General features: G+C 38.3%; 7 protein-coding genes across 14 annotated transcripts in view; 3 read left to right on the top strand and 4 right to left on the bottom strand.

Moving 5' to 3' along the window:
- The window catches only part of nfil3-3 (nuclear factor, interleukin 3 regulated, member 3), a 3186-nt gene extending 1190 nt beyond the window's left edge, over positions 1-1996 (bottom strand). Inside the window, 1 exon segment of the mRNA XM_052129572.1 lies at positions 1974-1996. Coding sequence (XP_051985532.1) covers positions 1974-1996 — 23 coding nt within the window.
- An 18657-nt stretch (positions 1997-20653) lies between these two features.
- klf1 (Kruppel-like factor 1 (erythroid)) lies at positions 20654-24411 on the bottom strand. Its single transcript, XM_052129925.1, is given in 4 exon segments — positions 20654-21886; positions 22855-23507; positions 23509-23699; positions 24156-24411. Coding segments are annotated over 4 exon segments (1095 nt in total). The 5' UTR covers positions 24231-24411; the 3' UTR covers positions 20654-21710.
- Positions 24412-32018: 7607 nt separating this feature from the next.
- LOC127646362 (uncharacterized) lies at positions 32019-38385 on the top strand. Its single transcript, XM_052129924.1, has 10 exons — positions 32019-32231; positions 32878-33153; positions 33675-34007; positions 34596-34877; positions 35351-35380; positions 35496-35600; positions 35809-35839; positions 37240-37289; positions 37399-37433; positions 38121-38385. Exons 1-10 carry the CDS (start codon positions 32174-32176, stop codon positions 38208-38210), a joined length of 1290 nt encoding a protein of 429 aa, XP_051985884.1. The 5' UTR covers positions 32019-32173; the 3' UTR covers positions 38211-38385.
- A 5647-nt stretch (positions 38386-44032) lies between these two features.
- Positions 44033-56278, bottom strand: misp3 (MISP family member 3). 3 transcript variants are annotated; one of them, XM_052129920.1, is made up of 4 exons: positions 55774-56278; positions 51770-54149; positions 49583-49659; positions 44033-44829 (listed from the first exon to the last, which is right to left on the bottom strand). In XM_052129920.1, the coding sequence occupies exons 2-4, from the start codon at positions 53358-53360 to the stop codon at positions 44740-44742; spliced, it is 1758 nt and encodes a 585-aa protein (XP_051985880.1). In that variant the 5' UTR covers positions 53361-54149; positions 55774-56278; the 3' UTR covers positions 44033-44739. The 3 variants fall into 3 exon arrangements, with proteins under 3 accessions (XP_051985880.1, XP_051985879.1, XP_051985878.1); XM_052129919.1 differs by having other exon boundaries at positions 51770-54145; positions 55767-56278; XM_052129918.1 differs by having other exon boundaries at positions 55767-56278.
- A 251-nt stretch (positions 56279-56529) lies between these two features.
- On the bottom strand, positions 56530-142321 carry palm3 (paralemmin 3). Of its 2 annotated transcripts, XM_052129923.1 has the most exons (9): positions 141951-142321; positions 107955-108113; positions 86987-87041; positions 85766-85846; positions 67304-67422; positions 63585-63690; positions 61287-61317; positions 60886-60942; positions 56530-60148 (listed from the first exon to the last, which is right to left on the bottom strand). In XM_052129923.1, the coding sequence occupies exons 3-9, from the start codon at positions 87032-87034 to the stop codon at positions 59211-59213; spliced, it is 1380 nt and encodes a 459-aa protein (XP_051985883.1). In that variant the 5' UTR covers positions 87035-87041; positions 107955-108113; positions 141951-142321; the 3' UTR covers positions 56530-59210. The 2 variants fall into 2 exon arrangements, with proteins under 2 accessions (XP_051985883.1, XP_051985882.1); XM_052129922.1 differs by lacking the exon at positions 107955-108113.
- On the top strand, positions 124720-135444 carry LOC127646123 (E3 SUMO-protein ligase ZBED1-like). The gene is made up of 4 exons (XM_052129573.1): positions 124720-126183; positions 126518-126892; positions 128610-128666; positions 135415-135444. The coding sequence occupies exons 1-4, from the start codon at positions 124720-124722 to the stop codon at positions 135442-135444; spliced, it is 1926 nt and encodes a 641-aa protein (XP_051985533.1).
- An 8782-nt stretch (positions 142322-151103) lies between the features above and the next one.
- On the top strand, positions 151104-222967 carry LOC127646364 (phospholipid phosphatase-related protein type 5-like). Of its 5 annotated transcripts, none has more exons than XM_052129928.1 (8): positions 151104-151226; positions 173889-173998; positions 188564-188752; positions 214251-214371; positions 214676-214926; positions 217104-217280; positions 220077-220232; positions 221411-222967. In XM_052129928.1, exons 2-8 carry the CDS (start codon positions 173921-173923, stop codon positions 221441-221443), a joined length of 1005 nt encoding a protein of 334 aa, XP_051985888.1. In that variant the 5' UTR covers positions 151104-151226; positions 173889-173920; the 3' UTR covers positions 221444-222967. The 5 variants fall into 5 exon arrangements, with proteins under 5 accessions (XP_051985888.1, XP_051985886.1, XP_051985890.1 ...); XM_052129926.1 differs by having other exon boundaries at positions 220077-220216; XM_052129930.1 differs by lacking the exon at positions 188564-188752 and having other exon boundaries at positions 220077-220216.
- The last annotated feature ends 7238 nt before the right edge of the window (positions 222968-230205 follow it).

The raw sequence follows: 230205 nt of genomic DNA on the forward strand, positions 1-230205 counted from the left end.
ATAGGGAGCAATTAAAATTATGCAGTTTTTGAAAGTTGTGGTTTAAATACTAAATAAAGAAGTATTCCTATATTAAATAAACAAAATCATGACCATCAGCTGAACATTAACAGTTGGGGATGACACTTGGTTTGGCTGAATAGACTAATCTGAAATATTAAAAAGATTTAGGCTAAAATAATTCCCTTGTTAAACTAATTCAGTATCGTGCCAGTCCTTAATAACAAAATCAAAATGCAGTCACAACTCGATTATACATTATGTTACTCTTTCATTCTGATTATTTGAAAGTCTGATACTATTCGCAAAGTCCTAAGAACCAATAGTCTAGAGATCTATTGTGGACATTCTGTCAATCACAGCCAGGTTTGGGGAGTAGCGGAATAAATGTAATGGGATTACGTATTTAAAATACAAAATATAAGTAACTGTATTCCACTACAGTTACAATTTAAATCATCAGTAATTAGAATACAGTTACATTCAAAAGGTATGTTGATTACTGAGACTTTAAATATTGTCATTTGTTTCATTTAATATTTAGTCCTTTCAGATGGAAAACATTTATACATATAAATGTTGCAATCCAAAGTGCATTTGAACAGCTGTGAAACACTTTCTTATGATGTGTTACATTCATACAAGCAGACAGAGAAGTAAGTTTGAAGCAGAAGAAATAGAAATAAACCTTGTGTAAATTGTCAGCTTTACGCAATTCTAAAATAAAATTTCTACCCATTTTACATGCACATGTTACCTGACACGATCACATTTTTTTATTAAGAAAATTCACATAGGATCATCATTTCTTTTTTTTCTAGAAAGACCTTTGATATTAAGGCAAAAATCATATTCTTGTATTGTTTTCCTGTTACAATATCTAAAAATCCTCAAAACAAGATCAGTTTGATTTATCTTGATTACGAAACAACATCACAAGATATTTTAGGTTGTTCAGAGAATGTATTTTTTAACATGTGTATTTTGTCTTACTGTACTGGCAGAGTTTTTATAGTCACAACATGTGAAAAAATATACCAGTGCTGAAGAAGTAATCCAAAGTATTTAGTTTACGTTACTGACCTTGAGTAATCTAATTGAATACATTATATATTATATTTTCTAGCATGTATTCTGTAATCTGTAGTGGAATACATTTCAAAAGTAACCCTCCCCTGATCACAGCTCTGTCAAAAATGACCTAAAGAGAGTTTTAAGAATGTATTATTTGCTTACCATCAGCAAAAAGCTTTAACTGTTCGTTTTAAGATCACCCATGGCAACGGTTGCAGGTCAGATGAAAATGTTATTGCGATAGGCTATAATAATCATTGCATTATAAAAAGCACTGCTGCCGTCCTTCTCCGTCTCATCAGCAAACAGGTCTATTCTCATCTAGAGACCGTCGCTCATATTTCTCTCTTCCTCTGTAAGGTTCAGTTTGGGTCAGTTCACCCGCGTTGAACTCTGCGTCACACCGCCCAAGCTGCGACTAATAACAGCCGTGCATCGGATGCAAATAACGCTGGATTAGACGCCATTGCACAACAGTTATTCATCATACTCAATTTTGTCTCCGTTTCAAAAGATTATAGCTCATTGTAAAAGGCAGTATTATGCAAATTCTTAGCAGCGTTCTCAGTACAGTAATCTTAGGACACACATTTATGCTCATGTTATAGTGTAAACAAATAAATTACATTTGTAAATAGCCTATGCCTACTGAGTATCGCAATGCAAATGAACATATATTTATATATATATGGGCTATCAAGTACATGCTGTTCATTTGCATTGCGATTTATATATATATATATATATCATAATATCATAATATCTTCATTGTTTTTTTGAAAAGTCAACAATAATAGAGCAAATAAGTATATAAGAATGAATGGCAAATAATAATTTAATTACAATGAAGTGGCTACAATAAATATAAATACTTTAGCAACACTCAAGCGAAATCCTACTTTGAAGATCCAGGCCCACCCATGAATTGCAGTTACAATCTCCCTTCCCTCTCGGGCCAAAAGTGGCCCCCCTTATAACTGTCAAGTGAGCCATAACAGCTGCCTGAGTCTTACTGGATGATTTTAGTATATTTAATAAGCGCCTGCTTATACCACTTATAGAAATGTCGCTGGCAACAATTATAAATGTATGAATATCTTTGCATTAGAGAACAAAATATTAAACAAAGTGATATGTAATAACAAATAATGCTCAAGGTTTTCTCAGAAATAATTTCCATTTTCTGAGCCATTTTTGCAATTACATTTAACCAACTTATTTCAAGGTCATTTTCAGTGGATGTATATGTAGGCCTATTAAGGGTAAAACCAAGGTTAAAAGGCAGGGGAAAAGGGTGCACTATTTTTTATACTAAGTATTTTTCTCAAAATAAAAGTGAGAAGTTCAGTGATTTTCATCATCAACAAAAATGTAAAACATTTTAAATATGATTAAAAATGAGATCAAATGACCTAAAAATCAACCAATAGACATTTCACACAATAATTTCATATGGATCAGGGATATTTTGTAGTGTAAAGTGACTAATATGCGTTTAGGAAAGTCTTTGATGCTAATTATTTTAGGAGAAAATCAAATATGGCTTTTACCCCGGGGGGGCATTTACACCCGTTGTATTAGTAGTGGTAACACACATAACAACACTACGCATCAGAATGCGATGACTGTTTTGTTCCGTTAGAACGCCAGCCAATCGTAATTGTGACGTCATAAAGACGAAGTTCCACCGCTCGCATAGAAACCAGCGCAAGTTGCAGAAAACTTATTTGCAGTCTACAGATCGCGGTTACTTATCGCAAAGGTCAGTACAATTATATCTTTTTACCGCAGCTAATTTTCACAATATATACTGTATTATAATCAGATTAAATTGAATAATGATAAACGGCTATATTTATATTTAATTTGACCCAATAGTAAAATAGCGCACTAAATTTACTATCGAGCTGCTTTGCCAATCCGTTCATTAAATTATAATTTCGGTAAAGCTTTGAGGAGCCTACTATTTGAAATGATTCTGTAAGCATTACTGAAGACTAAAAAGAAATATCCATTATTTTTCATGATCTTTTATAGGTCTGTCTTATTTTAAACGATTTATTAAGATTGACCGAGTCCAGTAGTAACACTTTTTGCTATACTGCACAAATACAATAAGCATGCCTTTTTTCACACAAGATGCCTTTATATGTCTAACAATAAAACAAATGCATCTGTAGAATTTAAGTCTATCTGGCTTTCTATCACTTCATGCCTTTGTCTGGCTTAGGCTACTTATCGAAGTTTTTTGACAAAATAAAATCTAACAAAACATTTACTTAACAAGGAGCATTTAAATCCATGTTTCTTATGGCGTGGGAACATTTGTAACATAGTGTTACTTGTGTCCCCCTCTGATCACCTTGCGTGTTTGCCAGATTTTCACATCTAAACATGTCCATGAAACATGAGTCTAATTCATTAAGTTTCCTTTAGTTCAAATTAAAATAACGGGGGAACATGACCAATATCTCTTTTCACTGGAATGCATTTTTTCTTAATTCTGCTTTTAACTATTAGAAATTCTTTTGGCAGCTACAATGTCTGAAATTGAAAAGGTGGTGATGAGGATTGTCACTGAGACACTCAGAGTGGCGAGAGAATGTCCAGGAGCTGAGATCCGGGGCAGTCCTGATATTCAAGACGATGAGAATGACTCCATCGTTGAGACTTGGTGCAATGACCAAGAGGTCTCGACATCATCAGATGAGGTCAGAAGAATTTACATCAGCACTCCAAGAGCAATCGCCGTTGCAGAAGTCCTCGTAGAAGATGCCTTGAACAAAGTTGTCTCAAATTTGTGCAGTGAGGGTATTCCCTCAGACTCTGCAAGTGTGAGCCAAAACTCAAGTGTGGATTCCCGGGACCTAATGACACACCAAGTCAAAAGATTCATTAGTGAATTACTACTGGGGATCCAGAGTAAACTTGCCAGTGGGAATCTTGAGATTGAGCGGGGAATCACTCCAGAGGACCAAGACCTCATGCAAGATATAATAACAGATATGCGGAGACAAGTTGTGTCTTCCAGCCCCATATCCTCACCTGAAGGTATTGCTATGATGCATAGAGATACAATCAAAGCTATCATCCGCAGTACCCTCGGCCATATCCTGCAGAAGGATTTCACCACTGACCTGGCAGATCACGATTTTATAGAGGATCTGCTAAAACAGCTCCCTGAAAACAGCCAGGTGAGAGTTACCGACAAGTGGGAAGAAGTTAATGCCCACCCTGAGCCGGAAGAGATGTCTGAGCTGGCACTGTCCATTTTTTCAAAGCTCCGGGTGCTCTACGGTGACCGCAAGACTATGGAGAGTGAGATAAGTGTACGGTCCAACAAGTTCCTACAGGATTTTTCAGATATTCTGTTCTTGGAAATCCTCAAGGCAGAGCCAAAAAAAGAAGGCTCTGAGAGTCTGACTCGTGAAGTTGAGGCTCAAGAAACAGCGGAAATCTCCAATATTCCTCCAATTAGCAAGAAGAAAGGAATAAAGACCTTTTTGAGAAGAACCTGGAGGGCCATAAAACAAACATTCACCTGCTGTTGTTGTTCCAGTGTTGCCCCTGAACTGTGAATACACTACTTGTGCATTCTCTGTGCTAAAAAGAAAAACATCCCCTGTCCACACACATAAAATAAATCCAGTCCAACATAAAAATCCCCCGTCCACACACATAAAAAAATCCCCTCTGCAAACACGAAGAAAAAACAAAACCTCTCTCCTCTCCCCTCTCCCTTCTCTCCTCTCCCCTCTGTTCTCTCCTCTCTCCTCTCCCCTCTCCCCCTCCCCTCTCTCCTCTCCCATCTCCCCTCTCCTCTCTCCTCTCTCCTCTCTCCTCTCCCCTTTCCCCTGAATATGGGTACAACATCTCTGCTCAGAGAATGATTATGTTGCCCACAATACATGTTAATGCATGACTAAACATCAATAAAGATTGATTAAAAATGATCTTTGATGCTTGTTGTCTCTTTTCAATCATGCTTGACCATTTTTTACTTGGCATCTTTGTATCAGAGGATGCAATAGCTGGTCATTCATTAAGGTTGGGGTTAGGGTTAGGGTTTGACTTCATACACTGACATGTGTATCTTACAGTACACATTTAACTTTTTTGCACTGCTTATTCATTGCACTACTGACATCTGCCGAGATAACCTTCATTCTATCATACTAGATGCTTTATGGTGCTTTAAAGCTGTGTATCTGTTCACAATAACATGTCATCCTCATTTGTACATTTTCTATTTTAAGCATTGCCTATAATAAAAGGTGTATAGTACCAAATTAATTTAGCCTATTTATATAGCATGAATGAGTGTAAAGTGAGACCTTTAAAGGATTATTCCATGTTCAATACAAGTTAAGCTGAATCGATAGCATAATGTTGATTACCACAAAACATTTTGTTTAAAAAAAATGGAGGTTACAGCTAGGCACTTACAATGGAAGTGAATGGGGGCCAAGTTTTAGAGGCTTTAAAAGCAGAAATGTAAAGCTTATAATTGTATAAAAGCACTAACATTAATTATTCTGTTAAAGATTAATGTATTATTTTCAGTTGTGAAGTTGTGTAAATTGTCATTTACCGGGATTATATGGTTTACAGCGTTACGTCGTTATGGAAAAGTAGTTGTAAAATTGTATATAACTTTACACAGAATGTTTGTAAGTGATTTTATCACACTAAAATCACATTAACGCATATGCGGTTTATGTCTTGTGGCTATACTTTTGAAACAGTGAGTATTTTAATGTTTACGTTACATTGTAAATCTGGTGGGAAAAACTGAGTTAAGTAAAATGACCAAAGTCTTCGAGGCTTATCAAGGTTATAACGCTGGAAAATGTAACAGATTGTTTGTGATTTTGATGTACTTTGATTCATAAAATAGTGAATTGGAATATAATTTTCATAGTGATCCTCTTTTAATTTTTAGTTGCAATCTTGATACAGTCCCAGTTGGCAAAGGATGGTTACCATTTGAAGTCATTTTAATGGGGTAGGGGGTAATAGAGTAAGTTCTATTGCAATTTAATATATTCTATTTGTATTTGCATATATCATAAAGGCAGTAAAACTTCATTTTAATCCTACAGTTCAAGATAAAGACTGACCTCTTTCTAGATTTTATTTTCTTCTTTCCTGCCATTGGAATGTGAAATACAAGAGCAAATTATTGAATGCGGAAACAAACAATAGGAAGGTAAACGTGTATAACGGTAATTGTGAGACCACAGCAAATTTACACACACACACACACACACACACATGTTGTGTTTCCATGTTTTATGGGGACTTTCCATAGACATAATGGTTTTTATACTGTACAAACTTTATATTCTATCCCCTAAACCTAACTCTACCCCTAAACCTAACCCTCACAGAAAACTTTCTGCATTTTTACCTTTTCAAAAAACATAATTTAGTATGATTTATAAGCTGTTTTCCTCATGGGGACTGACAAAATGTCCCCACAAGGTAAAAAATTTTGGGTTTTACTATCCTTATGGGGACATTTGGTCCCCACAAAGTGATAAATACACGCTCACACACACACACACACACACACACACACACACACACACACACACACACAAACACACACACATACACACATATATATATATATATTAGGGCTGTCAATCGATTACAATTTTTAATCAAATTAATGACCTGGTCTCCTGACTAAATAGTCGCGATTAATCGCATATACAAATATTTGCTGAGAAGCCGCTTATATAACAATAATTCAATATATAATGATTATACATATTTATATCAATATATAATTATACATAGTTATCTTTAAATATTAAAAAAAAATATATATAGAAAATATATTCAGATAATTAAAATGATTTACATTCCTGTAGCAGAAGAGTTAATCATTGATAAGACAATACAAAAAGTGGCTTTAGAATACAATGTATTGTTTACTACCATATTATTGATCATAAGTCAATCATTGGCATTGTCACGGCCTCGCTCACCTGCACCGTGTTTCGTGTCATCTGCACCATGTTTTGTGTCGTCTGCACCGTGTTTCGTGTCGTTTGCCCCATGTTTTCTGTTTCACCCGTCACTAGTCACATTCCATGTCACGCTCTCTTTCAGGGCTCCTCCTCCTGAGCCTCCCAGGGCTCCGCCTCCCAGGGCTCCTCTCGAGCCTCCCAGGGCTCCTCTCGAGCCTTCCATGGCTCCGCGCCTCGAGCCTCCCGAGCCTCCCAGGGCTCCGCCTCCCGAGCCTCCCAGGGCTCCACCTCCCGAGCCACCCAGGGCTCCGCCTCTCGAGCCTCCCGAGCCTCCCAGGGCTCCGCCTCCCGAGCCTCCCAGGGCTCCGCCTCCAGAGCCTCCCAGGGCTACGCCTCCCGAGCCTCCCGAGCCACCCAGGTCTCCGCCTCTAAAGCCTCCTACGGCGCCACCTTCCTCGGCCCCGCCTCCTGAGCCTTCCTCGACTCAGCCTCCGGAGTATCCCTCGGCTCCGCCTCCTGGGCCTCCCGAGCCATCCTCGGCTCTGCCTTCCTCAACTCCGTCTCCTAGGCCTTCCTCGGCTGAGCCTCCTGAACCCCCCTCGGCTGAGCCTCCTGAACCTCCCTCGGCTGAGCCTCCTGAGCCTCCCTCGGCTCCGCCTCCTGAACTTCCCTTGGCTCCGCCTTCAGAGCCTTCTTCGTCCTCGCCTCCCTCGGCTCCACCTCCTGAACCTCCCTCGGCTCCGGCTCCAGAGCCTCCTTCAGCTCCACCTCCAGGCTCCGCCTCCGAAGCCTCCTTCGGCTCCGTCTTCAGAGCCTTCTTCGCCCTCGCCTCCCTCGGCTCTGCCTCCCGAGCTTCCCTCGGCTCAGCCTCCCGAGCCTCCCTCGGTTCCACTTCCTGTGCCTTCTATGCCATCGCCTCCTTTGGCTCCGCCTCCCGAGCCTCCTTTGGCTCCGCCTCCCTCGGCTCCGCCTACCGAGCCTCCTTTGGCTCCGCCTCCTGAACCTCCCACGGCCATGCCTACGCCTCCTTCGGCTCCGCCTCTGAAGTCCTCCTAGACTCCGCCTCACACTGCTCTGCCAGCCTCTGTCCTGCGGCCACCTCCCAGGTCTCCTGTACCGGCCCCTGCCCAGAGGCCAGCTCCCAGGCCACCCAAATCTGCCCCTGCCCCATGGCCCACTCCCAGACCTCCTGACCCGGTGTTCGCCTTGTGGCCAGCTCCCGGGCCCCCCAGGCCAATCCCCACATTGTGGATGCCTTCCAGGCCTCCTGAACCTGTCCCTGCCCGGTTGACGCTTCACACACCCCCATAGACTGCTTGCCCTCCCTCTCGGCCTCCCTGGTCTGCCTGCCTGCCCTCTCGGCCTCCCTGGTCTGCCTGTCTGCCCTTTGTGCCCCCGTGGACTGTCTAATTACCCCCGTGGTCAGTTTCAATGCCCCTTGTGCCCCCGTGGTCTGTCTCTGTGCCCCTTGTTTCCCCCCTGGTCTGTCTGTTTTCCCCCTAGTCCACCCTGTCTCTCCTGGGTTCTTCATTAATTTTTATTGTTTTTTTTTGTTTGTTTTAAGACCGTCTGGAATCCGGTCCTTTTGGGATTATGTCACGGTCTCGCTCACCTGCACCGTGTTTCGTGTCTTTTGCCCCATGTTTTCTGTTTCACCCGTCACTAGTCACGTTCCATGTCACGCTCTCTTGTTATCCGCCCCGTGTTTTCTATTTTACCGATCACTCTCCCTGTCATGTCTTCCTTGTTGTCCGCCCGTGTTTCACTTTCTCTGTGAAAACTACACTTCCCGTCTTTTCCGGCCCTGTCACTGTGTTATTGTCCGCACCTGTCCGTCATTTTGTCATTACCGTGTCTCTTTATTTAAGCCCCGCTGTTTTTCCTTCCTGTTGTTGTGCGTTGGCGTTTCATGTCCCTTTCTGACGCTTCATGTTCGTTTATTCGTGTGTTCCTTGTTGATGCTCTCATTGCTCATCCGTCCGAGGTTACCCTGCTGTCCATGTTCCTTGCTGTCTGTCGTTTCAGGTTTACCCTGTCCTCCGTGGATGTTCGATGCCTGCACCCCTTCGGTGTTCAATCCAGCATTTTGGTTTCCTTTTCCCCTTGTGGATCTTTTCTTTTTTCCTGAGTTTGTTTATTTTTGTGTAATAATAAAGCCGCATTTGGATCCTACCTCCCGTCTACCTTGTCCTGCTTCCCACAAATCGTTACAGGTATACAATTCACATCAATCCATTTCACAAGTGAATTTGTCAATCAGTTGGAGATTTATTATGATTTCTTTAAATTAATGCTACAAAACTTTTACATCTAGAGCCAAGAGGTATATTAAAACAAACGACAACAAAAAGGAAAATAAATAAATAAACAGTTTAATAAAAATATCAAATTGTTTACATATTTCAATACACTTTACAGCTTTCTTGTTACTAAAATTGGAAATTGTTCTTAGGTATTGCTAAACCTCTGAATTAAAAATTAAAACTAGTGGTTTATAACCACCATACTTTTATGAATACTAAACTTTGCCAACAACACTTTCAAAACAAAGTTGAAAGCTGGGAATAATATGATCTCTAACAATCTGCAGATCACAAAATGCACAGAATATATCGACATCACAACTAAATTTATCTACAAGAAAATAATTTGTGAGGTAGTACTTAAGTTTGAAGAAAATTGTGGCAGCGGGGGCATGGTCAAGCGCCCGTCCGGGAGAGAAAAGCGGTATAAGGGCGCTTACACCTGAGCTAAATTATGTCTAACACCTGTGTCTAATGAGGAGAGCGGCATATATATATATATATACACACACACACACAAACACACTTTTTTTTTGTAAAGAGGGTAGCAAATATGTAGGTTATTTCAAAATGTCAAAGATATTAGCATAAACACACCTTTATATTTGTTCTCGCGAGAACGACTGCTCACTTAATGAGACAACTGTTCAGTCAGCACGAGGCATTCAAAAATATTTTAAAATGGCAAAAAGGCAGCTAAGTTTGGAGTTTTTCTACAACAAAAAATCTAAACCACCAACGCCAGAGACATCAACAGACACAGAACAGGACTCATCTGTAGTTTTGAATGTTAGAAGCAACGAGAGTGACGATACCATTTCAAACGCTCAGGTTAGTGCGGGTGCAACTGTCGAGTCTGTGGATAAAAGAGACCCTTGCCTTGGACCGGATGCAGCTTTGGAATATATTGAAGAAGGCCCGTATCAGCCAGTAACTAATTTTCCAGCCAGTGCCTGCGAGATCAAAAACAGAAAATTCAGGCAAATGTGGTACAATGAGTATAAATGGCTTGAATACAGCGTACGTGATGACAGAGCTTTCTGCTTTTGGCAGTGGCCAAACAGTGAACTGGCATTTCGAGTTACTGGTTTTAAAACATGGAAGAAAGTAAATGAAAGATTTCGGGAACATTCAAAGTGTGAAGCTCATCTAGAGACCGTTGCTAAATGGAAGGGTAGGCTGCAGTCCTGTAAAACAGGGAGCGTTGCGTCCCAGCTTGATAGTCAAAAGAAAAAATCAGTGGCGGACAACAGGGCATATTTAGAAACTGTAATAGAGAGTACTTTATTTTGCGGTCGCCAGGGTATACCTTTGAGGGGACACGAAGAGGGAATGGATTCCACAAATCAAGGCAATTTGTGGGAATTGATGAAACTGCGTAGTACAGACAACGAACTGATTCAACGATTTATGGTTAACCGAGAGAAATACTTCACCTACCTACACAGCTCGTGTCAGAATGAAATAATCGAAATCATGGCTTCACAAGTAATAGATTCTATCGTAAATGAAGTAAAAAAAGCTGAAGTGTTTTCCATCATTGCAGACGAAACAATGGATCTGTCAAGACACGAGCAAGTTGCTCTCATAGTGCGCTACGTAAACCAGTCATTTGAAATACAGGAGCGGTTTATTGGCTTCTACAGGACGCTGCAGACGGACAGGGCTTCACTTTCCACACTGATCAAGAGTACATTATCAGCCTTGGGACTTGATATTTCAGCTTTAAGAGGTCAATGTTATGATGGAGCCGCCAACATGAGAGGACCCTACAAAGGTGTGGCCACACGGATACTTAACGAAAATCCTCTAGCTCACTATGTTCACTGTTATGCTCATATATTAAATCTCTGCGTGGTGGACATGGCTTCCTGCATTCCAGTTGTCCGAAATGCTTTCAGAATTCTCCAGGCTCTACGAAATTTCATTGAAGTAAGCTCAAAGAGACATGCTGTGTTTGAAAAATTTACTTCACAAAAAACGTATTCTGCGGGGCCAACTACACTTAAGTCACTCAGCGACACTCGTTGGAACTGCCGAGTCGAGGCTATCAGAGCTGTGTTGGAAAATTTTGATGAAATGCTTCAAGCTCTGAATGAAATTTCACATGGGGGTTCAAAAGCTGGAACTGAAGCTTGTGCACTTCTCAGAAATGTGCAAGACTACAACTTTCTGTACTGCATGTTTTTTATGCGGAGAGTGCTAATGCAAACAAACCACCTGTCCAAATTTCTTCAATCAAAAGACTTTACATATCAAACAGCATTGGCGATGGTTAAATCAATAGTGTCAGTACTAAAGGAAATGAGAAGTGACGATTTTGCATCCCAAACCTTTAATCACGTCAATGAACTGTGCCAGAAAAACGTTTTTTCTGGCCCTTGTGTGCCATGCAAACGGGTTATTCCCACAAAACTGGGAGGAGGGGTAAAGTACTCTTTTGAAAAGCCCAAGGACTACTACAGAGTTGAAATACTGTACAGCACTCTGGATACCCTTATTGAGGAAGTAGAGGACCGCTTTTCCGAGAATGACCTGTCCATTTTCAAGTCCCTTGCAGACGTTCTCTCTTCTGAGAGCCCATCAGATGAAAGTGTTGGCGCTGTTTCCACCACGTATAGTATTGATCAAGAAGATCTGAACTCTGAAATCAACTTGTTTTCCTGAATGTTCAGAGATGGCATTGCTGAGAAGAGTAATGAGGAAGAGGAGTGCACCCAGCTGGAAAAAAGACTGCGATTCTTTCGCAAAATGGCACTGCGTGACACTCTTCCAAATCTGTCCAAACTCTACGTGCTTTACTTAACTATCCCAGTGACTACAGCTTCGGCTGAGAGAAGCTTTTCTTCTTTGAGGCAACTGAAAACTTACCTGAGGACAACAATGACAGATGCTCGTGTTTCTAACCTGGCAATATTACAGATTGAAAAAGGACACGCCGTTAACATACTGGACGTTGTAACAAGGTTTGCAAGCAGAAAGGACCGACGCCTACAATTCTTTTGACAAGGTAAGGTTTTTAAAGCATATGTACATTTGTTATTGTCATTTACATTTGTTATTTTTTAGCTAATGGTAAGTTGTCACAAAAATAGGATTAGGTCATAAGTTTGTTAAAGCATTTTGCAAGGTGGCGTGGCTATATTTATTATGAATGGAAAGTTAGCACGCCACAACCCAGGAAGTAGCTCTTGTTTTCTTTCTGATTAAGAACACCTGCTAGTTGTCTCATTACTGTGGTGCAGACGCTGTGTTTTTTATGAAAACTTGCTATGTGGTTAACAAATACCCGAGAGATTTGGGTTAATTAAAACACATTTTTCTACTGACCCTGAACAATGCATACCACCATGAACTTTAAATTGTGCCCCCCCCCCCCCCACTATCAACAGTTACGTGTCGCCACTGCCCGTTCCACCACATCCCAAAGATGCTCTATTGGGTTGAGATCTGGTGACTGTGGGGGCCATTTTAGTACAGTGAACTCATTGTCATGTTCAAGAAACCAATTTGAAATGATTCGAGCTTTGTGACATGGTGCATTATCCTGCTGGAAGTAGCCATCAGAGGATGGGTACATGGTGGCCATAAAGGGATGGACATGGTCAGAAACAATGCTCAGGTGGGCCATGGCATTTATACGATGCCCAATTGGCACCAAGGGGCCAAAAGTGTGCCAAGAAAACATCCCCCACACCATTACACCACCACCACCAGCCTGCACAGTGGTAACAAGGCATGATGGATCCATGTTCTCATTCTGTTTACGCCAAATTCTGACTCTACCATCTGAATGTCTCAACAGAACTCGAGACTCATCAGACCAGGCAACATTTTTCCAGTCTTCAACTGTCCAATTTTGGTGAGCTCTTGCAAATTGTAGCCTCTTTTTCCTATTTGTAGTGGAGATGAGTGGTACCCGGAGGGGTCTTCTGCTGTTGTAGCCCATCCGCCTCAAGGTTGTGCGTGTTGTGGCTTCACAAATGCTTTGCTGCATACCTCGGTTGTAACGAGTGGTTATTTCAGGCAAAGTTGCTCTTCTATCAGCTTGAATCAGTCGGCCCATTCTCCTCTGACCTCTAGCATCAACAAGGCATTTTCGCCCACAGGACTGCCGCATACTGGATGTTTTTGCCATTTCACACCATTCTTTGTAAACCCTAGAAATGGTTGTGCGTGAAAATCCCAGTAACTGAGCAGATTGTGAAATACTCAGACCGGCCCGTCTGGCACCAACAACCATGCCATCCTCAAAATTGCTTAAATCACCTTTCTTTCCCATTCTGACATTCAGTTTGGAGTTCAGGAGATTGTCTTGACCAGGACCACACCCCTAAATGCATTGAAGCAACTGCCATGTGGATTGGTTGATTAGATAATTGCATTACTGAGAAATTGAACAGGTGTTCCTAATAATCCTTTAGGTGAGTGTAGTTTAATACTCAATATTTAAACACATCTTGATATCCCTTCGTGTGTTTTGAACGCAAGAACGCCTACTGAAGTGTTTTCTTCACTGTAATAAACTGCGCGTTGTAAGTTCCACTTACTGCCCTCTGCAGTAAACAGGTGGTACTACAAGCTTGCATTTTTCAGGAATCTTCCTAATTATGGTCTGGGGGAAGGGGGATTAAATGTGTTAAAAGATTTTAGCGTTATTTTTGTAAAATTAATCGCACCGAATTAACGCGTTAAATCGACAGCCATAATAAATATATATATATATATATATATATATATATATATATATATATATATATATATATATAGGTGCTGGTCATATAATTAGAATATCATCAAAAAGTTTATTTATTTCAGTAATTCCATTCAAAAAGTAAAACTTGGATAATGTATACATTCATTCCACACAGACTGATATATTTCAAGTGTTCATTCCTTTTAATTGTGATGATTATAACTGACAACTAATGAAAAACCCCAAAATCAGTATCTCAGAAAATTTGAATATTGTGAAAAGGTTCAATATTGAAGACACCGGGTGCCACACTCTAATCAGCTAATTAACTCAAAACACCTGCAAAGGCCTTTAAATCTAGTTCTCTCAGTCTAGTTCTGTAGGCTATACAATCATGGGGAAGACTGCTGACTTGACAGCTGTCCAAAAGACGACCATTGACACCTTGCACAAGGAGGGCAAGACACAAAAGGTCATTGCTAAAGAGGCTGGCTGTTCACAGAGCTCTGTGTCCAAGCACATTAATAGAGAGGCAAAGGGAAGGAAAAGATGTGGTAGAAAAAAGTGTACAAGCAATAGGGATAACTGCACCCTGGAGAGGATTGTGAAACAAAACCCATTCAAAAATGTGGGGGAGATTCACAAAGAGTGGACTGCAGCTGGTCAGTGCTTCAAGAACCAGTTCCCCTCAAGTTCATACCCTTTTTCAAATTTAAAGGGCGCAAGACATGCCCTTTTTATTGTATTATTTGAATATGTTTATTTAGGTTCACTTATAATAAGGTACTACAGACTAGGCCCCCGGGGTAAACAGTAACAAAAACTACTACAGTACTTTCCTTAACACCTGTTTGTCACAATAGACATGATTCCTGTTCCATGTGATCATTGCACGCAATGCCTAAAGTTTGATTTTAAGGTAATTTAATCTAATAATATTTAATAATTTTTAAAATGTTGCAAATTTATGTAGCTGATGATAATCCCTGAAATTATCACATTTATTTTGATTAAATCAAACTTCCACACCAATAAGTGAAAGGAATTTCTATCAGGAAGACTTGCAGACATGAGTGAGATTTAAGATGACAATTATTTGATGAGTATAAAACAGAAAAGTAATGTCTCAGTTTGGTGTAGGCCCGTCTGGTGGTCTGAAGAAGTTGTACTCGGAACCGTCATATCCTGCCAGAGATAGGAGGCAGGGGCGAGGAGCCTACCCCCGTGCAGGACGGGACTCAACTGGTGGTGGTGGGGTGGTGGAGGTTGCCGTGTTAGCACACTGAAACAGCAATGTGATAGATTGTGAGCAGACTTATAAGGTAATGGCTTACATGTGACTGGCTGGGAATTACCCAGCTAATGGTGCGATGATGTACAGCTGCTAGTCTTCCCGTTAGAACTATGCTGCGCTTACATTTATTTGGGGTTAAAAAAACAACCCCATTGCAGGGGCTAAAGGCCCCCTTAAAACATTGTGTTTTCTTAAGTAGGGCGAATAGATTTGTTATGAAAAATTATCACATTGACATGATTCGATCATAATGGAGATTAATTTGTTTATAGATGTTATGAAATGATACATTTTATTAAAATTAACAAAATATATATATATATATACATATATATATATATATACATATATATATATATATATATATATATATATATATATATATATATATATATATATATATATATATATTACGTGGTTAGAAATGAATGTTTTTAAGTGAACTTACTGCATTCTGATTATTTTTTAAACAGGCCCTTATATATTCAATATACTTGAATGCATTTTTGCATAGAGAGTAAATAGGAAAAGACAACTACATGAAAGATGAAGCATTAGTGACCTTTTTTCTTCTTGACACTGTTGGTGCAATTTTTCAGGTCTGAAAAAAGGACATGCTCAGGTAAAAGAGGACATATTGTCACCTAGTACAGTTTATAAAAAATTTAATATCCTGGATTAAACAAGGCCTCCCTTTGTTAGAAGAAAAACGAATCTCCATGATTATGACTCTTATATTGTGTTACAGTCCAAACTGACCGATTAACCCTTTCTTCTTTTTTTTCTGAAAACTGTAGTTTATGTCATCCAGTTGGAATACAAATCCATGACTTTGTTTACACAGGGCATCTAAACACATTATGTTTTTAGATCATTTTCATACAATTTTATTGGTTTTATTTCACTTTGTTACACCTGTGATGCTCCCAGTCTAAAGTGACTGGACTTAAATGAATGAAAACAGAAATATTAAGTACACACACTCACTCACTCACTCACTCACTCACTCACTCACTCACTCACTCACTCACTCACTCACTCACACACACACACACACACACACACACACACACACACACACACACACACACACACACACACGTTGGTGCAGCTATCATTATGAGGACTCTCCATAGACATAATGATTTTTATACTGTAAAAACTATAGATTCTATCCCCTAACCCTACCCATAAACATAACCCACACAAATTATTTCTGCATATATTTCTGCATTTTTAAATTTTCAATAAAACATAATTTAGTATGCTTTTTTAAGCGATTTTAATAATGGGGACACTAGAAATGTCCTCATAAACCACATTTATATCATAATACCCTTATAATTACCAGTTTGTAACCTAAAACTATTTCAAGATCTACTTATAATGTTTTGTTGTGTTTGGGCTTGTTTGAATCTGGTTAGTCTGCTTTAAGTTATGATATGTCATTGTCTATGTTAAATGTATGTTTCAGGAAATATGTGAAAAGAAATATGTGACAAAAAGACACTCCTGTTTATTATATTTATGTTTATGTTTGCCAGTAATGCTCACTGCAGTTTGGCCTCTGAGTGAAACAAAATGACTCATTACATGTTACTAATTGAGACCATTCCAACGATATATTCTCATCTTTTTATGTTTGTACATAAATGTGCAAATTATTAGATCAAAACAGTTCGAATTTGCCAGCAAATTAATTTTAAAGCTTAGAGTCTAAGCTTTAAAATAACACCTATTTTGTTTAGATAGTGCCAGTTCCCAGTACCGCTGTAGGTCGTTCTGCATCCCCTTGCCCCGAGTAAGATTTTAAATCTAAGGCTCTAGACACGCAAGGCAGACACGCAGGAAAATTAAGCAAGATGCCAAGCTTCAGCTTATTGTTTATAGATTAATTAGGAAAATGAAATAAGTTCATGTCTACCATGATAGCTGAGTAACTGTAATTGGTTAACCACAATGGTTTCACAAGTAACAAAGGAAGTCAGATAAGCAAAGGTGACATGGATTGCTAGACACTCACTTTTCACTTTGAGATACACTGTTATCTTAAGTAAATAAATTGCAAATATTTCATTATATTGTAGTGGATGTTTTGACAATTACCTTAATAATGTTCCTGGAAGAGAGAGACTTAAAAAAAAGATAAAAGCCTGTAAGTAAAGTTCTAGATCTAACAGACAACTAAAAGTCACAAAACGTTGATTTGATGGTGTTTTGTGTTGCATTTGGTCAGCTTCTCACAAAGGATAATGACCTGCATTGGCCTCTCCATTCCCCCTTCCTCCTGTTTCCCTTCCTTTTCTTCAGTCTGGATCACTGATCTCTGTTTAACATCATAACTTTCTTTACAGTTATCTTAATATGTACAGCAATGTGCTACCACGATTTAATAGAAGTAGAATTTTTTTTTAAATTCTTCATTTTTATCATCCAGTTGTAAAAAATAAATAAAAAATGGATATGAGGTAACAGTCAGCTGCTGCAGTTTCCACCTGATTTGCCTCTCAAACAGGTGTAATATACATGCATTGTGTCCTCATATGCTCTCTTACTGAGCACATGCTTTTGTGATGCATGTCGGAAACTCAGGCCGTAACCCAGGCTAATCTCCGGCTGCTAATATCAGTTGTATCCAACCAAATATGGTTTTAACATTGTAAACCAACAGCCTTACTATGATCAACAGACCTTGTTTATGGTTATGGTCAGGGTTTTATTACTTTTCAGCAGGGTCAGATACTGACATTACCCAGGGCTCAGGACAAAAATGGCCCAGATATTTGAAATGTGTAGTGGCAAGAAAAAATATGTGAACCCTTTGGAATTAGCTGTTTTTTGCATTAATTGGTCATAAATTAGTGCTTAAGCTAACAACACACCATCAGTCAAAATCTTTCATGTTTTTATTGAACACATCCCTTTAAACATTAACAGTGATGTGGAAAAAGTAAGTGAACCCTTGGATTTAATAACTGATTCCTTCAAGTTTTTAGCTGTCACTCTAGGGTTCTTTTTTTACTTCATTGAGCATTTTACAGCGTGTCCTTTGAGTCACCTTGTCTGGATGGCCACTTTTATGGAGAGTAGCCACAGTACTAAATAATCTATATTTATATACAATTTGCCTAAATGTGGACAGATGAATATCTTTTCATCTTTCATCTCTCATAGCTCTTTGAGATAACTTTGTATTCCTTTCCAGCTTTATGCAAAGCAACAATTCTGCAAAAATGATCTCTTTTTTGCGAGGCTTGGTCCACATTAGCAGATGTGAATAGCAGTTGTGAATAGCAAACTCAAAATATTTAGTGCTTTTTGTACGTCAAAGTTGCTCTAACCCACACCTCCAATTTTGTTTCAATAACTGGATGCCATGTTTACCTACTCCTGACTCTAATTAGCTTTTGTTGAGACAGTTAGCCTAGGGGTTCACATACTTTTGCCAACCTACATAGTGAATATTTTTAAGACACATTTATACATAAATGCTGGTAATTCCATAGGTAAAGGCACTGTTAGTAAGGTTAGTAAGCGATTTTAATCACACTAGAATCATGTTAATAAGTTCTTTAAATCTTGTGGCTATACTGTTGATACAGTATATTTTAATGTATATGAGATGGCACCATTCACTAACAGATGTACTGTTAGTGAATGGGGCCATCTCATATACATTAAAATATACTGTATCAACAGTATAGCCACAAGATTTAAAGAACTTATTAACATGATTCTAGTGTGATTAAAATCGCTTACTAACCTCATCTGTATAAAGTAATATCCAATCTTTGATCCCACTTTATTTTAAGTGTCTTTAACTACTATGTACTAACAAATAGCCTACATACAATACAATGTACTTATTTTGTAACTTCAAAATTCTCACAAGATTTATGTTTGCTGCTACTGATGTTGAGGTAGGTTTAGGGGTAGGGTTAGCAGTATAACCACAGATATACTGTAATTAAATGCAGGTACTTTACATTTGAGTACAATTCAACAACATTTACTGTATGTACATAATGAGTACATTGAACCAAAAGTAGTAGTTAAAGACACTAGTAAAATGTGGGTCCCAATCTAACTTAATTATCATGACGACATAATGCTGGTAAACCTTGTAACCTGGTAAACACTAATTTTATCTCACCTGTAAAATTATTACATTAAAATCATGTTAACACATAATATCTTGGGGCTATAATTTTTTAACACAGTGCATTTAAATGTTTAGGACTGGCCCCATTCATTTCCATTGTAAGTGTCTTTTTGTTAACAAGGAACGAGTGGAAACTATATTTGTTGTCGTAATCAATATTATGCCAAAAATGCTGTCAGTTCAGTTTAACTTGTATTGAATCCAAAAAATTCCCTTTATTTATATTGAGTAATATAACTTTTTATGTTTATGATGCAACACACCCGAGACGCTACACAAGCATGTCTGACGCAGGGTGTGGTTGGACTTCCAAAATTTGGAAGTTACCCATAAATATTTAATCACGAATAAAATCAATGAAATTTCCTTCAAACTTATTAATAAGTACTACCCCACTAATTATTTTCTTGTTGAGAGATTTAATTGTGATGTCGATATATTTCTGTACATTTTGTGGTCTACAGGCCGAAAAATTCTTTCAGTTATTTTGGAGATAGGTGTTAAATTGACGGGTCCTTAAACAAGCCCTCATAATAAATCTCCAACTGATTGACAAATTCACTTGTGTAATGGATTGCTGTGAACTGTGTGCCAAAGATTGACTTATGATCAATAATATGGTAGTAAACAATACACTGTATTCTAAAGCCACTTTTTGTAATGTCTTATTAATGATTAACTCTTCTGCTACTAGAATGTAAAGCATTTTAATTATCTGAATATTTTATATATATATATATATATATAATTTTTAAATATTTAAAGATAAATGTATAATTATATATTTATATAAATATGTATAATCATTATATATTGAGTTATTGTTATATGAGGGGCTTTCTCAGCAAATATTTGTATATGCGATTAATCGCGATTAATTAATCGGGACACCATGTCATTGATTTGATTAAAAATGTAAATCGATTGACAGCCCTAATATATATATATATATATATATATATATGAATGACCATATTTCCAGGTTTTCAATGACTAGTGATCTTGTATGATGGGTATGGTGCTCTGTGCTTATGGTATGCTATTTGTGCATGGTGCTTGTGGTATCTTGGGTCTGTTTTATATTCCAGGGTATAAACCCCACCAAAATGACCATAACAGATGAAAAACTTGACTGTGTGATTCAAATTTAACTTTATTCAATGCGCTGGAGCAGTTGGTGACAGAGAGGATGGTTTGCATTAGTTTGCCATCTATTGGTTAGAAATGAGACTTTCAGAAAGGACAGAATTTCATAAGCTATAGATGATCAAAAATGTATAAAATACAAAATAGATCTTGAAATACACTCAAAATATTTTAATTAACTCAAGCATAATATACTTATTTTTCTCTTGATATAAATAGCAAAATGCCTATAACAATTACACCCTTAATGATGTTTGCTTATCTAAAAGGAAACATTGTGTCCACACATTTAGGAATATGGAAAGTAAATCAAACTTTAAAGACTGAAAATAGAACACTATCATAAAATAATAGAATGTTAATTAGAAATGTAAACTGTTAATTATACCATGTGGTTTATACAATATGCTCTCTGCTGTTTTATTTGTGTAGATTGTAAATATTGACCTAAAAAACAACAATTTTCTTTTCTAATCACACTTAAAGCTATGTAGGAATATATTTCTTGCATATTTATGTTCATGAGATAATCCTAATTGTGACATATAATTAAATGTATTACCGTTCAAATCATACAGTTTAGCGAAAGGGTCCAGATTGGAAATTAGTCAGATGTTTGAACTGTATGTAATTACAATTTTGTAGCTGTTTATCTTTGAGAATCTAGAGGGGTTAATTCCTTTGGCAATTCACACAAAATACTAATTCCATTTATTATATACAGTATGAACATGTCAGTTACTTTTCATGGATAAAGACTGTCCAGCACCTCACCTGAACACAGGTCCTCTCAAAGACTATTAAATGTATGCATTAAATGAATGCAATTCTCCAGAAGTGAGCTAAACCTAAAAAAAAAAAATTATAATAATTTGGGGGAATCCAGCCACATCTTCAATTGTTAAAACAATTAATAAATAGAGTAAATGATGTTTTTTGTTTTATTATAAGATGGGTCAGGGTTAGTGTATAGTAATTAGTTGTAGAAAAACAATAGTATGTCCTGATTTAAATAGCTGAGGAAACCTGTGTGTGTGTGTGTGTGTGCGCCCATCTCTCAGACATGTCTCTTCATGTGTAGTGCCAAATGATCGGACCGACTGAAGGCTCTATGGCAGAGTACACACTCATATGGCTTCAGTCCTGTGTGTTTTCGAAAGTGTCTCGTCAGCTCGTCTGAACGGGCAAACTTCCACCCGCATCCATCCCATGTGCAGTGATATGGCTTTTCTCCTGCAGATAACAGAAATAAAAATGTAAATTTTTTTATTGTGTTCTTTTAAGTAACATTAGCTTAGGGTTAGGGTTTGTGTACACTACCAATCAAACGTTTACAGACACCTACAAATCCTTTATTACTACTTTATTACACATTTTAATATAATAGTAACGCCATCAAAACTTTTAAATAACATTCAATGGAAGTATGGGAATGTAGTATGTAGAGACCAGAATCAGAAATTAAAGGGGGCTATGGGGGGACTGGTTTGAACTGACAAAGTCTATGGTAACTCAGATAACCGCTCTACAATTGTGGTGAGAAGAACATCCTCTCTGAATGCTATTCTGAGATGCAGGTTGGCACTGTTTTGGCAGCACGAGGGGGACCTACACAATATTAGGCAGGTGGTTTTAATGTTGTGGCTGATCGGTGTATATTAGGTATCTTTAATTACTATGTACTTTAACTGTTAAGTATGTATGTGTTGTTGCATTGTATTTACATTTAAAGTACCTGCATTTAATCACATCTGCAGTTACACTGTTCACCTTACCACAATCCTAAACCTAACTTTAACCCCTAAACCTACACTTACTCCTAAACCTACTCGTACCTCAACCTCAGTAGCAGAAAATATGAATCTTGTAGAAATCTTGCAGAACAACATGTAGTTACACAATAAGTACATTTATTTTATGTATTTTAATGTTAGTACAAAATAGTTAAAGACACCTAATATAAAGTGAGACCAGAAATTCTCATTCAAATTTAAATTTTATACAGAAATTCATACAAAGGCAAAATCTGTATTAATCTACAAAACTAATTTCAAACAGTTAAGCATAACTTAAATGTTTTTGTTGATAAATATAAATTGACATTAAATAAATATTTTGTAATTCAGTCAGGTGTGTCCAAACATGATGGTTCATTCTGATCATCTGCACACATGTTTGTTGAATTGTGTATTTCTGATTACCTGTGTGTGAACGGTGGTGCGCTTTGAGGTGGGAGCTCTTAGTGTAAGTCTTGTTGCAGCCAGGATATTCACAAATGTGTACTGGGACTTTCTTCCTCAACGCCCCCTTCCGGATGCGCTTCCTATCCAGATCTACAGGGGGCACTGTGGAGTCAGGCAGCATGCTCTGTGTGGAGGGATAGTGGCTGGCTGGCTGGGTGTGGGCGTAGTGCACTTGCTGTTGGTAGAGTCTTGGGCGGGAGTAGTTTTGGATAAAGTCATGGTGATGGCGTGGAGGAAAGACCGACATGTCCATGCTGATCCCAGACGTCTGGACAAACTTGGAGTCTGGGAAGGGTATTGGAGCTGCAGGCTGGGGGTAGTGTCCAAAATCCCATGACTGCATCTTCCCCATGTTGCCTATTTTGCTTGCTCTGTCCATATTATTTGCAAGAGGGAAACTAAACTGGTGGGGGTTTTCTGCTAAAGAGATTGATTTCCCAGTTTGTTGCTGCTCCAAATATCCTCCATTAAAAAGGTCTGGCATTGAGGAACTTAAAGATCCGTCATGAGGAAGTAGCTCAGCAAGTGAACTTGTAATGGAAACTTGGGGTCTGTTTAGCCTTGCCTGGTCCTTTTGACCACTCAAGTCCTGAATCTGGTAGAGATCCGGAGTGAATCTGGTCCTGCAATGGCGGTGGCCTTTGGGAAGTGTAGTTTTGAGTGGTGGACCGTTCAGGTGATGTGTTGCTCCAATCAGACAGCAGAAAATCCAAACATCCCTCATCTGTCAGACACTGTGAAGCTTCATAACTGCCGCAATCCTTGAAGTCCAAATCCAACAAGCCATTTTCAAACTTCCAAGCCTTTAGTGTCATTCATTAAATATTTTAAAATCATTACTGACCTCAATTCAGCATTTGAGATATACAATCAAACATCATAGATATTATTATAACATAGTAAACAAAGGTCTTCCTGCTGTTTTATTCTATTTTTATTGACAATAGGTGATGTTTTGGTGATGTGAGAAAGCTTATAATTTTATTATATTTTTTATTTTTTTGCAATAGTGTATAAAAGCATTATGTCTTATTCAGCAGCCCATACTGTTGTTGTTGTTTCACCTATTTTTATGTTAAAAACATGCAAACTTATCCTCACACTTGGTGTCAAACTAGCATGTATAGAAAAGGATAAATTACAATAATTAAATTAGTTAAAATAATTAGGGTACGTTTCATAATTACTTTAATAAATACAGCATTTTTTTTGTTAACAGGTCCACAAAATATGAGATAAAATATCTGAAATAAACATACCTTCATATTTTCAGAGGCAGTGCTGTAGTTTGAAAACGAACTAAACGAAGGTAGTACGGCTTGAGTCACAGCCATTCGATTTGCCGTTTTAGCATTTATTATAGACCTATTTTATAATGTCTTTAGAAGAGGCCAATATATGACCTTTTGTTTGTCCAAAATGATTTTGCATGTGCAAAAGCCAAACAACAGGAGCTCAGGAATTAGTGTTAAATTCAAAATATTTACAAACAGTGTTATTAATGCTGGTCTATCTTTCTTCCTCTCTTTCTCCCTCTCTTTTTCACTATATCAGTGATAAACTTAAGTTTAAGACCCCTGAGAGTTGTGAGTGTAGGTGGAGCTTAAAAGAGAGCCCAGAATTTTTAAAAAGTGCCATTCACTCTTTCCAGCTCATTAACTTTAAACCAAATTAACAGCAGAAAGTCACAATGAAACTGACATACTCAATGGGATTTAAATAGAAACATTATTCATTTTGTGGCATTTAATTCACATTCAGCCAACAGGTGTCCCACATATGACATCTTTGTTTCAGAGGGCCTAAACTAAAGAATAAAGACTACAGTACATGAATATGTCAGTTGCTGATATTTATTTTCACTAGTGTATATAGCAGAGTCAGAAAGTAAGGGGGCAAAAATGGTATTAAAAGTGACAAAAAGTCCCCAAAAATGCAAAAATGGAGGCAAAACTCTACCTGTTAAGAAAATTCATCTTTGTAATCTGATATAGTTCTTAATAATGTATTCTAGGTCTAGTTATTTTCTCTTTTAATATATCCTTTAATTTCATTGGTTAGTTAGAGGATATAAATTCTCACTTTATATATTCAGATGCAAATTTGTTAATGAATGGATTAAATCAAGGATGACAGTGTATTTATTGTGGTTAGAAAACAAAACGCCCTCTTAAAGGTAATGAATGCCCCTGTAAATCAAATCCATGGGGAAAATATTGTTCCTTAAATAAAAAGTTAATTTCTGACACTGTTGTATATAGTATATAATAACTTATAATGTCTTAGTTGCACAATAAGCTTACAATGTCTTATTCTGTTTCAAACAAGTAGTTTTATTTCAACAGAAAAGCCAGTGTTTGTATTTGTGGTTTCATCTGCTAACAGGCACATACTGACGTTGAAATAGTCTAGGGGGGGGGGTCAATATTATGTTAATTGACCATAATTGTTGCGGTTTTGCCAAGTAATGTAAGAATAATATGAATTAAATATATGGAATGATATTGAGATATAAAGAAAATGCTCAAGTTAATTGATAACCCTTTACAATATGGTTCCATTTGTTAACATTAATTAACTCATTAGGTATTTTGAACTAACAATACATTTAACAGCAAACAATTTACAGCATTTATTAGCCTTTGTTAATGTTAGTTAATAAATATACAATTGTTTGTTGCTAGATCATGTTAGTTCATAGTGCATTAACTAATGTAAACATTATACTTCTGATTTTAAAATCTGATTTAAAAATTAAGAAATGCTGTAAAAGTACTGTTCATTGCTAGTTCATGTTAACTTATGTTATTAACTAATGTTAAACAAAATAACCTTATTTTAAAGTGTTAACAGTTGATCAAGTTAACATATGATGATATTGAAAGCTAAGATCAGATTTTTTGCAAACAGTCTCAAGAGCACTAAGCCAGCTAATGTGAATTTTAATATCAAGCAGTACCTTTCCCTGGAAACAAACGGTATACTTAACTCACTTCACTGTCTCTGTATGTGTGCAATTCTCAGAAGCCTGGTGTTCAGTAGGTGATTATGTTCTGCAGAGCAGTTATCAGTGTGGTTAGGTTCATGAGAGGCCTCCTGTCACAAGTGAGATAATAGAGCCCTGGATCCTGTCTCCTTCTGATGCCTCTTTCAATACCGATAACAGCACATACACACACTTACACCGTCAAACCTAGCTACTGAGCTGCTTTTCTTGAAAGCCATCGCATTGACTCATTTGAATGTTAAAACGTAATTTTCCTATACATATGTGCTCTGAGAAATAAATGCACAATCTAATAAGGTAAGACCACACAGATGAGTGGGTAAATAAACATAGTAGGTCTGTAACATCATAATCACATTAAATTATTCAGTTATGAGCTCTGTTAAAGAGCATCTCGAATATAAGCATGCTACTCTCTTGAAATGGACATGAACTGTGTGATACACCGATTCATAACTTTACCTCTCTCTATTGCTAATGCAAGTTTGTCCAAAATGTTCCTTTATGTTAGCAGTAAGAGGGTTTCCTTTTCATGAGTAGGGTCTAAATTCCCCTGCAGTGCCCCCTGGAGTGAGTTATTTTTGCACGTGACACTGCACAGCCGCTAGAGGTGGGCAGTGTGTGGAGGAGCATTTATTTATACATTTTATTTAAATGTTTGATTTCTTGTAAAAAAAAAACATAAAAAATAAAATACTGTATAGAATATATTAAATGTGGACAAATGGTTTGTGTCTGCTGTACTGTATTTGCTTTATTTATTTGAGTTTTTATAGATGTAATGAACAAATAATATCAAGAGTCCGGTTTGGCTTCTCAGACATTTTGAGAGAGAGAGAGAGAGAGAGAGAGAGAGAGAGAGAGAGAGAGAGAGAGAGAGAGAGAGAGGTGCTAATGTAAACAGGCTTGGCTGCGTGCATCAGATAATCACATTCGATCAGCATGTTTTCACTGTGAGTATACAAGTTTTAAACTTATCGTGGTGCTATTGTGATAGATTGACTGTTTCAGAAAACAAATGTATTAAATGCCTGAAAAGACTGTTTGAGTTGCTGTTTGTGTGAATTAAAACCGCATCTGCACCTAGTAAGTAGACATGGCTGCGTGCATGGGAAGATCACGATTAGATTTGATGTCTGTTCATATACAAGCTGTGAACTGTTATCGTGGTACTTTGGTGACAATTAGGCTATTTGTTACATAAAATAAACATATGTTCTTGAACCACTAATAATGTAAACAAATGGCAGGAACCATCAGAGGAGTGAAAGAATAAAATAGCTGTAAACGTTTTATCATGGTACTTTGGTGAAGAGTTGGATGTACACTGATGGCCAAATGTTTGGAATAATGTAAATATTTTGCTCGTAAGGAAATTAATTGATACTTTTATTCACCAAAGTGGCATTCAACTGATCACAATGTATAGTCAGGACATTAATAATGTGTTTCTAACAATTACTATTACAATTTGAAAAAAATGTAATAAACTACTTCTCAACAAAAAGTACTTCCATTAAAAAAAAAAGCAATGGTAGCTTTGCAGATCCTTGGCATTCCAGCTTTCAGTTTGTCCAGATACTCACCCCATGCTTTCTGTAGCACTTGCCATAGATGTGGCTGTCTTGTTGGGAACTTCTCACAAACCTTACAGTCTAGCTGATCCCACAAACGCTCAATGGGGTTAAGATCCATAACACTCTTTTCCAATGATCTGTTGTCCAAATGTCTGTGTTTCTTTGCCCACTGTAACCTTTTATTTTTGTTTTTCTGTTTCAAAAGTGTCTTTTTCTTCGCAATTCTTCCAATCAGGCCTGCACGCCTGAGTCTTCTCTTTACTGTTGTACATGAAACTGGTGTTGAGCGGGTAGAATTCAATGAAGCTGTCAGCTGAGGACATGTGAGGTGTCTATTTCTCAAACTAGAGACTCTGATGTACTTATCCTCTTGTTTAGTTGTACATCTGGCCTTCCACATCTCTTTCTGTCCTTGTTAAAGCCAGTTGTCCTTTGTCTTTGAAGACTATTGTGTACACATTTGTATGAAATCTTTTATTTATTTATTTATTTTTTTTGGCAATTTCCAGCATTGTGTAGCCTTCATTCCTCAAATCAATGATAGACTGGTGAGTTTCTTTTTTTGTCATTTTTGAACTAATATTGACCTTAAGACTTGCCAATCTATTTCATACTGTGGGAATTCAAAACAAAGACAATGTTAAGCTTGATTTAACAAACCTAATAGCTTTCAACTGTATCTGATATAATGGCAAGTGATTTTCTAGTACCAAATTAGCAATTTAGCATGATTACTCAAGGATAAGGTGTTGGATTGATGACTGCTGGATATGGGACCTGTCTAGGTTTGATCAAAAATAACTTTTTTTAAATAGTGATGGGGCTGTTTTTTACATCAGTAATGTCCTGACTACACTTTGTGATCAGGCGAATGCCACTTTGGTGAATTAAAGTACCAATTTCCTTCTGAAACAGCAAAATCTGTACATTATTCCAAACGCTGGCCACCAGTGTATGTATACAATATAAACGTTGTGGTTTAAATGTGAGTAAGTGTTTGAGCGAATATAAATTACAGACGCTTGACCAGCCTGTGTCGGAACGAATGCCATTTTGAATCTAGCATTTTATAACGTAATTGGCTATTGCAGAAACATATTTGTGTGACACTACTCTGTGGGCTCAGTTATTAAACATCACATATGTGTGACAGTACGTATGAAAGTGTTCACCTTTTGAACATCTTAAGTAACAATTTACAATATACTCACATATTTACTATAATATACTGTATGTACATTGTGTGTGTGTGTGTATATATATATATATATATATATATATATATATATATATATATATATATATATATATATATATATATATATCTCACAGTATATTGTAAATATACTATTCAATACAACTCACTTTTTACAACTTTAAAACATTTTATCCATTCAATTGCTCTTTAGAATTCACATGTAGAAGATTAAAATCCTGAAACATGATTACACATGAAATTGGCAAGTTAGCTCCAAAAAATGTAGGTCTATACCCAATTCTGACCCAGTGTGCCGAATCCTGAACAAGCGCCACCATGCAGTGTGTTCATCCATTTTTTTTTATATTATTCTACAAAAGGAATCAAATCTACTCAAATACTCTTAAGTGTTCACTCACTCTTTTGTTTTATATGTGCTTCATGTGCCTTCCGCAGTGAACGCCATTCATACATCTGACCAAAGTAAGGTATCATCATTGACATAAGGTATGCCTATCATCTGTATTCTCCCATTAACACCAATACACAAATCTTTGCAGTTTTATCAGTCATCATTAATTACAATAACAGAGGTCACTTGGCACATATTATGGCCACGTATAACATGATAGCCAACACGTTCTCACTCCCAAGGTGTCAAGGAGTCTTCCTTGTGCAAGAGCCCAGCTCGTCGATCTTCAGATGCTAAAAGCACCCTCTGGCATCAGTTTGCAACAAATCCGGCAAGTGCATTCTTTTCATCGAGAAACCTTAGACGTCAACTGAGTGATGCGATGAGCATTCGAATTTTAGCATCATTTAATTATACGTTGGGGTAAAATTTTGTTTTAGTGACTTATGTCAGGGGAATGATTTTAATTTCATTTGAAATCAGCAAGATTTATTCACAGTGGTAAATTTTAATCTGTTGTTTATCTGTCTATTTAATCTGTCTGTACACCTCCTGCACTGCTGATGTGACCTGTTTCATTCTGGGTGTATTCCGAGTCTTTGAGAAGAACAAACCTAAATGTTGGTTTTTAGTCACCAATCACGGTCACCCAGCATCCACCACAACACATCCTGCACAAGTTTCATTATTACACGTTAAAAAATTGCCGCCTCAAGCATAATGAAAATGGTTTGACATCAGAGACTCAGTGATTATGCCATTGACTTTCGCGTGTCTTGTGACCGATTACAATGACCTCTACTTCGGATGTACAGTACATGTAATTTTTGAATGAGATGTGCTGGTAGAATGAGGATGCCTTTGCAGATGGGGAATATTTGTACTGATTAAAACCTTCAGTTTCACTCTGCTACTCACACAATGCCATTGTATATTTTGGAATATAATTTAATGATCATGACTGTACTTTAGATACAGTAAATGCGTGGTTGGGTGCTTAAAAATATCTATAAATAGTGTAATGTATATAAAATGATGTATATCGAAGTGTCTCTTTTATGATGTATAATGTTGATTATCAGTTAGATTTAGAAATGGGGTTAGGTTAGGGGATCTAAAATATTATATATGATTGCATAATGTTATATCACACCAATGTATTTATAAGTATAATAAAACACACAGGTTAAACATAAAATTATATTCAAAGATTAATACCTGATGACAAAGTTTTGGTTCCTCACCACGTCAATGAGAGGAAGCAAGGGGGCACCTTTGGTGTCATCATGCAGACGTTGATGGCTTCTGCACAAGCGTCAAAACTGGAAGCTTAGGAAATGAGAACGGGTTGTGTTAGCGTATTAGCTTCATGAATTCAGAAAGCACATTTTCTACTGCATATACTGTATATTATTTAAATCCTCATTGAGTGGTTTAAAAAACTCCTTTTACTGACCTCATGTGAATAGAATGAGGTATAAAGTCATTGATAACACATTTTAATGTCACATTATCTTGAGCATCCTCATATTTACATGTACTCATTGTTTCAAACTTATTTTTACCCCTGAATGAAAAAGCAGAAGAACTTCTCCGGAAGTATATCCAGTGGTGGAAAGAGTAGTGATTTTTTTACTTAAGTAAAAGTACTGCTAATTAAGAAATAATTCATTTGAGTACAAGTAAAATTACATTGCTGAGAGAGGTCAACAGAGAATGACAAAGTATATTGTAACTCAGATAACCACTCTGTACAATTGTGGTGAGAAGAATATCATCTCAGAATGCTATTCTGAAATGCAGATTGACGTTGTTTCGGTGGCACGAGGGGGACCTACACAATATTAGGTAGGCGGTTTTATTGTTATTTATTAGCAGTGTATTATATACATTTTCCAGGGGCATTCTCAAAATGTGTAATTTCCCTTAAAATATAGTTTCAGTATATCAATAATAAAAACCATGAATAATGAAGTGTGGTCAACACATTTATTATTACACTGCTGTATAATCACTCAATCCCCTACTTTCCATTTGATAATTTAACTACAATACTAGTTTAATTTAACTAAAAAATGACTTGAATCATCTCCGCATGTTATTGTGGCAATCCAATCCAATGGGTATTTAATATGAAAGATAGATAGTCCTTCTTTATGAAAGAAATGGCAGAATGCTAAAAGGAACAAAGGGAAATAATGCAAAAGACAACAAACACCAATAATATTTAATTGTTGTTTTGTTCTGTCCATGTGACTCTCACTGGCAAAACAATCAGATGACCACAGTTCCTCCCAGCTACAGCAAACATGATGTTTTGTAGCTTAGATTTACAATTCAGTTCTTATTCTTACTACCAAGAACATAAACACATATAAGAATTTTGGGGTATTGAAATTTAATTGATTTCAATCTATAGGGGAACATTAAGGGACTTAAATACATCCAGTAAAAATGACCTTGGGACCTGTTGGTTTAAAAGTAATTGAAAAAAAATGTATTGGAAAAGTGAAGTTAGTATTGAGAAAATATCTTGTCATCATTTGTTTGCAGATGTCACCTTGTTTTATTTTAAATGTAAAAAAATGTTGTCATCTAATCTAATGACAATTATACATTTTTAAGTGTGACTCCTTTTTTGTATTCACTGTATACATTAAAATGCGCCTCTGCTAACCTGCCCTGTATCAATGGACAATGTAAAACTGCTAGATGGAGAGGTATAAAGATAAAAATATAAGTGAATTCTATGTCTAAACATCCTGTCATTTGAATTTCCTGTCTTTGTCATATGCAGCAGCAGCACTCATGGGCCACTCATGAGGAAGGATTCTTTCTTTCTTTCATGAGGATGTGGTTTCTTAAACACAAAACGTGTTTTGTTACTTTTATGCGTGGATAAGGAAGTTTGCGCAAGTTAATGAGAAGGGAGGTTCATGCGGTGGTGATTTTATGCATCTGTTGAACCACTTGAAATCTTAAACATCTTTTATAATATACAAATACACACTCATCCAGGACTTTTAAAGCTTTTAATAACTGAGAGCACAGGAAAATCTGGAACATTTTGGGTCACAAAAAGAATGTCATTTTGTGGATATCTTCTCACAGCTTTGATCATCATTAGGCAGCATTTTACTGGTAAGTTATCACACTCCACAATTATGTATCACTATCCTCAGAACATATCTGACACATTGTAATCCAAGCCACATAGCAAATCATGTGGTTGCTGCTCTCTTCACATACACTATACAATCTACAGAAATTACTATGTGTGTCTTTAAACGTTAAAATGGCTTGTTGTTTAATTATTGAAATAAAGTGAATTTTGGGGAATTATGGTTGAACATAACTTATCATTACATAATTGTTCTTTATAACTTTATTACAATCTCTGGTAAAAAAAAAAATAAATAAAAAAAACCATAGACCACATTGTTCCTGTGCTGGTTTTGTGCTGGTCTAGCAAATACATGATGTTCACCAACAAAACTTGCTGATGAATCTGGTCATTCTGGTCTGGTTCCCATATTCTATGAAGTTGACCACAATAGTATTGCTATTACATCCAATACTCCAGCTGGGTGTTTCAGTAGATATGAGTACCTCTTGGGTTATAGAAATAAGAAAAATTTGTACTCACCACATTTTTATATCTACCAAATTGAACAATTGCTTGATCATATCTTTCTGGGCTTTAAATATGTTTAAGACTGTAAAGAGGATGTATTAGACTTAGAGTTATATTTACAATAATATATAGGCTCTTTCTTTGTTCTTCCAGCTGCAGGACAGCCCTCTGTCTTAGAAGCTCCTACCCTGACCCAGGTAGCTGTGAGGGTTTCATCTGTTGAGCTGGTGTGCCAGGCCCCTCAGGGTTATGGTGGTTTTATATTTAAACTCTTCAAAGTACAACAGCTAATAGACACTGTACAGCATTCAACCAAACAGCAAGAGGCTCGCTTTGTGCTTAGGGAAAACAATACAGACAACACAAATCTGTACTGTTGTCAGTACGAGAACAGCATGTACAGTTCTTACATGAAGCCAGATCCTAAATGTGAGTATGAACTCATAGAAATCCATCCATCCATCCATCCATCCATCCATCCAAACCATCAGTTTATCTATTTGTCCATCCATCTATATATCTTTCTATCTATCCAGCCAACCGACCATCAATTTATCTATTTGTCCATCCATCCATCATCCATACAAATAAAAATATTATTTATTATAATATATGTGATGCATCTACAATAATACCATAAGATATATTTATAAATGATAGGATCTAATATATAATGTCATTTTTCATGTATATTAAGTTTTGTGTCAATGTGTGGATCTAAGTGAATCTCTGTTGTCACATTGACTTATAGTTTAGCAAGTAGGCTGCTGTGTTGAGGTGGGAAAAGCTTTGTGGTTTCAGAGGTGTGCCGGTTAAAGAAATAGCTCTGTCAGTCTCTGCAAGTAACCACCAAATCAAGATACTCCACCCAATAGTACATGTCTTTTCATCTTTAGTGTTGTATTTCAAACTGTATCTCAATATGTATTTATCTTTTTCTCACCATACAGTTTCCATCTCGACACCTCCACCCCCTCATCTGGTGGTGGAGCCCTCTAGTAGTCATGCTATGCTTGGTAAGACACTGTCATTCCACTGTCAGGCTTCACCTACCCCTCAGGAGCTCCCAGAGGCTTTCCTTTTGCTCCAGAGGGCTAGAGGAACCCCAGGCTCCATGGTGGCCCCTTTCAAGCTGGTATCCCAATCCCAGCAGTCTCGCTTCAGTGTGAGGATAACAGGACATGAGGATGGTGGGGAGTACATGTGTCTATACCAAATCACATTACCAAATACGGGACAAGTGAACTCTACAGCCAGTCAGCCTGTTTACATAAATGTGATAGGTGAGAAGACAACTGTTGGACTGGTGTGCATGGTTTCTGATCAGGTCTTGTGTTGTCATCTAAAGTTTTTAATCATTTTAGAATATAGAATTAGGGTTTGGTTTCTGAACAAACCCCTAACAAACTCCTAAAAGATTCATCTTGGGCAGATAACTTGTCCCACACTGTATGGGACATGAATACCTCTAATAGTGCAATTTGTTAGGAGAGATCAGCTATCACTTATCTAAGAAGATTTTTGCTGGATAAAATTGGTGATAAAAAATCCCATTTACTCACACTGAAGGAGGGACCCAAGTCAAATTTAGAGAGAATATAATCTTGGGAGTGGGATATTTTGACTTGAGCCAGTAAGCAACCACCTGGCGACCACCCATAACGCCCTAGCAATGACCAAGAACAATCTAGCAAACACATAGAAAACACCCAGACCACTTATTAATTCAAATAGAAACTATTTAACCAATGTTCTTGAGTCAGCAAACATGGATTGACATTGACTGTTTCTTGCACTTTATTTAGGTTTAGCGTTTTTGCCACAGCAGTGCATCGTTAATGTTCATATAACTGTGTGTGTTTTTTTCAAAGAGCTCCCAGTCCCCACTCTGTCCATATCCCACCAAGGGGGTGAAGTTTTGGAGTGTGTGGGGTCACCCTCATATCCACAGGCCTTCTTCTCTTTATTTATTGTGGGCACCCCGTCACATTACGCAACCCATCAGGCTTCCCCGACCCAACACAGTGCAAGATTTCCCATTCTTACACAATATGAACACAACACAATGTTTCAGTGTCAATACAGTGTACAACTGGGCAACTCCTGGGCATACTCCAAAATGAGCATCCCAGTGACTCTCCCATGCATTACAGGTGTGTATTCTTTTTTTATTTGACATGATCATGCTTAAAATACAAGTTACTTTCTACAAATACTGTACACTTTGACATCCCAAAAAAAAAATAATTAGAGGTGCAAATCTTCTGCTAGCCCACTCTGAGCTTAACTAAATTTGCAACATGTTACTTTCAACTTGTAGTTTTTGTTATATGATAAAATGTGTCAGTTTAATTTGGACTTCTATTTCATGTTTACTGTCACAGAAATCAAGGTTTAAACTACTGTACATAAAATTAATGGAAAATAAAACCGCTCATATAATATTTAGTTTGAGCTTCTGAGGCTGACAGTAACATTTTTAAAAGGTAAATTACCTCTTTTCACAGATCAAAATGAAAAATTAGTTTCTAAAGAGTTTCAGGCCCTATTTTGTACCATATTTGTGGAAAGAACAAAAATATGTAAACTTAACATGTAAACTCTGACTGATTGCATGATTTTTCAGGTCATCACTTATGCACACCTTCCTCTGCAGGTAACATTTACTTTGGTCTTGTACCTCACCACAGTAATGCAGAAAATCAAATGTGCCCAACTGAAATAAAAAGGCATTTTTAAGACACTTTCCTTTGTTCTTCATCTTTGGAAAGACAACACAGGGAACACAGACCTGGCACTCATTGTTGGCTCATTGTCTGCGGGGGTTCTGGTCCTCATGGTGGTGTCACTCCTGGGCTTTGCCATACACAAACATGGTGAGTATTAGATATCCATTCATTTTAAGTAGCCCAAATGATTCCAGATCAGAGATCAACTCTGTGTTATGAACTCGAACAAAAAATATGGTGATTAACCTCTTGATCCTTTAAATTAAATGCTGGAATGAAAACATGCATTTGGAATCTCATTCATGCATGTAATCCTCATTAATATAAATTGCAATCTCTTCCCCTTTATTTTTAGTCAAAGCTACGGCAGTGAGTAGGTGGCAAAGGTGAGAAACTATAATGAAGCATACCTGATATTTGATTAAAATGACATTTTGTTTTTTATTTACTATATTTTTTCACTAGTTAAAGGGTTAGTTCACCCAAAAATTTACATTATCCCATAATTTATTCACCCTCAAGCCATCCTAGGCATATATGACTTTCTTCTTTCAGCCAAACACAATTTATATTATAAAATATCCTAGCTCTTCCAAGCTATATAATTGGAGTGAATGGTACCTTAGATTTTGAAGCCCAAAAAAGCCCATCCATTAGTCAAAAAAGTAATCCATACGGCTTCAGGGGGTTAATAAAGGCCTTCGGAAGCGAAGCAATGTGTTTTTGTAAGAAAAATATCCAAATGTAAACTTAATAAACTATAATCTCTGGCTTCTTGTAACGACCTTCTGCGCGGCCATTACAGGAAGTGTTTGGCTGAAAGAAGAAAGTCATATACAAATTGGATGCTTGAGGGAGAGTAAATTATGGGATAATTTTCATTTTTTGGGTGAACTAACCCTTTAAGCATTTGTCAGACACTTTTATCTAAAGCACATTTACAGTAAATCAATGCATTATCATTATGCACTGCAAAATCTAATTAGGTGACCTTGCTTGAGATTTATAAGGTAACAGTTTGCATGCTTTTTAAACATACTTATTTGGCTCAAGTAAACTGAACTCACCTGTTATTAAATTATTATTGTTTTTATTTATGACTGGAATCTCGGTTAGCTATTTAGCTCATTGGATTCTCCATAGTACTTCTTAGTTCACATAAATCTGCTCTTTTGTAAAGTTCAATTAAGTAAAGAAGAATGGCAAAAATTTTAAAGGCTCCAAGTTCACTAGAGGTAACACTAATCACGCTAATGGTGACTTCACACAAATCACAACTATCAAGCAGTTACAACAAAAGTCATTAAAATTAAAACTATATACATTATTAAATAACATTATTTTTTTTTTTTTTACAAATTTCCCTTGTTTAGACCAAACATACATAATTTAAGCACAAGGGCTTATGGGTATTCCACAGAGCCACAATTTTGTACTTGATAATTTTGAGTAATAACATTTAATAGTACTACTTAAATGTTTTTATTAATGACAACTTTAGGGTTTAGAGAGTAACGGTAACTTACTCTGTAAAACTAGTAAAAATAGTACAAAATTAAGTGGAGTAAACATTTTTTTATTTTTTTTATATTTCTTATTTACAGTGTGTGATAAAATGGAAATCAAACTCATGACTTTGGTGTTGCTATAGCAATGCTCTACCATTTGAGCTTCAGGAACAAAATAAATATTTAGGTTGTTTAAATAGTAGATTTTTAATTAAAAATAAAAGTACACAGATGTTATATAAAAATACACAAATATGACATATGCATTCTGTCCACAGAGAACAAGAAAAACTTTGGAATCGTGTTCACTCCAGAGATCATATTGTTGGTAAGTCATCGTGAAAACCTGTTTGAAGCAATGATTATTCATCTTGTTTAAAATCTTCCATCACCATAGATATCGGATTTTCGATCACTTTTGACTGTTTTTTCAACAGACCTCACACTGAAGCGTATTGACATTGGATCCGAGGTAACAATGCACCATTTCTAACTTTCTAATGTAATGTAACTAACGGCTGACACTGAATTGCAACTTGTAACAATAGGTTTATAAGTAGATTTCCTTTGCATAAGGCCCCATTCCACCAAATTTAGTAAGAGAGATACCTGTTAAAAAAAAAAAAAAAAAAACTTGGATGGTGACCTACAGTTACATTATTAATCTCATATCTCACTTCAGTACTGTCATGTCCACTTTGTTGCTTAATAATACACTGACATTAGATGAAGTCTGCTGTTTATTGAGACTCTGGTGTGTGTACATACTCTGTGTTAGGGATGGCCGGATTGATCCTAAAGTAATGTTACTTCAGATACAAAAATCTTGATTCTGACAACCATGCAGTAACCATGTTTATCATGCTCTCTACATTCTATTCGACTGACTAACTTCAATATGACGTAACATAAACGCCACTGTATAAACCAATGAAATTGCTCAGAACATTACAAGTACCACAAACTGGCAATTCATTTGTCATTTACTTGGACATGAAGGAAAGAGGAAGTTCTCTTTTAAACTGTGTGAAATCTACATATCAGATCCCTTGCATCACTCAGAGTTTGCTAACATCCTCCTGTTGCATTATATTCACTATGAAAAACATGCTTGTTGTCACATCACTTATGTTTCATTTATGTGTTTAACTGACTGCAGGACTTTGGACGAGCCTTTAGAGGAAGACCCTCTGTCTCAGAGCCCATCTACGATTGTCCCATGACAACTTTCAATAACCCCACTGTTTAATAATGATCTTTGTGATTTACGGAGATTTTACTCTGTATATTGTGCCGTTTATTTTAAGGCCAACAATATATATATATATATATATTTTTTTTTTTTTTAAATAATGAATACATAAAATCATTGTTTACTGTGGTTCTAGTGGATTTTTGGTTCTGTGTATTATGTTTATTGAAAAGCTGGAACATTTTGTATATTTATAAAATATTGCATTAATAATTGTATACAGTTGTTATGTGGTATGTATTTTTCAGTGAGATTTTGGATGAATTTCACTGTCATTGTCAGAAGAGAGCTCTGGAAATCCAGGAAACCATTAGCAGTATTTGAGTGATCTTCTGCTGAACATTAATAAAATAGAAGTAACTGTATTCCACTACAGTTACAATTTAAATAATTGGTAAATAGAATACAGTTACATTCAAAAAGTATTTTGATTACTGAAGAGATTACTTTGATACATTTAATATTTAGACCTTTCAGATGGAAAACATTCATACATATAAATGATGCAATCATTTGAACAGCGGTGAAACACTTTCTTATGATGTGTTTCATTCATACAAGCAGACAGAGAAGTAAGTTTGGAGCAGAAGAAATAGAAATAAAACTTGTGTGAATTGTCAGCTTTACGCTAAGCTAAAATGCTATTTCTAGCCATTTTACATGCACAAGTTGCCAGGCACTGTTATGCTTTTACCCGGAGATGAATGGTTTATTCCGACAAATCACTGAGCCAAACAGCAAAAGTCTGTATTCCACACATTTAATGGCAGATACACAGGCTGCACGCTCCTCTCATACATGAGAAAATTAACAAACCATTAGTGTCACAAAACATAAAAGTATAATAAAGGTCTTGGAGAGCATATCGGTCATCATACTCCATAAACTCTCTAATCACACAGCACACACATATGCAAATGAGCTGGTCAGCGTCTTAAAGACACCCTGCATACTAATAGAATGCATGTAAATACATTGTCTTAATAGTTACAGAATGATCATATTTTTTATCAAGAAAATTAATGTTGGATCATAATTTCTTTTTTCTAGTAAGACCTTTGATAATAGGGCAAGAAATTGTATTCTTCATAATAATTTTTCTATTGTTTTCCTGTAAAAATATCTAAAGATCCTTCAAACAAGATAAATTTGAATTATTTTGTTTTAGAAACAACACTGCATGAGGTATTCAGGTTTTCAGAGAATGTATTTTTAACATGTGTATTTTGTCTTACTGTACTGGCAGTAAAAATATACCAGTGCTGAAGAAGTAATGCAAAGTATTTAGATTACGTTACTGACCTGGAGTAATCTAACGAAATACATGATATATTACATTTTACAGCATGTATCTGTAGTGGAATACATTTCAAAAGTAACCCTTCCAACACTGTGAAGTTCCAATAAGCGTATAAAGACCGCACAAAATTAATCCATAAGACTACAATGGTTAAATCTTATCTTATCATATCTTAAGAACAGATATGATAGGTGTGGGTGAGAAACAGATCAATATTTAAGTCCTTTTTTTACTATAAATTCTCCTCCCATCCCAGTAGGTGATGATATGCACAACGAATGCAAATCGCAAAACACAAAAGAAGAATGTGGAATTAAAAGTGGATACTAAAAAAAGGACTTTTATTACTTTTATATTCTTTTTGGACCTTCAACATTCTGGTCACCATTCACTTGCATTGTATGGACCTACAGAACTGACATATTCTTCTAAAAATATTTGTTTGTGTTCTGCTGAAGAAAGGAAGTGAAACACATCTGGGATGGCATGAGGGTGAGTAAAAGAGAGAATTTAAATTTTTGGGTGATCTATCCCTTTAAGTGAAGTGAAAGCACAAAGCAGCTTTAATAGCATTTCTCAGTTTCTTTTTTCTGTCAAAACCCTAAAATTGAAAGTGAACTATTTATTTGTAAGATCACTAATGAAATTAAACATACTGGTGAATGCTCAACCAGTTGTCTTGTGACTCAAGCATTACAATATTTTAGTATCTCTGAACTTACCAACATCCTTTGGGCTGCTAAAACTTAAATCAATTCATTTATATGAATCAGTTCAAACTGCCTGTTTCAGTGAATCGATTCAAAACTCCAATGACTCGTTTGTGTCATTACTCAAAAATCTTCACAAAAGTCCCTGCGTGTACTCAATTAAAAAGGTTGACCGAAAATAGATATTTCGTTTTATATAATAGTGAGCTAAAAATAATTTATAATAGCTGCTTTGCCCAGCCCTTATATCTATTATAGGAACTAGGTTGTTTTTAAGACTTTTTAGTGTTTATTTTTTAGTGTTCTCACATACCTGTGTCAAGTCTTGGTATTCTTACCTTACTATAACACTGCTGTTTTACATAAACCACTTATAACTCTCTTACAAACAGTTGTGTACATGAACATCAGTTCAATTTGCTTATTGCTGAAATAAAAACTGAAAAAATAAATGAATTTTTGGTTTATTCAATATTGAAGGAGCAACAAATTGTGTGAAAAGATATAATAACCGAATGTTGGTTTAACCCGGTGGGGCCTGTTGAGAAAACAAATATAAAAATATTAATAACTACAGTCTTGACCCACACAAAATACTGTAGGTGTTGTTTAGAAGTTGTATTTTACAATGCATGTAGGCATTATGACCAAAACTGAACAAGTGCTTTGAAATTTGCAGACAAATAATAAGCGTTCCATTTAGTAATTTCTTAATAATCTTGCATTGTACATATTAACGCAATCTGTAAAAAAACATAGCCATGTGCCATATGTCATTGGAAAGCTCTCAAAGAGTAGAATGCAACCAGCTGATTTGTTTTACTCACAGACAAAATTATAGCAAGTAATACAAATACATGTCTTTGATATACATGCAGGTTTGGGAGGGTTACTTTTGAAATGTATTCCACCTCAGATTACAGATTATATGCTATAAAACGTAATTTGTAACATATTCCGTTAAATTTCTTGAGGCCAGTAATGTATTCTAAATACTTTGGATTACTTCTTCAGCACTGTTCGATTTTTTTCACTTGTTTTGACTATAACACATTTTTTTTTTTTAAATAAAGCCAGAACAGTAAATCAAAATGCACATTAAAAATATATTCTCTGCAAAACCTAAAAATCTTAAATATATCTGAAATATAATACTATTTTGTCGTAGAAGGTGGAGATTTGGTTATTTAGGGCAAGACAGTCATATTTTGAGTCGGAGGACAAATCAGGTAAGCTTTTGTCTTTTTCTACCATTCCCTCAGTGAAATCTGCTGGTGGTGAAATTTATACCTCGGCCATTGATATGAATAATGCTTTAAAAGAATTCTATCTTGATCTTTTTAGTTCCACATCTACAGATGAAGGTATTATAAACTTTGTGGAACCATTAGATCTCCCTAAATTGATGACTGAGCAAAAACATTATCTTGATTCTGAGATAAACTTGGAGGAGCTTGATGAGGTACAGACAAGTCTCCGGGGCCAGATGGCTTTGCCAATGAATTTTTTAGATGTTATGCTACAGAACTAGCTCCACATTTGTTTATACGGAATCATTAAAGAATGGAAAGCTTCAGCCAAGCACGACACAAGCCCGGATCAGTCTGATTCTTAAAAAGGACAAATATCCAAGTGAGTGTAAGTGTTACAGTCCAATTTTCCTGATCAAGCTAGATGTTAACATTTTAACAGATTAAGTTATGACATCTCTTCTACATATAGATCAAGTGCGGTTCATTCGGGGCCGCAGCTCTTCAGATAACATCAGGCGTCTCATCAATATAATGTGGTCAGTGGCGAATGATCAGAATCCGGTCACTGCCATCTCACTTGATGCCGAAAAGGCGTTTGATATGGTAGAATGGGAATATCTTTTAAAGTTTTGGATATATACGGGTTCAGGTATACTTTTATTGAATGGATTAAGTTACTTTATAGACACCCGGTAGCGGCAGTACAAACAAATTGATTAATTTCAGATTATTTTACTCTGGATAGGGGAACCCAGCAGGTTTGCCCTCTTTCCCCATTATTGTTCTGTCTTGCCCTGGAACCATTAGCAGCCATGATAAGAAAGAAGGATGATTTTCCAGGGGTGATTGGCAGGAGGTGTGGAGCATAAACTTTTGCTTTACGCAGATTAGATTTTATTATTCGTCTCTGATCCCATTAGATGTGGTTCAACATTTTAAGATTCCTAGATCTGCGCCACCTGTTCTGTATTATGTTGGGGTGTAGTATAAACCCCACTAAAGCGGCTGATACTCTGGAACTGGTGATTTCTGCTTTTGGAAAAGATCATGAGGCATCAGTGTATTACTCCCGTTAATTCAGAGTCTGGGGGACAGAGCTTCATCTTCTCTCAAGAGATTAAGGGAGAACGTTTTAAACTTGGCATTGGAGGAGGGAGTGTTGTCTAGGATTCTAAAAAGCATCAAGTCTACATCTAGAAGGGTCCGTCTGATGCAATTTAAGATTTTGCATCGATTCTACTAGACCCCCTCTAGATTGTATAGGTTGGGTCTTAAATACACACCCACCAGCTGGCGGTGCCAATCAGAAGAAGGGGACACAACACATGTTTTCTGAGGATGTGTAATGAGCCAAGATTTTTGGTTGGGGGTTCAGAACTTTATGTGCGAGGTATTGGACACTGAATTATCATTTAGCCCCAGACTCTGTATCCTGGGTGATGGTATAGCTGTTTATATTGGGGAAAGATATTTAAAAAGTTTGGTCCTTGCCGAAGTCATGATTGACAGAAAAATCATCCAGTGAAATCATCCAGCCGGCTGGGGCACCCTCATTTAGGGAGTGGGGGAGATATGCAAGGTGGTGGCGTTTGAGATGTTTTTTTAGAAGGCTTGGGAAATGGAATTTGTTTGTCAGGAAGTGGGGGGATTATTTCGATTTTTTGGAGGGTTCTTGGGGAAGGGCTGTGGAGAGAGATTTGTAGTTTAGTTGGGAATGTGTATTGATGTTTTGTTTTTTTCCTTGTTTTTTTTTATTTTATTTTGATGTTCTAGTTGTTGGTGACCATAGTAGTGTTCGGAGGAGGGTGTTTAATGTGAATAATTGATTCTGTTGTGTTTGAATGTTTTATGTATAGAATCAATAAAATTGTTAATAACCAAAAAATAAATGTTATGCTCATTAGCTTCATAAATTTCAACATTTTAAAAGTTATTAAATGCTAGATCAAATTACCTCTAAATCAACCTTTAGACATTGCACGTGATAACCAAACAGGAAAGTTTTGCAGTATTGACAAACAGGTGTTTAGGAAAGTGATGTAGTAGGTTTTTTGGAGGCAGGGTGAGAGGCTGTGCTACTGCTTTCCCCCTGAATGGTCTGAATAACTCACTGCTGCACAGTGCTGCCTGCTCTGTCAAAGCCCTCTTTGCTCCGCGACGTTATCACTGCATGAGAAAAGGGACGTGTGGCGTGAGAGCAGTGTCCATTGCATCAATGCGTGAGAGTTGGCAGCCCTGCATGTCTAATCAGACGTTTTCTTTGTATCTTACCAACAATACCATCATCACCATGGCGACTCATTTGAATTCTCATTGGCGTGTTGAGTCACAGCAGCTAAGTACATACTGCAGGCAGAGTACATAGAAGGATAGAATGGACGATGATGTCATTAAACAAGCAAAGGAATACTGAATAGACTCTTGGAACGTCACACTCTTTAATTGTTATACTCTTCTGGCAAAATCAAAGTTATAGATATGCCATAAATAAGCAATGCATCTTGATGATTGTACCTATTGTGAACACAGTGATCCAGTTTCGGACTCAAAAAGCCAAACCTCCGTCATGATCCTAACATGAATGACTGAGCAGGTAGTGGGATTGTTATCTTTGATACCCCAGGATAACTTTCAGTCTCATTCGTTAATTTGAGTTTCAAAGGCATTCAAAACATTCACAAATAACAAAAAAAGCTGATTATATAATTTTTTTTATTAATTGTTGCATTTTAATATGTATCATAAGTTTAATTTAGCGTTTCTAATGAGTAATGACATTTGTTTATCTAAACTGACCCCTATCTTACCTTAAAGTGTACCATTTTTACCACTATAAGTAGTTTATTGATTATGAATGATTGAATAATTGTAATGCAGATCATTTTTATTACACTGAAATCTTTTAAACCTATGCAACACCAATCTGTCATTGCCAAGCTTTCACAAACACAACCAACAGATGTTATTATAACCACTTTGGCTTGTCAGTTATTTTTACAGACATCTGGATAGTGTTGAGAAATGCTGGGTTGGATATCCAACCTTTCACTTTTGCAGTGTCTTTTGGAGGGTAGGCCTATTGTATGCTCTTTTCCACCCATAATGACACACAGTCCTCACACTATCTTTCCTCTACAAGATCAGAGATGTTTCTGCGAAAGCTGATTATTTGTTCATATGCTCCATCACGCTGACTCTCTTGGTAGAATGGACTCCAGAATATTGTATACAGTATTTCAGGATGCTGTCGTTTGGGTTTGGTCTCAGTTGCTGTTGTCCATGTGACTGTTCACCATCCCTGTCTCCCAGCGCTCAAGTAATAGGTTTCGCTGCCTTGGGATCTTTAGGGTTTTCTGTATTTAATGGAATGAATAAGACCGTTAGTGAGTATATTTGAAATGTCTAAAAAGGGTAGCTTAATCACAAATGCAGTTTATTATATTTACATTTATGCATTTTGGTAGACATTTTTATCTAAATGTAATCATTGTATTAGTGTGTGTGTTCCCTGGGAATCGAACCCATTATCTTAGCGTCGCTAGCGCCATGCTCTACGCTAAAATACTGCTAGAGTTTCTGTAGCTCAACTGGTAAAGTAAACCCATATTTAATGCCATATACTGCATATATACAGTACAGTATGTAAAAGTATACACCAATGAGCCAAAACATTATGACGGATTAAATACGGATGAAGCAAATAATTTTGATAATCTCCTAACATGGCTGTATGTCAAGGTCTGGGTAGATTAGATGGTAAGTGAACAATCAGTTCTTGTAGTCAACATGTTGACTGCAGGAGAAATGGGCAGGAGTAAAGACCTGAGCGACTTTGACAAGGGTCACATTTTTATGGTCAGATGAATGGGTCAGATAATCTCTGAAACAGAGCAAGGTTTGTGGGATGCTCCCGGTCACCAATAGTGAGTACCTACCAACAGTGGTCCGAGGAGGGACAAACTGGCAACAGGGTGTTGGGGCCTAAGGCTCATCGATAAGTGAGGGCAATAACGGCTATCCTATCTGGTCCAAACTGACAGAAGGTCTACTGTGGCACAAGTCACTGAAAATTTGAATGATGGTTACAGGAGGATGTTTAATAACACACACAATGCATCACAAACTACTGCGTATGGGGCTGCGTAGCCGCAGACCGGTCAGAGTGCCCATGAAGGCCTGTCCACCGTCAAAAGCGCCTACAATGGGCACGTGAGTGTCGAAACTGGAACTTAGTGCAGTGGAAAAAGGTTGCCTGGTCCGATGAGTCCCATTTTATTTTACATCACACGGACCTGGGGAAGTGATGGCACCAGGATGCACTGTAGGAAGGCGACAAGCCGGTGGAGGGAGTGTGATGTTCTGGGCAATGTTCTGCTGGAAAACCCTGGGTCTAGCCATTCATGTGGACGTCAATTTGACATGTGCCACCTACCTAACCATCGTTGCAGGTACACCCCTTTATGGCAGTGGTATTCCCTGATGGCAGTGGCCTGTTTCAGCAGGATAATGCGCCCTGCCACACTGCACACATTGTTTGGGAATGGCTTGAGGAACATGATGAAGAGTTCATGGTGTTGCCCTGGCCTCCAAATTCCCCAGATCTCAATCTGATTAAGCATCTGTGGGATGAGCTGGACCAACAAATCCGATCCACGGTGGCTCCACCTCACAACTTACAGGACTTGAAGGATCTGCTGCTGATGTCTTGGTGCTCACGTAGAGTCAATGCCTCAGAGGGTTGGCACTGTTTTGGCGGCACGCAGAGGACGAACAGCATATTATGCAGGTGGTCATAATGTTTTGACTCATCAGTGTATACAATCACCGACCACTTTATTAGGAACACCTTTACACCTACTTATTCATGTGATTGTCTAATCAGCCAATTGTGTGGCAGCAGTGCAATGCATAAAATCAAGCAGATACGGGTCAGTACCTTCAGTTAATGTGCACATCAATCATCAGAATGGGGGAAAAAATGTGATAAGTGATTCGACAATGGCATGATTTTTGTGTCGTGGGCCTACCATCTGTGTACCTCAGCAGAAATTGAGATTCATCAGATCAGGCTATTTTTCCAGTCTTTAACTGTCCAGTTTTGATGAGCCTGTGCCCACTGCAGCCTCAGCTTTCTGTTCTTGGCTGACAGAAATGGAACCCGACGTGATCGTCTACTGTTGTAGCCCATCCGCCTCAAGGTTCAATGGGTTGTGCCTTCTGAGATGCATTTCTGCTCACTACAATTGTACAGAGTGGTTATCTGAGTAACCGTAGCCTTTCTGTCAGCTCGAACAAGTCTGGCCATTCTCTGTTGACCTCTCTCATCAACATGGCATTTCTTTCCACAAAACTGCAGCTCACTGGATGTTTCTGGCACCATTCTGAGTAAACTCTAAAAACTAGAGATTGAAAATCCCAGGAGATCAGCAAATACAGAATTACTCAAACCAGCCTGTCTGGCACTAACAATCATGCCATGGTCGAAATCACTAAGATGAAATTTTGTACCCATTCTGATGGTTGATGTGAACATTAACTGAATGTCCTAACCATATCTGCATGATTTTATGCATTGCACTGCTGCAATACGATTGGCTGATTAGATAATCGCACGAATAAGTAGGTGTACAGGTGTTCCTAATAAAGTGGTTGGTGAGAATGTATGTATAATATATATATATATATATATATATACACACACACACACACACACACACACACACACACAGGTGGCCAAAAGTTTGGAATAATGTACAGATTTAGTCGTTTCAGAAAGAAATTGGTACTTTAATTCACCAAAGAGGCATTCAACTGATCACAAAGTATAGTCAGGACATTACTGATGTAAAAAACAGCACCATCACTATTTGAAAAAAGTTATTTTTGATCAAAACCTAGATGGGCGCCATTTCCAGCAGCCATCACTCCAACACCTTATCCTTGAGTTATCGTGCTAAATTGTTAATTTGGTACTAGAAAATCACTTGCCATTATATCAAACACAGTTAAAAAATACTTGGTTCATTAAATGAAGCTTAACATTGTCTTTGTGTTTGTTGTTGAGTTGCCACAGTATGCAATAGACTAGCATGTCTTAAGGTCAATATTAGGTCGTAAATGGCAAAAAAGAAAAAACTGCTTTTTCTAGAAACTCCTCAGCAGATTTCAGACAAAGTATGAAAGACTATACACTATAGTCTTCAAAGACAAAGGACAACTGGCTCTAACAAGGATAGAAAGAGATGTGGAAGGCCAGATGTACAACTAAACAAGAGGATAAGTACATCAGAGTCTCTAGTTTGAGAAATAGATGCCTCACATGTCCTCAGCTGACTGCTTCATTGAATTCTACCCGCTCAACACCAGTTTCATGTACAACAGTAAAGAAAAGACTCATGGGTGCAGGCCTTTTGGGAAGAATTGCAAAAAAAAGCCACTTTTGAAATGGTTAGAGTTGGCAAAGAAACACAGACATTGGACAGATAATTGGAAAAGAGTGTTATGGAACTTAACCCCATTGAGCATTTATGGGATCAGCTAGACTGTAAGGTGCGTGAGAAGTGCCTGACAAGACAGCCACACCTATGGCAAGTGCTAAAGGAAGCGTGGGGTGAAATGTCACCAGAGTATCTGGACAAACTGACTGTTGGAATGCCAAGGATCTGCAAAGCTGTCTTTGTTGTACATGGAGGATTTTTGGATGATAACTCTTTGAAGTAGTTTAAGAACTTTTTAATATTTTTTTCAAATTGTAATTTTTCACGTTATTAATGTCCCGACTATACATTGTGATCAGTTGAATGCCCCTTTGGTGAATAAAAGTACCAATTTCTTTCCATAGGAGCAAAATCTGTACATTATTACAAACTTTTGGCTGCCAGTGTATGTACAGTATATAAGTACAGATGAGGTGAACTGACAGATAAAGACATGTTTACTTGACAACACCAGTTTTGATTGTGTTGCTTCTGTTACATTATAGCCTCCTGGCTGAACTGTGGCAATAATGATAAGAGTATTCATCTTTCATGGCTAGATCTTGATTTTTAGCTACAGAAGAATGCAGCAGGTACAAACTCTCATAGACATCATTATCTAAGCATCTCTTCGTTGGTTGTGTTTGCACTGGGAGGGTCATTGAAACTGATACTCTATGATTACTTATTGAAAGAATGAATTGCTGTGGTGTCTGTATTTCTTTGGTTGTTTAGCAGACACTTGGTATCTCAAGCGATTGACAATTAACTTATTACTGAAACCTCTTGACCTACTCTAACCTCCCTGGAGAGCAAGCTGGAGTGAAGTGTCTTGTTCATTGTCTTGTCTCAAGAGCACAATGCTAACTACATTTACATTTCCTAAATACCATTTTATGGTTTCAAGAAATATCAGTGCTAGCAAGGCAAAAAGACACCTGTTAAAATGTAAGTACAGTAAGTGTAGGTTTCAGGTTTTGCTTCTCTGTAAATAAAATGCTTCATCAGAGCTGCTATGCTGTTATGACATTCAGTGCATGTCTTCGCAGTGTAAAGATGGTTATATGGTTAAATAGTTGCAAGAAAGGATAGAACAATCACAGTTCAGTATTCAAATAGATGTAGAAATTGAAATTCACTATGTAAATATTAGAATGACACCATTTCTGTTGGGTGTATTTTTCTAAGTTAATCTATGTAAGTATATGAGAGATTTTTAAAATGCAATTTTTAATTTACTTCAATATTTAAATCTAAAAAAAAAAAAAAAAACATTGATTAAAAACAATAAAATATACTTCTAGACAATATTGAAACTTTCTACTCCACAAAGTTTGGTAGAAAGTTTCTTAATATTTAGGGTAAGGGGTTAAGAACAAACCACTAACTAGAATTTTTGAAGAATCTAAATACAGAGCTGCCTTGCAAAAACTATAATAAAGAATACTTAGTGAGTCCCTTGTTCATAGATCAACCAATCTAGGATTTTAACCTCAGACTTTTGAGTTACCACCCCAATCCCCATTACAGCTGAGAGGGATGACACATTTAATCCTGGAGTGTGGATAGTGTGGAGAAGGGAATTTATATCCATTTTTAACAGAGAGAATAAAACAGTGAGGTCCTCTACCTCTGACTCTTGTCCTTGTTCTTCATTCACTTGGGGTGGTGGCCAGGTTAGGTCCAGTTTTCCGGTGGACAGTCGCACTAGTGAGAAAGGATAAGGATATTTTCTATTTTTTACGTTATTTCAGTCAATACAATATCTATTACATAACTACAGATATCGTTCAGGAAAAAATATAAACATAATATGTATTAAATACAATAAAGAGCTTTCTAAATTAACAAATGTGTTTTGTCTACTGTCAACACTAAGAGACAATAATACAGTGCCTATGAAAAATCATCATACCCTTTTGGAATAGTCTATTTTTGTCTAACAGCCTGAAATCAAAACCAATTTAGAAAAAAAAAAATGCCTTGCATCATTCAAGAAACGGAAAAATAGGCAACAGTTCCAAAATGTAAGAAAGGTGGTTTGAAAAGTGATAATTCACCTGGATTTAAACATTTGTAGAGCTACCTTTTGCTTTAATGACAGCCATCAGACAGTTTAGATGTGTCTCTGTTAGCATCGCACACCTGCATTGGGGAATATTTGCCCATTCTTCCTTGCAGATTTGGTCGAGTTCAGTCAAATTGTGGATTGAGGGGCAATGGACTGCTCTCTATCCACAGGTCAAACCACAGGGTTTCTATTGGACTCAGGTCAGGGCTCTGACTTGGCCATTCAAGGACTTTGACCTTCTTATCATTAAGCCATTGCATTTTGTTTTATTGGTGGTGTGTTTAGGGTCATTGTCATGCTGAAAGGCTATCCATCTTCAGTGGTCGAGCAGAGGGCCACAGATTTTCCACAAGAATTTGGGTGTACATGGCTGCATCAATTTTCTCTTCTATCCTGACAAATTGCTCAGTCCCCGCTGAAAAGAAACACCCCCACAACATAATGTCGCCATCACTATGCCTTACAGTAGGTATGGTTCAGTATGTTCTGGGTGGTGTGCTGTGTTTGGTTTTCCCCAAATATAGCGCTTGGAGTTCAGTCCAAAATGTTCAAATCTGACCATAAAACATTTTGCCATATGCCAACAGAATCCTCCATGATCAGATGAGACAACATCAGAAATCTATATTACAATTGTTCGCACGAATCCCTGGAGCATTTACCTATATGAAAACTAGCAATGGACTTCAGTCAAGACTATTTCACTAGACTAGATGACTCATAAAGTAGTAAAGGACGATAAAGTCAAGACGTCACGACTCGACTGCGGTTATTTATTGGACATGCAAACACAGTTAAACTTTAGTTAAAAATTTTTCCAGACAAGCTACTCTTAATCATACTTTGCTAATTTCAGCACATTTGATTAATAACACAACCATTTCAATATCCGGTGCAAGTCAGTACTGATGACATCTCACCAAATTAGCATTGTGTAAGTGTTTATTTGTTAGCTGTCATGGAGATGCAAAAACTGCCAGCTTCAAGTCAAATAAAAATGTGTTTACGTAACTGACCAATCAAAAATAGGACAGGAAGTGTTATATGCTCTCACTGCTAACAAAGTAGATTAGTTTTGCAGGTGTTGGTTTAGCCGTTGGATTTATGGCCTACAAATACAGAAAACTGAGCTCTTTAGGATTTGCTTAGATAGGCATGTAATGTGTCTTTTGTATAAACATTACATCGGCCTCAAAAAGTATTTGGACATTTTCTGTCTGTCAATCTTAGTGGGACATGTTCATAGTTAATGTGACGAATGACACCTGTGTTACTTGAGAGGAGCTGAGTTTTCACATCCAGTAAAAATCACCTTGGGAACTGCTGGTTAAAATACATTTCAAAAAGTTGCTAAAAGCTAAAAATGGCTAAGAAAGAGACAAATATTCTGTCAAACACCTCCTTTTGTGTTCCACATAAGAAAGAACAACATACTAATAAAAATAATAGTAATTTGTTAAATTTACATAGCTTTACTTTTCTAGGCACTCAAGCGCTTTACATTGAAGTGAATCTGCTCAACCAGTACAGGGGAATCTCCTCAAAATGTTAGGTAAATGATAGAAGTTTAATGTATAGGTGAACTATCACTTTAAGTGTACAAATAAATTTTGTGTTCACTGTATATCCTTTGTACAGTTTCCACATTGAACAGCAGGGAAGCGTCAAAGGCTTGGCTCAACCAGTTTCTTTCATCTGTTCTGTAAACCAAAACCAAACTTACACATGCTGCTTTTAGTGACTCACCTGACGTGGTGGTGGTGGAGAACTGATCTGATTGGCAGCCTGCTGGAGTTTGATTTGTGTGCTGAGGAGGGGGTCTGGGCATCTCTTTGCTAGAGGATCGAGTTACCCACCTCTCTCCTACTTTACTTTCCATTTTCTCTCCTTCTTTTGTCCCTAAATCCGTCCCTGTTACTCTTTCTGCATCCATGTCCATGGGTGCACCTCCATAAAGACTATTCCTCTGTCTTTGTAGCTCTCTCTCCCTCTCCTTTGCCTCCATAATGTCCTGCTCCACCTTGGGCCGCAGTGACATGGAAGAACGGAGCTTGAAGAAAGGGTTCTCCTTCACCAAACTTGAGACATCTTCATTTTTAATCGCTTGTAAATTTAGACTTGGGCTAGCTCTGACAGGCCCAGCAGAAGCAGCACTCACATTGTCAGAATTCATGACTTTCATGGACCGTCCATCTGTCCATGAGACTGTGCCATAAGAGCTTCTTAAAAATCCAACAGTTGTGGGAAAAGAGTTGGCCTCAATGATTATTATTTGGCCCTTGATTCCCTCAGTTAGACCAGGTCCTTGAGAAGCAGGTTGGTTTCTGTTAGAACCCCCCTGTGGGCTCATTGTTGGTGGAGTGGGAGAAATTTGAGATTGTCTGACCTCCACAGCAGAATCAACTTCTTGTATCCCAGTTGAACCCTCTACATTGATGGAGTTTGATCTTCTACTAAGAACAGGCCCAGATTCCTTTGGCTCTTGAAAGGCCTCAAAGAGTTGCTTTTTCTCATGAAGCTGTACCTCTGTGCCCTTGTCATAAAAACCAGGAAGTCGACCAAGTTCAACCAGAACCTTTTCCCTCGCTGCCTCTGCACTGATTTCCTGCTGCATCTTCTTTCCAGCAAACTGTCTGTCCTTTTCCTGGCTTGGGTTGGGTTTTAGGAACAGGTCCTGAGAGAGAATGGGTCTCCTTGTTGGAATTTCCACAAACTCATTAGTCCTGTTTGTTGTATTTTCCAGTCCTCGAGAGCGCCGTAGACTCTGTTCTCTCTTCATGACCAAACGGATTTCCCTCTCAATGGGAGTTTCATAAGTCGGAGATTCAAAGGGATCAGGAGCATCAACGTTAACAGGACAGTCCGAGGCATCTGTTGTGCTGTTGGGAGAGAAATCTGCTGATAGACCACTATCACTCTGGCTGTCATCAAAATCCATTCTGGTGAATTTTTCTTCCCCAAAATGAGGCCTTGTGTTTGGCTGGAAGTCTGTTTTACTCTGTCTTTTGTTGTCCTGTTCTAGTCCTTTAATCTCTCCCTGCCTCCCTCCTGCCGTCTCACCAGTTTCTGTGACACAAACTGTTTGCTTTAGCTCTTCACCTGTTTTATCACACTTTCTCTCCTCCCTTTCACTGTCCCTACCCCACTCTGTCATCATCAATGGCACTTTTGCTTCAGTAGAGCAATAGGCAGGGCTACTTTGACCTGGATTGGCAGGCTCACCGCCAAATATATCCAGGGGCGGAGCAGCACCATACACCTGTTGCACCACCCCATTTTCATTCAAACCTCTAGGGTTGTTCACCTCAAGCTCCCCCTGCTGGACAGTCTCAGACATGATTATGGACTCACTTTGGGTGCTTTGTGGAGTGTTGGGCTCAATAAGACTTTTGAAGAGCTCTTGGACCACTCTGTCAGGTTTGGTGGTTCATCACTATGACTGTCCCTCTGCTCTTTGGTGGTGGCAAAGTCGTCAGGTTTGCAGTCTATGTTTTGTTCTTCACTGTTCTCTGATAGGAGCACAACTGAGTCGGAGTCACCCTGTGACTCTAGTTCATGCTCAGTGAAATGGTTCTGTTCTTCACTGGCTACCTTTGGTGAGTCTGTGCTTTCATCCTTCTGTGTCATTGTGAGAAATTTTTCACCCTCAGTAACTTCTTGCACATCTTGGCTGGTTTCAGTGTTTTTCTTCTCCCCATCCTGAATCTCAATGACTTGAGCCTCATTCCTCTCAGAATGGGTATCTTCTTCTAGTTGGGGCACTGGTGGCCAATCTTGACACTGGACATGATTAAAGTCATTTTCAACAGTACTGTTGAAGTCTTCCATTTTTGACTCAATGGCTCCATCTGCTGATAAAGAAGTGGAAGGACCATGAGGCTGGTGAAGAAAGTCTCTTTCTACCAATTCCGTTCTTTCTTTTGTACTAATAGGCTTTTCCTTCTTTTCCAGCTCTTGAGTATCTGTGGCCATTTCTTGCTTTTCTGGTTCTTCTCTCATTTCTTTTTCCCTGCCTTCAGTAAACTGGGACCTCTTTTCAACCCCAGCCTCACTACTGCATTCATCCTCGGTTTTAGATCTTTGAGGGCAAATCACATAGTCTGTTTCCATTTCACACTTGATCTGTCTGGAATAAATGGCAAAATGTGTTACTTTTTATACAATCACAGGATGACAAACAGCCAGCTCTTGGGTACTGATGACAGGCTTCCTTTATTTTATTGAATTTAACACCCCCCTTTCCAGGACTTTTGTTTCTCTCTTGCTGTCCATCTACCAATAAAGATGTAATTTATGAAGCCGCAAAAGGCCTTTCCTTTGTGCAGGCAACTCTTTTACATTTTGCTGATTTAGTACAAACTATAATCAGCTTATGGTTCAATCCCAGTAGCTCAGGAAGGTTCACACAAAATTGAGTTACAGCCTGGCTGATTGCTGTAACTGAATAGGATTTTTTACTTCTTCCCCAGGCCAGTCTTGTTGTTTGGGGTTGAAACCTGACTATTCGTTTTCTTAGTCCCCTTCACAATTCTTTGACCTCTAAAAAGGTCTTAATTAGACTCATTAGGTCATTTACTCTTTAACTACCATGCCTCCAAGTCAAATTAGTGTCCTTTCCCATTAAGATCACCCTTGAAACAGTGAACCTGGAACAAATCTTGGTTATAATAATTTACACTTCTTTTTACAATTTATCTCTTTCTCTTTGCACCAGTCTTCTTAGCTCATTACTGTAACTTCTCTCTATATATATTTTGAATGCTATATTGTCATTTGAAAAATGACCTATTAAAGCATTTACCCCTGCTCATTGGTTGGGTTGCCATGCTGCCATACATGATTGAGAATGATTAACAAGTTTATTAAACTTAGAAAAAAATTGGAGTGGAACGCTTTCACCTTAACAGAGAAGTCAATGAAATGTCTTCATATAGTGCAGAAAGTCCAAATTAACAAGGTATTTTATTAATTATATTTACTTTAATTCAAAAGATCACTGGGGCATAATTTCTGTCACCTCTATGAGGTAAGTTGTCACCATGAAAACCATTATTTATTGACACTGATTTGAAAAGATTATCTTTTTAAATAAAAACATTATAATAAAATAAGACATCCATCTTCCACAATATATTTGTGTTTTAAATGTATTACAGGCTATTTAATGACTTGTCAGTAATATTTGGTTGACAATGAATGTATCATTCACAATTAAATATTTAGTATTGCATTTGTCCATGGGACTCAAAACAAATACAAGGACTTACAGGTGTACCATAGGCAAATGCTAATTACATAAGGAACAGATTAATACGGTTTAATCATATTACACTGTGACCATCAGTGTCAAAACAACCTGGAAATAATGATTCTGGAATAACAGAATTATGATGAGGTGTTCTGAGTAACTTTATAAATTACTAGTTTATATAAAACTGATAAAAAAAAATCATATTTGCACAAAATATATAATAAACAAAACAAATAATGTCAGAGGGAGAAAAAGACTGCTGACAAATAAGGCATTAAGAATACAAACACATTTCAAGAAACATGAATACCTGTCTTTGAAAACAGACCAGTTTAACATAAATGTACTTTGTGCTAGTTTTTTAAATATACATAATTCTAACTTTTGATAAGCTTTTCAGTCAAAATTCCCAACACTGTTACTTAACACTTAAAGCTCTCTTGATTTTTAGAAAGGAATGAAAATAGAAAAAGATGGAAAGGAAAAATTTACCTCCCACCTTCGAGATGAAAGACAAAGGAGAGAAAGCGGTCACCTGGGGGACACAGAAAACTGATATTTTCCACCTGATGTACCAACAAACTTTGCAAAAATCTCTTCCCCGCTCACACATTTGAGCTCTTTACCCCTCTGTCCTTCCCTTACTTTTCCTGGTTTCCTTCTCTCGAACTCTCTTTCTCAGTTTTGTCTTTCTCTCTGTACCCCCACCCCCTTCTTAGTAATCAAGGTTAAAATCTGTGCTGTTCTTTCCCCTCCAACTTCCATACAGAATTAAAGATCTTGAGTAAACCACAGGCCTTGCATCACTAATCCAAACAGCCCTCTAAAAACTCTAGTGACTGAAGCAAGGGCTTGCTTTAAACATCATATAGCAAATTAAACCGTGAAAGCAACTCATCTCTTTCAATGGATAACATTAAAATGTTCCCACTATACTGAACTGTATGTTAAAACCTAAATGTATAGTATAAAAATGTATAAAATATGCACAAATATTGGAATGTGCGACAAGGTTGAATCTATCACATTTTAAACACCAAGCACTGCAATATAGAACATAGAATATTATTTTTCATGTTTCACCATAAAAGGATTGTTGCCATTGTTATTTTTTATTGGCATTGCTACTATCTGAATATCTTTAATACATTACTACAGAATATGGTTTCCTCTCGTTACAGGTGAAGTGCGCCACTGCACCACACTGAATTGCAAAATATCGAACATTTCCAAACATATTTCAACCATTCCCATGTCTCTTATTGTTTGATCAAACAGGTAGCCCCACCCAAAGGTCACACCATTGGTTGAGCCAATGATATGCCACTCAAACAGCAATTCTGTTTGGTGCAGCAGAAATTATTACTACACCTTAAACAAAAGCTGTCATCATTAAAATTATATACATCCTCATCTAGTAGTAACAATTTACCAAGAAGAAAAAATGTACAATCCCATTTGATCAACTTAGTTTATTTATTTATCTCACAGCTCTTTTAATGTAAACTTTCTATACACAATCCTCAACCACTCCCATTCCAGTCATTATAGATACTGTACATACAAGGCACTTCGTATTTTATTTTAAACGTAAAATTTCTATGCTGAAAAACATGATGGTCCTAAATTGAATGGAAAACTTTGAATAATAATGATTACACATCATGGTATGAAACAAGGGTCAAGAAAAGAAAAAACACAAACTTTCTCACAGAAATTCAAGTTGGATAATTAACATTAAAACAAGATTGTTAAAGCTGTATATGCTTGCAAATTTGAGATATGAGCTGGATATGAGCTTTCTTAAAAGGAATTGTTCACCCAAAACTGAAAATAATTTAGTCACTCTAATATGGTTCCAAATCCATATGGCTGACTTTCTGTTAGGACATAAATAGAGATGTTAAGACAGGTTCCTGCAGATCAACTGGTAGAGCACAGTGCTAGCAATGCCAATGCCATAGGTTTGTTGTGTGATAAACAGACAAACATTTTAAAAAGTAAATATTCACTGAAAATCCTGTTTTCCACAAATGCTCTAAAATCTCATCTCCTTTTGTGTGCTACGTAAGAAAGTCATACAGATTTTGAACGTCATGAAGGCAAGAAAGAATTTGAATTTTGGGTTAACTATTATTTTAAAAAGAGAAATATACTGAAGTAACGTTATATAATTCTAAAAACACTCATCTGGCAGTTGAAGACATTGTAACTATTAAAGCAGTCACATTGAAACAACTCGTATCACATAAGCAATAAAATCTTTGAAGATTAATGTAGCTACAGCACATATAAAATCAAAGTTTACCATTTCTCTGCAATATAAGATCAGGCTTTTAATTCATTATGAAGGCACACAAATGATTTAATGAAAGAGTAATACACCAGTGCGCTTATGTAGGTAGATAATTATTAGCTAACCTCATGGGTTGATTTCCATGGCAATAACAAAACTTTTTTATATAGCCGTGTTAAAACAGTCAAGGCCCAGTGGGTCGACAGCCAGTGCTCTAGAGCATTAGTTCTCAGCTGGTGGGTCATGACCAAGAAATGGATTGCACGTCTGTTCTGCAAGGTTCTCAGAAAGAAGGTTCTGTTAATAATCCATTAATAATCAAATAATCATGCATTTAGGATGGAGAAATAAATAGTCTTATCAACTTTAAAAAAGGAGGAGAAAAAACTTCCTGACATCTAAGGCTGTGCATTCAGTCATACTCTACATTGTTTTGGAACAAACTCTTATGTCACTTGGTAGAAGCATTCATTTTCTCCGTTGATGAATAACATTTTTAATGATAACTTATTAACTTATAAAAGGCAGACATACCGTGACCTAAGAGGTTGTTAATCGATTTTATATGCCTCTGTTGAAGCCATCAGTCCACGTTAATTCAACTTGCCATTTCTAGTGAAGAACTACACTTCACATGATCCCGTAGAGTAAGATCCACTAATCTAAGAGTCGCTACAAAGAAATGCTGAAAAAACACTGCAGCAACCACATACTCCATGTTGCACTGTGAATGACGTAATTGAGTTGGTCTCACAAAACTTTTAAACTACTTCTATATTGCAATACAATTTAAATATATTGTGTCTATACTTACAATCAACAACCTGAAGTCCACATTTTATAAATAGTTTTTAATTCCAATACATCATTTGCAATGTTTCATGTGGTTGTAGTTCATGCCCTCATTCGGTACACAGTCTTGTACCTTTGTTTTTTTGCCTGATTTTCTAATATTTTTTTTGCTCCAAACCAAAGCTTGTAATTCAGACAAATCAGAGTTGGTTGGTTTGGTCTATGGCTTAGAATGCTTTTATGAAATCCCTATGGAAAATTATTGGGAAAAACATTTCTGGAATTAAGGTTGCATGATATACCTTCATCCTCAAAATCGTGAACAAACCTATGCAAGGTAAAATAATGAAAACTTTGCTCTCCAGTGTAAAATCTGGGTCCTGAAGCAAAACCAGTTGAGAACCACTGCTCACCAGTCACCAGAATTAAAAACCTGTATCATAATCAGACACACTAAAGGCATGAAGGGAATGCACCTTATCATGATACATCAACAATAAATTGCACATGGAAGCTTGAACAAGTGACAAGTCCTTTCCTCCAATGTAATAAAGTTTTGTTTTTATACAGATAAGCATTATGGAAATTCTGAGAAACCATTACAAAGAATGAAGTCTTTAGAATTAAGGCTCTGTTTTGAAGTTATGCTGCTCTTTAGTAACAATGCATAAGGTCCTTTGAAACCTCTGCAAAGAGAAAGGATTCGTTCAGCTGCGAGTTTTGACGTGTTCAGCTGAAGATCAAAATATGAACATCTTGACATACCCACATTATTTTCAAAGTAAAAGTCAAGACAACAAAAGAGATGAAGATTAAGGGGAACACTCGCTCGATGGCAAGACACAAGATCATATAATCGAACAGCACTGGCAGGTTTTTTGTTTTGGTACACCTGCGTCTTCTGGCTGATTTGGGCTGCTGGTATCAAGCTGGGCAGATGCTTTGGAGACCAGCAGAGGCTCTTGTTCTGCAGTCGGTCTCTCAGTTCCTGCCATGTTGCTGGACTCTGCTTTTTCTCCAACACCATCAAGGGGAACCTCTTGAAATTGGCTTAGGGAGATGCGTATGGCCGCTACAGCCTCCTCTTCTTTTGGAGGTTGCGATTCTACTGCCTCACCCTCTACTTTCGGTCTGATTGTGGGTGACGGCTGAGTTGTGGAATACACTGGAACTTGGTAAACCTCAATAGCACCATCTAATGTCTCATTTTGGAGCTGTGTCTCAGGTAGTTCTGGGTCCATTCGATCTTCTCCAACTGTCAAACCCGTAACCACCTTCTCAGCAGGACTGTCTAAATTTTGGGAAACTTCACTTGATCCAGCCAGCTCTATATCAGCATAAGGTTCGAGGTGGTTCTCTGTCTCTTCCACATCACCCATTTCCTCTGTGCTTCTCGGTGTGTCTTCATTCGCAACGGGCATAGCAAACTCTTCTGTCGTGCTGGTGTCGTATGCTGCAATTTCCTCCCCTTCGTCTGTAATAATCACTCTTTCTGCTCGGATAATTTCTCCAACCTCATCATCGTCATTTACTCCCTGGCCAGGCTCTGCCTCTTTGAAGCCAAGGAAGGTCATAGTTATGCCTCCTGCATCAGAACCTTCAAGAGAGTGGATGGCCAAGCTGTTTGTATGTGGTTCTTCATCCTGTTCTGGAGTATTATGAGAATATTCTCTTTCCATACTTCCATTAACAACAGCGGAAGGTGTTGTGGTGAAAGCTTCCACCTTAACATCAACAACCGGTCCTGCTTCATTTGAATTGTGGTTCTCAGTATGCACAGGGTCATCTGCAACCAGAACCACAAGTGCAAATCTTAAATCAGTTTTGAACATTCATACTTGATAGCAAAAACGGAAGTTGTCTTTAGCTGCTTTTCCACCATTGGGCCGAACGGTTCTCGTAGCGGAATCGTGCGATTCCGTACCAATCCGGATCGTTGGCACGGTTATGGTTTCTTTTTCCACTGTGTTGCTGCAAAATCAGAATCAGATTGGACTGACTGGGTAAGTAACCAATCTTGAGTCGCCACATCACTAAAGCTGTTCTACCAGAAAGGTTAGCTAACCGTGCTGAGAAATCCAGACCAGGAACGGTTTGTAGTCCTTCCACACCAAACCATCCTCAACCAGAAATGCTACTGGAACCATTATTCACCGTGCACAGAATTGTTCGGCCCGAAGGCGGAAAAGCGCTTTACGATACTCTTGTCCCTATATATGGCTTTTTTTTTGCCCGTTTTATTGGCCACCAACAATAAAGTCAAGTTTGACACACAATTTTTGAGTTATCATTTATGTCCTTAGCACAAACAGTGGGGACGAGTTACGGACCAATGTTAATAATTAGGTTTAGGTTTTGTTAAAATCCCAAAATGTAATTCAAGGGGTTAGGGCTTATAGTAATAGTAATGGTAACCTTACCAATCACCAATAATAATATATGAATTATTTAACAGATGTCTAAGAGGAAAAAATAGACAAGCAGGGATATCTAATTCAAGGAGAGAACTTCGATATTTAGTACCTTTCTTTTCGTCTTTTCCGCTCTCCATTATAGGTCCATTAGGAGCAGTCTCAGCAACTACAGTTAATTAGAAATATTTGTGGTTTATATCAGTCTGATCTGCCCTGTAGATTAGTTATTTAGTTGTTAACAATGTTTTTCATTAAACAAAAAATGATTTTAGCCATTTAGATTATAAAATCAAAGTAAGCTGAATTCCTGTGCCAACATTAAGCCTAAATCAGAATGAACTGGGTGATTTAACAATAGAATCACTACTGTTGTTTTTGTCATGGATTATACTTTTTATACAAGCAATAATCACTCTAATGCTCTGTAATCAAAACACTATTCAGGCTAAAGTGGACGAGTAGCCCTGAGACAGGTGTGTTTCAGAGAGTGGACAGGTGGCATACACTCACCTGTTTCAACTGGCACCATTGCAGTCTCTACCTATTGGATAAATAAGAGAAAAAAAGTCAACAGGCATCCATAAAGAGGACACATTACTCTCAAACTATCGCAGTCTGCTGGTTAATATTTCATTCAAGGACATGGAACATTTATGGGTGTAACAGCCCAGCTCTGAACAGCCTCCATTCCAGGAAGACTAGAAGTTTCCTTTTATCCAAATGGATCACTAAGTTTATTACATGCACACAAATGTTATAACCTTACTCACAAACTGCATTATTTTAGTTCCAATGTGACCATACCATAAAAACACCTTTTAGATCATTCATTTTCTCTATATTTGGCATTTGCAGAACATTCAAAGAGTTAATTTGCAATATGAAATGCTATTGATGTGATATGAAAACACCACCATTGTTTTAGAATGAGGTACAGTTTTAGTGTAAAAACGAACAGTAGCTCAAATGGTAGAACAAGGCATTAGCAATGGTTTGATTCAGAGGGAATAAACAGAATGGTAAAATGTGTACCTTGAATGCAGTTCAAGTTGCTTTGGATAAAAACATCACCATGTAAATAAATGTGCATTTCAGGTTTGCTAAATATATCAGACTTTGCCAGTTTGTGTTAGTTTATACCATTTGGTTTGGCCTTTTCACTGTCTGTATCTCATCTCTCCTCTTCAGTTTATGATATAAATTAGCAATCTAGTATTTCATGGCCAGTTTTACTTGTTAGCAGTTGGTGCAATGCAGACAAGCAAGCATCTTGTTCTTCACTCACTCTGATTGTAAATTCAGGGAGATTTTTCACTTCCCATTTAAGACAATCAAAAATATGGGAACATTACCAGATTCATTTACTAGCAGCTGCAGACAACATAGAGATTGCTTTTGATGCCACAAGGGGGAGTTAAGTCAACATTATTTATATGCAGCATTCAAATAAAGCAGGTTAGTAGTTAATAAATGGCAAAGGTGCTAAACAATGGTTTGAAAGAATACACATTATTCAGTGATATTTATATGTTAGCCCTAACCCTCATGTTCTGTTTGGGTCTGGAAAAAAAGGTCCTTAAAAAAGGCAATCAAAATTGGAGTGTAGTGACTTTTAGTCCATGTCTGTTAGCTTTCACCATCTATATGCTAGTGTACCTAAATTTGACAAAATATGTTTGAACAGATATCAATAATTAAAATGACATTTTTCTCTCTGGAAAAAAATAGACCAAAGCACTCACAGGCACTAGTGAAATGCTTTCTAGGATGAGAAAGTGTTTTTACTGGCATCAAATTGACCCCAAACAGAAGACCCCTAACATTACAGTAATGATACCATTTCTTTTAAGCTTCATTAAAATCTCTCAAATTTGTCAGAGGAACATATTAAAAGGGTTTAAAGGGAAATAAGAGTGTACCTTTAAAATTATCATTATTATATTTACGCTTTAATCTTTGTGGTCTCTGGGACTCTAAATATATAGACAGAAATGTCAATCGCAACAGTACCTGAGGGTTACCTTTAGTCCCTGTGTTTGTGTCCGTCATGTACAAATCTGAATCAATGCTAGTCCATATGACTCATGTGGTGCTTTAATTTGGCTGCCTTTAATTCACCTCACCTTAAGGATGTGGTCACATAAGACCAAGATCCAACTTCACATGCTTGGTAAATAAATTATATGAAACTTGTTATAGTCTTGAAGCTGCCAAACACCCCAGATTCAACAGCCTTGCAGTGTGTGTCCAGTCAAAATAATGTTTTTTTGTGGTTCAGCTGACCTCCATACAAGGCTGTTTATTGTGATGGTAAGGATTACACTGACCCACTATTACAGAAAACAGCTTATAATGATTGGAGAATGTGTTGCATCGTGCTAAGTGCTAATCATCATACGAATCATAGTAACTGTGAACAAGAAGCTTATTGACTGTAATGTTGTTGTAATCAAGGTGGAAGCTGGCTACTTTGAAGCAGCTGGTGATGGTTTTGATTTTAAAAAAAGTTTGGTCGCTCCCAATTTCAACACTTCCATTTCTGTTTTTTTTTTTTTTATAATTTTGATGACTTTTCTATTGATCTAAAATCTGGGAAATAGTAATAATAAAGAATGAGTACATGTCTTAAACATTTTCAGGTCCCATTTGTTAGATTAGGTTAATAGACTCAAATATTATCATTTTGTGTACACATATGATAAGCAATAGGCATAAAATCACTACATAACCATAGAGGTCTAATGGCAGATGTGTTAAGTGTCAGCAACAGCACTTCATTCGGCTTGATCATATGTCGTAGCATCTCACCTTATTGTGGGTTTCAGCATCTGCGACAGTTAGAGCAAGACCATCTTCTATATGTTTGTTCAGTTTGACCTCCTCCTCTGCCAACCACTCGGATGTTTCCTGTAATCTAAGACACACACACAATCAAACATTGGTATTTATTTATCCCCACTTTTTTTTACATTTATTACCAAGAACTGTATAGGCCCAACAGTATACAAACTTATTAACACTATATCAGCTCAACAGGAAAATTGACAATTTTATAAATGCATAATAAACAGAGGGGTGATTTCCCATGCAAACCTGCATTTAATGCAGTCTAGCTTGTATATTTTTTAACCTTTAATTGTTTTTTCAATGCTTTTTGAAGATTAGGGCATGTCACACACACTTTTCAGAATGGATCTGTTACCTATTTTTGGGCCACGACCCACCAGTTGAGAACCAATGCCATGTACTTGTACATATATACACACACACACACACACACACACACACACACACACACACACACACACATACATATTTCTAAATATCCTAACTCAATCCCTTACCATAAAAATTATGCATTTAAAACTTCAAATAAACATTATGAATCACTTTTCGAGTTGATTTAGTGCACTTCTGGGGACACATTTGTCTCCACACTATAGCAAAGTAAACCCACACACAAATGTTTTGTATCATATTAAGAACTTCATACTGATTTTAAATTTTCTTGAATTAAGCTAGATAAAGCTTTTATAAAGTGGTTGACCTATAACCCAACAAGCGGTTTGTAAACTGTAAAATAAAATTCTGTTAAATGTACAGTAAAATACTGCCAGCTGTTGTTGCCAAAAATTGGTGACCATATTTTTACAGAATGTTATTTCGATGCCTGTATATTTTACGGTTCACCACTGTTTATTTTATTAAATGAAATAAAATTAAACCTTCTGGAACTTTAAAATGTATTGCTAATCACCGTAGCGACTACATTAGGCCACATAATTCCTTAAAGTTCATCAAGAATGGCCCTTCCATGAACAAGTCTTACTCACAAACACAAAACACCACCAGGGTGACATGTGACACTAAAATAATGCAATAAACAAACTAAACTACAAGAAATATAACACAGAACACCCCAAAGTACATAACTTATATTAAAAATAAGAAGAAACTACTCACATAAAATATAATGAAATGTGATTGGTCAGGCAGGGACTTCTGAAAATGCCTGATTATTGTTTTTCATAGTAATTTTTGCAATTGTTTCCAGTAAAATAATGCATGTATCCTCTTGTTAAACATAGTATACATTTTTACTGTTAATCATATGGTAACATTTTATTTTACATCTAAAAACATAATTTTGTACAATATTTTAACATAAAACTACATGTCTTGTATAAATGACTTTGTATATGTGAAGATAACTACCTGTTAACCAATTAACGTTTCTTTAGTGAAAATTAAGACATTTTGTCCAGTCTTTTGATATAGAGTTTTTCAGGTCTTACAATTTTTATCAGGACAGTGCTATCCCTATCAGGATAGACAAACAAGACCAAAAGCCCCCAACTTGTTTAGACCCTCAATAAATTCTCTTTGGAAATCAAAGCGTGCTTTATCTCTATATAAAACTGCATTGTGACAAATACATACATGAATTGATTCGGTCCTAATTGGACGAGAAGCTCCAGACAACTGTTTACACGCCAAAAAAAGGGGTTCTCCCTTTAGGACTGTAAGCAGCTTATTACTGGCAAACTTTGCTCAGACGAACTAAAGCTCTGCTTCAATACAAAAATGCTGCCAACTTGTTAAAATAATCACCATCTCCTTCAGTTAAGCAAATAAATGCTGATGTGCACAGCAAGAACATCAAACACGCGCTCTCGCTTTCTCTCTCTCTCTCTCTCTCTCTCTCTCACACACACACACACACACACACGAAAATAGAAAGATATTTTGGGGGGATAAAAGCCCATCACCTGCTATGAGCTCCCGTGGCAGGAGTAATAATTGCTCTTTGCTTAGGCAAGCATCACTATTACTCATACTTGGGAGTCAGAGATTTAAACTTGCTTGTATCTCGAATAATCCCTCAAATCATGCGGCTTGTGGACAGTGTTGGGAGTAACTGAATACATGTAACAGGATTACTGCCATCACTGAGCCAAACAGCAAAAGTCTGTATTCCACACATTTAATGGCAGATACACAGGCTGCACGCTCCTCTCATACATGAGAAAATTAACAAACCATTAGTGTCACAAAACATAAAAGTATAATAAAGGTCTTGGAGAGCATATCGGTCATCATACTCCATAAACTCTCTAATCACACAGCACACACATATGCAAATGAGATGGTCAGCGTCTTAAAGACACCCTGCATACTAATAGAATGCATGTAAATACATTGTCTTAATCGTTACAGAACGATCATATTTTTTATCAAGAAAATTAATGTTGGATCATAATTTCTTTTTCTAGTAAGACCTTTGATATTAGGGCAAGAAATCATATTCTTGATAATACTTGTAAAAATCTCTAAAAAAATAATTAAAACAAGATCAATTTGATTGATCTTGTTTTAGAAGAAACACTGTATAAGATATTTTAGGTTGTTCAGAGAATGTATTTTTAACATGTGTATTTTGTCTTAATGTACTGGCAGAGTTTTTATAGCCAAAACAAGTGAAAAAATATACCAGTGCTGAAGTAGTAATCCAAAGTATTTAGTTTACGTTACTGACCTTGAGTAATCTAATGGAATAAATTATATATTACATTTTACAGCATGTATTATGTAATCTGTAGTGGAATACATTTCAAAAGTAACCCTTCCAACCCTGCTTGTGGAGCAGAGGTGCCAGTGATCAGACTAATGATTTTCACTTGGTGGATGATAAAATGGATTTACATTGAAGGAAGGAACGAGCCATATCTAGGGACCAAAATATCATTAAGACTTGGAGTGGGCTCTTTTGACTGCCAGCAAGACAGCACTGAGAAACAACCCAGGACACCCTAGCAACCAATTAAAATTAAGTTAAAAAAAACAAAACATTCAGACCACCATAACGATCGCAAAGCTAACCACACTAAAATATACTTAGAACATTGCATTAGCAATGCCCTGGGCAACCACCCAGAACACCCTAGCATGGTAGTGGCATTATTTCCATTAGGGATGAGCAAAATTACCAATTTTCATAATCAACTAATCGGCCGGATGTTTGAATAACTAGTCAAACAGTCGTGTTAAGGATATTAATGTATAATTAGGCTCTGTTATTGTCACACAAACCCAATCAGACACATTTCAGAGGGATATACGGACGCCAAGCGCAGCACTTCAACATGGTGAATAACGGATATTCAACAAATAAATATTCTAAATAACTATAACATCTTATATAACATCTATGCACAAAACGATCAAAGAAAGAAATAAGAAAGGCTCCAATAAAGAATGTTACAAAACCACTTATGTGTATCCTGAATATAGAATGATGTGCTTCAGTGTAAACAGAGAGCTTGGAAGTCTCAGGGCATTCCTCGCTGTGCATTCAAAAGTGCAGAACTCCAAGATAATGATCCAAGTACACATCTAGTTCAAAACATCGAGCAGTTTAACCTTTCTAAATGCAACTATTTATCTGCCGCATTAACAGTGTGCTAGTTCGCCCCTTTATTTATGGACCGTAATGGGAAATGTTTTAAAATATATGAAATATCTCTTACTTTTCAAAGTGTTTCTCTATCTCTTGAGCCTTGGGGCCCCAGAGAGGCGATCGGGGCCCCGTACTGTCAGGAGAAGTGGGAGGCCCTTCCATCAGCCATTGGTCTCTAAGGGACTTCCTCTGTGAGAGAAACAGAGTAAAGAATCAAAGAGTTAGCGGGTGTAGTGATTAATGCTCCATGTACATTCTTCAAATTGATTTCTTATCAGCAGTTAAACATAAACAGCTCAGAGGCACTGCAGCATGCTTGCTGGGCTTTGTAAGTCAATAAGCCATAGAGCAGGTCTGTTCATATCAATAATGACACAAAAAGCATAACAAATTACAGATCTATTCACACTAAGAGCGAGAAAAAAAAAAATATTCAAGCTTCATTTCGGTCACTCAAGGAAAAATAAAACACACCGACAATTTAAATATGACATGCTTTAATGTAATTTTTATTTTTTAAGAAAGTCTAAATATAGAAAATCAACACACAGACTGTCAAGACTGTCTGGAATGCAAATGCAGACATGTCGAGTGATATAAACAGTGAAATTAAATTAGTGCTGGGAAATATGACAAAAAAATTATCTAGAATTTTATCAAATTTATGGATGATTGACCATTTTTTTTTCTTTCAAAGTTTAAATGTACTTGTTCCGTCCCTAAGGACATTTTCAGTTAAGTTATATTAATAGATTGTGAAGTTCAAGTGAAGTGACACTACGGAGTACTTGACTTATGATATCATAAATGTGCAACTAGTTTTCAGCATGGGAGGAAAGAGCATGTGGTCATGGCTGCTGTTGTTCTTTGATTCCAGTTGGGTTTGAAGTCATTGTCGTGCTTGCCATCGAAATCAGTAAATATTCTAAACTACTTCCTTTGTCTGTTGTCTTTGGGAGGAGTTATCTGACTGACGACTCAAGCAAGGCGTTTGAGGCAGAGGACAGAATAGTACTCCAACATGATTCAAATTGTATTATCTTTTTTCTCCCCTTTTCTCCCAATGCCAAATTCCCAATGCGCGCTATGTCCTTATGGTGGCGTAGTGACTCGCCTCAATCTGGGTGGTGGAGGATGAATCTCAGTTGCCTCCGCGTCTGAGACAGTCAATCTGCACATCTAAATCACATGGCTAGTTTAGCGCATTACCGTAGTGACGTAGCATATGTGGAAGCCCACGCTATTCTCCACGGCATCCACGCACAACTCACCACGTGCCCCACCGAGACCCACATTATGGCGACCATGAGGAGGTTAACCCAAAGTGACTCTACCCATCCTAGCAACTGGGCCAATTGGTTGCTTAGGAAGCCTTGTGTGGGTCACTCGGCACGCCCTGGATTCTAACTTGCGATTCCAGGTGTGGTAGTCAGCGTCTTTACTTGCCGAGCTACCGAGGCCCCCCAACTGTATGTTCTTTATTAGAATGCAAGGCCACCTGGTTATAGATATCCAAGTTCTTTTCATTAAAGGAAATAAAGGTGTGCTAGAAAAATTTACAAATGCACCACAGGGGGAAGTTGTCAACAGAGTAAATGTAAAATAAATTAAAATCTAATAAACCCAGATGTTTAGAAATAATAGAATAAGAAAACTGCAAAATAATAAATTTTATCTAAACCAAGTCTATCTAGAAATCAATATCTATAAATTATCAACTTTGTCTAGAAAGTTCTCTTGTATATCAAAACAATGTGTGTATATTCATAAACCCCTGCAGATAGAGACGTGCCCTCTATTGGTTCACACTAAGCACGTCAGTACACTTGAAACACGTCACAGAACAAAGCAATAATTAGCAATCTATCTGAATCATCATGCCAAAATGAGCGGCGGATGTTTGATTCTCCCAAATATAGCCTCTCCATGATTTGAAGTGAAGCAACCGTAACTGTTAAGTAACTAATGATTTTTATGGGTAAAAAGAAAGGAGACGGTTCATCAACATGCACACGCTGAGGCCAGTTATGGTCTTAAGCCGGTGTATACCTGCATGATAGACAAAGTGGTGACAGTGTGAATATAAGATACATTCACACCGTGTACAATCGTACTGGGAATATTACCGCTGTCTATAATATCAGTCTCAGTGTTGTTAAACTGTCATGTTCATTTGGAGCGTGCCGATCGGGAGCAGCTTTATGACAAGCACTATGAATTCTTTTTTATCTTCCTTATTCAGCCTTTGGTGGATTTACAACATATCTTAACTATAGCATTTGCAATATATATATATATATGTATATACAGTGAGGAAAATAAGTATTTGAACACCCTGCTATTTTGCAAGTTCTCCCACTTAGAAATCATGGAGGGGTCTGAAATTGTCATCGTAGGTGCATGTCCACTGTGAGAGACATAATCTAAAAAAACCAATCCAGAAATCACAATGTATGATTTTTTAACTATTTATTTGTATGATACAGCTGCAAATAAGTATTTGAACACCTGAGAAAATCAATGTTAATATTTGGTACAGTAGCCTTTGTTTGCAATTACAGAGGTCAAACGTTTCCTGTAGTTTTTCACCAGGTTTGCACACACTGCAGGAGGGATTTTGGCCCACTCCTCCACACAGATCTTCTCTAGATCAGTCAGGTTTCTGGGCTGTCGCTGAGAAACACGGAGTTTGAGCTCCTTCCAAAGATTCTCTATTGGGTTTAGGTCTGGAGACTGGCTAGGCCACGCCAGAACCTTGATATGCTTCTTACAGAGCCACTCCTTGGTTATCCTGGCTGTCTGCTTCGGGTCATTGTCATGTTGCAAGACCCAGCCTCGACCAATCTTCAATGCTCTAACTGAGGGAAGGATGTTGTTCCCCAAAATCTCGCCATACATGGCCCCGGTCATCCTCTCCTTAATACAGTGCAGTCGCCCTGTCCCATGTGCAGAAAAACACCCCCAAAGCATGATGCTACCACCCCCATGCTTCACAGTAGGGATGGTGTTCTTGGGATGGTACTCATCACTCTTCTTCCTCCAAACACGGTTAGTGGAATTATGACCAAAAAGTTCTATTTTGGTCTCATCTGACCACATGACTTTCTCCCATGGCTCCTCTGGATCATCCAAATGGTCATTGGCAAACTTAAGACGGGCCTTGACATGTGCTGGTTTAAGCAGGGGAACCTTCCGTGCCATGCATGATTTCAAACCATGACGTCTTAGTGTATTACCAACAGTAACCTTGGAAGCGGTGGTCCCAGCTCTTTTCAGGTCATTGACCAGCTCCTCCCGTGTAGTTCTGGGCTGATTTCTCACCTTTCTTAGAATCATTGAGACCCCACGAGGTGAGATCTTGCATGGAGCCCCAGTCCGAGGGAGACTGACAGTCATGTTTAGCTTCTTCCATTTTCTAATGATTGCTCCAACAGTGGACCTTTTTTCACCAAGCTGCTTGGCAATTTCCCGTAGCCCTTTCCAGCCTTGTGGAGGTGTACAATTTTGTCTCTAGTGTCTTTGGACAGCTCTTTGGTCTTGGCCATGTTAGTAGTTGGATTCTTACTGATTGTATGGGGTGGACAGGTGTCTTTATGCAGCTAACGACCTCAAACAGGTGCATCTAATTTAGGATAATAAATGGAGTGGAGGTGGACATTTTAAAGGCAGACTAACAGGTCTTTGAGGGTCAGAATTCTAGCTGATAGACAGGTGTTCAAATACTTATTTGCAGCTGTATCATACAAATAAATAGTTAAAAAATCATACATTGTGATTTCTGGATTTTTTTTTTAGATTATGTCTCTCACAGTGGACATGCACCTACGATGACAATTTCAGACCCCTCCATGATTTCTAAGTGGGAGAACTTGCAAAATAGCAGGGTGTTCAAATACTTATTTTCCTCACTGTGTATATATATATATATATATATATATATATATATTATTTTGATTTTTTATGTGCAAAATCTCTGAAAATGTCTCAATTTGACCATTTGAAGCAATTAAGATCAATGTGTGAGCTGCACACCATTGGTGAGGTAGTAAAAATTGTAAATACTTTTTTTTTTAAAACATATCTTGTTCATTTTAAGAGTATAAAACAATAGAAACATTACAAGAACAAACAGTAATGAACCTGAAATCAACAGCAATGACACTACTAGATCAAAGCTAACAGCTCAAAACTCTGACACAATTATTTTAACCATTACTACTTAGTAATAGACCATGATCTATTCTTTAGCTTAAGTGCATATCTTACTGTTCTAACATAAAAGGAGCACATGCTCATGTTCATCTGTGAGACTATTGCGTTTTGGTGTAAGAATATGATGATATCGATTGAAAATGATCAATACATTTTTAACTTACGGTCAGAGAGCAAGACAAAGAGACCCAAGAGCAGAGGAACAGTTCAAACGATTTATTAACAATAAATTATAACTTTGCTGGTGAAGACTGGAGATCCCGGCACCGGCTGCATTTGAGGGAAGGAGTTTTGGGGATGAGTGCTTGCCGTAGCAGCACAATGGGCAGATCCGTAAAGTGTGTTCTCGTAGAAAAGTGTGTGCATTGTGGAAGTCAGGAGCAGATCGCTCCTGTGGGAAATTATGGGAGGAGAATGAAATAAGCTCCCTTTGAGAACCAGTCCACTACATTCAAAATTACTGTGTTGCCATGGGAGGGGGGGAGACCAGTTACAAAATCCATGGCTATGTGCAACCAGGGTCTCGAACAGACAGACAGTGGTTAGAGGAGCACGGTTGGGGGGGGTTACAGGAGGTCTTATTAGTTGCACAGATGGGGCAAGTGGCCACAAACCGGCATACATCCTGCGCAAGCGATGGCCATCAGAAAAGCTGTCTAATGAGCATTGGAGTACGAGTCGCCCCTGGATAACAAGCGACGTTGGATGAGTGACTGCACTGTAGGACGTACGTCCGAACGGATCGCGGAACAAATAACCAAACGTGGGGTGAGGTGTTTTGTAGCACAACATGGACTTTAGACTCCACCACCCAGGATACCATGCCCACCACCTCGAGTGGTGGGTAGCATGATATCCGGTGGAACGGTGAAGGACTCGACTTCAAACATGGATGTTCTAAGAGCCTGGGCGATACGAAAGGATAAAATGAAAGCAAGTGAAAAATAATGCCCAGCAAGCCTGTCTAGAGTGGAGGCATTTGTCGCCAAATCCACTCACAAGCAGCAGCCAGGGTGCCAAGCGTGATTGCATAATCTGAGACTTGATCTCCTTGAGACAGTACGAATTCGTCCCTCGCTGACTCCTGACCTGAACCAAGCGATTAAAAACTCGGCGGAGCTCTGTGGAGAAGGTGTGCGGCAAGAATGTCTGTTGTCCCACATGACAGTCCTCCATTCACCGGCCCTTCCGGTGAGAAATGTGATCACACACTTCATAGTCTACAATGGGAAGGCAGAGTACGGTAACATGAATAACATGGAACATTGTGAAAGGAATGCACTACAGGATCCCGCTTCACCTGAATATGGGGATGGAGGAGGGATACGAGCCTCTGAATGCCCAGAAACAAGGGGAACAGAAGGAGCCCGTGAGGGTGCGTCCAGGAAGGGACAAGCATCAGGAGGTAGGCGGAGTTGTTGAACAATAGAGGTGAGCTCAGCGAGCTGCGATGCAATCATCTCCAAATGCGGAGATTTGATCCTGCTGACATACCAGTAAGGCTCCCTGCTGAGAGAGGGTGGAGCGAAGAGTAGATTCCTCCACTGGGTCCATACTTGGCAAGATTGTACTGTCACAGAGCGAGACAAAGAAACCCAAGAGCAGTTCAAAGGATTTATTAACAATAAATGATAACTTTAACTGTCCTGGCAAAGAATGGAGATCCTGGTATGAGCTGCAATTGTGGGAAGGATTTTTAGGAATGAGTGCACAATGGGCAGATCCGTGAAAAGTGTGTTCATAGACAAGTGTGTGCATTGTGGAACTGGGGAGCAGATTCGTAGGAATCCTCTGTAGAAGTGTAGTGAGGTGCAGAGAACAACACCCAGAAGATTGGAAGGCAATCACTTTCCCGACACGCAGGCAGAGACAAGGAATCCTCCATTGAAGATTTGTGAGCACAGAGAACAAGTGTACAGCAAGCTTGAAGGTATCCACATGAGGGAGAGAAAATAACAAAACGCAAAATAAACCGACAAACTCACCGGAACCGTGACATTTACTGCCATTACCTAGTTAATATGTATTCAATAAAAAAGTAACTGTAGTCCAATTACAAGTATTTTAAATGGCATTCAATAAAATGACAAATTCTGGATTTTTGTAATCCGATTACATAATCCAGCACTGTTTGAGAGTTAAGTAATGTAGTTTTTCATGAGAGCAGTATCTAAATATGAACAGACAATGGCTTAAAAAAAGCAGGAGGCATATGCAATAACTGTTGCTGCTAATTATGATGTCTCATATTTGTCCCGTATTCATGAAAGACATTCACTACCTTATGTTGTTGTTGTAGCTCACAACTGGTGTGCTTTGTGCATTTCTTGGGGTGGTAAAGCCAATGTCTGTATTATACAGGGTTCGTACAGCTTTGTAAGAGTGAAAAAAAAGCATTCTCAAGGTACCTTAATCATGTTGTTCAAGCACCTCGAAGCTTTAATTTTTATCCAATTCAAAAAATTACTTCACAAAATGCTATGATCAAAAAGCATCCTCTGTGATTTAAAACATTGCCCTATCTATAAAAATTAAAGTTAAGAAATCCTTTAAACCCACAGACAGCTAATACCGTAATCCACGATTACAACCAAAGTCTTGCATTAACACACAGATGTGGTTGGAAACACTGGTTATCTATAGGGCCTTGAATGACCATGGGGGGAAACAACCCTGGTTACTGTAGTTACTTATTTATTTCCATGTAGAAAATGAAAAGAAATATAAAATAGATTTAAGAAAGTTTGTGTGCATGTGTGTTTTTTTTACTTCAAATAAAAGCTAAAATTCTACAACTGATATTTTGTTCCCAGCTATTTGAAAAAAAAAGCTAAAAAGGAAGACTGCTTTGAAAAATACAAGCTATTCAGTGACAAGATATAAGATGCATGTGGAATCTCACCTCTAAACATGCACATCTGCAGCAGAAATAAATGTAGTGTGATGGAATTGGTTTCCCCCACACTGGAATAAGATGTGACAAATATCAGACCGATTTGAAGAATATCATGTTATTATAAATATTATTCAGTATAATAGTGATTCAACCTGTTCTCATAGCTAAAATATATCAAAGATAAATGTATACACCCAAGCTGGGGCACACGTTCAACAAGGCCTTTGAACATGCAACACTGCTTATCAGTTTCTGCAAGTTTAAAATAATCAAGTCATGTTTTCCATTTAATGAGTTCATGGATGAATCATATTTATGAATACATATTTGGGTTTATCATATTAAAACTGGTAAATTTAACAACATATCAATACATAAACAATGAATAAACAACAATGTTTACTTACAAATTAAACAAAATGTATGTAAAATGTCATAAAGGGACATCTGTGATATTTAATAAGCAAACAGTAAAAATATATTACTGTATCGTAATATTAAATTATTATTATTGAATATGTTCATTTTATTGTATAAAAACGGTAATATTGCTGTCGTAATTTCATTACAATCACAAAGCATTGGCCGTATTAAACCCTCAAACCTTTATTTATGGTAAACTGAAGACATTTGAATTTCTTGCTTAGTTTTTTTTTTAAGCATGCTCGTTATTTACAATGAGGTGAAATGCCACTTCCTCCTCTTCAGTGCCCCAGTGTCACATTATTACAAGAATGTATTGAATTCCATGAAAATAAAGTTATTTCGTAGCACTTTGCGTTCTCAACGCACATTATAGTAAAAACGCACCACACACACTGGCAAACCAAACTCAAGAGTCAGAACACTCCCAAGATAGATGGCGTTTGTGTGGGCTGTTCGTGAGCTGATGAGACAGTGGACATTTGAAACCAGTGGCCATGCTTGTCTTGAACATGTTAATCCAGACTATAAATACATTTATTTAATACAATTGCAGCCTTTTGGGGGTTTTAATAAATCGCACTGGGCCACATAACGATTTCAATTTTATTATGATTAATTCAGGCCAAGATTTTACATATTTAATTTATCACATACGTTGACTTTCTGCCCTACTTAAAAATTCTTATTGTATTACTGATTGTAAATACAAGTATACAGAGTACAAGATTGTAAAAAATAAATTCAAGTTTTAACTAAATCTTTGTCTCATCTTATATCATATTGGCTTAGTGTTGATAAGTGCCAACATCCATTGACGTCTTTTTATTTATTTTTTTCTTCTTTTTTTTCCCCCTCGCACACTTGTTGTTGATCGCTCTTCCACACAGTTATTTTATGTCACCTCTTCCAGCCAGCTGTCACTGAAATGGGACTCCAGCATGTTGATGGAAGCAGGAGATGAAAATATACTTTCTTTGGTGCCAATCTACTACGGTGGAGACATGCACAACTTCTGTGTACGCACAACTTCAAAATAAGATGCGGAGTGGCGCAAGTGTGCTCCAGAGACACCACAAACATATACAGACTGTATAATATCTATTTAAAATTCAAAATAATTTTAGATCTTTTATAACTGTGAACCACCTAAGGAAAATTCATGCATTTTCAAAGAATACATTCAAATTCAAGCATATTTCAAACCTTGAAAACCTGACTGGGAAAATCAAGCATTTTCACAAAAGAGGTTTGCACTGCTTTGGCTGCCCTGTAACACACACACACACACACGCGCACACACACGCACACACGCACACGCACACGCACGCACACGCACACGCACACGCACGCACACGCACACACACGCCCACGCACACGCCCACGCACACACACACACACACACACGCACACACGCGCACACACACATATTTATTCTTTCATCACATTCCCAGAGGGTCAGAAGATTACATACACTTTGTTAGTATTTGATAGCATTGCCTTTAAATTGTTAAACTTTGGTCAAACATTTTGGGTAGCCTTCCACAAGCTGGAATTTTGGCCCATTCCTCAAGACAGAACAGGTATTTTGAGTCAAGTTTGTAGACTTCCTTGCTCGTACATGCTTTTTCAGTTCTGCCCACACATTTTCAATAGGATTGAGGTGAGAGCTTTGTGATGGCCATTCCAATATCTTGACATTGTTGTCCTTAAGCCATTTTGCCACAACTTTGGAGGTATGCTTGTGGTGATTGTCCATTTGGAAGACTCATTTGCAACCGAGCTTCAACTTCCTGCTTTATTATATCCACATAATTTTCCTTCCTCATGATGCCATCTTTTTTGGGAAGTGCACAGTACCTCCTACAGCAAAGCACCCCCACAACATGATGCTGCCACCCCCATACTTTACGGTAGGGATGGTGTTCTTCGGCTTGCATACCTCACCCTTTTTTCTCCAAACATAATGATGGTCATTATGGCCAAACAGTAAAATTTTGTTTCATCAGACCAGAGGACATTTCTCCAAAAAGTAAGATCTTTGTCCCCATGTGCACTTGCAAACTGAAGTCTGGCTTTTTTATGGGAGATATAGAGCAGTGGCTTCTTCCTTGCTGAGCAGCCTTTCAGGTTATGATGATATAGGACATGTATAATTGTGGATATAGATACATGTCTACCTGTTTCCTCCAGCATCTTCACAAGGTCCTTTGCTGTTGTTCTGGGCTTGATTTGAACGTTTCACACCAAACTACACTCACCTACAGGATTATTAGGAACACCATACTAATACTGTGTTTGACCCCCTTTCGCCTTCAGAACTGCCTTAATTCTACGTGGCATTGATTCAACAAGGTGCTGAAAGCATTCTTTAGAAATGTTGGCCCATATTGATAGGATAGCATCTTGCAGTTGATGGAGATTTGTGGGATGCACATCCAGGGCACGAAGCTCCCGTTCCACCACATCCCAAAGATGCTCTATTGGGTTGAGATCTGGTGACTGTGGGGGCCATTTTAGTACAGTGAACTCATTGTCGTGTTCAAGAAACCAATTTGAAATGATTCGAGCTTTGTGACATGGTGCATTATCCTGCTGGAAGTAGCCATCAGAGGATGGGTACATGGTGGCCATAAAGGGATGGACATGGTCAGAAACAATGCTCAGGTAGGCCCTGGCATTTAAACGATGCCCAATTGGCACTAAGGGGCCTAAAGTGTGCCAAGAAAACACACACCATTACACCACCACCAGCAGCCTGCACAGTGGTAACTGTGGCATGATGGCATGATGGATCCATGTTCTCATTCTGTTTACGCCAAATTCTGACTCTACCATCTGAATGTCTCAACAGAAATCGAGACTCATCAGACCAGGCAACATTTTTCCAGTCTTCAACTGTCCAATTTTGGTGAGCTCTTGCCAATTGTAGCCTCTTTTTCCTATTTGTAGTGGAGATGAGTGGTACCCGGTGGGGTCTTCTGCTGTTGTAGCCCATCCGCCTCAAGGTTGTGCATGTTGTGGCTTCACAAATGCTTTGCTGCATACCTCGGTTGTAACGAGTGGTTATTTCAGGCAAAGTTGATCTTCTATCCGCTTGAATCAGTCGGCCCATTCTCCTCTGACCTCTAGCATCAACAAGGCATTTTCGCCCACAGGACTGCCGCATACTGGATGTTTTTCCCTTTTCACACCATTCTTTGTAAACCCTAGAAATGGTTGTGCGTGAAAATCCCAGTAACTGAGCAGATTGTGAAATACTCAGACTGGCCCGTCTGCCACCAACAACCATGCCACGCTCAAAATTGCTTAAATCACCTTTCTTTCCCATTCTGACATTCAGTTTGGAGTTCAGGAGATTGTCTTGACCAGGACCACACCCTTAAATGCATTGAAGCAACTGCCATGTGATTGGTTGATTAGATAATTTCATTAATGAGAAATTGAACAGGTGTTCCTAACAATCCTTTAGGTGAGTGTATGTTCATCTCTAGGAGACATAATGCATCTCCTTCCTGAGCAATATGAAGGCTGACAGTACCATGGTGTTTATACTTTGGTACTTTTGTTCGTACAGATGAACGTGGTACCTTCAGGCATTTGGAAATTGCTCCCAAGGGTGAACTAGACTTGTGGTGGTCCACAATAATTTTTTTTCTGAGGTCTTGGCTGATTTATTTTGCTTTTCCCATGAAGTCAAGAGGCACGGAGTTTGATGATAGGTCTTAAAATACATCCACAGATACCCACCAATTGAGTCCAATTAGTAAATTAGCCTATCAGAAGCTAATTGCCTAAAAGCTTGGCATTATATAATTGCATTTTCCAAGCTGCTTAAAGGCACAGCTAACTTAGTGTATGTAAACTTCTGACTCACTGGAATTGTGATATAGTCAATTAAACATGAAACAATCTGTCTGTAAATAATTGTTGGAAAAATTACTTATGTCATGCACAAAGTAGATGTCCTAAAAGACTTGCCAAAACTATATTTTGCTAATATAAAATCTGTTGAGTGGCTAAAAAAATTTGTTTTAATGACTTCAACTGTGTGTGTGTGTGTGTGTGTGTGTGTGTGTGTGTGTGTGTCTACAGTTGTGGCGAAAAATATTGGCACCCTTGGTAAATAAGAGCAAAGAAGGCTGTGAAAAAAAATCTGGATCGTTTATCCTTTTGATCTTTCATTCACAAAAATCTAATCTTTAATTGAAGAAAAACAATTGAAAGAGGGGATATAGTTCATTATTAAATAAATATTTTTCTCCAAAACACGTTGGCTACAATTACTGGCACCCCTATAAATTATTATGAGTAAAATATATCTAAAGTATATTCCGATTCATATTTGAAATTTTTTAGAGCAACTGGCTAGGAAGATGAAATTGTTCAGCCATGACTTCCTGTTTCAAAGGGGTATAAATATAAGGTAACACACATGCCAAATTCTCTTAATCATCAATCACAGTGGGTTAGACTAAAGAATATAAGGTTCTTGCAGGTGCGGCAAAAGGTTGCTGAGCTTCACAAAATGGGAAGTGACTAAAAGAAAATTGCCAAAGCATTGAAAATACCCATTTCCACCATCAGGGCAATAAATAACATAGTCACATTTTCCCCGCAGCCACCTTATCTGTGACCATCAGTGGGAGAAAACAATAGCGGTGAATGGAAAAACACCCATAAAACGATATCAAGAAATGCTTTTGATCCAGGCCAAGTCCCAGGAAAGGTGTTTACAGATCACACAAATATTTCCAAATTTTACTTTTGCAAACATTGAAATATATTTTATCCACTATTTATCTCCGTATGCCGGCGAGTCTGAGGTGTGACCCGTGAGTTCACATGCCTACCGGTTCATCATCATAGACATCTCTCATTCAGACGTTAAGAATGTTTGTTGTTTTCTGCTCTGATTTGGTCACAATATAACAAAATGTCTGTGATGATCCTATCTGTATGAATTTAAGAGCTGTTGGTCCTCGGTGGAGGACAGCAGGACCAAATCTTCTGAATAAAGCAGAGTAAGTGGGTTCTGCAGAATGTCTAAATTCCTGTGCCAGTTCATTGATGTGTATATTGAAGTGTACTGGCCTTAAACAACTGCCCTGTAGTACACTTACGTGTATATTGATTTAATTATGTTTTCTGTTTCCCTGTTTTAAAATCAATGTGCAAACCCTCATTTCAACTTGAATTAAGGACTGTTAAACAGTTACACTGTTGACATAGGTAAACAGTGTAAAGATTTTGCTTTAACTTTGGTTGATGTGAATGTGCAAGGTGTACTGATGGGAAGATACACTCACCTAAAGGATTATTAGGAACACCTGATCAATTTCTCATTAATGCAATTATCTAATCAACCAATCACATGGCAGTTGCTTCAATGCATTTAGGGGTGTGGTCCTGGTCAAGACAATCTCCTGAACTCCAAACTGAATGTCAGAATGGGAAAGAAAGGTGATTTAAGCAATTTTGAGCGTGGCATGGTTGTTGGTGCCAGACGGGCCGGTCTGAGTATTTCACAATCTGCTCAGTTACTGGGATTTTCACGCACAACCATTTCTAGGGTTTACAAAGAATGGTGTGAAAAGGAAAAACATCCAGTATGCGGCAGTCCTGTGGGCTGAAAATGCCTTGTTGATGCTAGAGGTCAGAGGAGAATGGGCCGACTGATTCAAGCGGATAGAAGAGCAACTTTGCCTGAAATAACCACTCGTTACAACCGAGGTATGCAGCAAAGCATTTGTGAAGCCAGAACACGCACAACCTTGAGGCGGATGGGCTACAACAACAGAAGACCCCACCGGGTACCACTCATCTCCACTACAAATAGGAAAAAGAGGCTACAATTTGCAAGAGCTCACCAAAATTGGACAGTTGAAGACTGGAAAAATGTTGCCTGGTCTGATGAGTCTCGATTTCTCTTGAGACATTCAGATGGTAGAGTCAGAATTTGGCGTAAACAGAATGAGAACATGGATCCATCATGCCTTGTTACCACTGTGCAGGCTGGTGGTGGTGGTGTAATGATGTTTTCTTGGCACACTTTAGGCCCCTCAGTGCCAATTGGGCATCGTTTAAATGCCACGGCCTACCTGAGCATTGTTTCTGACCATGTCCATCCCTTTATGGCCACCATGTACCCATCCTCTGATGGCTACTTCCAGCAGGATAATGCACCATGTCACAAAGCTTGAATCATTTCAAATTGGTTTCTTGAACATGACAATGAGTTCACTGTACTAAAATGGCCCCCACAGTCACCAGATCTCAACCCAATAGAGCATCTTTGGGATGTGGTGGAACGGGAGCTTCGTGCCCTGGATGTGCATCCCACAAATCTCAATCAACTGCAAGATGCTATCCTATCAATATGGGCCAACATTTCTAAAGAATGCTTTCAGCACCTTGTTGAATCAATGCCACGTAGAATTAAGGCAGTTCTGAAGGCGAAAGGGGGTCAAACACAGTATTAGTATGGTGTTCCTAATAATCCTTTAGGTGAGTGTATTTTGGTTAGAAATCAGTTTAACATTTATTCAGCACACTTCTGTCTCTGAGGAAAGTGAGAGATACTGCAGAGGATTTTACTTCAAATGCGGTTAACATAAATTCAACAGTAGTTAGCCGGGTCAAACCTTTCTCTGCCCTTTATGACTTAGGGCAAATTCCCTATGCCCTACTCACTCCAAAGGACAGTGCTGTTGATGAGGGCACTCTGTTAGGAAGGGAACATTCATACAGTAATGCCAAGGTCACTTCAGTCTTGTGGAAGCTCCTTTGTGAAAAAGATTTTCTTTTCCTTACTTTAGTTTGGAACGACACTTCGAGTGGCGTCCCCTTCTCGCAGTGCCACTTCAAGGGCACAAAAATGTAGTATGGAAAACGCCCTTAGATAATAAGACATTGGTTTCAGAGTTTTGATTCAGGCTGATAGAATATGTGCATCAGAGGAAGAAATAGGAACGTTCAACATAAGTGGGTCAGAGAAAGAGTTTTTATCCAAGCTTATAGTGGCATCCATCATCCTTAAATGGAAGTTTGGACCACCAGGACTCTTCCTAGAGCTGGCCGCCCGGCCAAACTGAGTGATCGGGGGAGAAGGGTCTTAGACAGGGAAGTGACCAAGAACCCAATGGTCACTCTGACAGAGCTCCAGCATTTCTCTGTGGAGAGAGGAGAACCTTCCAGAAGAACAACCATCTCTGTAGCACTCCACCAATCAGGCCTGTATGGTAGAGTGGCCAGACGGAAGACACTCCTCAGTAAAAGGCACATGACAGCCTGCCTGGGGTTTGCCAAAAGGCACCTGAAGGACTCTCAGACCATGAGAAACAAAATTCTTTGGTCTGATGAAACAAAGATTGAACCCTTTGGCCTGAATGGCAAGCGTCATGTCTGGAGGAAACCAGGCACTGCTCATTACCTGGCCAATACCATCCCTACAGTGAAGCATGGTGGTGGCAGCATCATGCTGTGGGGATGTTTTTCAGTGGCAGGAACTGGGAGACTAGTCTTGATCGAGGGAAAGATGAATGCAGCAATGTACATAGACATCCTTGATGAAAACCTGCTCCAGAGCTCTCTGGACCTCAGACTGGGTTGAAGGTTCATCTTCCAACAGGATAACGACCCCAAGCACACAGCCAAGATAACAAAGGAGTGCTACGGGACAACTCTGTGAATGTTCTTGAGTGGCCCAGCCAGAGCCCAGACTTGAACCTGATTGAACATCTCTGGAGAGATCTGAAAATGGCTGTGCACCGACGCTTCCCATCCAACCTGACCAACTTGAGAGGTCCTGCAAAGAAGAATGGGAGAAACTGCCCAAAAATAGGTGTGCCAAGCTTGTAGCATCATACACAAAAATACTTAAGGCTGTAACTGGTGCCAAAGGTGCTTCAACAAAGTATTGAGAAAAGGCTGTGAATACTTATGTACATGTGATTTTTTTGCTTTCACGTTGTCATTATGGGGTATTGTTTGTAGAATTTTTAGGAAAATAATGAATTTAATCCATTTTGGAATAAGGCTGTAATGTAACAAAATGTGGAAAAAGTGAAGTGCTGTGAATACTTTATGGATGGATGGATGGATGGATGGATGGATGGATGGATGGATGGATGGATGGATGGATGGATGGATGGATGGATGGATGGATGGATGGATGGATGGATGGATGGATGGATGGATGGATGGATGGATGGATGGATGGATGGATGGATGGATGGATGGATGGATGGATGGATGGATGGATGGATGGATGGATGGATGGATGGATGGATGGATGGATGGATCAAAACTAATTTACTCACACACATGATGTATTTTCCTGGACAATGAAAGACTGTTGAACACACATTTTAATTGCACATAATGTTTTTTCTCCAGTTTAATTTAAATTATTAGTTAAAATAAATTTCAAATAAAGTTCAAAACAAGGTGTCTTGCTTTATTGTGTAGGCTTGACCCTAACCCTGCTTAACAAAAATCCAACCAGCGGTAATACTGGTGTTCGTTGGTTTCCTGAGGTGGGTTTTTTTTTTTTGCGACCAACCAACCAATCAAAACTTGGTCGACGATAACTCTTCTCATCGACTAACGTAAGGCCGATTATTAGGGGGCAGCCCTAGTTCAATTCTTGCTAATTTTCAGACCAGTGATTTGTGGTTAAGACCATTAACAGATTAATGTTTTGCCGTATTGGGCTTGGCCCATTTTTCTTTTTTGCCCAGGAGTGTACCCAGTATATACACTGGTCAGCCACAACATTAAAACCACATGCCTAATATTGTGTAGGTCCCCCTCGTGTCACCAAAACTGCGCAAACTTGCATCTCAAAATATTATTCTGAGATGATATTTTTTTCTCCACAATTGTACAGAGCGGTTATCGGTTATTGATGGAAATACCTTGATGAGAGAGGTCAGAAAATGGCCAGACTGGTTCGAACTGACAAAGTCTACGGTAACTCAGATAACCACTCTGTGCAATTGTGGTGAGAAGAATAGCAGTTGTGAGCAGTTTTGGTGGCACAAGGAGGACCTACACAATATTAGGCAGGTGGTTTTGGGCTAATTGGTGTGTGTGTGTGTGTGTGTGTGTGTGTATGTATATAGAATCATAGCTGTACAATTATTATTATTCCTAACAGCAGACCACTATTAATATCATTACACTGTGATTTATTCCTATATCTCGCTATCCCACCTTTTTACTTCCATTGCTCCATCCCAAGAGTGACAACATATGTTACTTTTTAGTGTTTGCTTATATTTCACGATAAATTGATGGATTAAAGACCCCATTTTTCACAAATGCCTAAAACTTTTGCACAGTCCTTTATGTCCCAACCCACCTTCCAGTTTCAATAGGAACAGGAATGGGAACACAGAAAATAAAGCTGTTAGTCACAGTTTGTGGTCTTTAAAGGAAGTTAAATCTGTTGTGTCAGATTCACTGTATTTTGCATTTAAGCATGCAAATGATTGAAGTGTGTTGCACTTTAACAGATGTCGTGCAACAAATTCTAGCATATTTTTTTTAATCTTTGATTCTTTTCATTATGTTGGGTCTTTCTTGGTATAAAAATGCCTTTATTCTGCAGTGTGCATGCTTAGCATTTTATTTTAATATTTGTTCTGTTTTTTTGGATGAACCATTTTTGGCATTAACAAATGAAGATGTCTTTTCAGCTGAAAATATTAATTTTGAGGACACTAAAAGGTTAAAGTCTAAAATGTCTGCTGTGCATAATGTACTTTAACTCTTCTGCTTATTTCAGCTTTAACAGCAAAAACAAGTCAAGAGACATTTCTGAAAGGCTATATCTACCATCAGGACAACTAGAGTGCATTTTATCTCTATAGTAGCAATAAAACGCTATCTCTCGATGTAGTGACACATACATACAGTACAGTAGATCAAAGCGGAAATCTACAGTGTGCACAGAACGCTGTGCAATCATCAGTTATCCCCATACAGGAAATGCTATGCACCATGGAAACTGAAAACAGAAGTATGCAATCTGAGGTTGTTAAAAGAGGTAAAATTGTTGTTGTATTGGTGCTGCAGCAGTTTAATACAAGCTAACACAAGATAGCACTGGCGGATTGATCATCAAACCGAATTCTCCTCCTTTATACACTTACATGTCATATTATCAATATGCATCACTAAAACTTAAGGAATATTTGAGCATTTGCAACACTTGTTTAAAGTAATGAAAAAACACTTTTTCCCTAAATATGGGTAAAAATAATACATAACAGTAGCTAACACTACAGCAACAATTAGACACAACTGTAAGTAAGCTATTTGTAGGTTGATTACCATGCTAATGGCAGATGGAGGGACTAATTGGGAAAACTGTTTGAAAACGGTCATTATTTTCACAGTTCTTTTTGCCGATGCTAGTGGTGCAGAAAGTACATACTTGGACTTTAACATAAATGTGCACACACAGTCTGTGAATTAAAAATGTTCTTGGAACCAACTGAGTAAGTACAAAAAGGAATGGGAAAAGGGAACGCCAATGTGGAAGTATTCCAGGAACAATGGACAGAGAGAGAATGTAAACAAACAAACACACACACAGGCACATATGTACACAAACAGCTTCAAAGGAGACAAGTAACCTCCAAGGTTAACACTGACATTCTCAAGAAGGGTGTGTGTGTTTGGGCTGAATACTAAATGATTATTTGTGTGCATAAGTGTTTAAGACATGACTTTGGTGACCGTGTGTGGGCTGTATGATGCATCGGAGGCAAATTGTGTGCGTGCAAAGTGTGTGTTAGTGGTAGACCGTATGATCATTAATTTTTTTATCTTGTTAGTGGTATGATGATATTATTATTTGGAACCCAATGAAGTGTGGGTGTGTGTGCAGATACATTAGTGAAATTCCATCCCATGACGCAACCTATTTAACACAAGTGTGACCCGATGTGCCTGGCAGCAAAATGGGGTTAGGGCGAGCAAGCGAGATCACACCTTAAGCTGCTGAAGTCTCAGTCTTTCATCCTCTTTCTCTCTTCTGATTCGCTCTTGTTCCTCCTGTATCTGCCTTTTCTCCTGAGAGCAAAGAATATGACAGACTTAACAATATGCTTGATTAAAACACACCTCAGAATGCTGGTACAAACATCCCAATCTATACGAACAGCACAACAATCATACAGGTACTGTGTTAATTTATATATCCATAATCGGGATAACGGTATATATGGGGATACTAATTTATAGATTTTTTTATATTGCCTATAACTTTAAACAGATAGGGTTAGAAAGTGATTTAATCACACTCAAATCATGCTAATATGTATATTGTTCACATCATGTGGCTATACTTTTATAACAATGTGCATTTATGGACTGGCCCCATTCAATTCCATTGTAACTGCCTTAATGTAACTGTGATTATTGCTTTGATTTAACAAACAAGTTAAAAAAAAATGTTGTGTGGTAAATCAACATTATGCCACATGTGCTGTTGATCCATGTCAGTGGAAGAGCGGGCCAGTATTGAGATAAAAAAAAAAAAGGGATGAGCGTTCGACATGTCTCACCCCCCACTTCCTGTTTCAGTAGGAAATATGTAATAGAACTGTGAAATAGAATCGTGTTCGTCAAGGCACTACATTGCAACTTTACATTTTGAATTTCTAACATAAAAGAAAACAAGCATTTCAAAGCTGACAACATCATGAGAAGGAATGCTTGACCGCACTTGAAAAACAACAGTCCACGACCAGGTGTTGAAGCTCTTGGGTGCAGAGTCATTGCTGTTGTCTGGTGTAGTTTTACCTGATCTGAACAGACTCCATCACACTTAATAATTCAGAGGCCACAGAAAGCTTTGTGAATACAGCTAACACCAGTTTCCATGCCTGTGTGTGTGGCTAAGAGAGACAAACTAACAGTCTATTTAAAACTGACAGTCTATTTGCTATTGTTATAATGCATTTTTCTATTGAAAGAACAATCTGTAACTGCTACCATTGGAAGTACACTGATATTGCAATAAAAACTGTTGTCAAACAGCACTATATAATAAAGTGATGGATGGATATGTCTATATGTTTCTAAACTAGTAGTAATACTATTTTCAGGGCTTAAGTGGAGCTGTCATTGCAATAAATTAATCCACTGCACACTGTGAGCAGGTTCGCCTGATATGTTGTATAATGATGAAAGGTCTTCTGTGTTACGTACCGCTATAGCCTGCAGTCTCTGCTGGTACGTCTCTGCTTCATGTTCCATTTTGAACCTACAATAAAAGAGACGTATAAATTATCATGTTTTTATATTGGATTCTTGAGTTTATTTAAACAGAGCATTAAACACTTTCCAATAAGCTGTAAGCTCAAAGCTAGACTTCAACAAGAGAAAAAAGGGAGAATATCTTTGAATTCTACTTTATTTTAATGGAAAAACACAGAAGTGGTCCATGTGACTCGTGTCATCTTCCAAGTCTTCTGCTCGTTCACAGTGGCTTGCATGTGTTCACTCAAAAACTTGCGCTGTTTAGTGCTCAAAACAATGCACGTTCTGTTTAAAATAATAACATTTCTCACCAAAACCTACTGTGGGTATAAAAACTTGGAATATTTTGCATGAGTTGAATGGCCAAATTTTATGGTAATTTTAGGTCCTTTATGCTTTAAATGTAGTCACTATCAAGTACCATTGGGACCAAATATTCATTAAAACGTCTCCTTTTGTGTTCCATATAAGAAAAAAAGTCATATCGGTTTGATACAACAATAGGGTAATTTAATTATGACAGAATTTTTCATTTTGGGTGAACTACTCCTTTAAATTTGGGAAAAATATACATTTCACTTTTAAATATATATCCTACATTCTTTGGAAATTATTTCATCATTCTAACTGTCATGTATTGCCTGAAGCTCTAACAGAATACAAATGGTTCAATGCAACAATTTCACTTTCAGCGCTGAGAAAAGAAGCCTGTGTGTTCCTTTCAGCATGCACATACAAATACCAATGTCTGATCCTTGTTGATGTTAATACCTGGAACACCCTGCAACAGGGAGTGAAGGAAAAAATATGGGTGTGTAAAATAAATATATGGAAGTGCAAAGGATAAACAGAATAAACATGCCACCTTTCTTTGATTTTCTGCCAATGAATATAGCATAACCAGTCAATACAGGATGATTTAGGAAAATTGTTGAACCAAAAATGAAAATTCATTATGCACTCATCACAACAACAAACAGTCATTGATTACTGTATTGTATTTTTATATATACATACATACATACATACATACATACCGATAGTCATTGGCAAAATTTAAGCAGTTTAGCAGAGTAAATGAGAAAAGCAGTGATGTTATTTTCACGAAAAATCACTTGAGTCAAAGATAATTTTATTTTATTTTTAGTGATCAAGTTATCCAGTCAATGATCCAGTGGCATCAGTTACTGTAACAGTTGACTAGAGGGGAAGATTATCAGCGAATAATGTTTATTACACAAAACTATTGTATGGCTTCATAAGGCTTGTTACTGTATATAGCACACAAGTCATCTTTAATGATACTTTTAAAATGCTTTTTTCTTTTTTTGGAGCTTGACAGCCATAGTCCTCATTCACATGAAATAGAAAAGAGTGTTCAGACTTTCTCCTTAGCAGTTCCATGGAAGAAAGGATTATCATACTGATTTGGATGACGCAACTGAGTAAATAATGACAGAATAATTTTTTGGGGGGTGACTTATCCCTTTAAATAGAATTACATTTTTAATAAGCAGTGAGGTGCTTGATTTGACACCAGTTTTTGAGACCCCTGGCTTTGTTTCATAAAGAATCTCAAGACTTATAAACTCCATGTCAAACGAGGCATTGACTGTGACAAAGAACTTTTCAATAATTCTCCTGTGCTTTGTGAAGTGAGATATATCCTTTCACCAGGACAGAAAGCGTTTACTCATCTTCTTCCCCAAGGCTAATGGGAAACTTCCAAATGTCCACGAGGGGAAGAGTCGGGCTCATCAGAGTTCTGGAGACAAACTTTTCCAAGAACAACACCAAGGAATAAACACAAATGTGCCTTTGATTATTCACTCTCTTCAGGTCTCAAAGTGTGGTACTAATTCAAATGTGAAGCTCTGCCAATCCATCAGGCACAAAAATGAGAGAAGATAATAAGGACAAAGAGAGGGACTGAGCAAATGAGAGAAGGCGAGAAAAATATAGACTCCTTCGCTTTCTACTTTGTACGCTTTATTCTAAGGTGTGTTCTTCCAAGCTGTTGTTATAGTTACATGCTGCCCTCTACAAAAACACAATGACATGAACACCAGCTGTGCCATTAGATGTACACAAAAAAAGTTGCATAATATAATATTCCATTAGACTGTCTTTAGCTTTGCTTACGGTGTGCATAACACTGCCTCCAGAGGCTTGTACAGTGGGCACTATGCATGACGGGTGTATCACTTCATGCACCAATTAGCCTCACTAACAAGTGGTTTCTTGAGGCCACACAGCTGTTTAGTTCCAATCCTGCAAGTTCTCATGCATTGTGCATGTGGAAATGGCCTTACTTTCACTATTACACTTTCAATGAACATAGCCGTAAGTTCTACTGATGATTTATCATGATGTGACTTCAAGCATTTTTAGTAATCTCCGATCACGATAATTCAAGATTTTTTCCCGACCACATTTCTTCTGCGAATCTCCTCATTGACAACAATGGTATCATACATTTTACTACTTTAGCTAAAATCAAGCCATAAATAAACAAATAAAATGGAAATAAAATTATGTATTTTTAGCTTCTCCGCATGCATGTTGTAGAATATATAAACGGATTGGACTTAGCATTACAATGCATCTAATTCTTATATACAGCAATGCTATCAGTCGATTAATTTAAAATCGTAACTTAAATCACATAATTTATCGTAGTTAATCACAATTAATCGCCGATTATGAAAGTGCTGAAATTTGACTAAATATACTTTTATCAAAATGCATGACATAGAAAAGAAAACAATACGTAACAATAAAGGCTTTATTAACATTTTCCAAACAAAGCCTTCCACAGTATTACGATAGAAATGCACTAAAATATCACCAATTCAAGTAATATAAAACATTTCCCAAAGTCTGAGTGGGAGTTTGACTAATTGAAAGAACTAGTCCCCATATAGGTTGCATATTCATTGCAATGGGCATTAAATCTCTTAAATTCTCATCCTCCACAATTTTAATCACCCGGCAGACTGTGGCTATTTGCTTTTGTTCGTGAAGCTGCATTCATGCTTTGCGTCAGGATCAAGTGCCGCTTTGAACTCCACATGAAAAGCGCTTGCATACAAAAACATCTCATTCTACATTGTGGTGATCAGCTCTGAGTGGATGCCAGAGCATTGCTATGGGTTTTGAGTGGTTGCTTACCTGCCCAACTTATTAGAAAAGTAATTGCACTCCATTCAGGATTTGAGGTACAAGACAAGTTACAAGTTTAATACTTGTGTTTGGGCATTTTGATAAAACCCTAAGTATGATCAATACTTGGCAAACACCACCAATAGCTTGAATATTAACCAGGGATGTCAATTTTCATAATCAATTTTCGTGGAAAATAACCATCAATTAATCATTAATGTAAACATCACAAAATGCACTCGAGTACACCGAATAATACGGTAGCAAAAAAAGTATGTGCACTCTTTGGAATTAGCAGGTCATGTGAGATGTGATCTCATCTTTGTCAAAGTCACAAGTGTAGAAAAACACAATGTGCTTAAGCTAACAACACACAAACCATTATAATTTCATATCTATATTGAACAAACACCATTAAACATTCACAGTGCTGTGGAAAAGTAAGTGAACCCTTAGATTTAATAACTGGTCGATCTTAACAAAAATGAGCTTTTCTCGATTGACTGCAGATAGTTAGTCACATTTCTGCATGGGTGAACTCTTTGATCTGCGTTTAGTAACACATCATGAATAATCAAGCTAATAAGGCTGTCAACCAAGTCACAAATGCCGTCAACGCAATGATCAAAACAGAGAGTAGAGAGCAGCCACGCAGAAGCTTTTAAGTATGCACCTCTGGCGTGTATGACACACTTCCCTGCACTGGCCTACATGCTTTCTGATCTTGTTCTCTCCATTTTCAAGAAGCAATGGAGAATGCTCCTGTGGTTTATCTCATTGCTGAGTGAGATGTTGTCAGCTGTGACTGTGCAATTCCTCACATCAATGGTGATAGACAATGTGCTTCATAAGTGCTTATAGAAAATGCTTGGAATGGTTTCCCCCAGTCTGTTAGTATGGTATAATATTTCAGATATACAGTATTTCAGATAAACCTGCACCTAAACAGCACGCAATAACATTGATTGATTGATTGATTGCTTTATATGTCAGTCAGATGGCTCTTTCTGTCAAAAGCTGGCTCTACACTATCTGGTTTTTTCAATGATTTTCAGGTGCTGGCTTCATTAACAAATCACCAGCCAGGCAGAGGGATACAGAGCAGCCATTAGCACCTCTCAGCGGAAGGTGTTAATCACTTGACCGTCAAGACTCCCTGCTGAGTTAATGGCTTCAAGCACTGAAAAGACACGTGTTTTGTTTGAATAATTTTTTTTTTCTCTCGATCCATGAAGAAAATGCAACTATTTTAGCCCATTTTGGAACAATCAAGCAAGCTACAGGTCTGAAAACATCCCAAATATCTATTGCAATAACAATTTTACTCAAGTTGCTATTTTGTCAGGGAAAGATAGTTGTGGTGAGTTAGTTATGTGTGTCACCCCTCCACCATTTTTAATTGCTAATGTGTCATACCTCTGACTGAAGAGAGTGAGATCTCAGCAAAACAGTCTGCATGTGTGACACGCTCAGCCAAAACAATAGCACCTAGCCATCCAGTGCAGACACGAAAGCTGCAATAAGAAGTTCTGGCTATGCGAGAATATCTTCCGTAAGGCCTATGATTGCTTTAAATACATGATCAATAAAGTCACATACAACAGTGACAATATAATAAACCTTTTTTAAATTAGCTAAAATTAAAGTGTGCAAATTGCATTTAAAATCTGATTTAAACATACAGTGGCAACACGTTGCTGGGAGACCAGCACCCACAACAAAACATAAGCTGGTTAACCCGCTTCATTAGAAAGACCAAACTGGTCGACCAGCTTTACCAGCACTAACCAACAAACCAGCCTAGACCAGATTGGGAACTGCATGCTGGTAAAGCTTGTCTTTGAGTGTTGGTGGCGTAGTGGGCTAAAGCACATAACTGTTAATCAGAAGGTTGCTGGTTCAATCCCCACAGTCACCACCACTGTGTTCTTGAGCAAGGCACTTAACTCCAGGTTGCTCTGGGGGGATTGTCCCTGTAATATGTGCACTGTAAGTCGCTTTGGATAAAAGTGTCTGCTAAATGCATAAATGTAAATGTAAATGTCTTTGTAGCAGGGTAAGCACTGAATTCCCCAGAAACTCCAATACCATCGGTAACAGCTTTTGAAATGATTATGACAGACTTTGGCAAAAAATCTTGGCATTCCTTCATCTCACAGATATTGGATGTCTAAACTTTTTGATGCTCTCAAACAATTGTTCCACTCCACTTTCCATCCCCAGCGTGAGCCCGTCACTCAGCTCCCATAATGAATTGGAAATACCTGCGCATGCTTCATTCACTCCATTCCAGAATTATAAAATCAAACGGTTTAAATATTTCATAAGAAATATCTTTTTTTAATTTGAGAAACTTTTGTATATCATAATTATTTGTTATGCAGCTACCATCTAGCAGGAATTTTAATAGACATAATAGTGCCAACAGAGCTGAGTAAAATCTGTCAACAGGGCACCTGGTGCCAGGCACACAGAGGAAACACATCTGTGTTCATATTGGCAGAAACAGCAACAGGAAGCTGTGTTTATGTAATTGTTGAGTGTTTTGAGTCTCGACCTGCCCGCCTGTTCATATCCCACATTTGTGCTTGCAGAGTATTTCAAAAGGAGCATTAACAACTGGCAGCTAATTGCCAGAAGTCTACTGTGAAAAACATGTTCAAACAACAGCACATTTCCAGATAATTCTATGGCAACTGCTCTTTTTTCACACAAGTACCCAGAAGTTCAAATTATGCAGTTGAAGTCATTACTGATTATGCTTTTAAACTGATCTGGACCTCATACTGTTCCAGCTTTCAAGTAAAAAAAAATAAAAAAAACAAAAGACAAAATATAGCTGCAAGCAGCGATGGCGGGCCCAAGCCGGTGGCACCGCCACCCCCGTGCCTTTAGGGTTGCTGTGCACGATGGGCAATAACATAACCTCGCTTTGACTGTCGAGAAGATGTGTGCTGTAGAGCTTGCATCAGTATGGGCTCTGCAAAAGTGCGCATCGAGGGCACATATCAACCACAAAGTATGCGCGAGCACCCTTCTGATACCTAAAATGAAAAAGTAGACACCCTACGGTCTCATGGAGTTAATGGACACATGAAATAAGTACACAAGACTGAAAATTCATATGAAGTGTGCCATTTGGGACAGGGTCTATGACTGTGAACCACAATAGTCACATCTATGAGGTAATTCAAATGTAGAATAATTTTTAATGTCATAGGTCAATATCTTTTGCAGCACTTAAATATGTTAATCCAGAAGGCCAGTATTTATCTGGAGGTCTTTGTACAGGTTTATTAATGTAATTATAATTTACGGTTTTGTGTTCCTATGATATGCAATGGAAGTACATTTTTATGTTTAACATGGGTGTATTCACAATACATAGCATACAATATAATATTTTAAGATTATTTATCATTATGTTAAGTACATCATTAAAGTTAAGATAGTAAATGTATTTATATATTTTGTAGTAGCTAATATAACAAGCAAGTACACTGCGAGAATTATGAATTATACCAATGGAGTCGTATGGATTGCTTTTATGCTGCCTTTATGTGCTTTCTGGAGCTTCAAAGATTAATTTGCAATGTGTTCCACATTCAAACCAAAATATCTGACTTTCTGTTGGTCGGAGCTAATGACTGTAAATTAGAAAGTTGTTTGGCTTGACGAGAACAATATACACACAGAGTTTTGTAACTGTAGATAGAACTAACTAAGTTATAACACACTTTGTGTCCTTTTTAGTCATAAATTAATTTCCTCGCCACGGCCAAAACGTTAGAGATATCAAAAATCCGTCCGCAATGTAGCATCCTCAATGTCTTGACTTCATGCTGACTGAGTTTGGTGGTGATTGGATTAATTCTCTAGGAGAAATATATATAATTCCAGAGCATGTGTTTCCAAACAACCCATAATAGCCGACTTCCTGTTGGGCTGGCGTAAAACTTAGAGCACGAATGTTGTTCGGCCTGATGAGATCTACAAGTGTACCGAGTTTCATATTATTACATGCAAGCATGTTTGATATATGGACAAGTGTTCGGACCCCGTTCAAGGGGGCGCTGTCGAGCCCCCCTGCCACGCCCGGGTACCAGATTCAGCCCGGCCCTGATAGCCGCGGGTTCTGACCTGTGTGCAAAGTTTCAAGAGTTTTTGAGTACGTTAAGGGTGTTGAAAAGGCAAGGCCCTATTGTTTTCGTTAGGATGACTATGATTATTATTTTTTTTACGACTATTGGGGCACTTTTGGGGCTCTTAACGTGCTCGAAAACTCTTGAAACTTTGCACACGGGTCAGAACCCGCGGCCATTAGGGCCGTGCTGAAGCTGGTACCGGGGCGTGGCAGGGGGGCTCGACGGCGCCCCCTGGAACGGGGTCCGAAAACTTGGTCCATAAATCAAACACGCTTGCATGTAATAATATGAAACTCGGTACACATATAGATCTCATCGTTTCATATATCCTTCATACTTTTACTTTTTACCTCAGCCCAACAGGAAATCGTCTATTTAGGGTTGTTTGGAAAAGGCATGCAATGGAATTTGAAATACTCCTCCTAGAGAATTCCACCAATCGCCACGAAACTCGGTCAGCATGAAGTCAAGACATTGAGGATGAAAAATTGCCGGCGGATTTTTGATATCTCGAACGGTTTGGCCGTGGCGAGGAAACGAAATGATGGCGCGAAAAGAGAAACAGGAAGTGTGTTATAACTTCTGCATACATTAATTGATCTCGATGAAACTTCAGCAGTTTGTTCGCTGTAAGAGCCCGATCGCATGGATGTGACTATTGTGAGTCAAAGTTATAGCGCCACCAACTGGCAGAAGGAAGTGTGTCACTTTCAAAATGCTTTGAAATCATCCTCTTATTTTTACCCGATTTACTTAAAACTTTTGGTGTGTAATGTAAACACACGGCAGATGTAGACATGTGAAAGGATTATTGATATCTTGGATACTGTTGCAGCGGCAATGCTTCAAACTCGAATATTCTTTTTGATGCTTTTTAGACTCTTAGCATACTTGAAATTGCATGAAACTCGACAGACACATCACATTTATTAGCCAGTAGACATGTGCAAAGTTTCAGAAACGGGCGTGGTGCAGGGGCTCAGTAGCGCCACCTTTTGACAAAAGTGAGGGGTTGGTTTTATACTTTAACCCACAGTCACAAAACTCAGTAATTATATTGTTCTCATCGAGCTGGACAACTTTCTAATTTACAGTCATTAGCTCAGACCAACAGAAAGTCAGATATTTTGGTTTGAATGTGGATTTTTGGAGAATTTTCTCTGCCTCTCCCACTGACCCTACGTCTCTCTGTGTCTGGGGGAGGGGCTGATTTTGCTGATGAGTGAAATGCTTTTATTTTTGTTTTTCAAGGTTTTGGGGCCCTTAACGTGCTCAAAAACTCTTGAAACTTTGCACACGGGTCGGAACCCGCGGCCATCAGGGCCGGGCCGAAGATGGTACCCGGGCGTGGCAGGGGGCTCGACAGCGCCCCTGGAATGGGATTCAAACACTTGTCCGTATATCAAACATGCTTGCATGTAATAATATGAAACTCGGTACACTTGTAGATCACATCGGGCCGAACAACTTTCGTGCTCTAAGTTTTACGCCAGCCCAACAGGAAGTCGGCTATTATGGGTTGTTTGGAAACACATGCTCTGGAATTATATATATTTCTCCTAGAGAATGAATCCAATCGCCACCAAACTCGGTCGGCATGAAGTCAAGACATTGAGGATGCTACATTCCGGACGGATTTTTGATATCTCGAACGGTTTGGCCGTGGCGAGGAAATTGATTTAGGACTAAAAAGGACACATGAAGTGTGTTATAACTTAGTTAGTTCTATCTACAGTTACAAAACTCGGCGTGTATATTGTTCTCGTCGAGCTGAACAACTTTCTAATTTACAGTCATTAGCTCCGACCAACAGAAAGTCAGATATTGTGGTTTGAATGTGGATTTCTCTGAATTTTTCTCTCTCTGACAGACAGACCTGCGATTCTGTGTGTGTGTGTGTGTGTGGGGAGGGAGGGGGAGGGAGAGGGGTTTTCTGTTGGGTGAGATTTGCATTAAGATATTGTTTTTCAAGGTTTCCGGGACTTTTGGGGCCCTTAACGTGCTCAAAAACTCTTGAAACTTTGCACACGGGTCAGAACCCGCGGCCATCGGGGCCGGGCTGAAGCTGGTACCCGGGCGTGGCAGGGGGGCTTGACAGCGCCCCCTTGAACGGGGTCTGAAAACTTGGTCCATATATCAAACATGCTTGCATGTAATAATATGAAACTTGGAACACTTCTAGATCTCATCGGGCCGAACAACTTTCGTGCTCTAAGTTTTACGCCAGCCCAGCAGGAAGTCGGCTATTATAGGCTGTTTGGAAACACATGCTCTGGAATTATATATATTCCTCCTAGAGAATTAATCCAATCGCCACCAAACTCGGTCAGCATGAAGTCAAGACATTGAGGATGCTACATTGCGGATGGATTTTTGATATCTCCAACGTTTTGGCCGTGGCGAGGAAATTAATTTATGAATAAAAAGGACAGCATAATAATGGGAGCATAAAAGCAATCCATACGACTCCATTGGTATAATTCATAATTCCCACAGTGTACTTGCTTGTTATATTAGCTACTACAAAATATATAAATACATTTACTATCTTAACTTTAATGATCTACTTAACATAATGATAAATAATCGTAAAATATGATATCGTATGCTATGTATTGTGAATACACCCATGTTAAACATAAAAATGTACTTCCATTGCATATCATAGGAACACATAAGCGTAAATTATAATTACATTAATAAACCTGTACAAAGACCTCCAGATAAATACTGGCCTTCTGGATTAACACATTTAAGTGCTGCAAAAGATATTGGCCTATGACATCCTATGACATTAAAAATTATTCTACATTTGAATTACCTCATAGATGTGACTATTGTGGTTCACGGTCATAGGCCCTGTCCCAAATGGCACACTTCATATGAATTTTCAGTCTTGTGTACTTATTTCATGTGTCCGTTAACTCCATGAGACCGTAGGGTGTCTCATTTTTCATTTTAGGTATCGGAAGGGTGCTCACGCATACTTTGTGGTTGATATGTGCCCTCGATGCGCACTTTTGCAGAGCCCACACTGATGCAAGGTCTACAGCACACATCTTCTCAACAGTCAAAGCGAGGTTACGTTATTGCCCATCGTGCACAGCGACCCTAAAGGCACGGGGGTGGCGGTGCCACCGGCTTGGGCCCGCCATCGCTGCTTGCAGCTATATTTTAGTATTGTATTTAGTGGAGTATTCAGCAGTGAAATCCTATCACTTCATGTTGAGAGTAAAATTTGTTCCATGTGTGTCCAAAGACGAGATCCATGCAACCGATTTGTCAATGAATAATGTCTCTTAATACCCTTTCTGTTCTTTACAGTCAGTTGTTGATCATAAACAACAACAAAAAAGAAACATTTAATAATAATTAGGCATAACACAGATGAGATCGCTTTTCGAGTCTCTCTTGTTAATGTGCTAATTTAAAGACGCGTTTACAAAAATGCTGTCTCTTAAAAGAGACAATACCAGTTTTAATGTGTTTTCAACAAATCAATGTAAATACTTGTAAATAGTACAAATTATACAATTAAACAATAAAAATAAAATATAATATGCAATCTAATATATTTATTGATTAAACAGGACTACATAAACGGATTTGTTCATTTTTAAAAAGTTAAAAATGTGATGAAAATTATGAAAAACTAATCATATAATTAGTCAAATTAATATTTTCATATTGTAACTAGTAAGAAGGTCCCCTGTATAATTCACAGCATTAGTTAGTTGGTAAAGAATTCATTTCATATTGAATATTAATCGATATTTTAGTGCACTTAGAGAATGTTAAGCCAGAGATGGACCACTTGTATTAAAATTAATGGGAGAAAGTGTAAAAACCAATATGGCAAATGAACAAAAGGAAATCCTGCCTTACAGGTTAAAGAGCCAATCACCTTTGGATAATTGTATTGGATAGTGTAATCCAAATTCTGTCTTGTTCTGAAAAGCACTGAATAGCAAATCTGCACAGGCAAAAGCAAAGCTCTTTTGTTGATGCTTCACAAAACAATCATGGTGTCATATACAGACTGGAATGTGTTTCAATACAACCTGTCTAGAGGACAACAGGAGGCAGAGATTACATAAACAATAGTGCCAATGTGGTGTGTGCGTATGAATGGGCTGTGATTATGTAAATGCAAAGGACATTATAACAAAGACATAATACACCTGTGGACTAAACAGTAACTGATTTTGAATGCAAATGAATAATAGGGCAGAATTTGAGTGGTGTTCATGTTTTTTGGCCATCCCATGTTTACGCTGATAATCTGAGAATGCCTTGTCAACACATTAAAATGTGTTAACAACAATAAAAGATAACTAACAAGATACAAGAATGCATGAGGTTAATGTGTTGAAAGAGTGCTTTGTTTGCTGCTGTAGAATTATCTTATTGCTCATCTAATTTTTTATACAATTTTGATCATCCTGTATATTTTTAAAGGGTTAGTCCACATAAAAACGTGTGTTTTCATACACTGTAATACACTGATAACTATCAAAAATTAGCTTAAGAAAACCAACAACATAAGAAGCCTGTGTTTACATGAGGCATTTAATTTTTTTAATTTATCCCCTTTTCTCCCCAATATTTCATGCCAAATTCCTACTGCTTAATAGGTCTTCGTGGTGGCGCAGTTACTCACCTCAATCTGTGTGGCAGAGGACAAGTCTCAGTTGTCTCCGCTTCTGAGACTGTCAATCCACGCATCCAGTCATGTGACCTGCTGTGCATGACAACGCAGAGACTCACAGCATGTGGAGGCTTATGCTATTCTCTGCGATCCACGCACAATTTGCCACATGCCCCATTGAGAGCGAGAACCACTACCTGCGACCATGAGGAGGTTACCCCATGTGACTCTACCCTTCCTAGCAACCGGGCCAATTTGTTTGCTTAGTAGACCTGGCTGAAGTCACTCCGCACACGCTGGATTCGTACTTGTGACTCCAGGGGTGGTAGTCAGCATGGCCCCCTGTTTACATGGTTTAAAATAATCAGATTATTCCTAGCTTTTAACCTCACAACATAAACAGGCATGTGAAAAACTATTTTGCATATAGTTTAAACTGCTGAGAAAGCCGGTAAAGGTGTTATGGGCAAAAATCTGTGTTCTGATTGGTTTTTGCTTAAACCCTTTATGACTTTACCCCGATAAACGAAAACCGTTTAAGCATTTACATGACCACACACACTTGTTAAGCTTAATCGGTTTAAATACATACATGTATTTAACATGAGGACAGAAAGCAACAAAAAAGCAACATAGACACCATTTCCACCTGGTTTTAAGTGTGTTTCGAGTGATCTGATCACATGGTCAGTGCTAAATACAGGTCTAAAACATTTTGTGATCGGTTCTGAAATGATTGATCGGATATGAATGTGGTCCAAAACGCATGAGTGTCATCACAATGCATATGAGGTGTAAACCAGTTGTTCTCAAACTTTTTGACTCCAAGGCACCCCCCTCTGTCCAAGACAATATTTGAAGGCCCCCCTCATCCAAAACTAGACGTGTCTGATTAAAATAATCTAGAAGTTTCAGAAAGAGTCTGTTTATAATTTGTAGGTATACATCTTTAAGTATTTTGTAGCATTTTAATTAAGATGTATTATTTTAATTATTCTTATTTTAAAATTAATTTAAAGTCATCTTCAGCCACCCTTGGAAATGTGCTGTGGCCCCCTAGTAGGTCCCGGCCCCCTGGTTGAGAACCACTGGTGTAAACGCTGATCCATCCTGTATGTGTCCCTTTAGTACTGAATTGCCACCCCTCACCTGTCAATCAACAGCTGCGTTAAACAAGAGTTTAAACTTTTCTGCTTACAAGTGGCTTTACAATGGAAATAACCATCCGATAGGAAAATTTAAAAAAGCAAATACATAATTACGAAGTCACCGATCATCTTCAGTTTGTTGCTATCAACACAAATGAGAAGCACAACCATCATTTTTTTTTTTTTTAAAGTAATCCACTAAAATAACAGAAAACTCTGCTTGACATGTTGCGTTTGTGCTTGGATTAAATTTCAACCACATCTGTAAGAAACAACGCTCCTTTTTTTGTGCTTTCTTAGTCTTTTCTGAATTTGTTGCACTTTAATGTCATGCAGTAACACACTGACATAATGATTGATGTATGTCATCTTGAAACAGAGACCCTTCCCTCCAAATCTGATCGCAAATGGTCACACAGGAGATATATTTTTAAGTGACCGGGTGTAAACAGCAATGTGTCTCACCTGAACACATGCGATTTGATAACCCGAGACGCATGTGATCGGATCACCTGAGACTCATCGTAATACCAGGTGGAAACAGGGTCATAAAGTAGTTCATATGACTTTTGTGTTTAATCCAAATGGTTATTTTATGAAAATCTTTCCATCCACTGATCTCATTCAAGTTTGTGTACTTCTTATTGGATAAGACACGATCATGCCAGATTTGACCATCGTGACATGGCAAGTTTTAATATGCGGAAGTGCAAATGGAGGGGAAGATTTTCAGTGAATATTTTAAATTTCAGTCTGTTTATCACACAAAGTTATTGTATGACTTCAGAAAACTTGGAATATAGCACATGAGTTATATGGACTACCTGAATGATACTTTTATAGTGCTTTTCTTTTTAAATATAATTTTTCAAAGCTTGACAGCCCATGGTCACTATGTGCATTCATTGCATGAAAAAGAGTGGCTTCAGTATTTGAATAAACATCTCTTGTTTTCTAGAGAAAGAATTAAGTAATACAGGTTTGGAACAACTTGAGGGTGAGTAAGTGAAGGCACAATGTTCATTCCTGCATGAACGATTATTTTTGGTTCATTTGTGGGTAAAATTCTCCATCAAGGCTTACTGTAATTACACCTGCTTGTCCAATTAATATGATAAATGAATTTGCTCTCTATTGTACATTTTCATGCAGTGCCTTGTGTCACCCTAAAGTATTTAGTAATACCTTTATCACCAGTACCCGTGTTCAAATTTCTGACTTTATTACTTCTCTGTGGACAGCCACCACTCTCTACTATTAAAGCATTGATTCATTGCAGCTGTTTTCCACAGTACAGCCCCGTTTCAATGCTCCTTAGGCCAGAGACACCTAAATAAAGTTTGTGTAATTTGACCGCAGTGCAACAGAACTGCTTTTCTGTCCATGTGGTTGTTTTTGGCATTACGGAGTATAAGTGCTTGTGTATGTCAGAGCATGAAAGAATGTGTGTGTTTGTGTGTGTCTATCCTGGGGGTATGAGAGGAATTCAAAACATTTCTTGAACTCTAGTTGAAACTGAGGAGAGGTCTCAATGAGTGACACTGCAAATGGACAGCTAACGAAACACAACATTCCAGTGTGAGTGAAGCCAAATGTTGCATGCATGTGCGAGCATGTGGGTGAAAGTGACCGTGTGTGTCACTAATAACCAAACTACTGCAAGACATCCCTGCATCAGATTCCAAACCATGAGATCATTTTATTCTGCTACTGTTACCTGAAACAGTTCTTAAACATTTTGTAAAAACAGAGGTGAATAAAAAAATATTATCATCTCACTGATGAACAAATTTATGTAATAGCTAAAAAAAAAAAAAGTTTAGTTTAAAATGCTACTACAGCTGATAGGTAGGAAGCAATTTTTCACACAAACAGGCTTTCTCCCAAAGACTTTTTGTTTCTAATTCTTTACGTTAAATCCTCTAATGCAGTTTCCCAACCTTTTTTCTGCCACGGCACACTTTTTATGACCAAAAAATGTGACGGCACACCACGATCCCACGTAGGCTAACTATCATCAATATGTTTCCTTTTCAAGAACTTGTCCATGATTTCTGTCCGTCTTAGTAACACGTTTATCTTTAATGTTTGAAATTCGGCTATGAAAAAAAACAACAACAAAAACAACAACATCCAGTGCTTGTGTTAGACTTTCTCATCGTCCGTCACTTTGACGGACTGGGTCGTAAAAATTCTGCCATAATCTAATATTACCAGTCATTTAAATTTTCATATTTTAATGATAATAAGACATTTAAAAGCTTTTATTTTAGTTCACATTTTTAATCATGAATTTATAGGACGAGAATATAGCAGATTATGCATTTATTTATTTATGAAGAGAACAGATAAACTGAAACTGAAACACCACACTAAGCATATTAATGTTTTTTTCCCCCCTGCAGTGACAGCGGAGGCCACTAAAACACGACATATGAACAACGCAATATAAAAAAAAGTAATACGATTAAAATATTATAACAAAACACGTAAACAAATGAACTGAACAGAACTCAATCGACAACTCAAATCTTCCTCCTGTCCGCATCGACTTAATCAAACGCATAAAGGGAGACTGATGCGGAGGCAACTGTCATTAGATTTGGCATCTTTGCCTCGGACAGACGACTTCTCGTGGCAGTTTTAATTTGGTTCTGGAGGCTCAACCCAGTGTCAAGCGCCATATTGACCTCCACATGACAAGAGCTGCAGAAAGTGTCCCAGAGGGGCGATTTTACCAGTTTGCTATGTAAAAAAGTGGGAGATGTGCACAATAAACATTTAAAACATGTATTTTGAGGAGAGAAAAAAAAAAATCTTGCAGTTGCTTTGATAGCAGAAAGTAATAAAAGTACTCGTTTATGTTTAGGTCTAAGTGTTTTCTTGGTGAATTTAAATTAGTTCAATAACTGGGGTCTCTGATTTTTGTAAACGATAAGGTAATAAAAGAAATTATGAGACATTCAATGCAAATTTGGACCGTTTTTAAATATTTCTTGTTGCTTAGTACTCTCAAAGTCATTGTTGGTGAAGCAAAAACATGTGTTTGAAAAACACTTTGGTTTAAAGTCACTTCAAATGTATTCTGCAGAGCTGACGCGAGTCATGTGAAAGACCCTTAACGCCTATAAATATCAGTCACTTTTGCACATTAATCATTGCTCTTCACAATCACAAAAGTGACCGATTATGCTTTCAAAATGGCAAATTTCTCCAAAAGGTGAGGAGTTTGGATATGGAATGATATTAATCTCATTATTATTAATGAATGCACACACAATTATTCATGTACTAGATACATTTTGTGAATGTATTTTACTAACCACAAACAAATGCCATTTGATTTGAATCTGTGGAATTCGGGATTGAATGATTGTGCAGCGATTTGTACAAATACAGACATGTTTGCAAATAAACATGGTCTGTTCTACATTAATAAATCAAAAATTGCTCATGCAAAAATGAATCCGTGCATTTGTGGATCAGAAGACACGCGTGCATTTATTGACATCTTGTTCGAATCGATTATGTTCGGTTCATTTGGATTTTGAGACTTCCTTTTCGCAGTTTACAGCATTCCACTCACACATACACACACACACAACTAACGAACAAGCCAGTGCTATTCATTAACGTGAACACGATTCGTAAATGTGTGTCACTATACAATGAAACAAATGCTTTTCAACCGGTGTCTGTAGAATTAAGAATTACATAAATGTGCAGCAATTTGTACAAACAAAGTCATGTTTGTGAGTATAAATGTTCTGCTTTGTATTAAAGTGTGACAATTTCCGCATGCAAAAAGGAATCCGTGCATTTCTGGATCAGGCGACACGCGTGCATTTATTGATTCCTTGTTCGAGTCGATCCTGTTCGATTCATTTGGATTTTGAGACTTGTTTTCCGCACTTTCAGCATTGAGGATCCACACGCAACTGAAAGGCAAGGCAGGCAGCTACCACTAGATGGCAGTCGCAGAGAATTACCGAGTTGGCCTGCCCTGGTTTGAGAACAGGTGATAATGGACATTTTGGCATTCTCCCGAAGAACCTTTAAAACATGGATAATACCATTTTAAACCAACAAGCTGGTTGGGTAAGTAACACTAATCTTTTTTTCTTTTTTTTCTTTTATTGCATACTGAAAAGAAGAAAAAAAAGTAACTTCCTATAGACTAGCAAGTTAAAAACAATGTACATTTGATATATTTGACATATTAATTACATTTTATAAATATTCATTTGATGAGATATTAACAAAAACATGTTGGCTCTTCATTATGTATGTTAGATTATTGTTTAGAGTGCGAGCTGATCAGGGAGGAGAGAATGTTGGCGTGGCTCGTCTGATGTTTTCTGTACGTGGAGAAACTGCAAGAAAAACAAAACTAAGGACACTTGTGACAAATGTCAAAAGGTAGTGTGTGGGATCTACACATGGAAGGTAGAGAGTACATGTGTTGAGTAATCGATCCACAAGCGTCAGTGAATGATGTGCGGGGTTTGCCCCCAAAACAGCCAGATGCCTTGTTCAAGTGAGCCCAATTTTAGGAGAATTCCTTCATAATGATTTTACAGCATGATATTTTTGCTCACAGTAAAACAAATATTGCTTTCTAAATCAGTTCGTTTTCCCACAGTTTAGCAAATGTTCATATTCTTTATTAACCGTTTTGGCCATTTTGGGTTAGGACTATATCTGTTTCATACATGTCTAAGGTTTTTACTATGCATTGAAATACACATTGGTGATGTTTTTATAAGCTATTGTATTGATTTGTTTTTATTTTACAAAGAAAATAATTTAATATAAATAATCAAAGTTGCATCTGTAATCAGCTACAATAGCAAGTTCTGTGATTTTCGATGAACTAATACATTTTCACATTCATTAGAATTTAAATTTCGTGTCCTGGTGTTTATTATTAATATAACAGATTAATTTATTCATGGATTTTGATTCCAGTGGTGACTGCATAGGATTGTTTCCAATTCGTGTTGTCCAAACATTTCCAATAACTCAAGAGCGTTGTAAAGTCCAAAAGTCAACATGTTTTGAAAAAATATAGATTTAATAATTTCCCAAATTCATAACATGTTTTTATCTAACGAAATATTCCGCCTCAATCCATGTTTGTTGGCATTTAGACTTTCAAAAACATTTTCACTGTGGTGAAAAAAACTTGCAGGACACAAAGCGAGTCACGCACCTTAAGGGGCAGTCTAGCAGCTAATATACATATATTTTTTGTATAGTCTAGCACTATTATATATTACAAAAAAGATTGTATTATATTGGACTATCTACGTTAAGCTTAGCTCCGTGCTCCATTTAATCCATATTATTCTATTTTATTCTAATTGAGGATTTTGTTCGAGGATTTTGACATTTTGTAGGGTGATGACGTCATAAAATATGACGACAGACATTAGAAGCTTCATTCTAAAACCTCAATAGAAGTGTCGAATGTAAATATGACATGACATTTGGTACAGTCTAGTATGAACGGTCAGAATGACCGCTATGGCCATTCTAGTAGTTATAGAATTCCGGTAGTTCTAGTGTTAAATGCAAGTACAAGTCAATTGCTTGATTAGTGTCCTTTGGAAGATCAAAGTGTGTCTCAGCCATGACAGTATTATAAATGTCATAGACAGTAATGTCTTTGAAGGCCAAGTTTAAAATATATCTCTATAAATTCATGCGCATCCATGCTCTCAGTCTCTTTGAGTAAATGAATGATGGCAATGACGCAATCGGAAAAGAGCTATACACAGACCGGAAACTGTAACGCGTGCGCACGCAAAAGTCTCTTAGATTTTTTTTTTTTGCACAGGTCACTTCGGGGGCTCCGACCATTAGGAAGATGCTCGTGGAAATTCTATAACTACTAGAATGGCCATAGCGGTCATTCTGACCGTTCATACTAGACTGTACCAAATGTCATGTCATATTTACATTCGACACTTCTATTGAGGTTTTAGAATGAAGCTTCTAATGTCTGTCGTCATATTTTATGACGTCATCACCCTAAAAAATGTCAAAATCCTCGAACAAAATCCTCAATTAGAATAAAATAGAATAATATGGATTAAATGGAGCACGGAGCTAAGCTAACGTAGATAGTCCAATATAATACAATCTTTTTTGTAATATATAATAGTGCTAGACTATACAAAAAATATATGTATATTAGCTGCTAGACTGCCCCGGAAGGTGCGTGGCTCAGCTTTGTGTCCAGCAAGTTTTTTCACCACAGTGAAAATGTTTTTGAAAGTCTAAACGCCAACAAACATGGATTGAGGCAGAATATTTCGTTAGATAAAAACATGTTGTGAATTTGGGAAATTATTAAATCTATATTTTTTCAAAACATGTTGACTTTTGGACTTTTGTACAAATGCTTTGGAGTTATTGGAAATGTTTGGACAACACGAATTGGAAACAATCCTATGCAGCCACCACTGGAATCGAAATCCATGAATAAATTAATCTGTTATATTAATAATAAACACCAGGACACGAAATTTAAATTCTAATGAATGTGAAAATGTATTAGTTCATCGAAAATCACAGAACTTGCTACTGTAGCTGATTACAGATGCAACTTTGATTATTTATATTAAATTATTTTCTTTGTAAAATAAAAACAAATCAATACAATAGCTTATAAAAACATCACCAAAGTGTATTTCAATGCATAGTAAAAACTTTAGACATTTATGAAACACATATAGTCCTAACCCAAAATGGCCAAAACGGTTAATAAAGAATATGAACATTCGCTAAACTGTGGGAAAACGAACTGATTTAGAAAGCAATATTTGTTTTACTGTGAGCAAAAATATCATGCTGTAAAATCATTATGAAGAAATTCTCCTAAAATTGGGCTCACTTGAACAAGGCATCTGGCTGTTTTGGGGGCAAACCCCGCACATCATTCACTGACGCTTGTGGATCGATTACTCAACACATGTACTCTCTACCTTCCATGTGTAGATCCCACACACTACCTTTTGACATTTGTCACAAGTGTCCTTAGTTTTGTTTTTCTTGCAGTTTCTCCACGTACAGAAATCATCAGACGAGCCACGCCAACATTCTCTCCTCCCTGATCAGCTCGCACTCTAAACAATAATCTAACATACATAATGAAGAGCCAACATGTTTTTGTTAATATCTCATCAAATGAATATTTATAAAATGTAATTAATATGTCAAATATATCAAATGTATATTGTTTTTAACTTGCTAGTCTATAGGAAGTTACTTTTTTTTTCTTCTTTTCAGTATGCAATAAAAGAAAAAAAAGATTAGTGTTACTTACCCAACCAGCTTGTTGGTTTAAAATGGTATTATCCATGTTTTAAAGGTTCTTCGGGAGAATGCCAAAACAGAACACCAACTCGGTAATTCTCTGCGACTGCCATCTAGTGGTAGCTGCCTGCCTTGCCTTTCAGTTGCGTGTGGATCCTCAATGCTGAAAGTGCATTTTGGACTCTTGCAGCCTCTATGTCTTTATTGTGGGCTTGTTTGTAGTTAAAAGTCCCATGGTATTCACCAAATCTTGATTTAATTTTTTTTATAATTATTGGAATTTTGATTGCTCAACAAACACGCATCTGGGATTTGACTCATTTTGGACTCTTGCAGCCTCTGTGTCTGTGCCGGTCACAGTAAGGAATGTCTAAGAAATGTTTCTAACATTAAGTAAATATATTTTAAAAACTATTGACCGATTAATCGGTTATTGGCCTTTTCGACCACCTATCGGTTGACCTCTAGTTGTGAAATTGAGATTTTAGATTTACCTGCTCCTAAACTTCTACGAACCATGGTTGGTCATTTCATATATCGGTCAGATGGTAACTTCTTGTCTAAGTGGGCGGTTCTTGGCCCAAATAAGCAGCAAAGTGGAACAGATGTAAGACTTGTTTGGTGATGGTAGATCAGTTACCGGGGATGAGTCCCTGCACAAGCACAGAAACAGAAAGGTTAAGTCATGGTGAGTCAATAAGTCAGATAGTCAGCTAATCATCAAGCTGAGATTCCCACTAACAAGTTTGTAGGTGCTTGAAGTGCTGCCATCATCTGCCAACATAACTGTAGAGCCAATGAGACAATCAGATTTAACACAATTTAGCTGCACTGTTTATTCGAAATACCAGCAGGAGTTCCTCAAATATTCCACAGCATGGAATCACAGCATTATCTGAGCAAGCTTCATCTAATCAATTTAGGATGTTTGTTAAAGTGGTAGAAAATGTTGCATTAAAAAAAATAAAATAAATAGAAACGGTAGAAAAAGGAAATTAAGCTACATTTGGAAAGGTCAACACTCATCAAAATGCTTAAAATGACAGTTTACCTAATTATAAACTAGAAAAGAAATAAAATCCTCTGATTCATAGGAGAATTTCATATAAATTCTGTACAAAATGCACTTTCCCATTGCAGAAAGCTGCTACAGTTTTGGTAGGTTCCACAAAATGTAAATCTGTAGGATGTTTGTAATCTTCTGGAGTCATACAGGATAACTTTCCTCAAATCCAGTCTCATCACAGATTCATTTGAGGCATCGAAATTGTCACAATTTTTATTTATCAAGCCAAGCTGCAAAGCTTTGTTTGAACAGCTTGTGAGAAACAGCCATGTGCGAGCAAAGGCCACGGATCTAGATGCGACTTCTGAGTCATGGTGAGATAACCACAACCACAGTGCTCCAGGAGCAAAGTGTGCAAAGTGCTTCTGCATGATACTGCCATGCTATCATGCTACCATGACAAAACAGATCTCAGATATCTTGGGGAAATTCAATCAAGTTCAGTATCATTAATTTGTCACCCATGCAAATGATACTATCAAGTGAACAGTTAGCTACAAAAAGATTATGGTCAGTTTTATTTCAAGAGAAAGCTGCAAAGGCATGACTATAAAAACCCCATGAAATGGCCTTACGAGATGCTTTTCTTTCCTGCGTTGAAGTATTTCTTACTGAAACAAAGTTTGGGCAGGACAAATCGAAGGGCCGATCCTTTTTTTATTTCCTAATAGCCAATAGGCTTTAGTTACATAACAGGCACAGCCATAAACCATGATATAAGGGACACTTATTCTAGAGAGCTTTTGATTGTACAAAATTCTGCCCATTATGTCACACCCATGATCCATGACTGGCTACTTGCAAGTTGGTTTAGGTGGTATTAGGAGGAACACTCATTCTAGAGAGTTTTTAATTGGACAAAAATCTGAGAAGTGCAAAATGAGTCAATGCCATTTTCCTGGAAGAGGAAAAACTGTAAATGTTCAATGCATATATTCAGTTTACCTGACCAACCATTGGGCGCATGATGATTCTAATTGCAGCTGGACTGTTTTTTTGATGCCAGTCTATGTAAGAAACGATGTAAAACTACCAATACAAGCATTCCAAAAGGAGAACAACAACCGCTTTAAGTTGGAGAAAAATTAGTTCAGGGTCAGCTTGTGTTGTTGGCGGTCATAACTAATGATACCAACGAAACTCACCTCCATAGCTTCATGTCATCAATCAACTCCATAAACTTTGATGGGTGAGGCACTGAGACTTATTGAAATATTGGCACCATCAACATGTTTTTTTTTCCCTCACATTAAAACCATAAAATCCATTAAGAACATACGACATCAGTCTTCCATTATGCAATATGGAACACCTCTGCATTCAGGAAAAAGGTAAATAGTTGGATTTTGTACATTTTTAGGAGTAATGTAGCATGCAGACGGCTCCAAAGGTATTACATGTAGACTAAAAGCCACAAAACTAAATTTTTTATTCCATGGACAGGGCTCTATGCTAAGGATTTTTTCTACTGGCCCGGTCGGAACAGTGCTTCAGATTTTCACTGGCCCAAACACAAAAATGATAAATAGCCGTTTTTACCATCATGGCTTTAAAAATGTGTCCGAAGATATTTTTTTTTGACATATATTGTTTTTAAGACAATGTCCCCCCAAACTGAATCACATTTATAATTTATAAGATATGATTTATGCCTTATGTAATCCCATATAAGTGCTTTACATATATAAATTCATAAATACATCATATTAACCTCAGCCTTCCTGCCATTAACCTGTGTGTTTTTAAGCAAAGAGTTCTGTTGTGCAGATGATGGATTTTCAGTCACCCATTTAGTCATGCAACTTTTGGCCATGTGTAGTATATTCACACACAGTATCAAAGATTTAATCACTGAGTAAAAGATGTGATTATTGGCTGAACGTAACAATCGCTTGATGTGTAATATACACTAGGGGGATATTGGCGATCTGTGAATTAAGAATCTGTATATAACATGCAATCAGACAACCTAAAAGACCAAAACAGCCCGATTCACAAAAGCACAAAAACACCTGTACGGTCCAGAAATGTAACTGGCTTTTCATGAGGATGATATGAAGTAGACCGTTTCGAATATTCATCTTCAACCTGCAGCAAACAGCTCTGTATATAATAATAACATAATATATAAATAATAACCCTAGTAGCTATAGTGATCTTGCTGCTTTATACATCAAACGCCATTATCATGCCGAATTAATGTTTACGTTTTGAAACTAGCCTAATTAAATGTATACTTACATTTTGAATATTGAGCAGCTTGTGATTTCCAGGTGTATAACTGGGGTTTTACAAAGTTAATTACGTCTCATTCACACTTCATCTAAAAAATAAATGAGAATAGTTTTTTTTTACAGTAGGAATAAAACTAGCGCTATGTCCCTTTACGAGAGCACGTGCATATTAAACAGTTTACGCTGGACAGAGAGAGATGATGATGCGACATTATGCATGGAGAGACATGGATTTTCAGTCCTGTAGAATGAAACTGTTGATTTTTTTGTGTTCCAATGTGTGGATTACTGCTTTTCACCAATATGTAAAAATGAAAAATGTGGGGATTTAGTGCACTGTGAACACAGAATGTGCAGGGATACCTAAAATGTTGCGCATGACGTGCAATCCTGCTACGAAATTCATTAAGTGGGGTTTTTTTCCTTCTATTTTCTACACCATGGTAATAGCTGCTGCAAAGACACTTGGAAAAGAGCGAGGACAGTGCTAGGAGAGTGCACTCGGTGTCTGCACGATCTTGCGCATGCACGTGACTGACTTGGCACGTCCAGTATATTATGCGCTAGCGCATCTTTATGAGATAAATACAAATCATGCTCACTCATTGGTTAGAATACTTTGTTCGCTCAGTTTAATTGTTGCGCTCTCTCACTTGTTGTTTTCTTGCACATAATATTGCCCGATCGGGCAAGTGACAGTTCTACAGCCATGGCCAAAGTATTGGCAGTGACATAAACTTTGTGTTTTGCAAAGTTTGCTGCTTCAGTACTTGTAGATTATTTTTTTCACATGTTTCTATGGTATACTGGAAAACATTGAAAAGCATTTCATGCATTTTAAAGGCTTTTATTGGCAAAAACATTCAATATATGCAAAGAGTCAATATTTACAGAGTTGACCCTTGTTCTTCATAACATCCACAATTCGCTCTGGCATGCTGGATATCAGCTTCTGGGTCAAATCCTGACTGATGGTGATCCATTCTTGCCTTATTAGTGCTCAGAGTTCATCACAATTTGTGAGCTTCTGCTTGTTCACTCGCCTTTTGAGGATTGACCACAGGTTCTCTATGGGATTAAGACCCGGGGTGTTGCCTGGCCACGGATACAACATTTCAATGTAATAATCTCCGAGCCACTTCATTATCACTCTTGCCTTGTGACAAGGTGCTCAATCATGCTGGAAAATGCACGGATCATCACCAAATTGCTCCTGGATCGTTGGGAGAAGTTGCTCTTGCAGGACGTTTAGATACAATTCTTTATTCATGGCAGTGTTTTGGGGCAAAATTGTGAAAGCCCACTCCCTTAGAAGAAAAGCAACCCCACAAATGGATGGTCTCAAGATGCTTCACTGTTGGCACGACACAGGACTCATGGTAGCGTTCACCTTTTCTTCTTATAGACTATAGATTTTCCAGATGTCCCAAACAATCGGAAGGGGGCTTCATCAGAGAAAATAACTTTGCACCAGTCTTCTGCTGTCCAATCCTTGTACTTCCTGCAGAATTTCAGTCTGTCCTTTATGTTTTTCTTGGAGAGAAGTGGCTTCTTTGCCCTTCTTGACACCAGGCCAATGTCCAAAAGTCTACACCTCACTGTGCATGCAGATGCACTCACACCAACCTGCTGCCAATATTGAGCAAGCTCTGCATTGGTGGTGACATGATTCCGTAGCAGACTCCTCAGGAGGAGACAGTCCTGGTGCTTGCTGGGCTCTCTGGGACGTCCTGAAGCCTTCTTCACTGCAGTTGAACCTCTCTCCTTGAAGTTCTTGATGATCTGGGTAAATGGTTCCTTCAGGTGCAATATTTTTGTCATTAATTTCCTTGCATGTTCATTTATTAATTTATGCATTTGTCAGACGCTTTTATCCAAAAAATATTTTATTTCACCTTAGTGCACTTATTACAGGGACAACCCCCCTGGAGCAACCTGGAGTTAAGTGCCTTGCTCAATGACAAAATGGTGGTGGCTGTGGGGATCGAACCAGTGACTTTCTGATTAACAGTTATATGCCTTCGCCCACTACGCCACCATCACTCGCATGTGAGGCCATTTTGATGCAAAGCGATGATGGCTGCACATTTTTCTTTAGAGGTGACATTGCTAACAAGAACACAGTGATTGGAAGCACTTCTTCCCTCCTTTTATAGCAATCAGTCTGCTCTTATAATCCAATCAGAATGATAGTGTGATTACACCTAACTAGTACTTGTTCACACTTTCCCAGGTGCTTCCCGATATGATTAGTGAAATGATGTTAGCCGGTCATTTTATGCCAGGGCCAAAAAACTGTGAAATTTGGGATTTTGTGATAAAGTAAAAGATTCTGGCAAATGAAGCTTTTTGCAATCATTTAAAATGCATCTGATCACTGCACAATAATCTAGAAACAATGTGAATCAACACCACCACAACAACTGAAGCAGAAAACTTTATGAAAAGTTTGTGTAACTGCCAATACTTTTGGCCATGGCTGTAGCAACTGGCCCGAAGATCTCTCACACTGGCCCCGTGCTATCCTTATTATCGAGCCCTGATGGAGTCTTTAAAGTCAACATGACTTCAGCGCTATTCACAACCAATTTTACAACCATTCTCTGGCTAATTTCTGTGTGAGAATCATGTAGATTTGGACATGATTGGAAATTCTCTGGATCATGAAAAGTTGGCATTACATATGAGAATGGACTCCAGTGGTTGTTGGACAGGGGTTGAAAAGTACAGATTTGTGAAATCAGACAGTAAAAGAAAAAGTTGTTTTAGATGTGTAAGGGGGTTAAAGGGAAAGGAGGCGGCGAGAACCGGCTTAACAATATACATATTTAATTAAATAAAAAGACACACAAACAGGGCAACTGCCCGTAATTCTCTCTCTTGAACTGTCGTCACCAGCAGCCTTTATCCCTCACGTGTCCCATCAGGCTGATTGGGGTCAGGCGCGCATTGTTCTAGCCCGGCCCTCCTCCGTTCCACAAGATGCTATTTGATATTAATTAAATACTTTTTGTTTTTTATTAACTGCACTGATAAATTGTGCACAGTAAGACCAGGAACAATCAAAAGTAAAGAAGGTTCATTCTGATTTCCTTTTGATGTGTACACACACACATTTGTGACCTAGAATGGCAGAAAATGGCATGTTGCGCTTTTTATTTCCCCCTTTCTATGAATCACACGTCAAGGACAAGAATGTTGGTGTTGTGCCTTTCCCTGATTGCCACTTTTTCTCTCTGGTGGAATGCACAAAGTCTGCTTTTTGTCTGTTCTAATTCAATCCTTCATCTCAAAATCAAAACAACACCTCCAGCTTTGTTTCAATTGACAGTAATTTCAGTCAAATTATTTTTCAATCTTGCAATTAAACTGTGTTGTCAATTATGTTTAATTGAAAAATCAACTTTGTCTTTGTAATAAATCTGACTGAAACATACTTAGTAACTTAGCCTAGTGCTTTGCTCAGGAGCAATATCTGAGAAGCAGAAGTGTCCATTTGTTCTCCATTTAATCTCATTGATGTAAATGGACATCTTTATTACACCTTAGCAAGAGGTTCTATAATTATGTTCTTGGAAGACACTTTCTTACCAGAATGTACTTCAAAGAAAAGGGGGAAAAAAAAAACATGATTTAACAACATTTTTCCAGTCTTTTATTTGATGTAATTGACCATTATATATATATATATATATATATATATATCAAATGTGTTAAATTAGGGGTGCATCAATCGATGGGCCACCGATTGAAATGGGCCGATATTAGTCTTAAATCCGTGATCGGCAATCGTGCCTAGATTTATGGCCGATCTTTTTTGCAGCACGCAGGGAATCACACATAAACAGCTCCTCTAATAAATGAATGCATGCTCAGCCCTTGAAGCATGACAGAGTTCCAAGCATTCACAAATTTAAACTTTCAGAAATTATGTAATTCACATGAATATTCCATTTTGTTTTTAAAAATGTGTAAGAATTACATGTGAATGAATAAGTTGCCCATTTTCTAGGGTCAATAAGGTAGTTATTCAGACTTGCTGTACAGTGAGCAGGAAGAGGATAAAGGGCTAACAGGTATAAAAACAAATTAAACAAATAAACATGCAAATATAAATCTAAGTACATGTGATATAACATGAGTAGTCACAATCAGACATTGTGTGGAGCGATAGAGACTGTTTGAGCAATCATGAGCGCTTTACTTTTTCTTCAGCACTCATAGTGTCAAACATGCGGCTCTCCAGGTGCTCTCGATACCTCATCAGTCACTCATCCTAGCTATTATGTGAGGATCCCAATTTAAATATGATTAATGTTGGTCACAATACCACTAAAATCACAGAAATTACAACTGAACCTTAACGGCATTGTATCTTCAAGCATATGCTTAATAATTAGTGATTTGTGTTACAGCAAAATGGCAAAGACAGCAAACAAATCATAGATATGAATGATTTCTCACTGGAGCCAATTTAGAGCTTGTAATGGATATTTATTTCTTATTTTTTAACATATATCTACTGTGTGTGATGCTCTCATGGTTTTTATTGGTTGCTAGTATGTCACAATGTCCTTTTGTTATTGACAACAGAACTATTCATAACTGTTTTCAAACCAAATCAATGTTAGCAATTCACAATTAATGTATTTTTGGTAATACTTTATAAAAAGGTTTCATTTCTTTAACATTAGTTAATGCATTAGGTAACATGAACAAGCAATTAACATTTTATACAGCATTTATTAATCATTAAGTTAATAAAAATAAAACTGTTCACCGTTAGTTCATGATAGTTCATAGAGCATTAAATGTTAGCTAATACAACATTTGATTTACAAAATGTATTAGTATATGTTTGTAACTTACATTAAGTTCATTAGTTTATGTTAGCTACAGTGATGTTGTTAAATAATGTTAACAAAAGGAAAGTGTTACTGTCATTTTACTGTGTGGGGCATAAACATAACTGCAGCATATAACATGCAAAAGTGTGGCAAAGGGCAAATAAAAAAAAAAAAAAGTCAGTATTGTCTGATCTTAGTGTTAAAAAAAATTATTTGGAGATCATTACCTCAAATTTCCTGATCGGTGCACCACTATGTTAAATCATATATAAGCTTAAATTCAAAGGAGGAAGAGAGGGTGGAAAAAGCCACTGAAAGCAGGTAACAAAAGAGGCCCAGATGGTGAGACACCTGTTCTGATGGGTCCTGACAGCACCACAGGGATTTAGGCTTTAAATAACACATCACCTCTAGGTGAAAAAAACTGACATTGCTTTTCTATTGCACTTCATACACAGTTGAAGTCAGATGTTTACACACACCTTAGCCAAATACATTTAATATTTAAACTGTTTTTCACAATTTCTAACAGTTAATCATAGAAAACATTCACTGTCTTAGGTCTGTTAAGATCACTACTTAATTTTATTCTGTGAAATGTCAGAATAATAGAATGATTTCTGCTTTTATTTATTTCATCACATTCCAAGTGGGTCACAAATTTACAAGCATTGCTTGAGTCAAACGTTTAGTGTAGCATTCCACAAGCTTCTCACAATAAGTTGCTGGAATTTTGTCCCATTCCTCCAGACAGAATAGGTGTAACTGAGTCAGGTTTGTAGGCCTCCTTGCACGCACATGCTTTTTCATGCTCAATCAGATTGAGGTCAGGGCTTTGTGATGGTCACTCCAATACCTTGACGTTGTTGTCCTTAAGCCATTTTGCCACAACTTTGGAGGTATGCTTGGGGTCATTGTCCATTTGGAAGACCCATTTGCAACCAAGCATTAACTTCATGGCTGATGTCTTGAGATTTTGCTTCAATATATCCACATAATTTTCCTTCCTCATGATGTCATCTATTTTGTGAAGTGCACCAGACACTCCTTTAGCAACACACCCCCACAACATGATGCTGCCACCCCAAAGCTTCAGGGTTGGGATGGTGTTCTTCGGCTTGCAAGCCTCACCCTTTTCCTCCAAACATAACGATGGTCATTATGGCCAAAAAGTTCAATTTTTGTTTCATCATCTTTGTCCCCATGTGCACTTGCAAACTGCAATCTGGCTTTTTTTATGGCAGTTTTTGGAGCATTGGCTGCTTCTTTGCTGAGCAGCCTTTTAGGTTATGATGATATAGGATTCGTTTTACTGTGGATATAGATACATGTCTACCGGTTTCCTTTGCTGTTGTTCTGGGATTGATTTGCAATTTTCACACCAAACTACGTTCATCTCTAGGTGACAGAATGCATCTCCTTCCAGAGTATGTATGAATGATGGCTGCATGATCCCATGGTGTTTATACTTGCATACTATTGCTTTTACAAATGAGCGTGGTGCCTTCAGGCATTTGGAAATTTCTCCCAAGTATGAACCAGACTTGTTGAGGTCCACAATTTTCTTCTGAGGTCTTGGTTGATTACTTTTGATTTTCCCATGATGTCAAGCAAAGAGGCACTTAGTTTGATGGTAGGCCTTAAAATACATCCACAGGAACATCTCCAATTCAGTACACCTCCCATCAGAAGCTAATTGGCTAGTTGTCTAAAGGTTTGATATAATTTTCTGGAATGTTCCAAGCTACTTAAAGGCACAGTTAAGTTTGTGTATGTAAACTTCTGACCCACTGGAATTTTGATAGTCAACTAAATGTGTGGTTAAATTAGTTTTAATGACTTCAACCAAAGTGTATGTAAACTTCGGACTTCAACTGTAGATTCACAGGAACAAACAGTCCTGAAACAGAGACCACAGAGTATCAAAATACAGCTTTTATATATATATTAATCACTTTTAATATCACTGGAATGTTCACGTTCCGAATCACTGTTATGTCTGTGCTGAATTGGCTTATTACTAACACAAAGATTAAGATGACACAAGTGGTTTAACATCAGTATTAAAGTGAGCTTGCTACACTGACACAGATTAATTACATTTATAGAAGGTAAATTATATTGTAAATGTAAGCAGTGACGTCACTCACGAGTGCAGGGAAATGGCATATCAACAGGTTAACAATCTTGTCTGTGGATATTGTCAATTATTGTTTTGGACCAATATGAGATTCCCTGGACAGCCCAAAAACCATTCATGAGCGATGCATACTGCATAAATATTTAAAGCGCTTGCTGAAATCAATACCTTTTAAAAAGAAACTACAATCACCTAAGCCTGTAGTAAGGACTGTAAAAAGATGGATCAATGAAGCACAACTGGATCTACAAGCCTGCTTTGACTGCACAGACTGGAGTGTTTTGAGGCTGCATCCACAGACCTGGCATATGGTGGCATCATCAGGGCTGGACTGGGAAGGGACAAATAGCAGATAGGCAGGAGCTAGTGAGACTGGAGAAACTCACATCCGGGACCCTCACTATTAGCACTGGTGCTCCTAAGGGAAGCATACTCTCTCCACTGCTCTTCTCCCTGTACACAAATGACTGCACTGAAAAAGACCCCACTGTCAAGCTCCTGAAGTTTGCAGATGACACCATGGTGACGAGTCTGCATACAGATGGGAGGTTGATCAGCTGGCTGTCTGGTGCGGTCACAACAACCTTGAGCTGAACACACCGCCACCTACCCCCCCCAAACAGCACTGGAGTCATTCAGGTTCCTGGGCTCAACCATCTCTCAGGACTTGAAGTGGGACACCCACAGACTCCATTGTGAAGGAGGCTCAGCAGAGGTTGTACTTCATTCGCCAGCTGAGGAAGTTAAACCTGCCACAGGAGCTGCTGACAGTTCAACTCAGCCGTCATTGAGTCTGTCCTGTGTACATCTATAACTCTCTGGTTTTGTTCGGCCTCCAAATCAGACAGAAGGAAACTACAAAAGAGTCAGGACTGTTGAGAGGATTATTGGTGCCCCCCTGCCCACCTGTACATCTCCAGAGTGAGGAAACGTGTCGGTAGAATCACTCTGGACTCCACACACACAGCCCACTCCCTCTTTGAACTGTAGCCTTTGGCCAGTGCTACAGAGCACAAGGACATCCAGGCCATTTCCCAAATTAACATTTAAATTGCCTCAGGACTCACCCATAGTGCAATAATGTAAATACATAGCTCATGTACATATGTAAATTCACATATTTAATTCAGTAACTGTACATACCCCCAACTTGCACATATATTACCACTTGCTCATGTACATAAGCCATTCTGTTATATGTCCTATTATTTGTATCTATTTATACTCTTACCTTATTTTGTAGTCTGTGTCTCACTGTAATGTTCTGTGTGCACTTGTTTTTCCGATCACCAAAAAAAAAATACCTTGTGTATATGAGAACACTTGGAAATAAAGCTCATTCTGCTTTCAAAAGAAATTTAAGAGCTTTGTTTGAGATATTTAGTGAAAAGTAAATGAGATACCTTGAGCACAACCGTATTTTCTTTTCTATTCCAAAAGTAAAGTCAAATTTCAGATTTACCTGCCCTTTAAGACTAGTAAAAAAAACAAACTGATTAACAAGGTTTTTGCTTTTTGTTTCACATGTTGGTCAGATGACCTGAGGTCATGTTCTTGGCCAGAATAAACTGCAATGTGTACTAGACTTTATCACAGTATACAAGACTAGCCGCAAGTCAAATCACAACAAGTGAATATCTACAAAAAGAGAGGTTAGCCTACAAAATTAATCTGAAATTAATCCTGGCTTCTTTCAAGCTCCACTCTCATTTATTAATTTTGACTTTAATAAATTGAGACATAGTAAGACATGGTCAATAATTAAACATATCTCTTTCTCCAACAGGCACACAAAAGCATACTTTCCCCTTCAAAAGTCCTGCTATTTCATAATAAACCTGTTTAAGAAATATTGCACTAGATATTTTTTATATCATGGTAAGCCGACAACATGACATGTAACAGCTTGTTTCTATAGTTGTCTGGGATTAGTGATTTTCTTAAACAGGTTTGGGGAAGAATGTAAGACTAGACTAATCCTGCCTAAACCATACACACAGATTGATATCAGCAAACCTCAACACTGTGACGAGGAGGACATACTTCATCAAACATGTCATTATAGACAAACAAAATTACTGACCTTCCTCACATACTTATGTACACTTATAGACGGTCTTGATTCGTCAAAGCGGCTGAAATTGCCTCTGAGCTGTGCCCTGGGCTGTGTGTTTTCTGCAGTTTGAAACATAGTGAAGTCAGAGTTTAAGTGAACACCTACAAAAAACACCTTACATATTGGACTAATAATCCACGAAATATGTGGGACATTTTGAAGTGATTACGCACATCCTTCATTGTGCCAAAATGCTGCATATTAAAAGAAATTAAAACTGAAATTGTAAGTCCCTTTCACCCTTTATGGGTCCCTAAATGGATGCTTAAGGGTGTTTTCACTTGTTGGGAGTGTTTGATTTCTCCCTTGGTTCAGTTAATTTAAGCATATATGAACATGGCAATCGCACTCGGATCCACACCAAAACCTCCTGAACGAGGTGATCTCGAACCGATTGCAAACTAACTCTAGAGTGGTTCGCTTGAGCCGAGAATGCAAATCAACCAATAACATGTGACATTTATTAACACAGTTTTGGTCTGTTTTGAAATGTTGCCATGTGAAAGTAAACCGAACCAAGAAGAAAATGCAGAATTGTAACAATGCAAGCGATTTTTTTCACAGAAATGTACACAAAACATTCCTTCTCCCTGAAAGATATTACTGAAATAAGTTTAAGACATCTCAAATGTCTCCATGACAGCTCTGGACTGTGTCGGATCGCGGACAACATGACACTTTTGACCAGTCAATAATTTTTTCAAATGCGCAAAATGTTTGATTGGCTAGTTTTGCGACTGTCAGGTTACACACATTTTAGAGGTATTCCAAAAAAAACTATTCCTTACAGCACCTTTAATAGTCAACTTATCTTTGTCAGCCTCTCAAATCTGCCCTTTAGCTTCAAAAATGACTGAGTCATTGTTTTGTCTCAGTGGCTTAAAATGTCTAATGTTTAACACACATGCTTCTCTGCTGCCCTTGAGATTAGTCACCCTTAGAAATGACACATGACTGGTCAGAAACCATTGAGACACCAGCCATATTCTACACAAAGTGACTCAAAATATGATTATACAATTTCAATAACAAGGCCTCAACTGATAAAGACCTGATTTAACACCTTTAAAACCTCATTTGTCTGATAAAGAGTCTGAAAGCAAATTTTCTATTTACAGATCTATGTTTTTATAAACATATCAAATCTCTTGTATCTTTACCTAGCACAAACCAATGTCAAACTCCAAATATTATTGGTTACGCATGTAGTCTGAACTACCCATTTGGCAGAGTCTGCTAAATGCATAAGCACATTAGAAATTATGTACTGATCAGCATTAGAGACAAAACTATCCATTTTTTTTTTTTTACTGTTTTGTTATCTTTGAGAGTGTTGAGTAATAATGTCTAAAAGCTTAACCCACTTTACAGAGTGACTGACATCAAACTACACAGTGGCTATGTTTATATGTACTAATAATCCGATTGCAGATTCCGAATGTACTGTTTATAGGTCCCCTAAACTTTGCAATCTAATACAAATATGGAGTGGTGGTGGCGTAGTGGGCTAAAGCACATAACTGTTAATCAGAAGGTCACTGGTTCGATCCCCACAGCCACCACCATTGTGTCCTTGAGCAAGGCACTTAACTCCAGGTTGCTCCGGGGGGATTGCCCCTGTAATATGTGCACTGTAAGTCGATTTGGATAAAAGCGTCTGCCAAATGCATAAATGTAAATATTAGTTTACATGTGTATTACATGTATTCCGATTCAATCTTCTGCGCATGTGCAGAGCATCAGTCGTTGTGTTCTGATGAACCGGAGAAAGTGTGAATGGCACCAAAGTCTGTAACTGGTTTTGCTTTTTTGAGATATCTAAAAAATATGCCAGAAGCCTTCTTTAATTACTCACTCTACTTGGCAAACAAAGAATTAGAAGCAGCCCGTAATACACTGTCTTACTTTACCATGCATTTGCCTCATGCCCATTCTTCTTCCAATCTAAACGTAGGCATCCCTGGATGTGAGTACGAAGACAGTGGGTAAGAGTTGTACTTAAAAAGGAGTTTACAGATGTGGAATAGAAACAAAATAATAGGGACTTTAAGCAACATCTGCGGACGTCACGGGACACCATGCAAAAATCACTAATGACGGCAGAATGGACGATTTAATCATTCAAGAAAAAAAAAATGGTAGGCTATTTAAAACAGCAAGAGAAGTGATGCTTGCATTGTTAAATAACTGACAGAAGAGTTTTACTCTTGTATGATATAAATAGCCTACGTCTAAAACCTACATATTATTAATGGTTTTATTCAAAGCCTAAAACTGTGCAATTTAACATAAGTTTTGAGGAGAATGTTTAGGCTATTTACGGTGTTCACTTTGCATCGTATTCTTGTAAAACATATTCTAACATTTACTTTCTTAATCTGTCATGTATGTTCAACTGTCACTATGGCAAAGAAGAAATGGTTTAGAAATGATAGTTTTGATGTCAGGAAGTGAAGTCGTGTACACGCAATGGAACACAGAACACCGTAATGGCACCTGCTGCTTAAAGTCCCTATTAAGAATGACACAGCATTCTTTTTTGCTGTATGCAATGCCATGAAAGTACATATGTGCCCTGCAGAATATTCATTGCGAGCCCACATACACTTAATAATGCTTTTTGTCAATGCTTTGTAGGTTCACACAAAGAGTATTATGTATAAACATACATACGCACCACATCTCTGCGCATGACCGCAAGGTATTTTGAATACAATTGAGAAAGTAGTCGGACTCAAACGTTTAACATGGCTAATATTTTTATCTTAATCAGATTATTTCAGGTCTACACAACCCCTTTCAATCAGATAGGAAATTCATTTGGATCCAGCTCAACTGGGTCATTTTTGTGTTTAAATTAAATCTTTTCAATCCGATTGAGCCCAGTCGGATTCTAAACTGATTATTTTGTTGCATGTAAAGGTGGCCAGTGTGTAAAGTCTTTAAAAACACACTACTGGCCTGTTTAAATCACACACCTCGTGAACTTACTAGGTATGTGAAATGTGAGACAACATCTCAGCCCATGTTATAGGGGTATCCTGCAAACCTTTGTAACAGGTCAACGAGATGAGGATAAAGAGGTTCTGAAAAGGTCAGACAACATTGACGGAATTCCAAACACTCAAGTCAATAAAGCAGCAGAATTAATAAAATAAGCAGATAATTGGTGAGGAAAGATTAGACACGTGAGAGAAGTTGTTTGGAATATTAAACAGATTAGCAGGCAATATAAAAAAAATGCTGTTATTGAAAGAAAAACAAAAGAATGCAAAAGTGTTAGGAAAAAAGTAGAGTGGGACTAATATATATATATATATATATATAACAGGTGAAATAAAATTAAGCAACATCATAAATATTGTGATGATCTTAATGTGCTTTAAGTTTCCTAAAGACCGTGCCATTAGACTAGTTTCACAATTCTTTTTTGTCTCGCAACTTGCGTATGAAAGCAATAAGATTGATGTTTTAATAGCATCTAATTTAAACTGAAATAGATTTTATTTTTAGTTAGTAAGATCAGTTCCTTTCTGCTCATTAGTTTATACTGTCCATTTCCTTGAATCAACTCATTCAAATATACATTTTCAAATTAAAACCTTTTATGTCATCACTCGAAAAAGTTCACTGAAGTTTCTCCATGGCATTTTACATGTAACAAATGGTTGTAGTGAAAATATATATTTATATGAATATTGTTATTTGTTACTATGTAGTGTAATGGAAAACAATTACAACCACATCGAGGCAAAACTTGACATTTTGGAATCTGTAACATTGTTTTCCATCCATGTGATCATGGAAATTACCCATCAAATCAGTCACTTTTTTTCTACACTGTTTACAGGGTTCGCACATGGCCCTTAAATTGGTTAAGGTGCTTGAATTAAGCTTTTAGAATTGCACAAACAAAATACAATTTTAAGTTTTGCTGCTTTTAGTCCATATCTTTATCTAGCTTTAAGGTCATCTACTGTACATCTAAATGTTGACAAAATCTGTTTTCAAAAGATAAACATTTAAAATCTGCATTCTCTCTCTTCTGTCTAAAAAGACTCCTACATGACGTCACATACAGGCTGAGAAACCTCGTCCAATCAAATGCTTTTTTTTTTGTGCAGCTGAAGGTTTCTTGGGATCTACACTGAGTTAAGAGTTTTTTTTATTCTAACTGCTTAGTGTTTTGTGATTAAAAAATATAGATATGTTATATTTTACATGCTTGTTTCTCAGAGTGTGTAGACCAACTGCATCACTGTCTGGTAAGGGAACAGCAGCACCGCAGACCGCCTAACACTACAGCGAACAGTAAATACAGCCGCAAAGATCATCAGAGTCCCTCTCCCCTCCATCATGGACATTTTCCTTGCACGGTGCTCCAGCAAAGCCACCAGTATTGTGAAGGACACCACTCATCCCTCCCACAGTCTCTTCCTGCTCCTACCGTCAGGAAGACGGTACCGGAGCATCCGAGCCCAATCTACCAGACTGCTCAATAGCTTCATCCCCCAGGCTGTGAGAGCCCTCAATACTAGGGGTGTAACGATATTCAAACCGAACCGAAAAACCGCGATACAACAGCCACGGTTCGAACCGCGATACTCTCATGTCGAACCGAACGCGCCCCGCCCCCTCCTGCCCCGGCCCAACTCTCACTTCACTTTGTCACAAAACTATTTTTTTCTTCCTTGACATTTGATTAAATAGTAATTAATGAGTACACTTTTAACAACTAATAAGAGCTATAGTTTTACTAAATATTATTATAATATTATTTACTAAATAAAGTGCATGTCACGTGATTTGTGTGATCGATCACTCTCGGGAGTTTACGTTTACATACGCACTTCAGGATGGCAACTCCGCGGCAAATTGAGATTGAAGACCCTCCGGTCACATTTATGTCTCCTGTGTGGGCAAATTTTGGTTTTCCAGTGGACTACAATAATGGAAATCGTGTCATAGACAAAACGCGCGTCGTCTGTCGTAAGTGTTTCACAAAAGTTGCTCATACGACGGGAAACACTTCTAACATGCAAGCGCATCTCCGGAGACATCATCCCGACATTGACATCAGCAGCACATGTAAGAGACCTCAAAAACAGGAAACTCTTTCTACTGCTTTTAAAATTAAGCTACAGGCCGACTCAGACCGTGCTCAAGCAATTACGAAGGCAATTGGTGTTTTCATGGCGCTGGATATGCGCCCATTTTCAGTTGTTGAGAACGACGGATTCACGCATTTGCTACGTGTGTTAGAGCCCAGATATCAACTACCGAGCCGACCGCATTTTAGTCAGAATGTTTTGCCTCAACTTTACAACAAAGTGAAAGCCAAATTGGTGGAGGACCTGAGCAATGCAAAATTCATTGCTTTAACTACAGACGGGTGGACTTCCCGTGCAACTCAGTCCTTCATCACGATCACGGCGCACTATATTACCGACAACTGGGTAATTGCAAATCCCGTTCTCCAGACACGCGCTGTCTATGAAAGCCATACAAGTGATCATCTGTCGGAAATATTACAGGGAGCTGTAGCTGAGTGGAAAATTGACAGAGAAAACAAGACTGTTCCCGTCACAACAGACAACGCCAAAAACATAGTGAATGCAGTTAAAGCAGCCGGATTTTCACCAAACATTCGCTGTTTTGCACACACTGTTAACCTGGCTTCACAACGGGGGATGGGAGTTAACCAGATGTTACGGCTTTTAGGCAGAGTGAGAAAAGTTGTCACTTTTTTCCATCGAAGCACTACTGCTGCAGCAGTGCTCAAGGACAAACAAGAGATGCTCCAACTGCCTACACACAAGCTGATCCAGGATGTCCCCACCAGGTGGAACTCAAGCTATGACATGCTTGAGCGCTACCTTGAACAGCAGGCTGCTGTTTTCTCAGCACTTACAGACAAGAATGTTAAGAGGAACATTAAGGACATTCTTACTCTAGCTGATGAAGATGTAAAAGTAGCTGAGGACATCGTTCAGGTTCTCAAACCACTGAAAACGGTAACAGCTCTGTTGAGCACTGAACAGCTGCCAACCGTTTCAATGATAATGCCACTGAAACACACCATCCTGGAATCTATGAACGTGAGTTGCACAGATACAGCAGTTGTGAAAGATGTCAAATCTGCCATTGTGTCCGACTTCACCAACAGATACCCAGACTCTGACTCAACACTTGTGCAGTTTCTTCATATGAGTACTGCACTTGACCCACGTTTTAAATCTCTGCCGTTTCTGGATGAGACCACGCGCAGAATCGTCTTCAACAGCCTGATAGAGAAGATTCTGGAATACCATCCCTCACAGGTATTTTTGTTTAATTGTTTTAATTCCAAAATGAGTTAATTTAATAAATTTGATTAATTAATTTAAATTAATACGTTTTAAAAAATACATTTTATACAAATTCATTGTTTATAAATACCACAGACCTGCAACATATCTTACTAGTAGTGAATATGTCCTTTGAAAAGCACTTTACATATATAATTTTTTAAACTCTAAAATCTAAACAGAAACTTAGATCATCAGAAATGACGAGCATCACTATGTTTTTGGTAGTTTTATTTGTCAGATATGAATTGCAATTAGCAATAGTAGCTTAAAAATATTTTGTGGCTTTGTCCTTCCTTAATGTTAGGCCCAAGCCTCAAAGGAGCAGTCAGAAGTGGCATCCAGCAGTGAATGTGATCCTCCAGCCAAAAGAGCATCAATCGCGGAACTGTTTGGAAAGTTATTTCCAGTGGAGACGAGCACACCTGCATCCAAGTCTCTGTCTCAAATGGTGAAAGAGGAGGTGCAGCGTTACAAGGAAGTGCCGACTCTTCAAGTGGAGTCAAATCCACTTGCATGGTGGAAGGACAAAGAGAGCCAGTTTCCCCATTTAGCCAGGTTGGCTAAATCCTTCCTTGGAGTCCCTGCAACATCAGTCCCCAGTGAGCGAGTGTTCTCTACAGCAGGGGACATTGTTACAGCACAGAGAGCAAGCCTCTCACCTGAGAATGTGGACATGATGGTATTTTTGAAGAAGAATTTAAAATTTTAATTTAACATTTTAGATGTATTATACATTTTATTTTATTAGTCAGTGGAGGCATTTATTTAATTTTAGTTGACTCAGGTGTGCAGTTTATTTTTGACTAGTTAGTGGAGGCATTTATTTAATTTTAGTTGACTCAGGTGTGCAGTTTATTTTTGACTAGTTAGTGGAGGCATTTATTTAAATTTTAGTTGACTCAGGTGTGCAGTTTATTTTTGACTAGTTAGTGGAGGCATTTATTTCATTTTAGTTGACTCAGGTGTGCAGTTTATTTTTGACTAGTCAGTGGAGGCATTTATTTCATTTTAGTTGACTCAGGTGTGCAGTTTATTTTTGACTTGTCAGTGGAGGCATTTATTTCATTTTAGTTAACTCAGGTGTGCTAACTGCTCTAAAGAAAATGTGAAGCCAATGTATAAAGTTAAGTTAATAAAGATAAAGTTAATAAGTTAAATTATTGTTGTTGTTTTTATTAAGTTAAAAGTGAATCTAGTGTTATTATTATAGCTGGTGCCCTGCCATGAACCCTGCCCCCACAGCAAACAGAACCGAACCGAACCGTGGCTCCAAAACCGTGATATGAACCGAACCGTGGCATTGGTGAATCGTTACACCCCTACTCAATACCAATCACCCCCCCCCCCCACCTCACCTCACCTCAATCAGAAACATTTCAACACCCCCCACCCCCTCACTTCAATAGACAATTCTACAAAGGTCTGTTCCTTTTAAAATAACGGTTTACAATTCTTATGTGCAATACTGTGTGGGTGTTTTCTTCTCACTCTCTCAGTTTTATACACACTGGTCACTTTAACATCTTCGCTGCTACCCAGGCTCACCAGGGTAACACATACTGTCTGTTTACACCTATTTACAAGTATTAATGTCATCATGCCCTTAATGTCCTGTACTGTTTGCCTTGAATGTTTTCTTTGCACTGTTTTCTGTGCTGTTGCACTACGTGTGTTAATTGTCTGTAAAGTATATGTATAGTATGTAAGTTAGATAGGTCAATGTGTAATGTTTATATATGTAGCACAGTGGTCCTGCGAGGCACAACATTTCATTCCCTTCATTCCCATTTCGTTCTCTACATATAGACGAATAACAATAAAGCTCACTTGACTCATTCATCTGCATCAGACTTTCACAACAGCCTCGTTGTAAGCAAAGACTGCAATGTGCGCGTTTGTGGGCTGGTTATGTATTAAATGTTATCCATACGATCATCATTTGGTTCTCAAGTCTTTAGAAAAGCTGGCCAGTATGATCACTAATGAAATCAAGAGACTCCTCGCTGTTAATGTTCGGTCAATGAACTCTTAAAAAGAAAGTGCCATTTTAATGCTTTTAATACATATGAATGAAAACTCATATATATAATATATCATGAGATGAGATAACCATTTCATTCCCATCCCGAATCTAAATGACAATTGCTGTTATGGTTCTGATAGTTTGCTAAGCTATAATGCCCAGTCCTAATAAAAGGCTCGTCTGAAACATTTTAGGGATGTGAGCATGTCTAACAGAAGCAGCTGAAATCATATCTTACTGCTATTCATAAATAAATTTCAAGCATCCATAACTGCCCTTCATGCAGGCAGAATACATTAATCAGGCAACGTACTAACAGCATGCCTGATTTCAAAATATTCATTGAAATTCAGTGTTCATTACTAATTCTCAGCTCCATACTGCAGAGCTGACGGAAGACCTGCGACCTCATATCCTTCATGCTCTGCAGGTATCGGAGCATCTGTTGGGTTTAATGTCACCTCATGAGGCTTATTCACTGAATTTCTTAGTAAAAAAAAGTTTAGAGTTCAAGACACCATATCTATGATTAATACATTTTTATAGGTTAAGTTAAGGTTATTGGATAATTGTGCCTGGACTGCGTATGGTGGTAAATTTAGTGGTTGAATATCTCAATGGTTGAAGGTTTAATCCCTAGAGAAGGTAATCTAATGTATAAACATGCGGTTGAACAAAATGGGATTTTCAAAAGGCATTACTGATATCCAGGGCCATAATAGAACAGCACAAAGGTTTTCCCTGCGCCCAAAATCGAGTAGTCACATATGTACTCTATTTGATGAAGGATGCACATCTCGGCCAGTAAAATGTTACAATACGTTCTTGCAAGGGTGCATCCTAGTAGAAATAGATTACGAACATACTTCATCCGGGACTGTGGGTATTGTCCCGTGACCTAAATACATGGCATAACAGCAACAACCGCAAAAATCATAAACGTTTTTTGTTTTGTTAAACAAGCATCATTTAAATCACGTTTAAGAACATTTAAATCATGTTCTTAATATATTTATCACTTACAGTTAAAAAGAGCCTTTCAACTCGTGGGTTGTTCCTTTATATATATTCATGTATGTATGTATGTATGTATATATGTATATGTATATGTATATATATATATATATATATATATATATGTATATGTATATGTATATATATATATATATATATACATACATATGTATGTATGCATGTATGTATACATACATACATACATACATACATACATACATACATACATACATACATACATACATACATACATACATACATACATACATACATACATACATACATACATACATACATACATACATACATACATACATACATACATACATACATACATATATATAATATGTATATATAGTAGGGAAGTATAAATATTCGGGCGCAGTGTTAAGTTGGGTCTAATTCACCACAATCTTCTCACATATAAAACTAAAACAACACAGCACGAAATGAGACCTTTCTGGAGGGCCATTGAGCTGCCAGAAAAAGCGTATGTTAGACAGATCAGCTAAGTAAACTTCACATTTATTACCTGCAGGCGGTTGAGAAGGGTGTGTTAGCTTCCTAAGGCCAGGCAGCTTTTCTTTCATGAGGTAATAATATGCTCGGAGTGACAGCGAGTCCAGTGGGGATGCAATGACAAACCACTGCATATTTTTGCAATTAAATTAAGATACATACAGACTGATTACAACTAAAAAAGGCAAAAAAAAGATTTTGACTTCACCCTTCACCTACAGTGAGGAAAGGTTATAAGTAACAAACAGTTTCTATATGAGACTAACATGGCATCCGTGACATGAAATTATTTTGCACCGTTTTTATAGGTGCTCCTGGATGTGGTTCTTTTTACCTTTTACCCCAAGTTCATCATGTGGCATTTTTGTGTGGAAGATGCAAAATGAAAACATCAAGAAAACGCAAACTACTTAAAGGATTAAGGCTTGTAGCAACTTTTGGTAAGATTTATTATGCAATAGCTAGCCTAGCATATGCATCTCCCAAGTCCCAAAAGAAAAATGCCCCATAATAGGGATGCCACGGTGAGTTTTTGATGGATAGATTACTGTATGAGGAAGCGCAGCCATTCAATAGGAAAACTGATAATTACACAACAAATAAATAGAAAGTACATATCCCGGGTTCAGAATGATGCGATTAAATGTAACTAGAGTGCTTGGAGTCACTTCAAAAGTGCATAACTAAGAATTTTCGAAGCGCAACATGTAGCTCATGGCATCCAACAGATTTTTTTCTTCTACAACAGCAAACCGTTGTCTATCTGTCAGACCACCCACTCACCCACAAGAATTGCAACATGCTCCATAAAAACTACTGTCCTTTAATCTCTCCACAACAAATCACATATAAATCTGTGGACTATTCATAATAATAGAAACATTGCTTACAGTAGGCAATTTAATGTCCGATAATGACTCAAATGGAAATGTTATGTTGAATGCTGTGAATTTGCACACAACGATGCTTTAAATGAGGATGTATGCAATGCCATGAAAGTACATATGTGCCCTACAGAATATACATTGCGAGCCCACATACACTTAATAATGCTTTTTGTCATTGCCTTGTAGGTTCACACGAAGAGTATTATGTATAAACATATTACAGATTTACAGTAACACACAACTTTTTAAAGTTTACCACGCTAAATTAACTACATGCAAATGCGCAATGTGTCAGCACGCTTAAACATTCCAAAAAGTTTCAACCTTTCAAAAGCACCACAGCTAAACATATTAAACTCAGTTTGCTGATGGATAACTAGTGGAGCATCCTGTATCATTTCAAAGAAGTCTACCTTTATATGACTTCTGTCTGAGTGTTTTACATCCATAGTTTTAAGTAACCCTTAGTCACTCATATGCTCTCAAACAGCCAATTAAAGTTTGTTTTTTGATGAATTTGAATTAGAGATGCACCGATTGCAATTTTCTTGGCCGATTTCAATTTCCGATTTTTTGCAAGTGTGACCTGCCGATACCGATTTTTCCGATTCCGATTTTCTTTCTAAGAACTATTATTGACCACATATACAAACAAAATCTACCTTTCTTCAATGCTAAATTTTATTTTCATAATAAAATAAATTATTAAACATTACAATTTCCCCCAAACTGCACTAAGTTACAGGATCTTCTCTCACTTAAACAACTCTCAAAATAAAGTGCTCTGTGACTAGAAAGAGGTAGAAATAACAATTACCTGCAAATGAGTTGCTTTATATAACAGATGTCATTTTCCACTATTTTTATAAAATGGACCTTTTTCTCTTTATTACTCATCTAACAAAACAATTCCAAAGATCTGAAAAACTGAAGTGTCCAATGCTCAACTTACGTTAGATGTACAAATATCAACGTCGGAAAGTACCTCCTACTCTGTATCAAGGAAATTTATCAGATTTCTGATCTCTGTCCTCAACTATGGAGAACGGCTGGTCATCCAGGGCCATGAATTCCATCATTTTCCTCATAATTGCTTTGGTCTTTTCGCTGCTCATTCCAAGGAATGATAGGAGACGCTGCTGACTTGTGACTGGCTCTGAGCTCTGACAAGCTTTAGCCGCTTTCACTTTTTAGCTTCTTTTTTAAAATGGCCATTTTCAGCTGGGTGATGGTGTTATAAATGTCTAATTAGGTTTGTTGTTCTGAAAGTTATTGTGGTGGTTCCCCCGTGGTTTACTTTGGCCTTAGAATTATTACACATTTCAAACTTTATGTATTCTCCACAGTGAAGATCTTCCACGCCAATGACGTTTACATGCAGCTGTGACGTTATTGCCTGCGCCGCTGGCAACAAAACGGACTGGCTTGGAAACGGTAAGACGTGAGGTTGACCGGCCGGTTACCGGTCCGGGCCGAGCATGCGGAAAATCGGCTAATTCCGGTCCCTGGCCGGTCGATCGGTGCATCTCTAATCTGAATATATGTGAAATTAAAGTTGACCACCCAGGCAACCTAGGTCTATACTTTGGGCTTTAAACTTACACCGAAAAACGTTACCGATATATATATATATATATATATATCTCATATACACACACACACACTCCTGTCCTGAAGAGTGCATGAAGTGCTCTGATGCGCACACTGTCAGCAGAGGCTCACACCATACTCCCGTGTAAATATAAACTAACAAGTATAAACTTTGATAGTGAATGCAAAGCACTCTGGTTTCACTTTAAATGAATGTGAAATAGCAAATGTTCCTGGTTCATACAGGCTGTATTTATGACACGCAGTGTCAAAGAGGACACGCACAGCTTTTCTGTGGAGTGATAAAATTATGAAACGAAATCTTAAAAGTTTTGCTCGATGATAAATAAGGGCTAGTGGGTTTAATCAGAGCATTAAAATAGCATTTGAAAGTGAAGGATATTTACTATTGCATTATATAATAAATATAATATTCATATTTTATAAATTATAAACACGTGTAAATGTAAAACTGACCAAAACAAAAAGTTGACCAAAAAGAGATATATTATAATAAATATATATATAAAAGCTATCCATGTGCATGAATGATACGCAGTTTTTGCAGTTTCGTGGAACACGCACATGTAAAAGATTCTCACACTTTCTATGTTTGTCTTCTGAATTTAATTTTTCCAAGAAAAGTATCATCTACGAGTGCTGTACATGACCTCAGACATCTCAGCTCAGGAGGTACTTTGAGTTCAGTTTGTTTTATTTCCACAGAGCAGCTCTTTGTGACCACAACCCTGCAGCCTACACATCTGTGATTAAAACAATATAATACAAAAAAACGTTCATCTCGAACCGTGATTTATATTTCAGTGATTATCATCATCATCATTATAATCGTTTTATGTCTTCATTTCTGTAAGCAAATTTCCACCTGCATGTTTAGATGGATACTTGCCTGACAGCAAATGGAAATGGGGTTACTTAAATACACTACGTCAAACTTTTGAAACACTCATTTTTTATTATAATTTTTTTCCCCTTTTAGAATAATAGTAAAGTCATCAAAACTATGGAATAACATAAATGGAACTATGGAAATTATGTTGTGACTAAACAAAATCCAAAATAAATCAAAGATTTATATATTTTAGCATCTTCAAAGTAGTCACACCCTTTGTCTAGAATTTGCAGAAATGTTCTCTTGACATTTTTTCCAACCATCTTCGTGTGGTATCACCCTGGGATGCTTTTTAAACAGTATTGAAGGAGTTCCAATCTATGTTGGGCATTTATTGGCTGCTTTTCTTTATTATTTGGTCCAAGTCATCAATTTCAAAAACTTTTTTTAATTACATTTTAGTTTTAGAATTAAATAAATTAATATGGTGGCGCAATTATATGTTCGTATACAAAACTAATTTCAAACATTTCAGCATACGCCTTCAGATGAAAAGATTTTTTAAGATCATGAGAAACATTTCAGTCAAGTGTTTCAAAACTTTTGACCGGTAGTGTATATATTATTTTTTGGATCACTTCGTTATTTTAATTGCTTTTCATTTAGATTGTAGTGCAATTTGAATTTAGAAATGTATTCAATATGCATTTCATTAAATAAATAAATACATTTTCAATGCAAAAGCACTAAAGCAAGAATATTCACCGATCCCTCAGCCCAGGGGTTGCATTTTATTTGGATTTTTTATTGGATATTGTGATATATATATATATATATATTTTACATTTATGCATTTGGCAGATGCTTTTATCCAAAGCGACTTACAGTGCACTTATTACAGGGACAATCCCCCCGGAGCAACCTGGAGTTAAGTGCCTTGCTCAAGGACACAATGGTGGTGGCTGTGGGGGATTGAACCAGCGACCTTCTGATTAACAGTTATGTGCTTTAGCCCACTACGCCACCACCACTCCGTATTTATATATAATATATATATGATGAAGTAGGTTCTTTGCCAAAGAGATGTTGCCCTTTACAACTGTTGTAAAGCCATAGTTCAAAATTTTCCATTACATGTATTAGGGTGGAAGTTGTATTGTGACCACATTATTTGTATAATATTTGTCTCAATACATTATGAGTTAAGAGTTTTACGTAATAACCAGAAACACTACGCAGAACAAACCTGTACGTTACGAGCTTTGTTATACATTTCTGTCATAGTTATTATTTATTAGCCATTAATATTTGTCAGTACAGATCCATGTTCCAATCAGTTTAATGTATTATTTAGGACTTTAGAAACCTTTTAACACATTTTATCAAGAAACTTTTTTTAACAAACATACGTTTGGGGGGGGGGTTAAATCTTTTGCTTGAGCTAAAAAAAAAGTTGCAGTGGGGACTCAAATGTTGCCAAGCAAGAACATGATCGATTACATTAGCAACATACATTGAAAAAATATATTTACACTAATAACAAACAAACTCAGTAGGGCTTTATTAATTCTAGAAATTTGTTGTTCATTAAATTACTGATTGATTTTTTTAATGTTGCATAATATTTGAGAGCAGTATTGACAAGAAAGAGGAGCTCAGATTTCATACAATTACATCATCTGACAAGACCATCATATTGTGAACGTGATGCACAAGTTAGCATGGCGTTAACATGTGCATCATTTTACACCAAATAAAGAAACCTCATTTGAACAAAGATGCTCACTACTGTTAGTGCCACCTCATAATTCAAACTGATATCACTTTGTGAAGTTAGGCTGATCTTTTTTTTTTTTTAACCAGATGAAATCTCCACCCTTTGTAATTTTTTTTTATGCCGCTCGAGCTAATTATACCACTTATTTTCATTTGAACATGGATACCAACATTATGAAGCAAGTTCATTCAGAACTCAGCCCCAGATAAACCGTAACACCGGAGAATGATGTAGAGGAAACCCATACAATAATGTTCCACACTATTGTGAACTAGGGCTGGGCGATAGGACAATGTTTTCAATTATCGATGATGTCTTACAAAGATCCCGATTCCGACACTCACTGACAGATGATGGTTGACAATATCGGCAAATGGTAAATCAATGGATCTGGGAAGTCACCAAATATATTAAACAGTAGCCCAGGGTGTAAAAGCACCCGCTACCCACAAAATGCGACAAGGATGAATCCAGTTCGCAAGCTCCTTGTCCAAATGCATTTCATGCACATGTAACTTTGTTAATCTACCCGCAACAGGAGGGTGACCTGGAAGACATCTCGGAGTGACACATGACAAGAAATGCTGTTAGTCACAAAGACACTGCTTGAAGAAACACATTTCATCATATTTTTAAGAACAGACAAAAGAAAAGGAGTAAATTCTTCTGTCTGATTCGCTGTCGGTTCAGATGTGTGCAGCACGAGCCTGTCATGTGGAACAAGCGCTTGTAAAGAATGTACACAATTTTTTTATCCGTTTGATTCATCTGAAAACTGTTTGCAAAAATAATGTTATCTGAGAATGCTGCAAATTATCTCCTTTCATCTCAGGAGGTGCTATGAGTTTAGTTTGCTTTATGACCGCATGTCTAGCATGAATTGTGAATGCAACAATGCAGGTTCAGATATCTATGTATTAAAGAAACAAAAGGCGAAAGTGATTAAATCATAAATACAAGACACATTCACCTTGAACCAAAAAATTGTGTTATATTTTCTTTTCTTTATATAAACACAAATTCGATAAGAACACACATTTGGCAACATATTTTGGGAACACAAGGGAATTTTTTAGGCTTATTTATTATGACTATTTTTGTCTTTACATTTATGATTGTCTTTAGTTATTATATCTGTAGGCTACTAATAATTGTCACCTGTTGTCATTGACTGATACTTGCGTGATGGCAAATGGAGACACCGGAGACGGTAAATGTTTGGATTTGGGGAGGTGGTTAAATAAGATTTTTTGATCAAATAAGATTATTTGTTTATTTAGTTTAATTACAATTTGAATTTAGAAATGTCTTTTGTTTCCGTTTTTGGGTTTCAATAAATTATATAAAATTTTTAAAGTCAAATCAATAAAACAAAATAATTCACGACCCTCGGCATGGGGCTTGACGATATAATCATCTATCACAATATTTTAAGGCGATTATTGATCAAATATTTTTTTCATATCGCACAGCCCTATATTGAACTACACTTACGCTATTGTATGTTACTGTATAATGTAATTAAGTTGAATAATAAACTTATGTAATCTTGAACGCTGCCACCCTATGCGACTGTATCTGCAATGATTTCACCTTTAAAACACAATCATTGCGACAAATTTAAGTTAAATTAAGTTGGTGCCATATGGGCTGGTTTGAATATTTCTGTAACTGATGATCATCTGGGATTTTCACACACAACAGTCTCTGTGAATCTGATCTAACACTTTTATTCTAACACTGCCAACTAGCCGGTTTAATTATAACATGGGTTAATGCCATTAATTAAATGCATTGTTGTTGTTGTTTTATTAGGGCTAACAAATTAATGTTCAAAATGTATTTCCATTTTGATTATTAATTATTAAGATTATTAAATAGCTAATATCTATGAAGCAACAGTTTTAATTTATTGAAAAAGGCTGACATTCGAGACATTCAATTGACATATCAATTCATGAGTTTACTAAGCTACAGTGAGGAAAATAAGTATTTGAACACCCTGCTATTTTGCAAGTTCTCCCACTTAGAAATCATGGAGGGGTCTGAAATTGTCATCGTAGGTGCATGTCCACTGTGAGAGACATAATCTAAAAAATAAAATCCAGAAATCACAATGTATGATTTTTTAACTATTTATTTGTATGATACAGCTGCAAATAAGTATTTGAACACCTGAGAAAATCAATGTTAATATTTGGTACAGTAGCCTTTGTTTGCAATTACAGAGGTCAAACGTTTCCTGTAGTTTTTCACCAGGTTTGCACACACTGCAGGAGGGATTTTGGCCCACTCCTCCACACAGATCTTCTCTAGATCAGTCAGGTTTCTGGGCTGTCGCTGAGAAACACGGAGTTTGAGCTCCCTCCAAAGATTCTCTATTGGGTATAGGTCTGGAGACTGGCTAGGCCACGCCAGAACCTTGATATGCTTCTTATGGAGCCACTCCTTGGTTATCCTGGCTGTGTGCTTCGGGTCATTGTCATGTTGGAAGACCCAGCCTCGACCCATCTTCAATGCTCTAACTGAGGGAAGGAGGTTGTTCCCCAAAATCTCGCAATACATGGCCCCGGTCATCCTCTCCTTAATACAGTGCAGTCAGCCCTGTCCCATGTGCAGAAAAACACCCCCAAAGCATGATGCTACCACCCCCATGCTTCACAGTAGGGATGGTGTTCTTGGGATGGTACTCATCATTCTTCTTCCTCCAAACACGGTTAGTGGAATTATGACCAAAAAGTTCTATTTTGGTCTCATCTGACCACATGACTTTCTCCCATGACTCCTCTGGATCATCCAAATGGTCATTGGCAAACTTAAGACGGGCCTTGACGTGCTGGTTTAAGCAGGGGAACCTTCCGTGCCATGCATGATTTCAAACCATGACGTCTTAGTGTATTACCAACAGTAACCTTGGAAACGGTGGTCCCAGCTCTTTTCAGGTCATTGACCAGCTCCTCCCCTGTAGTTCTGGGCTGATTTCTCACCTTTCTTAGGATCATTGAGACCACACGAGGTGAGATCTTGCATGGAGCCCCAGTCCGAGGGAGATTGACAGTCATGTTTAGCTTCTTCCATTTTCTAATGATTGCTCCAACAGTGGACCTTTTTTCACCAAGCTGCTTGGCAATTTCCCGTAGCCCTTTCCAGCCTTGTGGAGGTGTACAATTTTGTCTCTAATGTCTTTGGACAGCTCTTTGGTCTTGGTCATGTTAGTAGTTGGATTCTTACTGATTGTATGGGGTGGACAGGTGTCTTTATGCACCTAATGACCTCAAATAGGTGCATCTAATTTAGGATAATAAATGGAGTGGAGGTGGACATTTTAAAGGCAGACTAACAGGTCTTTGAGGGTCAGAATTCTAGCTGATAGACAGGTGTTCAAATACTTATTTGCAGCTGTATCATACAAATAAATAGTTAAAAAATCATACATTGTGATTTCTGGACTTTTTTTTTTAGATTATGTCTCTCACAGTGGACATGCACCTACGATGACAATTTTAGACCCCTCCATGTTTTCTAAGTGGGAGAACTTGCAAAATAGCAGGGTGTTCAAATACTTATTTTCCTCACTGTATAACTTGATAACTGCCATTCATTTTGCATTGTAAGATCGCCTTATACACATTTATTTAAAAAATACAATACAAATAACAATATTAACAATTTAATCATAATAACTTTCTTCACACTACCGAACGATGACAAAAGTGGCCCTTTGTGCCTCCTGGCGGTGATTTTGAGAACGTGTCTCACGTGTGAGAATAAAATTTTCAAGCAGCAGTAAGGCCCAATCTGTTGCTTAATCACTGTATGTCTGAAAAATGAATCCCGTCCAACTAAGGCTCAAGAAACGTACCCAATCAGAGTCAAAATCCACTTATTATGCAGGGTAGTTCTTGAAACCGTTCAACTAACATTTTAATAATAATAATTAAAAAAAAAACATTTTTGGTTTCCAACTTACACGTGTTGTCCATTCTGAGATGCTATTCTGCTTACTACAATTGTGCAGAGTGGTTACATGAGTTACCGTAGCCTTTCTGTCAGCTCGAACCAGTCTGGCCATTTTCCGTTGAACTCTTTCATCAACAAGGCGTTTCTGTCCGCAGAACTGTCGCTCAATGAATGTGATTTGTTTTTGGCACCATTCTGAGTAAATTCTAGAGAATGTTGTGTGTGAAAATACCAGATCAGCAGTTACAGAAATATTCAAACCAGCCCATCTGGCACCAACCTTCATGACACTGTGAAAATCAATGAGATCACATTTTTTCCCACATTCTGATGGTTGATGTGAACATTATTGAAGCTCCTGACCTGTATATGCACGATTTTAGGCATTGCACTGCTGCCACATGATTAGCTGATTAGATAAATCGCATGAATAGATAGGATAACCATGAAAGGTCTTCCTAATAAAAGTGCTCAGTGAGTATGTGTAGTTTCTAACAGTTTCTCCATCAAGCCAATTTTTAATAGTTGTAACCACAATAATAAAATGTTTTATCACCAGAGAGAGAGAACAGCAGTTCATTACTATTTGTCGACTATGTGTCTTGCTTTGAATCGAAAAGCAAAGCAATGCTTTAAAATGGACAGGCTATTTTTCTTGGTGTGTGCGTGTTTGACGGCATGGTGACTCCATGACAGTGAGGAATTTCCCTTCAGCAAACTTAACATCCATCATCAGAGGTCTAGGATCGCTCCAGAGCATCTTCACCATTGCAATTCTCCATTGCAATTCTCTTTTATTCATTCACACATCCTCTGCTATCTATAGAACTCAATTTTCTCTTGCCGACTCTCTGCACCTTTATTTTCTCGGACTAAATCTTGTTCTCTCTGCTTTTCACTCATGCCTTCATGGGTGAAAATCACTGGACGAATTTGCTTAACCCTCCATTTCATGCAGTATGAAAGCAACAAATATGATTCCCTTTTCTTGCAAAAAATGGACCTTATTACTAAAAGGAAAATGTGATTGTTGCCTGGAGTCAACACTGTGTGACAATGTAAATAAATAAATTAAGGACAGGTTGTTTACATATTTAAATATTTGTAGTTAACACTGAGTGACTGCGATTTACTTATGTCAGAATGCTAAAAATTTTGGAAGAAACAAAGAATAAATCTTAAGAACAATGTGTTGGAAAAAAAATATAAAAATAATTAAATATATATCCTCTTGAGACAGACGTCTGTGTGAATTTTCCATTTCCCTTTTAGATTTGTAACTAGTAGCACCTAATAAACATGCACCTAAAAAAAAAACAATTTGTGAGCAAAACGTTTTCCTAAAAATGTATGTTCACATTTGTAGACAGTGGGACCAAATTGTGAAGTTGAAAATAATAAAAATTTCTAGAAAGCAAAAAAATTATCAAATTGTTTATTTTTCCCAGAGTGTAGGTAATTAATGTTCCTGACACATTACAGACAAGCACAGAAAATACAGGATTTCTAATGAAAACCTTGTTCTAATGTACACATTAGTGTACTGTGTGTGTTAGCGGAGTGGCGTTTCGTGATTAATCGCTTACATTTTTTAAATGGCATATCGGATGAAACTACAGACTTTTCAATGTAAAAACGTAAGGTTTCTAACCAGTTGTAGAATGGTTGGCGTTACCATGAAAGACAAAGTCCACTGTGATTTGCGCCATGTTGTTTAGTCACATGTTGTCAGAGATCAGTCAGTTTAAATTAAATTATGTATAACAAAGACAAACTACAACATCCACACATGTGTGCACGGAGTCGCACGAGGATATATATTATTTTCTATATCGATTTTCTGAAGACAATTCTCAGTGCATGTAGGCAACATTCAATTTATACGTCTCAATCACCATTTTAAATTGTCCACCAGGACATAATGTGTATTGGTTTTATTTAAACCATGCCCTCATTATCCATTTTATTGGCATCTTAAATGCATAATGAGCTTGAAAAGTAAAGAAAATGGGTGTTACCTTGAGGCATCTTCACACAATGGGGGTTAAAAAAACCAAACACTTTTTGAACACTTTTTGCACAGACACGTAGGAGGAAGACTGAAGAAAGCTCCATGTGTAAGCTCTTTCCAATCATTCAATGTGAACTTTAAGCTCCATTTTGTTGTAACACTTCAATATTTGCAAAGTCCAAATGTTTGTGTGGTTTTGAAAATGACTGCAGCGTGAAATTGTGTTGGCAAGTAATACTGAAAAGTATCTGCAGACATAGTCTTACCTTGAATTTGGAATATACTTATTTAGAGGTTTCAATGCTTTTGTTTATCTATTACTATGGGTTATTCTGACAAAACTGAACAACTTAAATTAACATACTGATCCTTGCATCAAATAACATCTGATAGCCTGTGCTATACAACAACGCTGATGTATATAGTTCAATTTTCATGTAGGTTATGGGATTAACAGTATTCCACCGGGTGTTGCACACTCCCACTTTAAACATTAAGACACCTGCTTGGCACATCAAGTGATAAGTCTAATTTGAGATTAATGTTAAAATGGATCAACGTAATTCTTGCATAGTAAACCCTTACAAAAATTACCATAGACATAGTTTCTTCCAAATTGCCATAGTTAGACAACAATTATTGTTTCTACTGAAAAATCAGAAAGGTCTCCTTTAAACTGTGCAAGTAGCTTTTAGAATACTTGTCGTTTTTGGATGACTTTAGAGGTCCCCTTATTATTGCACAGACAATAACTGCAGTCACTGGTATTTAAGCGGAAAATATGGTTACTATGGTAATTTGTTTAAACAAAATTTGTTCTCGATTTACATAAGTTTCATACACACAGTAGCTTATTAGTCAGAAGTGCATAGTGCAAACTACGTGTGTCCAATTGACATTTTAGTTTGGTTTAAATCAAGTTTAGCTTAAATAAATTTGTGAACAGACACGTGCAACAGCTCGTAAACAATCCGCGTGAGATTATTGCTGAAAGTGCGCGAAGAAAATAGTAGTCAGATTAATTATAAAACAGCCACCTGCTGGATTCTGCAAGAACGTATTCCAAGAAACCAACACCCTCAATCGTTTTAAAACAGTCTTACCTGATGCAGTGTGGCCCGTTGATACGTATTTCCTTCCCAACGGGTATGAAAATAAAACAGGGAAAATGAAAGCGGAACTGACGGTTAAAATTTAAACACGAGTTTGCCGCGTTGGTTTACGATATAAGGTCTACGCCGAATGCATGAAATAGACTAACTTTAACACATTCCCTCAGCTGGTAGACCTAAACACCTGAGAAGTCAGGCGGAATTTAATGGCTTCAAATCAATTTTGCAAACCGGTTTGTTCAAAACTGGTGCCAAAAGACATAACGCCGTTATTAACCAAATGTTTAACAAGTGAGGATCCTACAGCCACTGAAAACTTTGTTCCTCTCCCACCTCGGCGCATTTCAAGAACATCAAATGGAGGGACTTTAGTCAAGAGGGAGTAGTGGTTTCTGGTTACCTGACTCTCAGTTCCTGTTTATGAGGCCAACCCACTCCTGGTAAGAGGTATCTTTTTTTTTTTTTTTTTTTTTTCTCTCCTCTCTCTCTCTTAATAAAACCGGCAGTATTGATTTATTTGTTTTTCGGACTTGACTAAGCTCATGTGGTGTGCAGTTAAACAACTATTGACCCATTTACAAGATCGGTGTATCATCAAACGAATGGATCTTTGATGTCCAGAAAGTGTAGCAAGTTTGTTATCTGAAATTAAGCTAAATACATTGAAGTTATAGGCCTGTCCATGTTCTTCTGTAAGCATTACACATCAATACTACAAGGGAAACTTCTGCAGTGTAAGAGCATTTTAAATGAGTTAATGTTCATATGAATGTATAATCATTTAAATATGAATTTGAATTATCTGCATAATTTAGCTTAGTTTGAGCCAAACCTGATGATCATGTTAGCATGTCAGAATTGATTTAAAAACATTCCAAAGAACATCTAGTCCACTTCAATGGACAAAGGAGGTCAAAAATTCACAGGGTTTCAAAAGATCATACTGTAACATTTCTTAGATTTACATTTTTTTGAAATGCCAAAAAATAAATCTGTTTACTTTGCCATTATAAATGTAGTCTCAGGCTTTTTGTCCCCACTACATTCGTGTGTGTGTGTGTATGTTTTTTTTTTGTTTTTTTTATTCTGTTTTGTTCCATTTATAAAAATTTATAAATTATCCATGCCTGTCCAAAATTCCACTGCCATTTCCTTAAAATGTATTTGGCCACTGTCCACATGACATAAATCTGGGTGTGCAAACTCATGGTGACCTACTTTGGATCTCTGCTGAAATGCTCTGGATACGTCCTATTCAGAGTGATCAAAAACATTTGAGGTACTGTAAGAACAGTGCCTGTTCCACAGCGTGGCAAGAGTTGCATGCTTACAGCGTCTCGCCACTGATTCAGTTTCCCTTCTGTCTGCTGTGTTTATCGTCTGATAAAGATTTAATGGAAGAAAGGAAATAACCATGCAAACTTGTTGAAGTTGCATGAGAAATACATTTGTCTGCTTTTAAATCTACAGGCTGAAATTAGGGGCCTAAAAGAAGGAAAAGTTTGTAGAATATGAAGAACATTTATACTTCAAGTACTACCTAATGTACAATTATTATCTAAAATAATCTAATTGCTGGGATAGAACCAGTAGGGCACCCTGAGGTTAATTGCCTTTTTGAAGCACATTAGTGATAAGATTTCTCTCACTCGCAGTAACCAGCTTCTAGCAACAGTTAGAAGAGAATATTGCTGAGCAAGCAAGTTTTTGTCAATATACACTCACTGAGTACTTTATTAGAAATACCTGTACACCTACTTATTTATACGATTAATCAGCCAATCATGTGGCAGCAGTGCAAAGCATAACATCATGCAGATACGGGTCAGGAGCTTCAGTTAATCTTCACATTAACCATCAGATTTGGGGGAACTTTGATCTCCGTTATTTCGAGTGTGGCATGAAGGTTGATGCTAGACAGGCTGGTTTAAGTATTAACTGCTGATCTCTTGGGATTTTCATGCACGACAGTTTCTAGAGATTATTCGGAGTCCTTCCAAAAGCACCAGTTCTGCAGACGAAAACGCCTTGTTGATGAGAGTGGTCAATAGAGAATTCGAGCTGACAGAAAGGCTACGGTAACTCAGGTAACCACTCTGTACAATTGTAGTGAGCAGAATGTACAACATGTCAAACCTTGAGGTGGATGGGCTACAACATTAGAAGACCACGTTGGCCACTTTATTAGGACCATAATGTTCCTAATAAAGTGCTCGGCAAGTATATTTATAGCAGCTTATCTAAATAATAACGATTTCGATTTTGACTCATTCTTCTGAAGGTAACTCCATTGCCTTTGATTACTGTGGCAGTAGGGCTGGGCGATAAAACGATATCGATATTTATCACGATAAAGGAAATCCACGCTAAGCTTTTTACCATGTGTTGCTAAAACACAAGCAGTTCGGCTTTCTCAGGCTGCGTTTCCACTGGGGCAGACGAAATCCACTCAAAGGCGCTCACAGCAATAGCAGAGAGCTTGCTCCGCACCGCTGCCAATCCTACGATCCACCTTGCGAGCATGACACTCTGCTTTCATAGGAATTAATTGAAAAATGCTCTCCGCACCAGTGGTAACGTAGGGTCAGACTGGATGAACTTGCTAATGCTAGCTGCCTTGCTAACGATTAGGCTATGTCGGACACCGGATTGATTCCATCCGCAACACAAGACTTCATGACAACGGTTGCGCCCTCTCATCATCTCCAGTGAAGAGCACGACAGAACAACAGTGATGTGGACAACAGCTCTGATCTTTCTGCGCTGTAATCTTGAATATTGTTCTCTAGCACCAAACATGCATCATGCATTTTTCATGCATCAAAATATATTTGACAGTCCAGTGTGAGATAATAAGATGAAGATTAATAAAGTGTAATCAGCACTGCACTTTATTAATTTTCATCTTATTATCTCTCACTGGACTGTCAAATATATTCTCCACAATATAACTACTGCATATATTTTTATATACTCTTATTTTTATTGTATGTGTATTCTATATTGTGTGTATTGTTTACTGTACATTGTATATTAGTATTGTGTTGTGTAAGTATATGTACATTTGATATGTAAATTGTGTTGTGTAAATATGTTGTTTATTGTAAATTGGTATATGTCTCGTCACTGTCATGACTGCTATGTTGCTCGGAACTGCACACAAGACTTTCACCTACTGTTGCACTTGTGTACATGGTAGTGTGACAATAAAGTGATTTGATTTGATTTCTGCCCTGTCCCTCTTTTCCCTGCATGTGTGTACACATGAAGCGCTGCATGAGTTAACGTGGTTTCAAAGCACCTTTTAGACCGTAACGTTTTCCCCTTCTTAATGTATCTTTATTAATCAGCATGTTACGAGCATTTAATAATAAACAAATCGATTTATGTTCTAATTTTGTGAAAATGATTTATATGTCTGGAATGGATAAGGAAAGACTAAAATTACTAGTTGGTAGCCTAGTCTCTCACTTTAATGAAAATATAAAAAAAATGTTAAATAAAAAAAAAAAAAACGTTTTCTAAATTTTCTCTCTGGACACCCCTGAACCCCCATTCAGCATCATTCCACAGTCACAAGGGCTTCTATGCATTAATAAAAAAAAAATGCTTGACGTAGGTGTAAATTGAAGGGTCATTAAACAAGCCCTCATAATAAATCTCCAACTGATTGACAAATTCACTTGTGAAATGGATTGCTGTGAACTGTATGCCAATGATTGTCTTATGATCAATAATATAGTAGTAAACAATACATTGAATTCTAAAGCTGCTTTTTGTAATGTCTTATCAATGATTAAGAATGTAATGCATTTTAATTATCTGAATATTTTATATATATATATATATATATATAAGTTTTAAATATTTAAAGATAATTATATATTGATATAAATATGTATAATCATTATATATTGAATTATTGTTATATAAGGGGCTTTCTCAGCAAATATTTGTATATGCGATTAATTGCGATTTAATTAATCGGGACACCATGTAATTAATTCGATTAAAAATGTTAATTGATTGACAGCCCTAATTTTAATGTAAAAATATTCCAACATATACTGGACTGCTTTCACTATGCTTCAGGCCAAAAAGATGATCTTTTAACATTCATTTTCAATTGATAAACTATAAAATATTTTAATATTTTGGTAAAGGATCCCACAGACCCCACTACTTTGGCCGTCTCTGGACCCCCCTGTGCAGTTTTGTAGAGACTTATTTTGACTGTTTAGAATTTTTGTTTCTTCTTTTCTTCTGTCAACTTTGAAATAAAATAAGAAAGTGCAATGTGTAAATGTATATCGTGATAAATATCGATATCGAACAATATGAAAAAGATTATCGTGATAACAATTTTGGTCATATCGCCCAGCCCTATGTGGCAGTAACAAACTTCAGAAATGCAAGAATACACTAAGTATTTTAAACCAGACGGCACATTGTCAATGCAGTGGCCACGCGTTTGTGAGGGGGGGTGGGGTTAGGGAAATCTGTTTGGAAACAATCATAATTTTTGCAGTTCCATTTCTTTTTCAATTTTAAAAATAAATGTTGTTCACAAAATAGTTTCTGAATGCACCCCTCATCTTCTGTTTATCGAACAAACAGATAGTCCTGCCCCCAACCTACGCCATTAGTTGAGTAATGTTTTTTTTTTTTTTTGTGAGCTTCACAGGGCACTCAACAAACATTGGAATTTTTATAGAGCCACAGATACAAACTGTTTATAATTTTCAAGACAAATTAACCTATGATTGGCTTACTGATAGTTGTTCCTGCATATTAAGCTGTGATGGGAGGAAGTAATTTACCATCAGCTTTAAAGGTGCATTCAGTAATTGTTTTCCTCATTAAAAAGTTTAACTCCAAAATACATTAATTGTAATTTTGCAATATATGTAGTAAATCATGAGCGCTCACATTAAAATGAAGACTCCAGTCATATCAGTAACCTTGTAAATGCTGTTTTATTCTACATGGAGAGGGTCTGCACATGGGGGCTAAAATGTTAGAATCACATGAATCTCTCAGCCAAATACTACTTGCTTAATCTCAGTAACCGTCCCGTTAATTGACACTTTCACTCATTGATTAAGGTAATCATTACTGACTGTGAATAGTGAATTTCTATAATTCCATGTATGACTGAAAACTATTGATTTTGAGTCCAAGTCCAAGATGACACGAAGACAAAAGTTACTGAGTGCACCTTTAAGTCAATGCATATTGTGGTATATGGCTGTGACCAAATGATCATATTTGTATAGTTTAGGTAAGACTCTAGGCAATATTCTTTAATTATTTAAATTTTAGTTCAGATTTAAATAAAACTGTTTATGCATTGCTACAGTAAACTGTCTCTGCTTTTCTAAGCTTGGCTGCAGCTGACCCAAAACACTGCATCTTTCGCAGCGATTGTCCAAGGGATTTGACAATGTTAAGAGTGTACAGGAACGTCTCTCTCGTGAGGCATGGTGCCCGAGTTTCCATGGGAACTGCAAATCCACCTCCCGCCCTACATGTAGACCTTGTGATATTTTTAACAATGTCATGCAGCAGTACTAACTCGCTACAAGCAGTGGGTTGATCATACTCGTCCTATTCTCTCTCTAGCTCTCTCGCTCTCTCTCCATTCTCATTCATGTATTCACAGCTTTTCAGCTATATCTTTGTTTTATTCAGCTACTTAATAAATATATTTGCAGGCACATCCATGCACATAAGAATGTCACAAACTCTGTTAGATGTCTCTTATTATAATGTATCTGATATTCTATATTGTACGAAGACACATGGATTAAAGACCCAAATCTCTCCTCCCAAAAAGACTAGCATTTGTCACAATATTCCAAGTCTTCTGAAGTCATAATTCAGCTTTGTTTAAGGAACAAATCTAAAATCTAATTTACAAAAGCACTTTAATTCACAAATTGTGATTCAATGCATCACAACAGGTTTGAAGTAATTTACTCCAAAAATCCATTGGCTCTCACATGTCGTAAATGCAAACACAAAGTGCCAGTTGAATTTGTAGGATGGAGAATGAGATTTGATAGCTGCAGTGGAAGGCAAGATTTTCTGTGAATAACAATTTTTGTCCTAATTTTTGGTCTGTTACTGATATAAAGCTATCATATGGCTTCAGAAGACTTGTAATGCAGCAAATTGACTATTTTTATTGCTATTTATTGTTGGATTATACATGCAGAAGAATTGAAACGACATGATTTTAATCTAGGATTTATCTAATTGTAATCCTGGAATTCGACAACGTCATAAATGGAAAGAAGTTTGTAACAGAGAGTCTCGCATCTGGCCAATTAAACTAACAAAGAGACTTGTCTAGATCCCATATGACTTAAACTTCTCTGCAAAGAGGCCCTAAGTTCAAAGGTCAAAGCAATTAAAGACAGAACACACACTCTGGGAGTTCGCAAGAGATTCGGGACACATAAGATTCTGTCCTCCGATATAAACCAATTTGCTACACCTTGCTCATCAGATCACATGACATTGTGACCATGGTTGAGCATTTTAAAAGGGACATTCCTTAATCCAGAAACATCTCACACAAAGTCACAGTACTTTGCTCAATCAACCTTCTAAAATGTACAGAATGTATATATATATATATATATATATATATATATATATATATATATATATATATATATATACAGTATATGTATTTTTATATATAATAAAAAATATTCAGATAATTAAAATGCATTACATTCTTGTGGCAGAAGAGTTAATCATTGATAAGACAAAAAACTGCTTTAGAATACAGTGTATTGTTTACTACCATATTATTGATCATAAGACAATCATTGGCATAAAGTTCCTAACAATCCATTACACAAGTGAATTTGTCAATCAGTTGGAGATTTATTATGAGGGCTTGTTTAAGAGCCTGTCAATTTACACCTGCATCAGACATGCTTGTGTGGTGTCTCGGATGCGTTGCGTCATAAACATAAAATGTTTAGGTCACTGTGTCAAGTTAAAAATAGTTTAATACTCAATCTTTAAACACATCTTGAGATCCCTTAGTTCACATTTGCGCACCTTCAAGTGTTTTGAACGCAAGAACATAATGCATGTTTGTGTTGTGTGTCTGCTGAATGTTGTTTTCTTCACTGTATAAACTGCGCGTTGCTCATACAGCTGAAATTTCACTTGCTGCCCTCTGGAGTAAACAGGTGGTACTACAAGCTTGAATGTCTCAGGAATCTTCCCTATTATGGTCCGGGGGCAGTGCGATTAATTGCGTTAATTATTTTAACGCGTTATTTCTTGTCAAATTTATCGCACTGAATTAACGCGTTAAATCGACAGCCCTAATTTAAATCCACAGTTCATACAATACCTAGTCTTGCTAGGCATTCTGACAATTGCTTTGAACTGTGGTAACTTGTATAACTGACAAATTAATGATTATAGCCTGATGTACCTCTTTTAAAATGTGTGTAGCGATGTGCAATCACTTATAATTGATAAATATAATATTTAATTTTGTATGATTCATTTCATTCTACTAAGAATGGTAACTATAAGGCTTAACTTGATAAAATACAATGATGTATAAAACCAATATGATTTTGTACCCAGGGATTTTAATATTTTGTTACCCACACATATAACATCCATAAAAAAAATTCATGTTTAGTATGTAAGTGTTCGCTGGTGTATGCCGAGAAAGCTGATGACAATGAATATCATATCTCTTGTACCATTCTCAAGATTTAAAATTTCATGATTAAATATGCTCTATTTTTGAGTGGGAGATTTGTAAGACTCTGGAACAAAGGACCATAAAATCAACTGTCAGAAAGGACAGCCCAGTTGACCATGCAACTCTGAAAAGTCACTTCTGATTGGCTTAGGACACCTTTGACAACCCGTCTCATGTATATATGTGATTTATGTTTAGATTAGTAATAAGGTTTGTCTGTGTTCAAAGACGACTTGACTGGTATATTTTGATAAATAATCTCATCCCTGTTTCTAAAAGATTTCGCTTCAAAGCTATACCTAAATATATGTAATATTATTTTCAATAAGCCATGAGAATAATATTACTCCAATAAGTGAATTAATCATAATTCACTTATTAAAGCTAATTCCTTACAGTAGAAATTGTGAGTGGATACAACGAAACATATTACAATTGTAATGTGGAGAATCTATTAAGGCAAATAATCTAGTTATTTGTCATTTATCTCATTTATAATGCTTGTCGAATGCGACGAATTCCATAATACATTTCATTACCTAATAAGGTACAATAAGGACAGTTTAATTTAGTTCATAGCGTACATATTTCAAGACCCTAAATTTCCTTCTAAATTTAGCATATCAAATATCTTACATATAATGGTGTGAGAATGAGGGCACGTTAAGTTCCCTCCTAAATGTCACATACCAAATATCCAACATTATGTTTCTATGGACCTTTTTAGGAAAATTGACAGCTAGGGTCACTATGAACTGCTGTTTTATCTAAAAGAGCTGCATGAAGATTCTTAAAAAATTCTCCAGCATACGGGTTTTAGATCACCATATGGGTGAGTTAATAAAGACAGAATTTTAATTTTTGGTTAATGATTCCTTTTACTACTGTATATTAAGAAGAAAGAGACTTCCTTGGTCATTCCAGAAAGAATATTCTGGTCAACCAGCTTCACCAACTAAATTTAGCATTTTTGCAGCATGGCTATTCAGGTCCACCAGCTAAACCAGCACCAAACCAGCCTAGTCCAGCATGAAAATTCATGCTGGTCTTAGGTGGTTTTGTCAGCACAGTCTCTCCTCTGCACAGGTTTCTCCTGTACGTGCCTTTCTTTATGCACTGCTCCTATTCCATCTTTAATTCTCTCTCTTCCATCTTTGTCTTACCAACACTCACTCAATCAAAAACACTTAATGAATTTGCTTGATCTTCGGCTTGAATGCTGGGACATCAAGCAGATTGTACACAGCAAATCTGTAAATGTAGAGAGGGGTGGCGCTGATGCCACTGGTTATGTGTGTGTGTCAAGAGAAACTGAGAGGAGGAGGAGAGAGAGAGAGAGAGAGAGAGAGAGAGAGAGAGAGAAAGAGAAGAGTGGCAGTATTCTTCTACAGCACGCAGAAAGCTGAGTTAAGCAGGTGCCTGCCGTTTCATTTATACACACTTCCAAACCACTTGTGCTCACGTCCAGACAAAATGGCTGTAATATAGCACCTTCACTTTCAATACTGCTACAACCATTAGAGGTAAGCACTCTCTCTCTCTCTCTCTCTCTCTCTCTCTCTCTCGCTCTCACGCTGATGTGTTTGTAATGGATGCATGTGTGCTTTGGTCAGGGATCCGGGTGACTCAATAAGTAATGGATTCAGTGCTTTTAAATGTGAAGGCAACAGAAATGTTACTAGATCAAGACGGTTGCTGGGAGAAAGTGTGCATGGGGCTCTGACCCACATCGGAGAGTCTTTGTGCACTGGTCTCATCGCAGAGACTGACTTTGTCTTTTTCTTCTCAACAAAAGTGATCTAAAGTTGAGATTTGCACTTAAAAAGACTTTGGAGGCAATGATACACCGTTATGTGAGTGCACAGTGATCAAACTGTCTTTTTGTAGTGTGTGCACATTATAAATACACTGGTTAAGTTTTTTTGGTTAGGTGAGGAAACAATGTGAATGAGACTGGCAAAATGTGTGAACGCATTTTTGAGTGTATGTACTGTAGATCATGTTTTGTCTACATTGTGGTGACCAAATGTCACCATGCGGAACCTGAATTATGTTCATTTAGGGGATCCACAAACAGTCCCAATAAGGATAAGTTAATAAAGGGACTAAATAATGTCTTAAATGTCTTAAAATTGATAAATGTAAAAATGTTTCTGTAAGGGTCAGGTTGAGGGGTAGGTATAGGATTGGGGTATAGGATTTTGAATTAATTACTTATACCATTTGTGTACGCTTTGACCGAAACCTGCAGTATGCAATGATGAGTATTGTGTAGAAGTACTGCATGGGCACTGTGTGTGTGTGTGTGTGTGTGTGTGTGTGTGTGTGTGTGTGTGTGTGTGTGTGTGTGTGTGTGTGTGTGTGTGTGTGTGTGTGTGTGTGATCAGTGCATCTAAACCTAAAGCATACTTTGTATTCAAAATCCACACACCTGCTTGCTGCATTTTTTACTATTACAAAATGGCATAAAACAATGCAGAAGTGATGTGATATGTCTGAAATAATCTGTACTTATTACTTCTTGATAAACCGAAATTATGATCTATAATCTATAGACATTTCTGCCAATTTCTTAAGTTTCTCTGTACAAATTATCAAGTACTGACACTGCTGTCCAATTATTTGAATTTTTCAATGCCCAGTGGCATAACAAGTCACACCTGGGCCGATGTGCAAAATGTTTTGAAGCTGGGCCCAAAAGTCCCAGCGCAACGTACTGTAGGTGAACCACAGTTACTATTGCAGCAAGACACCATACCAAATGTAATTTCCCAATAGGCCAAAAATCTTTTACTAAATTTTCTCGAGTAGCCTATAACTGAACATCATTGTTCACAAGACATTCAACACAATTAATACAGTAGTAGGCTATTAGTGGTAGACAAATGTTTTGGGTCTTTAGACAATGCTATATCTAGGGCAAGTCACCTGACTAATTTGATAAACCAAAAAGCACTGATATAAAATGCAATTATGAGTACTACCTGATTTGTGTCAGATTTAGGGGTTGGGTTATACTGTAGGTTTTCTAACCAATTAGGCATCATTTACCTGATGAAAATGACTGAATTGTCCAATCAGGTTTCGCTTTCCTAATGAATATAAATTACTATGTTTTGGAAATGTGTGTCCTGCTTCTGTGAAACAATCCTCCCCCTCTCCTTCTTTTCTATTAGAGTTGAATTAACACTGCTAAATTTGCTATGTGATATCTGTCAATGTGTGCCATAATCTATAAAAACAAAATAACCATGCCATTATAAAAATACAGGTGACTGGGTGCTGGCCCCCATTTGTATGCTCGTGCATACCCAGACACTATATCAATGTCCCCTCTAGTGGTATCAACAATTTCAGATAAACCCGGCCCTACACAGCAGGTAAAACGAAATGACCTTTGGTTGGTCACTTTATGTCAGTCAGGTAGGGACTACACGATCACTGATTTTAAATAGTTGACTACAGTAGATAAGCCCCTGAGTCAAGTTGAATTCAACTTGTCCTGACAGCATATTTTAGTGTAGCTTGGACCACCTGTAGCTGCAGGCGGTACCCCCTTCTCTTGCAGCCGCTTGTTCAGATGGTTACGGGGGGCCACGTGATTTAGCATGCAGGCTTTTAAATGGGGATGCAATCCATCCAACTTGAAGCACTTATCTAAAATTTTGCCGAATCATGTTCTTGAAGGAGTGAACAGCAACCTGTAAAGAGTAGGGGTGTAACCCTGGTGTCCTGGCCAAATTCCCTCCATCGGCCCTTCTCAATCATGGCCTCCTAATAATTCCAATCAATTAATTGGTTATAACTCTCTCCTCTCCATCAATAACTGGTGTGTGGTGAGTGTACTGGTGCACTATGGCTGCTGTTGCATCATCCAGGTGGATGCTGCACACTGATGGTGGTTGAGGAGAGTCCCCTGTTCGCTGTGTATAGTGCTTTGAGTGTAGTGTCAGAAAAGGGCTATATAAAATGTAACATTCAAACACAACATTCGTTTGTTATATTTGAAGGCCACTTTGCTTACTGTATATTGGAGGGAACTGTAGCATTTGTGTCATCTTTATCAAAGTACATTTGAGCCACATGTTTTATCACCAGCTTGCGAGTTTCCAAAGTGTAGGATGACAAAGGAAGATAATTTATATTAATGAGTAAAGCAATTAATATTTGGACGATTCAGTAGTATTCATCAGGAAAGCGTGAGCTGATTGGTCAGAGGAATTCTAACCCAAGCCCTTAAATCTAATCCTAACAAATCAGGAAGCTTTTTTCATTAATATGAACAAGACTTCCCCTGCCATCCTACATTTTGGAAGTCTGCCACCCCCTGTATTTCTTACTGTCAACTTCAGGCTGACAGTGTCAACTGCATTTGTTATAGTAGACTATATCCTGTGCAATTCCTATAGTCAGACAGCCTCTTCCTGTAAATGTGGGCGGTTCTTGGCCAGAAAGCTGCTGTGTGGACCAGATTTTATGCCGCAAGTCAAAAGTCTGGCTAGATAAGACTTTGATATTCAAAGTAATTAAAGTGTGGGGACGTGTCTTGGCATCCATGCAGAGGATGGGACTTTGAGGATAAAGCATCTGCTATTGTGGATTTTTGCACTGTGGATGATGGGGATGCACAGAGATACACATGCCCCTACTGATGTGAGTGCTCTGAGAGCATGGAATATCTGAGCACTGTCATAACATTCATTTTTTTGCTTTAGCCCAGATCATACTTAATGAACACCAGATCAGTTTTAATCTTTGATTCCTCTGCTAATGTTTGAATTGCAACAGAGCTGAAAGATAGCAGTAAATCACATGCAAGTGATAAGAATCTGATCAGAATCATTTGTCAAACACTGTTGCAGGCATTCATATACTGCAAGGGCCTCCTTCTCCACGTGACGCTTGACATACCAATGAGCTTGCATCATCACTCTCATGAGCTCGTGTCACAGAGATGTATGGAAGCGAACGTTTGTAGTTAAAAAGTATATAAGTATTGTTTTGTTTCTAAAAATAATCAATCGTTTGGGTTCAGAAGCACTTTATTTGTCGACTGGAGTTGTGTTGATTATTTTGATGCACCCGAAATATGCATTTTGGACTGCCAAAAAATGGAGTACATTCACTTGCATTGTTTAAAGGAGGAGGCCTGAAATGAAATCCTAAAAATCTTAAATTCTGTTTTGTTGAAGAAAGAGACTCTGATACATCTTGGATGGCCTGAGGGTGATTACATTATCAGCAAATGTAAATTTTTGGGTGAACTATTCCTTTAAGTCTCTGAAATATGCAAAAAATAAATAAATAAATAAATAGACGAACATTGCAGAGGAATGTTTGCTGTCACTGTTGACATTTTTAACAGTTTTCTCTGAAACTAAACACAGCATGTGAGTACAAAGTGCATTAAAATTTAATGAGGCAAGTTTATGATGTTCCATGGAACACCAAATAATTTTTTTTTTTTTAAAGCATCTTCACATGCTTTTCGCAATATAATGAAAGTGACTGTCAAGCTCCAAAAAGGACCAAAAAAAAAAACAAAACCCACCATGAAATCATTAAATGTAATCATACACTAGATTCAAGTCTTCTAAAGCAAGGGTTCCAACCCTGTTCCTGAAAATCTCCCCCCATTAATAGATAGGATATCTATTTAATCAAACACACCTGATTCAACTAATCGCCTCATTAGTGGAGACTCCAAGACCTGAATTGGGTATGTCAGAAAAGGGAGATATACAAAATGTGCAGTGTTTTATTTAGTAGCTTACATATATTTTGTAGAATTAATGAAACTATGGACTAAAAACATATTCACACCATTTCACATTACACCGCACAGGAGTAATTTTATCAAAGTGTCATGTTTATTCTGTTGGTTCCTGTTTTTCATGTCTCTTGTCATGTGATCTTCCTGTTTCCCTCCATGTTCATGTGTCTTGTTTTCATTGGTTCATTGTTTGATTACTTTGTTATCAGTTCTAGTTTGTCATTGGTTTTAGTTTGTTGTCTTGTTATCTTGTTTAGAGTTCTGTTTGTTCATTGGCTTATGTTTCCCCATGTCCATGTATTTAAGCCCTCATGTTTGCCATCGTCTCTTGTCTAGTTTTGATATATGTATATGTAGCCATGTTTAAGTCTAGTCATGTTTATGTTTAGTTTAGTTCATGTGTTGATTTAGGGTTTTCACGATTGTAAATAAACTGCACTTGGGTTCTTCAATTCACGTCATCATCATCGTGTCATCATCATTGCCATTGCCAGCTACAATCGTTACAGAATACTAGACCACCCATTATGGACAAAGCAGTTTGGATCCTGCATCTTCGTCAGGGGAATCAACCCCTGGAGAATTACGTGGAGGATTTTTGTGATCGGGCAGTCCAAGTGGACTTTAATGAGGTTGCCCTCAAATAAATTTTTTGCTTTGGACTGAGTGAGCCAATCTCCACTTTGATGCCTGGCGGTCGCAGTCCCCTCAACCTGGCTCAATATATCGACCTCGCCCTACAGATCACTGGTTCCATGTTCACTGAGGGGGAGGTGGACGCCGCGCCAGAGTTCCACGTCATGACCACCACCGCGCCAGAGTTCCACGTCTCTGGCCATGTACACGACCATGGAGGTCGTTTCCCAGTTATCCATGGCTCCACCTTCCACAACCTTGCCCCACGTCATGACAGCCAAGCCAGAGTCAGCTTCAGGCCTTGTCACAGCCAAGCCAGAGTCGGCTCCAGGCTACGCCGCGCCAAAGTCGGCTCCAGGCCACGTCAGAGTTCCCCGTCATGGCTGCCAAGCCAGCATCCCACGTCATTACCAATGAACCTATGTCTGCCACTGCCAACGAGCAACGTTGCCAGCCTCGTCTGTCCCAGAGCCTGCACCGCCAACGTCGTCCTCATGGAGGAGGAGGAGGAGGAGGAGGAGAACGGATTTCGTCTCTGAGTCTCAGTCCATGCCTGCGACCACAGAGGTCCCTCCCAAGACTCAATCCATGCCCACGACCACAGCGGTCACTCCCGAGACTCTGCCCACGACCACAGAGGTCGCTCCTGAGACTCTACCCATGTGCACAACCATGGAGGTCGTTTCCCAGTTATCCACGGCTCCACCTTCCACGACCTTGCCCCACATCATGGCAGCCAAGCCAGAGTCAGCTCCAGGCCATGTCGCAGCCTGGAGCCAGAGTCGGCTCCAGGCCAAGTCGCCGCTTAATTGATTGTTTTGTGTCTCATGACCAAATGTCAGCACGTTGAAATGTTAGAACGTTGAATCTTTGTGACACCTATGCCAAAAAACCTTGATGCAGTGCAACAAATGAAATGGAACGCAGGTGTCTCGAGATGCATTTGTAAAAATCGAGGTTCTGCGTGAGACACTGAAAAGCCTTGTCTGTTCGTGCATGTCATTTTTAATAAAAGCCATACTATGTAACTTTTGGCCCTCTAGCGATTTAAAAAAATAAATAAAACCCCATGTGTCTTGCGGAAGAATATTGTTTTGGTTGTGGTTCGGCTCTGTTCTGCTCTTCTGCGCAGATGAATGTGATTCGAGGCACCGATGTACACAAGGATACAGAACTTCTTATCAGCCAATGGACAAATAAATAACAAAAGAAAGGAAAAGATGGATATTCAAAAACATGACATTGAGCAGATAAGTGCCATATCTTATGCTGTTGTTTTGACATATTGGAAACATTGATTTTTTTTTTTTAATTAAATGACATTACAAAAGGTTGTTAACATTAGACATAATGATTGCTAGTCTGATAAGATAAAATGTTGTAAAGTTTTTATAACTGCAGGATATTCTGTCCAAATAGACCATGGTGGTAACTCATTTATAGATTGTCATTGTTACCAACTGTAACCCGGTCACACACACACAAGATGAGACAGTCACAATGTTGGATGAAACTGCTTTTAATGTATATTAAAAGCAGTGCAGGCAAAAGTACAAAACAAGGGAAATCCAGTGAGAGTAGTCGAGGGGGAGCGTAAGGTCGGAAGCCGGGGAAATAACGATATAAACAAGGGCGAAGGACAAGACGAGACTAGCGGGAACAAAGACAGGGGAACGAGAGAGTTGGCAAGCTAAACAGGTAATCAAACAGTGGGGAGGTCAAAACTAGACGAGACTAGCAGGGGCAAAACTAGACGAGACTAGCGGGGGCATAAACACGGGAATCTAAATACATACAATAACCAACACCCGTGAAACGGAAGTGCTGGGTATTTATAGGGGAAGGTGCAGGTGTGAACAATGAAGGTGACGAGACGAGTGCAGGTGAATCTAATGTGTGGGGATAGGATGCGCGTGAGTGTAGGTGGTCATAATGTTCTGGGGGAAGCGAGTGCGCCAGAGGGGGGAGATAGCTTACGAGCAGAGCTCGCAATAGCATAAGGAGCGTGAGTGCTCGAGGGAGGAAAAAGAGCGTACGCGCTCAAGGGGGCGGAGCGAGGGAGCGGGAAGCGAGCATGCTCGCGGAGTGTATGGGTGCGTGCTCGAGGAAGCGGAGATGGGGCAGAGGAAAGGGGTTCATGACAGTACTCCCCCCTCTGAATAGGACGGCTCCTGACGGCCGCGCTCGGCTGCGAGGAGCGCGAGGGAACAGAACGAGCGTGTGAGCTCGTGGGGACAGAACGAGCGTGAGAGCTCGAGGGGACAGAACGAGCGTGAGCTCATGGGGAGCAGAACGAGCGTGTGAGCTCACGGGGGCAGAAGGCACAAAAGGGAGATGAAACAGTCCATGGGGGTCAATGGGCAGTTCAAGGCAAGGTCAAGGGGAACATAGTGGACAGGCGGGTTGTCGGGAGGTCTAGGGGGCAGCCATAGGGCAGAGACTGGGTCAGGAGGTCTGGAAGGCGACTGGAGGACAGGGACTGGGTCCGGGGGTCTGGAAGGTGACCACCGGACAGGAATAGGGTCCGGAGGCCAGGGAAGAGGCCACAGGACAGGTAGAGGAACGGTAACAAGGGGAGCAGGCAAGACCCAGTGAGGAAAGGTTTCAGGGGCGGAGCCGTGAAAGGCGGAGTCGTGGAGGACTTGGGAGACTGAGCCTTGGAAGGCGGAGCCGTGAGAGACTCGGCAGGCGGGAATTGAGAGACCCGAGAGGAGGCTCAGGAGGCAGGCGAGGGAGGCTCAGGAGACGGAGCCGAGGAAGGCTCAGGAGACGGAGCCGAGGGAGGTGGAGTCGCAGGAGGCCCCAGGGGCGAGGCCCTGGTGGGCTCTGGAGGTGGAGCCGAAGGAGGCTTTAGGGGCGAAGGCCTGGAAGGCTCCGGAGGTGGAGCCGAAGGAGGCTTTAGGGGCGAGGGCCTGGAAGGCTCTGGAGGTGGAGCCAAGGGGGGCTTTAGGGGCGAAGGCCTGGAAGGCTCTGGAAGTGGAGCCCATGGAGGTGGCGCCGTAGGAGGCTCCAGAGGTGAAGCCCTGGAAGGCTCTGGAGGCAGAGCCGAGGGAGGTGACGCCGTGGGTGGTGGCCCGTAGAAGGCTCCAGGAGTGAAGCCCTGGTAGGCTCTGGAGGTGGAGCCAAGGGAGGCTTTAGAGGCGGAGCCGCAGGAGGCTCCAGAGGCGAATCTCTAGAAGGCTCTGGAGTCTTAGGGAGCAGAGCCGTAGGAGGCTCGGGTGGTGGAGCCGTGGAAGGCTCGAGAGGCGGAGCTGTAGGAGGCTCGAGAGGCGAATCTCTAGAAGGCTCTGGAGTCTTAGGGAGCAGAGCTGTAGGAGGCTCGGGTGGTGGAGCCGTGGAAGGCTCAAGAGGCGGAGCCCTAGGAAGCTCTGGAGTCTTTGGGAGCAGAGCCATGAGAGGCTCGGGAGGTGGAGCCGTAGGAGGCTCTGGAGGGGGAGCCGTAGGAGGCTCAGGAGGCAGAGCCATAGGAGCCTCTAGTGGCCGAGCCCTGGGAGGCTCGGGAGGTGGAGCCGTAGGAGGCTCTGGAGGGGGAGCCGTAGGAGGCTCGGGAGGCAGAGCCATAGGAGCCTCTAGTGGCCGAGCCCTGGGAGGCTCGAGAGGCTTGAGGGGGAGCCTTGAAAGACTCGAGAGACGAAGCCCTGAGAGGCTTGAGAGGAGGAGGAGCCCTGAAAGACTCGAGAGGGGGAGCCCTGAGAGGCTTGAGAGGGGAGGAGCCCTGAGAGACTTGAGGGGCGGAGCCCTGAGAGGCGGAGGAGCCCTGAGAGACTCGAGAGGCGAAGCCGTGAGAGGCTTGAGGGGTGGAGCCATGAAAGACTCGAGAGGGATGGAGCCCTGAGAGACTCGAGAGGCTGAAGCCGTGAGAGGCTTGAGGGGTGGAGCCATGAAAGACTCGAGGGATGGAGCCCTGAGAGACTCGAGAGGCGAAGCCGTGAGAGGCTTGAGGGGTGGAGCCATGAAAGACTCGAGGGATGGAGCCCTGAGAGACTCGAGAGGCGAAGCCGTGAGAGGCTTGAGGGGTGGAGCCATGAAAGACTCGAGGGATGGAGCCCTGAGAGACTCGAGAGGCGAAGCCGTGAGAGGCTTGAGGGGTGGAGCCATGAAAGACTCGAGGGATGGAGCCTTGAGAGACTCGAGAGGCAAAGCCGTGAGAGGCTTGAGGGGTGGAGCCCTGAGGGACTTGAGGGGTAGAGCTCCGGGAGGCTCGTGAGGAGGAGCCCTAGGAGGCTTGTGAGGGGCCCTTGGAGACTCGTGAGGCGGAGCCCGGGAGGGCTCAGAGGGGCGAGCAGACCCCGACAGAGCCGTGGGAGACTCTGAGGGCGGAGCAGAACCCGGCAGAGCCGTGGGAGACTCTGAGGGCGGAGCAGAACCCGGCAGAGCCGTGGAAGACTCTGAGGGCGGAGCAGAGGTCTGCAGAGCCGTGGAAGACTCTGAGGGCGGAGCAGAGGTCTGCAGAGCCGTGGAAGACTCTGAGGGCGGAGCAGAGGTCTGCAGAGCCGTGGAAGACTCTGAGGGCAGAGCAGAGGTCTTGAGCACAAGACGAGACTGGGGAGAAGGGGCCCTCTTCCTTCTCTTACGTCTTCGGCCAACAGGGGACGTGGCCATGGGGACGGTCGAGGCTACAGGCGCTGGCTCAGGGGGGGTCGAGGCTACAGGCGCTGGCTCGCTGACCGTGGCAGACATGGGCGCTGGCTCACCGGCCGTGGCAGGCAGGGGCGCTGGCTCGTTGGCCGTGGTGGGCATGGGCGCCGGCTCATTGGCCGTGGCGGGCATGGGCGCCGGCTCGTTGGCCGTGGCGGGCTTGGGCGCCGGCTCGTTGGCCGTGGCGGGCATGGGCGTTGACTCGCTGGCCGTGCCAGGCTTCGAGGCTGGGGCCGTGACAGGCCTCGGGACTGGGGCCGTGTCAGGCTTAGGGACTGGGGCCATGGTAGGCTTCGAGACGGGGGCCGTGGTAGGCTTCGAGACGGGGGTCTTGGTGTGGAGCGCTGGTTCAGTGTCTGCCTCCCCCACAGTGAACGAGGAACCAGAGTACAGTAGGGCGAGGTCAATAAACTGAGCCAGGTTAAGGGGGCAGCGACCACCAGGCATTAATGATGAGGTTGGCTCATTCAGACCACATTGAAAAATGGTCTTCAGAGCCACCTCATTAAAATTCACCTGGTACGCCAGGACACAAAAATCCATAATATAAGCCTCCACGGTTTGGCTCCCTGACGCTAAACCCACGAGTTGGGCCGCTGGGTCCATAATGCCGAGGGCGGGGTTATGGGTTACACAACCGCTGCCTCGCATAAAAACCCCTTGGTCAGCATCTGAAGAGCCGTAAAACCTCTCCGGGGTGGAGAGCTTACGGCTCAAAAACGCATGGGAAGCATAAACGGGCTCAGGGGCAGACACAGGTGACGCAGGGTGACAAAAATCAAAAATCGCGACGTACCTGCTGGCCCTGGGCTGTGAGCGCGCGATCATGCTTCCACACCGTAGCTCCTCGCGCTGAATGTGACGTGTTCCTCCGCTCTAGTGAGCCGCGCGAATCCTCAGCGCGACGCATTGTGACTGTCTTCGGTGAGGTTGGTTATTCTGTAACCCGGTCACACACACACAAGATGAGACAGTCACAATGTTGGATGAAACTGCTTTTAATGTATATTAAAAGCAGTGCAGGCAAAAGTACAAAACAAGGGAAATCCAGTGAGAGTAGTCGAGGGGGAGCGTAAGGTCGGAAGCCGGGGAAATAACGATATAAACAAGGGCGAAGGACAAGACGAGACTAGCGGGAACAAAGACAGGGGAACGAGAGAGTTGGCAAGCTAAACAGGTAATCAAACAGTGGGGAGGTCAAAACTAGACGAGACTAGCAGGGGCAAAACTAGACGAGACTAGCGGGGGCATAAACACGGGAATCTAAATACATACAATAATCAACACCCGTGAAACGGAAGTGCTGGGTATTTATAGGGGAAAGTGCAGGTGTGAACAATGAAGGTGACGAGACGAGTGCAGGTGAATCTAATGTGTGGGGATAGGATGCGCGTGAGTGTAGGTGGTCATAATGTTCTGGGGGAAGCGAGTGCGCCAGAGGGGGGAGATAGCTTACGAGCAGAGCTCGCAATAGCATAAGGAGCGTGAGTGCTCGAGGGAGGAAAAAGAGCGTAACGCGCTCAAGGGGGGCGGAGCGAGGGAGCTTGAAGCGAGCATGCTCGCGGAGTGTATGGGTGCGTGCTCGAGGAAGCGGAGATGGGGCAGAGGAAAGGGGTTCGTGACACCAACCAGTGGTCAGCATCATTTCAAGACTTGCATGTCCTTGGCAAGCCTAGGACTAAAGGATTTATTTATAGAAATGATTACCATTATAAAGAAAAATACACACGTGTGCTAGTAAGTGAAAAGTTCTGCACCGATTACAGTATAATTATTGTATTTCACTACACGCACGACTGTGATTCCACAATTATGCATAAACCATATCAATAAAAGATATTACCTGTTGAGTAAAGAAAAAGCCATCTCTGGGTCACTTTTAAATCCTTTCAGATCTCAGAGTTGCCTCCACCTCTGAAAAGCAAAGCCAATGTTGATTTGTTTTTTTATTACGGACTCTGTCGGTTTCCCTTTTTGCTTGTAGACTCTGCTCTGTTCATGGTTTCTTTGTTTTCACAACCAGTGATTCCTCTGAGGTTTGCCATTTTGAATGATCCATGGTCAATTTTTCTAATTTGTTGTGACATATTTTCAGCTTCAGCTACTCCCACACCATACGCTCTACAGTAGCCGGATCTTATTTTCTCGATGTCAGCATGCACGGGTGAATGGTGTATGTATGCAGTTTCCTGTGAAATCCATCCTGACAGCTCTAAAATATTTATAAATATCATTATTATAGGTTTATCAAATTGTTTCTTGGTAAAGACATGGTTTGGAAGGTGGATTTGTTGCATTCTCATAATTAGTAAAAACATATACATTTGTGTACCTTTTAATTACAAACCCAGTCTGAACCTGAATACTTGAAAAAAGGACAATGGTTTGTCAGGACCTGTCAGGCTAGCAGGCCTCTAGTCTAGTGAGTAAATTGTCAGCGAAAGTGAGACAGAGGGACCCAAAAGCTCAAAGTTCAAAGGATTTATTCACAATAAATGTTAGCAAAATGTACTGCTGAAGTATAAGAATCCCTGCACCGGCTGCAGTAGCTGGGGGAGAAGTACGAATCAGGGCAGATAGGAAGAGTATGTTCGTAGATGGGTGTATGCATTGTGGAAGTCAGGAACAGATCCGTAGCTAGTGTCCGTAGAAGTGTAGTGAGATACAGAGAACATAGCCCATACGATTAGAAGGCAGTCATATTCCCAACATATGGGCAGAGTTGAGGAATCCTCCACTGGCGATTTGTGGGCGTGCAGGCAGAGACACGAGACGGCACCAACTAGACAAAGAGAGCAAGGTTAGTTGCTTGACTTCATACAATAATCTAGCAAAGACAGTGAGAACACACAGGGATTAAGTAGGGAGTGAATTAGCGTAGAACAGGTGTTGCTAGCATGCTAATCAGTAGCATGATCAGCGTTTCCCGGGAACTATCAATGTTCCCATGGAAACACTGGTCATGCACGCTGGCTTGGCCAGCGAGACATAAGGGAGAGAGATTAACAAAACAAACAGAATAAACTCACCGGAGCAGTGACCTAAATAATGTCAGAATTTTCATTTTTGGATGAACTATTCCTGAATAAGTAGCTTTAACCTGGGGTTAAAATATACAAAACCTCTGGATTAAGTATTGTGTGGCAGCTCTTAATAGTGCCATGATGGTAAACGGTACATGATGTATATTATATTAGGTTACTGCTCAATGACATGACTTTTAGTGGGAAGGGATATGGGAGTTTTATTTAAGCCATAGCCTGGAATTTTTTTTTTTTTTAAATAAATTAAAAAAAAGTAGGTTTAAATAACTGTTAAATTATTATTTATTGTCATGTTTTAAACCCAAATTAGCAAGTGTTCAAGAGACAATCCGAATACAATGGTTTTGATGGGCACTAAAGCGCTAGAGGAGACTCCTCTACTGTCTTGTTCCTTTTTGAAGTCCCTCCTGTCCCTTGTGTTCTCCTTCAGTAGCCTAGTCTTTTCCAGTGACCTGAATATGTCTTTCTCTCTCTGTTGCTAATAGAGTGTACATTTTAAAGAGTTCAGAGGAAAGACTTGTCATGAGGGGTGCAGTAGACTGCCTTTTGAAGATGGATCTCTTGAAAAAGTACACCTACAGTATGCTCATTTTTCCTACGTTGTGTTTCTGCTCTAAATGTAGTGGCCCATTTTTCAGTGTTGTGAGAATTTATGATGCACTTCAAAAACCTATTTGGGTGATATTAATTGAAAGAACAGCATTCACTAAACCTCATGTAAAAAAATTATGTTTTGATGGTTCACTTTCAAGCTTTCAGGTACAACGGCTTATCCAGACAAGGCTGGTCCATAGGACAAAAGCTATATTGCATTGTACCGCTGTAACTTCAGAAGAAAGTTTTGAAGCTGAAAATGGATCTTGGCTGAAGTATTTGAAATTGTTGTTTGGGTACATGTTTGAAACTGTACTTTTATGTATGTGTACTGTATGTTTTCTGTTTTGTTATTTTTTTGTGAGAGCTAATTCATAACATTCAAGAAACATTCTATTTTCATAAAAGCCCTTCTGAAAAAATTAACATAGCTGTTCGTTACGTATATCATTTGTTTTAGATGCTGGTCCCCATAATGCTGTAATGTTGGTGTGCTGATTTTTCCCTACAGGAATAAGAGTGCAACTGTTGGGTTCCAAAAGTAAAAATTCCATTCATTTTCTCTGTATGTTCTAATTTTTTTATTTTCCTGGTACATGCACTGCTGTCTCAGTGCGCACACTACTGAAATGAAAAACAGTGTCTAGCAATGCCTAGGCTCCAAATTTCTAAATGTATATACACTGTCAGCCAAAGGTTTGGAACAATGTACAGATTTAGCTCTTATGGAAAGAATTTGTACTTTTATTCACCAAAGTGGCATTCAACTGATGACAATGTATAGTCAGTACATTAATATTCTAAAAAATTACTATTACACACTGCACCAATAGAAACCGACCAACGCCTAGTCGGATCAGTGCATTAACCCTGTCGTTGTTTGTTGGCATCTGGTTGTCAGGTCGTGGAATTTCTGATCTGTGTGGTATGATTTTCCAATTAACTCGTAATCTTGTAATCTGACATGGCCACGAACCATTGCCGTGATGATGAGGGAAGCGTCCCTGAAAACTCCATGGAAATGAAAGCGCGTGCGCTAGGCGCTAGCAGCAGGCGTGCTAAATCGCTGTCGTAAATATAAATATGGCAGTTTGCTGGACGAATCGGAGAGAAGAGGAGTTGGTGGATCTCTGGGAAGGGAAGCCGGAGCTTTATGTTGTGGGTGTAGCCATGTATGCAAACCGCAACTCAAGGGGACTGCAATAAGATCGATTTCCACAGCCCTTGGGATATCCGATTTGTCATTTAAAGTGTTACCTAAATACTTCAATACAGCAATTATGTATTATAATACAGCAATAATGTATTATTTATGTTAAATAAACATACTTGACATTAATGTTAAAGTAGTTACTCTTAATGTAGTAACAAAGAAACGTTAACTACGTTTATCAAAAATTGTATCTTGCTCGCTCAGAACTTAAACTTGTCATATGCCCTCCATCTGTCTTCAGGTTTTCAATGAACTTCTGTTGATGTTGACAAGTTATCAGCAATTTTGATATTTACAGCTATTTACTACTTAAATTTACTTTTGCACCCTTCAGAAACCCTGCTTAAGTAGGATGTAACTGGACAAACATAGTGAAAACAGTGATTGGTATGTATTTTACTGTATCATCTTCGATTAAGAAATCTTAGTTTGCCTAATGATCATCTTTCACAAAAGCTGAGGTAAAGAAAAAATAGACAATATGAGGACACTGTACAACAGATATCTTAAATCCCCTCCATCTGGCAGCGGAGGACATCTGACTCCAAGGCAGGAATGGTTCCTGAGGAAACTCAAGTTTTTAGAGGCGCGCATGAAAAAAAGACCCTCAACATCAAACCTTGATGTTCAAAATGTAAGTTTATTTACAATAACATATTTGTTTGGGTGTGGGCGCAGATAAATATTTACAGTACTTAAGCCCATTGCCATGGACAGCTCCTCTTTCAAAATTAAAGTGCTGCATCAACCTAAACTAAACTTTGTTTAAAAATCTAGTTTTATATAAATGAAACATAGTTCTACCAAAAATGCAAATTCTGTCATTATTTTCTCATCTCCATGTTGTTCTAAAGCTGTACTGTATGACTGTATTCTTGAAACACTAAGGCAATATTTGCAAAATGTGTGCCTAGGTCACTTTAGTGTTGAACATTTTGCAAATATCTCCTTTTGTGTTTCATGAAAGGCAGAAAAATACTATTGGTTTGGAACAATAAAAGGGTGAATAAATGATGACAGAAGTGTAATTTTTAGGCGAACAATCTCTTTACAATGTTATGTATCTGGGTACAGGTGAAGAACATTTTTTACAAAATTCTATCCCATTGCCAAGGAACAGTTCCTGTCTCTAAATTTAAGTACTCCATTAGCCTCTCCCTGTTTTGTTTGGCCTCGTTATTCATATTTGTGGACCTTGCCAATAATGCCTAGGGTAGGATCCTTTCTCTAGGTTTGAGGTAGAACATAATTTTCATCCTGATCAATTATTCCACTTAGATAAACATCACTGAATTCAGCATGTAAATGGTTGTGAAGGGCACATGATGCAAGAACAATGTCCTCCACAACATTTGGCTCTAGATTAATCATAGTAAAAAAAAAAAAAAAAACCTGAATCTGTTGGCAAAGCTGCCAAAGATATTTTCAACCATACGGCGGGCACGGGATAACCTGTAGTTGAAGACTCTTTGTTCTGTTGAAAGCACCCTTCATGCAAAAGGTTTCATTAAGTAATGTTTTAGAGGAAATGCTTAGTCTGCCATAAAGGGCATTCTCATGTCTTTCCCTGGCAATGGCGTGGGCTGGAGAATGTCTGCAATCTAGAGATTCGCAGTGTTGAGTCTCTAAATACTCCACCATCTGAGGCCCTTCCATTACACCCTACATCAACATAAAGAAATCTGTAATTGCTGTCAACCAATGCCATCATTACAACTGAATTGAAGTGTTTATAATTTAAGAACTGGGCTCCACAGTGAGGAGGGTGTCTAATCTGAATATGCCTCCCATCCAAAGCTCCAAAGCTATTTGGAAATTTTGCAGTGACTTGAAATCCCTCAGATATCTTCAGCCACTCATCTGCTGTTGTAGGTCACTGGAAAATAAAATAATAAATTATGAATTCACAGTTCTTTTACTTGTAAATTCATCGTTATAAAATGTTTTACAGAAGCCTACTTTACTTTCAGAGGTGGGATGGGTGAAGGTGAGCAGAGAGGTGGATAAAAAAAACAGGAAAATGAAGCAGAAGAACAAGAGAGGGAAGAGAAGGAACATTTACAGCCCACACCAAAGAGAAGCTGTCCTAAAAGAAGAATTTCATCTGATGCTGCTCAAGCCCAAGACCTGGCCATTCTTGCGGCCATAAATTAAACTCTAAAAGTTCTGACAGAGAAGCACCACCAGAACCAGCAGCCATCCAAGACAGCATATCTGACTTCTGTCAGTACATACTGTAGAGCAGCAATTGCGAGCAATTGAAGACCCAAACCACCTACATAACGTTCAGTTTCAAATACATCAGATACTATATTCCCGCCCATCTCCAAATCAATATCCAGCTGAGTATTTACATCCCATGTAGTCCCTGAATTACATCAAAATTTAAGATTCAAATTATATATAAAAATGCATTTTTTTTTTACGTTTTAGCTTTGCTAAAAGTTTAAGTCTCACCCTGTATGTGTGGTTGCATGTTTGTTTGTTTGTAGTTATTTACTTATTTGTATTTTCCAACTTCATCCAATTCATTTATTTTAGAATTTTAAAGTAAGGTTTGAAAATGATAAATGACACAAAATAAAGAATTACTAATTTAAATTAAGTATTGTTGTTATTCTGTTAACAAACAACAGAAAATTACTTTGTTTTGTTCCCAAACACGTATGATCTGTAAAATTGTATTAATAGCACAAAGTAATGAAGCATTTAGTTACAGCATTTGGAACTATTGTGCCCTTTCTTGCCAAGTGTACAGCTGACATTTCTTTCTTATGAATTCCATATGACGACATCGCGTATATAGCGTGCATCATTAATCTCTGTGCAAGAATAACACTAACACTATTATTAAACTAGATAGTGCTGAAAGCTTTGACCTTGTTCAGCACCACTGGACCTGACAGCTCCGTAACGATGTGCATACTTAAATTAAAGCACAAGACACCGACATATTATTTGAGAAAAGGTAATTATGTATCGATAATTTATTTAAATAAATTGTATTTTGGCCCCTGGTGAAGATAATCTACCCTTGTGTTTTGGTATCAATCGGGATCATCCACTTAACTGTATGCCATTTTAGTATTCTGTTGTTTGAAGTAAGAAGCAAGATCACAAATGTTAAATGTTTATAACTTGCATTTGCGTAAAACTATTTTACACAATGTGTGACGTAACAATGATCTTATCTTATCACATAACCTACCTTAAGACGTCTTTCTCGGAGAACATGGTAGATGGCTCTACATGTTTCGGGAATAAATTCAGTTAAAGTTGAGCATCCAATTCGAATCAAGTTGTGCAGGTTATGAAAAGATTCCCCTATGTTCAATATGTACAACATAGCTGTTAGAAATATAAATATTTATCATTTCCACTTAAATAGACATTTCAAGGGATACAATTTGAGATTGTTACCTGTTGGCAGAAAACGAAGTATAATCATGAGGCATTCACCCGGGTGAAATGGCATCTATACATTTGTAGTTTTCCTCAGAATTATTGGTGACACCATCAGAAGTAGTTCTTGTAACTAATTGGGGGCAAACCAAGCAAAATTTTGAAAGCTCTGGACATCGTCTGTTTGTTTCTCTGCATACATTTAAGTAAGCACCCCGTCTCTCACCTTGCAACAACCAAGGCACACAAATTTGTATTTCACCCACAACCTATTTCATTTCATTCGTTGTCTTTTCATGCGAAGAACGACACGTAAACACATAAGTAAAAGTAAAATTTGGATTGTGATAAAAGGATCATACATTTTTTAACCATTCTGACTCTCCATTACGAAGTCTGTTGGTGCAGTGTGAACATAACCTTTATGTTTCGAACATTCTAAATCCAATGGCCGACTTTAGAATGTTGGTGATTGTTGGCGTTGGTCGTGTCTGTCGGTACAGTGTGAACTGGCCTTTAGGAACAGACTGAGATATAAATCGTTATTCACAATCATGATTCATATTTATTTATTTTTTATTAAAAATGCTGCCCCAGCGCATCATACCAGATTTTATGTATTTGATGGCAAAGCACCATTGGTTCAACAACAACTTCAGCAGCATGACTGCAGGGTCCCAAGGTTAACCAGCCTCAAACCAACATAAATCAACCTGGTCCAGCTTGGAAACCAAGGGAGCTCCGAAAAGAATCTCAAAAACAAATAAGAATCTTATAAGTGCATCTTAATTGGTGCGTAAAATCATTTTCGTCCCTTTTCGGTCTGTGCCTCAGCATCTTTAGCAGATTTTTAATGTCTGTAACGTCTGTTTTGGTACATGTGTAGATGGTGTCAGCTACCAGATGTTTGTGCTGTTGTGTTTGCTTCTGGACTTGAGGAACACAGCACTTAAGACACAAGTTAAACCTCATGTTTTATTCATCTTTTTTGTTCCAGCCTCACCCCCTCTTTATATAACAATGGTGGAGATAAGATAAAAGTGATCTCGCCCCGTGAGTATTACAGTATCCCAGAAGAGAGCTTATATTTATATATTTTTTTTCTTTTTAGCTGTGCATTTTTGCTGGGAGCAATATGTGTTGGAGTGTGTGTTTGTGATATACATCAAACTTTGAGAGATTAGAGAGAGACGACTTTGCTCTCTCAAGGCACACATTCTTTCTCTCTGTGTAAATTGATGGAATAAGATTCTAATCCCATATCTCAGCTTCTGGTCCTACAAATAATGATGTGATCGGCACAGTGGGAATTCAGTTCTCTTTCACAAAGTTCCTGCTGCAAATGGAATGAGCAATCATTGTGCTGATAATGTTCCAGATGCTACACTGCTAGACTGGATTTCAATTTCAAGATACACGACAGAGTTGGTGATGAGGGAATTGTTGTTAAAGCAATATACAACCCAATTCCAAAAAGTTGGAACAGTTTGCCTAATGCCAATAAAAACTAAAATTTGTGATTTCTAAATGTGCTTTGACTTGCTTTCAAACAAAAACAATATAAAGCCAAGGTACTTAACACATAGCCAAAACATATAGCAACTCACAGGTGAATAACGTTGATAATCTCCTAACAAGGCCACATGTCAAGGTCTGGGTAGATTAGATGGTAAGCGATCAGTCAGTTCTTGTAATCAACGTGTTGAATGCAGGACAAATGGGCAGGAGTAAAGACCTGAGTGACTTTTGGAATTGTTATGGCCTGACGACTGGGTCAGAGCATCTTTGAAATGACAAGGCTTGTGGGGTGCTATCGGTCAGCAGTGATGAGTACCTATCGACAGTGGTCCGATGAGGGACAAACCACAAGCCACAGACAGTGTGTTGTGTACCCAAGGATCATCGATGCATGAGGGCAACGAAGGCTATCCCATCTGGTCCAAACCGACAAGGTCTACTGTGGCACAAGTCACAGAAAACTTGAATGATGTTACGGGAGGAATGTGTCACAATACATGCGTATGGGGCTGTGTAGCCACAGACCAGTCAGCGTGCCCATGATGTCCCCCTGCCCACCTTCGAAAGCCTCTACCATGGGCACGCAAGTGTCAGAACTGGACCTTGGAACTGTGGAAGAATGTTGCCTGGTCTGATAAGTCCTGTATTCTATTACATCACGTGGACGGCCGTGTACGTGTGCACCATTTACCTGGGAAAGTGATGGCACCAGTATGTACTGTGGAAAGACAACAAGCCGGTGGAGGGAGTGTGATGCTCTGGGCAATGTTCCGCTGGGAATGCCTGGGTCCGGCCATTCATGTGGATGTTTGACACTTGCACATTTGACACTTGCCACCTATCTAAACATTGTTGCAGACCAGGTACACCCCTTCATGGCAATGGTATTCCCTGATGGCTGTGGCCTCTTTCAGCAGGATAATGCGTCCTGCCACACTGCACACATAGTTGGCGAATGGTTTGAGGAACATGATGAAGAGATCAAAGTGTTGCCCTGACCTCAAAATTCCCCAAATCTCAATCCGATTGAGCACCTGTTGAATGTGCTGGACCAACAAGTCGATCCACTGTGGCTCCACCTTGCAAATTACAGGACTTGAAGGATCTGATGCAAATGTCTTGGTACTAGATACCACATGACACCTTCAGGGGTCTTGTAGAATCCATGCCTCATGTGTCGGTGCTGTTTTGGCGGCACATGGTGGAACATCAACATATTTGGCAGGTGGTCATAATGTTTTGGCTCAACACATTTGACGAGTTTAGAAGGGGGCAATTTATGACTAATAACAATCTGACAAGTTGAAATAAGGTGATGTGAAACAAGTGAGGCAACTGTGTTATAGAACATAAGGGGAATCCAAAAAATCTTAGTCCTTCAAGAGCAAGGATGGCTCACCAATTTGCCAACAGATGCGTCAGCAAATAATACTGCGTTTTGAGAATAGTGTTCCCCAAAGACAAATTGGAAGGATTTTGGGCCTTTCGCCCTCTATAATGCACAATATATTTAAAATATTCAAGGAATCCGGTTAAATCTCGGTGCGTAAAGGGCAAGGCCGAAAACCAAAACCAAGAACTTCTGAATGTACTTGATCTGCGATTCCTCAGATGTCACTGTCATGTGCTTGTAATGGATATCACAACATGGGCTCTGAAATACTTTGGTAAATATTTGTCAGTCAACACCATTAGCCACTGCATCAACAGATAAAAGTTAAAGCTTTACTATGCAAAGCAGAAGCCATATATCATCACTGTCCAGAAGAGTCACTGCCTTCTCTGGGCTCAGTCTCATCTGAGAGTTGAATCGTGTTTTGTGTTCTGGTGAGTCCACATTTAAAAACGTTCACATGGTGTTTTCTTTAGTGCCCAAACACTTACGTGTTATTAGAAGAACACAGTGTTAAACACAGACTGTCCCAAATTTTTGAAGCATGTTACAAAAAAACAGGGTAAAACATTACATTATGTGTTTTTGTATTACTTTCAATATAACACAGGGTGAATAGAATTTACAGATGTCTCCTTTTTGTTTTTATTAGCATTTTCCATACTGTCCCAACTTATTTGGAATTGGGGTTGTAATTATATGGATAATCTCATGTCGTGGTGTAGAATTATGGAATTGCTTCATTAATCTATTTATTTATTCTGCTTTAATACTACAAAAACTTGTAATTGCATCTGGAAACCATTGTAAACTGTATCCTCTGTTATTTATAATCACACAGTATCATTCTGTAATCATACAGTAGGTTCAAAATGTATACTTGCTGTTATTCTAAAAAACTATATGCATGCATAATTTACAAAATTAAAATTGTTTTCTGCATGCACAATTTATGGAAAAGAGCTTCATCTAAGAACTTAATAAATTTTTCTGAAGAACATTTTTGTTACTCCGGCCCCTGGTTTGTTCTAAACCTTTACCCTAAGTACACACACACACACACACACACACACACACACACACACACACACACACAAGATGTTTGCTGTTTGTTCAATTTACATAATTTAAATGAACTAAATAAACACAATTCTAGAACTATTTATCACAACTTGATTTTGTTTTGTTCTGTTCATTTAAATTTGTAAAGTGAAACTTTACTTAATCCATTTGAGTTGGAAATACATGAATACTTTTTGTGGTGTTAATGCAGCATTGATGAAACTGGGCAGGGGATTTATATTTCACAGCATGCTTTGCATGGGACTCGATTGGGAGAGTGAATGTAAAGATTAATTGTTATTTTATGTATTTTTGTGCAAGATTAATATAAAGGGGGATACTTGATGTTTTAATGTTTTGTTATGATGAGATTTAAAAGAGTTTCTGTTATGTTTGAGTTTTGAGGGATACCATTATGTTGAAGAATGGAGGTTGATCTACCGATCAGCACAGGTAGACTCACTTCGCTGAGCAATTATTGTGCTGACATAGCTACTAAACAAAACTCTGTAGTGCTTCCAACTAGCATGTATTTCACATGTGAAAATTTACTTTGTGTACTAGTTAGCGTAGAAGTAATGTTCAGCATTTAAAATGTAACCAACAAAGGTGACATCAAGGTAAAACTGAACTGCCAATGCTTTCTTGCATCTATTTGTATATATTGTATATAGTGTTATAGATCTTGTCTGTCATGCATATACTTGCATATATATATTTAACCATTTCTAGCCTCTTTTACATGGCACAGTGAAATATGCTGATTAAATAATGCAGCATTTTATTCACACAGAACCAAAGCCTACCTAAGCTTTACATCTATTCTTTTGCTGCATTGCAAGTAGCGTTTTTTCCTTCAGTAAATGCCAATCTATTTTAAATAGCCGATTCCATTCTGTTTTTGTTTTTCAGGGTGAATCACTGATATACCACAGACAAGTGAGATGGACAGAAGGAGAATTGTTGGGAGGGGAAGAGTCAAGAGAAGCACATATATTGTGCCATGCTTTCTGTTCGTAGAGGTGAGTTGTAGACTAATCAGAGATTGTTCACTTCTGTTCTCTTTAGCTGTTGCAATGCTTGTATGCTTTAATATCCAACATCTCTCGGTGTCATCACTATTATGCTCTGCCCGCAAGTGGAACTTAATAAAAATAAAAAAAATCAAGTATGCCATTGTAGATGGAGATGTTACTGGAAATGTCTACCCTCTTATGTCATCAACTCAAATGAGACTGTCTTTTTGCATCTTCTGACACCAGTAAAGTTGGTTTTGTCTGTATAAACTATGAGCAAAGTCACAACGGCAGAACCGATGTCTGTTGTTATTAAAGTAATATTTCACCCAAAAATTTAAATACTGTAATACTGTCACCATTTACTCACCCTCATGTCGATTCAAACCTGTATGCTCTTATTGTTTTTTTTAAGGGACCACAAAAGGAGAAATTTTGAAGAATATTTACTTGGCTCTTTTCCATACAAAGACAGTTTATTATAATGGCTGTCAAGCTCCAAAATATACAAGTATTGATACTTATTGTCACTATGAAAAGAACTGGAAAAATTCCACAAAAGAAATAACAGATTACTGGTTTGGAGCAACATAAGAGTGTGTAAACAGTGACTGAAAATGTATTTGTTGCTGAACATTTCTTTAATTGCAGGTGATATATTGTTATACTGTTATACTTAGATTTTTGTGAAAAGGTTTGAGGCTCCCCTGAAGGAAAGGGGAGAGTAATGTGATTTTATGAGAATCAACCACTCTGCCCCAGACTTGCGCTACCTTTTACAGGGTGCATTTTACCTACAGCTCCCTTGACTGGCAGATCTAATAAATGGTACACAGGACCAAACAAAAATATGTACCTGAAGCATGAGCTTCTGAGTCTACAGTAAACATCAAACAATTCTGTTACTTTTTGATATAGCCATGATATCCAAGACATATGTCTGGCACAATTCTGTGACCTCTTTTCTCATCTCTGATCTTCCACATCCCTTTATTCTTGAGTTCTCATTGACCCTCTTAATTAATACTGCTAATGAGCAGCATTTGCGCGCACAGTGCCTGATTGCCTCAGATGCTCAAGACCAAAAACAGAGGCAGCAAAGATTTCAGCCAAAATTATTGCATAAGTCTAACATACAAATTTGATGGCACTAAGTTTGTGTGCCAGCACAGCAGAGCATTCACAGGCTTTTCAAAGAGAATTAAAACTTGCAAAACCACATGTAGTCAAATCACAAACTTGGTGCCAGATTCAGTGAGATCCAGATTCACTAAGATAGGTGCATAGCCCATCTGGCCCAGTTTAATATGCAGAGACAACTACTGTATAAGTAAGCATCATTTGTAGGTTGATTCCTTCTGCTTGTCCAACCAACAACAGACATGGAGTGTGTTTGGAAACCAGTTTGAAAACAGTCATTATTTTTGCAATTCCTTTTGGTGTCATTAGAGGCACAGAAACTTGGCTGTATTCCACTGCCTCTTGTTCTTGCCATTTAGCAGATGCCTTTCATTCAAATCAACTTGGTTTACTAATATGCTGAATGGATAACTGCTGGATTTACATCTTTAGGCAGCACGTCCGTAGACTAGAATAAATACCGCCCACTCACAAACCATCTAATGCAAATTGCACACAAAAATATTGAGCTTTCAAAAACAATACAGCCATTATTTTTAATATCTCTTTTTTTCTTCTTTATATTTTACTGGACTGCCAAAAGATATTTTTGGTCGAAGGTTCTGCTGCTGACACCGGTCTCTGCTTACCAAAATTCGAACTACTGCCCCTAGTGCCAAAAGTGAGTTGTATTTTTATTTGCTAATGATTTAATACAGTAGGTGTGGGTAAAAATATTGATTTTCAGATACATTGCAATCTTTATTTGAACGATCTCGAAATTGATTCTTAAATCCCAAGATCGATCTTTTTTATCGACCACCTCGAATTTAAAGGGCCAGATACCAATGGGTGATCCGTGCGTTAGTATCCTTCTTGAAGCGGAGCCACTGCAGATGAGCATGATTGGAACAGAGGGTGAAGGCCCGCCCCAGCAGGTAGTAGCCCCCTGTCAGATGCATCAGTCTGCAAAATAAAGGGGAGAGAGAAGTCAGGAGCATGTAAAAGCGCTCCCCCCAAAGAAAGCCTGTTAGCATGACTCTGTCCACTGGACCGGATCGCAGGCCCCCTTTTTAGTACGGTCAGTCAGCGGGCTGGTGACAACAGAATAACTAGGCACAAATAGAGACCGAAGCCATTTGTTTTGAGAATAATGGCTGGCTGATGAAGTTATTGGCTGGCTAGCTGGCTCAGCCAAAACCTAAATGGCTGCTGCAGCCGCCAAACTTTTCATAGCTGCAAATGGCTGAAGCTGCCACTTCATGTCTACAGATGTCTATGTTATACTGATTTACTAGATCTCAATATTTCCAAGCAATGCATGGCTTACACTATATTTCTACAAAATGCAATACAATGTAATAAAGAAAACACCAGATTTTACTTTCACAACGTATGTACATATTTATTTTGTAGTCTGTATGCTACTAAACATTTTCAAATAGCCTACAATGTGTTGTGTTTAGGCTAAATGTATGTAGGCTAAGTTGTATACAATAACTTGGCATTATCATGGATGAAGCTTATCATATTACACCTTGAAGGAGCAAGTGATGATCATTTGCCATTGAGCAGTATTATTATTGAATTTATGAGAAATCTACAGACGCAAACAGACGAAGTGTAGTAAAATAAAGACCTAAATGTGTATTTCGGACTTTTTTTCACCACAAGTCTGAAAGAAGACATGTTATTGAAGACAAATATCCAAAAATCTCAAAATTGACCAGTAAAAAAAAAACGATTTTTTTTGCCTGCCGTGTCTCGCCTTAATATAAACACACACTGTTATCAGTATTATTTTGGACAAAGTTTTGCACATTTCACTTCAATGTACACTGAAGCATGCGTCGTGAATTAGCAATGTGGAAACGGTGGTTTGTTACTGCAGTAATATCACGTTCAGTGCTATAAATCTCTCCGCTCCAGAATATTTGGTTCATAACATCAATCTTTGATTCAGGTGTTTGTGCAACCGTGCCCTGAAGATTTAACAAAAGTCTGAGTAGGCCTAAGTTAAAAAAAAAAGTAAGTAGGAATTAGGAAAGTATGTGAGAAGTGAGATCAAAATTACCTTGCTTGCTTCTTTCCGCCATTTCACCTCAGTGCGAGAAAAACATGCATCGCTTCTTCTGTACGGAAAACGAGCAATTTTAATTGGTCGTCAGTTCACTGTGAGTCTGTGTATCGTAGCAACGAGCACAAGACTGTGCTGTTATGAATCCAGTGGGAAAATAGATCTTGTGTATTGTTTATATATTTCGTGTGTGTATGTCTCTATGTGATAGAATTATTATTTGATGCAAGTAATTCTAGCCGGCTCAGCCAAATTTTATCAGATGGCGGCTCAATTTGGCTTACGAAATTATTGGCTGGCGGCGGCTGAAATTCTAAATGGCGCAAATGGCGGCACCTGGCGGCGGCTTCGGGGTCTAGGCACAAACCCCTGGTAGCAGCCAGCCAACCCCAAAAACTGCCTTACCTGCTTTTTGGTTTTGGGCGTTGGGCAGGCCGCGAACACTGCGGTTTGTTAACCTGTGGATGCCCCTTCCCGTGACCCAAGTGGAACCCCAGATACCTAACTTCCACCCAATTGCGCAATTCTTTGAGTTGGCCGTGAGTCCCGCCTGGCACATCGCTCTCAGAAGAGCCCTCAGATGTTGCACATGCCGCCACCAGTTATTACTATAAATGATGATATCGTCTAGATATGCAGCGGCATTTGCCATATGCGGTCTAAGGGTCTTGTCCATGAGGCACTGAAATGTGGCGGGGGCTCCGAACAATCCAAACAGAAGCGTCACAAATTGGTGTAATCCGAAAAAGCTGTTTTTTCTCAGGGTATTGGAGTTAAAGGGATCTGCCAATAACCCTTTGTTAAATCCATTGTCAGAGAGAGAAGAAAAAAGCACTGCATCTCTGCCTCCTGGAAACCACTGCCATGTAGTCCTCTTCCAGATGGATGGCCTTCCCCAGTGATGCCAGGCGGTGGCACTGGACCCACTCTGACATTCCTCGAGGAAGCTGGGAGACAAACTGCTCCAGTACCACCAAATCGACGACATCCACGGCGCTGCCGGTTTCCTCCACCAGCAACCATTTCCGGCAGGCATCCCGGCGCTATTGGGCAAAAGTGAACGGCCGGCCGTGCTTTCCGAAGCTCAGGGATCTGAAGAGCTGACGATTCTGTTCGGGGCTACGACCAACCCGTTGCTGGATGGCCCTCTATAGATGTGGGAAGTTGCTGTGCCACTAGCTGGGCCTCTTCGGGTCGCAGCGCCAGCCCGCTCTTTGGTGATCAAGCTCTGGAGCACCTGTCGGTACTCCGCTTGTGCCTGGAGCAGGACGTGAAAATGCTGTTCCTGCTCCAGGAGTGACTCTATCAGTGCTGGTAGAGTGCTGGTGTGGGACTTTACAAATTCAACCAGCTGAGAAGACTCCATAATGATCTCCTCCAAAGCTGGGTTTTCAGCACCACTGTGATATGTTACATTCATGAGCAATGGAGGAGTCAGGAGACATCGAAATGGGTTCAAGGTCAGTCTCTTTTAATTGTTTGTATTTTAAGCACACAGTCGAATTTAACTGTCAATAACCTAAAATAATTAGTAAATAAATGAAAGCACAATTAATGACTCTTAATCTGTATAAATACCAACCCAATACAGTCAACAGGAATGCATATTTTATTTACTCAACCTACCAACTCAAACTCCAACCCTAAAAGTATCCGTCAGTGAATGAAAATGCAACCATTTTTTATGTGAACGCAATTAGAGTACTTCATGGTTTCCATTTGACCAGAACCCACGTCTTTGAGGTTTCTTGCAAAACACACTATTAGTAGCATCTGAGGGAAAGGTGAACATATGCAAAATGCAAAAATGTCTGATGGAGGATGGTGCTTGTCAGTACTTCAGCTGAATGGGGTTGATTTCATGGTAGGCTACATGAACATCTGGAAGCAACATGTCGATTTCTAGTATGATCATGGTCATTACAACAAAATATACTATTGTTTTAAAGGAGACCTATTATGTCCCTTTTTACAAGATGTAATATAAGTCTCAGGTGTCCCCAGAATGTGTCTGTGACATTTCAGCTCAAAATACCCCACGGATCATTTATTATACCATTATAAATGCCTCTTTTTGGGTGGAAAAATTTGAAATGCTCCCTGCCCCCTTTCCGGAAGAGCTGTGCCTTTACAGCTCGTGCTTCGGATACAACAACAACAACAAATCAGTACCAAAATCTGCACAGATCTGCATATCGTGAAGCCATTCATTTTGACACACTGTTTTTGATTAATAGAAATATAAGAAAGAGGAGTGAGTGGACATTTAACATTGTAGGGCGGTTGTGAGACGACTCGCATTTATGTACAAACACCATGTAAAAGTGAATTTTGCATAGTAGGTCCCCTTTAAACATTTATTGTGGAATAGTGCCATATTTTTTTAAATTACTGGCAGTATAATAGAGTGTACACTACACAGTATTCAGTAAGTAGTAAGTTAGTGTTCCATTCTTTCTTATGGAACACTACCTACATAGCACCTACATAGCACTCTCTGCTGGAATCCAGCCTTCCCCTGTGGCCATAACCCTTTGTTTTACATTTGCATCTCATTATCAGTTGCGTTTGGTAACATTATCTTAGGCATTTTTCTTTCCCTAATCCTTCATACATTTCAAGCTCTGCGTTGACTCAGCACTGTGGGACAATAATAGGCTTAGAAATAGTATAGAACATTTTAACATTTCCTTGAGTTTTATGTTTTTCAAAATCCTAAAACTTTTTGTTAATTTCCAGGTTTAAATTAGACCTAAAGTCCCAAATTTGCAATGTGGACTCCCATTTTGAACTCCAACCAAACTGCTCTCTAGCTATACTGTATACTTAAATACCAGCCATCTTTGTTTATTATTACACATGTTTCTAACACTTTCCCAAAGTGACCTATACTACACTACTCAAGGGCACAATGGTGACACATCTATTCTCCAATTTATTATTTAAAACTGCAACCTTTAGAATACTGGCCCAGTGCTTCCACTACTAAGCTAGCACCACCCAGTGTTCTTGTAATCTTTAAGACATTTTTTGTTAAGGATCTGTTTTTGAAGTACCCCTTATGTCCCCCAGAGGAGTTAACTCATTCCCATATTAATTTTCAGTGAGTGTTTTGCAGGAGATTAGATAAGACCAGAGATAAAAGGCTAATTCTGAACTACCAGAACAGAAGAGGTGGGTGGAACACAGTGTTTGCCAAGAGGATGGATAAATACTTTGATCAAAATGTGTCTTTGTTCATCGCAGTCCAATCAAACACAGCTAGCTGAAAGATAAAAAACACAATGTATTGCATGAAAAATGTTATCGTAACATGTGCAACTTCCACTGTGAAATAACCCAATGGAAAGCATTTTTATAGTTTTAAAAATCAGCCAAGTAGAGAGTTGAAGAAAACACTCCAAAGAAATGTATAAAATTCTCATGAAATGAAAATGTTAATAGAAAATGGTAAATTTGCAACTCCGATATATCTGGTAGAATTTGAGCAGTTTGCAAAACATTCAATTAAATATGACTCTGCAAGAGTTTTCCTGATGTTTCTGTGCACTTGCACCAACTTGAAGTAGGTGTCTAGTTTTATACTTCCAGACCCCTAACCATACAAACTAATCTTAAGGAACCCTGACTACCTTTCTAAACCCTTAAGCCTAATATTAAGCTTCAGTGTATTACTCATCCCACATTGTTTGAGCTACAGACATGAACGACACCTCAAATTATGCAGCTTATTGAGGAGTGGTGCCATTTCTTTTCTATTACTTTTAAGATTTAAATTCCATAGGCTTACATTGAAGGGGGAAACCCGAGAGAAATCTTGGGTCCAGAATATCATAAAGACTTGGGGGTTGGCTGAGAATTCTGATCTCTTGTAGAAATTAATTAACATGGTCAATGTCACAAATTTGATTTGATATATGACCTAAAAATAGTGCAGAATTAAATACATCATCAATATTGTACATCATAACATCTCTTTGTTTTACATTTTCAGAAATCCTCAAACTTTGTTTATTTCCAGGTTTAAATTTGAATTTGAATCCAAGATTTTAAAAATATAGACTCTATATACAAAAAATAGACTACAGAATTTAGAGTCTACATTTTGTATTTTTATTAGTGGCTTGATAGATTTTACAATAGCCCTCAACATGCTGTTTTATTTAAGTAACTGTCATGTTTTTATATTTTCAAGCAATGTTATCTAAAAAAATTGTCTTTAAAATAATTTAAAGAACAAGCCTTTGAAATGTAATGTGTGAACAGCAGAGGGCACAATTATCCCATAGATTTTGCCCTTAAACTGCCTGGCAAATTTCTTATGAGACTAAAACTGTAATATTGCTTTGATTTTACTCATTTGTTTGAGATAAGATTTTTTTCTGTCAAGCTTCTTTACTGTGGAATGACTCACAATTATTATTTATTATTAAATATTATATTTATATATAAATATATTAATATATTAAATATTATTAGAAATGGACATCTAATAAAAAATATGTCCATAATATGCCCATAGATATTAATAGAAATAGACATCTGCTAATTATTAGATAACACGCCCAAGAAAAAAGTATAAGGTGGTTTGCAGGTCTTAGCTGGTTTCGCTGGTCTCCCAGCCTGGCTAAACTGGGGTTTAGCTGGTCTACTTGGTCTGGTCTCCTAGCCATGCTGGTCTTTAGCAGGTTAGCCATCTGGTCTCCCAGTCTGACCTTCTGTCAGGTGCCCAAAACCCCTTCAAAACAGACTAGACTGGTAAGGCTGTGAGACCAGATAACCAACTTTTGCTGGTTTCAGCTGTTTTTTGAGCAGGGCAATTTATAAATTTTTTATGAGTAAGCGCTAGTGCTAATAGCTAAAGTTAGCTGGTGAGGTTTAAGAAAAATAATTACTCTGTATCACTCTGTCATACTTCAACACAGAGTTGAAGTATGAGTATGAAGGCTGAATTTTTATGTGCTGGCACAGAAGTTCAAAAACAAGTTAAAAAAAAAACTTGAAAAAATACTGAATAAGCAAAACTTACTCTGAAAAATTTGGTCACAAAAGTGGGCCCGCTTTTTAAAAGTCCCTTGTGTAATCAAACATTACTTTTTTTTAAGTTTACCCTTTTTCAACACAACAGTGTATAAAACTTTAAATAGCTAAACTAGCTAAAACAAGCATAGCTTGACTGATGTTCCTGCTGCTCAAACAGTAGAGCATGGCGCTAATAATTTCACGGTCATGGGTTCAAATTCAATTTACTGATGAACTATATACCTTGAATGCATTGTTACTTTGGATAAAAGTGTCTTTCAAATTAATAAATGCAAACCTCCAGAGTGCTCACCCAAAATCTCTCAAAACTATTGTTATTATTGATAAGAATTACTCCTTATAATATTTCTAATATAAGCATTCACATTTTGAAAAACCAAGAAGTTGAAAATTGTAAACATGTTTTAGTTTGACTTTAATATCAGTGATTTCCTTGATATTATATGAAAACTCAATAAGTCAAAATAAATATTTCCTCTTAGTTTGGAGTGGAGATGGTGGATTATTGTGAATAATAGGCCAGATTTATTAATACTATGTATTTCACATAGATAGATAGAATTTATGGGGGTTATATTTGCATCAGGATTATTATCTTTGAGCAAAGTATTTCCACACTAAAAATAAAGCAGCTTGTGTTTGATTTCAGAATATTCCAATCAACCCAGGATTTGAGACATTAATTAATTATTATTCTTAGTCTTGTGTCAAGAATTAATGAGTTCATTTGATTACCTGTTACAAGAAGCTATCAAAATGGTTAGCTGTTGCCCAGTTGGAAAGTTATGGACATATTATTAGTGATGCTTGTAAGGCAAGTGTCACTACTATTATTGCTCATACATACAAACGCCTAACCCAAAGTGTTAAAATAAATGACCTCAAATCATGTGACTTGAGGAGAGGTGTGATATTATGATATAGATGATGAAACAATATATACTGTATACTTACATTGTGAGAGGTACTGAAGCCATATCTAGGGACCCGAATATTAAGCAAATGCATTGGAATGCCCTGGTGACCATACACAACAACCTAGCATAGTGGCATCAACTTTTGCAAGAGCAAATTGCTATCATTTTCTTCAGACAATGAAAATCCAGTTTGTTCTGTTCACCATGCAACGCAAATACCAAAACAACTACTAATTAGGGCAAGTTTTGTAATTGGCAAATATGGCTTTATCTTTGCAACATAAGCCAAAAAAGAGAAACCTATTGCCAAATGTCTGATCAGGATTTGTAATAGGTGGCCAGCAAGCAGACTAAAGCTAACAAAGCAGGAGGTTTGCAGAACTATATTAATAGCTTTTAGATGAGTGAGAACTAAAGACTTGTGCTCTGCTGTGTGCAATGCTGGGTAAGAGCTAGAAATAACACGAAGATGCGCACAGCAGGAGGAGGAGCCGCCAGCAGAAAAGATCTCAGTAGTGTCTCTTATAGAGCAAGAGTGAAGCAAAAACTAGCCAATGGTCTATTAAAGAGCTTTGTGAAGTGGATTTGTAGAATTGTTTAACATGGAATCAAGCACTGATGGATGATGGAATTTTGCATTTATCCTTTTCATTGAGTCCAGGGTGAGTCAGGAACAGAACTGGCCTTCATTGATCAGGTTGTTCAGGCTTTGGAATCCCTCAGCATTTCACAACATAGAAAAACGCATTGGGCACTGTAGACATAATTGTAGATCAATAATTGTAGACATAATTGGTAGCCAATCAAGCCTCTCTTAGCTGAGTTTGCAAGTAAGCCGGTTTCACTGCAACATGCTGCTAGAGTTTTCTGCGGAACCCTCCTCCTCCACAGCTTCACTTGTCTAGATCAGCTACATGGGAGTCTATTTAAATCTAATTGTGCAGCAGCATATCCACATGACTAACTCAGCATATCTGTGTGCGTTCTGGTAGTAGCAAGTCTCTGTACTTGCTCTGCAGCAGCAGCAGCATAGCAGATCTAGTCCGCCAAGACCAATATCCCATCAATCTGTCATACCCGCATTAACATGCTAAATCTTTCAGTGAGTTGTCATGATTGAACTGAGGAAAATCTGAAATCACTCAGATTTAGTGTGTCTTTTTATAAATCCAGCATAACCCAATAAACCAACCGTTACATTCACAATGGACTTAAATGATACAGGGTTTCTATTATTAATAATTGATCACTTTGATTTCTCCCATAACAGAGTTTCTCCCATAACAGAGTTGAACTTTAGCTTGACAAAGCAAGTATTATAGTAAACATAATGAAATACTGATAAAGTCTGTTGGGGAACTTACCTCTGTTTGAACCATGTGGTAAAAAAATAAGATGTCACTCCCTTAAATATGATGTCAGAAAGATCCACATCATCTGAGTTGAACAGAAAGTGCAAAATAATTCAAAAGGAGATTTTGATGGTTAGTTTTTGGAATGGCTTAAAAAGGTTTGGGCAGCTCCCTTACTTTTTCACCGTTTACAGAGATAAGTGGGGTTTACCAGGAGTCAGCACCCCTATTTCAGTGACATCTGTCAGGTAATAGGGATATTTTATGTACTGTATGATATTCCAAAATAAATAACTTACTGCACATATATTTGTGTATATAAATATCTCACAAAAGTGAGTACACCCCTCACATTTTTGTAAATATTTGATTATATCTTTTCATGTGACAACATTGAAGAAATGACACTTTGCTACAATGTAAAGAAGTGATTGTACAACTTGTATAACAGTGTAAATTTGCTGTCCCCTAAAAATAACTCAACACACAGCCATTCATGTCTAAACCGCTGACAACAAAAGTGAGTACACCCCTAAGTGAAAATGTCAAAATTGGGCCCAAAGTGTCAATATTTTGTGTGGCCACCATTATTTTCCAACACTGCTTTAACCCTCTTGGGCATGGAGTTCACCAGAGCTTCACAGGTTGCCACTTGAGTCCTCTTCCAGTCCATTACGACATCACGGAGCTGGTGGATGATAGAGACCTTGTGCTCCTCCACCTTCCATTTGAGGATGCCCCGTATGGTCTGAGCACTGACTGGCTGACCCCCCACCCCTTCAACCTCTGCAGCAATGCTGGCAGCACTCATACGTCTATTTCCAAAGTCAACCTCTGGATATGATGCTGAGCGCGTGCACTCAACTTCTTTGGTCGACCATGGCGAGGCCTGTTCTGAGTGGAACCTGTCCTGTTAAACTGCTATATGGTCTTAGCCACCATGCTGCAGTTCAGTGTCAGGGTCTTGGCAATCTTCTTATAGCCTAGGTCATCTTTATGTAGAGCAACAATAATTTTTCAGATCCTCAGAGTTCTTTGCCATGAGGTGCCATTTTGAACTTCCAGTGACCAGTATGAGGGAGTGTGAGAGCGATGACACCAAATTTAACACTCCTGCTCCCCATTCACACCTGAAACCTTGTAACACTAACGAGTCACATGACACCGGGGAGGGAAAATGGCTAATTGGGCCCAATTTTGACATTTTCACTTAGGGGTGTACTCACTTTTGTTGCCAGCGGTTTAGACATGAATGGCTGTGTGTTGAGTTATTTTGAGGGGACAGCATATTTACACTTATACAATCTGTACACTCACTTATTTACATTGTAGCAAAGTGTCATTTCTTCAATGTTGTCACATGAAAAGATATAATCAAATATTTACAAAAATGTGAGGGGTGCACTCACTTTTGTGAGATACTGTATATAACAGTGGTCATTCAAATGGCACTGTGTCCTTAGAATGAATGAATTATTTACAAAATATATCTGTGCATAACAGTAGGAAGACATTGTTTGAAGTGGTTGGCCTGTTTAGGAAGCAAATCAAAAAATGTGTCTATTGACTGTTCAATGTAGCATTTGAAAAATTTGACATTTTTGTTTCAATGACAAAGGCTGCAATAATGAGTTTTGGACCAGGGCGATATAGAAATCATTTGAAATTTGTCTATAAATAAGTCTGAATGTCAGCACATTGAGGCTGTGCTGAGCTACAGCATGTTAATGTTTCATAGGACATTAATGGAAAACCTGACATAAGAGGGTTATAGGTCCAATATGTCATCATGTTTGTGTGCACACACAGTGCATCTATACTTGCATGCAAATGCTCTTACATTGTTGCCATCAATTTCAATCCTTCTTGCTCCATTTCTCTTGTTTTCTCTCTCTTAGAATTTAATAGATTCTAAATTATGAATTATAAATTTAAAAAAAAATCTAGCTCAAGTTAACGTGAAAATACTAAGACATATGTTGTTGCGCAGTGTAAATTGGCTTTTTTTCCCCTTGACAAACCTGTCCTGGAGTTCTAAAATACCTTTAAATAGATGTTTCAGATAAGGGAGACATGTTTGAGAACTACATTTTGGTGTCTCATTACTTCTTTAAAGTATTAGAGGTACAAACTCCCACATTTTTGTAGTAAGAACTATTAGGTAAGCAGGGTTGTGGAGTAATGGAATACATGTAATGGGATTATGTATTTAAAAGACAAAATATAAGTAACTGTATTCCACAACAGTTACAATTTAAATGATTGGTAATTAGAATACAGTTACATTCAAAAAGTATTTTGATTACTGAAGAGATTTCTGTGCATTTTATTTGCATTTGTTTCATTTAATATTTAATCCTTTCAGATGGAAAACATTTATACATAAAGTGCATTTGAACAGCGGTGAAACACTAATTATGAATTACTAAAATTACTAAAAAATATTTTTTGTATCGTTTTCAAGTAAAATATATAAAAATCTTTAAAACAAGATCAATTTGATTGATCTTGTTTTAGAAACAACACTACACAAGATATTTTAGGCTGTTCAGAGAATGTATTTTCAGCATGTGTATTTTGTCTTACTGTAGGCCTATGGCAGTTTTTATAATCAAAACAAGTGAAAAAAAAATCTAGCAGTGCTGAAGAAGTAATCCAAAGTATTTAGATTACATTACCTTGAGTAATCTAATGGAATACATTGCAAATTTAATATTACAGCATGTATTCTGTAATCTGTAGTGGAATACATTTCAAAAATAACCCTCACAACCCTATAGGTATGTTAGAAAAACTATTATCGAACATAACATACAGTAGCATGAACTTTTTCTAGTTTAATCACAGCAAATATGTCTTGACACTCGAAACTACAAGTAATGGAACTTGTTCATAAATTGTAGCATTTTTTATTACTGTTTTTTATATATATAAACATTTGCTCCCTTAAGAACCACCACAATAACAGGCTTTTAACACTTAAAATAGTTAACCCAGGTCATCCTTAACCCTGGGTAATCAGGATCCTGGGTTATCCTGTTTCATGTTTCACACTGATCATACTTAACGCATGGTACATAAGTAATCCTTGGTATTCAATGTGAATACTGTCTCTTTATCACGGCAGTTATCGAGTATGCCATCACTGTTCAACATTACTGTTTTCCCTCAGATGGAGAACGAAAACACACCACGTTTGAAAAGTTTCAGCATAAAAGTTTCAGAGGCTGAATAAAGAGCATAAATATTAAATGAGGTAAGCACTGAAGCTTTATATGATTAGCTAAACAACTTCCTGTGACATTCTAACACAGCATCGTTTTTACACTATATAGCTTTGGCACCAAAATGCGATGCTAACACTTTCCGGAGCAGGGTTTCATAACCCCAGGTAAAAAGCGTCGATAACCACCTTTCAAAATTACAAGTGTGAAACGTTATTTCTCATAATACAAATCAAGCTATTATTCATCTTTGCTGCCTCAAATGAAAAAGTATATTTTACTTCTAGCGATATACCCATTTCCTCTCCCGCTGTTAGCACAGATGCACACGCCCCCCTTTCTCTCTCTCTTTCTCTGATCTCCCACCCAAGGATGCTCGCGCTCTCTCTCTCTCTCTCTCTCTCTCTCTCTCTCTCTCTCTCTCTCTCTCTCTCTCTCCCATCCCTCCTACCTCTCTCTCTTTAATGTTGCCATCTCTTTCCCTCCTCCCCTATTTTTATTCTCTCCCTCGATCATTGTCATCTGTCTTTTTTCTTTATCATGGAATGCATTTCTTTATTTGTGTCTTCCATGACTCTTCTTTTATTTCTATATATAGGCACAGCTGAAGGGATTCTAGCCGTTTTCTGAGTTTCCTTTCATGCTGCCTTCACTCGTTCATTCACAGCACATAATATTTTGTCACTTCTCTCAGGGGGGGATTTTTTACTTTATTTTCTAATATTCGTTCCTACGCTCATCTGAAGATTCCGAATCCAGCCTCCGTTTCATTCCAACCCCATCATCTGCGTTCTAGCACGGATTGTAGGATCTAAACTGGAACCATGTTCTATTTCCAGCTGGTGATCATGGCCGGAACAGTTCTCCTGGCATACTACTTTGAGTATACGGACACGTTCCCGGTGCACATCCAAGGGTTCTTCTGCTTTGATAAAGCCTTCTCCAAGCCAAATCCTGGACCTGAAGATGACAGCAAAGCTGCTCCAGTGCTGGTCTATTCGCTGGTCACCGCCATCCCCACCGTCACCGTAAGAGTTTTAATGCCATTCATAAATTCGCACTTCTGTGAGTGTGTGTGTGTCTGTGTGTCGCCGTGTGGGATCATTAGTGAGTGTGTTTTGGTATGAATGATTGTGAACGTAATTGATGCATTTTAAGCTTTAGTAATTCACAGTTTATTTGCTGTCTTTTTCTTATTTAGATTATATAATTAGAAAAAGCGCTGGTGAAAAAACAGAATGTTGTTTGTCAGACTTGTCTACCTGCATCAATAACCAGCTTATAGCCAACTTGTGCTAGCATTGGCCAAAATTTGTTTGACTATATTGGAATTTAAATTGTTTAATTAGCAGTTTACTGTAGAAAATTTATAAAATGCAAATGTGCCTTTGTCAATAATATTACCTGTATGGCCAGAAACATACTCTGTACAAGTGTGCAAAAGCAGATGTCAGTGCCAAGCCAATGCATTGCAATCGTGTGGTCCTGTTGTATGCACTTAATATGAGTTGTTTTTTCTGTTACTATGGCAGTAAGAAACCTCAATACTCAAGGGGACAATACATTTACTTTCAAATGTTTGAATCGCCAAACTGGCATTAAGTTTTGGAGATTACGGTCTTTTCCATTCAAATAGATTGGAGATGTAATTGCATCCCTTACCTACATAGAAAATGGCTGCCCACTGGCCAGATTTCCAACGTAGGATGGCAAGATTCTCTTTAAGTTGTTGCTTTGTCATGACAGTTGAGAGAACTGTCCAGGGAAGACGACTAATATCGCCTAATTCACATTTGTGCTAACTGCTAATACACATGTGAAGCCTATATGTAGCCTTCACGTATTTGAGTAGAGTATGTTTATGACCTATTTTTTACTTTATTTGGCCAGAAACACACCTTCCACAAGTATGGAATGGTAGACCTGAGCACTTGGCCAATGCATGAGCAGTGCACGGTTCAGCTGAACTTGCATTACTAACATGCATTCTTGTGTTACTGTAGTGTTACTTACATGCTCAGCAATATTCTTCAAACTGTTGCTCCCCTATTACAGTTGTTGACTTGACACACACTAGCACTAACGCACAGTTCACACACTAATGTCTGCTAAAGCACCCCTTGCACTAACGTTGAGAATGCAACACTAACTTGCAGTGAGTAGGGCTTGAAACATAATTTTACACAAGTATGCTCATGGGTCAATGACTTGACCCTCATTTTGTTGTCCACGTCTAATAAATTAATAAAAAATAAATTTAAATGTAATTCACACAATTATTTTGTACTTGAATATACTATATAATACTTGAATATAATATATAATATATATTTGTATATATACTGAATATATCCAAATTACGTAAATAACCCTCTTCTATGATGAACATGGTTTCAATTACTGACTTCAAATTATTTTGATAATTTTTTCTGGGGCTTAAAGTAAAAAAATGTAATGTGGTGCGTAGGATATTTGGTATGGACATTTAGAAGGGAACATTAAAGTGCCCTGATTCTCACACCATTATATGAAAGGATATTTGGTATGCTAAATTTAGAAAGGAATTTATGGTCTTGAAATATGTGAGCTATGAACTAAATTAAACTGTCCTTAGTGTACATTATTAGGTAATTAAATTTATAACGGAATTAGTCGCATTCGACAACCATTATAAATTAGATAAATGACAAATAACTCGATTATTTGTCTGAATACATTCTAAACCATTAAAATCGTAATACAACGTATCGTTGTATCCGCTCATAATTTCTACTGTAAGGAATTAGCTTTAATAAGTGAAATAGGATTAATTCACTTATTGGAGTGATATTATTCTCATGGCTTATTGAAAATAATATCACAGGTATTTAGGTACAGATTTGAAGATAAATCTTTAGCTTCAAAGAAACAGGGATGAGATAATTTATCAAAATATACCACAGTCACATCATCTTTTAACACAGACAAACTTTATTACTATTCTAAACCTAAATATAATCTAACACATATATATACATGAGACAGGTTGGTGAGAAAAGTGACAGAATGTGAAATAAATGATCAATACAGTGAAAATGATCTTTATGGAGTCTGTTGACAATATCTTAAGAACCATTTATCCTTCTTTGAGTCTACATCGATTTGCTACCGGATTACCCAATGTATTTAATAAATACACCAGCACTTTGAACACAATATTGGAGATGCACTTGCGTGTAGTGGTGTTTCCTTGCGTTCATTGTGTTGCTTGGTTCTTTGTTGAAAGTTCGTTCCGTTAATGTTTTGGACCTCTGTAAGATCGAAGTTATTGTCTGAGGTTGGCTTTGAAGAGAGGTCTTCTCATGGGTGTGTGAACCATAGAGCTTTCTCGGGACGTCGAGTTTCCTTGGACCTCACATGGCATGGACGAGATCCCGAGAAGACCACGAGGGAAGAGTCAGAGCAAAGTCTGAGCAGTCCGAAGAGCAGGAGAGACAAGCAGCGAGGGAAGACGGCCAGAGAAGAGACTGAAGAGATAAGAGGAAGAGCGCGTGTTCTTCCTGTTTGGAAACATTTGATTTGAAATTGGCCGCATCCCCAAAGGTGTTGCGCCAATCAGAAGTGACTTTTCAGAGTCACATGGTCAACTGGGCTGTCTTTTCTGACAGTTGATTTATGTTCCTTTGTTTCAGATTTGTATAAATCTCCCGCTCAAAAATAGTGCATATTTAATCACAAACTTAAATATCTTGACAATGGTACAAGAGATATGATATTCATTATCATCAGCTTTCTCTGCATATGCCAGCGAACGCTTACATACTAAACATGACATTTATTTCATGGATATTATACGTGTAGTTAACAAAACATGAACATTTCTGGTTACAAAATCATACTGGTCAATTAATTGGTTATACAACATGGATGAAACATTACACACATTTTAAAGAGGTATATCAGGCTATAATGATTAATTTGTCAGTTATACAAGTTACCACAGTTCAAAGCAATTTTCAGAATTACCTAGCAAGACTAGGCATTGTGTGTGGGTCCATACGGTCTTGTATATTTTATAGGATTGATTCAGCAAAGAACTGTGACTTTCTGGATTAGGGAATGTCCTTTTTAAGATGCTGTTTGCTGAACAATGATCACGCCGTCACGCGATCTGATGAGCCTAAGTGTAGCAAACTGGTTTATATTGGGAACTCCAAGAGTGTGTGTTCTGCCTTTTTTATTGCTTCGATCTTTGAACTTAGGGCCTCTTTGCAGAGAAGTTTTCAAGTCATATGGGATCTAGACAAGTTTTTTCTAAACTAGATCTTTGTTAGTTTTATTAGCCAGATGTGAGACTTACTGGCACCTGAAGTTTTTCATTTATGATGTTGTGGAATTCCAGGATTAAGATTGGGTAAATCCTAGATTCAATTCATGTCGTTTCAATTCTTCTGCATGTATAATCCAACAGGTGTAACCGTCCGGAGTCAGTTAAAAAATCAAAAGAGTAAGTAAAAGCTGAATTTCTTCAAAAAATATGTTGGCATGTGTTTTGCTGAATTATCTTTTATTATTTCTTTTAAACTATTTTATTTTAAAAACATATTTAATATTTTAAAAAAAACATTTGTCCACCAAATCAAAGTCAAGTGGTGAAACCAACATGTAGGTAGTAATTTTGTTGTCATGTGACACAAATCATAAAACGGAGAACATTTCTTTAGACCCACAAGACTGCGTGTGAAGTTTTAAAAACAAATCCTAATTTTGTTATATCATTATATATCAGTATTTTGACATTTTAATGAAAAGGCACATTTGGTTCAGGTCATTTCTTGCAGCTACAAGAAGACTTCTTGATATTCTTAACTTAAAAATTCAAATATTTAATGTCTAAAAATTTGATATTTGTTTTAAATCTGATTTTTGTAAATATTTAAATTTTTTGTCACATCGGACAACCTTATTTGTTGGGTCAATAACCTTTATGCAGATGCAAGTGCTTGGTCAATTTATTGCCAATGCGTGGTTCAGTTGAACATGCTTAACCTGCGTTCTTGGGTTACTGTGGCAGGAACAAACCTCAGTACTCAAGGGGGTGACAGAGTTACCTTCACAAGTCTGTGCCATTAAACTGGATGTGTTATTATTCTGGTAAGTTGCTATAAATATATTGACTTTAACTTACTTGCTCAGCAATATTTTCTTCAAACTGTTGCTCTGCCATGACAATAGTTAGCTTGCCAGAGAAATGCACCAAATTGAGGTTGTGAAAGTGGTAACGTCTGTGTTCATGTACTTGCATAGAGTATGTTTTCGGCTTTACAGTGTCAGGAATAAGAGCTCCAGGTGCTCGCTCTCCTTTCTGGATGCGATCAAGACATTTTGTCATTATTATTTAGGTCAGACAAACCTAAGTGACATTAACGATGTCAGATGTCTACAATGCAATGCAGAGCTATGAATGGCAACTTCAAGGGGTCAATGCTTCAGCCAAGAGTCTCGATTTAGTTAGCCTGGAAAAAATTCAGATTTCCCAGTGGTGTCAAGTGATACATTATCAGAGGGAGGATGAATTAATGTCGGCCTCAGCCAACATCACACAAGCAGATGGTGAAATACCACAGCATCTGATATCAGAAGGGCTTTCTTCACATTAAAATATTTTATACACATTCACATTTCTCATCTGTGCAAAATCAGAGCAGAAGTAGTTAAAAAAATCCTCACCATCAGTTCATGCACATGGAGCTGAATGCAGCACACACAGGGTCACCTGCCAACACACACACCTCACTAATATAGTGAAACATGAGTGAATTCCTCACTAAGAAAACAAGTGTGTGTTTTTAGGGATCTATGTGGATGGGTGTTATATTTTACTTTTAAATTTTGGTGTGAAAAATGACTCCCTTAAACATATCTCTATAGGAACTCACATGCACAAACACATGCAGTGTTTGTGTGTGTGCAAGCTCCCTTTGTGTGTCACTACGCCTACTATCTCTTTGTCTTGACGATGATTGTGAGCATCCGTATCTGCGCTGTGTGTGTGTGTGCGTGCGCAAGTGAGTGTGTGGGTTCTTGGAGAGTGCTTGTGGGCGGTTGAAGGTATCTATATTTTGCTGTGAGTAGAATCTGGAAACGGTGATAGTGAATAAGAAAAACTGTCAGTTCTTCCCTTCTTAAACGACGCTGCTCTTTCTGCTGTAAACACACGTTTGTACCCAGACAGAGGGCTTACAATCGCAAAATCGATCTGGTGCACTGAAATGTTCGCTACCCCAAATTTTTCCCATAATTTTAAACCAGGGAGCATCGTTGCTAATTATGTTCCCTTACCAGAAATGTCTTAAGATGTTTGAGGATGAGCGCAAGTGTAAATATATTGTCAGCCTCATTTTCTCTTTAAAAGATAATAAAATGTAATCCATAATGTTCATAAAAGGGAAACAGTCTTTTGAATATTAGAGTTGTTATAAAAAGATTAAAAATACACTCCTTTTGTATATTTATTTCTTAATTTGTCATTTATTTTTCATAAAAACACTTGTAAATACCAACCATTTTAATATCTACAACAAAAACGCATGATAGTGTCATTTATACAGCGGTGTTGTTGATTATTTCCAGCTGCGTTTAAAAGTGCAACCTCATAATTCTGTCACCGGTAATTGAGTCATAAGTGTCCCAAGGTTCAGTTGATCAGTACACTTGCCATTGCTCGAATTCTTGTTTACAGTATACTAGTTCACGACTGTAACGAATGAGGTCGGAGTCAGACAAGGGATGAGGATCCAAATGCGGGTTTATTGATTAAAGGAAACAAACAGGCATGAATAAACAAAACTACCACGATGGGCAAATGAAAACAAAACACGAAAACACAGGAACTGGAACCTGGGAACACAGGCATGGATTAAACAAAACTACCACGATGGGCAAATGAAAACAAAACACGAAAACACAGGAACTGGAACACAGGCATGGGAGCGAGCACAAACTACGTACAACAGCATTCAACGACAGAACAGGACTAAACCAAAAACCAGGATATAAATACAAAAACATGGGAAAAAGGGGCCAATGAACAAACAGAACACAAACTAGGTGACAAGGTGATTAACAGAAACCAAAGGCAAATTAACAAGGGCAGGTGAAAACAATGAACAGTGAACACGAGGGAAAACAAGACTATGGAGGTACAAGGGTGACAAAAGTGAAAACTAAGGAATAACAAAAGTGACAAAATTACAAACAAAGGGCAACAGTGAGACAAGACAGGGTAACCGTTACAACGACATATGGAGCTAATTGAGATGCACCCTGTGAATTTGGCGTTTATGACGTTGAAAACTCTACTGCTTAAATCGGTCTGTGCTTGCCAAAATTTAAAATACTGCCCCCATTGGCCGAAGCTGGAAGTGTTTTTAGGGTGAAATGTCCACAGGGTTGTGCCATAAGACTGTAAATTATGTAATTCATTCCAGAGGAATGCATATTTTAGTAACCCTACTCCCTAACTCAAACCCCAACGCTAAACCTAATCATCAGAGGAGGAAAATGTCATCCAAATCGCACTCACCACTGTTGTGAACATGATTCCTTCCTGGTTTCCATAGTAATAGAGCCCGAGTCTCAGTGTCATGGCTCCGGCGTTTTCCGGTTCATTCTGTTTGTTTTCTCTCCCTCATGTTTCACAGGTGGCGTCGGTGAGCATAATCGGCCTTTCCATGGGAACGCTGATCGCTCCCGGGGAGGCGTCAATTGCGTTAATAGATTTCTTACTCGTTCCACCTGTCTTCATCTATTTCATCCCATGCATTTCCCCTGTTTGTTTGCTGGTTTGTTGTTTGCTGTACCATTCACGTTTGTCTCCTGTTTAGTGTGATTTTGGTTGCACTGTTCTCGAGGTGGTGTTTACCCTACAAATCGCTATTGCCCTGTTGGTCGCTCCCCAAGAGGATTCCTTGTATTACCTGCCCCTGTGTCAGGGAGCTTGAGTCTTGGGTGTTGCTTTGCATCTCATCAATCTTCAGCAGATCTTTATGGACTTCCACTACAACACCTAATGACGAACACACCCTCTTCGCCAGCCTGGCTTTATTATTTTTTTTTATTATTTCCGCAGCATTCATGACAGAATAAGCTAGCCAATTATGGACCCAGTGGAGGAGAGCACAATTCGTTCCGCTTTGACCCAGCAAGGGGCTTTACTTGGCCAACACCAGGACCAGATATCCGCGTCGCATCATGATATGTGATGACTTCACAGATTGCTGAGCTTACGGCGCCTCCCACCTGTTCCCACTACGGTACAGGATTTACGTCCTCCCCCGTCAACTGTTTCCCATTCCTCTGCGAGCAGGTTAGACATGCGAGGGATCTGTCAGGGCGTTTATCTCTCAATGCTATTAGGTAGGGGGTTACTGACGAGCACAACTCCCCTGGACAAAGCTCCCGGACTTCGCGCCCTCCTCCCGGTCCGATTACTGAGTGTTTCCTAAAGCCAAGTGATCTTGGCTCTGGTGGACTCCGGCTCTGAGGGGAACTTTTTCGAATCTGATTTAGCTTTTAGGTGGGGCTTCCAATATGCCGACAGAAGGAACCCATCACAGCCCACACTCTCAGTGGCACTCCCTTATCAGTAATGACACATGCCACTAGACCTGTCACCGTGGTCTCCGGAAATCATTCTGGCAGCTGTCCTTCCTCCTCATCTGGTCTCCTACTACCCCGGTCCATGGTTGGTAACACATAACCCTCACATAGACTGATCAACCAATTCTGTTTTGTCTTGCAGCTCTTTCTGTTCTTCACATTGTCTTAACTCTGCTGTCTCCCCTGTCCAGTCTAGTTTTTCATTGCAGGATGAGCCGGCAGATGTTTCGGGCATTCCACAGGAGTATCACGACTTGAGGGCGGTATTCAGCCGATCCCACACCTATACCTTTACTCCTCATTGCCCGTATGACTAGGCTATTGAATTGCATCCGGGCACCTCCGCCTTAATGCTGTTTTATTTTTCACTTTCTGGCCCCAAGAGGGAGGCCATGAACAGGTATGTTAATTATTCTTTAGCAGCTGGTCTCATCTGCTCTTCCTCTTCTCCTGCAGGTTCTTCTTCTTGGAGAAGAAGGACGGCACACTTAGACCCTGCATAGATTATCAGGGGCTGAATGACATCACAGTAATTATCCTTTACCCTCTGCCGCTGATAACTTCTGCTTTCAAACTCTTGCAGGAGGTGTCTGTCTTTATGAATTTGGATTTTATTAGGAAGGGGGATGAGTGAACGATGGCTTTTTTGGTTTGTTGTTTGCTGTACCATTCATGTTTGTCTCCTGTTTTGTGTGGAGTTGGTTACACTGTTCTCAAGGTGGCTTTTGAGCTCCACAAATGACAAAAGAGACACCATAAAAGTATTCCATATGATTCATGCACTAAAAATTGTAAAGGTTGTTTATTTGTAAGGGTGTACTTGTAATATTAAATTTGATTGTTTTTGATGTAAGAAACCATGTAGGAAAAATTTAAATGCCAAGTATAAAATGTGGCTTCTTTTGTGAAATGTGATCTACTTGTAAATAGGGTTGCAACGGTATGAGATTTTCACGGTATGATAACCGTCTCAGAAAATATAACGGTATACGGTATTACACAATTAGTATTATCAGTGAAAACAGAAGGGTTATTTATATATTTATTTATTTTTGAGCAAACACTTTAGTATAATTGAAACCATTTATTTTATTGAAGTATGTGTAAAAAAAAAAAGTCTCCCTTTTGAAAATAAAATAAATAGAAAAAATAAGAAAACTAACAGAATTAAAATAAACAGAATTATAAAGATGATAAAAAATAGCATGTGACTATAACTAAATATATAATATGTTATATAACTAAAGCATGTTAGTTTACATGTTATCATAGCATGTTAAATTAACTACTCAATGAAAAATAACATCAGCTGTGTGAGCTTTTAAAGTAATGTCCTATATGATTATTAACAGTTAACATATACTGTAGATGCACGACAGCACAGTCAGACTGCTCCTGTCTGTAACTTTATCTCAGTGGTTCTCAACTGGTTTTGCTTCAGGACAGATTTTACATTGGAAATCAAGTGTCGACCTGCCATAGATTAAACATAACCTGTATTTAATGTATCCTGGGTTGCATTTCTTTTTATGTTGCATAGTTTTGTTCATGGTTTTCCAGTACAAGGACATGCATCAAGTGACATTATTTTTGTTGTTGATGTCAACAACAAAATCTACACGAAGTTGTCTCTCACCCTTTTAAAAATTGAAGAGCATATTTACTTATATGAGCCCATTATTATCCCATTTGTTAACTAATATTACATATTTATACACATATTACACAGAAGGAAAGGCTCCTCATTACCATGGTTATGTCAGTGTGCTAGTCTTAAATAATAGTAATAATAATAAAATTAATGTATTTATGGAAAATAAATTCTAGCTGACACACATCTTGAAACTTTAACTAAAACTGCCACTGTTGTGTTGATATAAAATGAGGTCTAATAGATTCTACCTTTTAGATTATTTCATATGAAACTATAACATTTTGTCAAAATATAACAGTTACATTTACTCATTTAAAATCCTGAAACAAATTTGTAAAGGTGTGTAATTATTAATATTTTTAACTTTTTTGGTAAAGGGGCCACATCGGGCTTAAGTAGTTCATGGGGGGGCCACATTGTATTACTTTTGAGATACAATGTTCTGCATTGATTTGGTTTTTGTAACTTTTAAGCCCAGAAATAGTTATGTACTCTGAAGTTTTCTGAAGTGTATCTGTGACTAATGAGACTATTCTGCAATTGCCTAAAATATTGTATTGCTCAACAAAGGTAGATACTTTTCTATCAGGCATTAAAAAAACTCAATAAAGGCTGAGCTTATACATTTATTTTACCATCTCTTCTTCCCTGTTAATTTATTATTCAATTTAACAATCTCTACATCAGGGGTCTGTTATAATAAAACAAATTTATAGAACTTTTCACATTTGTCGCAAAGCGGGCAAGTTTACTTGTTTTTTTCTAAAACTTTACCCATTTACATGCTAAAAGTGTGATGATGCGTGTCTCCTCGATGTATTGACTTTCAGCACACAACTGAATAACACAGACTGCATGACTATGATAAATGATTACTGCAAGAGTTAGATTAACATACAGGTGTGAAGGGACTTCAACATTTCTAAATTGCACAAATAAAAAATACATTTACATATTCGTCTCTGGCTTGCTTTTGCTTGCATGTCAATGATGCCGAGATCTACTTCTGCATTTAATTTAATCACTGAGAAGGTTTACCTGCAAAATAGCACCAAACATTACAAGCAGCCTCAAGAATGGACACAGAGTAGCCGTATAACACTTTACCTTGAGCAGAATATTGCTCTACAGTTTGCTAAATTTGTTCAAAGGGGAAAGCGAGAGACAGAAAAAGTGCACTCACATGCATGGTTGCCAGATTGCACACAATAAGTATAACATTAGGCGGAATATTTCCAATTTGTGCAAGTATAAATCTCAAACTGGGGGTGTTGCGTCTCTTATCTGGCAACCTTGAGCATGTTAAATGCTTGTGGAGACGCGTTACATCCCAATGCAAGTTAACTGAAATATCCAATGAAAAAAGCCGCGAGCCACATTAAACCATGTGGAGGGCCTGATCCAGCCCACGGGCCATAAATTGCCCATGTCTGCTTAAGCTGTTTGCAAGATTACCATTAAATCTGCCTTGGCAGTCCTAAATAGTCTATCACTTGGGTGGCCGCCTAAATATCTTCAATGGAAGAACCTTGGCATTGTTCTCTCCCTGCTGTCCGCAACCCAGTCTGAATAGACCAGTTGAGAAACACTGCTTTAACTCTCTCTCACACACACTCATGTCAGACCCCCTCGCCTCGCTTCTCTCTGACATTTTCTCCGCTGTGTGTGTGTGTGTGTGTGTGTGTGTGTGTGTGTGTGTGTGTGTGTGTGTGTGTGTGTGTGTGTGTGTGTGTGTGTCTGTGTGTGTGTGTGTCTGTGTCGCAAGTTGGCGAGTCTGACAGGCAGACCAGGAGGAAAGGAGATGCTTACGCGCGTGTTAGATTCTCCGTCTGGTTGCATTTTTTTCTCAATATCGTAGATAAGCAAATGTACATGGTTTGATAACCGTACATTTTCAAACCATGGTATACCGTAAGACCAGTATACCGCTGCAACCCTACTTGTAAATAAAATGAATCACTTTAAGATCCTTAAATGGACTTAAATAGATAGATCCAGATTCGTGATGTTGAAGGCATCAGGTATTATATATCATCTAAAAAGAGCCGTCTTTATAAACCATGTTCATAAAAAGGATAATATCTTTCAAAAGTATCCTTTTGTGTTCTGCATTATAAATATAGTCATATAGTGTGATTCAATTATTAATTACTTTTTTTGGTTGGACTATTCCTTAAATGTACTTGGGATGGCCCTTAAATATATGTTTTGTTTGTGTAACAATGCATTCAGGTTGATTAATTCATATTAAATCCTGTTTTTTACTTGAATAAAGCCACTTAATTTAGAAATTGCCACATGGAAGGACTTTTTTTTACCCTACAAAATTGTATTATGTATAGGATGTACTCTACCCACTAACCAAGTATACAAAAGTAGAGTTTAGCAACATTCTAATGAAGTCTATAAATGCTGACAAATACACTTAAATTATTCATGCATCTCTCTCTGGGCTTTTGGCAGTGTGTTTTTCTGGTAAATATGGTAGCACTAGGACAGTCTCTGTTTTTCTTTGATCTGAAGAGAGCCTTGTCCCTGTATACTGTAGGTGTACAGCGTCCTTCAGTAATATGCTCACTTAGACACTGTGGTTGCCTGATGTCACATCTGTTGATTTATCATGCATGTTTGGGGACTGTGTGCTCCTATTCACCAGAATGTGGGTATGCCATAAATGTGTTTCTGCGAGAGAGAGAGTAAGTGTAAGTACATGTGTCTTCATGTGGGTGAGAAGAGTTACACATTACAATCACTGAGCACTTCATTATGAAAACTGTGTCCTAATAAAGTGCCCGATGTGGTCTTCTGCTGTTGCTCACTACAATTATACAGAATGATTATCTGAGTTACCATAGCCTTTCTGTCAGCTCAAACAAGTCAGGCCATTCTCTGTTGACCTCTCTCATCAACAAAGCGTTTTTGTCCTCAGAAATGTCGCTCACTGAATGTTTTTTGTTTTTGGCACCATTCAGAGTAAATTCTAGAGACTGTTGTATGTGAAAATCCCAGGAGATCAGCAGTTATAGAAATGCTCAAACCATCCCGTCTGGCACCAACAATCATGCCGCGGTCGGAATCACTGAGGTCAAATTTTTTTTCCCATTCTGATGGTTGATGTGAACATAAACTGAAGCTCCTGGCCCAAATCTGAATGATTGTATGCATTGCACTGCTGCTACATTATTGGCTGATTAGATAATTGCATGAATAAGCATGTGTTCAGGTCTTCCATATAAAGTGCTACAGTAAGTGAGTGTATATTGATGTTCTTAGTAAAACGTTGTAAATATAAGAGCAGGTGATATTCTTAATCCTCAATTTTTTCCTCATTATAAAAAAATATTGTCAGGATTTTTCCAGATTTGTCAGTAATTTATTACTATAATACTATATTCATTTTTTTTTTGTTTTTTTTTACTTATCTGTAAAAAGTGCTACAGTAATATGCAATTGTTACCTCAACAATCTATTTTTAATTTATCTAATACTTAAATAATACTTGCTGGTGTAACAATGTAGTTTTGTTTATTTAGTCATATTTAATAATAATTTTGACTTGAGTTAATTATAATATATATGATATATAATTCAGTTGATTAAATTAACACATGAAGCACATTGTTACCTGACAACACATTTGTACCAAGGAGATTTTCTATGGTAACAATAATTAAGCAAGTACCAAAACTAACAGTTGTATAATTTACTATAAAACAAAATAACCCAATCACATTATGTTGTTGGATAATTGTGAAATACACCGTAAAATTGGTAACGTGCAATTGTACCTTATGGTGCCATTTATGACTTTTGATTTTTGAATCAACCCAGTTAATTTAGATTTAGATATGTTTTTATGTTCATTTTAATGACTATTCAAGTTTCTCAGTTTCATTAGTCATGTGTAAATTATTGTCTGATCGTTTGAGAGTGTACAAATGGCATTGTTACGTGTCACGTTATTTTTCTCAGCGCTTTTGAGGATGCACCAATCATAGTTGTTTGTGATTACTGCATAAAGGTTTTTTTTATCGTTTTCTGGAGTTTAAAATGCAGATTTCTATTTGCATCTTGGGTCTAACCCTAAAAGATTATAGATTTAATAAAGTATACTTTTAATGTACAAATGTAATGACTGTCTAGGTAATGGGGTGGATTAGAGGTGCAGGATTTTAAAATGCTAGTATAACTGCACAGACAACTGATTTGCGATGGCATTATGAGACAAGATTATGTGGGAGTGAGTGGAGTTGGAAAGCAGAAAGTGGGGAAAATTTTTAAGTGGTGTCAATGCTCCATTCTCCCCATAATTTGTCTAACTTGAGAAGTCATTTAGCACATGTAGCTTGTTAATTTAGCCCAAACATTGTTTAGATTTACATTTGTTTAAAGGGGTCATGACATGAGAAACCAAATTTGCCTTGATCTTTTGGTATATAAGAGGTCTTTGTATCATTAAAACGTCCTGCAAGTTTAATATTTTAAGACGTCCTCCCCATTCTAAACGAATCATTTATTTAATCAAGCTCAAAATACAGCTCGTTCTGGATTCATGGTTAGAAGTGACGTGACGGTTAGAAGTGACGTACCAGCGTTTGCATATGACCGCCTCCAGCACAAGATAACTACGCTTTAAGTGCAAGACAACTCACGCTCATTTCAGTATCGCCGTCGCCTCACAAGTGTTCAGTCGATGGACAGCGAGCTCTGACAGAGACTACTTGTGCACAGGAAAATTACGATGCCACACAGATGTGCTGTTCCTGGCTGTGGTCAAACAAAACCTCTGAATAAGCTGCCGAAAGATCCAGACGTCAGGGAAAAATGGATGCAGTTTATTTTTTGCGGACGTCCCAGTCACGGCAGTGTTAACTTAAGCGTTTGTTCTGTACATTTTAAGGATGACTGTTTTGAGAACAAATCTCAATATGATGCTGGCTTTGCCAGAAAACTGTTGCTCAAAGATAAGTCCGTGCCGACTATTCTGGGAACAACGACGACGCAAACTGTAAGTAATCTATTTTAAACTTTAAACTACTTTTTAAAGCGCAGTTTCATTCATTATGAATAATCACAGTGTTTTTACTTAGTTTACTTGCATATTGTTCTGGCTGGGGGCGTCAATAATTGATACATAGGCACTGACGTTAGCCAATCATAACAGTGGGCGTTAACACTGAAGTCTTAAATGGAAAACGCCCCCAAAACAGACTGTTTGAATCAGAGGATGAGAAACAGAGTGGGAAAAGGTCATAAATCACTAGATTTTAAAAGTTTTTCTTAAAAAAAAATATATTAATACTATAATTGCACCTAAGGGAACATAATAATACAATAAAAAAAACCCATGTCATGACCCCTTTAATGCTGTATAACATTTTACAGAATGTCACTTTATGTTCCTTGGAAAACTTGATGTAGATATACTTGAAGACAAATTAATTTGATTTTGACATATTACAGGTTAATCGCATAACATATCGTCAATGCATAATCCAACAAGTTTACATATTATATATGCCATTTTTCTGAAAACTGGTCAACAATACTTCCATCTTAGCCACTGGGGGCAGTGGGTTGAATTTTGGTAAGCATAGACCAGATTTTGTGCTGCTCAGTCTGTGTCCTTCCTAGACCAAATTCATTTTATTGCCCTTTTATTAATTTTATTTTATTTGTGCTTTGGATCTTCTAATTTGTTGTATTGTCTAAACTACTTGCATTTTTTATTGTTCTACATATTGTCATTGCTGCAAATGCAAATAAAACTTGAAGAGAAAAAAGGTTTCTTCCTCCGCTGTCACACCGTTCTTTTTCTACACTTTTTTTTTTATAATTCAGGACGTTCAAGGTATTGTTGGTGATTGAAGGCCACGAAGGATACAACCGATGCATCCTCCAAAATATGGTGATCGAAGGCTGCAAACCAAGGCTGCCTTCCAAGTGTCCTCACAATTGAGATGGCCTTCGACGGATATTGATGACGTGACAGCCGAGATATCCAGCCTATAGATGTTGAAGCCTTCCTTTTGAGAAGAAACCTTTGTTCAGTAAACAGTACACTATTAGACAAAAGGCTGTGGAGTGTGGATTTCAAGATGAGTTACAGTCAACATGCAGTGTAATGTGGCGTATTTCAGTGAAAAAATGTAGGCCGGAACTTAATAGTACCCATCAGGAACTGATTGGATCATGGTTGGAGGGGAGAGACTAAAAGATAAGAGGGTTTGCTGTCAGTCAAAAAGGAAGATGTTGCAGAGGTGGAACAAGTTATTAAATTTTTGATGAATGATTACGAAGACAACTATTTATTTACCTCTAGAATAATTTGCACCAATTAATCATTCATGATAAGACTAGAAGTATGTAATAAGATAGAAAATGGGGTCAATTTTGATTTTATGTTGACTTTAAAGAAAGAGAAAAAACATGATAATGAAGGAGAGAGAAAAGAGTAGAAATGAACTGGTAGTGGGTACAGAGATAATGGAATGATGCTAATCCAGATTCCTTGCATGCTACTTGGAGACATGCCTGCAGAATGACAGAAGGACAAAATCCCAAGGATAACCAATGACGGATATTGAAACACACTGTAAGGACAATAGAAAAGAATGAATAAATAATCAAAAAAAAAACATATAAGAAAAAGATTGTTAAAACTGTTGATCTATACCTATAATGGTGGCCAGATAAATTATGGCAGAAATGATCAATGATTACATACTGGTACTGGATCTTAGTGTAACAGCAGCTAAATATTAAGTTGACATTCTAATTTGCTGACAGCATGTGGAAATAAATTTAATATTTGATGTGCTGCCTGTCTATTTGTGATCTGGGTTGGATTAGCAGGACCATGGATGTATCAGCTGTCATACTGATGCCATGGTAACAAAATGACAACAGAGTGTGATCTGCTGTATCTTGGAAGACTCGAGCATGTCACCCAGAAAACATCCTAAGTGGTCTGCCAGTCTCAAGAGGATCAGGAAAGCCAGTTGTTGTGTGTGTGTGTGTGGGTGTGTGTGGGTGTGTGAGAGAGAGTGTATTTATCACTTTGTGGGGACCAAATGTCCCCATAAGGGTAATAAAACCCGAAATGTTTGACCTTGTGGGGACATTTTGTCGGTCCCCATGAGGAAAACAGCTTATAAATCATACTAAATTATGTTTTTTGAAAATGTAAAAATGCAGAAAGTTTTCTGTGAGGGTTAGGTTTAGGGGTAGGGTTAGGGGATAGAATATAAAGTTTGTACAGTATAAAAACCATTATGTCTATGGAAAGTCCCCATAAAACATGGAAACACTACAAGTGTGTGTGTGCGTGCGTGTGCGTGTGCGTGTGTGCATGTTTGAATAGTGGATAAATGTGAAATGGTCCAAAAGAGAGAGTTGTGTTTTCTGCAACATGATCACAGAGGAACTTGACATTTTGTGTCCAAAAGTTTGTTGATCCTGAAATTGGCAAATGAGGTGTACAATTAATTATTATTAATTGCTGTATGTCATTGTGCATTGGAAGATATATTTTAAGTACTATTTCACTGACAGAATTGGGTTGGTGGAAGGGAAGCAGGCCAGTGCCTAAGGCATTGCAGTGCTGGTCAAATGTCCAGCACTGTTGGTGTCCAGTCTGTTCTGTTCTACTCTGTAAAACTGTTTTTCAACTATTGTTTGTGCACCACCCTGCAGAAAAGATAGCTGGTTACCAGTATACAGTATGTTGTATTTTAAATATTTATCCCCACCACGGGATGCTGGTGTGCTTGTGTCCCTAATAGGCTTCTTAACTAATTTAACCAGTAAGCGTCAAGAAGTTTCTGGTGATGTTTTGCTGGTAAACAGCATGGCTATGCTGGTCCACAAGCACCATATAACCTTTAACCAACCTGTTCTTCATGGAAATTCAAGTTGGTCTTTTCAGTGAGGCAGAGTGTAGGGGTCTGATAAGGTAAAATGTGGTCTAATATAGTCTGATGTGGTCTCAACGGGGTCTGAAGTGGTCTAATATAGTCTGATGGGGTCTGATAAGGTCTAATGTGGTTTGATGAAGTCTAATAGGGATGGATGTGATCTCTAGGGGTCTGATGAGTTCTTATTGGGTCTAATGTGGTCTCTAGGGGGTCTGAAGATGTCTTATAGGGTCTTATTTGGTTTTTAAAGTGTCAGATGATGGCTAATGGGGTGTTATGTTGTCGTTAGGGGATCTGAGGAGGTCTAATGTAGTCTGATGGGGTCTGATAAGGTCTAATGTGGTCTTATGAGATCTAATGGGGACTGATGTGATCTCTGGTGGTCAGATGAGGTCTTATGTGGTCTAATGTCAGGGTTTCTGTGTATCTTTAAAAAGTCTTAAAACGTCTTAGGGTGCTTTCACACTAGCACTTTGGGTGCGCACCCAGGGTCAAATGAAATCAATGTTCGGTTTGTTTGGATAATGTAAACACTGTTTTCCATCTGCTTGAAAAGGTATTGATTACATTAATTTACGTCTTTGCAGGCTCCTGGTCGCAGTTCCCTTCCGAGGGAACTCGCACTGCGTCGTTGAAAACGACTCTTTGGGGAACGCTCCTTAGCGTGCGCCTCTGAAGTATGAATGAAACTATTCCAATCTTGATTGGTGTTGCATCATGACGTAACATGTGACGGCATAACCAGATGCATAAAAGTGACGCCGGCACACACACACATTAGCTTTCGCTCTTCAGCAAGCGCTCTATGTATATTGTTTGTCTTATTTGGTGTTGTTTGTCCTATTTAAAAGAATTATGGCCACCGAACAGTTCAAGAAGTGCGTGCACCCCTGCCCTCGTTTTATTACGGGTAGGGACACGCACGATTTGTGTGTGAACTGTTTGGGAGCGCAGCACGCACAGGCAGCTCTCGAGGGATCTGCCTGTGAAAGCTGTGAAGCACTACCCCTGAGAGTGCTGTGCGCCCGGTTGGCGTGCTTTGATGAGCACGGTCAGGCTCGCGTTCCCCACGGTTCTGGTCCCGCGTCTGTTGAGGCAGCCGGCGATTGAGATCGTGGGGTTCGCAGCGGATCTTGCAGATGAGAATGAGACTGCTCCGGCACTTTCTCATTCTTCGCTTGAGGATCCCGAGCCTACTGTGAGTGGTGCAGAAGCCGCGTCGTGGCTTCTTCTGCCCACGATCAGGTCCCAATGCTCGAGCTCTCTGCTTCCGAGGAAGTGGAAATGCTCAGCATTGATGTGGACGACCGTGAGCCAAGCACGCCGGGTTTCGGCCAGGCTTATGAGGAGCTGGTTCAGGTTGTGACGCGTGCTGTGGCCAGACTTAACATTAGCTGGCCACAAAATGAGCAGGGAACGCACGTCGGAAGCAAATTAGACGAGCGTTTCCTGCAGCACACGTCACAACCCCAGCGCCGGGGTTTGCCGTTTTTTCCCGATCTCCACAAAGAGATCTCGAGATCGTGGGATAAACCACATTGGTCCCGTGTCTCCACCCCCAGTGTGGTCGATTACAGCTATGTTTTAGGGGCACGGGATATGGGCTATGGGAAGATGCCTGGTGTGGAGGAGGCTTTAGCCGGTTACCTCTCTCCTGAGTCGGCATCTTCCCTTAAAACCCCGGCGCTGCCTAGTAAGCCCTGCAGAGATACATCTGCATTAATAAGCAGGGCTTACATGGCGGCAGGTCGGGCTGGTTCATGCCTGCACTCAATGGCGATTTTGCAGGCGTACCAGGCCGATCTCCTGAAAGATTTAGACGAGGGGAGGGGCCAACTCCGAAGATATCGCGGAGTTGTGCAGAGCCGCAGATCTGTCTCTCCGGGCCACTAAAGAGACGGCCCGCGCTATTGGCCGCTCTATGGCAGCTATGGTGACCACGGAGAGGCATCTGTGGCTAAATTTGTCGGGAATAAAAGAAAAAGACAGAGCTTTTTTGCTTGATGCCCCGCTCTCGCCCTCTGGCCTGTTCGGCGACGCCGTTACATCGGTCGTCGACAGGTTTCAGGAGGCGAGAAACAATCTGCGGCATTCAAGCAGTTTCTCCCCCGTAAATCCAAGTCTAAATCAAGTAGGGTGGGGCAAACAGATCAGCCCCAGCCTTCAGTCAGCTCCTCGCACCGCGCAGAGCAAAAGGAGAGCGTTTCCTCTAGAGCCCCTCCTCCAGGAGCTTGGCAACAGAGGAAGCGCTCCCAGCGAAGCCCTCCAGCCAGGGGGCCGACCTGAGGGACGTCCTTAAGGCTAGGAGGGCTTGGGAAGAGGTCCTAACCAGGGTGGTAGAACCTCGGAGGGCTGCCTTTAAAATATGTGTATATATATATATATATATATATATATATATATATATATATATATATATATATATATATATATATATATACACTGTATATATATATATATATATATACTGTATATATATATATATATATATATAAAACATATTTTAAAGTTGCTTATAGCCTATGTTTTACTGATAAGCAATGTTAAGGCCATGCTGAATGTGTCTGTTTAAGTAAGCGTCTGTGATCTTGTTTTGGTCTGGGAATACAATATTCTTTTTATTTGTTCAGGTCTTGAAAAAGTCCTTAAAAAGTCTTAAATTTGATATGAAAAACTTTGCAGCAACTCTGGATGTGGCCTTTCGGGGGCCTGACGATGTCTAATACGGTCTTATGTGATCTTTAGGGGGTCTGAAGAGGTCTAAGATATGGTCTTAACGGGTTCTAATTAGGTCTAATGGGTACTGATGTGGTTTCTTATGGGTGTGTTGAGGTGTAATGTGTTCTGAGTTGGTCTGATTTGGTCTTTATGTGTTCTAATGAGCTTTGATGGGGTCTGGTCTATCTCTCTGTCTGTCTGTCTAAAGGAAAAATCATCAGAACCTTCAGATAAAGCCATTTGGAGGTGTTTGTGTATTTTATTTTCTGACCAACAGTCTGGAACCTTCTGCCATTGTCCGCAGAGTGTTTCAACTACTAAGTGTCTGCATTTTTGGTGCTCCACTTTTCTGCTTAAAGCTTTTATTTTGACAGCATTCACAGCTGCCATGAAAACTTCTCGCTCTTAACAACACTCATATAATTGTATGATTTCCTCAGGAAGCATACAGCCCCATCTTTCTGTTTTACATTCTTCATCTCTTTCCTCCTCTTCATTTTTCTCTCTTTATGTTATGTTTTTGCTATCAATCTCTTTCTCTCTCCATCTCTTTTTGCTTTGAACTCCCATGTCTTCGTCCCTTCCCTCTTTCGTTTGTCTTTCCCTAACAAGACTTATCAGAGCCATTTCATCAATTAAACTTTGGAGAACAACTTCCATTAATCCCACTCTGAAATCCCAGTTTTTGTCATCTCTAGCTAGCTTGTAGAGGACATGTTAAACCATGTGTCTTAATTTAAATTAAGTGACACTGACAGCTCATTCTCTTTCTGTTTATTGAGGATGATGTGTGCTTGGGGGTTTGCTGCTGATGCTGAACGTTTAGAAATCTGTGCTGTTTTATAAATGTTTTCATTCTCGTGAGCTGTATCAAAACTAGAGCAAATGGTAGTTGACAATGTCACAGTTAAATGAATAGTTCACACAAAAATGGAAAATCTGTCATCCTTTACTCATTCTTATGTCATTCCAAACCCGTATGACTTTCTTTCTTGCACGGAACTCAAAGGAATTATATAGCATAATGTCAATGCTGCTCTTTCCATATGGGTTTGGAATTCTTATTGGTTTGGTGAGTGAATGATTGCAGAATTTTCATTTTTGGGTGAACTATGCCTTTAAATGTTCCCACCGTTTATTCATTGAACACCCCATTTTGTATTTTATGTGATTAGGATAATGCAGAACTAAACCAAGACAAAATAATCCTCATTTATCTGCATATTGAACTATGCTTTACTAAGGGCTCTATTAGTTCATTTTATGTTTGACACTGAGTGTTTGTGGATCGAGTTTTAAAACTCTTCGTATAAATATGTTAGGAGTGTAATGTGTGTTGAGGATTTTGAAAGCATGATGGCTGACACAATCACTGCTGGTTCAACAATGCAGATCATCAGAGCACTCCGATATGTCAAGGATGTTGCAGTGAAATATTAATTCTCTTTCTCTCTTTTCTATCTATCTCTTTTCCACTCTCATTCTTCCCCCTTTCTCGTATTTGTTATGCAATAAGAGCCCTCAAACGCAACAATATGCCACACAAAAAATAATTCACAGTACCTCACTTAACATTTGAAGGTTACTTTGTGATTCAGGCTTTCATGTCCCTGAGTAATTTCCATTTTCCAGTCAGAGAAAAGAGTTTGAGTGGCATTACAATGTGGAGGAGAGAACTTTTAGCACAAGCAAGAGTCCATTATAACAAGCATTCTGTTTCTCCAAAGCAGATGGCGCTTTATAATGTTTTAATTCAACAAAACCTACTTCCTACCTTAAACCTAAACATAACCAATAGTGTCAAACAAAGCAAATGTGAGATGAAAAATGCAATTGCTGAAGCAACCACGTCAATTCGTGGTGCTTTTATGACACTTTCATCTCACACGCCAACTTCCGTGCTCTTCAAGACTATTACCCCGGTCCTTTGCAATAGAAGTGCAATGCATTTGAGCTATTTTACAATTTGATTGCACACAACTAAGCTTGTAAATGTAGTTGTTATGGAATGCAAATGTTAATATCACCTTATAAGTCATGCAATATATGTAGTATAAGTGTTTTGCTGTAATAAGATAGCATTGTGTGAGAAACAGGTTGAAAAGTGTTTATTAACTGATAATATACCCTTGTACTCATGATGTGTGTAAAAGGGAATAAAGATAATTGTTTAAACACTTCTAGTGTTCATTAATCTGACACAACACATATGTAACGTTGCTGCTGGTGCTGGCAATGACGATGAAGTTAAGAACCAATGTGCAAATTTATTCCAAACGTGAAATCCACAAAACCCTAACTATAAATGTGAACAAAATACAAAAAATGTGCTTGTCTATAAAACTTGAATTGACATAAACTTGAATATAAACAATGACTTGACCTTACATGACAACATTACCAAACACAATACCTGACAAAGGACAATGGAAAACATGAAGCCTTAAATAGATGGACAAGAGGTAAAACAATGAAGAGGGAACCAGTGAACAGACAGAACTGAAAACAAGATAACAAGACAATAACCCAATGAAAACAAGACATGAACATGGAGGGAAACAGGAATCACATGGCTAGGGAACACATGACATGAAACAGGATCTAGATTTTCAAAATAAAAAACATAGAAAACATGAACAAACACACAAAACATGACAAATTCCAAAGTTCTGTAGTGAGCTGGGGTCTTGAGGCATGGCTTGGAATGGCATGGCGTGGCCTGGCAAGACAGGGTGTGAGGCATGGGACAAGGGGAGAGTCCATGGAAGGTGGGGCCCTGAGAGGCTTGAGGGGTGGAGCCGTGGAAGGTGGGGCTGTGAGAGACTTCAAAGGTGGCACCAGGGACAAAGGCGGAGCCGTAGGGATGGAGATCCCCGGTGGAGCTGATGGATCAGAGGGACGAGGCGCAGCCAGAGGATCGAAGAGCCAAAGCAGAGACAGGAGACTGGCAGACCAAGTAGGAGCTGAAGGGACGAGGGACCCCAGTAAAGCCAACAGGCTGAAGGACCGCAGTGGAGCCGAGGGAACGTAGAGCTGAGGTGATACTGAGGTATCGTCAGGCCAAGGTAGAGTCTAGGGCTTGGAGGGTCCAGGCGGGGTCGGAGGATCGACTCATTGCCTGCTCATGAGGAAGTGTCCATAGGGTGGGTACAAGTGCAAGAACCATCTCCAGGTCCAACTGCTCAGATGTGGCCATGACATGGCATGGAGCAGACTCGGCATAGCTGTGATGTGGCATGGAGCAGGCTGAGGCATTGATGTGGTATGGCATGGAGCAGTGTCAGGATACAGAGAAAAAGACGGCACTAGCTCTTCGACCATGACGTGGGACTCTGGCTCGTCGACCATGACGTGGTACTCTTGCTCGTCGGCCATGACATGGTACTCTGGCTCATCGACCATGATGTGGGACTCTGGCTTGTCGACCATGACGTAGGACTCTGGCTCATCGACCAAGACGATGAAGTTAAGAACCCAAGTGCAAATTTATTCCAAACATGAAATCCAAAAAACCCTAACTATAAATGTGAACAAAATAAAAAAATTCACTAGAGTATAAAACTTGAATTGACATAAACTTGACTTGACTTGAATATAAACAATGACATGACCTAACATGACAACATCTGACAAAGGACAATGGAAAACATGAGGGCTTAAATACATGGACAAGGGGTAAAACAATGTAGAGGGAACAAATGAACAGACAGAACTGAAAACAAGATAACAAGACAATAAACCAACGAAAGCAACGGAAAGCATGACATGAAACGGGAACTACATTTTCAAAATAAAAGACATTGAAAACATGAACAAACACATCAAACATTACACTGTTCAACTAATCATGTAAAAATCAGTTTCCAAAAATGAGGTATAGAAAAGTGAGACCAGGTTGCCAAAAAGCATCTCCATTGAAAAAGCATGGCCATTCAAAAATGTAGTGTTATTTGGACGAAATATTATTGATTTTATACTTAAATACAAATACTTAATTATTTATATTATAGTACATTTTTAAAGGAATTAAAGGGATTGTTCACATAATTTAAATTCTCATAATTTACTCACCCATATGCCATCCCAGATATCTATGGCTTTCTTTCTTTTGCTGAACACAAATAAGGATTTTTTTTGGAGAATGTCTCAGATCTGTTGGTCCACATAATGCATGGTCCAAAAACCATATAAAGGCAGCATAAACGTAATCTATTTGACTCCGGTGGTTAAATCCATATTTTCAGAAGCGAAATGATAGGTGTGGGTTAGAAACATATAATTTTTTGTCCTTTTTTACATAAAATGTACACTTTCAGTTTCACTTCCGCATTCTTTTGTTTTGGCTATTTGCATTCTTCATGCATATCGCCACCTACTGTGCAGGGAGGAGAATTTATAGTAAAAGAAAACTTAAATATTTATCTGTTTTTCACCAACACATATCATATCGCTTCTGAAGAAATGGATTTAACCACTGGATTCATATGGATTACTTTTATGATGCCTTCGTATGTTTTTTGGGCCTTCAAATTTCTGGCCACCATTTACTTACCTACAGAGCTGAGAAATTCTCCTAAAAATTTTCTTTTGTGTTCAGCATCTGGGATGGCACAAGGGTGAGTAAATATTGAGAGAATTTAACATTTTTGGGTGAACTATCACTTTCAAAGAACATACATTTTCTTTGTATGCTGCCTTTGACATTGCAGCTCAGTATATTCAGTAGTGAAGGGCATGGTATGTTCTTTTGGTGTCATCAGCCAATAAACGCTTGTCATTTTCCCTAGTGATTAGACAAATGGCATCTATAGCTCAGGTGATTGGCTCAAAAAAACCTGTGTGTGGAATTGAGTGTGCAAAGATTGTGTATTTCTGGTTGGCAGTGGAATAAATGGAAATGCTAAAAGACAGTTGTCTCCTAGTATTATAGACCCCCTACTTGATCAAAACACTTAAAAAGGTGGCAGAGTGTGGAATTTAAGGTCAGACTGCTGCTGTTTAGTGAAAGCACCAAAACTATTCAAGAGTTTTGCTGATTTAGATGCTAAACTCATCGCAAATTGTCTTTTTATAAGTAGTCAAAGTATTTTGTACTTGCTCAGCAGCACTGAGGTAAGAATTTGAATCATTTGCTTCAGGGTTTAATCTTGTTTTCTTGGTATTAATACAATTTGCTCTTCACTGAATACATTGAATGGGCCTGTAATCTTGGGAGTCAGCCATGAATTCTATGAAATATCAGTCTCAAGTGTTTGAGTCCAGATACGTTGTTGCTATCCTCAGTGAAAAAATGTTTTCTATGAGGAGTCATGTTTTATGAATGCTGTCCCATTAACGTATAATGAATATATATATAAGCTGAATGTCTCAGCTGTGGTGATACATTTAGCGTTTATACAGAATATTCATGGGATTGAAAATGAGAATCTATCATTGTCCAGGATATTGGACAGATTTCTCGTAAATTCTGGATTTGAAGCCAGAGAAGTCATGACACTGACAAATGATTCCTCATACATTTTCCAATCAGTTTAAAGAAAGTAAATATTGCAGTACCCCATAACCACATAAATCTTATTCCGCTTCTGTGTTCTATAGATACTGCTGGGGGAGCTCGTATCCTTCTTCACTAAACCAGAGGACACACAGGAGAAGACCATAGTAACGGCTGACTGCTGTTATTTCAACACGCTGCTGAGACGCATTGTCCGTTTTCTTGGTAAGCAATGCTCCATGCTTTCTTTGCTTCCCTGTTGAAAAGACCAGCATAGATGTTCATCAGCAAATGTTATGTGAACACTCGTGTTCTGGCAGCACAAAACCAGCATAAACCATCCTTGATCAGCATGGAAATGCTAGTCTTTTCAAAAGGGTTCTCACTTAAAATGGCCAATTGCTCATTTAAGGTTGAGTGTAAGTGTGTTTATAGTCCATGAAAATTAACCTGAGGAAATAACACTTGATGTGAAATGATTTTTGATTTTTGCAGTCTCTATCTCTCTTTTTTGTCATCTTGCACTCAGGTGTGTACTCCTTTGGCCTCTTTACCACCACCATCTTTGCCAATGCAGGACAGGTGGTGACAGGAAATCAGACTCCTCACTTCCTGTCAACATGCCGCCCAAACTACACAGTGCTGGGATGCCATTCGCCAATGCAGTACATCACAGAGCGCCGTGCATGCACTGGGAACCCTTACCTCATCATCTCTGCCCGCAAATCTTTTCCCTCAAAAGACGCAGCGCTGAGTATGTACTCTGCTGTCTATACGGTGGTGAGTATTTCCAGGATAAGAAATCCAACATGACACAGCATGATATGAAATCACTATCCTCCTCTCCTTTATTAGTGCTGACTCTAATTGAGAGGATACATGTGTTCAGTCTTGATAGACCAGCCACTCTCTGTCTCATTTGTTTTGCTCTTATGGGATCTATTCTAATGATGGAATGGGTTATTCAGAATACTTAGGCATGGTTATTGGGCTGACGGTATTTTGTACCCTAGTGGACAAATAAATGAACATTGGCTATTTTTTTAATGGAATACTAAGTTACTTCTTACTGAACTACTATTTTTTTACATTGTTGTCACATGATCACATCTCATTAGATGTGAGGGGGATCCAAAGGTCATCTTCAAAATTTAAATCAGTTACTGTGCATTTTTTATTACATTTCGAGTAACTTGTCTTATTAAAACAAAGAAACAATTGTTGCTGTTGTAACAGTAGCCAGCAGGTAGGTAGCTATTACAGAGTTACAGTGGTGCCGAAACCCAGGAAGTTAGTGAGGTTTAGGGGGGTGAGCGTAAGGGTAGCCAGCTGTTAAGCTGTGCAGTGTGTAAACCGCACTCACCTGGCCTCAAGAGGTGCACTAGCGACTGAGGTTAGAGGCTGTAGCCTTTAGCCTGCTCATTAGCGTGCCTGCACCCAGTTCGAATCCCGCTCAGAGCAGGTAAAGCAGGACCGGTTACACTGAAATTACTAGTGCTGCAACTAACAATTATTTTGATAATCTACTAATCTGGCAATTATTTCTTTGATTAATCAGATAAAAAAGACATTTTATTTTCCTTTTCTTTTTTTTAAAATACATTATATTTTTTCGATTATTATAGGATTTATCGAATAGTTGTTGTAGCACTAATAATTACATAATTCACGTTCATTCATCACATTAGAAATAGAAGTCTACGTAAGGGGCATTCCATTATGGGTTCCAGTATTATGTGCTGTCTAGGGTCTGTCTGCATCCTGCAAGACTACTGCTACAAGACATGCCCACAACAAGGCACGCCCACTACAATTTACGCCCCCACCAAATAACCTGTGAAGTATTGGAAAGGTTGAATGCCACATTCATAAACTGTTTGTTTTGTTTATTTGCAGTCCCACAGCAACCATACACCTACACCTATCCATAACTCTAAACCTTACCATAACCACAAACTAAAAAGTTTGTAAAATCATTAAATGTACCGCAAATTATAAGTTCTTTTGAATTCAATCATACCATAGTATAACTGGAAGAAATTTAACTAAAGTGAAAAGGAGAAGAAGCTAGTGGTATGCTTAGGTAATAGGCTAACCGATTAGCTTGTAAGCTACCTGGAGAAAACAGAAAAGATAAATGTTTATCTTACAATTTATATCTTTTTTTTATGATCAAACAAGCACAATTTTTACAAACACTTCCAGGAATAGAAGAGCACTTCCACAAAATTTCCCATTAAACAGGCAAGTTCAGTTTACCATTTATATCTTCCAATTAATAATATGATGTCAAATATAATTTTAAAAGTTATTCATTGTCATATTTAAAGAATTAAGAGAAAATAAATGATCCAGCGATTGCATAGGATTTTAAAAGTTCTTGTAGCCAATAGAATTGTTGATGATCCAAGGGTGGTATTACATGTAGTAGGCTTGTCGTGAAGTGGGTGTTCCTTGTAGTCTTGCGGGACGCAGACAGATACACTTGGCTGTCTGCACTGTTGTACACTGTACATTTTGGCAAATGTATTTTATTCCATGCTTACAGAAAATGTGCATACGTCGCAAAGTATAAATACTATATACTGCAAAAAAGGAAGAGTAGTATGTTAGTATGTTAAACAGATTTTAATATGGACTAGTATGTAAACAAATAATGACATGATTTTATATTTATCCATGGATTTTGCATATGTGACCTGATTATGCTGTTTTAAATACTCACGCCATATGTGTATCTTTGTTTGTGCATACTAACGGGCCGTTCAGACTAAAAATGTTCTTGCCCTAAAAGGGTAGGTGCTTTTTTTTTTTTTTTTTTGTGCAACATATAAAGATATCAATCTAGCCCCTGTTTACAAACATTTTTAAAAACAGCACAGATGGATGCAAAAACGCATTCAGTGAGAACGGCCCCTAAAGTGTGTTTCTTTGTATCTGGTGTGTGTTTTCTGCAGATGTACGTAACTCTGGTGTGGCGCACTAAAGGCACAAGGCTTACTAAACCCACTCTGTGTGTGACTCTTCTCTCATTGGCTGTTCTGGTGGGCATTGTGCGTGTATCTGAGTACCGCAATCACTGGTCTGATGTTCTAGCGGGATACCTTACTGGGGGAGCCATTGCTGCTTTTCTGGTGAGGATCTAACAACCCTTGATTTGAGCTGCAATCTGTTCAGCCAGTCAGCACAAACATAATGGGAGCCAAACTGTTTTATGTTATCTTCAGTTTAGGGCTGTATCTCAATGTAAATACTTCTACTATGCACTTAAAATATGTTAGGCCTAAAACATTTGCAAGTCTGCTCAGTGTCACACATAGACCCAAGCACCTGACCAATGCTTTTCCAAAGTGCAGTCTGGTTAAACATACTAACATGCATTCTTGGGTCCCTATGGTGGTAACATACCTTAGTACTCAAGGGGGCGATAGAGTTATCTTAAAAGTTTGTGCCATAATTGTGGATGTGCTGTTATTGAGGTAAGCTAATAAGTATATTGCTTTTAACATATTTGCTCAGCAATATTCTCTTCAAACTGTTGCTCCACCATTACAGTAGTTAACTTGAAAGAGAAAACTCTCTTTCTCTAATATCCGCTATTGCCTGTTTGTGGCAATGTTAAAGTCAGCATGAAACGGAAGTTGCGACCGACTTTTCTTCCATATTGTGACATATTTCCGAGTGAAAACATGAAAAAATGTTGGGCAATGATTTGAGTTTATCCATCGGTTGTTGATTGGATTGTGAAAAGTGGCCGTTGCATAGTGGAATGGAGGCAGATCTGAATGCGAGTTTGCAGTGGACACACACACACACACACACACACCTACTACCGTGCTGCTTGAGTCAGAGCTAGTGTGATGAGGAGGAGGGCGTGGCCAAGCCGTGAGGGTGCACGGCTGGCGCCGAGTCACCTAATCAGCCGGGAAGGGGATAAAGACGAGCCGGGGGCACCAGTTAGAAAGAGAGAGAGACACACAAGAGGCAGCTGTGTGTGTGTGTGTGTGTTTATGTTTGTTGAAGTTAATTTATGTAATTAAAGATATGTTGACTGTTCTGCCGGTTCCCGCCGCCTCCCTGCCCATCTTTTACATGTTACAGCCTGTTATCTGTGAAATTGAGCAGCGATCTCAACACATTTATGATAAAATGGACAACATAAACATACAAGCTGTGAAGAGGCTGTAAAAATTTAAGAGGCCGATGAAAAATTTGTGAGTAAAAGATAACCATATTTTAACGTTTTGAATCACAATATACTAAATATAAATGAAAAAACACTTACTCGTGTTGTGCATCCCAAGATAACTGCATTCAGAAATATAAATAAACTCCAGGGGCATCTGAAGCATTGTATTCAGTTGTGATCACCACAGCAATTCATGCATGAAATGTCTCGAACACAACCGCAACTTTGCCGTTATTCCTTCTCATTCTAAATGTAAATTCAAGCCAGCTGACCCGTAACCAAGGAAGTTTGGGTTAAGGAGTGATAGTTTTGAATGAAAATACACATTGCCATCTTCAACAATATGCAATTGATGCTTCATTCAACTCTACGCAAGTGTGATAAGTCTCTAGTTCTCCCGTGAAGGAGGAAGCGGTTGCCGGAGTCTTTATTTTTAACACACTTTTCAGTGTCACACAAAGTTCTGCTTTTCAGCACAATATAAATAAGTCACACATAAGCACTTCTGTGTGCGTCTCTCTCTCTCTCTCTCTCTCTCTCTCTCTCTCTCTCTCTCTCCTCCAGTGGTTCGTACTGCCCTTTTGTCCATCCCAGATCTCACTGCAAATGCAAACAGCTGTTAGATAGAATTTCCCACAGGTGTCAGTCCTTGCCATTCTTCTTCTCTCGGCCTCGCTATCCACAGACGTCCCTCGGCCACGGCCATATTACCACAGTAAGGTTGTGGTATTTATAAGAAAGGGGCCAGGTTTAAGCAGACTAAATGATTGGAGAAGTCCTGCGTACGTCACCAGAGAGGTCGTTTCACTGGAGGTTTTTTAAATAAAACATATGCATTGATGAATCGTTCACAATAAGATCAATAACATGTATTTAGAAAATAGATAGGGATAGTTTTCATTTCATGCCGACTTTAAGAATGCAACGTGTACTTGAGTTAAGTTATGAATTGCGGGTCTGACAAATTGGGTGTGTTTTGGGCTTTAATGAGACAGTATGCTCTTAAGTATTTAGTAAGCCAGTACAACATGTAAGCCTATACTACAACGGCATTGCATGTCTCGAAACCTTCATCAAAAAATTAAATTTTTGATAGCAAACACCGCATTGTTGCATACTGTTTAAATTTTGTATTTAAGCATTAGCATGTTCCACCAGCTAGACCAACAATAACTGCCGGTATAAACTGGTCTTTTCAGCAGGGAGGCTTTTGCATTTCATGTTTTGTTGCAGATTCATGTCTACTTGCATTCCATTGATCTCAGACAGTTAAATCAGATCTAGACAAGTGCTGCTGGGGAGGAGGAGGGTTTGAGATAGAAAACTCTCGTAATGCTCTGCAGTGAAACCGGCTTACCTGCAATAACTGATGCAATTTAAATTTTAGACAAGAAAGTTGATTTGGTAACCGTTTTAATTTCAAAGGACCTAAAATCTTGCTCTATGTACAGTTTCATGACTGAATTTAAAATCATTTGAACACGCATATGTTTAATAACAAATTCTATCAAGTGTTTACTGAGTCTGCAGCTAATCCACCTGCTCTAGATGCCTTCCTTTATCCTCTTAAAGCAAGTCCAGTCACAACCATGCCAAGGACTTAACTGAACATGCTCTGGGCATAAAGTCATTAATCCACAACAGGCAGATTCGACCATAATCCTGCATTGCCATAAATGCCTTATACAACTTTGTAATCACCATTAACCCTCTCTCCTTTCTGCTTTTTTCCCTCATCCAGGTCACGTGTGTGATCAATAACTTCCAGCAGACCGAGCCTCCCCTACCACCCATGCCGTCCCCTTTGCAGCCCCCGCGCCCAGACCCCCCGCTCAACATGCCCATGTTGGCCATGCCCTGTATAGAGAGTCCACTCGAAAAGTTAAGTGGCCCTCAGGTAAGGGGTGATGGGTGGAGCCATGGATAGGGAGGGGAGGCATGGGAAATCTAAACAAGAGCATTGTATTTTTGCTAAATGTACTTGAAGTGAATCAGTTCTTGCAGACAGTTCTTGTAAATGAACCGGTTAAAATAAACGAGTCCCTTATATTTAGCATTGGGAAATCAGATTCAATTTAGTAAGTTGGTTCTTTAATGTAAATTAACTAGTTCACATAAATGATTCTCTGATTCACTTTTGCCCAGCGCCGACTTAAAGGGACTTTGCCTTCTTTTTTGAAGATACATTTTTAGTGAATTGCTGTTATTTATCACTTTATTTTCATTTAGTTATATAAAATGGGGTGTTTTGTAATTTATTAGTGTATATTAATGGTAAATTCATGTTCAATTTAATGTTGTTGCCCTAATTATTTAATCCTTACAAATATTAACCATGGCTTAACTACAGTAATATTCTAGTAACCATGACTGTAGTAAACATAGTTAATTATGTGGTTACTATGGTTATACTACAAATACCATGGTTAAACTCTGTTTAATGTAGTAAATCCAAGGGATGAGCATTTAGAGTAAATTTTGTTGAAGAGTATTCTAACACATAAAATAAGTTTATTTAGTCTCAGAATAGTTTTTTTTTTACTTGACTGTGTATTATTGTGATAATAACAAACACCAAGTGGTTGGTTGCCTTTTGGCCTCTTCCTGTCTAAGTGGGCGGTTCTAGTTCAGAATGAGCTGCAATGTGGACCAGACTTTATTTCGCACGTCAAAAGTATGCCTATGTCTTCAACTCTATTGGAATCAATTGTAAGCTGAGTTTCTTGTGCGCTTCACATAAGGAGTGATATATGTGTGGCACACCTAAATGCTGCCTATATAGAGCGTGTAGAGTCATTTTGCTACACAAATGAGTTTCCGTTTTGGTTCGCATGCTGCCTTAAAAGGCAGTTGCATGTGTACGCAGTAGAGTCCAAGACAGCTCATTAGATTTTGAAACATTGTATCTGCTTTGAAACGTTGATACAGTTGGTCTACACTTCCTTGTGTCACTTCCAAACTTTTTATCTTTTGCTAAATGTTAATTTCACTGGAAATAATTACGCTGTTTCTTGTTTAGGCAACTTTGTCTATCTTACACTCTTTCAGAAACCTTTTGTTTTCTCTCCTCCGCAGGTTCCAGGGGTTTTGTACACAGGCATCACATGACCATCAGCCATACCTGGCCCCCGCCCCTCCCGATGTTCTCATCCACTCTCGTCGCTCCATCTCCAGCGCAGTCTAGACATGCCTTCTGAATACTCCACCTGCACCCGTCCTAGACCCTCTCTCACAAGATCATACTCGACTCAGGTCTAGAGCTGTCCCATACTCACCTCTATTGCCCCCTTCTGGATGACAGAAGCAATGACAGCAATATTGATATTTTAGTCTGGATTGCTCAATGTTTTTCTTAATCATCATGGTTTCCCTTTCTTGTATTTTGGCAGGGTATTTTAATTATTATTAATGTTATATAATTAAAGGAACATGTTCCATCTCATAATAATCTTCCACCAATTTCAGAATAATTACAGCATAATGCTATTATTAATTGAAGGTGTTGCTATATTAACATTCTGTATCCATTACAAAAATATTTTTCCATGTAACAGCCATACATAAACTGAATATCTACTGTGAAATGAAAGATTTCAGATTTTCTGAAGTGAAGGATACAAAATATTACAATTCTATTTTTGAAATATAGAGAGATTGGTAGGATGTAGCACTCAAATAGTAACACATTTTTGGCTATAGGTTCATTTAAAACTGAAGTATTGTTTTCTGAATACACACTACACCTGCCGTTGATCAAACAAAGCGAGACTCCATTGGTTATGTTATTGGGGCGGGTCTAAATGGGTCGCTCAAAACAAACAGAGGAATTTTTATAGTGCCACAGAGACAGTGTTTACAGTTTTCTTGAAAATTAACCTCTGAATAGCTTAAATATAGTTGTATTGCATATTAAGCTGGGATAGGAGAAAGTATTATAACACTGAAAAGGTTACATCAGCTTTACTCTATCAAGTAACAATAGAAAAAATATTAGATTATTTCAAACAAGGGCCTAATATACTAACAATAATATAATAATAAATAAAAAGAGAATTTCAACACTATAGTATTATCTGTAATTTAAGGGTAAAATGTACAGGATGTAGCAAATATGTACATGTAGTTTTATATCTTGCATTGTATAAAATGTTATTTTTTTTCCCCTTTATATTGTTGATTTATCAATGTACATATCCTAATTGCATCATTGACATTGTCAGTTTATTTATATAATTCAGAACCAAAAAATGTATGACACGTCAGGTTTTATCCTAAGGTTTATTTGGGACAACAACTGTACCACCAGCCAAACTCCAGTCCTCTCAAATGTCTGACTGTCCCTGTCTCACCATAAAATGATATACATTTGTAAATAACTCTTTTACACGTTGCAATTGCCATTTTACATAAGACAAATTGGTATGTTACCATTAAACAACTTAACTTCATGAGACTTGTTAAACTGAACAGAGGGATATATTCTGTAAAGCTTGTTGTCAGACATTTTGTCTATTGATGTTATTGTCTATTTTGTAAGCCAGCATTTTTTCAACATTGTACATTCACTGAAGGAAGTGAGATAACGCTTCTTTATGTAAGACGGTGCTTGGATGTGACTGTTCAGGTTTAGAGTCCCTTCATTTTGTAAAAAATAAATGAATGATGATTATTAAACATTTCATACAAAGAAAATGGCTTGACATTTTGATTGCCTTGCCCCCTGGTGGTACTTGAAAATGGAAATGCATGAAAAGCACTAAATGACAGTCAAAAGTTTGGACACACCTACTCATTTTTTATTATTACTTATTATATTCATATTTTCGAATAATAGCAAAGTTATCACAGCTACAGTATTAGATCAAAAGTTTTTTTTAAAACATGAGTGAGTCCTATTTTTTAACTGGTAGTGCACACTGTACGTAATGATATATTTAAAGTAATAACATTTAAATAATTTTGTATTCTAATTGGTAATGTGTCATATGTGCAAGATACATACCAGAAATGGACACTTTAGGTTTAATTGTGGTTAATTCTTTGTCAATACTTATGCATTCAACAATTTTTGTTAGTGTGAAATTTAGTTGACATATATTATACATTTTTCAATATTAATATTTTAGATAAAAAATTATATGAATATATAAGACACGTGTAAACCATTGTTGAACAATAGTTAAGCTCAATCAACTGCATTTGTAGCATTATATTTATTAACACAAAAAATAATTTGCCACACACATTCTTTTCTTAAAAGAAGCAAAAATCTGGGTTCCAGTGAGGCACTTACAATGGAAGTGAGTGGGGGCCAATCTGTAATCGTTAAAATACTGTTACTGTTTAAAATACTGCCCGGCCACCGACTGCAAGGGGAGGAGGGGGCTCCCAACTGTCTGGAGCAGTTACTGCTGCCAGGGGCAAGGGAGACCCCTACCGTACACCAAAAAACGTGGCGGGGCGTTCTGCCTCCAATCTGTCCGGGGAGGCATGGCTATCGTCCATTAGAGGGTGGAGGAGTGGCCGAGGACCAAGCTTCAGTGTATTTGAGAACCGGCAAGAAAGTGTTTTTTTTTTCTTCTCTCCTCTCTCTCTTCCACTGCCACTACGTGTTGGCCTTTCCCTCTCTTTTTAAAATGTTTTGTTAATTTGGCACAATCACCGTTACGGCATGTAGGTGCCACACTTTTTCTGAGTTACCAGTCTGGCCATACTCTGTTGACCTCTCTCATCAACAAAGCATTTCAGTACACAGAACTGCGGCTCACTGGATGTTTTTTGTTTTCGGCACCATTCTGAGTAAATTCTACAGAATATTATGTATGAAAAATCCCAGGAGATCAGCAGTTACAGAAATACTCAAACCAGCCTGTCTGGCACCAACAATCATGCCACAGTCGAAATCACTGAGATCATATTTTTCCCCATTCTGCTGGTTGATGTAAACATTAACTGAAGCTCCTGACCTGTATCTGCTTGATTTTATGCATTGCACTGCTGTCACATGATTGGATGATAAGGTAATTGGATAAATAAGTAGGTGTACAGATGTTCCTAATAAAGTGTGTGTATATAGAACTGGATTGCTAAAGCAATGTTAAACTGCTAGCAGGTGGTGAAGCCACCGGATGTGTTCGAGCGGCCATATTGGTATTCCTCAACTGCCATAAAGCCTCATGATAGCTGATACATTTACATTTATGCATTTGGCAGATGCTTTGATCCAAAGCGACTTTGGATCAGTGCACTTATTACAGGGACAATCCCCCCGGAGCAACCTGGAGTTAAGTGCCTTGCTCAAGGACACAATGGAGGTGGCTGTGGGGCTTGAACCAGCAACATTCTGATTACCAGTTATGTGCTTTAGCCCACTACACCACCACCACTCCTACCATTCCTGATACCGCTGCCATTTCACCTTCTCCGATATCTGTATAAAATTCATATTTCGTCCCCTAGTGAGAATTGTAATTTACTTTTAATTAGCTTGTTATGTATAATATTTGCTGCAAGTGAGGAGATATATACAGATTGCTATGTCAAAGCATCCACCTGCCCCATTGTGCATTTTATTAATGCAGCACAATATTCACCAATGGTTGTGACAAAACTGTCAAGTTGCAAGTAGGAAAAGCTGCAATATCTGCTCGTTATAGGGTGTCAACACGTCCTTTTCCCCGGATATCCTGTTTTTCTCTTTAAAAAGTCAGACAGGGATTTCTAAATCACCTAAAATTTATGTTTTTATATTGACATGATCTCTAAAGTCATAGATACATGTCATACATTCTGTGCGTGCGTGTGTGTTAAGCCTAGCATTTCAGTTTCATCTTATCCATCTTTGCGTGGCTTATCTCCCTCTCGGTCTGCGCGCTTGCTGCAAGTGTGTACATAAACAGAGAGAGAGAGCAACAAGAATGCACGCTCTCAAGTTACCGTGAGAAAAGGGCACTTTTAAATTAAATGTATGCAAAAGTCACTCAGAATGAAAACTTCGATTAAAGGAACACACTCTCACTCAAAGGGAAATTTCACCCAAATAAAAAAATTCTCCAAAAGAAAGTAATTCAATCTGGGATGGCATGAGGGTGAGTAAATGATGAGAGAATTTTAATATTGAGTTGAACTACCCCTTTAAGATGGCTTAATACCATGTGAAGTCCACATTGCAGGACCCTATCGGTCGATTGGAACGCACTTTATATAGTATGTGCAATGTATGCAGGGGCGTCGAACTGGGGGGGTAAAGGGTACCGAGTACCCAGGGCCCGAGGCAGGGGGGGCCCCTTAGAAGTCAGTTTTCTATACATACATATTTGGTACGGGGGCCCAGCAAGATGGTTTGTACCCAGGGCCCAAAATTTGGTGCTACGCCCCTGAATGTTTTTTGTCATTGCTCCATAAAGGGCCAGGAGTTCCAAACCGCCATTAAAGATATAGGGAGCCCCTTACTTAACCCTTTCCCTAACTTTAACCATGATCGGAAGTGATCGATGCATTCTTCAAAGTACAGATAATCCATGCAGACACTTACTTTATAAAACGTCCTAAACACAGCATGAATAACAATTTTAAAAGAGTGAATTTCATAGTAATTATAATATATTAATAATATTACAATTTAGTTTGACTAGTTTTTAGATGCAGTATAGCATGTCACACTGCAGGCCACCACTCTAACGTGTCATTTCAATTCCCCAGTTGTCTCTTTCTCCCTCATGGTGTAAAAACAACAGGAAACAACCAACATAGCAAATGCACACTATGAAAAGAGGCCAGAACCAGCCTGGCCACTTTTTACATGCTCACTATCATATCGAGTAACACCTACTATATGTAGGCCTGGTATTCATGCGATGGACAAGATTACAGATACTGCAGCGTCTATTAAGCAGAATACGGCCAAACAAGGTGCGAACCCTATAAGGGTTTAGAAATCTCGTTTGCTCATTTGTTGTCTGCTCATCTGGTGTGGAGTCATGTAACAACAAGCCTTCTCATGCATTTATCTCTCATCTTAAATGCCATAGAGTATCTCAGAAGAAGGAAGGAGGGAGGAAGGTAGAGAAGGGGGTGGACTGATGGGGTTATGTGGAAATCCAAATCTACTGTTGCCAAAAAAACAGACAACTCCATACACTATTTGCTTCTTCTCTCTCATACCATATAAGGCAGAATCAACTCACCTGAGACCTGTAGTTATGCTTGTCATTGCTCTCAGGGCCTCCTAAACTATTTGTGCTTGGATCTTTGTCTGTTTTGCCATGGGCATCTGTTTTGTTACATTCCATTAAATTCACTCTTAATCTGGTTTCTTAAAGGGAGTGTTCACCCAAAAATAATTATTCTGTCATTAATTACATACCCTCATGACGTTCCAGACCTGTTTTTCTTTAGTGAAACAGAGGAGAAAACATTTCAGGTAACTCTTTTCCATATGATAGTTTACAATGACTATAAAAAAAACACCATAAAAGTAGTCTATATAACTAGCGTTATGTTACAAGTCTTCGGAAGACATAGGATAGCTAGTCAACAAAAGATGAACGCAGTGCATGCAAATCACGCACGCTTAACCAGTCCTGCAAGTTAACGCATCCGCTTTGAGTCGGTCACATAGAGCGGATGACAGCCAATATTTTCAAATTGTATTAGATCCTTTTCTGCTTTTTGCAGCACATAATTTTGTAATGTTCATCCAAGCATACCTACTCCTTAAACCACAATGATGGTCCTTTATTAAGGGAAAAGGGCAAACACACAAAATTAATAATTCAAAATCTCAATTAAACCCTGAAATAAACTGGAAACTTAACTTTTATACAAAATGTCAGATTTTCTTGATGATCACACAAGATGATCATTGGAATATTCTCAAACCATGCTGAATAACATGATCATCAGGTTTTGTTCATGCCAGCTCAACTGTCATTTAAAGCTGAAAGAGGACATTCAAAACCTTTTGACACCTTTTTGGAACACGTTTTGCTAAAATGGCACTTCATGTAAAAAAATTGTTGCCGACCCTTAATATGAGGAATGGTGAATGAGATTTAAAGGGATAGTTCACCCAAAAATTCATCATTAACTCACCCTCATGCCATCTCAGATGTGCATAACTTGATTTATTAGAAGAATATCTCAGCTCTTTTTTTCCTTTCAGTGCAAGTGAATGGTGGCCAGAAATCTGAGGTTCCAAATGTCCTTTTTTCACTATTAATCTCCACTTTCACTTTCAGATGTTAAAGTGTAACTAAACATGTGCCACATGTGACTTTCAGATGTGAAAGTAAAAGTGAAAGTGTAAATTTATAGTAAATAAATGACTTAAATGTTGATCTGTTTATCACCCACACCTATCAAATAGCTTTTGAATATATGGATTTAACCACTGGAGTCATATGGATTACTTTTATGCTGCTTTTATCTGCTTTTTGGACATCCAGATTTCTGGCCACCATTCACTTGCACTGAAGGGACCAATAGAGCTGAGATATTCTTCTAAAAATCTTTATTTATGTTCAGCAGAAGAAAGAAAGTCATTCTCATCTGGGATGTAATGAGGGTGAGTAAATGATGAGGGAATATTTCATTTTTGGGTGAACTATACCTTTAAGAGATGCAGCAGAGGGGAAGATGTTTAGTGAATAATGATTTAAATTAGTCTAAAGTTGTTTCTCAAACAAAGCTATTGCATAGTTTTAGAAGACTTGTAATAAAGCACATGAATCACAGAGACTCGTTTTAAAGTGTTTTTTTTTCTCCTAGTTGGAGCTTGACAGACGTGGTCACTGATGTATGCAAAAGAGCTTCATGCAGATTCTTCAAATATTTTATTTTTGTGTTCCATTGAAAAAGGTTTTCAACTACATGGGGTTGAGAAAAATGACCGAATTTTTATTTTTGGGTAAACTATTCCTTTAAGACACTTTAGTATACGGTTACTTGGACTTTTACCTTTTATTTTATCTGCAATCTATTTACTAAAGTGACAATAACACCATTCACAATAATCAATACTCATATCTGGCAACCCCTCATTGACACACATGCACCATCTATAACCTCCCAGCCAGTGGAGAGAATTTCTCAGCAGTTTATACAACAACTGATCATGGTGTTTTATGATATCCTGTGAGTGACTCATGCCTATATCAACATACATTCATTTTATTCCCCTGCACTCTCTCTCTCCATCTGTCTCCATACCCTCAGTACGACTCATTAAATCTACTGAGAAAATCAATGCAGGTTTGCATGTGCAGACAAAGCTCTGCATTCCTTCACCCACCAACACCCTCCACCAGTAGCTTCACAGCATTCCTTTGACCCTTATGCATTTAACATACTAAGCTTAATATGCTGTGACCTATTAGCCTCACAAATGTCTGGTCTTATTGATGTACAGTATGTATGCTCTACTTAGATAAACCACAGTACTTGACCTCATCTAAAAGAGTATTTATAAAGCATTTAATACTCTTAAAAATTCCCTCTCTGCAATACAAAGTCTAATGTGTGTCTTCGTAATATGAGAAGTCATTTAAGTACTTAGAATTCAGAACTTAGAAGTCAGTATTTTGTAGTATTTCAGTAAAACATATAAATATTGCAAATGGCACACGAGTAGCTAGCATACCTTTAAGAAGCATTTTCCTGCAGTGTGGGATTCCATCTATAACTATTTTAAACAGCTTTTGCAAATTCTTCAATATTAATTATGCATGTAGCTTTTAAGAACTCAAATTAATTGAGAAGCTACATGAAATATTTTGTTTCACAAGTAAAAATTATCTTATTTTGCATCGATTATCATTTAACACTCTTTATTTAATTTTATTACAATTGATGTTATCTGCATAACAGTTTGAGTGAAAAGTTAAACAGTTTTACATGAATTTCATAATTTCCAGCATGCACTTGAGCTGGCATGCATTCCACATGTTTATGCAAAACCTAATGATCCATGTTATCCCAGCATGATTTGATAACACTATGTAACACAATTTTTGTTCCTGGGTAGTGTTATTTCCTAATTGTTTATGCCTCAAAAGAATAGAAAATGGCTATTATTCCCCACAAACTTTGCTTTTGTGACCAGGACAGTGATATTTTGAAACGTACTTATTTCCAATTAGAAAAAGGGCGAATTTGTGTTTTTTGTTCACATAAAGTCAGAAAGAAACAACATATGAATCCAAATTAACATGCATTTATACTAGTATAATACAAAAAAAGACTTCAAAAGATTTAGAAGCGAGTCGTTTTCGAGATTTACGATTATACTGTAAATTACTTTCACGAATCAGCCCCCAAATGTGCTCATCATACTTCATGAAATCCAGCAAGGTCTTGATGCTGTTGTAATTGTCTTTGAGGTGCACCGAGTGAGCCAGGGGATGAGACAGGTACTTGTTACCATTATGGAGCAGCACGTCTTTGAGGCTCCTGGATGAGCTGTCAATGAAGAGGCGCCACTCATTCTGATTACAGGCGATTCCGATTCCCTCGAACAGACTGGTCACATTGTGTCAGAAGCAGATCCCATCTTGATGGGTTAAGAAGCTGGAAAAATGTTGGTGACGCTTTCTCTGATCTGCGACTTGCACACTTTCATCCAACAAGTTCCACTGCTTGAGCCTAGACGTCAAAAGCTTGGCACTGGACTTGGTGAGACCAAGATCTCTAATCAAGTCCTTGAGGTCTTTTTGGTTGGGTAGTATAGGTTTCTCTCCTCAGCTCCACCTCTGAACATGTCATCTGGATCTACATGGTCATATTCGCTCTCTGACTTGCTGCTCTCTTCTAAAGACGGCTGCTCTCTGTCCGGAGTGGGTACCGTACAGGGAGCTCATAGCAGTGTGGCACCG

The sequence above is a fragment of the Xyrauchen texanus genome, chromosome 7 (genome assembly GCF_025860055.1).
Source record: "Xyrauchen texanus isolate HMW12.3.18 chromosome 7, RBS_HiC_50CHRs, whole genome shotgun sequence".
NCBI classification, from domain to species: domain Eukaryota; kingdom Metazoa; phylum Chordata; class Actinopteri; order Cypriniformes; family Catostomidae; genus Xyrauchen; species Xyrauchen texanus.

Excerpts from the sequence above, each read along its gene's own strand:
- LOC127646362 (XM_052129924.1), top strand. The coding sequence starts at position 32,174 with ATGTCATTTTGTGGATATCTTCTCACAGCTTTGATCATCATTAGGCAG. Across the intron at positions 34,878-35,350 it reads GACTCTCCCATGCATTACAG|GTCATCACTTATGCACACCT; the intron begins GTGTGTATTCTT and ends ATGATTTTTCAG. Across the intron at positions 37,290-37,398 it reads CTCCAGAGATCATATTGTTG|ACCTCACACTGAAGCGTATT; the intron begins GTAAGTCATCGT and ends TTTTTTCAACAG.
- LOC127646123 (XM_052129573.1), top strand. The coding sequence starts at position 124,720 with ATGGCAACTCCGCGGCAAATTGAGATTGAAGACCCTCCGGTCACATTT. Across the intron at positions 126,893-128,609 it reads CTGAGAATGTGGACATGATG|CTCCATACTGCAGAGCTGAC; the intron begins GTATTTTTGAAG and ends ACTAATTCTCAG. Across the intron at positions 128,667-135,414 it reads ATATCCTTCATGCTCTGCAG|GAGGGTGACCTGGAAGACAT; the intron begins GTATCGGAGCAT and ends TACCCGCAACAG.
- misp3 (XM_052129920.1), bottom strand. The coding sequence starts at position 53,360 with ATGTCTGAGACTGTCCAGCAGGGGGAGCTTGAGGTGAACAACCCTAGA. Across the intron at positions 49,660-51,769 it reads CTCCACCACCACCACGTCAG|TGCGACTGTCCACCGGAAAA; the intron begins GTGAGTCACTAA and ends CTTTCTCACTAG. Across the intron at positions 44,830-49,582 it reads AACAAGGACAAGAGTCAGAG|AAAACCCTAAAGATCCCAAG; the intron begins GTAGAGGACCTC and ends CATTAAATACAG.
- LOC127646364 (XM_052129926.1), top strand. The coding sequence starts at position 173,921 with ATGGACAGAAGGAGAATTGTTGGGAGGGGAAGAGTCAAGAGAAGCACA. Across the intron at positions 173,999-188,563 it reads CATGCTTTCTGTTCGTAGAG|CTGGTGATCATGGCCGGAAC; the intron begins GTGAGTTGTAGA and ends TTCTATTTCCAG. Across the intron at positions 217,281-220,076 it reads GAGCCATTGCTGCTTTTCTG|GTCACGTGTGTGATCAATAA; the intron begins GTGAGGATCTAA and ends TCCCTCATCCAG.
- palm3 (XM_052129922.1), bottom strand. The coding sequence starts at position 87,034 with ATGGAACATGAAGCAGAGACGTACCAGCAGAGACTGCAGGCTATAGCG. Across the intron at positions 85,847-86,986 it reads AGAGACTGCAGGCTATAGCG|GAGAAAAGGCAGATACAGGA; the intron begins GTACGTAACACA and ends CTTTGCTCTCAG. Across the intron at positions 63,691-67,303 it reads ATAGAGAAACACTTTGAAAA|ATTACAGGAAACATCCGAGT; the intron begins GTAAGAGATATT and ends TGTGTGTCTTAG.